The sequence below is a fragment of the Moschus berezovskii genome, chromosome 20, assembly GCF_049115385.1.
Source record: "Moschus berezovskii isolate FMDL1 chromosome 20, NW_MosBer_1.0, whole genome shotgun sequence".
Taxonomy (NCBI): domain Eukaryota; kingdom Metazoa; phylum Chordata; class Mammalia; order Artiodactyla; family Moschidae; genus Moschus; species Moschus berezovskii.
The window spans coordinates 66,785,628-67,058,018 of NC_142479.1; the positions used below are offsets into that span (position 1 = coordinate 66,785,628).

Below are 272,391 nucleotides of genomic sequence, written 5' to 3' on the forward strand. Positions count from 1 at the left end.
AGAGTGCACTGGGGGAATCTCCTGGTGGACCAGTGGTTAGGACTCCACACTGCAGCGGGGGCTTGGGTTTGATCCCTGGTTGGGGAATTAGGATCCCACATCCCCAGCAGTGTGGTCAAAGAAAAAAAAGAAGAAAAAGACACAAATGAGCTCACTTACATATGGAATTTAGAAAAACCACCAAACTCATAGAAAAAGAGATCATATTTGTAATTACCAGAAGCAGAGGTGGGCCGAGGGGGATTGGAGTAAGGTGGTTAAAACGGTACAAACTTCCGGTTATCAGATTAAAAGAACTAGAGATGTCATTTACAACATGACGTCACCAGTTAGCACTGCTTTGTGACAGACAGAAAAGTTGTCAACCGAGTAGATCCTGAGTTCTCATCACAAGGAAAACTATTTTTTTTTTACTTTGGATTCTATTTGAGATGACGGTTGACAACTAAACCTATTGTGGTAATCATTTCACAATACAGTTGACCTTTGAACAGCAGGGGTTAGAGGCACTGACCCTAGGACAGTGGAAAATTCCCATATAACTTTACAGTTGGCCCTTTCAATCCATTGTTCTATTGTGTACTATCCCAGTGTATATTCACTGAAAAAAATCCAGGTGGACTCCCATAGCTCAAACCCACGCTTGCTATTCAAGGATCAGCTGTATATATAATTCAACCACCATACTGTACACCGTATGCTCTGATGTATGTCAATTACTTCTCAGTAAAACTGGAGACAATAAATTAATTTTTAAAAGCCAGCAGAAGGGGTGCAGGGCACCCTGCTCAGGCTGTGAGCCCCTTAAAGAAGGCTCCCCTCTCTCTCTCCTTGCCTAGAGGAACCCTGGGTCTAATGAACAAACGATTTAACCTGACCCCTCCCCACAAAGATCCACCTGCCAGGCAGGAGGGCCTGTATGCGGGTGCTTCCAGGGCCCTGCCCGAAGGCAGAGGGAGGCCGTGGGTCCATCCATCCGGCTGGGGTCACCACTCCCCCAAGTCCAAGGCCGGCCGAAGTGGGGGCGCTCAGAGGCGCAGAGAAAGCGCTGAGTCACTTTCAGGGCACACGGCCCCCAGAGAGCCGCGCCTTTGGGGCGCGGGGCTGCGGGAGCGCGCGGGCGTGCCTGGGGCTGCAGGGCGCGGGGGCGCGGAGGCGGGGCTGCGGGGGCGCGCGGGGCGCCCGGGTCCCTGGCGTCCTCGGTTGCTAGGAGTGTCGGGGCCGAAGTGCAGTGGGTGCCAGCGCCTGACGTCACCGCTGCCCGCCGGTTGGGGAATAGGGGGAGGAGGCACCCGCAGAAAGGCCCGGAACGCCCCCCGGCCCCCGGTTTGTGCCCGTCTTCCTGCACGTTCTCTCCGTGCCCTCTCGAGTTTTCCTCATTTATTTGCTTGCTGCCCGCCTTCCTCTCCTTTTCAGCGCCCCACTTGCCGCGCCCCTCCACTTCCTCCTTTTCTGTTTCTACCCATCCATCCACCTGTCTTCGGTCTTTCTCCTCCTTTTCTTGCACCCGCTGGACATTCTCGGAGGTTCCAGGGGGCGCGGTGGAAAAGTACCAGTGGGCATCGGGCGCCCCCTCGTGTCCCACTTGGCCCAGCCTGGCCTCGGGCCTGGGAGAGGTCGGAACACTCGCCCCATCACCTTGATTCAAACCAGTTTACTCGGAGGACATTCAACTTACAGTTGTGAAAATAATGTTAAAGCTCACCTGAAAAAAAAATAAACAACTCATCTTTTCATTCTTTTCGTATCTACTCTTTACTAAATATGGCTGCTATAAATATAATAACGGATTTCACAATGGATTTTCCTGAAAGTCAGATTGACAGCTTTGCATAAGGGCACGCAGAACTCCAGAGCTACCTGGCCTGGGGAGGCAGAGCACAGCGGCCTCCTGGCCAGCTGTGTTGACTCAGCGCAGCTGTGACCTCTCTGAGCCTGACCCTCCTTCTCTGCAGAAGGGAGATGAACAGCTGTGCCTGATTTGTAAGTTGACTGTGAAGCTCAGACCAGCTAATGCAAGGTGGTGCCTGTAACAGAGCCAGGCAAACAGAAGGCTCTCGCATCATAGTATTGGCTACCAAACTGCCCTGTGTTGTTCAGTCGCTAAGTCGTGTCTGACTCCTCGTGACCCTGTGGACTGCGTCACACCAGGCTCCCCTGACTTTCACCGTCACCCAGTCTGATCAGATCCATGTCCGTTCAGTCGGTGATGCCATCCAACCGTCTCATCCTCCGCTGTCCCCTTCTCCTTTTGCCTTCAGTCTTTCCCAGCATCACATCTTTTCCAATGAGTCAGCTCTTCGCATTAGGTAGCCAAAGTATTGGAGCTTTAGCATCAGTTCTGCCAATGAATAATCAAGATTGATTTCCTTTAGGATTGACTGGTTTGATCTCTGTGCTGTCCAAGGGACTCTCAAGAGTCTTCTCCAGCCACACAGTTTGGAAGCATCAATTCTTCCATGCTCAGCCTTCTTTGTGGTCCAACTCTCATATCTTTACATGACTACTGGAAAAATCACGTTTACCTATACGGACCTTTGTCTGCAAAGTGATGTGTCTGCTTTTTAATACCTTGTCTAGGTTTGTCATAGCTTTCCTCACAAGGAGCAAGCAAATTGCCCTTAGAGAAGGATATTTGAGAAAATACAAAACACACATGTATATAGCTTACAAAATTGCAATAAGCATATAAAAAGCTCAAAGTATTTGTTTACAGCCATAAAGGATTTCTTCCTGAAATGATGTAATTCATATTTTCTGGAGCGTCTGCTGTGGGCTGGGTGCTGTTCAGAGGGGTTAAGTGCTTAATGAGGCTCTCAGGGCTGGTCCCTCTGAGCCCAAAGTCCTCTCCACCAAAGCTCTCTAGTCCACTTTCTCTTTTCTCTGGCTGCTAACAATTTAAACTTTTTCCTTTCACTTAGTTCTCAGGACTGCACAAGGACCACCTCAATGGAGTCATCCTAGGTGTCCTTACACGAGGATTCTGCCTTTTTATCTCCCTCATCTGCAACAGGGGTGCGCCTTCCAGATATTTCCTTCATCAGTACTTTCACGGCCATCAACTAGATCTGAAACTGTCCTCTCGCCCCAAAAGAAAGCTGCCCAATCCCCCTCCAGGTGCTCAGTCCCACTCTTCCTCCTTTTTGTGGAACTGGGCCCTGGGAGAGCCTTGGGAACCCTATAACTTGGTGCCCCCAAACCTTCTCACCCAGCAGCATATACTTCATTGTCTATCTTCCTGTATCTGGATGCCTCAACAAAGCCGTGCAGCCACTTACCACCCCAGGGTGGGACCTGAGGCCCCTAGGGTGAGCCTCTGCAACAGAGGAGGGAGTTTAACACTAGGTTTTGCAGGAGCTATGTCTGTGGTGAATCCAGAACATTCATCCCTGCAGGAACCCTGATCCAGGGCCACCTCCCCACCCCTGGCTGGCCCTGAACTAATTAGAGGAGATTCTGGGCAAAGGAGCTGAGACATTTTGGCACCTTGCAGGAGGGTCCCTACCAGCCCTCCAGTCCTTTCTGATTTCCTCAGAGGCCCTGTGAGAAACGCTCCCCTTGTGTCTGAGTACCCACAGACAGGCCTCAACGTCTCCATCACTGAGACCACCATCTGGGTTCTAACCCCTCGGACAGGTCTGGACTTTTTCAGCCTTCCCCTTGCACTGTTTCCAGACCTGGGAAAACACACAGCTGAAGCCGCTCTCTACCCCCGGCCCCGTCCTCACCCCCAGCAAATAAAACTATATATCTCTCTCCAAAACAGACACCTTAGTGTGGAGCTTGGAGCTTCTCTCCGGTCCTATCCCAGTCCCCGGGATGAGTGCTCCCAGAACCCCTCCTACCCCAGGAATCTGGCCGAGCCCCTCACAAGTCGGGATTGTAGTTGTGGATGCCGCTGGGGCCATGGCTTTCCCCGGGCCAGGGCTTGCACACTGGGCCCAATCCATGAGAGCTTTCAGGGCCGAAGGGGGACACGACTACACAGGCCCCTCGGTCATTAAATGAACACACTTTAGGCGTCTGCTGTGTGACAAGCTCTGTGCTGTGCTTTGCGGGGGAACGACTCATCTGTGCCTGGATCCCGACAAACGAATTCGTTATTTATCTTTGTAAAAAGAGTCAGCCTTCCCACGAAGACGGCAAGTGAGCTGTAACTGTTGTGCCCACTGCGGGACAAAACACCGCTAGAGAACCTTCTCTGATGAGGGTAGCAACACGCATCAAAGTGAAACCAGGGTGCACCTCCCCGCCACACCCAAAATGGCCATCTGCCGGGTCCCTCCGTCCCTGAGTTCCACGCAAGCGCACTTCCGCCTGCCACTCCCAACATGGCGACAAGCGCGCCCCGGGGCGGGGCCACGGGCGGAAGTGGGTGTGACTGGGACGGAAGCCGGGAGGGCCCGCTGAAGCGAGACGCTGGGCTGTGGGAGCCACACGCAGGGAGGGTCGAAGTCATGATTCCCCCGCAGGAGGCGTCCGCCCGGCGGCGGGAGATCGAGGACAAGCTGAAGCAGGTGGGGCTGGGGAGGCAGGGGAGGAGGTGAGGGAGGGGGCCGAGATCCGGGCCTGGCGTCTACTCAGGGAGGTAGCAGGAGTGGGAAGGGGCCGGGTACCAGGAAATCGGGTCGGGGCGAGGCTGTGGAGCCGGGCTGCGGTGGTCTCTGGCTTCTGGTGATGTCCTCCCCTCCCCGCCGCAGGAGGAGGAGACGCTGTCCTTCATCCGAGACAGCCTGGAGAAGAGCGACCAGCTCACCAAGAACATGGTGAGTAACCCGTCAGCTGGGCCTCCAGACGCTGGAGCGAGAACCCTGCGACCCAGTGGTTTTGGTACCTAAAGCCTGAGGTTTCTGGTTTGGGTGGTGATGGGTGGTTACGTCTGGGTTTCTCTAGCAACAGTGTTACACTTCTCTTTCTCTTTCCCTTGCCCTCCCCTTCGCTGAGGATGCTGCAGACCCCCATTGGCCTGGACTTTCTGCTTTCTGCCTAAGTTCTCCATTCTAATTTCTCTCCTTCCGCAAACGTTTAGTGAGACCGACTTAAGTGGGCTGGGTACTGGCGATGCGTCACCCTCAATTCAAGTGCGGGTATCACCGGTGGGGTTACCACTTCTGAGATTACTGAGGGCAGGAGACTCAGCTGTCACTCTGGGGAGCTGGAGAGGTAAAACGAGCCAGAAATCACTTATTTGTGTGTGGCTCCTGACCAGTAACTCTGAGCCTCAGTGTCCTTCTCTGCTAAAATAGACAATGCCAGTCTCCATTGTGAAAGTCATGGAAGCTAATGCACGGAATTGTCTCTTGCACAGTATCTTGTATACAGTAGGTACTCAATAAGCATGAACTTCCTTTCTTATTCCTAAAAGAGCCTGGAAGACCCACACTGAGTAGTAGATAGAAACATGGGTATATGTTCAGTAACACAGTCATCAAATGCTGCTGCTGCTGCTGCTGCTAAGTCACTTCAGTCGTGTCCGACTCTGTGTGACCCCACAGACGGAAGCCCACCAGGCTCCCCCGTCCTTGGGATTCTCCAGGCAAGAACACTGAAGTGGGTTGCCATTTCCTTCTCCAGTGTGTGAAAGTGAAAAGTGAAAGTGAGGTCACTCAGTCGTGTCTGACCCTTAGCGACCCCACAGACTGCAGCCTACCAGGCTCCTCCATCCATGGGATTTTCTAGGCAAGAGTACTGGAGTGGCTTGCCATTGCCTTCTCCGCATCAAATGCTAGTCCTTACTTAACGAGATTTAGCCTTAGAGGGAGGGGGTTTGAAGGTACCAGGAGTGCATTTGAGGCTACTCTGTATGAAACTAGTTCCTAGTTCCTGTTCAGTCTAGGGAAGCATCAGAGAGAACAGAAGTTGAGATCTGGCTTTAAGGGGTGGAAGGGAAGCCATCCTGAGGTGATTATCTAAGGAGGAGTTAATATAACGCTTGCCTTGCCTTCAAATCAAACCTCAGCCAATTTATTTGGGCCACCTCTGATCTGCCAGGCACGTGGTAGATCCTGGGGAGACAGTGGGGAACAGGTATACCCTGTCCCTCTCCTCTTGGAGGCTACTGTCTAGAAAAGCCAGAGAAAAGGCAGCAAATGCCGAAGACCTGGCGGGTGGCAGAAGCAGTGCTGGGAAAACCCTGAGGCCTGAGAGCATGGCGCTTCCCCCCGCAGGTGTCTATCTTGTCGTCCTTTGAGAGTCGCCTTATGAAGCTGGAGAACTCCATCATCCCTGTGCACAAGCAGACAGAGAACCTGCAGAGGCTGCAGGAGAATGTCGAGAAGACCCTGTCCTGTCTGGACCACGTCATCAGCTACTATCACGTGGCCAGTGACACTGAGAAGATCATCAGGGAGGGGTGAGCTCGGGCCAGAGGGCCACATTCATATCGTCTCTTGGACCAGTAGGCTTTGGAAGAGAGGGTAGAATATATCTGAGCCTAGAGTCCCCTGTGTTAATTCTGTTCTCCCCTCTCCAAGTACCATTCCCTTAGTCCTTCCTCTTCATCTTCCATCTGCCCGGGCTAATATGACTCTTCACCTTTCCAGGCCCACAGGTAGGCTAGAGGAGTACCTGGGAAGCATGGCCAAGATTCAGAAGGCTGTGGAGTATTTCCAGGACAATAGCCCAGACAGTCCAGAGCTCAACAAAGTGGTAAGGGGCCCGCAAAGTGATGTGAGAGGTTGGGAGACACCAATCCCTGCCCAGGTCTCATGAGTGACACTGAACCAGCTGAAAGATAATATAGTAGAATAAAGAGAAGGATATAATACCGTGCATATACTATAGACATTAAAATCTCTGTTTCAGGAATTACAGGTATACATTTTGATTGCATTTTAATAATTTAGCTAAATTATACGTTGTTGTTTAGTTGCTGAGTTGTGTCTGACTCTTTTGCAACCCCATGGACTGTAGTCTGCCAGGCTCCTCTGTTCATGGGATTTCCCAAGCAAGAATACTGGAGTGGGTTGCCATTTTCTTCTCCTGGGGATCTTCTTAACCCAGGGATCTCCTGCATAGGCAGGCAGGTTCTTTACCACTGAGCCACCAGAGAATACACATTACGAGTTACCTATGAAATATAAATTTAACATTTGATTTTTATAAATGCGTGGGTATTTTTTATTGTAGTGAAAAATACATAATATAAAAATTACCATTTCTAACCATCTTTAAGGGAACAGTTCTGTGACATTCACGTTGTTGTATAACCATTGCCACCTGGCTACACAGAAGACTGACAGGATCAGTACACTGTCACACTAATAACCCAGAGGGGACACACCGGTATAACCAGTATACTGCAGCCCATCAGTGGGCAGCCTGGACTCAGAGACTGGAATGTCAGGGGTTGGAGAACTTTGTTCTTGAGGGTCTCTACCAAGCTCAGATCACAGAGTGAAGAGCTCTGTGCTAGAACTTGGGCGTGGAGGTGGGCTCGAGAAGGAGAAGACAAAAAATATACCTCTCCAGGTTTACCCTAGAGGACTTACTTTTCAAATAAGGAGAAACACCAACTCCTTTCTCTATTTTTAAAGCATCTTTATTAAGATATAATTCACATACCAATAAAATTTTACCCATCTAAAGTATAAAATTTAGTAGTTTTAGTAATCAGTAATTTAGTAGTTTTGATAATCACCGAGTCATGCAACATCTCTGGAATAAATTTCATAACACATTCATCCCCGTAAAAAGAAACACATCGGCAGTCACTCTTCTTCCCTTGCCTCCCCCATTCACCGTGCCACTCGTACTCACTCATTTGTTTTCTTCATACATTTACCTATTCTGGACTTCTGTAAATGGAATCACGCAATATGTGACCTTTTGAATCTAGCTTCTTTCAAATAGCCTGTTTACAAGGTTCACCTGTGTGGTAACGTGTGTCAGCGCTTCGTTCCATTGTAGGGCTGAATTATATTGCATTCTATGGATCTATCACAGTTTGTCCATCCATCGCTTGATCACTCCACTTTTTGGTGATTATGATTAGTGTTGCTATGAACGCTTGTGTACATACTTTTGTGTGGGCATGTGTTTTTGATTCTCTTATCTGCTCTGAATACCTATCACTTATCAGATACATGATTTGCAGATATTTCCCTTCATTCTATGGATTGTCTTTTCACTTTTTTTTGAGGCGGGGGCAGGGAAGTGCTCACAGCAAGGCATGCGGGATCTCAATTCCTTGGCCAGGGATTGAACCCTCGCCTCCGTCAGTGGAAGTATGGAGTCTTAAGCCTTGGATAGTCTGGGAAGTCCCCCTCTTTTCGCTTTTTTGATGGCATCATTTTCAGCACATAAGTTTTTGACATCCAATTTATGTTTTTTCCTTTTGCTTTTCTAACGAGAGTTTCTAACAAACCCTTTTCTAACAAGAACACAAATTAATGGTGGAATGAGAAAATAATCAGCTGATACCTATAAGCACCTACTTCTTGTAAAACTCTGGGTTTCACCTGCAAGCATACATTTTAAGAGAACACAAGGGAAGGAAATAATCAAGGAAGGCTTCCGAGCGTTTCTTCTCTGGGCAAAAGGAAGTGAAGGCCGAGGAGGGCTGAGACCCAGAAGCAGGAAGGGAAAGGAAGGGTGTGGGGAGGCGAGGGCCAGCTGAGAGCTGGAGCAGCGGCGGACCCTCATCTTTCCCCCTGCCCTCCCACCCTGCCTCCCTCTGTCCCACAGAAGCTGCTGTTTGAGCGGGGGAAGGAGTCGCTGGAGTCCGAGTTCCGCAGCCTGATGACCCGGCACAGCAAGGTGGTGTCCCCAGTGCTTATCCTGGATCTGATTAGTGGTGAGGACGACCCGGAGCTCCAGGAGGAGGTGCCCCTGGAGCACCTGCCCGAGAGCGTGCTGCACGACGTGGTCCGCATCTCCCGCTGGCTGGTGGAGTACGGCCGCAACCAAGGTTAGGCGGCCCGGGCGCTGCAGCAGGCCAGAGGGAGGGAGTGGGCCTCCCCTTTGTTTCTCTAATCCACTTGCATGTCTTTGATGAGGAGTTTAGTAGGAAACAACGTGAGCCATAAATCCCTAGCATGTGTGTCAAATTGTGAATCTACCAAATCCAAGTGTTTCTTTATATACCTTCCTTTCCTTTTTCTTTCTTTTTTTCCCCCCAATTATAAAACTTTCAAATGGCACAGAAAGGTTTAGGTGAAAAACAGAAGTTCACCTCCCCGCTTCCCTGATGCCTACAGCATAACCCAAAGATGAGTACTGTTAAGGTTATTTACAGCCTTCCAAAAAAATCTTTATGTGTGTGTGTGTGAGAGAGAGTAAATATGTGCGTATCTCCCCCTCATTCCCAGGTGGAAGGACACTTGTCCTCTCTGACGATTGTTTTCTGGCTTTTGCTTTTAACTTAATGACATGCCTTGAGAGCATTCCACATCAGTACATGTATATCTGCTTCATCCTTTTTGACAGCTGCCTAATATTCTGTGGTGTGTTGGTCCCATCCTTTCTTTGGCCTGTCCCAGGATTTTTTAAAAAAAACTCCTGAGTTAAGCAAAAATTTAAAAAAACTAATGAATATTCAGTTTTAAGCTACTTAGTCCTCCACACTCTTCCTCCCGTTGGTACACGTGCCAAGCTGCCAGTGTGCCTTATCACTGCCCTCCTTCTCAAGGACTGTGTGGTGCCGGGTCCCAGGGCCACCCGTAGCAACCACACAGGCTTGTCTGTGGCTCACGAACTGCACTCTGGGAGCCGAGGGGTTGGCAGGAGCGATCCAGGGGCTCCCTTGGGATAAGGGAGGCCAGCGGATGCCTCCAGACCCCTCTGCCTCCTTCAGCCAGAACCTCTGTGCTTTGGTCCATTTTGCACGCTAGTGACACATTGGTTCGGAGCTGCTGAAAGGTACCGTGGCATCCGTATCTTTTTTCCCTCACTCATTTGAACATTTGTATTTTCTAATTTTCCAGTATTGATAAAGTGCCAGAGTGAACATGCTTGTACACTTGCTCTTCTTATTTAGGAAGTTCTTTGGGATATTTTCTCAAAGGTACGGTTATCAGGTAGAGCTGTCTGAACAGATCTGTAACCTGCTTGCCATCTTATGTTCCTCTCCGGGCAGATGGGGCTGGTGGACTGACCTGTTGACAATCCTCCAGCTGTTTGTTGTTCCTTAACTTCATTTATCTTAGCTATTTGACCGGGCTTTCATGATCCTCTAATTTTTAAAAATTTTCACTTCATTCACAGCTAAAGAATGGTCTATTTTTTCATCCTTTGCATGCTCATTCTCTTAAGTCATGTATGACTCTTTGCAACCCCATGGACTTTACCTCACTAGGCTCCTCAGTCCATGGGATTATCTAGGCAAGAATACTGGAGCAGGTTGCCATTTCCTTCTCCAGGGAGAAGGACTTCCTGACTCAGGGATCGAACCCGGGTCTCCCACATTGCAGGCAGATTCTTTACTGACCAAGCCACCAGGGAAGCCCAAGAATACTGGAGTGGGTAGCCTATTCCTTCTCCAGGGGATCTTCCCGACCCAGAAATCACATCCTTTGACCTCTAACCAAGTTGAAGCTGGATGTTAACTTTGTTTGTTTGTTTGTTTTTTTCCAAAAAAAAACTTAACCAGGAATTCCCTAGCCGTCCAGTGGTTAGGACTGTGCTTTCAGTTCCAGGGTCCTGTGTTCAATCCTCGGTCTGGTAACTAAGATCTCACAAGCCTCGGGGTGTAGCCAAAAATAAACAAAATAAAAAATAAAACAACCTTACTTTCAAAGGGAGCTCTCTGGTGGTGGTCCAGTGGTTAGGACTCTGCTTCTACTGTAGGGAGCATGGATTCGATGCTTGGTCGGGGAACCAAGAACCACAAGCTGTGGGGCACAGCAAAAACAAAAAACAAAACTCACAACTCACTATTGGTTCTGTTGGGGGATAGTTTCTCTCATAAGACTTTGCTTAATCTGGGACGAGGCTGCTCCGGGGGCTGCTCCCGGAGGCTGCACTGGGGGCTGCTTGGAAGAGGTTTGCAGGTAGGGATAGCAGGTACCCACCGCTACCCTGAGGAGCTGAGTCTGGAGGGGAGAGGGAGGCTCCCAGGCCAGGGGCAGGGACCTCAGTTGTCGCCTGTCTCCCCTCAGATTTCATGAACGTCTACTACCAGATCCGCTCCAGCCAGCTGGACCGCTCCATCAAAGGCCTGAAGGAGCATTTCCGGAAGAGCAGCTCATCCTCCGGGGTCCCCTACTCCCCTGCCATCCCCAACAAGAGGAAAGACACACCTACCAAGAAGCCGGTCAAGCGGCCAGGTGAGCCCCCTCCCGGCTCCCAGCCCACCTCAGAACCATCCCGAGGGCCACCTGGGACCTGGGTTGCCCAGGCCCCCCCGGGGTGAGCAGCGTTGGCCCCTCTAGAGCTTGTCCTCACAGTACCCCTGACTATAGGTACACGGGACAGAAAGCAGGTGTCTGCCCACCCAGCAAGGCCTGGTCCAGTGAGCACCTTTCTTGCGAGTCTGGGGGCTGCATAAATGTCCTTGGAGCGGAAGGTCACAGGCCTGGAGAGGTGGGCTGACAGGGGTGTAGGGGCAGCCACTTGCTGGGCGCCCTTGGCCTCTCTCCATCATGTTGTGAAAAGCCAGGCCTGCTGCCGCCACCAAAACCATGGAATGGGACAGGGGCAGGCATGGCGGCCTTCACCTTCCAGGAAGCCCAGGCTGCTTGACCTGATGCGTAGTTAAGAAGTAGAGAGGGGAGAGTTTACTCTTTGACAGTCCATCCATCCAGAAAGAAAAGAAATCCCAGGCCATCCTCGCCAAAGGACACAGCTGGGCTTTTGGGTTCCTCTCGAAGCTCGTGTCCAGCCATGGGGAGTCGGAGCAGGGGGGTCGTGGAGGTGAGAGAGGCCTGGGCTGCGGGTGTCCCAGGCGAACAGCTCACTGTCTGGCCTTCTTCCCGTCATCGTGAGCCCCATAGCCTGTCCTCCAGGTAGACGGTGTCCCCCCGTGTCATCTTCTGCTTGGCAAGCCTGGCTGTGTCTTGCTGCTGAGGGGTGTTGCCCTCGAGAGGCTGGGGTCTTGCAGGGTGAGGGACCGCTGCAGACCCCAGGGAGAGAGAGGGCACCAGTGAGGCTGGGGTCTGCCCCCTCCTCAGCCCATCCGGTCCAGCTGTGTTGCCGGCACGTGCCCAGAGGCACCGGTGGGACCGTCCTTTGTGACAGCGCTTTCCTTCCCTGCCCCTCAGGGAGCAGGGTTGCCTGTTCACAGTCGCCCTGCAAACCGCTCCTTCTCAGGGCTTTGTTCAGGGTTTGGAGACACGGCAGAGCAGAGGCTGCCCGCAGCCAGGGCACCAGTGGGCAGGGCGTGAAGGAAGCCAGGGTCCCTTCCCCTCCAGCGTGGATGTCCTGGCTGCCCCCCCGGGAGAACCGGCCGCAAACGGGGATTCTAGTAAGGCTGCCTGCGTGGCCACAGTCGCCTGGCACACGGGCCTGTCCATCTCTGTGCCTCGGCTCAGCGAGGCTGTGGGGCTCTTTGGGCCTCGGCAGGCCTGCGCTCTCCTCCCCTCTGTCTCTTCTCCGACCGGCACCCCAGGACCCAGACTGCATCCAGGAGCACTGCTGGCCCTGCAGGGGAGCCGGAGTCTGATCTCGGTGCTCCCACTGGACCTAAAGCAGCCTTGGTTTTGAGCCTTCCGAGAGGAGGGCTGTAGCTGTGAGGGTCTCTCTGGTTTCTGTGGGGTTTCAAGAGTTGTCAGGAGCTGGGAATGGGGGGTGGAGCTCAGAACTCATGTTGGAAACTAGGGAGACAGGCCCCCAGGATGTGATTCCCAGCTCTTGAGGAGCAAAGCTGAGAGGTGCGGTGGGTAATGAGACACCAACCTCGGCATCATCCGAGGTAGTTGGGCGCCTGATGGGCTTGGCAGCTGCCAGATCAATGTCCTCAGCCCACATCCACACAGATGTGCTGGCGAGGCTTCTGAAGGCCGTGCGGGCCCATCTGCTCCCGCTCGGCTGTGCAGCAGGAAACCGATTTGCTCATTAGTGGGGCTGCTCACTGAAGAAGGAGAACACAGCGAGACAGATGCTGAACCGGAGCCCTGAACTCGGTTGTTAGTAGCTCATTGTGGTCGGCGCACAGAGAGAAATGTCCCGCCTCCCCCAGCCTTTTGGGGAGCTGCCAGGACCTAAGCAGCCTCACTGTGTTCAGAGATGCTGGGGGACATCCAGGAGTCCCCATGGGAGAGGGACCCGAGTTACCCTCATGGGTGCCTCCCCTGCCCCCAGCTTTGTTAACGAGGCAGCTGCACACATCCATTTTGAATGCTGTTTTATTTCCCCCATGTGTTGTGCCCTGAGCTGTCTCGCTCCCATAGAGGTAGCTGACCCGAGAGGCTGTGGGCACCGCAGCAATGTTTTCATTGTTTTCACGTGTGATACTAACTGTTGGTTTTTTCCCCCCATGCCAAGAGCATGCCCCCTTTCCTGCGGCCCTCCCCCTCCAGCTGTCTGTGTAGTGGCCTCTGTTAACTTCTCCTTGGCTTTTGAGTTGTTCCCAAGAGCTTTGATGGTTTGGGTCCCTCCCCTGGTGTGTGGGCCACTCTGCCCCTGGATCTCCAAGCCTCCCACTGCTGTCCCTGGAAGCCCAGTCCCATTTCACCACCTCCCGGGTTTCCTGCTTTCGGTGGGCTACTGTTTGGCCGCATCTGGCACTGAGCATGCCCGGAGAACGCGGCCTGCCCTTCGGAGAGGAACTGAGGGCCTCGAGGTGTCCCCAGGATTCCCTTTCTGGGCTCAAGAGCTCCATGGCTTGCTCCTCTGTCCCAGGGCCTGTAATCTAAGTGCCACTCAGCAGTTTTGTGCTTTTTTGGCTTCTCCTGGTGGATCTTTGCCCCCCTCATCTCCTTCACCCGCTGCACCTCAAATGAACTCAGAACCATGAGGGTCACTGACAGAACCAGGAGCTCCCCTGGGGGAACGTTCCCCCGTCTCCTCTGGCAGGGCCTTCGGTGGTTACGGGAGGGGCCCGCCGGGAGAGATGGCCGCCGGGCGTGCTCACTGCTGGGGGTGGGCGCGGGCCTCGGTGTGGGGAGAGGGGCCGGTGGAGGGCTGCTGCTGTTTTCTCTCACTCATTTCCTAGGTCTTCTTGTCTCCTCTCTGTGTGGCTCTGGTGACAGGGACGATCCGTAAGGCTCAGAACCTTCTGAAACAATATTCCCAGCATGGTCTAGATGGGAAAAAGGGGGGCTCTAACCTCATTCCTCTGGAAGGTAATCACCCTGTGTTCCTCTCTAGTTCCCTCCTCCTCCACCGTGTGTCCACTCCCATGGCAGGGCAGAGCCTCCACCCCCCAGAGGGCCTCTGGCACAAGCCTGAGAGGGGCGGGGGGCAGGGGGGAATGGAGGTCCCTGGGGCCGTGACCCCGCTGGCTGGCTCGGGGCAGCCTTTGTGGTCTCGGCCCAGTCCTGCCTGGCTGACGGCGGCTCTGCCCCCCGGGAGGCTCCCCGCCCCCCCCATCCTGTCTCTGTCTTTCTTGTCTCCCATTTGAACTCGGAGAAGGTTCTCTGTCACGGGCAGCCCTTTCACGCTCAGACCAGCAGTGGCAGGACCAAGCCGGCTGCCCCCCGCCACCGCCCGCCTTCAGAAAGGGGAGCGTGTGCCATGGGAGGTGGGCAGCCTGTGTCCCCTCCGTCTCCCATCAGAGGAGGGACAGCCCTGCCCCGGTGGACCAGGTCCGCCTTCAAAAGAATGACCCTGGGGGACAAAAGGAGCCTGTCCCCATTCATTCGGCAGTGACATTTTTCTTACTGGACCTCTCCCCAAATATGGTGAGGCACAGCCCCTGGGGCTGAGCGTCAGACCTTCCGCAGCTGCCGGAAACTCTTCAGAAACCCTCTGTGGTCCTCACAACTTTCTCAGCCTCCGGGTTTGGGGAAGCCGGCTCCCAAAGGTGGTCCAGGCACTGCAAGTCAGGCTTGAAACGGCTGTTCCCTAGGTGGTCTGAGGCAGAGGAGGGGCTCAGAGCCCTCTCCAGTGCCCCCACACACACCCCATCTCATATTCCCCCACTGGAGATTGAGGGCTTCTTCTCAGCGCCCGCCTCCCACCCTGAGAGGCAGCCACCCCGCCCCTGGATAAATGCTGCTTGTGTTTGCGGCCGACGTCTCGCTAGGTCACGAGCATGATTTCCGAGTTAAGCACCTGTCCGAGGCCCTGAACGACAAGGCCGGGCCGCTGGCCGGTGAGTACCGCAGCCCAGCCCGCAGGCCACCGCCGCACTCCTGGCCACCCCCCGGAGGGCCCGCTCCTGCCGCCCAGCCGGCCTCCGCTCCGAGGACGAGCCAGGCCTACTCGCCTCTCTCTCCCCGGCCTCCTTCTCTCTCTCTCTCTTGGGCACTAGGTCTCCCTGCCTCTCTCCAGACGGGAGCGCAGGCTGGGTTCTCCGGGCCTGGGTCGAGGGCAGAAGCTGCTGCTGCTCGGCAGGCAGCCCCTTGGAGGATAGGGAACGTCCGCACCTGACCTCAGCAGCAGCTCCAAGGCTCTGACCCCCTCGGAGCCTGTCCCTTGGCACGTAGCATCCGGTTGCCTCCGGACACCACTGCCCCAGCCTCCAGTACCGTGGAGAGACCCCCTGCTCCTCCCGGGGCAGCTGACGACCAAGCAACCCTCCCTCTTTGGGGCTCATGTGGACTGCTTTTCCAACTTTGATCCCATGTCAGCTAGCCTCATAGACTAGAGCCCACTTCCTTTTTATACATTCCAGAAGGTCTGGCTGGGCCTGTGTCTGCCTTCAGAGGCCCAGCATCTTCTGAGATGGCGCCCGCCTCCTCAGGGTGGACACTGCCACTTGCCCATCCCTGGGTATCGTCTTCCCAATACAGTTCAGCATCCCCTGTGCTGGGGTCAGACGTGTCTTCTCCGGGAAGTCGGCTGAGGGGTCTTCTTGTGCTTGAATCCATCTCTCCCACACCTCCCATACCTGACACTCTGGGGCAGTCATACTGCCCACAGCAGAGCTGAAAGCAAAGCTCAGACCAAGGCTGGACTCAGCCCCTGTTTTTCCCCCTCCAACCCTGGCGGCTCTCCTGGAGTCCTCTCAGCTTTCTGCCAGCAGTCTTCCCACCTGCTGCCAGTCTGGCTGCAGCCCAGGAGCTGGAGAGATTCACGGCCCCCACCCCAGCAGGGAGAGGGGCTACCCCAAACCGGTAGCTCAGGGGCCCTACTGCCCCCCCAGGGAGAGACGACATGCTGGACGTGGAAACCGATGCCTACATTCACTGCGTCAGTGCCTTTGTCAAGCTGGCCCAGAGCGAGTACCAGCTGCTAATGGACGTCATCCCTGAGCACCATCAGAAAAAGACCTTCGACTCTTTGATACAGGTCTGGCCCCGCCCCGCCCCGACCAGACGCCCCAAGTGAGAGCTGTCCCTGCAGAAGCTTGAGTCCAGGCCAGGTTCATAGCCCTTAACTCCAGCCACTGCCTCCACCCCGATCCTGGGGTCTCTGAACTCGGTGGTATGTCCCGATCGGAGGCACACTCCCCGCCACACCCTTCTGGGTGCCCTCACCGGCCGTAGGAGCCAGCTGGCTGCCCCTCCCCTGAGCCCTCCCCCTGCCCTGCTCTCTCAGGACGCCCTGGATGGGCTCATGCTCGAAGGCGAGAACATTGTGGTGGCCGCCCGCAAGGCCATCATCCGCCACGACTTCTCGGCTGTGCTCACCGTCTTCCCCATCCTGCGGCACCTCAAGCAGACCAAGCCTGAGTTTGATCAGGTGCTCCAGGTACATGGGGGCAGGGGGGCCCTTGGGGACGCCAGGAGGAGGAGTTCCACCACCCAGCAGGGCCTCCCAGGAGAACTGGATCCTCTGCTCAGAGCTGGGGGCAATGGCAGCTTCCCCAGGGCCCTGGGCAGGTGGCGGTGCTCTCGGGGGAGTGAGGAGAAGAGAGTCCCCAGGGTGGGGGGGCTGAAGGAGCAGGGCTCCGGAGCCCTGCGCAGCCATGTGGCTACATCCTCAGGGCACAGCCGCTAGCACCAAGAACAAGCTGCCCAGCCTCATCACCTCCATGGAGACCGTGGGAGCTAAAGCACTGGAGGACTTCGCCGACAACATCAAGGTGCCCTTCCTCTGTCCATGCCACCCAGGCCAGCTGGCGGGGCTGCGGGCAGGGCTACCGGGGACTGGGCTCAGGAACTGCTTCTGAGAGCAGGCCTCCAAGCGGGGTGGGCCTGCCCTGCAGGGAAGCCGGCCAGCTGTGCTGCTGGTCTCCTGTCAGTACCCACTGGCCTCTCTTTCTTTCCCAGGGGCTCCAGAGGCCCCCGCCCGAGGCACCAAGCTCCTTGAGGTCCATCTTGCTCGGGTTTTTTTTGTGCCTGATAGGGTGTCCTGACACTTGTCTGCCAGGAGGTGGCGCTGTGGGCCCACAGACGGGCTCGGGGCCTCCTGAGAGCCTTTAACTCTCTCCCACAGAACGACCCGGACAAGGAATACAACATGCCCAAGGATGGCACCGTGCACGAGCTCACGAGCAACGTAGGTGCTGCTGGGGACTCCTGGGGCAGGCAAGGGGCGCAGATGGCAGGATGGGCTGGGAGGTGCTGAGTGCCCCCTGCAGACAGGGCCTTTCCCTGAAGGCCAGACCCACAGGGTGAAGCAGGCAGACGCCTACCCTCACCTGTCCTGGAACGGTCAGAGGGGATGCACCGTGGGGGCTGATCCAGCTTTTGGGCACTGCCCTTGACCTTCTTGGCCCCGTTTTCTCCCCACGCAGGCCATCCTCTTCCTGCAGCAGCTCCTGGACTTCCAGGAGACGGCGGGCGCCATGCTGGCCTCCCAGGGTACCTGACACCTCCCAGCGGGGCCCCCACCCCATTCCTCCCTCCGGGCTGGATACATGGGGTCAGCCCCCCAGGGGGCAGTGGCCCTCTCTGGGAGAGGAGATTCCCCCCGCCCTGGGGGGTGGAAAGGAGATGTGGCCTAAGACGAGACCTCCCCCAGCAAGCCTCTTGGGCCATCAGACCCAGCATCAGGAGAGCGGGGTCTGACCACCTGCTCTGGCCTCCGTCCCCTCGCGGCTCCCTCCACCATCCTCGCCCTGGCGTGGGAACCCGCGTTCTGATGTGTCTGTCCCGCCCCGCTCCCCCTCCTGCATTTCCCCACCTCCTCTTGTGTTGCCTGTCCTCCTACCTGGTCTCACATGGCTGACCCTTCGAGCGGGCTCGGCTTTCCTCTCAGGGCCAGCCTGGTGTCTTCCCGTGACTGGGGTTGGGAAGTCAGCACGTGGGGAGGCGTGCGCTGAGACCCAGCCCTGGGCCTTCCCTGTACCCCGCATCCTGGGGGCGGCCTCTGGCCTATCGTTCTCCTGATGTCCACTTTGCAGCGTGTCCCTGGCCTGCGGGGGCCCAGCCTGGGCTGTCCTGCTGCCTGCGCCCCGGCGTCGAGGGGCGTGGGCTGCTCGGCTGGGGCGTGGTGGCGTCTCTAACCTGTTTTGCACTCTGCATCTCTCTCCCTCCTTTGTCTCCCCTCCCCTCTGTGCACACTGCCTCTCACTGCGTAGTTCTTGGGGACACATACAATATTCCTTTAGACCCCCGAGGTAAGCAGCAGGGCCCGGCAGCCCCACCCTCCCCCTCTGAAGCCCCGTGGCTGAGGTTCCCTGGGGACAGAGGCCCCTGGCCAGGCTCAGGGCCCCAGTTGGAGCAGGGTCAGAGGGGCACGGGTCCCTTCAGGGTGCTCCGACCCTCTCAGCTCCCTGACCACCAGTTTCTGTCTCTGGGCTTCTGCAGACAGCATCCTGCTGTGCCCAGCACCCTGACTATGCCCTTCAGGCTGGTCCAGCACCTCCCTGTCCCCTTCTTCCACTCCCCACCCCCTTGGCCTTCTGCTGTCTGTGGGCAGGACATCTCTGGTTTGGTAGAGGAGGTTATGGGCGGTGGGGAAGAAGGTGGAGAGGCCATCAGGGGCCTATTCTAAAATTCTGCTGCTAACAAATGGGATATGTGGGCCTTGTAGGTACCACCCAGCTTGGGTTGGGGGCAGGGCCTGTCCCCACGCCCATCCTGCCCGTCTTCCTGCTGGTCCTTAGGGGCCAGCTTGTTAACCCCACCACCCAAGACCATGGAGGGGCCTCCCTGGATTCCAGGAAGAGTCCCCAGAAGTGCTCCCCTTGGCAGGAAGGGAGCCCCGTAGCTCAGGACATACCCAGCTCTGCCCTAGGAAGCCTCGGGCCCCTCCCAGGGTTTCCCCAGCTGCTCCCCGGGCCGAGGGGAGGCCAGAGAGGATCTTGGCCGCTGCCACCACCACGGTAACAGGACTTCTCCTCTCACAGAGACCAGTTCCTCCGCCACCAGCTACAGCTCTGAGTTCAGCAAGCGTCTGCTAAGCACCTACATCTGTGAGTGCTCCCCGCCAGCCAGCAGCCCCTGCACCTGCCTCCCTGCCTCTTCCCTCCCTTCTCCTCTTCGTGTGCCCCTGCTAGTCCTAGCCCTGCTCCTGAGGGCCCCCACCCCGCCCCGACCTTTAGAATTGCAACCTCGCCTCTGGTTGAGGGGCTGTGGGGGCTGGGCCAAGGGCTCCCGAGTCCGGTGGGGTCTCGGGTCCGGGAGGGGCAAGGAGTGACGAGTGGGAGTTGGCTTGCGGATCTGACTGCCGTGATGGGTAGGCGACCACATCCTTCCCTGTGCAGGTAAAGTCCTGGGCAACCTGCAGCTGAACCTGCTGAGCAAGTCCAAGGTCTACGAGGACCCGGCCCTGAGCGCCGTCTTCCTGCACAACAACTACAACTACACCCTCAAGGCCCTGGAGAAGTAGGCGCCCTCACCCGCCCCTGCCGGCCCGGCGTGCCGCGCCCCTGCCCTTCACCCGTGGCCGGTGGTCCAGGACCCAGGGGGGCGGGAGGCAGGCCCCGCCGGGGTCTCTGCGCAGGCTGGCAGCCTGTTGGACCTCCTCTCTCTCCTCTGCCCACTGCTCCCACCCTAGGTCCGAGCTGATCCAGCTGGTGGCCGTGACCCAGAAGACTGCCGAGCGCTCCTACCGGGAACACATCGAGCAGCAGATCCAGACCTACCAGCGCAGGTGGGGAGCCCCCCCAACCCCAGCCTGTGCACCCACCACTCACGCTGCCTCCCCAGAGCCTGGCGACGCTGGGCCCGGTCAGAGTGGGGTCCGTGGTGGGGAACTGCTGCCCTGTGGACCCCAGTCCTCTGCTTTTTAATCACATTTGTTGGCGGGTGGGAAGCCCCCTCCCACTCCCTACTCCTTGGCAGGGAAGGGGCGCTTTGCCAGTCTGTTCAAGTGTAGTCTGCCAAGGGTGACGGCTCAGAATGGTTGACTGTCAGAGATGTGGGTAACATTTCGGCCGAGCGAAGAGCGAGGTCACAAGGGCCCTTGAAGCTGGCTGAGCCTCGCTCTCCGGGCTGTCTCTGGTCCTCTCCTCCTGTTCCTTCGTCTGTGTGTCTCTCTCCCTTCGGGTGTTTCTTCCCCGGGACTGTATCTCCCGCTTCCTTCTTGTTTATCTGTTCTCTGCTCCTACTTTCTCGTCTGCTTCTCCATCTAAATTGGCCGTGATACTGACACGAAGTGCAGTTGGTAGTGCTTGATCAATTTATTGAGTGCTCTGTTTCCTGTCCTTAATTTTAAAAGCAAGCAGCTTGAACATTTTTATTCCCAAGGGGGAGAAAAATAATCTCAGCTGTGTTCTGCTTAGTTTTGACCCAAACTGATCCCTGCCCTCACCACCTATCCCAGTAGATGAAGAGATTTTTTAAAAAACAAAACCCCAGGAAAGGGAGCAGGGGCCTGAGGCTGTCCCTTTTCTGCCCCGTGCTTCCCTCCCTGCCTGGCAGTTGGTTAAAGGTGACTGACTACATTGCTGAGAAGAATCTCCCTGTGGTCCAACCTGGCGTCAAGGTGGGCTGAAGGCCTGGGCTGGGCTGGGGAGGGATGGCTAGTGGATAGTGCTTTATGTTGTCTCTGGGAAAAAAAAATAAACAGCCAGGATGAGAAAGCAAGGATGCCTGTGGCCACGAGGGCAGAGGGGAAGGAGGCTGGGTGTGGGTGTTGGGGGAAGGAGCCAGGGGCAGGGTGCCTCTGCTCTGAGCTCTGCTCTGTCTGCCATCTCCCCTGGCTCCCCAGCTTCGGGACAAGGAGCGGCAGATGATCAAGGAGCGTTTTAAGGTAAGTCAGGATCTTCTCCCCACCGTCGATTGATGCTGCTCCCGTAGCAACACAGACCTGAACATTTGTCTCTGGGTCACTGCTATTTCCCCCTGTTTGGTGGCCAGGGCTTCAACGATGGCCTTGAGGAGTTGTGCAAGATCCAGAAGGCCTGGGCGATTCCCGACACAGAGCAAAGAGACAAGATCCGCCAAGCTCAGAAAAGCATCGTTAAGGAGACCTACGGGGCCTTTCTAAACAGGTGAGCCCTCCATCTCTGCCTTCCCAGCCCCACGCGTTCCCTCTGCCCCAACTGGACCTCTGGGTTCTTTTCTTCGAGAAAACATGGAGAGGGGGTGGTGGGTTCGGATGGCAGACTCAGCGCCTGTGGCTTTGGTGTGGGGCCAGACCGAAACGAGACTCAGGGGCACCCCATTAGGAGGGCATTAGGCTGAGGCGGGGCTGGGGAGGGGCTCGGCCTGCCCCCGCTGACCTCAGCACCTGGGCAGGTATGGCAGCGTGCCTTTCACCAAGAACCCGGAGAAGTACATCAAGTACCGTGTGGAGCAGGTGGGGGACATGATCGATCGCCTCTTTGACACCTCGGCCTGAGCTGCCGCTGCCCCAGCCTGGCTCTGCCAGAGCAGCTGTGTTACTAGACAGATAAACAGGTGTGGACTTGCCTCCAGGCCGGGTGAGTGTGGCATCCTTTGTGACAGGAGCCTTGCTCTGCCACCTGGCCAGGAGCCCCGCCCCCGAGTCCTTGAGTCCTGGTCTGCCCTTCCTCTCGAAGCCCCTATTCCCTATCCAAGTAGTGCTCTCCCAGAACTTTGGGGTTCCTCCACACCTTGGGGTTCGTGACCCTGACCACAGCCTACAGCAGCCGCAGGATGGCTTCAAGATGAGAAGGACAGAGAAGGAAGACCGAGGTCTGTGCCCACAGCTGCCTTGTGGGATGGGAGGAGGAGGGCTGAGGAGCCCTGCCTCTGTGCCAGCTCCAGGACTGGGGTGGAGAATGCCCTTCAGCCCAGGCCTAAGGGTCAAGCTCAGAGGAGCAGGCCACACCGCAGCCCCAGGCCCTGCAGAAAAGCAAGGGGGTTGGCCTGCTCTCAGACTCAGCGCAGAGAATGCTTGCCCCATCCCCACAGTCCTGCCGCCTGGGGGGATTCTGCCCCGCGGTGTGTCCTGGTGAGCCCAGGACACTCTCCCTGCCCTCTGAGCACCCGACCAGAGCTCAGAGAAGGGGTGCTGACCATCCCGGCCTGTCTCTGGGGCTCCAGTGCTCCTGGCCGGGGCCAAGTGGCAGCGGTCGCCGAAGGAGCAGTTAGGCGGTGTGTGGGGACGGACAGTGGCGAGACGGTCTGGAGCAGAGCAGGGCTCGGGGACATGAGATGGGGCCCCACCTACTCCAACAAGAGTGAACAGCTGAGTGTGACAGAGACAGACCCCAGAGGCGCCCTTGCCCTGGGGTGATGTGTTTATTCCACACTCCTTGCTTACGTGCTAACAGGAAAGAGAGCTTGGGGTGGCCTGGGGTCCTCCAGGCTGAGGGAAGGGAGTCCACCTCCCTCCGCCTCCGGAGGCCCCATCACAGCCCTCGACCCCCAGGTCTGCAGCCCCGGGCCCTGCCCATTACAGCCTGGGCCGCCCGCCATGGGGTGCGGCCGCTCCAGGGGCTGGGTTCGACTTGCATGTCGCCCACATCCAGAGCACAGGGAAGATGAACTGGCTACAGGCCACCCCTACCACATACGCCTGGAAGAAGATGTGGTCAGCCGCCTCTGCCCAGTGCCTTCGGGAACCCGTCCCTGCTCCAGGGGCTTCTGTGTGGACGGAAGAGTAACAGGAGACACGCTGCATGCTCTGCATGTGCCTAGGGGTGAACCCCAGAGAGTGCTAGTCCGTGTCCCCCTTCATCAGACTCCCAGCTGATGAACATTCGGCTCTGGCCCCTTCCAGATCATCATGAGATGAAGAAATGCCCTCTGAGAGAGGCTGTGCAAGGCACAGGGTTATCCTGTGCTAACTCACTTCAGCCGTGTCCGACTCTTTGTGACCCCGTGGACTGTAGCCCACCAGGCTCCTTTGTCCCTGGGATTCTTCAGGCAAGAAGACTGGAGTGGGTTGCCATGCCCTCCTCCAGGGGATCTTCCCGACCCAGGGATGGAACCCATGTCTCTTACGTCTCCCGCATTGGCAGGCGGGCTCTATACGCCTAGTGCCCCCTGGGAAGCCCAGGGAATCTGAAGTCTCTGGGCCTTAGGGAGGCTGGTTCTGCTCCCTGCTCCAGACATGGTGCTTGTAAGCGCAGCCGTGGTGGAGTCCGGTCAGCAGAGCCGGCCGAGATGGGTGCAGGAACTTCTAAAGAGCCCGGTGACCTGCAGCCCCAGTCTGCCAGCTCTGCCCCTCCTCCACCCCCCAGGAAGGGGCCCCAGCCCTTGCCCACCTTCAGGGTTAGGCCCTGGCTTCCCGTGCTCATGCTGCTCCCCATTCAGTGCTGAGCTGGGGCTGTCCTCTGCCCTGAGGCTGCCCCGGGCCAGGAGCCCGGTCAACAGCACAGTCTCGGTGGTGCTCACAAAGAGCAGCAGCAGCAGGATGGTGAAGTAGTAAACTGGAGAGGGGCGGCCAAGAGAGGTCAGGAGCCAGGCCTGGCCTCGCGGGCCCCGGGACCGGAGCAGAGGCACCCTGGCTCCGGGGACAGCAGGCAGAGGCGGAGTGGGGCAGGCCCAGCACAGAGCGGTCCGGCCTGGGGCCTTACCTAGCAGGGGGTTGCAGGAGGAAGAGCTGGGCAGGGCCTGCATCAGGGAGGAGTGGAAGACGAGGTAGCTCAGAAGCAGGGTCACCTTGTAGGCAATGCGCTCAGTGTGGAGGGGCAGCAGCCCCCCGCACAGATCAGCCAACAGCAGCGCCTCCCCAGGGACTAGGAGCGTTAAGATGGCCTTTAGCGCTGTGTTCTGCAGGCTCAACTGGAAGAAAGACAGGCGTTCCAGGGGGTGGGCATAGAAGAGTGAGGTCATGGCCTCGGACTGTGCATCCCCAACACCCCCCTCAGCACTCAGTAGCCACCTCCCAACTCACCGTCACCTGGAAGCAGGGTACCAGCTGCTGGGATGGGATTTGGGTTTTTAGATCCTGAACCACGAACTCCCTCTTAACACTCACAATCTCGTTCACCACGTGGACCTGGAACTCCAGCTCCGTCACTGAAGGGGGAGGGGTGAGAATGGTGAACTCGGAAAGAAATACCCTGTGCCTCCATCTCTTCTGGGAGTAGGGGCAGGGACGGAAGGGAGTCCAGGGATGATGGAGCCCTCTGATGGTTGCTGGGAGCAGACTTGGAGGCTGGTCTGTCCAAGGGCTTTCCAAACTGATTTTGCAATACCCGAAGTTTTCTCCACTTAGAGGAAGGGCCATCTGAGATTCATAAAATGAATGTCCATTGTAAAAATAAACGCACTTTGCACCACTTCACAGAGGGGCAGGGGACATGGTCACAGACTCACCGGTATATCATCTCACACCTGAAATACTAGGATTCATGGGGCGGCAGCTGTGGTATTTCCCAAAGGGGAGGGATGGAAGGGAAGGTGGGACTACTCTGCCGAGTTGAACATCACCTGCTGGGTTTGTGGGATAATCAGTGGGTGGCTACACCTTCAGGATGTTTCCAGGAGTGAGCCTACAGCAGCCTGTGCCTCTGGGCTGGACACAAGTGTGCAGTTTGGCCCTGGCTGTTGGGAGCCGTAGCTTTGGGGGTGGCGGAAGAAGACTGGAGGGGCCCACAGCCTGCAGCAGGAGAGGACTGGGAGGTGTGGCCACTATTTGAGTGGGAAGTACGGAGTGAAAGAAGCGTGCCCAGGTCCCCTAAGCCGGGGGGTGGACAGGTGTGGACACAGACCCGGTCCCCCAGGTCAGGTGTCTGCCGGGGGCTGGAGGCTTCCCCTCCCCTCTCCCCTCATCCCCCAGCTCCTGTCCTGCCAGCACCACTGCTGCTGAAAGCGAAGAAGCTGAGGTGGCAGTCGCTCTGGTCCCTGGGGAAGTGGAAGAGCTCAAAGTCGCAGTTGGTCTCCGTGGTGAGGGCCAGGTAGAACTCGATGTGGCCATCCCTGTCTACGCGGGCCTGTGGGTTCTTGTCCTGCCAGTTCACCCATAGGCTGCAGAGGGACAGGCACCCCTCAGAAGGGGGAGCAGAGGGGACCCCAGCATGTTCCCAGCTGCCAGCCACTGCCCTCGGGGTTCTGGAAGGCAGGGCCCCATAGTGCACGGCAGTCATGCCAGTGGTCCGGCGGGGCCACCAGGAGGGGGATATTCATTAATAGGCCCTCCTGGCTCCAGATGAGTAATCCAGAAGGCTGCGCCTTGCCCGTGCTGGGGAAAACAACCCCCGCCTCACTTACGCCTCCCGAACAGTGAGTCTCGGCATCCAGATCACGTCCCAGGGCAGCATGACTGGGTTCTGCTGGTGCCCAGTTGAGTTTAAGGCCAGGCGTGTGTCCAGCCAGGACTGGGGACACAAGGATGCAACTAAGGCTCCCACTCTCCGTGTGTGTGTGCCCCTGGGCTTGGCAGGTCTACCAAGGCCAGTACTTCTGTGCTGGACTCAGGGGTCTCGCCCTTCCTCAGCCCCCACCCCCCATGGATGCTCACCAGCCGGAGCAGCAACGTGGACGACACTGTGTACCGAAGGATGTCCTGGAGAAGGGGAACAGTGTGTCACCTCGGGGGTGGGCACTATGGCAAGAAGGCAGGAGACCCCGGCATTCACTAGGCTGAGTCCTGTTCCATCTCCAGCTCAGTACTTGGGCCCCCCCGGGTCCTCAGGACACTCACCACGTTAAACACGTTGGACACAAACACCTGCACATCCACCACCAGGGGCTTGCTTCCGTTCTTTGGAATCTGGATGGAATCCGGAACCTCCTGGGGTGAGTTGAGGTTGGAGAAGGATGGCCAGTCTGAAGGATGGAGGTCGAGGTCACTCTGTGCCTTGGGACCCGAAGCCCAAAGCTCAAGGCCTTATGCTCTCTACCTACCAAATGCTGGAGCGCTAAAGCCCTGCTGCTGAGCCAAAGGCTGAGTGGTTCCAAGCCCGAGGAAGGTGAGATGGAGCAGGAGCCGCAGGGCCATCATGAGAGGCTACGCAGAGGGCTGGATGAAGCAGCAGCGCCTAGGCTGCCACCTCTATTTCAGTCACTTCTCTGGGGGACTGGGCAGTCGGTTGGAGGCAGCTGTTCTGTGCAGCGACCCTGGAGTTCAGACTTGGCGCACCTGCACCCCAGGTTCCGCAAACACCGAAAGACACAGCTCGGGACTCAGCCCCGCCCAACGCATCTGCCCAGGCTTCCAGGTCCCCACTTCATTTCCACCACCTGGCACCAGTTTTCACATTCAAGACTCGCCAAGCAGACGAGGCAAGCATGGGACCCCTGCCTAAACACACACACACCTTTCCCTGACAAGTTCCTTCCAATCTGGGCAGGTGCAACCTGGGTTTCCACAGCAGGCACCTGCCTGGCTAAGTACCCAAACCCTTACCACAGTGCTCTGTGCCCAACCATGTGAAGATGGCACACCCTTGAGGGTTTCCCTGCCTCTCCTCAAACATCTAATTTCATGTAAAAGGCCTTGGCTCAAGGACTCCAGAAGTGGGGCAGACCTGGGGACAGGTAGAGGCTAGCTCCTGACCAAAGCCCCTGGGGTATTTCTGTTCCCCGCAGGATTCTCAGGCTGCCCTAGACCAGCAGAGCCTTAGAACACCACTGTGCACCCCGGAGCAGGACTGATGGCTGTGGGGGTGAATTTCCTAACCTAAGGATAAACCTGCCTTGGAGACCAGGTCCCAGACAGCTGCAGGGAGGGAAAGAAACGCAAGGGCTGAAGGTGGTTAGGTGCTGATCTGGTTGGCACAACTCCATAGGACCTCGAAGAGCTGGCAACAGGTGAGGACCCGCCACACGCCTGTACACAGACACTAATGGGAACACACATAGTGTCCGGGTCTGCCAAGTCTGTCATCGGCTGACTTGTCCAGCATGCTCTGACAGTCAGCTTGTTTTTGTGCCGCTCACTGGCAGCTGCTGTTTCCTCGATCTATATACACCTGACGTGTCCAGATGGCCACGTGCAAAGAGCCTTAGGTCATCTTAGGTCGTCACATGCTCCCCAGAATCCATCAGGGATTTCTGCGCGGATTTTAACTCTGCTGCCTTCGGTGCAGGCCCCTCTCTTGTACTCATCCACCCAGAGCTTCCCTGGGAAGTCCCAGAGGCTTCTCACCAAGGCACCTGGGGCCGGTGAGACAGGCAGAGACAGCGCGCCACAGCACGTGGAATGGTTTGCGAGTTTTATTAACAAATACAATTCCCTCCACGATCCCCCAACTTCTGACTCCAATCTTTCGATACCCAAGCATACCCCCTAAGTGCCCTCAGGTCAAATTAACTGTCAAGATGCCTTTGGGACCCTTTGGGTCTCTCCAGGACAGGTCCGGGACGTGGCTGGACGACCGGCCACGGAGAGGCGCCGGCACAGGGGCAGAGGGCCTGGCCGCCTCGCTCACGTGCGTCAGGTCAGTGGACTCGCGCTCCAGGACGCTGCCGCCGCGGGGGCCCCGGGGCGCGACGCACACGCGGCCGGAGGCTCTGCGCGGGGCGCGGCGCAGCAGGCCGGCGCAGATCTCTCGGAAACCCTTGCGGAAGTGCTTGGAGACGAGAGCGTAGACAATGGGATTGACGCAGGAGTTGGCGTAGGAGACCAGGTGCGAGAGGATACGCAGCGCGTAAGTGGCGCGCGTAAGAGGGAAGCGGCCGAACCACACGCAGAGGATCAGCGCGTGGTGAGGCATCCAGCAGAGGCAGAAGAGCGCTGCCACGATGATGATCATACGTGTCACCTTACGCTTGGCGCGCCGGGCGCCCGAGCCGGCGGCCACCGGGTCGACGGCGCGCCAGAGGTAGCGCAGGGTGCGCGCGTAGGTCAGGCCGAGCACCAGGACCGGCAGCAGATAGCTGAAGACAAAGGTGCAGAGGTCCATGGCGCGGCGGCGAGGCGCGCTCCACGCCGGGTGGCACACGGTTAGGTTGGCTAACCGGGACTGGCGATAGTAACTCAGGTACGGCCCGGAGAAGAGCAGCGAGATCCCCCAGATGAGACTGATGGCCGCCATCGCGTTGCGAGGCGTGCGCAACTCGCGGGAGTGCAGTGGATAGCGGATGGCCAGATACCTGCGGGTCAGGCCAGAAAGCGAGACGTCGCGTGAGCCAGCGGCATTCGCGGGAGCCGGGCGGGACCCCGCCACCTCGAGTCCCACACTCACCGTCTGGGAAATTCTCCAGCGCAGCGTAACGCCGCACAAGCCCAGAGGGCGGCACAGAGCATCCCATCCCGGACACCCTCAGCCGCGCCCACCCGTGGGGCGGGACTCGGGAGCAGGAAAGGCTACTCATTTGTTCTTTCTGAGACTACGACCACTGTCAGACTCCACCCCGGCGGGCACCCCCAAGATAAAACCGGCTTCGGGGCTCTGGCGGGCTGTGATAACTCACCAGTGATGTTGCCCCCAGAGGTAGGACCCAGGCGCGCTGAGGCTCTAAGAGACAGTCTGGAGACACCTCAGGCAAGGTCCCGAGGGGATTTCTCAGAGAACCGGACGCTACCCTATCGGAACTGACACGCTTAGTGCTCAGTGGAACTGGGGGGTGGGGGGGTGCATGGGGAATGTGGCTTCACCTCCTTGCCTGTCCAGGGAAGGAGCGTGAGGACAGAGGGGGCCAGGGAGGTAGCAGACCAGGATTCCCGCCCCAGGAATCATCCCGGTGTCCTTCCAAGCTTCAGCATTCAGGGGGACCCTTTGGCCCACTCCTCTCCTGCCCTTGACTCCAGGCCTGTTGGTAGGGCACAGAGGTGGGGTGGGGTAGGGTGGGACCAACCTAGGGCCCTTCAGGCAGGCTTGCTTGGAGTTTGGCATGGGCCCTCGCAAAGGACCCAGATTCTGCAGTCGGAGCCAGAGTAGACTGTGCTGAGCAAACTGTGGTTTGGAGGCCAGCGAGGTGGAGGTGCCTGAGCTTGAGGAAACAGACCGCTGGCTCTGATAAGGCACGGGATTACAGGATGGGCCACTGTAAGCGAATCACTTATAAACCCGGTTTGTTCTGGAAACTGGGCACAGCAATCCCTCCTGTCCCAGCCTCCCAAGGGGCTTTGACCCTCAAAAGAAACTCAGCATGGAAAAACGCTTTGTACCCGGAAAGGCTATGCTTTATCAGACACCGAAGGGCTGAAGAGCTGAGGTCCTGAGTCCCTGAGGAGCCTGGAGTCCCTGAGGAGGCACCTAACAGAGGGACACCAAGGTCCCCCATTCTTCTTCCTCGTTTTCCTCCAACACACCTGCTTGTCTTTCACTCCCTCCTGGTGCCCCTTCCTTCCTAGCCTTCTCTCTCTCCTCTCTGCACATCTCTCCTTGACCCTCAAGTCCAGCCCCCTTCCTCAGCTCCAGCCTGCTGTGCCCAACCCCCTGGGACGCCAGCTCACCGGTCCAGGGAGACGGCGGCCAGCGTGAAGCTGCTGGCGTGCATGGTGAGGAAGATGAGGAAGTGCACCGCCTTGCAAAGCAGCCATCCGAACACCCAATCGTCCAGGGTGTAGATGGTGGCCTGGAAGGGCACGCAGCACACGATGAAACACAGGTCGGCCACGCCCAGATTGAGGATGAACAGGTTGGTCGTGCTGACCGCCTGGCCACCGCGAAGCAGCACGGCCAGCACCAGTGCGTTGCCTACAGTGCCCACGAGGAAGATGAGCGCAAAGAGCGTGGGCACGATGACCGCCTCAGGCTGCCAGCTGCCCCCACCTCCCGCCTCGCTCGTGTCCTCGGTGTCCAGGCCACCCGAGCCATTCATGGTGCCACCGCCCTGGGGCTGCCTGGGCTCCGGCAGCCGTCTGGGTCCTGGCGAGCGCGCAGCTCCGGGGGCTCCAGCCGCTGCAGCGCCCGGCGCGACTCGGCGGAGCTGCGAGCCGGAGTGATCTCCGCGGCTGGGGCAGGAGAAGGGGGTGCGCGGGGACCAAGGGGAGGAGCGAGCCGCCGAAGGGGGGATGATCCCGCTGGCGGCCGACCGCGCCGGGGGAAGGGCTGCCCAGGGACCCCGGCGCGCCCTGGCCAAGGCACAGGCAGCCCACCCAGGGGCCGAGGGCCGAGCGCGTTCCTGCTCTCTGGCCCTCCGGTTTCGTCGGCGCGCTCCAGCCTCCGGCTTCGAGCTGGGCCGAGCTGAGCAGCGAACCGACCTCCCGGGCAGACGCCGGAGGGACCGCTACCCGGCGCGCCTCTGTGCTTCTCTGCAGCCTGACGGGCGCCCCGGACCTCCCGGGGCAGGCTGGGAGGCGTCCTCCAGAGAGTTGCAGGTGCCCCCTAAAGTGTGGAGGTGGGGGTGACGAGGAGTGGGGGCGGGTTGGGCGGGGGGCTGCAGTTTTCCCGACCTGGCCAGTGGGATGCCATTGCCGCGCGCTCCACGCCTCTTGCCGCTTTTAATTCCCAGGAGCATCGCGCCTTACAGGAACTCCAGGGAACAGACGAGGGAAAGGTGGAAGGATTTCGTTCGCTTCTCTCGCACTGAGCGTTTCCCTCTCCAGTTCAGTCCAGTAAAAATTTACTGAGCATCTCCTGTGTGTCAGGCTCGGTTCCCAGCGCCCTGCCTCCGTTTCCTCAATATTACAATATGGGCTAATAACACCTTCTAGAAAATCCCATGGGCGGAGGAGCCTGGTAGGCTGCAGTCCATGGGGTCGCTAAGAGTCAGTTGCACGACTGAGCGACTTCACTTTCACTTTTCACTTTCATGCATTGGAGAAGGAAATGGCAACCCACTCCAGTATTCTTGCCTGGAGAATCCCAGGGACAGAGGAGCCTGTTGGGCTGCCGTCTATGGGGTCGCACGGAGTCGGACACGGCTGAGACGACGCAGCAGCAGCAGCCGAGGGCTCTGATGAGAATGGGAGATGTGTGTGTGAGACCTGAGTCCAGTTGGTAGAATCTGAATGAATCAAACTCTTCTTCTCTTTTCCCTTACTCTATTCAGGTATCCAACAAGAGGAAATAAAAAGGAAACACAAAACAGCAGAACTGAGACTTCTCCAGTGGTCCTGTAGTTAAGACTCCACACCAGTGCAGGCGGCCAGGGTCACGGAACTCAGATCCCACATGCCACATTTAAGAGGGACACAGCCAAATTAAACAAACAAACCACAGCAGAGTTACTGATATGCATCAGCAGCATTTTCTGAGATAGCCAGGAGGGTGTTTAGATTGGAAAAATACTTAAATATTTATTTATGATGTTGACATGGTGGTGGTTTAGTCGCTAAGTCGTGTCTGACTCTTTGTCACCCCATGGACTGTAGCCTGCCAGGCTCCTCTGTCCATGGGATTCTCCAGGCACGAATACTGGAGTGGGTTGCCATTTCCTTCTCCAGGGGATCTTCCTGACCCAGGAATTGAACCCAGGTCTCCTGCATTGCAGGCAGATGATTTACCAACTGAGCTATGAGGGAAGCCCCTCAGATAGATGTTGACATACTAAGCATCAAAAGTTTGTGACCCGGAATTATGACTGTTTCTGTATAACTTTAAAATTGGGTTTGAACATCACCACCTTCTGTAGCTTACCCTCTGCTTCACCTTTTCCTGCACTGTTCCTTGTTGTTTAGTCACTAACTCGTGTCTCATCTTTTGCGACCCACAGACGGTAGCCCACCAGGCTCCTCTGTCTGTTGGATTTTCCAGGCAAGACTACTGGAGTGGGTTGCCATTTCCTTCTCCAATCCTGTTCCTGGGGTCCTAGTCAAAAACTTCCGTTTTCCACTCCCCCTCACCCAGAACCTCAGTCTCAGGAGCCCAGCTGCTTGCTCTGCTTGGTAAGGAAAACTTATTTACACCTTTGCCCTGCCTGCTTATTCATGGGTTAGGAAGATAATAACCGTTCATTTTTCTGAGATGCTTGCCATTCATTTGTTCAACACACATTTATAGAGCACCTACTCATTTCCGGGCACTGTTCCAGGTCCTCAGGATTTACCAGTGAGCTCTACAAAGATCAAGGCCCTTTGTGAGCTTCCTTTCTAGCAGGGGAGAGAGACAATAAATGTAACTCAAGTTATTAATCAGTTGATAGGTACTTGCAGGAAAAGTAAATTATAGAGTGAGGGAACTGGGAGTACTGGAGTGGTGGTGATGGTGCAATTGAAAATGTGGTGGTCAAGCAGACCTCATTAAGAAGGTAACTTTTAAGCAAAGACTTGAATGAGGAGAGGGTCTAGCCTAGCTGATATTTAAGGAACTCGAATTCCAGATAGAACAGCCAGTGCAAAGGCCCTAGAGCAGGAATGTGTCTGTGTCCCTAAGCAAGGAGCGGGTATGGCTTGAGTTGAATGTGCAAGGGGATTGGTAGGAGAGAGCATGAGAGGCACAGCATGCAGAATTTCTTCCATTGTCAGGAAGGCTTCTAGTCTGAGTAAAAAGAGAAGCCAGGGCAGTTTTGACTAGAGGACTAACATTGATCTGACTTTTTAAAAAAAGGCTTTATTGAAATATAATTCACACACCATGGAGTTTACTCATATACAGTGTTTATTTGCTTTTTAGTATAGTCACTAAGTTGTGCAAACGCCACAATCAATCTTAGGACATTTTTGCTCCCGCCAAAAGATATCACCTCAACCCTTGCCCACCACTCTTTCTGTCCCTATGTATACAGTCTCTTTTCCAGCCACCCATGGGATTTTCCAGGCCCTTTTCTCTTCTAGGGGCTCTTCCCTACCCAGGGATCGAACCCAAGTCTTTTGGGTCTTGTGCTTTGCAGGCAGATTCTTTACCACTTGAGCCTTTAGGGAAGCTCTAAAAGGTACTTGCTGTCAGTTAATTACAGGTTGGAGTTTCAGGAAGGGCATTTTCTTTTCTTGATAAGGGCTCCTACACTAGCTCTGAACTTTCCTCGGGCTCCTCTTCCCCACTTGAATCTATAGCTTTGCCTGTTCCAGACATTTTATATGAATGGAATCACACAACATGTGACCTTTTGTGTATAACTTCTTTCACTTAGCCTAATGTTTTTAAGGGGCTTCCCTGGTGGCTCGGAGGTTAAAGCGTCTGCCTCCAATGCGGGAGACCTGGGTCCGATCCCTGGGTCGGGAAGATCCCCTGGAGAAGGAAATGGTAACCCACTCCAGTATTCTTGCCTAGAGAATCCCATGGATGGAGAAGCCTGGTAGGCTACAGTCCACGGGGTCGCAAAGAGTCGGACACGACTGAGCGACGGAACAGAATGTTTTCAAGATTCATCTGTATCAGTACTTCACTCCTTTTTATGGCCAAATAATGTCCCATTGTGTAATAATTACATTTTGTTTATCCAATTCATTTGTTGATAGACATTTAGGAGACTTTCTCCCCACCCCGCCCCCGGCCAGTAGGCTCTCAGTTCCCTAACCAGAAACGACTGAACCACTGCCCCCTGCTGGTTCAGAACAGGAAGTTCAGAGTTCTTAGTTCAGAGTTCTTAACCGCGGAACTGCCAGGGAAGTCCCAGACTTACTTTTTTAAAAAAATTTTTATTTACTTTTTTACTTTGCTGACAAAGGTCCATATAGTCAAAGCTATGGTTTTTCCAGTAGTCATGTATGGATGTGAGAGTTGGACTATAAAGAAAGATGAGTGCCGAAGAATTGATGCTTTTGAACTGTGGTGGTGTTGGAGAAGATTCTTGAAAGTGACTTGACTGCAAGGAGATCCAACCAGTCCATCCTAAAGGAAATCAGTTCTGAATATTCACTGGAAGGACTGATGCTGAAGCTGAAACTCCAATACTTTGGCCACCTGATGCAAAGAACTGGAAAAGACCCTGATGCTGGGAAAAATTGAAGGCAGGAGAAAGGAACGACAGAGGATGAGCTAGATGGATGGCATCACTGACTCGATGGACATGAGTTTGAGCAAGCATCAGGAGTTAGTGATGGACAGAGAAGCCTGGCACGCTTCAGTCCATGGGGTCGCAGAGTCGGACACGACTGAGCGACTGAACTGACAATTTATTATTTTTTTAAAAAACTTTGGCCATATTGTATGGCTTGTGGGATCTTTAGTTCTCCGACCAAAGATAGAACCCACGCTCTTGGCAGTGAAAGTGTAGATTCCTAACCACTGAACTACTCGGGAATTCCCTAGAAATTATTTTTAGTAATGGGAAAATATAAAAAACACAGCTTTCCACCTTAAACATTTTGTGTGCAGTTCAGTAGTGTTAAGAATATTCACACTGGTGTGCAACCAATCTCCAGAACGTTTTGATCTTGCAAAACTGAGACTCTATGCACATTAAACACTATCTCGCCATTTCCCCTTCCTCCAGCCCCTGGCAGCCACCATTCTACTTTCTATGAATCTCACTACACTACTTACCTCATACAAGTGGAATCCCACCATGTCTGTCTTTTGGTGGCTGGCTTACTTAGCACAATATTCTCAAACTTCAATCATGTTGTAGCAGTGTCAGAATTTCCTTCATTTTTAAGGCTAAATAATATTCCATTGTAGGGATTGACCATATTTTGCTTATTCCTTGAGGATCACTGAGTTGCTTCCCTCTGTTGGCTATTGTTAATAATGCTGGTATAAACGTGGGTGTACCAATATCTCAAGACCCTGCCTTTAGTTCTTTTGGACATATACCCAGAAGTGACTTGCTGGAGCATATGGTAATTCTTTTAATTTTCTGAAGAGCTGCCACACTGTCTTCCACTGTGGATGTACCACTTTACGTTTGCACCGAAAGTGCAGTAGTTACAATTTCTCCATTTCCTTACCCAGTACTGTTATTTAAAAAATAGTAGCCCTTCTAATTGCCAGCATCCGCTGGATCATGGAGAAAGCAAGAGAGTTCCAGAAAAACATCTATTTCTGCTTCATTGACTATGCCAAAGCCTTTGACTGTGTGAATCACAATAAACTGTGGAAAATTCTGAAAGAGATGGGAATACCAGACCATCTGACCTGCCTCTTGAGAAACCTGTATGCAGGTCAGGAAGCAACAGTCAGAACTGTACATGGAACAACAGACTGGTTCCAAATAGGAAAAGGAGTACGTCAAGGCTGCATACTGTCACCCTGCTTGTTTAACTTATATGCAGAGTATATCATGAGGAACACTGGGCTGGAAGAAGCACAAGCTGGAATCAAGATTGCTGGGAGAAATATCAATAACCTCAGATATGCAGATGACACTACCCTTATGGCAGAAAGTGAAGAGGAACTCAAAAGCCTCTTGATGAAAGTGAAAGAGGAGAGTGAAAAGGTTGGCTTGAAGCTCAACATTCAGAAAACAAAGATCATGGTGCATCACTTCATGGGAAATAGATGGAAAAACAGTGGAAACAGTGTCAGACTTTATTTTTGGGGGCTCCAAAATCACTGCAGATGCTGATTGCAGCCATGAAATAAAAAGACGCTTACTCCTTGGAAGGAAAGTTATGACCAACCTTGATAGTATATTAAAAAGCAGAGACATTACTTTGCCAACAAAGGTCCATCTAGTCAAGGCTATGGTTTTTCCCGTGGTCATGTATGGATGTGAGAGTTGGACTGTGAAGAAGGCTGATTGCCGAAGAATTGATGCTTTTGAACTGTGGTATTGGAGAAGACTTGAGAATCCCTTGTACTGCAAGGAGATCCAACCAGTCCATTCTAAAGGAGATCAATCCTGGGTGTTCATTGGAAGGACTGATGCTAAAGCTGAAACTGCAATACTTTGGCCCCCTCATGCGACGAGTTGACTCACTGGAAAAGACTCTGATGCTGGGAAAGGTTGGGGGCGGGAGGAGAAGGGGACGACAGAGAATGGGATGGCTGGATGGCATCACCGACTCTGTGGACATGAGTTTGAGTGAACTCCGGGAGTTGGTGATGGACAGGGAGGCCTGGCGTGCTGTGATTCATGGGATCGCGGAGAGTCGGACACGACTGAGCGACTGAACTGAACTGACTGAGCCCTTCTAATGGATGCGAGGTGATGGCTCGTGGTGGTTTTGATTTGCATTTCCCTAATGATTAGTGCCTATCACCTGGTGGCTCAGATGGTAAAGAATCTGCCTGCAGTGCAGGAGACCCAGGTTGGATGCCTGGGTAGGGAAGATCCCCTGGAGAAAGGAATGGCAACCCACTCCAGTATTCTTGCCTGGGAAATCCCATGGGCAGAGGAACCTGGCAGGCTACAGTCCATGGGGTCGAAAAGAGTCGGACACAACTGAGTGACTAACACTCTCCTTTCTAATGGTTACTGCAGACCTACTTAAAAAAATGCACCATTTCATTTAGTCTTCTAACAGGCCTAATTGGAGCTTCTCTGGTGGCTCAGTCGGGAAAGAATCGCCCTCTATGCGGGACCTGGGTTCCACCCCTGGGTCAGGCAGATCCCCTGGAGAAAGGAACAGCTACCCACTCCACTCCAGTATTCTGACCTGGAGAATTCCATGGACATAGAAGCCTGGCAGGCTACAGTCCATGCGGTCGCCAAGAGTTGGACACGACTGCCCCACTTCCACACATTCACAGATGAGGGAAGAAAGATTTAGAGAGAGATTAAGCTATTTGCCCACTATCTCCCAGCCATAACGACAGAGCCAGAATTAGAGCTCGCAGTGCCATATTGCAGAGCAAAAGTTCACAGTCTTCCACGCTTCAACACTTCTCCCGGCTCGAACTACTCGAGCGAGCCCCAAAGTCCAAAGAAAGGCACAGATCCCCATGCATCTGGGAGTTCCTGTATTACGGCCGGCTCCAGAGGACGGCGCAGACAGAGGCGGTCCCCTCCCAGGAGGGGTTTTTCCTTCCTTAGGGTGGGAATCCCATCTCCCAAGTTCCCAGGGAGGAAGACACTCTGGGATGCAAAGGTCTTATCCAACGGGGTCTCCCGCGTAGGGATGCAGGAGGTGGGGGCCGGGGGAGCATCTCAGGGTCCTCCATCCAAGGAAGACTGCCTCCAGGAGACCTTAACAGCTACCGCATCCTCGCGCCACCAGGGCCCCCAGCTCTAATCCCGCCACCGCCGCAGACCTAGAATCGGCATCCACGCGCAGGCGCGCTACCACAAGGGGCCGTTGCCTGCGGGCCGGACTGTCGGCGGCGGAGGCCGCCGCTATCCCGTCAGCCAGTTCGAGCCGGCCGGTCTCTCTGCCACCCGCGTCGTCTCGCCTCCTCTATCCCGTCCTGCTCTGCGGCGCATGGGCAAGATGGCTGCTGAGAAGCAGGTTCCCGGAGGCGGCGGCGGCGGCGGCAGTAGCGGCGGGGGCAGCGGCGGGAGCAGTGGTGGACGCAGTGCCGGAGGAGAGGAAAATAAGGAAAACGAGCGGCCTTCGGCTGGCTCGAAGGCACACAAAGAATTCGGGGATAGCCTGAGTTTGGAGAGTATCCTACGGTAGTCGGGCCTAACTCGGCAATGACTACGTGTCTATCTGGCCGGCCGGCGGGCGGGAGAGGCGGCGGGGCCGCCGCATCCTGGGCAGGAGAGGCCGAGGGATGCACTTGCTCTCGCTCCTACTTTTTGGGCACTTAACAGTTACAGGGTATGCTCTTCGACTGGCTTTTCTTCGCATCTCCTCTGCCCTCCGCGCTGGGGAACGTTCTCTTCTTTCAGGCAGCACCAGAAAATTGGGCAGTTTTCGGCAGTTTCCCCGCGGTTGCCCAGTTTGAGGGGGGGCTGGTGGTGGGGCTGACATTGGCCACTCTGATGAACTTGGCACCTGGGGCCGCTGAAGTGGGGAGAAGGAAACTGCAGTCTCGACGTTTTGGCTTAACACAGCCGTCGGAGAGTGCATAGTAAAAAGTACAGTTTGATGTTCTGCAAGTGGAGGCGAAGGTTGACTGTTGCAAGGAAAGGCTTATTGCCCGTTTTGAATATAAATCATCGAAGATTGTTAACGTTACTTGTGTAGTTCTCTTAATATTGCCTCGTAGGCATTTTGTCGAGAGTCATTCAGATGAGCTGTTGAGGAGTCAGTGTCTAGTTTTCATCAGAGTGTATCACAGTTGAGTGTTTATGATGTTAGTTTGTGGCTTTTTGAAATAAAATGTAGGCGAATTTCTGAAATAGTACATGTAGCTTTACTTTTTAAGCAGATTGAAGTTTTACTTTTTGAACTGGTGATATCCTTCCAAATGGATGTTAGAATGCTCTGATTTTACTACAGATCTTGTACATGCTGGTCTCTCTTTAGTTGTTGAAATAACCCTTTCATTGTTCAGTGTTTTTAAAATATCCCTATAAAGAAGTATTGAGGAAACTTGAAAAGAAAACTAAAATGGTAGGCAAAGATCATCAGACTTCCCAAAGTTTGGGACATAATCTTAAAATATTTTTAAAATTCTTAAAGAAGAGAATTTGGTCAATGCTTTTTCTTTTAAAAGAAAAACCGGTATTTTAATGCAAACTGTGGCCTGGTATGGTTTGCATGTGCTTGCCATAGGTGGAGACAACATCACAGCTGTTAAGGAAACTCAGGTTTGGCAGTTGTAGAAGGTTATGCAAATAGTCTAGTAGTATACGTCATTTATAACCTGAATCTGCTTCAGTTCAGTTCAGTCGTCTCCGACTCTCCGCAACCCCAGGAATCACAGCACGCCAGGCCTCCCTGTCCATCACCAACTCCCAGAGCTACTCAAACTCATGTCCACAGAGTCGGTGATGCCATCCAGCCATCTCATTCTCTGTCATCCTGAAAACACTAGGTCCAGGTGTAAATCACCGGGAAGCACCCCAAATGTAGTCAGCATTTATCAATAGAATCCAGCAGCTTTATTTAAACTGTTGGGTCTCATTAATCCTCAATGACTAAGGATGCCCTCCTTTTTTAGTTTGAAGTAGTAACTGAAAGTTCAGGCTATCAGGTTTTTTACATGCTTAGCCCTGTCCTCCAGAGAAGGCAATGGCAACCCACTCCAGTACTCTTGCCTGGAGAATCCCATGGACGGAGGAGCCTGGTCGGCTACAGTCCATGGGGTCGCTAAGCTCGGACAGGACTGAGTGACTTCACTTTCACTTTTCACTTTTGAGCACTGGAGAAGGAAATGGCAACCCACTCGAGTATTCTTGCCTGGAGAATCCCAGGGACAGAGGAGCCTGTTGGGCTGCCGTCTGTGGGGTCGCACAGAGTCGGACACGACTGATGCAACTTAGCAGCAGTAGCAGCAGCCCTGTCCTCTGACAAGGTAGCTATTGAAAATGGTCACTAGGGATTTCACTAGTTAATGTACTAAGCGTTTTAGAAATGTTTAATGAGCTGGATTTGATACAAATCTAGATTAATGGTAGTAATATGGATGAATGTTTTGGATTATTGGCACTGTAAGCTTTTCCTTAATCTTGACTCTAGTTCTTCAGATTATAAAGGAATCCCAGCAGCAGCACGGTTTACGGCATGGAGACTTTCAGAGGTACAGGTTAGTATCATTTGCAAGGTGTATAGACATCTCTGGCTTTTTCAAACTTGGTTTGCCCTTGTTACTACCCTCACTACTGTGCCTTACCAGAAAGTATACCTGGAAAGTCTAGTTCTTATATCAAATCCTCAAAAAGAGACTTAATTTTCAAATTTAAAAAGAGTAAATCTTTTTATCCATTTTGCCTTAAGATATTGCAGATACATGGAAGCTTCAGGCGAAAATAACAAGGAATTATGGTGATTTTTTTTTTTTAAATTTAACCATGTTACGGAATCTGGGTTATATCCCAGCTCTTGGCATTTGCTGTGAGTCTTGTCCTTGTAGTTTTGCTTTTTCCGGAACTTTCTGCTTTCACGTCCAGATTATCTCACCTAACATGTGACTCAGTGGTATTCCATTGCAGGGGTGAACTATAGTCTGCTTTTATCCCCCAGTTGAATGGCTGTTGGGACTCCAATTTTGTTTTGTTTTTTTCCTAGTTATTATTAATCTTTTTAATGTTGGATTTTCAATTGGATTTTTTTAGCAGTAAAATATAACGTAAAAATGACTTTGTGTACATTTTAGTCCATATTTCTGTCTTTTAGTACATAAATAGATTTGTGTATGTGTGCCTACCAAATAGTATTTTTGTTCTTCTAATCTTTTTCTACGCGTTTTTTCCATAAGTTTGCTCACATTGTGTATACAACTTTATCCTACTCTTTTGCCAGGCATTATGTATTAAGTATTTCTCCATGCTTATAAAAATGTTCTATATATGTGATTTTTATTAGTTGTGTTATAACCTGATATATATCTATGTCAACTGTATAGACATACCATAGTTTATTTACCTGTTCCCCTGAGTTGGTTATTTATATGGTAGCCAGTTTGGTAGGCTTAAAAATTTTGTTCCCATGAATCTCTGATCATTCCTCTTTATATTTCTGATTATTTCTTTAGTGTAAAAGTAGATTGTCAGTTCAGGAAGTAGGAACATTTTTAAGGATCTTGATAAATGGATTGCCAGAAAATTTTTACCAATTTGCATTTCTGTCCATAATGTGTATGTTCCATTTGATTTTTATGTAAAAGGGTAAGTGATAATTAAAGCATAATTATGAATTGAGGAGAAAGACCTATAGTTCATAGATTCAATCAGACTTTTTTTTTTTAATAATCCGTTCCTTGGTAGCTTTAAGACTGAGATGTTGAAGTTACCGTTTAAATATCATTTTATATTGTAAATTTTATGCTGTTTTGAGTAAGAGTGGTAAAAATTTGCATGAATTTTTATACTAGCTTAGTCAAAATACTTTTATTGCACACCTATATGTTAGGCACTGTTCTAAGACATTGGGAGAAATTTGAAAATCAAATCATCTTTGTACTGAAGGAGTTTATATCAGTGAAAGATATAAGAACATGATTATAGTATTCTCAAACTATAGTAGAAGTAAGAATTAAAAACTCCATGAGTACAGGAGAGAGAGGCTTGGCGTAAGAGGTGATGTTTATCGTATTTCTTGGTGATACCCTCGTTCACCTCATTTTTCTTCAGACACGCTTGTAGTTTCTTTCTCCATGGCTTCCTTGTCATCAGTCTCCGACACGATGCCCCTTCCCTTTTACATCCGTCAGAATCCTAGTCACTCTTTCAAAGCCCACCATAAGTCCACTCCGGTGAAGGGGGTTAACACGAAGAGAAAGGTTACTCACGTCACTTTCAGTTTGCCATTTGCCTTGTTTTTGTGGTTGCCATTTTATCTTCATGATTCTCTCCAACTTGAGTGTGGTTCTTTGAGAATAGGTACCATGTCCTCTGTCTCTTCATGTTTTCTGTGATAGCAGTCATACTGCCTTGCATGTTTCCATTCAGTAAACATTTGCAAGAGGATGGTGGTATCTATAGCAACCATAAGTAGAACATCCCAACTTTTGGCCTTGCCTATTATAGAGCTTACCATTGAAAGTACTATCAGCTCAGCTGAATGGTTTTTGGTTGTGGTTTCTTACAGGGGCTACTGTTCGCGTAGACAAAGACGTCTTCGGAAAACACTCAACTTTAAGATGGGGAACAGACACAAATTCACAGGGAAAAAAGTAACTGAAGATCTTCTGACTGATAACAGGTATTGACTGCTCAGTGCTGAGTACATCTTCTTAATACATACTGTACAATTACAGTGTGACAGATGTCATGCCACACACTTGAGTTATTTCATGTGGTTTTTGTAGCAGCTCTGTGGAATAGGCATCTTTACTACTGCTCCTCCATTAAGAGGAAACTAGGACTTCCCTGACGGTCCAGTGGTTAAAACCCTGCACTTCCAATGCAGGGAATACAGGTTCAATCCCTGGTCGGGAAATTAGGATCCCACATGCTGCACAGCATGGCCCCAAAAAACAAAACAAACAGAAAACAGGCTCAGAGAGACTCTGTAACTTGTTCAGAAATAACTGTGGTGGAATGGTAAATGTTGAAGTCAATGATTAGTAACCTAATTGGTTTTTAGTAAGGTTTCTGGAATGCAAATTTCAGTGTCAGTTCAGTTCAGTCGCTCGGTCGTGTCCAACTCTTTGCAACTCCATGGACTGCAGCACACCAGGCCTCCCTGCCCAGAACCCGCTCCTGGAGTTTACCCACTCATGCCCATTGAGTCGGTGATACCATCCAACCATCTCATCCTCTGTCATCCCCTTCTTCTCCCACCTTCAATCTTTCCCAGCATCAGGCTCTTTTCAGATGAGTCAGCTCTTCACATTTGGTGGTCAACGTATTGGAATTTCAGCTTCAACATCAGTCCTTCCAGTGAATTCTCAGGACTGATCTCCTTTAGGATTGACTGGTTGGATCTCCTTGCAGTCCAAGGGTCTCTCAAGAGCCTTCTCCAACACCACAGTTCAAAAGCATCAGTTCTTCTGTGCTCAGCATTCTTTATAGTCCAAATCTCAACATCCATACGTGACTACTGGAAAAACCATAGCTTTGACTAGACGGACCTTTGTTGGCAAAGTAATATCTCTGCTTTTTAATATGCTGTCTAAGTTGGTCATAACCTTCCTTCCAAGAAGTAAGCGTCTTTTAATTTCATGGCTGCAGTCACCGTCTGCAGAGATTTTGGAGCCCAAAAAAATAAAGTCTGGCACTGTTTCCACTGTTTCCCCACCTGTTTGCCATGAAGTGATGGGACCAGATGTGAGCTTTAAGCCAACTTTTTCACTCTCACTTTCATCAAGAGGCTCTTTAGTTCTTCTTCATTTTCTGCCATAAGGGTGGTGTCATCTGCATATCTGAGGTTACTGCTGTTTCTCCTGGCAATCTTGATTCCAGCTTGTACTTCATTCAGCCCAGCATTTCTCATGATGTACTCTGCATATAAGTTAAATAAACAGGGTAACAGTGTACAGCCTTGATGTATTCCTTTCCCGATTTGGAGCCAGTCTGTTGTTCCATGTCCAGTTCTAACGCTCCCTGACCTGCATACAGATTTCTCAAGAGGCAGGTCAGGTGGTCTGGTATTCCCATCTCTTTCAGAATTTCCCACAGTTTATTGTGATCCACACAGTCAAAGGCTTTGGCATAGTCAATGAAGCAGAAATAGATGTTTTTCTGGAACTCTCTTGCTTTTTCAGTGATCCAGCGATTGTTGGCAATTTGATCTCTGGTTCCTCTGCCTTTTCTCAAACCAGCTTGAACATCTGGAAGTTCACGGTTTACGTACTGTTGAAGCCTCGCTTGGAGAATTTTGAGCATGACTTTACTAGCGTGTGAGATGAGTGCAATTGTGTGGTAGTTTGAGCATTCTTTGGCATTGCCTTTCTTTGTGATTGGAATGAAAACTGACCTTTTCCAGTCCTGTAGCCTTAAGTCAGTATATCTCAAGTGGAATCTGGCCATATGTAAATTCCTCCATAGGAGGTTTGTATTTCATTGCTGAATGTGTGCATGGTTGTTAACGTGACGGGATTACCCTCTCGAGCGATGTGTGTTAATAGTCTGTGGGTCAGTTTCTCAGACTTACTTATTTGGCTGCATCCGGTATTACTTGTGGCGTGCAGGATCTGGTTCCCTGATAAGGGATGGAACCTGGTCCCTCTGCATTGGGAGTGTGAAGTCTTAACCATTGTTCCACCAGGGATGTCCTTCTATATCTGTATTTAAACCAAGAGCTCAAAAACAAGAGATGCCAACTTCACCTTTTAAAAGCAAGATCATTTACATATATGTAACTCAGCCATAAAGAGGAATGAAATCTTGCCATTTGCCACAACATGGGTGAACTTGGAGAGTGTCATGTTAAGTGAAATTAGAGGAAGACAAATACCGTGCATTTTCAAGTCTATGTGGAATCCAAAAAGCAACTGAACAAATAAAACAGACTCATAGAGAACAAGTTGGTGGTTGCCAGAGGGAAGGAAAGTAGGAAGGAGTCGGTAAAATAGGGGAAGGGGATTAAGAGGTTAAAAACTTCCAGTCGTGAAATAAATGATTCATGGGGATGTAATGCACAACATCGGGAATATAGTCAGTAATGCCTCGTACCCTGCACCTGAAATTAATGCAGAATTTTAAGTCAGTTATACTTCAGTAAGGGCTTTCCAGGTGGTGCAGTGGTAAAGAATCTGCCTGCAGCGCAGGAAACGTAGGTTCAATCCCTATGTCAGGAAGATCCCCTGGAGAAGGGAACGGCTACCCACTCCAGTATTCTGGCCTGGAAAATCTCATGGACAGAGGAACCTGGTGGGCTACAGTCTATGGGGTCACAAAGGGTCAAACACGACTGAGCAACTAACAACAGCCAGTCTGGGTTTGCCAAGTTTGAGAAGGTAGCAGGTTTTTCAATGAGATGTGTCTAGTAGGTGATTAGAAACCTACTGGAGATGCTGCTTTGGGAACCATGGTTGATACTATGAGAAGAGCAGCTCCGAGGAGGAAAGCAAAAGAGGGCGTAGGAAAAAGTTGAGAGGCAGAGGATTGCTCCTCAGAGGATAGCTGAGTCTGGTGCTCCTGGCCTTGGCTGTTCAGTCGGCCTGTTCTGTCTCTGATTTAGATATTTGCTTCTGGTTCTGATGGATGCTGAGAGAGCCTGGAGCTATGCCATGCAGCTCAAACAGGAAGCCAACACTGAGCCCCGAAAACGGTTCCACTTGTTGTCTCGCCTACGCAAAGCCGTGAAGCATGCCGAGGAGTTGGAACGCTTGTGTGAGAGCAATCGTGTGGATGCCAAGACCAAGTTGGAGGCTCAGGTTAGTGTCATAACATCAGCTTTGCTTTATTGTGGAGATTAGAGATGTGACTTTAAAAAAAAGAATAATACAGTTAAACAGAACAGAGTCTTTTCCATTGTATGTTGGTAATCAGGGGAGGAAAAAACCTAATCTTGCTTTTAAAAGGTGAAGTTGACTCTTGTTTTTGTTTTTGAGCTCCTGGATTTTAAGCATTGACTCTTAACTTTTTAGACAGCCCATGTGTCTTTTGATACGTATGTGAAAAACTTGTATCTGGGAAGTTCACAAAGTAAGAATTTTGTTCTTAATGAGTATTTGAAAAGGGAGGGAAGAGATTTCAAGTTTATATTCAACTTTTGATCTAATGGTATAGCCCAGAAGTGGGTTGTTAAGTAAAACAAAGAGAGCAAGTTTTCTTTATTTTGAAGTTCTCTCCAGGGAAGTAAATGAACCATAAATTACCCATGGGTCATATTTTATTAGTGAGACGCACTTTTTGATTTTTTTAGAATCAACCTAAATATCTATTCTTGATATCAGAGTTTGAAGCGAGTAGAGGTCAGGCTATACCCTGGTTCCTGGATATTGAAGCAATGTCTCTTTTCCCATCACCTCTCAGGCTTACACGGCTTACCTCTCAGGAATGCTGCGGTTCGAACATCAAGAGTGGAAAGCCGCCATTGAGGCTTTTAATAAATGCAAGTAAGTCCTCTGGCCCAAAGGCTGTGGCCAGTTTTGATAACAGCCACACGCAAGCTGCAGATCAGCCAACGATTGCTTCTGTGAAAGTTATTACGGTTTCTTTCTTTTTGCCTTCTCTTGAGAAATGTGGATTGTTCTCTTTCAGCCTCAGAACTTGCCAGTTCTGGTAGTTGATCTGTGTTCCTTGTGAGTTTATTTTCTTAAAGCGAGGCTGCTGTGAACCATGATGTTCCTTTCCTGGCAGGACTATCTACGAGAAGCTGGCCAGCGCCTTCACAGAAGAGCAGGCTGTGCTGTACAACCAGAGGGTGGAGGAGATCTCGCCCAACATTCGCTACTGTGCCTACAACATTGGTGAGCGGGGCTGCGTGGGGCTGCGACAGGCAGCCTGTGGAACCTGGAGGGTGGCTTTAACTTTCCTCCCTTTCCCCCGCGTCCATCTTTGGTGTGGGTTTGCGTTGATGAAAAGAGTGCAATTGTTGGCATCAGCTCTGCTCAGCATCCGGAAGGCAGTTCCCTAGCTTCAGTTTTGGCCATGCCACATCTGTGCTCACCCAGAGTCTTGTGAAAGGACTTAGGATTCATTGAAACGCACTGGTGGGCAGGGAACAGCTTGGAGTTGAATCTGAGAGTTTTTGAGGAAACAACCAAGACCCTTGAGAATTTTCCACTCAGTCTCTCTCTTTTTCTCAGGGGACCAGTCAGCTATCAATGAACTCATGCAGATGAGATTGAGGTCTGGGGGCACCGAGGGTCTCCTGGCTGAAAAATTGGAGGTAATCTAGTATGTGCATTCTGTGAAAAGTCTTTGGTTTGAAAAAAAGTCCAGTAAAAGAAGTAACACACAGTCCCCTCATCCAGGGATAATTGCTATTAATATTGCATATTTATATCTATAGTTTTAATGAAAACTTTTTGTCACTTATTTTTTTTTTTTGGCTGTGCCTTGTGGCCTGTGGGATCTTAGTTCTCCAGCCCAGGGATATGTAATATGTTAGTTACAGGAAGAGACAAACAGTAGTTACCAGTGAGCTTCACCTTGATCACGCACATCTGCAGTTAAAGCTTTAACATTTTATAACTACTTTCTAGGCGTTGATCACTCAGACTCGAGCCAAGCAGGCAGCCACCATGAGTGAAGTGGAATGGAGGGGCAGGACGGTTCCTGTGAAGATCGACAAAGTGAGGATCTTTTTACTGGGTTTGGCCGACAACGAGGCCGCCATCGTCCAGGTAAGGAGCTGGGGCCTGTTCTGTTCTCCTAGGTGTGTCTGCAGGTTGCCTTTGGTTGTTTAAGATATGATATTTTGTTGCTGATTAGGATTTGGGTAACCATCTCAAGATGCATGCTCTTGAATAGAATTCTTTTGAAAGCTGAGTTTATCGAGGAGTTTTCCTGTGCAGAGGCCAAAGAAATTGACAGTGACAGCCTTCAGTGAAAATGGGAGCAGCAAAGGGCTGCTTTAAGTCAGGGGTGACTTTGGCCCAGCAGGTGGTGCAGCAGCATGGCTGTTATGTCTTATGTCTCTCTGACCTCTCATCCTCACCTTCCAGCCCTGAAGGGTCACCTCTTGTCCCTGGGTCCTTGAAAGACAGCCTGGCTAAACCCGATCAGCTTGTTTTACGTGTGGTATTTATGCAGTGTTCATGCAGAGCCATACTGCCCGATGCTCCTGCTGAGATAATTATTACCTGATTGTGGGTGTGAACGACCAAATGAGTTCAGAAGAGAAAAGATTCTGGTGATCGTAGTTTGTATGGCATCGACAGCGATGGAGGCAGTTTTTAGAGCTCCTTCTCTGTGTTAGGCGAAGAACATCTGAAAAAAAGACCACGCTACTCCCTGAGTCTCCAGCCTCAGCAGGGACCAGTGGGATTTCATGAAACTTCACATTCGGCTGCTGTCCCCAGAGGGATATGTGTGTGAGGCGCTTTGCTGGTTGTGCTGATGGGTTGTTAAGTATCCAGGCCTTTCAGTGACTTGTTTCAAAGTGGCTCCTTTGGTTGGCGGCAGCTTTCAACAACTGAAGGATTTCTTTGCGCCTTTTGTCTGTATTGTATATGGCCCCTCACCTCCCCCTTTATTTGCTTACAGGACAGAAGATTAGAACAGTACCGGAAAGTTGAGTTTTCATTCATCTAAAAGACTAAACTTTTTCTGAGAGCATTTCATTGGCACTTAACAGTATAGAGGTCTCTTTCTTGAGTAGGGCTGATAGCAACCATTTAGATTATGCAGCTGGGTTTTCTCTTTAAAGAGATACATTCTAGAAGGAGAGATCTGCCACAGTCCTGTGCCAGGCATCAGTGACAGTCGGGTAGGAATTCTGGATAGAATAGGGGGCAGGGAGGGAGGGGGCTGATGGAGGCAAATAAAACAGAGCCTCCTTAGGAATGGGGCCCCAGACATAGATCAGGTAAAGGGCAGGACAAGTTAACATTTACTAAGTCACTTTAAAAGTTGTTCATGCTTACCATTTATACAATAGAAGTGTTTGTAAGAGATCAGCCTACAGTCTGACTGCCCATATACTTTCATTGATACTGCATTGTACTACTAAAAAGGAAAATAATGTATTTCAAGTCTTTCATTTGCAAGATATAACTTTTTTGTTAGAATTAGACTGAGATCCAATTTCACATCTTTTTTTACTAACACGTTATAAGGATTTTTCATGTTCTGACAAATTATTTCACCAAAATTTTTATTACCTGGTAGTCACCTGGACAGACACCACAGAGACAAGCAGGGAGTGTAATGATCCTCCTTTCTGTCCTGGATACACTGTGTAATGCTCTCTTGTGTTTCTCTCTCCCACCCCGAGAGGTGGGTGATACTCATTTTACAGATGGGAAAACTGTCACCTGTCCATAACCGTACGTCTGATAGAAGGGAGTGCGTGCATTTAAAACCATACCCTTTTGATTCCAAAGCTCGTGTTCCTTTAAGTTTTCCACATAGCCTTAGATTCATCAGGAAGGTTAGTAACAGGATCGTTTTATGTGGCTTTGGTGAAAAACTAAATGTAATTTCACTTAACAGAAAAGCAGAGTCCTGGACCCCTGACTGAAAAAAGTCGAATTTTAATGAAAATCTTAATGGAAAAAAGTAATCCTTCACAGGAGAATCCGCTCCACTTCAAAAGGTTGCTGAGGCTAGGGGTTTCCTACGTGGGAGGAGAAGATACGGGCATGTTTTATCTGAATTTATCCTTCTTTTGCTTTTTTACAAACAGAGAATAAATGGGGGAGGTATTTTTGCCTTATTCATGAAATAATTCAGATTGGGCTAAATTAGACCAGGTGAAAAACATTTCACAATTGCACATGAAGCTGTTGCCTTTAAAACTGAAGACCACTTCAATCGCATGGTGACTAGTTGAGCTTTGTGCACATATTAAAAGGATTCCTCTCAAACTCGGGCTTTCGTGCAGGGGGAGGGCTGGCTTCTGGCCCTCCAGGTCATAGTCCCCCTTACAGAGCCGTGCACAGAAATTCCCTAGTGGTGCAGTGCTTGGGAGCTGGCCTTGCAGTGCAGGGAATACCAGTTCAGTCCTTAGTTAGGGAACTGGGGTCCCACACGCTGCAGAGCAGCTAAGCTCTCACACCACTAGAGATTGGTGTGCCGCAATGAAAGATCCTGCGTGCCCAAACTAAAACTTGATGCAGCCAAATAAGTAAATAAATACTATAAAAAAAAAAAAGTTCAATATTGGCCAACATTTTGATAATATTGGCAAGAAAAAGCAGTGACGTTATTCCAGCCTTGAATAGATGAAGATTCTCATGGTCAGTCATCTCAGCGCAACTGCTGTTAGTTCTGTGTTCCCACCTCACCTTCAGTGTGCGTGTTTATGTTGCTAAATATGTTCTTTTTAAAAGTCCTTTATACAGATAACGGCAGGTGTCTTTTTTAGGGTTGGTGTCAGGGTTATACATACCTTGTAAAACAAGTTTGGAGATGTTCCCTCCTGTTTTCTGAAAGAATATGTAACATTTTGTTTTCTCCTTAAATGTTCGTTATAATTCACTAGTGATACTGTTGGGCCTGGAGTTTTCTTTGTGGGAAGACTTTTATAATTTGTTTTTGCTTGTTTTAAAAAATACGTAATTCCTTTACGAGTTGGATTCAGATTTTCTGTTTCATCTTGTGTCAGTTTGGATTTTATATTTTTAAAGTAATGTATTAATTTCATGTAAATTGTTGGTTTTATTGCCAGTTTATAATATTCTCTTATCATTTTAGTGTTCGTAGAATCTGTAGTGTTATCTTTTGTTAAGTGCCTGGTTAATGTGCTGGTTGTGGTGAATACAGTAAATTATGGTCTTTAAGGATATTACGGTGAATTAGGATCACTTGAATATCCGAGACCTTTAAATAATTTGGTTGAGCAAACAAAATGTGTATTAATCCCAGGAATCCCATTAAGGTTTTAACCTTAAAAACAGTTACATGCCTAATATGCTGTATCACACATATACCAGGTCAAGCCAGTAAGAAAAAATTTTAAGTACGGTGTCAAATGAAGTTTGGTTAAACCCTTAGGTTTCGGGTGTAGCTGTGTGGCTGATTAACTGTGTATTGAATTGAATGAACCCTGGGTTATTACGCATGGGAAAGGCCCTTTGGCTGTTCGGGGCTAATCTCCAGAAGGACTGCTTGCTTACTGGTGTACTTGGCGGGTGATTTGCCAGTTCTCTGAGTTGTATCGAGTTGCTCTCTGCCCAGGGGCTTTTCATTGCAGTGTTTCCTAACCCTGCTGCTGTTGGTGTTTCCCACCCTCTGGGAACTGGGTTGGAGGAATCTGGTAGCCCCCCACTTCTTGGTTGCTTGTAGAGGTTTTTATGACCTTTAAATACTAAAAGAACAGTTTACTGAAAAGCAGGAAGAAAGAAAGAATTCAAGGAGATAATACTAAACTGCAAAGACTGGAACTGAGGCTTAATCAACTGCCAAAATCCAGCTGCAACAGCCTTCTTTTCTTTTCTTTAGCCAAGCTTTAGGTCTTCATGTCTTTAATATTGTCTTACTTTCTCATATGTTTTTATTTTGCTTTGTTAATACTTGATCACACCTGAGGTGTCTTGGTGGTGATTTGTGGATGTCAGGCAGCTGGGGGTGGGGGCAGGTTAAAAATGTCTATAGGTTTGATGATTCTTATCCTCAGGTAATGACTAATACTTTAATATTTGACTGGACGGAGATCATTTCTCCTTTTTGTTAAAAAACAATCTGTTTTTCCATGAGGGTTAGGTCCTTCTTCACTCGAGTTCTGTTTGTTTTTCCTCGACCTCACTGTGCCGAGTGAGGCTGGGTTCCCATCCCTTTGGTTCTCCTACGGGTGTGGTGGAGAATGTGGTTGGACTCACCTTGCTGTCTCTCAGTCACACCAAGTAGACAAGTGGAAACAGTCTGGGAGCTCTGTCTTTAAGAGCTGGGGGGGGGGTCTCGTCTCAGGACACACACAGCTGGTTTTCATCAGCCTTGAGATGTGCCTTGGGGCTGTGGAAAAGCACTTCTAAGAGTGTTTGAAGTTTTATAAAAGTTGATCTCAAGCTTGTTTATTAGGACTGAGTAACGCGTTACTTCTGGGCTATAGGTTTCTCCCTGTCACGGGTATACCCGGGAAGGTCCAGGCCAGCCACAAATTCTTTTGCAGGGAGTTTGCCCATGTGTGCAGGAGCAGGTTCTCGTCAGTTCCGTGGCAGACCTGAGCCGTTTGCATGTGGGTTCTAAGGGCACCTCCCTCTGCGTACACATGGAGAGGTGTCTCTTATTCCACTGTCCCTTCAGGATTATCTTTGCCTTCGAGATAGGTTTACAGAATAAGAGTGTAAGTAGGAAAATGTGTTTCCGACTTCTTCTGTGGAAATTTTGCCCAGCCCAGGGAGAACTGTGAGAGGTTCTGCTCCAGAGATGAGTGGTCTCTGTCCCTGTGCAGTGTGGCTGCATAAGAACAGCACAGCCGACTGACGGCCGCTGATCCAGATCGGCCTCTCCCTTCATTGTGCTTTAAGACCTTTGTAAGATTCCCAGGGGAATGAAGAATTTTCTGGAAGCAGAGGGGAGGGAGATTTGCTGCTGTTCAGTACCTTGATGCAGAGTTTCCTTATTCAAAGGGGATGAGGGTAGTAATACCTGGCAGTAAAGAGGTATAGCATTTTTGCATCATATTAATTTTTTTTACTTGAGCCATTTCTTCCCTAGGAAAGGAGGCAGGTCCCACGTAGCTGGTAGAACCAATTGGCTCTTTTCTTCTACTTAAACACTCACTGCCCCAACTGTTGAACCCCACCGATCTTAAAAGGGTGTCGGTGGCATGTTTGCTGGATTGCACGATATCAGGCTGGTGCTGGAGTTCATCTTGCCTGCTCACGACGTGGCTCTGGTATGTGTGTGGCTGGCCCAGGTCTGTTTTCATATCTTATTCCGGTTGTTAACTCTGCAGCTGCCCCGTTCCAAGGATTTGTACTTTGAAAAATTTGGCTAGTTTGATTAAATGAGTATGAAGACCCTTGCTGACGTGAGATCCTTAATGGTGTTTGGTGTGAAGTGGTGTCTCAGAGCTGGGCTGTCTGGTATGGTAGCCACCCACACACACACGGCTGTTTAAACTGACTAAACTTTGAGGTGCTCAGCAGCCCCCTGTAGCTGATGACACCACACGGGACATCGCCATCACAGAAAGTGCTGGTGGACAGCCCTGCTGTGTGTTAATGGTGTCTGGGTTTGCCTTTATACACTTATAGAATAGCCATACCCATGATTTGTTCCTAAGTTACTGAACAACAAGAAAGTCAAGTAACTTACAAATAGAAAAGTATGTTTGATTTATACTGGGTAATTTACAAGGAAGTTTTGTATTTTTTTTTTTTCTTCCCCACACTGGAAACTAGGAAAAGCATGAGAGTTCTTAAGAGAAGAAAAGGTTTTTCTGAAGGCCCCTCCCAACCATATCTTAAAGGAGTGGGCAGTACTGGGTTTTCTTTTGAGCTTTTCTGGAGGTCAGTTGAATGTCAAGAGATCAGATTGGATGTTAGTTTCTGTGGAAAGTCAAATATAATCGTGGGAGTGTTGATGTTCTAATGTCAGAGTGTGTCTGCCAGTAACACAAGTTCATCTCCTTTCTGCTTTTTGTCCATTCCCACCTGCTTAGTCAGATTCTTTAGGATGATAATGTGGTTTGGCAGGTATTCAGTTAATGAGTCACTTTTTGCCTTATCCCGGTTGGCTGGCACAGGGGCAACGCCCTGTGCTTTGCAGAAACTGTTATTAAAAGCTTGTCAACTTCATCTGTCCTGAGGTGTTCTCAGCATAGCCGTATGGAATAACTCCTATATGCAGGAAAACCTCATATGGCATTTAGGAGAGAAATATATCTTTGGTTGGTTGTTGATTAATATTGTCACCTACTTGGGACTTAGAAGAAATCCAGTATCTACAACTCCGTTGGGTTACATTTGCAAGGGAAAGAAACTTGTGCTGTGCTTCAGTGTGAGGTGGCACTGCCCCAAATCTAGTCCACAAGTCTCCCCTGAGATGCCAGGTGCTGGTCATGAGCACAGGTGGAGGCATTGAAGGAAAACAGTAGGAAGTTCTGTGATAGAGGAAAGATGAAAGCCTCTGTTGGTTGATAGCTTAGATCAGTTGTATGGATGCTTTTTCAGTATGTTCTCTTTACATCTGTATATACACGCTTCTCATTTCTGTACAAATTAACGAATAAAACCATAAGAAAAATTGTATGTGATAAAGAATATTAACAGTTGGAATGATCTCTGATCCAGGTTGTTTTTTGGTTGGATGTGTGTGTTCGTGTCTAATGGGAGGAATCAAAGTGCTATCATGCCCTCCTCCCATCAGAAAGAAACTCTTTCACCACCTTTTGCCTTTGTTTAGGCTGAGAGTGAAGAAACCAAGGAGCGTCTGTTTGAATCCATGCTCAGTGAGTGTCGGGATGCCATCCAGGCCGTGCGGGAAGAGCTCAAGTCAGATCAGGTAGGACTCTCAGCTGAGTCCCCGGCTCTTGCTCTGAGCTCAGGTCCTCTTTGGTCTGTGTGTCACATTCCCAGAGCAGGGACTCTTAGCCACCATTGTATTTAGATGTGGCAATTGGCTGACCAACAAGAGAAGCCGCCTCTGGGCTCCACCAGGTTGAGAAACGCTTTTCCCTCTGTCCTGCTTCTCCTAACGGCTTCATGTCTTACCTGTTGAGCCTCTGGTCTCAAATCCATATCTCCAGGTGGATTTCTCCAGCGCTCCCTTTTTCTGATAGTATCACTGTGATTCATTCAGGCATCTAGGCTGAAAACCTCAGAACCATTTTTGTCTTTCTTCCCTGTTGCCTAAAACCCTGTTTATTCTCCCTTTGTAATTTCCCTCTCCCTTTGTTCACCTATCTCCAGTGAACTTTTTTCTATTATGTCTGGACTCCTAGAGAAGTCACCTGATTTTCCTGTCCAGGCTAACCATGCAATCCTTAACTTCTCCACATCTGTAAGGTTTCCTACCATGTAAGGTCACATCTTCACAGGTGCCTCCCTGTAGGGGCCATTATTCAGTCAACTGGAAAGGCAGGAGCTGGCAGCACTAGGCATAGAACTTGGGTATGAGACACAGGTGCTAAAACAGAGCCACGGACTGTGGACTGTCTGCTTTGATGCTTTGAGTCCAAACACTGGACACGGTGGACAGGAGGCCTTGCTGGCCATTACTCTGAATTCTCGTTCACGTCTGGTTTTTCTTTGTCAGTGGAAACTGAGTGACCTTGTCGTTCAGAAAAGCCCAGGAGTTCTCTGATATTTGAGGACCCCAGCTTCCGAGTGTCTGTGCCTGTGTCCCAGGGCACTTTGGGGTCCACACCATTGAATGAGGTGGTCAGAGCCAAGGACGTAATCAGCCATTTTACCTTTACCTTTTCACTTTCTGCAGAAACAAAGAGATTATGCCCTAGACGTGGAATCGGGGAAGGTATCTAATCTTCAGTACCTGCACAGGTAAGAGATGTGACATTTTTACTTTTTAACATTGCATGATATATCATTGGAACAAAAGAGTTTACACAGTGTTTATGTACATTATAGTTTATTGATACATATTAAACTATGAATGCATCAGTGCACATTTTTGCATGTGAGATTTGCATGTGTGTATTATTCTGATATCCGTAAAATTTCCTGTTTTTGTGCAACAGAAGGACTAGAATGTGACCAATAACTCAAGTTCCCTGTGACCACCTTGTTGATTCCTCCCCCTCTTCTAGAGCTCGCTGCTCTCCTAGGAGCGCCAGGCTCCTCGAGTGACTCCCCTCTGTGTTCTGAATGTTTTACATTGTCCTGTCCACATTTAAGTTCAAGTTCAACCCAACTTTAACTCCATCTAGAGTTTATTTTTGAGTGCAGTAAGGATCCGCGTCACCTTTTTCCACGAGGGTGATGGATTATTCCAGTGTGCAGTTTATGGACCGGTCTGTCCTCCTCCGTTGGCATGCAGGCGGACGTTCCACACTCCCTGCTTGCTCGGTTTCTGGACTCTCTTCTGCTCTGCCGGTTTATTTGTCTGTACTGACACCAGCGCAGTGATTTACTGTAGCTTTATCGTAGCTCTTGGTGCCTGGTCCAGCACGTCGTCCCCCACCCCCACCCCACCAGGTTTCTCCTCAGGCACACCTTGATCGTTTTTACCCCTTTGCTCTTTCATACCCATTTTCAAACCGCCTTGTCAAGTTTAAGTTTTTTAAAAGATAGGTCATTTTGTTTCACAGAAGAAAGGAGGAAGGAAGAGTGACATTTTTCAAACTGCCTGAGAGAAATAAAATTCCATTTCTCCTCAAGTGCTCTTTCCATTTGACCCTGAAATTTTTAATGTCTTAGTCACTGCTTACAACTTTTTAGTGAATCCTCAATATTTTCAGTCATTCCCAACCCACCCCCACCCATTTTAATAAAAACAAAACCAAAAAAACTCTCCCTGCCTTAATCTCCATTCTTAGAGAATTTGATGTTATGTCGCATTGACTGCCTTACGGTTCAGATGCACAGAATATTTGCAGGAACAGACCTTATCTCCCTTCTGTTTCAACAAGCACATGAGAAAAACAAGGCTTTAGGAGGTTAGGGGACGTATTGGTAGTTAACAGCCACAAAGAGGCAAAGGCAGTTGTCAGCGTCCTAGCCTTGAAAGACCAAGGGAGCTTCAGCGGGGCTCAGGACACTTCTACATTGTGAAGCCCCCTTGCCCTGGGATCTGTCTTCCCACCTCCACATGTAGCTGGTATAGGGATGGTGATCAGTTAGGACCAGAGGCCAGCTTTTGGATATATAAAGTCAGCAATCCAGTAGCTCTTGTATTTTAATAAAGCTCTGATATCTTAATAAAAAGGTATCTAGATTCCTGTTCCACTCGGTGAATAACAGTTATTTGTTTGGAGAGTCTGATTATTCTTCGGAGCTCTAGGAAAGCCCATCTCATGACTTCTCGGATACAGCCACTTTTGGGGATTTCCTGGTGGCCCAAAGGTTAGGACTCTGCACTTTCGTTGAAGGGGGCACAGACAGGTTCAGTCCATGGTCAGGAACTAAGTTCCCACGAGCCTCGTGGTGTGGCAAAAAGAAAAAGAATGTTTTAATTCTTTAACAAATTCTTCTGGTGTTTGCCTCCATGTGTCTAAATGACTTGTATACGTTGCTACTTCTTGATCTTTGGCTTCTAGCATTTATTACTACTTTCTTCTACAGCCTCTCACCAGTTCTACTCCTGCTCTTCATCCTGACCCCTCTGGCCTTCCACCTGACTCCTACACAAGCTCTCTCATTTCCGATACTATTTTTATTTATTTAGTCCTTATTTCAGGAAGTAGCTTGCTATCCGTCTCTCGTCTTAAGGACCAGCAGTGTCCTCTGAAATTGGTAACTCTCTAAAGATACAGAAGATATAATTCAAATTAAAATCAAATTTTGTCATAAGCTCTCATATGGGTCCCCTGTGAGTTCGCCACCAAACAACAGCCAAAGTCGAAGGCCCTTGGAGGTTGAGGCCCAGGCCTCCCAGCCCTGCCGGGTGACACGCCCTCACCCCCACAGCTCCCCAGGGCAGCCCAGCTTGTGGTCCAGTGCTCTTCCAAGCACATCCGCTTCCCTGAGCATCACTTGAGCTGACGTGTGGTCCATTCCAGCTATCTGACTTACATCAAGCTGTCCACGGCGATCAAGCGGAACGAGAACATGGCTAAAGGGCTGCAGAAGGCCCTGCTGCAGCAGCAGTCAGACGACGACGGCAAGCGCGCCCCCCGGCCCCAGGACCTGATCCGGCTCTATGACATCATTCTGCAGGTGACCCCGGGGGCTGGGAAAGCCTGCCTGTGCGTGGGTTGACTACAAAATGACATAGCATAAGGGTTGTGATAGCCAGGAGCTGTTGGTGACTTGGTGAAAGACAGAAGTTCTTGTTTTCATACCAGTTCAGCCATCCATGAACCTGGTATCCAGACGTGTTGGTGTGTTTTGTTGTTGTTTACACTCTTAGTCATGTCAGACTCTTTTGTGACCCTGTGGATTATAGCTCACCAGGCCCCTCTGTCCATGGGATTTCCCATGGACAGAATGCTGGAGTGGGTTGCCATTCCCTTCTCCAGAGGATCTTCCCAGCCCAAGGATCGAACCCATGTCTCCTGCATTGGCAGGCGGGTTCTTTACCACTGCCACCAGGGAAGCCCGTGTGGATGTGTAGACACTCGTAAACCCCCCGGTATTCGTTCACTGAGCACTTCCCTGTGCAAGCTGGTCACCCACATGCCTTGAAGTGTCCTGGGACCTAAGGCCACGCTGCCTTGGCCCCCTGAGAACTCATCGGTGAGGGAGTTTGAGACCCCTGCCCACAGTCAAGGTGTCTGTGTAGGCGCCACACAAGTGGGCCATCTGAAATGAGAGTTCAGAGCCAGAGGGGTCCCCTCCAGCTGAGAGGGTCCAGGGAGTCTGAAGAAGCTGAGTCGTGACTGAGAGAAAGAGGCTGCGAGGGCTCTCAGCGTCAGGAGGGTGGAGGTGACGCCAGGTGTGACTGCGGCCGAGTCACTCGTCACAGATGTCCCGTTATCTGAAGCTCAGGCTCACTCTTCCTGCCCACGTCTGTCCTTCCAAATCTCCTGTCAAACACTCAGTGTGGGTCCCCCTCTTAATGAGTTTTCCTGTTACATCTGTTGTGCAGAATTTGGTGGAATTGCTCCAGCTTCCTGGCTTAGAGGAGGATAGAGCCTTCCAGAAAGAGATAGGCCTCAAAACTCTGGTCTATAAGGCTTACAGGTAAGTTCCCTGGGATGGGCAGGGCTCCCCTCAACCATTGGAAGCTTCTAGAAGCTTTGGGAGCATGTCCCTGGAAGGTTAGGTTTTGGTTTTTGAAAGACGTGAGCAGAGATGAATGGTTATGACCTAGATATGTGGGCGGTGTAGGTAGCGTTTGCAGCTGGACAACGTCCCTCCTTCCTGCCTGTCTTCATCTTCCTTCCTGTGCCTTTTGGGAATTACAGCTTTTTTGCAGAGTTAGCAGTGAGTAAAAGACAGTGGATCAGATTTGGACCTACACTGTCAGTCAGCTCCAATTTCAGGGAGGAGTCTGCAGGTTAGCCTGGCAAACTGGAACAGTGAAAATAGTGAAAAATCTCCCACCCCAGGGAGTGAGCCTAACGTTAAGAGATTTGACTATTTAGCCTAAACAACAAGGAAAGCCTTGATCTTGGGTGAGTGTTGCTTAAGAATACTGTGGCTCTTTCCTTCCCCATCAGGTGTTTCTTCATTGCTCAGTCCTACGTGCTGGTGAAGAAGTGGAGTGAAGCCCTTGTCCTGTATGACAGGGTCCTGAAATACGCAGATGAAGTGAATTCCGACGCCGGAGCCTTCAAAAACAGCCTCAAGGTAAGCCAGTGGCCTTTCCTGTTTCTAAGCCCTGAGCAGTTGGCCGTGAGGCCATAAGGCCTTCTCAGGCGGGTCCTGCTTGGTCAGCCATGGGATGTGGTGTGCCTGAGTGCCCAGGAGCTGTGGGTGTAACTCGTGGCAGTGTTCCAGGCCCGAGGAGGACTCAGGTGCTGAGACAGCCTTCACCGGTGCACAGCCGTGAAGCACTGTTTGTTCTCAGGCTCGTCTCCGTGTTGGAACTGCTTCCACGGTGGATGTCTGGCTCTAATTGGTGTGGGATGAGAATTGGGGGTTTTATAATATTTACTTACTTTTCTGCACTGGGGCTTTTTTAAGCCCTTCAGTGATTCTACTCTGCAGCCAAGTGGAGAATCACTTGGCTCTCCACACAAGTGCGTGGGGACCACCAGCAGCAACATTTGGGAGTTTGCTAGAAATTCTGATTCTCAGGCCAGGGCCCAGGTCTACAGAGTCTAAAAGTGTATTTTACTTTAGCAAGACAGCCAGGTGATAGTGTATATGTCAAAGCTTACGTGCCAATCTGGTGTATTTTACTGATTTTTGAATGACAACTAGATGTTTAAGCTTATGGACTGCTATGAGGTTACAGAGATTCTTCAAGCAGTGGTCCAGGGGACCCATGTATATTTTACAAGTAGAAACTATTCAGAAAAGCGGGGCTAAGGTTACTGTTACCAGCCTTATAGCCAGTGTGGGAGTGTCTGCCTGGAACAGCCCTGGGCTCAGCAGTAGAGAAAAGTCTGGTTTCTGCCTTCAGAGAGCTTGTGGTTTTGCTGCAGCCACAAGACTTGCATAGGTCCCACCTCCAAATTCAAAAGAAGGAAACGAAATAGGAGTAGGTGGAAGGCGGGCGTGGGCAGTGGGAGGGGTGACCAGTGTGGCAGCGTAATCGGGTGGGTTGTTTTGGAGTGTGGAGACAAACGAGTGTGGACGGTCTGTCTCCGGAGAGAAGTAAGAGGGGTTTCACGAAAGCCCATCTGCCGTAACATGCTGGGGTTTAGGTTAGCGGGGAGCTAACAGGAAGAGCAGGTGTGAGGGGTGCAGCAGTATCCAGACCTGACCGATCATTCCAGATTCTGCCAAGTGAGAAGCTGAGGCAAGAGAAGGGCTGGGGGTGGAGGCTGAGGTCCTCGAGCCAGGCGGCCAGGCTCTGGGTCCTGCCCTGCGGCCCCCAGGGCTGTAACTGGACGTTCTTTGGTCTCTCTGTGCCTTGTCTTCCCACCTGTAAAATGCAGGTACAGACTGTCTCGGGATTATCATGAAGGTGAAATTGACAGTTGTGTGGATTGCTTAGGGCAGTGCCTGGCACATAATGCATTTGGTGTATGATAAATGTGTTAATGTTACCTTTGTCATTATTATTATTTTCAGGCAGTATTATTTAAGACATGGCATAGGTTTCTCCCCTTGAAACAGTTTCTACGTATTGCTTTTTTTAATAGGGAAAGTGTTTAAGTTACTTGAAATCCGTGAAAACACCAGTTGGGTTACTTAGCTCAGGTTAGTTTGGTGCACCTCTCTGGCCCGGCCCCGGCTCACAGGTCCATGTTTTCCTCATTGTTACAGGACCTGCCGGACGTGCAGGAGCTCATCACACAAGTGAGGTCGGAGAAGTGCTCCCTGCAGGCGGCTGCGATCCTGGGTGAGCCCCGCGCCTCTTCCCTGCGGCCTGTGTCCCCAGACTCCCCTTCTCTGCTGTTCCTCTTCTCTCCCACCCCCTGTGCCACTGGTGTAAGACTGAATGGGGTTGTTTCAGTTAATCTGTGAGATCTTAGTTTTTTCCTGCCATTTCTCTGCCCCAGTGAGGCATCAGGTTATGTGGAAGAATCTAGAGGAACCCTGGCATGCAGTCCCCCTGCCTGTCCCAGGGAACCGTGCTGGCTGCGCTGGGCTGAGCACGCTGGTTCTGGGTGTGTGGTCTGTTATCAGCACTCTTGTCTGCCTTGGGTTGGAGAGGGCTGACTCCCCACAAATGGGCTGCCTGGGGTTTAGGATCCAGGCGGGTGATAGGTATCATTCGAGCCTGTTGCATTAAGTCCATGTTCTCACTGAATCCTGTGAAACTTTCAGATACAAACGATGCCCACCAAACAGAAACCTCTTCCCAAATCAAGGACAATAAGGTAAGTCTGGGCTGTGGCTTTTGAAGAATAAACCGGATTTCGTGACTCCCTCAGAATGTGTTCTCATCTAGAGAGCAGAGGTCCCTTCATTTCTCAGGAAAAACCCTCCCTTCCCCACTGCTTTTACTCCAGACCTGAAAGCTGCCTGGATGAGGTGTGTTAGGTGTCATGTAATGGTCCCAAATAAAGTTAGGAGCCTGCTGTGCACTCTGGCTAGGAGGTCTGGCTCTGACTCTGACATCGGACAGGCTTGTGTCCCACTGCAGCCCACCACTCTCAGCCTCTCTAGATTTTAGTGTAAATAGAGTGAGGACATAACAGCCCCTCACAGGAGGCTTGTGGGGACTGAATGTTCCACCGATGGGCTGTGATTAACTCTGGGTTCCTGCTTTGGTTTGACTTCTAGCCCCTGGTTGAACGGTTTGAGACCTTCTGCCTGGACCCTTCCCTCGTCACCAAGCAAGCCAACCTGGTGCACTTCCCGCCGGGATTCCAGCCCATCCCCTGCAAGCCTTTGTTCTTTGACCTGGCCCTCAACCACGTGGCTTTCCCACCCCTTGAGGACAAGTTGGAGCAGAAGACCAAGAGTGGCCTCACCGGATACATCAAGGGCATCTTTGGATTCAGGAGCTAACCAGGCTCTTCTTGGGGCAGGGGGAGAGTCTGACTCTCAGTCTGTGCTGTGAGAAAACCCAGCAGGTTCCATGATACTAAGTCCAGGTTCGCGTTGGCCCAGGCGGGAGTGTACCGTCCTCGACCCTGCCTTCCTGTGTCTCGTGTGTTTGTACACTTCGTTCTCACCCAGTGTGCTAGAAGGACACCCTGTGTCTTCTGGTAAACGTGTGCAGGGTCCTGTGTCGTCCTCCCCCGGGGAGGGGCCCCGCTTCCTGGTCTCATCTGAGCCACGGTCAGTAGTGTTTTCACGGGGTCCACACCTGGCACGGATGGGGGCTCGCATGCTCTGTCGTGTTTCTTCAGTACCGTGGATTTGAATGAGCTCATCCTCGCTGTGAGCTCCCAGGAGCCCTTGAAGAGCTGGTCTGAGATGAGACGTTGGCAGCGCAACCCCAGGGTTCCAGTCAGCCTTATTCCCCTCCGCCTCCGAGCGAAAGTTAGGAAGTTTCAGAACAAGCCAAGAGCTCTATTTTTAGAAGAAATATGTTACCCTCAGAAATGATGAAAACAGATCTTCTATTAAAAGGCAAAGATGCTGGCTGCTCTGCCCGTTCTTTACACTCCCTCTTTCCCGTGGGTCCTGGCGCTCTCCTTGGGAGCCTTGTTGCAAAATCCCGTCCTGTCACGTGCTTCCCGACTTCCTGGCAGCGTGGGTCTGTCTGATGCCTGATAAAGAGTGTAGAGGCCCTGCAGGATTTCTGCACCTGTAATTTTTATATGTCATCATATTTTGATCAGTTTCCTTCCTTGTTTTTTCTCAGTCACTTTTTTATCTCTATTAAAGCATCAACAATAGAATTCCCCAAAGCAAGGTCGAACAGCAAGGAATAAAGTGACTTAAACATGAGACGCATGAGGCTCTGTGGGCTCAGTGGTGCCGCTGTCTTCCCGATGGGTTGCAGAGGGGCTTCCCGGAAGTGGTGGGAGGAAGAGCAGCCGTGTCTGTTCGACCTGAGCGTCGGCTTTGGAGGTGCTTGGGGAGACGCGCTCCTCTCCCTCTGGGGTGTGCTTTGGGTCAGTGAGCCTCAGGAAGTGGATTTTTTTTCTTCTAATTGGAAGTTTCATTGTCTGTGCCGTACAAGTTAGGGATATCCTTTCCTCTGTCCCTGCCTCCCGAAGGTACAGAGCAGATGACCTTAGGCTGAGGTCCTGGATCTCGTCCCGAAGACCTAGTCAGTGTTCCTGACGGGCGCTGGGCAGAGCGCTGGGGACCTTGCTTCTCCCTCAGCCCCATCCCCTTCCCCAGTGCCCTTGGCAGCCCCAGGCCTGGGATCTAAGGTTCTGCACCTCCCTCGACTCTTCTCAGCGCTGACCTGGGCTGCAGCCACAGCTGGGGTGTCCTGCAGCCTCGGGAACCCAGTTCGAGGTGGGCAGCCCTCCAGCCAACTTGGGCCAGTGTCTGTGGCACTGTGGGGGTTGGGGGGGGTCCTATGATAAGGATAGAAGATCCTGTTCTCATCTGGGAACGTGTCCATTTGTCTTGCTCAGAGTAGGTCCTTCCACGTTTTCCTATTTTCTTTAGAGTGCTGGCAATGAGGGGGAGCCAGAATCCTGGGTTGGTCATTCAGACTGAGCCTTTTCTAAGCTTTCTCATGAAAGAGAAACACAGTCGGAACTCCTCTCCACGTAGTGGCCCTGCTCTTCAGCCTGTGAGACTGAGACGAGACGTGTTTAGTATTAAAAGCACGTATTTACCTGAGAAGACAGACCTGCAGGGCAGAGGTAACGCTTAGCTCTCACATCCCTTCACCTGGAATCCCCGGAATTAAACAGGCTGTGTCACTGGGGGGTGGAACCCCATCCTGTCTCAGGCCCCGGAGCGGCTGATGCATCTCATGGGAACGGGTTCAGAGTCAGGCCCGGGGAGCAGCCGTCTTCACTGGGTGGGTTCACAGGATGAATCCGCAGAGGCCACCCGCTCCTGCCTTCCCGGGGAGTGGAGGTGGGGGGAGGTTGCAGGTGTGAGGGCGGGAAGTGGACACACTGCCTTGGGCGGGCCTGTCCTGCTTCGGCTCCTGTCCCTCCCGCAGGACGGGCGGCGGTGCGGTCAGCAGGATGTGGTCCTGGAAGAGTTGTCTGTCTCCCCAGATCCGAGTAGGGAAAGCTCAGCTGAGCCTACACTTCGAGAACATGCCTGAGGGCCGCTGCGTTCCTGCTTTTTATTTTCTTACCGTCAGGTGGTGACAGTCTCGACCTGCAGAAGCATTAGAGGTCAAAGCTCCACCAGGTCAAAGCTCTGCACGCAACCGAGAGGAATAAATGCTGAACCTTGGATAGGAAAGACACGATTTGGCCGAGTTTGTCGTCCTTAACTGTTTCAGCTTTGTTGGGGAAAAAAGGCAGTTGGGGGTGAACAGGCCCTCCGCTGCTCACTCTGCTGGCTCTTTGCTTTTCGCATACACTGTTCTGCTGTACTGTCCAGTTTTCCATTAAACTAGGTGAGGATTCTTGGATTCCCTGTTTGAAATGAAACACCGCCAGACTTGGTTCCACCTCTTTCCTCTGGTGGCAACCTGAGCCTTTCATCATGGCCAAGAGGTGACAGCCTGTGGGGCAACGCACCCGTCTGCCCTCAGTGGCCTGGACCCTCGCCGGTCTTTCCTCCCGCAGCTGAGGCGATGGCTCCCCTGACCCCCCGGAGAGGATGCCTACGGGGGCAGGACCTTAACCCTGTCGTCGCTGTGGTGTGCTGGTCTTTCCCACACTCGGTGTCAATTATACACAAAAGCTAGTTGATCACAGGATTCTAAACAGCACGCAGCCGTCTACAGCTTTGAGAAGCTTGGAACCTTCAAAGGTCTTAGGAAAATGTCCAAAGATAGCAAAAATATGTGTTCTAATTTTTTTGTTTAATGTTTTGGAAGACACTTGTTGCTACAGAGGAGATGGAAACCAGATTTAGCTATAAAATTTATTGATGTTCCAAAGCAAAGAGATGAATTGGAAACTGTCTGCATCCTGACAACACCAACTGGAAGAGTCCGGCCTGTGGTTCTGTGAGATGCTGGGAACCCTCTGCGCAGGCGTGAGATCACAAGTGACCAGTGTGGCCTCTCGCTGCCCAGGGGGCTGCCCTCCCTGTAAGCACCGTAATGGCTCTACGAACATTCTCCAGCCGTACTGTTAGCTGGTACAAGTTAAAATATAACCTCAGCTGATGAATACTGATGGAGTGCTTGTGGGAAACTTTTATCTGACCTTTGGAGCTGCTAAGGGACTGTGATCTGTGTTACGGTTTGGTTTTGTTGTTTGTTTTCAGGGCAGGATCCTGGGGAGCTGAGCCCTGCAGAGCTTCGAGGCGGGGGCGCTGCTTTCCTCCCTCTGCCACAGCCACTGTCATCAATTTCATTGTGTTGGAAAGGGGAGCCTTGCTTCTCTGTGGTCCCCGTTTTCAGCAGCTGGTTTTGTTCACCTCCATTAGCTGTATCCTTCAACCATGTGTCCTCACGCTCAGTCTGCAGTTGAACGACCCCTTGGAAAAGAACCACGTCCTTTCAGTTAGGCTGGACTTTTCCCAGGGACCTTCTGGCAGGAGGAAGTACAGTTACAACGGGCAGGTAACTGGTCCCTGAAACCTAGTGATGTTTGGAAGCTCTCACCTTGGAATGGAAGAGGGGTGGGGGGTGTCCCCTGGAAGCCAGGGGCATCTGGTTCTCTGACATGCCTTAGTACCTAGTAGGCAGGCCCTTGACAAATAAATTTCCTTCCCTTTGCTCCCCCATGGATGGAGCTGGCATTAGAACACCATGCTTGGGGACTTCCCTGGTGGTCCAGTGGCTAAGACTCCTTTCTCCCAGTGTAGGGGGCCCAGGTTCAATCCCTGGTTAGGGAACTAGATCCCACATGCCACAGCTAGACCCTGCATGCCGCAGCAAAGATCAGAGATCTCTCATCCCGCAACTAAGACCCGGCACAGCCAGGTCAGTATTTATATATTAAAAATGAACACCATGCTTCTCCCTCCACTGCTGTCCGTAGGCGCCCTTCACACCTGAGCCCTGTCCTGGCCCTGACCTGGGCCTCGCAGGAGGAGTCCCTGCCTAGCTGGGACTCAATCTAGAGCAGTCTTTTCTCACTGTAGCCATACCGTCCAAGCCCAGGGTCCAGGCTCCTGTGCACGGAGTTGGTGGGGCCCGCACTGGTGAGAGGGGAGGGACCCTCACATTCACAGCCGCCTTCTCTGCTCTCGGCAGACCCCACCACCTTCTTCCTCTTCCCTCCCAGGGGCTGAGTCTTGTGAGGTCTCAGCGACATCATTAGGACAACAGGTGAGTCTAATGAGCTGCCCTGTGTGCTTTCCAATTTCCTGGCAGTAAGGACTGATTAGGAACACTTACCCTTCAGCTCTGAAGACTTAGTAGCTCTTCCTTTTTTTGTTTGTTTGTTTTATAAATCTTTCTTCCTGAGACCACTGAGATGGGGCTTGGTGCATCTGAACCCCTGCTGCTTTAGTTCAGACAGTATAACTCTCCCCAGCTTCTGGGCTGGGCTGTTGACCTTTCGAGAGAGAGAGAGAAAGAGTGTGTGTGTGAGTGTGTGTGTGTGCGCGCCCATGTGTGCACACTGTTGACCTTGCAAGTGTGTGTGTGTTTGTCACCCAGTCGTGTCTGACTCTTTGTGACCTCATGGACTCTAGCCAGGCTCTTCTGTCCATGGAATAATTCTCCATTCCAGAGAATACTGGAGTGGGTTGCCATTCCCTTCTCCAGGGGTTCTTCCCGACCCGGGGATAAAACCCGGGTCTCCCACATTGCAGGCAGATTCTAAACCATCAAGGAACTTGTGAGGGACATGGCTAATCCGCCTCCATTAAACCTGAACTCCATGATAGGGCTGCATATCCCCAGACCTGGCTGTTGAGGCTCCTCATTGTCTTCAGGGTGACAGAGAGGCCCAGAGCTCCTGGGCAGCTTGGGGGAGACCTGGAGTCCCCGCAGTGAGTGTGGGCAAGCTGCACACTCCCAGAAGGCAGGCATGGCTTGTGCAGCAGGCTGCTGCTGTGGCCGGGAAGTGTGGGCTGTACTAGCACGGGTCCCACAGGGAAACTGGGGCTACTGTGATCTGAGGCTGGGGAAAGGGAATCGGTCCCTGGGACAGGCAGACAGCCAAGGCCTCCTTGGCCTTGCCCTCCCAGCCAACTCGGGACCTGAGAACTCCTGAGGTACTTCCTGTGTTCTCTGTCTCACCACCTAGTATGGGCAGCCCTGTTCTCTCGACATGGGCGGGACTGGGTTTGTTGGAGTTGCTTCCTCTAGACTCTCCCTGTAAAAGGCCCAGAAGGAATAGCCAGCTCCTTTTTCTGCCTTCCCTGCTCTAGTTGGGCAAGCCATGGTCACCTGCTTCTCTCCAGGCCAATCTTCGGCATTTCTTTTTATCAGACTTGAAGCCAAGAGAGCCTCCTCCAAACAGCCCAGTGGATTCCTGAGGCCACAGCCTCTACCTCCCCCGGCTCCTGTAGACAGAAGGAGGCCCAGGACTGCTCCCCATCCCCCAGCCCTCATCCCCTCAGCTAGCCAAGGAAGTGTTACCAGCCAGCTCGGCTCCAAGGGTCTGCTAGCAGAGCTTTGTACAAACACAAACAGAGGGCCATTTCCTGAGATGGCCAAGCTTGTCCTGATCTGGGAGATATGGAAGCCTGACAGGTTATGGTTCCCAGGTCAAAGTTGGCAAGTTGCTTCCGCAAGGAGCAGCAGGGAGCAGACTGCCCCTCCCTGCAGGACCCCCGGAGCGGGAGGAGAAAGTGGGCAGTCTAAGCCAGCCACCCTAGAACAGTATCCAGGCTGCCACCTTGTTGCCTAGCTGCGTGCACACATGGCGGGCTCCCAGCTGGGAGCCACACTGCTTTCAGCTCTGATCACCCAGTGGCTTTGGCCTTGGGCCCCACAAGCTGTGAGTGGCCCACATGGCTTTCCTGGAAGCACCAGGCTGGGGTGTGTGAGTAAGCTGCCGCTCAGAATCACGGCACTGAAGGGCCTTCCCTGGTGGTCCACTGACTAAGACTCCGCACTCCCAATGCTGACTTTGATCCCTGGTCGGGGAACTAGATCCTACATGCTGCAACTAAAGATCCCCCACGCCCCAGTGGAAGATCCTGCTTGCCTCAACTAAGACCCAGCTCAGCCAAATAATAAACTTAAGGGGAAAAAAAAAGTCACAGTGCTGGAAGGAGGTTGAGGATCCATTGATCTCAAACGTCTCAGTCCACAGAGGGAGAAGCATGTGCCAGGCGAGGGGATGGCCTCAGGGGCGGGACAGGAAGCCAGGTTCTGGGCCTCCTGCCTGGTTCCAAAGGAGAAGATACGGTAGAAGTGAGGCCCACGAAGGCTGAAACAGGGCACCCAGTCCGGCTTGTGGGTCAGAGCTGTCTGATAGAATTATGTCAGCCACAAATGCGAGTCTTATCTGTAATTTTACATTTAATAGCAACAACCCTTCCCCTATGTGAGGAAAACATGAGAATCCATGACCCTCACTGACCACACTGGCACTCAGACCTCAGATGTCCCATCTGCAGCGCTGGAAGCAATAAACTTCAGCTGTTTATAAACCAAAAAATAAAAAGCAATAGGTAAAATCAGTTTTTAAAAATAATGTTTTGTTTAACACAATATATCCAAAAGATCACTTTGACATGTAATCAATATGAAACTCCGCTTCCCTGGTGGCTCAGACAGTAAAGAATCTGCCTGCAATGCAGGAGACACAGGTTCGATCCCTGGGTTGGGAAGATCCGCCGGAGGAGGGCATGGCAGGTACTCCAGTACTCTTGCCTGGAGGATTCCATGGACAGAGGAGCCTGGTGGGGTCCATGGGGTTGCAAAGAGTAGGACACTAACATTTTCACAATCTAAAACAGCAGTGAGATATTTTACATCCTCTTTTCATACTAAGTCTTTGAAGTCTGGGATGAATTTTACACTTACAGCATCTCTCAGTTCAGACTGGACTCATTTCAAGGGCTCAAGAGTGACAGGGGCTGGGATGGTACAGGTGGCCACCGAGGCTGTCAGTCCCCTCCCGGCCTTCTAAATTTTTTTCTCAAATATTGAAGAGCCTACATCTTTCTTTGCCCCCATCCTTTTTCCGGTGCCCTAGTCTTGGGGGCCAGGGCTCCTCTGAAGAGGAGCATCCCATGGTGACAACCACCTTGGAGACCTGGCTGCTCCTGCCTCCTGCACGCCAACCCCATCTGGGAGCTGTGGTCTGATTTGATCTGATGTTAGATGGTCACACCAGGAATTCGGCTCTTGGTTTTCTTGCAGTGAATCAGTTCATCTTAATCTCGAGCGTGTGAGGGCCCTCTGTGATATTCATTTATTTCCGGGGCTGGGGGTGGGGGTGGGTGCTTCTGCAGAGAGGAGGCAAAGCTCTATCTCTATCGTTCCAGAATTCAGCCTCCGTGCTGTCTTCCACCTGGGGTGGGGTGGGGGGCACAGCTCACTGGGGCCTCCCCTGGATGCCTCCATTCCTGGGGCCGGAGTCTAGACATTCTCCCCTGGGGAATCCAATGACCACCCCTCCCAAGAAGGGGCCTGGCGTTCTCAGGGAAACAGGAGAGTGGGCTGAGAGCTGCTGCTGTCTGTCTTGGCTGTCCTGGGATATTGCCGTCACTTGCCCGACCTCAGAGATTAGGACGTGAGCTGACTCTCGGGTTTGCTACAAGAAGCCAGTCATTGGACTGGCTCCTGAGCCCGGAAGTCATTTCAACAAATGGGCCCCTTTCTGAGAACAGAAAATGTATGCAACGAATGGTTAGAAGACAGTTGTCACCTGGGACTCACATGGAGAGGGGCTGGGGCAGAGGGTGCGTGGCCTCCGGCCCCAGCCTGCCTTCTCCAGCTCCGTCTCACCGTCACACTCAGCTGGGAGGAGAACCCTGGAAACCACTCTGCTTCCCTGTTGCTACATCCCTGTTCTGTTGGGTTCTGTTGGCCAAAAATTCATTCAGGTTTTTCCACAAGATAGTATGGGAAAACCCGAACGAACGTCTTGGCCAGCCCAACACTTCCTGTTGGGTCAAGGACTCCTGCTCCCCTCCCCACCCCCACCACCAGTGTCAGCCCCTCCTCCCCACCTCCAGGATGAGTGACTCCTGTCCCTTCTCCAGGGCCAAATTCAATTCAATTCTTCTTGAGATGCATCCAAAAGAGACTCAGGCATTTTCTGCCCCCGAGGGGGCACGTGGCTGGTCTTGGGCTTCTGTCCCTGGTCTCCCCAGTCTGCTGGGACTCTTATCTGTTCTCCAGATGTCTTCTGCCCTCAGCTGGGCCTGCCAGGATGTCCTAGGGCTCCTAACCCAGCCTGTCTGCCTCCCTCCCCTCACTTTGCTCCCCCTCAAACCCTCCTTCCACCGAAACTGCAATGGTTCCAGGGAATGTCTCCAGATTTTTATGAGGGACATGAGCTGGGCCAGTGAGATGAACGCCTGGAGACGAGGAACCCACCCCTTTCTTGAAGACCCTGGGGGCCACTGCGGGAGAAGGCAGCTACCAAGATGACCTCCCTGGCCCTCAGTGTGAAGAAAAGACCAGTAAACAGGCACTGCTGTTGGAGACTCCATCAGACTCCAGAAAAGCCACCAGGGGCCACTCTGGGGAGGGAGGGGGGGCAGGTAGGAAACCCAAGTAGCAGTGGGTTCCCGGGGCGTCCCTGGTGGCTCAGTGGTGAAGAATCTGCCTGCAAACCCCATCCCTAGTCCGGGAAGACCCCACAGCCTCAGAGCAACTGGCATACCACAACAGAGCAGCCCCCACTCGCCGCAACTAGAGAGAAGTCCGGGTGGCAATGAAGACCAGCACTGCCAAAAATAAACAAAATTGTTTTTTTAAAAAACAGCGGGTTCCCAGGAGGCTCCGCCAGACCCTGCACTCAGCAGCACCCGAAGGCTAGTGCTGGGCCTTGGGGGAGTCCTGGCACCTCTAGAGGTGGTCTGCGACTCTCTGAGGATCCCAGCAACACATGTGTGACTGCATCTGGCCCGGGAGCCACAGACAGATGGGAGAGCCAGCCGGCCAGGAGAAGCGTTCCGCAGCACCGTGGGGTGGGGCTCCGGGGAGCGGGCTGGGTGGTGTCCACGTTTAAAAGGTACCTGTGCCACTTGTCCAGGGAGAATGCCCCCTGGCTGCCCCACCCTGTCAGTGGAGGACACAGAGCAGAGACCCAGATGCCCTGGGGGTGAGCAGAGAGCCCGGGGTCCCTCCGCCCACCCAGAGCTGGCAGGGAGCAGCCCCCGGCGGAGAGTCCTGGGTGAAGAGGTGTGCCTGATAGCAGGGTGTGGGCTGGAGGTGTTCATTAACCCCGAGCTCTAAGGCCAGGCCTCGATCTCTGAGCCTGCTTGTGCACACACTCGTCCGTCTGTCTGGAGCCGTGTCTCCCCTGGGCTGGGCTATTTCCCCGTCTGGGCGTGATCACGGCTGGCTCCCTCTGGCTCTGGGCGTTGGGTGTAACAAGTCCGAACCTTCTCTGAGACTCAGGCAGGCGCGGGTGCCCCGCCCTCTGGGCTGTACCCTTTCCTCCCAAACTGGTTGTGCAGGAGCAGGCGAGAGTGTGGTGTGGGGAGTGGGGGTGCATGCGCGCAGCCCCGGCCCCCTCACTGCCTCACCTGCAGGGAGGGCCCGCCCAGAAACTGCCCGCCTGGTGCCCAGCCGCCCCACCTTGCCAGAGCCCAGCTGAGCAGCCAGCAAGGACGCACGCCCGCTACCCGCTGCCCGCCGCCCGCCCGCCCTCGCCGGCCAAGCCCAGCCCGAGCCCGCACCTGCCTTCAGGACCATGTTCAAGGGGCTGAGCAAAAGCTCCCAGGGAAAGGGGTCCCCCAAGGGCTCCCCGGCCAAAGGCTCCCCCAAGGGGTCCCCCAACAAGCACAGCAGGTGAGCGTGGCTGGGGGTGGGGGCTGGGGCCAGGATGGCTTCAGACCCAGGGGCTCCAGCCACCTGGAGGCAGCTGGCCAGAGCCGGGAACCAGCCCAGCGCTGGCATTTGGTGTCCTGAGGCTAAAGAGCCTGGGGGTGGACTCTCTTCCTGGCCCAGGCCAAGCTCCAGCCCTGGCAGGGGCCCAGACATAGCCTGGAGCTCCCCACATTTTGAGGGGTGCGGCCTGAGGGCTCTGCAGACATGCTGGACAGGGGCCTGAGCTTTCCTCCTCTTCTGGGAGGTGAGGAGGCTGGAGGGCACGGCTCTCCATCCACAGCTCTGCCCTCTAGGCTCCACTTGCCCCGAGATGACCCATGGGACCTGGGCACAGGGTGGGCAGAAGGACTGAGGCCAGAGAAGCTGAGAGGTGGGCAGAGGAGTGCCCAGAGGCAGGGAGGCAGGGCTGTGCTGCTCCAGGTCCAGGCTCCCGCTTTCCCCACCGGCTGGTACCTTGGGCCTCAAGAGCTTTGTTACAGAGTTGAGATGATTCCTTCACCAGATGGATGTGCGGAGGGGTGCTGCAGGGAAGCAGGAGGGGCCCACGGACCTGGGACATCTCAGAGCCTTCCTCAATTCACCCAGCTCTCTGCGGGTGCCCCAGCCCAGCCCCCCCAAAGCCCCACACTCTGCAGACAGACTCAGGCAGCCTTCTTCCGCTCACTGGCCGTCAGCCCCCTCTGCTGGGTGGAGGTGGCAGCTTGCCCGGGGTCCCTGGTGTGGAGGTGGGGGCCGAGATGAAAGGCCCAGCACCTGATAGGGATCAGGGCGAGGACACGGAGGCTGGGCTTCTGGGCGGACAGGAAAGACGGTGGTTAAGACTCTCACTGGAGTGACCTGTCCCCCCTGGGGCTCTGGGCCCTGCCCAGGGTGGAGTGGGCTCCTCCCGGTGGGAGCAGCCCTCCCAGGATTCCGGACCTAGAGCTCCCAGCCCCAGGGCGGTTCCCGGTCATCTCCTTCCCCTCGGTCCTGTCCTCCGGCGGCAGCTACCCCAGGAGGGCACATCAATCCCCTTTCATGAAGTCCATCTGTTCAGCACGTATTTATGGACCACCTACTGTGTGCCTATTTATGGAGCACCTACTGTGTGCCGGGACAGCTCTAGGCCCTGTGGATGCCATCGTAAACAGAATCAACAGGTCCCTGCCTTCAAATCCCTTTAGAGGAGTAAAAATGAACACTTACCGGGTGCTGACTCTGCACAGGACGTAGTTTTCTTCTCACAGTAACACGGTGAGAAGGTGGATATTAGTAGAGCCTTGACGTATAGGTGAGGAGCCTCTGGCCCCGAGAGCTTAAGTGACTTACCCAAGACCACACAGCTGCAGGGATCGAGGAAGATAAAAACCAGGCTGTCAGAGTTCCTTCAGACTTTGTGGCATGGCCCTTCTGCTTCGAGGGGGCTTCTCCTTGGACCCCTGGTTCAAGGCCCAGCCCGCATTGCCATCCCTCCCTGGGGACGGTGACCTCACAGGGTGCTGTGCTCCTGAGGCTTAGACCATGCTCTTATTAGGCCTGCTCGAAACTCTAGGCCCCAGAGAGTGAGCTGGAGCCCACACCTGGCGCCCTGTAGAGGCTGGGAGACAGCCCTGGGAAAGGACCCTGGTTCAGGCTCATCCTCTGCTCCTCCTGGCTGTGCCACCTGGAGCAAGTCAGGTCCTAGCTTGGGCTCTGAACTCCTGAATCTGGAAAGTGTTGGGGTTCCCTGGCAATCTTGTGGCCCACCTACCCCAGCTGTGTAGGTGGTGTGTGTCTCCTCTGCAAGCTTGCTAATCCCGGGTGGGCCCTGCAAAGCCTGGGGCAGTGGAGGGGAGACATGGGTGGGGTGGGAGGAAGCTGAGCTGGGGGACTTGCTGCTGCTCCCCTGCCCCCAGCCAGCTCACCCACCCCTCCCCAGGATCCAGCTGTCCCATCTCAGGTTAGGGGCTGAGCCAGGGATTCACGTGCTCCCCTGTGGGCTGCCTGCCCTCCAGCCTGAAGAAGCAGCAGAAAGCAGGGTGGGGTCGGGAGGCACTTCCTTGACGGGGAGAAGGCGGCTCCACAGTGCCACCCACACCCAGGACCCTCATTTTCTGAAGCCTCACTGAGCTCCCCTGCCCAGGACTGTGTATCTCACAGAGATTCCTACCAAGACGCCAGGGCTCCCCAGGTCTCGACTCCAACCCCCTAGGGCAGTGAGCTCAGCTGTAGGGCAGGACGGGGCGGGTGCAGGCAGGGGATCCCACCCAAACCTCTGCCCAAGGGAAACGGGGAACTCTGCCAACCACACTGCCCTCTGTCTCCACCCCTCATCAGAGCTGCCACTCAGGAGCTGGCCCTGCTGATCTCCCGCATGCAGGCCAACGCCGACCAGGTGGAGAGGGACATTCTAGAGACCCAGAAGAAGCTGCAGCAGGTGAAGCTGGGGCAGATGGCAGGGCGCGGGGGCACGGGAGACTTGTTGCCATGCCTGGCGGTCCCAGAGGTGCCCACTTGCCTTGGTAAAGATGCACAGACAGTCCTGTCCGTCCCTGGTCACTCCCCAAACACAGTGGGAGCGAGGGCTTGGCACGCTTTCTCTGGTGGGTTCTCAACGCCATGCCCTCCCCTGCCCCTTCACTGTCATCACGGCACCCCTTCTATAGTGACGTCAAAGCACAGCTCTTCACCTGAAGTTCAGGGGGCCCTTGACCTGGTTCTGCCTTCCTGCTCAGAAAACCCCATTTTCCATTTCACTCCAGGCTTCCTCTAGGCAGGAATGTCCCTTTTTTCTGAAATGTGTCTCCTCACCACTTCACCCCATCCCCCAAAGCCCTCCCACCTGCAGGAAGCCCTCGCTGATTGCTTCCTGCAGGGGGGTCAAAGGGCCTCCCCTATGGCCTGAGTCTGCCTCACTGGTGCTCGCACTTTGCCCTCTCCCGGCGTGGGCACCAAGGTTGGCCGGGGTCCCTGGGATGGCAGGGGGGCTCGGGCAGCAAGGATGGCTTCCCCGCCTCAGGACCGGCAGCACAGTGAGCAGCGCCAGGCCCTGCAGCACCGGCAGGAGGTGGGCCGCAGCCTGAAGGAGGCCGAGGTGCTGCTCAAGGACCTCTTCCTGGATGTGGACAAGGCCCAGCGGCTCAAGCACCCGCAGGCTGAGGAGATCGAGAAGGAGTGAGTGTAGGGCAGGGGGTGGCAGCGGCAGGAGCTGGGGGTCCAGGATGGAGGTGCTGGGGGTCCGACCTTCTGGCCACTTCTTTGGCAGCATAAAGCAGCTGCACGAGCGGGTGACCCAGGAGTGCGCTGAGTACCGCGCCCTATACGAGAAGATGGTGCTGCCGCCCGACGTGGGGCCCAGGGTCGACTGGGCGAGGGTGCTGGAGCAGAAGCAGGTCAGGGGTCACCCAGCAGCCATCAGAGGGCTACACAGGGCTGCGTTTCGTCAGGGGCTGATGCATCCTTGGACCTGGGTGGGGGCTGGGTCTCTGAAAAGGGAGGGGGCAGAAGAGACCGTGCAATCATGGAGGGCTTCCTGTAGGTGGGAGAGCTCGGTTGGGATGGGGTGAAGTGGTGAGGAAAGGATATTTCAGAAAAAAGGAACAGAGGCTGCTGCCTGGAGGAAGCCTGGGCTGTGATGGAAAAAGGGCTTTTCTGGGCAGGGAGGCAGAACCAGGTCAAGGGCCCCCGGAACATCAGGTGAGGAACAGTGCTTTGACGTCATGACAGAAGGGGTGCCGTGATGACAATGAAGGGGCAGTTCAGTTCAGTCGCTCAGTCGTGTCCAACTCTCTGAAGGGACAGGGGAGGGCATGGAATGGACAGGACAGGGTGTGTGCAGGCTCAGGAGCCAGGCTGGAGGTGTCCAGGCAGGAGGCAGGGCAGAGCGGGGAGATTTTCAGAGCTGAGCCTTGAGACTTGGGGACCAGTGGGATTCAGGATCCACAGTCACGTGACCCAGAGGCCTCAGCCAGGGCCACTGAAGACTAGCATGTTCCCCAGGGTGTCCCAGGTGGCACTAGTGGTAAAGAACCCGCCTGCCAATGCAGGAGACATAAGAGATGCAGGTTCAGTCCCTGGGTTGGGAAGATCCCCTGGAGAAGGAAATGGCAACCCACTCCAGTATTCTTGCCTGGAGAATTCCATGGACAGAGGAGCCTGGCGGGCTACAGTCCCTGGGGTCGCACAGAGTCGGACACGACTGAAGCAACTTAGCATGTGCCCCAGGGTGAGCTGCAGCCATTCACCCAGGCAGCACCTGGCCTGTCCACCCTCTGCCCAAATGACCAGCTCCATCCCCTGCTGATGGGGATGCTGGGTGGAGGGGGAGGGTGGGTGCGGAACTCCCCACCCCAGGCGCTGTGGCAGAGCTGAGCGGCCAGCTCTTCTGCAGAAGCAGGTCTGCGAGGGCCAGTACGGGCCGGGCATGGCGGAGCTGGAGCAGCAGGTCGCCGAGCACAACATCCTGCAGAAGGAGATAGAGGCCTACGGGCAGCAGCTGCGGACTCTCGTAGGGCCGGTGGGTGAGCCGTCAGACACACGCCCCTGTTTGGCCCCAGCCCTGGTTCCCTTTCTCCCATCAGAGCCTGAGCGAGGTCTGGCTGGTCCCCCGGGACTGGGGATGGAGGAGGGGCAGGAGAGGCCCAGGGATGTGGGGTGCGTTCTCCCCTGCACCTCATCTCTCACTGGGCCTGCTTTTTCTCCCCCTTGGTCGAGACAGGACGCCGCCACCATCCGGAGCCAATACCGGGACCTCCTGGTGAGCCCCAGGGCAGGCCGGCGGGCTGGGTGGGCTGCCTGCACCCTTGACGAGGCCAGCCTTCCTGGGCGCGGCCTGACGGCGCCTCTCTCCCCGCATCCGAGCACAGAAGGCGGCCTCGTGGCGAGGGCAGAGCCTGGGCAGCCTGTACACGCACCTGCAGGGCTGCACGCGCCAGCTTAGCGCCCTGGCCCAGCAGCAGCAGCGCATCCTCCAGCAAGACTGGAGCGACCACCTGGCCGACCCCGCGGGCGTGCGGAGAGAGTACGAGGTCAGCAGGGGCGGGTGGGGACGGGGTGGGGGGACAAGGCCGGGCTGGTCCTCACCGCCAGCGCCCCCGCCTCATCCTCTCCCAGCACTTCAAGCAGCACGAGCTGCTGAGCCAGGAGCAGTGCGTGAACCAGCTGGAGGACGACGGCGAGCGCATGGTGGAGCTCGGGCATCCGGCCCTGGGGCCCATCCAGGTGCGACGGCCGGGCCCTCCCTGCTGCCTCGGGGGCCCTCGGTCGGGGAGCTTCCCGGGGAGGCTAGGGGAGACCGGGCCGGGCCAGCCGAGAGGGCGGGCGGGTGGACGGACCAGGTCGGGGCGCGGTCCGAGGGCTCTGCACCGCTGCCCCCAGGCCCACCAGGAGGCCCTGAAGTTGGAGTGGCAGAACTTCCTGAACCTTTGCATCTGCCAGGAGAGCCAGCTGCAGCGCGTGGAGGACTACCGCCGGGTGAGCGGGGCGGGCCGGGCGCGGGCCCCGCGCATCTCGGGGGCCAAGGCGCCTCATAAAAATGACGGAGCTGCGTCATTGTGACTGGGCCCCAGGGGAAAATAATGTCACCCACGAATTCTCGACAAGGTGATGTCACTCCTGTTGAGGGGGTGAAGGTTGGTTCTTGAAAGTGAAAAAAAAGAACTTTTTTTTTTCATAAAAAAATAAATCACAGATATGCATATGTAAATGATATACAGCATATCTGTGATATGAAAATTTCATGTCAATGATGGGGAAAGTAAGGACAACAAAAGGGAAAAGTTACTTAGAGGTATGTCTCTGGTGCCCCAGCAGTTAAGACTCTGCACTCCCAATGCAGGTGGCCCGGGGTTCACTTCCTGATCAGGGAACTAGGTCTCATGCAACTAAGAGTTCTAAGGCCACAACTAAAGCGCCCACACGCTCAACTAAGACCCAGCACAGCCAAATAACTAACATAATTCAAAAAAAATTTTTTTTAAAAAAGCTCCTTAGAAGGTTCAGTAAAGAAACAAGGGTTGAGAAACATTGCTGTAATAGGCTGTAATAGACAACAGTCCTGTCTAAAAGTCACAGACAATTTTTGGTTTTTTTGAAAACAAAAAAAATTTAAAATATATATCCAAATAGGGACTTTTTTTTTTTTTGGCTGTACCACGCAGCTTGTGAGATCATAGTTCCCCCAACAGGGATTGAACCCAGGTCCATGGCAGTGAAAGTGCTGAGACCTAAGCACCAGACCACCAGGGAATGCGCAATAGGGACTTTTTTTTTTTTGGTAGTTTCCAACTAAAATGGTTTATATCCTTTGAGGAAAAAAAGAAGCCAAAGGTTTTCCTTTTCTCTTTTTTTTAAGGGCATTTTCCTATATATCCACTATACATTAGCACATCCACTGATGAGAATTCCGTATATCACCCAACTGTGGGCTAGCTCTTTAAAGCACACGCCTAGCTTCTGCTCAGAGAGGCCCTGGGAACCCACCCCTGGATCCCAGCCAGGACTCCAGGTGCTGGAGTGAGTCCTCCAGGAGGGGCACCACCCTTCATCTGTGCAGGAAGGACGAAAAACAACGTGTTTTACGACACTAAAAGAAATTAAGTTCAGTGACCCCAAAATGCCTGATTTGCCAAGCACTTCAGTTAGAAGGTCCCACTGCCTGGGAAGAAAGGCCGACGGCAAGTGACACTTTGGGTTCAGCCGGTTTGGGTTTAGCTGGTTTTCAGGGTGGTGGGCAGTAGGTGCCCCAGCTTCACCCCTGACCACCCACCGACCTCAGTTCCAGGAAGAGGCGGACTCTGTCAGCCAGACCCTGGCAAAGCTCAACTCCAGCCTGGACAGCCAGTACAGCCCTGCCCCGGGGGGCCCGCCTGGCGCCCTAACAGAGATGATACGGCAGCTGGAGGTGAGATCGCCCCCGGCCCCTCCTAGTACCTGCTCCTGGGCACCGGGCCTGCCTGGGTGTCTGGGCCTCACACCTCCAGGGTGTTTAGTCCTGCCTGGATCCCCTGCCCTGAGGGCGGGAGGAGCCTGGTCTGTTAGCTGCAAGCCCTTCCCACCTCTGGACCTATTTCCCCGCCTGTAATATGACAGGGCTTCCCAGGTGGTGCAAGTGGTAAAGAAAGTGAAAATCACTCAGTTGTGTCTGATTCTCCGTGACAGAATAGTGGAGTGGGTAGCCTTTCCCTTCTTCAGGGGATCTTCCCAACCCAGGGATGAAACCCAGGTCTCCCATATTGCAGGCAGATTCTTTACCAGCTGAGCCACCAGGGAAGCCCTCCTGCTTGCCAATGCAGGAGACATAAGAGACGTGGGTTCAACCCCTGGGTGGAGATAATCCCTTGGAGGAGGGCATGGCAACCCACTCCAGTATTCTTGCCTGGAGAATCGCATGGACAGAGGAGCGTGGCAGGCTACAGTCCATGGGGTCACACAGAGTCGGACATGACTGAAGTGACTTAGCACACGTGCACACACAGTGTGACAGGGACTGCCCAGAAGAGCTCCGACACCCCTCCAGCTCCCACTCTGGAGGTCTGGGGGTTGGTTGCTGGGCAGCTGCCTACCCCACCCCAACCAGCAGACTCTAGGACCCTGGGTACCCAGGGAGGGGCTCGATTTATGTTGCTGACTAAGAGACCCTTCTTCATGATGGCCCCTTCCTGGCCCTCCTGGGGGGCACAGAGGGGGTTGGCCTGAGCCCCCATTGCCTGGGTCACCACAGGCAGAGGAGAAGCAGCTGACCATGGCCGAAAAGACCATCAAGGACCTGCAGCTGCGGAGCCAGGGGGTGGCCCCTCTGCCCCAGCGAAGGAACCTGCCCCCACAGCCCCTGCGTGTGGACAGCATCTGTGACTGGGACTCAGGAGAAGTATAGTCTCCACCCGCCCGGCTCCTCCGGGCCCACCCAGCCCTCTCCTGCCACCCCTCCCCTGCCACCCCTCCCCTGCCACCCCTCCCCTGCCCTCTCCTACCCACTCCGGCCAATGCCCTGTCCCACCCCTGCTCCATCCCTGCCCCAACACCACCCGTTCCAACTCCCTGTCCCAACTCCGGCCCTTCCTGTTGCTCCCTGGCCCCGTCCCTAGCCCCTACCCTACTGGCCCCTACTGGGCCTTGATCCCTTCTCCAGCCTGGCCCCTAAGCCTGCATGGGCCGCTCCCCACCTCCCCGCCCCCTCTAAACCCCAACAGGTGCAGCTGCTTCGGGGTGAGCCATATACACTGCTGGACAACACTGACCCGCACACCTGGGTGGTCCAGGGCCAGGCAGGCGAGCCCAAGCGGGCCCCAGCCGCCTGCTTCTGCATCCCAGCTCCGGACCCTGAAGCCGTGGCCAGGGCCTCCGGGTGGGTCCTCCTGGGGACCCAGAGGGGCAGGAGGCAGGCTGTGGACCCACCCAGGCCAGGCCCTGCAGTTTGAGGCCGTTGCCTGCCCTTTGCCTAAATGTGTGACCGCAGGGGCTGGGGGAGAGCATGGAGGAACGTCCTTCTGTGACCGCCCCTTGTTCCAGGCTCGCCTCGGAGCTGCAAGCACTGAAGCAGAAACTGACCACAGTCCAGAGCCGCCTGAAGGCCAGTGCCAAGGAGCCCTTACGGCCCAGCCAACAGGGTACCGAGGGCTGGCCAGGGAAAGAGGGAGACGTTGAAATAGGAGTAGATGCCTACTCTGGTCACCCGGGGGCTGCCACGGGCAGGGAGTAACCCTGAATTAAAGACTCTGATCTGGGGGTTCCATTCCGTGGGTTGGCAAGCCTGATGTCCCTCCCTCAGTGAGGCCCTGCTCCCCACCCTCCCCCACACGGGACCTCTGCATGCGCTCACGGAGGGGTCCAGCAGGCAGGCAGGCAGACACAAGGCAGGCCCTGACCCCTCAGAGGCACTCTCTCCCCCCAGCTCCAAGCAGCTCGGGCCCAGCCGAGCCACAGGCCCAGAAGCTCCTGACACAGATGACCCGGCTGGAGGAAGGCCTGGGGCAGATAGAGAAGCAGCTGCTGGCCTGGGCCCGGGCCCCGCTGAGCCGCACCGCACCACTCGAGGACCTCGAGGGTCGCATCCAGAACCACCAGGTGGGTAAGCCAGGGCAGCTGGGATAAAAAATGGTCCAGCCTTGGGGAGGCAGGTGTGGGGGCAGCCACAGGCCCCCGAGGTGGAAGAAGTGAGCAGACAGTCCAGGGCTCCCTCAGGCTCCTTCCCACCCTGGCTCTTCCCCTGACCTGCTCTGTGACTTTGGGCAATTCACAACCTCTCTGGGCCTTACGAAGAAGGTGATGGCACCCCACTCCAGTACTCTTGCCTGGAAAATTCCATGGGCAGAGGAGCCTGGTGGGCTGCAGTCCATGGGGTCGCAAAGAGTCGGACACGACTGAGCGACTTCACTTTCACTTTCTCTGGGCCTTGGGTTCCTCCTCCCTGAAAACGAGCTTGCGGCATCTTAGGGGTGGTTTCTCTGGGGTGGCTGCCGGGGAGCCTCCCTGGAGAGTGTGCAGGCCTGTAAACATGGTCACGGAAGGACTCAGAAGTGCTAACGGTGAAAGCCACCCCTTCCCCACACCCGGGGGTGGGGGGTTGGGGGGAGAAGTTTGGTTTGTAGCCTTCCAAACCGGTTTCTACTCAAATATATTGTTTGGATTTAGTTTTTTAAAAATGTGAAGCATGTTGTTCACAGGATTGTGCAACTTGGTCTTTTTCACTCTGCCACGTTCTGGAGCGTTTCAGCTCGGTCAGAGGGCTGACCGGGGGAGGCAGGGCTCCAGAGGTGGGAGAGGTGTTTCAGATGGGGACCAAGGGGGCCAGGCAAGGAAGGAGGAGTGGCAGAAGGAGGAGGCACTGTGGGGTGACAGCCTGGACAATACCTCTGCCCATGCTGGGCCCAGGTTACCACTGCCCTGGGCAGGATCTTAGTTCCCCGACCAGGGATTGAACCCATGCCTTCTACAGTGGATGCGCAGTGTCTTAACCACTGGACTGCCAGAGAAGCCCCCGGTCGCTGGGTTTTGAAGGTCCTCTTCCGCATCAGAGGTGCTGGGGGTCCAGTTAGCCTGGAAGGTGGGCAATATGTGGTGTGGAGCCAGCACTAAGGGATTATGGAATCGATGCATGAATAACTGATACAAGAATCAACAAAGTCATAATCCCAAGTGGATGGAGCCAGGGCTTTGCTGCTTTACTGGGGGGAAGGGGCAGGGAACTGAAGGTTTTGTGAACAGGACAGTGACGTGAAGACCAAGGTGGGCGACAGCTCCTGACTCACAGGGTCTCATTTCATCCTCCCATCAAGCATTTGTAGATGAGGAGGCTGAGGGCCAGAGAGGCTGACCTGCCTACGGTCACCTACCTGGACACCGAGCCCGAGCATGTCCACACCACATTCTGGAGGCCTCGCAAGCAGAGTTAGGTTGACATAGCGGGAGGGCTGGGTGAAAGCCACCTGCCCAGAACCAGAGATCCTGAGACCCCCGATACACCCCAGGGCACGGCCCAGCAGCTGCAGAGCCTGGGAGCAGAGAAGGAGGCGGCCCAGCAGAAGTGTGAAGCGTTTCTATCGGGGCAGCCCTCGGGGCCTGCTGCCCTGCATCTTCCTGTGGTCCTCAACAGCGTCAAGAACAAGTTCAGGGACGTGAAGGTTCTCTGCGGCCTCTACGGGGAGAAGTGAGTGCCCCAGGGGCGGGGGCCAATGGGCGAGGCCTCTGGGGTGCGGCCAAGGGGGTGTCCGACCTTCGGCCTCCTCTTGCGACAGAGCCAAGGCCGCCCTGGGTCTGGAGCGGCAGATCCGGGATGCAGAGAAGGTCATCCAAGGCTTCGAGTCTGCCCTGGCACAGGAGGCCCCCATCCCCACAGGCCCGGGTGCGCTGCAGGAGAGGGTCAGCGAGCTGAAGGTGAGGGGCCAGGCGGCCTCCTGGCAGGAGTGGGCCTAGGAGCAGGCCCACCTCAAGTGGAGGGTGGGCCTGGAATCCGACCAAACCACAAGGGTACATTGTGTCCCCTCCTGCCCCAGCGCCAGCGGAGGGAGCTGCTGGAGCAGCAGGCCTGTGTGCTCGGGCTGCACCGCCAGCTGAAGGCTGTCGAGCACACGTGCAGCGCGCTGCAGAACAATTTCCGCGAGTTCTGCAAAGACCTGCCGCACCAGCAGCGCCAGGTGCGGGCCCTCACCGACCGCTACCATGCCGTGGGGGACCAGTTGGACCTGCGGTGAGTGGCCGGGCTGCTGGGGCTCATGGCACAGCCCTACAGTGCGTGGTGGCTGTGGCCGACAAGCTGTGGGGCCTTGGACGGGTGAGCGCACCTCTCTGAGGCCCAGCTTCCTCTCCTCTAAAATGGGATGATAACAGCGTCAGCCTCCCAGGTGGTGCCTGGCAGAAAGTGTCTGGTCCATCTCTGAATGCCCAGCTCCAGCCACTGGGCCAGAGTTAGAGAGGATCAGCATGGCGAGTCAGTCAGGCCTCCCGACCTGTCCCAGGGACGAAGGAACCCACCAGCCTCCTCCGCACACCCCTCGCCTGCCCCCTGGGGGCCACTCTCACCTCTGCTCCTCCTCCTGCAGGGAGAAGATGGTGCAGGATGCCAGCCTCACCTACCAGCAGTTCAAGAACTGCACGGACAACCTGAACACCTGGCTGGAGCGCCTGCCCCACAACAAGGTGCGGCCCAGCGACGGGCCCAGCCAGATTGCCTACAAGCTGCAGGCGCAGAAGGTGAGGAGCTGGGGTTGCAGGAGGTGTGGGCCGGTCCCTCTCCCCACCTCTTACCCAGAGCTGAGCCCTTAAGCCAGGCCCAGTTCCCTGGCCACCTTCCTAACGGAGAGAGCAGCCTGTGCGAGTGTGGCCCGCCCTCTAGTGGTCAGTGTTTTAATGACCTCAAAGCTCAGACTCCAGAGTCCTTGCTTCTCTCACCACCCACCCCAACCCAAAATGCTACACTTTGTCCCTGGTGGCTCAGACAGTCTGCCTACAATGTGGGAGACCTGGGTTCAATCCCTGGGTCGGGAAGATCTCCTGGAGAAGGAAATGGCAACCCACTCCAGTATTCTTGCCTGGAAAATTCCATGGACGGAGGAGCTTGGTAGGCTACAGTCCATGGGGTCCCAAAGAGTTGGACGACTGAGCGACTTCACTTTCACTTTGTCCATGGAAACAGCCAGCCCTTCTCTGTCTGGCCTGAGGTGGGCAGTGGGCTTTGTGTTCCTGGAGGTACCAACTCCTACTTCATCCTCTGCCTCATACCTCCTTACTGTTGTTGCTGCTGCTGTTCAGTCACTAAGTCATGTCTGACTCTTTGCTACCCCGTGGACTGCAGCACGCCAGGCTTCCCTGTCCTCTCTCTCCTGGAGTTTGCTCAAACTCATGTCCATTGAGTCGGTGATATCGTCCATCCAAATCATCCTCTGTTGTCCCCTTCTCCTCCTGCCTTCAGTCTTTCCCAGCATCATGCATGCTGGTAATGAAAAGGGGCTGGGTACAGCCTGGCCCTCAGGCAGCCTGCGGTTTTGGGGGGAGGCCAGTGCATCTCAGGCCATGAGGCTGATAAGTGCTTTGGTGGAGAAGCCAGAGTGCTGTGGGAGCCCTTTGTAAGGACACCCATGGGGACAGGGCAGGCGGTCTGGAAGGAACTGACACCCAGCCTGAGGCCTGAGGAATTAGTGTGACCAGAATGTGTGTGTTGGGGGTGGGATGTTTCGAGCAGAGGCCGTGGTGGGTCACGGCCGGGGGTGGGGTGGGAAGGCAGCTTCCCACAGACCGCTTGCTGCCCCTGGGTGTTGCTGGCTGCCCGCGGGCCTGGAGGCAAGTCCAGGTGAGCAGGGGTCCCCTGACCCTCCCTCCTGCCCTGGCAGAGACTGCTGCAGGAGATCCAGGGCCGCGAGCAGGACAGGGCCACGGCATCCCGCCTCTCCCAGCACCTGCAGGCAGCCCTCCAGGTAAGCAGTCCCTTCAGCTCCTCCCTCTTTATCTCCCCCTCCCCCTCCCTCCTTCCACCAGCCCCCCCTCCCCCTCCCCAGCTCCCCGCACTGACGGCCAGTCTGTGGCCTTCCCCCCCTGCTCAGGACTATGAGCTGCAGGCAGACACCTACCGCGGTTCCCTGGAGCCCACCCAGGGAGGGTCGGCCCCCAAGAGACCCCGAGTGGCGCCCCTGCAGGACAGCATCCAGGCCCAGGTGAGCCGGGCTCTGTGTTCCTCCTTCCTGGGGTGCCAGCTCTGCAGCCTCTGAGGGAGGAGCTGACGCTGGCCCACCCCTCCCTTTGACCTCTCCAGGAGAAGAACCTGACGAAGGCATACACTGAGGTGGCAGCTGCCCACCAGCAGCAACTGCACCAGCTGGAATTTGCCAGAAAGATTCTGGAGAAGGTATGGGGGTGATGTCCACCCTAGGCAGCCTGGGCGGGTGGTTGACCGGGCAGACTTCCCTACCTGCTCACACTGCAGCCCTGGGACAGGCTGCTGCCTGAGGGAAGTGCAGCTCTCTGCCCACCCCCAGCAGCACTTCCAGGCTGGTTTCCATCTCAGAGTTAGTACCAGGAGATGTCACTCAGTGCAGTCACAGTTTCGCCCCTGGGCAACACCCCGGTGGGGACAGTCTTCAGCCTCAGGACCCAGCCCCAGTGGGCAAGAGGCCACTGAGGTCTCCATCCCCGGGAGACCAGGAGCTGGGAGCTCTCCATGACTCTCGGAGAGTGGCCAAGGGACTGGCCAGCCTCCTCCCACCCAGAGGTGTATCCCAGGATCCCCCAGAGGCGCACAGGCCCACTTCTGGGAGCCTGGGTGGAAGGGGAGCAGGGAAAGGTTGGGAAGGGAGGACCTTCTTACTTTCACATCCTAGTGCAAATGCAGCCTGAACGCTGCCTTATATCGCAGCACACTGGGCATTGATGAAACCTCTTAAAATCCTACCTTCAAACACCTCAGATCTTCAGTTCCACCTCCCAGGACCTACTGGGAAGTCTCAGAAAGCAGGGAAGGGTCCTGATCCCAGGAGGGAGGGGTGTTGTTGTTCAGTTGTGCAGTCACTTAGTTATATCGGACTCTTGGCGACCCTATGGACTGCAGCACGCCAGAGTTCTCTGTCCTTCACCATCTGCTGGAGTTGGCTCAAACTCATGTCCATTGAATCGATGATGCCATCCAGTCATCTCATCTTTTATTGTCCCTTCTCCTCCTGCCCTCAATCTTTCCCAGCATCAGGGTCTTTGGGCAGGGGCTTTTCCCTTTCCTCCCCTTATCCCAGGACTCTCCCCTCTTCCTCTACAGAAAGAGCTCAGTGAGGACATCCAGGTGACCCCTAATGCCCAGCAGGGGTCTGAGAGCCCAGCCCGAGCGGGCAGGGAGTCAGAGGCCCTGAGGTCCCAGCTGGAGGAGGAGAGGAAGCGGGTGGCCCAGGTGCAGCGCGAGCTGGAAGAGCAGAGGAGCCAGCTGCTGCAGCTGAAGACCCAGCAGCCTGTGGAAAAACTGGAGGAGAAGGAAGTGGTGGAGTTCTACAGGGATCCCCAGCTGGAGAGCAGCCTGTCCAGGGTGAAGTCCCAGGTGGAGGACGAGGGCAAGAAGCGGGCCAGCCTGCAGGCAGACCTGGAGGCAGTGGCCCAGAAGGTCGTGCAGCTGGAGAGCCAGAGGAAGGCCACGGAGCCTCACCTGCTGACTAAGGAGGTCACCCAGATTGAGAGGGACCCCGGCCTGGACAGCCAGGCGGCCCAGCTCAGCGGTGAGCTCCAGCTCCTGCAAGAGGAGAACACCGCCGTCTCGGCCCAGCTGGAGGCACTGAAGGCAGAGCTGCTGGCCCTTGAGCAGAAGGAGGTGAACGTGAAGGAGACAGTTGTGGTGAAAGAAGTGGTCAAGGTGGAGAAGGACCTGGAGATGCTCCAGGCGGCCCAGGCCCTGAGGCTGCAGATTCAGGAGGATTCAGCCCAGCGGAAGGGGGCGGAGGATGCCGTGGCCAAGCTGCAGGCTCAAGTCGTGGAGCTGGAGGCGGCGATCCGTGCCGTGGAGCCCAAGGTGATCGTGAAGGAAGTGAAGAAGGTGGAACAGGACCCTGGCCTCCTCCAGGAGGCATCCAGGCTGAGGAGCCTCCTGGAAGTGCAGAGGAGTGAGAACGAGGCGCTGGCCAGGGAGCTGACGGAGCTGCACAGCAAGCACAGTGCAGTGGAGAAGCGGAAGCCCCGGGTGGACCTGCAGGAACGCGTGCAGGAGACCTTCCGGGTGGACCCAGAGACAGAGCAGGAAATTGCGCGGCTCCAGGCCGAGCTGCAGGAGACCGCCCTCAAGAGGAGCCGCGTGGAGCAGGAGGTGGAGCGGCTGCTGCCCGAGCTGGTGGTGCTGCGGGCGCAGAAGCCCACCGTGGAGTACAAGCAGGTGACGCAGGAGCTGGTGCGGCACGAGAGGAGCCCTGAGGTGCTGCGGGAGATCGACCGCCTGAAGGCCCAGCTCAACGAGCTGGTCAACGGCAGCGGGCGGGCCCAGGAGCAGCTCATCCGGCTGCAGGGGGAGCGTGACGAGTGGAGGCGCGAGCGCTCCAAGGTGGAGACCAAGACGGTGAACAAGGAGGTGGTGCGCCGCGAGAAGGACCCCGTCCTGGAGCAGGAAGCCCAGCGGCTGCGCCAGGAGGTGCGGGAGGCCACCCAGAAGCGGCGGGCGGCCGAGGACGCCGTCCACGAGCTGCAGAACAAGTACCTGCTGCTGGAGAGGCGGCGGCCCGAGGAGAGGGTGGTGGTGCAGGAGGTGGTGGTCACCCAGAAGGACCCGAAGCTCCGTGAGGAGCACAGCCGGCTGAGCCAAGGCTTGGATGAGGAGGCTGGCCGGCGGCGGCAGCTGGAGCGGGAGGTGCAGCAGCTGCGGGCCGCCGTGCAGGAGGACGAGGGCCGACTCAGCTTCCGGGAGGACCGCAGCAAGAAGCTGGCTGTGGAGAGGGAGCTGCGGCAGCTGACCCTGAGGCTCCAGGAGCTGGAGAAGCGGCCTCCGGCAGTGCAGGAGAAGATCATCATGGAGGAGGTAGTCCAGCTGGAGAAGGATCCGGACCTGGAGAAGTCCACGGCAGCCCTCCGGCAAGACCTGGCCCGGGAGAAGACCCAGGCGACCGAGGTGCATAGGGAGTGCAAGAACCTACAGGTGCAGATCGACGTGCTCCAGAAGACCAAGCCGCAGGAGAAGACCATCTACAAGGAAGTGATCAGGGTGGAGAAGGACCCGGTGCTGGAGGGAGAGCGTGCCCGGGTGTGGGAGGCGCTCAACCGGGAGCGCGCGGCCCGGGAGAGCCGAGAGGAGGAGGTGAGGCGCCTGCGGGAGCGGGTGGATCGGGCCGAGGCGCTGGGAAGGACCTGGGCCCGGGAGGAGGCCGGGCTCCAGAAGACCCGGGACCGGGCGAGCCAGGAGTGCAGGCGGCTGCAGCAGGAGCTGCGGGAGCTGGAGAAGCAGAAGCAGCAGCAGGCACTGCGCCTGCAGGAGGAGTCCAAGCTGCTCAGCCAGAAGACGGAGAGCGAGCGGCAGAGGGCAGCTCAGCGGGGCCAGGAGCTCTCGCAGCTCGAGTCGGCCATCCTCCGCGAGAAGGACCAGATCTACGAGAAGGAGCGGACCCTCCGGGACCTCCACACCCAAGTGAGCCGGGAGGAGCTCAACCAGGAGACCCAGACGCGGGAGACCAACCTTTCCACCAAGATCTCCATCCTGGAGCCCGAGACAGGGAACGACATGTCCCCGTACGAGGCCTACAAGAGGGGCATTATCGACCGAAGCCAGTACCTCCAGCTGCAGGATCTCGAGTGTGACTGGGAGGAGGTCACCACCTCGGGCCCCCACGGGGAGGAGTCTGTGCTCCTGGACCGCAAGAGCGGGAAGCAGTACTCCATCGAGGCCGCCCTGCGCAGCCGGCGCATCTCCAAGGAGGAGTACCATCTCTACAAGGACGGCCAGCTCCCCATCAGCGAGTTCGCCCTGCTCGTGGCCGGGGAGACCAAGCCCTGCCCCTCCCTCTCCATTGGCGCCATCATCTCCAGGTCCCCGCTTGCCTCCCCGGCCCCCCAGAGCACCAGTCTCCTCTCCCCCGGCTTCTCTCTCGGGCTCAGCGAGGACAGCTTCCCCATCGCCGGCGTCTACGACACGACCACGGACAACAAGTGCACCATCAAGACGGCCGTGGCCAAGAACATGCTGGACCCCATCACCGGGCAGAAGCTGCTGGAGGCGCAGGCGGCCACGGGGGGCATCGTGGACCTCCTGAGCCGGGAGCGCTACTCCGTGCACAAGGCGATGGAGCGGGGCCTGATTGAGAGCGGCTCAACCCAGAGGCTGCTCAACGCCCAGAAGGCCTTCACCGGCATTGAGGACCCCGTGACCAAGAAGAGGCTGTCAGTGGGTGAGGCCGTCCAGAAGGGCTGGATGCCCCAGGAAAGCGTGCTCCCGCACCTGCGGGTGCAGCACCTGACCGGGGGGCTCATCGACCCCAAGAGGACCGGCCGCATACCCGTGGCGCAGGCCGTGCTCTCCGGCATGATCAGCGAGGAGCTGGCCCAGCTCCTGCAGGACGAGGCCAGTTACGAGAAGGACTTGACAGATCCCATCTCCAAGGAGCGACTGAGCTACAAGGAGGCCATGGGGCGCTGCCGGAAGGACCCCCTGAGCGGCCTGCTACTCCTCCCAGCCTCGCTTGAGGGGTACCGCTGCTACCGCTCCGTCTCCCCCACTGTCCCGCGCTCCCTGCGTTGACAGGGGCCGAGCAGTCACGGGGAGTGATTGGGGATGGGGAGGGGAGGATGCACGCATCCCCAGCCCCCAGAGCAGCTTAACCCAGGGGAGTGGGTCTCATTGATGTTCTGTTTCTCAAGCGTTCTTGGTGTTGGACTCCCTCCTGTAGCTTTCGTCTCCCCTGACCCATCCCCTGAGCCAGCAGCTATGTTTTCCCGGCTCCTCCCTCACCCTGTGCTTCCAATAAACGAATTCTCCTGGTGTCTTTTTTTTTCTTTCACAATAGTAAAAGATGTTTATAAGTTTTCACAATTAATAGCCAGATCAAAAAAAGATAATTCCAATTGCAAGCCATCATGGAAATATGATTAACCTAACAGTATAAAATAATTACATACAATTCGAGGGGGTTGAGTGAGGTGGTAAGTGGAAGTACACATTTTCATCTGCCCGGTCAGTCCACATCTTTTGGCTGGTTTCTCCTGGTGTCTTGTTCACGTTTGAGAACACAGTCAATATTTCTGGGGCGTGAGCAGGAGGGATGGCACTCCTAGGTGGGGAGTGGACACACCCAGCTGGCCCTGCTGGGAACGCGGACTTTGAGAGGACAGTGGCTCCTTTCACTCCGGGAAGGACCTGACAGGGGCAGGTCATGGAGGATCAGGCCCTCCCCACAGCCAGCTCAGGGCCACCCAGTTCAGGGCAGAAGCTGTCTCCAGCCCTCTGTCAACCTCCCCCTTGTTGGCACATCCCCGGCGTCTCCCCAGAGCAGAGAAAAACACTAGAAAACTCAGAAATACATCACTTTTATTTTCTGTTCTTAAAGCCAGAGGCACACAAACGTAAGCATATCTGCAGTGATGAGACAGCTATTTAGAACATCCGACCTCCCCCGGGGGTCAGGAAAATGGCCTCTCCCCTTTGCTCCAACTCCTGTTTTAACATGGGACTCTTAACTGGAACTCAACTCTTCCCCCATAACGTTTTAAATCCAAAAAGACCAGCTGGGGGGAACCCCTTCCTTTGGGGGTCTTGCTCTGCAGCTGAGGGTGGGGCAGCTGAGGGGTGCTAGGAGGGCCTTGCTGGCGGCCCGGGCAGGCTCTCCTTGGCACCTGCCAGTCTGGTGCCCGGGGACCCCGCCTCTAAAGGACCTCCTCAGGTAGAGGGCTCCTGTGCCCCTATCTTGAAAAGGTAAACCCAGCAAAAAACACAGAAACTTGCTAGCCTGCTGGCAGGACTAACCCAAACTCAGCCCTCAGACAGCTGATGCCAAATTGCTCTCTCCCCAGGTGTGTCCCCTTTCTCGGGGAGTGAATGGGGAGATGGCGGGGGGCAGAAGCTGCAGAGAGGCTTTGAGGCGGTGGGCCTCCCACGTTCTCAGCGGCAGAAACGCTCCAGCACACACTGGTGGGGCGCCGAGGAGGTCTCGGTGGACAAGAAGTACCGGTGGGCCAGGGCGGCCTTGGCTGAGATCCGCCGGCTGGGGTCGTACTGCAGGAGTTGCTGCAGAGAGAGGAGGAGAGAGGTTGGGCCCCGGGTGTGGCCAGGGCCCCATAGCCCCAAAGCAGCTGCCTTCAAACCCAGAACCACCCAAAGTCACTATCTCCCAGCTGCAGTACCAGTTCCAGACACTCCCGGAATCTGGGGACAGAGACTTTGTTCTAGTCCAGCCCTCCTGAGTCACCCCCCGTCTCCTTCATGCTACTGAGGCTGAGTCAGTCTCTCCTCCTCCTTAGAGTGCTGTCCAGGCTCCAGCCCCTTCTAGTTGAGACTGATCTCTAAGTATCAGGAAGAGGGGCCGAGCACGTCCAGGGAGCATGCTTGAGAGTGGGGCAGAAACAAAAATCCCTAAACCCAGCTGGGGGGTAGAAGGACCTCCCCACCTTAAAGCAGCCAGGATGGAGGGTGAGGAGTCTTGGTGGGAAGTCCACACCGCTCCCCCCAGCACTGGATTGTGAGACGCACACAGCCCTCAGGAAAGCTGGGCACATAGGGTGAAGGTGAACTTGCTGCCCTGCCTTCCTGTGACCCAACGTCAGATTCAAGAGAAAAAAGTGCTCTGAGTCTTTGGGGGCAAGAATGGATGCCTGGACCCCTCTGGGCATCCCGGCCTGGGCCAGCCCAAGGGGTCAAGAGGGTACACCTGGAGTGGTGACTGAAGACTGTGGCGGGGGCTGAGGGAGCGCAGAGGCAGCCCGCTCTGAATAATATCCACAAGAAAAAATCACCAAAACACAGGACAACCAGGAGAAAGGGCACAGATCACAGTACAGGGCTTCCCAGTGGTAAAGAATCTGCCTGCCAGCGCAGGAGATGCAAGAGACCTGGGTTCAGTCTCTGCATTGGGAAGAGCCCCTGGAGGAGGAAACGGCAGCCCACTCCAACATTCTTGCCTGAAGAATCCCATGGACACAGAAGCCTGGTGGCGACCATCCATAGGGTCACAGAGAGTTGGACACGACTGAGTGCCCGAGCGCACACACACATCACAGCGTAAAAACAAAGCTAACTGGAAGAGAGAAGTTTTAAAAAGGAAGACAAACATTGGATTTATTGTGGGAGAGGCCTCCAGGTGCAACTGATACACACAGGGACAAGCCAACTGTGTACAGAAGTCAGAAAAGAGACCGGTTTGCCCCAGGAAGAGCCAGGGTTACGTAAGAGGCTGGATGACAAAGCAGACACTTCTCCCAAGAGCAGCAGCTGGCATGAGGGGGCCTGGCCTCCCTGCTGGCTACCTGTACCTACCAAGAGCAGGTCCTGGCCCTCTGGCTCCAGGTTGGGCACGATCTCCTCCAGCCCCTTTCTGGTCCACTTGGGGAAACTGCCCTTATAGTCAGGCAGCTGGGTGACTCCTGGCCACATGGCCTCACTGGGTGTCCCCAGGGTCCGAAAGATGCGAAAGAGTTGGTCAATCTCAGAGTCGCCCGGAAACAGGGCTCTGCGGGTCAGCTGGAATGGGGAAGGGGAGAAAGCACTGGGTCTGTTCCCTTGTCATACAGAACCTAGAACCAGACAAGAAGCTAGACCAGGGAGGCACCTTCCAGACATCTTTCCCAGGGTTGTGTTAAATAAAAATCCTGACCTTCTCTGGAAAAAGAACTTTAGCCCAATCCCAAACACCCCTTAATCTACTTTTAATAGAATCACAGCCCCCACGTCCCCCCTACCCCAGGAGGACCCTGCCTGTGGCCTCCGTGTGGCCATGTTTATCCCTCTGTCTACCATCTCTGCAAAGATGCAACCGATGCTCCAGATATCCACAGCCGTGGAGTAGAACTTGCAGCCCAAGAGGATCTCGGGGGCACGATACCAGAGTGTCACCACCTGGGGGAGCAAGAAAACAGCATCATACAGGGCGGCTGGGTGCACAGGTGACATCCCTTCTCTCCCCCTACACCCCTGGTACCTCATGGGTGTAGGTGCGCAGGGGCACCCCGAAGGCTCGAGCCAGTCCAAAGTCAGCCAGTTTGATGGCCCCCAACTCATTGATGAGCAGATTCTGGGGCTTCAAGTCTCGATGGATGACCCGATGCGAGTGGCAGAAGTTCACCCCCTGCAGCAGCTGGAAGAGGTAACTCTGGAACAGCAGGCAAGAGAAAGAAGGAGCTGGCAAAGCGGAGGTGGGACGGGGGCTGACTGAGGGGGCCCTTGCTGGTCAGCCCGTCCTTCTCCCAGTACCTTGACTAGGTGCAGGGGGAGTTCGGAGGCCGGGGTGGAGTCCATATACTTCTTCAGGTCCTGGCTAAGGAACTCAAACACCAGGTAAAGCTTCTTCTCGCTGTGAAGCACGTCCAGCAGCCTGGCCGGGCGGCACTAGTCAACACGCGGCTCCCAGTTGGGCTGGGACAGGCCCACCGCCCATCCCCTGCCCACCTCACCTGACGATGTTGGGGTGCTTAAGCTCTTTGAGCAGGGAGATCTCCCTGATGGCAGTGCTTGGGACCCCCTCGGTCTCCCTGGAGGGGAGGAGGGTACAGCAGTGGAGTGAGAAGCTGGGCAGGGTGCTTCTGCCAGGGGTGTGGGGGGGGTTGGGGGACTGTTTTATATAAAACATAAGGATGGCCCACCTCCTAGCAACGGGACCCGCCTGGGCACATACTTATCACCCCCAGAGGCCCGGGGCGAAGCCTGGTCAGGGCGAGGATGAATGAGTGATGCACCCATGTGGCCCCCTCTACATGAGTGAGCAGCAGTCAGAAAAGGAGTTGAATACAAAATTCTGAGATGAGGGTCAGGGGAATAGCTGGGTCACTCCAAACCAGGGGGTCTCAGAAGCTACCCTGGCACTCACAAATCCAGCCTGATCTTCTTGAGGGCCACGAGCTGCCCGGTCTCCTTGTTCTTGGCCTTGTACACCACCCCATAGGTACCCTCTCCGATCTTCTCCACCTTCTGGAACATGTCCATGTCCGCAGAGCTGCCCTGGAAACAGATGGTGCCTGGGGCATTCCCCCCCGTGCCCAGCACCCCTGCTTCCCCTTCAGCCTCCATGGCACACCCTTGCTGGGCCCCCCTCATCCAGGCGCCTGGGGCTCCTAAGGCCTGTGGCCCCCAGGGCTCACCCTGCTCTGCCGGCCAGGCGGACCAGGCCCGGCCGGCTCCCACCCTCCACCCCAGCCCCAGCCCATCCCCAGGAACCTGTCATGGAGGGAGGCTGCAGCCCAGGCAGGGCAGGAACCCCCAGGCCCCAGGAAGCAGCTGCCCCAGAGCCGGGCTACGGAGCGCAGGAGGGTCCAAACTTCCCCTGCCCAGCACCTGCCCCTGCCTGGGTCCCGGCCCCAGGGTGGGAGGCTGCCCAGAGGGGCTGCCTGTGGGGCCAAGGGTCAACTCGGGACGGAGGTCAGGGGTCAGGAAGGGCTTCAGAAGTCACAGCGCCACACTAGGCCGCGTGGCCAGGCCAAGGGGCTGGGCCCGGCCTGTTTGGAGATGCTCGGCCTCCTGAGGGCAGAACCCTGGCAGCAGTGGCCCCCGCTGCGTCCTGAGCCCCTCCACCCGGTCCTGGGCCACCTGCCACCAGCAGCCTCCCCTCAGGCCCTCAGCCCAGAATTCACCAGAAACCCTGTGATCCTGCTGCCTCTCTGCCAGGCAGGCCGCCTGCTCTGAGGCTCCCCCTCCTGGCCCCTGCCGGCACTGCACCACAGGCACGCACTGCTCAGTCACACCACCAGGCTTTATTCACGGGGACATTCTGGAACTCTCCAGGACCCACACGAGGCCCAGCGCCCCAGCGCCCGGCCTCGGAGCTCTAGGCTGCCCCCCCTCGTCTTTCCAGACAAAGGCTGTCACTCGGGGGACGCTCCTGCATCTTCTCTGCAGCAGCTCCAGCATCTGGCCAGGCAGGAAGGTGGCATTCCCAGGAGCTCCTGGTTTGCTCTCTACTGGCCGCTGTCCCTCTCGTGCTGGTACAGCCTCTGCTCCCGGATGGCTTGTTCTAACAAGGGGAGGTTCATTCCTTCCACACACGTCAGCACCCGGGCCTTCACCACGCAGCTTCCATCTGAAACACACAGACACCAAGACTCAAGCAGGGTCAGCACTGCGCCCTTCAGAGGCGTTCTAACTGTTTCTCCTCAATTTCTCCTCGGTCCTGAGTTTTGACAGTCTGTCAGGGCACAGATGAGAAGGATGGTTTACGGATGCTGGCAATTTGTCTACTTGGGCCTCAGAACTGCTGGGCCCGCCAAAAACTACAGACATGGAACTTCGGGGGGTGACCTGAAAAGTCCACTTCTCCTGGGAGAAGGCCCAGAAAGATGTGGCGGCTGCTCCCCTCTTTTGTGGCCCTAACTCCCGCCAGCTTCTCTGTAGGGCTCAAAGGCCCAGATTGAGAAAGGGTCTCTATCACATCCTAGTTCTCCATTTGTACCAGAGGGCCCCTTGGCATCATGGGAATTGTGGCAAAGAGAACTCCACACGGAAAAACAAATGTATTTATTTATTTGGCTGCGCTGGGTCTTAGTTTCGGCACATGGGATCTTCTATCTTCTTTGCAGTGTGTGAACTCTGAGCTGCAGCATGTGGGATCTAGTTCCCTGACCAGGGATCGAACCCAGGCTCTCTGCGTTGGGAGCGTGAAGTCTTAGCCACTGGACCACCAGAGAAGGAGTCCCCCCCCCTTTTATTTTTTTTAATGAATACAGTTCCCAACAAACACAGAAGACTTTTAATGATATTAATAAAGCTCCTTAGTTGTTGTTTCCCTCCTCACCCCCAGCCATGTTGCACAGCCTGTCGGATCTTAGTTCCCTGATCAGGGATCAAACCTGCGCCCCCTGTATTGGGAGCATGGAGTCTTAACCACTGGACTTTCAGGGAAGTCCTGAGAACCCCATATTTAATCAATCCAAGGGGAGAGTCTAGCCTAATAGGGGCAGATCATCCCACCCTGGACAAGCAGCTGTGGGTGCTTCTAGCAGATGCTGCGGTTTCCCAATGGAAAGGTTTGTCAGTGTCCAGGTGACACCAAACAGGAAGGACATCTGGAGTTTGTCCTCCGAACAGTTTGCTTTTTTTCCACTACATTCTCTCTGCTCTCTGAGCATGTCAATGAATACAGTAAATGTTCTAGAACATTTGTCTTCTTTGATGCCGTTTTGAGATAGAAGCATTCTGTGGTTAGAGTCTATGCCTAACCTTCCTTCTAGTCTAGGCCACTTTATTGATTTAACACAGCCCGAGGGCAGAATTCAGAGGCTTCGACTGTCTAAATTTCAAGCTTTAACACAGGAAGATGAACTCATTTGAAACAAGAGTTTGCCTGTGTGTCATCAGCTTCTGTTGCCCCAGCACTTGGAGTGCAGAGGCTGCTAAGCCTAGATCAGCTGGACATGGGGCTGTACATCTTTGAAAAGTCTATATAAGTGGAACAAAAGAAGAGCATCTGAAGAGCAGGGGCGAGAGAAAGGAGTTGATGAACCCAAAGAAACAGTCATTTAGGGTAATCTCTTCTTGTAAAGATAAAAAGAACCTGCAGCAAAGGAAAAGGGGCTGATAAAAGAGCAACCAGAAGCCAGTGGGTTGAAGTGCAAGTCTGAGATAAGGAAGGGATGATATGGAAAAAACAGACCTTCTTTTATGAAGTTTGTGGAGGCAGGAGGGTCATAGCTAGGTAGACATAGAGCCAAACTTGACTGCTTATTGTTGTTGCTATTATTTTAATACAGAAGAGACTTAAGTGCTTTATATGCTGGAGGGAAGAACCAGTGGCAACAGGTTAAGGGTTCATCTGAGAAAGCAAAGCCCCAGCAGGAGGGCAGGTGTTCATCACAGCACAGGGGCGCTGCGCCCCAGGCAGGAGGGAGCCTCCTCTCTCCCAGACCAGAGGAAAGGAGATACTGATGGGTGTGGTTGTTGCTGTCCTTCAGTCACTAAGGCTCTTGGCAACCCCATGGACTGCAGCACACCAGGCTCCTCCATCCTGCACTGTCTTCCGAAGTTTGCTCATGTTGGTGATGCCATCTAACCATCTCAGCCTCATGGGCGCTGATGCACATAATTACAGGGAAGACTGCTGCCGTGGCCTCAGTTTAACGTGGGATGTAGGAGGTGAGGAGATGTACTGCAAACAACAGGGGAGGTGATGATGTAGGGGTTCCTGCATGACAGGTGAATGCCTAAAGTAGCTGTGGCCGACTGGGGGCTGGGTGGGGGGGTGGGAAGGGGACTGATCAGGACACATGGAAGGAATTCTAGGCAGGTTCCAGGAGAGATAAAGGCCCAGAGGAGATAACAGACCTTGAAACCAGGGGAACCCCTAGAGCTCTGTGAACTTTCTATATCAACAGTTAGGTGGGACCTGAGACGGTGGCAATCAAATTGCCAACATCCGTTGGATCATCGAAAAAGCAAGAGAGCTCCAGAAAAACATCTACTTCTGCTTTACTGACTATGCCAAAGCCTTTGACTGTGTGGATCACAATAAACTGTTGAAAATTCTTAAAGAGATGGGAATACCAGACCACCTGACCTGCCTCCTGAGAAATCTGTATGCAGGTCAGGAAGCAACAGTTAGAACTAGACATGGAACGACAGACTGGTTCCAAATAGGAAAAGGAGTACGTCAAGGCTGTATACTGTCACCTTGCTTATTTAACTTATATGCAGAGTACATCATGAGGAACGCTGGGCTGGAAGAAGCACAAGTGGAATCAAGATTGCCGGGAGAAATATCAATAACCTCAGATATGCAGATGACACCACCCTTATGGCAGAAAGTGAAGAGGAACTAAAAAGCCTCTTGATGAAAGTGAAAGAGGAAAGTGAAAAAGTTGGCTTAAAGCTCAACATTTAGAAAACTAAGATCATGGCATCCAATCCCATCACTTCATGGCAAATAGATGGGGAAACAGTGGAAACAATGACAGACTTTATTTGGGGGGGGCTCCAAAATCACTGCAGATGGTGACTGCAGCCATGAAATTAAGACTCTTGTTCCTTGGAAGAATAGTTATGACCAACCTAGACAGCATATTAAAAAGCAGAGACATTACTTTGCCAACAAAGGTCTATCTAGTCAAAGCTATGGTTTTTCCAGTAGTCATGTATGGATGTGAGAGTTGGACTATAAAGCAAGCTGAGCGCTGAAAAATTGATGGTTTTGAACTGTGGTGTTGGGAGAAGACTCTTATCCCTTGGACAGCAAGGAGATCCAACCAGTCCATCCTAAAGGAAATCAGTCCTGAATATTCATTGGAAGGACTGATGCTGAAGCTGAAACTCCAATACTTTGGCCACCTGATGCACAGAACTGACTCATTTGAAAAGACCCTGATGTTGGGAAAGATTGAATGCAGGAGGAGAAGGGGACGACAGAGGATGAGATGGTTGGATGGAATCACTGACTCAATGGACGTGGGTTTGAGTGAACCTCGGGCATTGGTGATGGACAAGGAGGCCTAGCATGCTGTGGTCCATGGGGTCGCAAGGAGTCGGACACGACTGAGCAATTGAACTGAACCGAACTGAGAGGGTGGAGACTGGGACTTAATCAGGAAGGAGCAATGGAAGGTGAGTGAGTGAGTGGTGAAGTCGCTCAGTCGTGTCCAACTCTTTGCGACCCCACGGGCTGTAGCCCACCAGGCTCCTCCGTCCATGGGATTCTCCAGGCAAGAGTACTGGAGTGGGTTGCCATTTCCTTCTCCAGGGAATCTTCCTGACTCAGGGATCGAACCCGGGTCTCCCACATTGCGGGCAGATACTTTAACCTCTGAGCCAACAGGGAAGCCCAGTGGAAGGTGAGGAGTTGGAACTTCTGCTAGGAAAGCGATCGAAATGATAGCAAAGTCCAGCTGGAAGGGAGAAGAGGTTGGAGAAAACAGAGTCCAAAGTCTTCAGTCCCAGTGGTGACAAGGCAGAGGGCAGAAAGATACTGAGGGCGGAACCCAGTTTCGGATGGCAGAGGCAGGTGGTTTTGGGTGTGGAGGAAGCATAGGGTAGTGCTTGGAGGCAGAACTAGTCACTGCAGATGTGGAGGGGGAAGGTGTGGGTGACAAACCTGAAGAGCCGGCTAGATTCCAGCCCCGTCTCTGGGTTCTGGGACGTGCGTGACCTGGGAGGCTCCATGTGGGAGGGCAGGAGGGGAACTCATGTCTGGGACAAAAGCTAGGTTTCAGGCAAGTCCCAGAGAAGGTGAGAGCATAGGAAAGGGGCTGGAAATAAAACAGTGACAATATAAAAAGTAGTAAAATATAAAAACAAAACAAAAATAGCAAAATACAAAAACAAACGAACGCTTTATAGACCCTGGGAAAAAGAATTTTCAGCAAAGTACAAACATGGAAAGCATTCCTCTCTTTAATTTGGTAATTCTTTACTGTGAAAGAGCTCAGAAAGTCACTTCTGTTTTAAATAACAGAACTGGGTAACTGAGCAAGGAAACGTCATTTGGATCATAACATTACCAAGGTTTGAGAGGACAAGAAGAAGGCCTACAAGGGGCAGGAAGCAGGCCTGCTGGAGGGGGCAGGCACTGGCGTTTTCTCTCTTTTGCCTGCAAACATTTCAGAAAGATGACCTGAGGCAGCCTCTTATCTCTCCTCAGAACTGCAGAGCTTGCCAAGGGGCAGGGCCTGTGTCTGGTTGACCTTTGTGTCCCCAGAGGACTTCGGACCTGTCTGGGGGCCAAACATGCCACCCCAGGCCGGAGGTCAGCGGCCACTGCCAGGCTCAGCCCTCACTCTGCCCTCCTCCCTCACCGTTGTCTTTGTTTCCTGGGTCAGTCTCGGATGATGAGTCCCTATGCCTCAGAAATTAGAAACCGAGGGAAAGTTTTTTTAGGAAAGAAAAAGAAAAAATACAGATTGCGATGAAAAATAATGAGAAATGGGAAACTAGTTGGAGCCTCGGAAAAATGCTGCTGAATTATTGATTATAATATTGATTATTAGTCAAGCTGCTGGCTTGACTATTAAGCTTCCTGGGTTGGTTGGTTTGTTTTTGTCAAGCATACATCCCAGCAAGGGACTTCCCTGGCAGTCGGGTGGTTAAGATTCCTCACTTTCAATGCAGGGGGCAGGGGTTTAATCCCTGGTTGGGGAACTAAGGTCTCACATGACACATGGCATGGACAAAAAAATTTTTAGAAAGTAAAAAAAAAAAAGAAAAAATGGATACATCAGCGCAGTACTGTCTTTGTTCTCCTGGTGTGTTGACGGATCAGCTATTTGTAACGTTTGATCAACAGGGCAGGCCTGACTCCTGTGCTACATTCCCCACAAACTTCCACTTGAAGATTTGAGAATCCAGTGATAACATCTGTCACCTGGATTTATTCTTTCCTCAGGGCTAGAAGTTAATGGTTTCTCCTGCTTATTCACTGTGATTCTTCACTAAAGAACTTCCCCTGAAATAAAATCCATTCAGAAGAAGGCAGGATAAAAACAAAGGAGGAGCAGGCTTAATGCAAGGAGGAGGAAGCCAACACTAATTCCAGACCCATGGTCTCTTTAAATGGCATTTAAAAAAATAAAAAAGAAAGGAAGACAGAACTGTTAAAACAGAACTGTTATAAAGACTTGGGATATGTAACCCAAAGGCAATGCATGGATTTTGTTCACCTCCTGCTTTTCAACTTAACTTTTTCTAAAAAGCCATTTGGGGGCCAAGGAGGGGAATGAACAGGGACAAGCTATGTCCTAGAGTATATTAAGGACTAGCTATTAATTTTGTTGGGCATGGTGGTGATTTTGTTAGAGATACACACTGAAGTATTCATGGATAAATGAAACAATGTCAGACTTGCTCTAAAATACACCAGCAACATAAGTAGGTAAGAGATTTCCCTGGTGGTCCAGTGGTCATGCTCCCAATGCAGGGGGTTAGGGCTTAATCTCTGGTTGGGGAGCTAAGATCCTACATGCATCACAACTCAGGAAAAAAATATATATAAGTGGATGTGGGCGGTGAAACACAGACCAGTGGAATGCAGATCTCTGCTGAATCTGGGTGACAGGTACGTGGAGGCGCATTCTACTTTTGGGTATGTTTGATTTGAAAACGTTAAATTTTAAAAAGTTATTTGGGTTGAATTTGGACTTTCCAGTTTTTTCCATTTTTCTTTCCACAGATAATTCTAAATGTCCACTCCAGGCCCTGGTCCCACCTTTGTTTCAACCTCTATCTTTGTATCTGTGATCAGACCTTTGAGTTCCAGATACTGAGCACCCAACTCCTAAGAGCTCCCAGGGCTCCCTGCAGGCCAGGAGTAGAGGAGGGAGCCTTGGGTGATGTGCGCTGAGGTCAAAGTGGAAATCATTTATTCCAGGTCCTCTGTCCTCCATTCCACCCCTTCTCCTGATATTTCTTTCAAATCAATTAAGAGGGCAAGGACTCTGAGCTCAAAGGCTTAAGCCTGAATAAAGATTAACTTTTATTAAACCAAACATAGTTAAAGTAAGCTCCACTTAATTGCTTTCTTCTAGCGCATTTCATCCAGAGTTAAAAAATCACTGAAACTTTTAGAAAGTAAGTTGGTAGTGTAAATCAAGAGACATTTGCTTTAATGGAGCAATTCCACTTTTAGGAAACTACCCTGAAGAAATAATCAGAAAATGAACAAAGATGAGAACACAAGGCTATTAACTGTAGTGTTTTTAATACATATCGAGATAGATTTTTTAAAACTGGATTCTGGCCCCCCACCCCTCGGGCTATAAAGCAATATCTTTTCATTGTAAAATGCTAATAAATGTATAGGGAATCCTACAGTTCTACCACCCAGACATAATTACTCTTAACATTTAGATAAATAATATTTCAAACTTTTGTATGTATAAAAATGTCCATCTAACAAAAGTGAGACCAAATGATACATATTGTTTATAAACTGCTTTTTCTTTAGTAAAATACATGAACATCTTTTCATGTCAATAGATAAAAATTTATAACACGATTTTGATGGTTGTATAATATTCTCCAACTGAATATTCCATAGTTTTTTAATGAATTAATGTACAGTGTACTTATAAAAGCAAGAAATGGAAACAACACAAATGTCTAATGCTTGTGTGAATTAGTGCATGCGTGTGTGTGTGCGCGCGTACACAGTTGTGTCCGACTCTTTGCAACCCCATGGACTATGGCCCACCAGGCTCCTCTGTCCATGGGATTTCCCTGGCAAGAATACTGGAACAGGTTGCCCTTTTCTCCTCCAGGGGATCTTCCTGATCCAGGGTTCGAACCCAAGTCTCCTGTGTCTCCTGCCTTGGCTGGCAGATTCGTTACCACTGAGCCACCTTGGAAGCCCTGTGTGAATTAGTATATACATCTAATCTATAAAATATTATATAGCCATTAAATACTTTAGAAAAAATTTCAAGACACAGGGGAATGCTTAGGAAATAATGTTAAACTAGAATAACCAGATACAAGATGTTATAGTTATATAAACCACAGGACAAAAATGGCACAGGGACGGCCAGAGAGGGAGGCAAAGAATCCGAGTATCCAGGTTTTAAAGTTTTGCAACCTTCTACTCCCGATGCTAAAGCTGAAACTCCAACACTTTGGCCACCTCATGTGATGAGTTGACTCACTGGAAAAGACTGATGCTGGGAGGGATTGGGGGCAGGAGGAGAAGGGGACGACAAAGGATGAGATGGCTGGATGGCATCACTGACTCTGTGGACATGAGTTTGAGTGAACTCCGGGAGTTGGTGATGGACAGGGAGTCCTGGCGTGCTGCGATTCATGGGGTCGCAAGGAGTCGGCCACAACTGAGCGACTGACCTGAACTGACTCCCGATGCCAGAGCTTCTCCCAGGTTGCTTCTTGTCTATTTCTCTCACCCTGACTTCCTGGCCTCTTACTCCAACCTCCCTGGGTCTTGGTTTTCTCATCTATGAAATAGCCATAAGATAACTCAGATTAAGGGCTGGTGAGTAGATTCAAACTTTTAAGCAAACCACAAGCCTGGCGCTTTCTAGACCTTCAGAGATGGAGGATTTCTCTCCCTGCTTTCTCGCTCCCTATGGCAGGTCCACTGGGAAGGTGATCACATCTCTTTCTTTGAGTCCCTACTGATTTGGAAGGAATGTGAACCTCAATGAGGGACCCATGCTGGGTTAGAAGCCAGGCCCAAGCACCCAAAAGACTGTGTGAGGTCAAGGCTTACCCTTCTGGTGCTCCAGTTCCCCAAGGACTGTGTAGAGGGAGCCCAGCTGGGCTTGGAACGGTTCCACCAACTTGGTACAGACGAGGATCGGGTGCTGGTCAGATCTGAGTTGAGTCACCAGGGTTACTTGGGACTGGGTCATGTCGTAGCTGCACAATCTGGAGGTCAGGGTACATGGGATCATTCCCATCCATTGACAGAATCACCCCAAGGCTCAAAAGGTTCTGGGAGGCCAGGATGTCCATGGGAAAATGTTCAGCCCCGCTCGGATCAGAGAAATTAAAGTGGTAGCAACAGAAAACATTGTTTTGGTCTATATAATTGAAGTATAAATTACATGCGTTAAAAGACATCTGTTTGAGACTTTCCTGGTAGTCTGGTGGCTAAGACTGCAAGTTCCCAATGCAGGGGCCCAGGTTTGATCCCTGGTCAGGGAACTAGATCCTACATGCCTCGACCAAGAGTTTGCATGCCATGACTAAAGGTCCTGAGAGCTTCAACCAAGACTCAGTGCAGCCAGATACATAAAAATTATTAAAAAAAAAAATTTTAAGGGACTTGTTCATTGACTGTTGACAAAAGTATCCACTGTGCAAGCGAGAATCTCAATCAAACTTTGGCACATTTCCATCACCCCCCAAAATCCCCTTGTGCCCCTTTGAACTCAGTCTTCCCATCTCCCACCTCAGGCAATCACTGATCTGCTTTTGGTCGCCACAGATGAGTTTTCCTGCTTAAGCATCTCATGTGAATGGAACCTTATAAGCCTGTATCCTTCTGTGTCTAGCTTCTTTGATTTAGCATAATGGTTCTGAGACCCATTTATGTGTTTCATAAATCAGTAGCTTGCTACTTTCTGTATTGCTTGTTAGCACTCTGTTGAATGGACTAATACATTATCCATTTACCAGCTGATTTAGTTTGCTTATGAACTTGTGCTGAACATGTTTTCAATTTCTCGTGGGGAAATACCCAAGTGGGATTTCTGGGTCACATGGTCAATCTGTCTGTTTAAAGGAAACTGCCAAATTATTTTCAAAGTGGTAGTGTCACTTTACTTCTCCCCCAGCAATGTATGAGGTTCTTGTTACTCCGAATCCTTGTCAGCACTTGATATGGTCAGTCTTTTAGCCACTCTAGTGAGCATGAGATACCATATCATTGTGGTTTTAATTTGCATTTCCTTAATGACACATGATGTTGAACAAATTTTCACGTGTTTATCTGCGATCTGGATGTCTTCTCTGACAGTGTTTGTTGAAATCTTTTACCTATTTAAAAATTAAGTTCTTTATTAGGAATTTCTTGGTGGTCCAACTGTTAGGACTCTGCACTTACACTGTTGAGGGCCTGGATTCAATCCCTTGTCAGGGAAAAAAGATCCCACAAGCCACATGGTGTGGCCAACAAAATAAAAAAATATATCAATAAAAATTAAGTTCTCTGTGTACTTATTATTGGATTGTATGAGTTCTTCATATATTCTCAGTACAAATCATTTGTTGAATATATAAAATATACATACACACATCACTCCCAAACATCTCCCAGTTTGTGACTTGCCTTTTAATCTTCTTGATGGTATCTTTTGATGAGAAGCTTTTAATTTTGTTGAAGTCCAAATATATTCATTATTTCTCTCTTATGAGTTTTGTTTTCTGAGTCCAAGAAATCTTTGCCTTTTTCAAGGTGTATGTGAAGATATTCTATTTCCTTCTAAACAATTTTATAGTTTTATCTTGTACATTGATGATCCAGTTAGAATAATTCATGTGTGCGTATGCTATGGGGTAGGGATTAAGGCTTATTTTAACCTCCACAAGAATAACCACTGGACCCACCAGAGAAGTCCCATTAATAAGTTTGATATCCATGCTCCTAACCATCACTCTCGGAGAAGGCAATGGCAAAGCCACTTCAGTACTTTTGCCTAGAAAATCCCATGGATGGAGGAGCCTGGTAGGCTGCAATCCATGGGATCGCTATGAGTCATACGTGACTGAGCGATTTCACTTTCACTTTTCACTTTCACACATTGAAGAAGGAAATGGCAACCCACTCCAGTGTTCTTGCCTGGAGAATCCCAGGGACAAGGGAGCCTGGTAGGCTGCGGTCTATGGGGTCACACAGAGTCGGACACAACTGAAGTGACTTAGCAGAAGCAACCATCACTCTTCTTTGGGGCCACCCAGCCCCCAAAGTACTTCATGCAGTCAAGCTTGGAGGTAGAGGCAGTAGGGAGGGTAGACTCCCATTTCCACACACCTGCTCTGATTCTGTGCTGTTGGAGAGGACTCTTGAGAGTCCCTTGGACTGCAAGGAGATCCAACCAGTCCATCCTAAAGGAAATCAGTCCTGAATATTCACTGGAAGGACTGATGCTGAAGCTGAAACTCCAATACTTTGGCCACCTGATGGGAAGAACTGACTCATTGGAATAGCCCCTGATGCTGGGAAAGATTGAAGGTGGGAGGAGAAGGGGACAACAGAGGATGAGATGGTTGCATGGCATCACCAACTCAATGGACATGAGTTTGAGTAAACTCCGGGAGTTGGTAATGGACAGGGAAGCCTGGCGTGCTGCAGTCCATGGGGTCGCAAAGAGTCAGACATGACTGAGCGACTGAACTGAACTGATATGTCTCCAAGACAGGCCCCAAAGATTCTTTTTTTTTTTTTTGGGTTCCACTGGGTCTTTGTTTCCGCACGTGGGCTCTTCCTTGTGGTTCTCAGGCTTAGTTCTTGAGAGATCTCAGATCCCCGAACAGGGATCAAACCTGTGTCCCTGCACAGAAAAATGGATTCTTAGCCACTGTACCACCAGGGAAATCCCTCCAGTGATTCTTATCTCCTGGCATGCACATCCCTGTGCAACGCCCTATCACCCTAACTAGGGTTGACTTGTGTAACCAACAAAACATTGCAGAGATGGCCTAGAGTGATTTCTGAGATGACACTGTGGCTTTATCTTTGCTGGCTATGTTGAGTCACTCCTTCTGGAGAAAGTCAGCTGCCAGATTATGAAGACCTTCAAGCAGCCATATACTGAAATCCATATTTTTGAGCAAGTGAGCCTGTGTAACAAAAGGCAGCACAAAACTGCCCAACATATGAGTAAGTCCCTGTAGAATCAGATCCTCTAGCTGCATGCCAGCCTTCAGATGCTGGCAGCCCTGGCCAACATCTCAATTACAATGTTCAAAGCCAATCTGAGCCAGAACCACCCAGCAAAGCCATTTCCTAATTCCTGACCCATGGTACATAGGAAAAAAATAAACTTTTTTGGTCATTTGAAGCCACTAAATTTTGGGGCAATTTGTTACCCAGCAATATGTGACTAGGGGCTTCCCTGGTGGCTCAGAAGGTAAAGAATCTGCCTGCAATGCAGGAGACCAGGGTTCGATCCCTGGGTTGGGAAGATGCTTTGGAGAAGGGAATAGCTACCCAGACCAGTATTCTTGCCTAGAGAATTCCATGGACATAAGAGCCTGGCAGGCTACAGTCCATGGGGTCTCAGAGTCGGACATGAGTGATTCACTAACACTGCACTGAAATACGTGACCAACACAGTATAGATGTTTATACACATATTGTGTGTATACACACCCATGTATACATATACATACACACATGAAAAAGCATATGATCAACAAAAGGTTCATGGTCAGTGATTTTTGCTGGCTTTCTTTACATGTTTACAGATTATCAACATTTTTTACAATGAATATACATTGATTTCTTTTAGTATTTTTTAAATAACTAGATAAAATTATAAGAATTTTGCTTTTTAAAACAATTTTGAAAATATAATAAATTTAAAATATAAAATACATCATTTAAAAATAATTAAAAACATATAATTTTAAAACAATTTAAACAATATATTAAAAGACTCAATTTTTTTTTAAACACTCCCCCCCGCACCACGTGAAGAAAAACATTCTCACCTGCCAAATGTCCTCAGTGTGTCCCCATCAGGAACCTGGCCAGCACTGACCTCCCAGGGGAAGAAATAGATCCCAGGTTTGGGCAGCATCATTGCTCCTGTAACCAAATAGTTTACATGGACTTTTGAAGATAATGACAAACCAAGCCAATCACAAGATGGAGATTAACAGACGTGAGACCAGCAACATCTGAAAAGCTAGTTCCAGGGGGAGGTGTTTTAAAATTTAAAAAGATTTTTTGATAGATCTATGTGGAAAGTTTATTTACTATTGTTTAGTCGCTAAGTTGAGTCTGACTCTATTGTTACCCCACGGACTGTAGCCAGCCAGGCTCCTCTGTCCATGAGGTTTCCCAGGTAAGCATACTGGAGCAAGTTGCCACTTCCTTCTCCAAAGGATCTTCTCGACCCGGGGATAGATAGAAACTGTGTCTCCTGCATTGGCAGGAGGATTCTTTACCACTGAGCCACCTGGGAATCCAGAAAGTGTATTATTCCCACTCTAACTCCTATGCAACCGTTTCCCTCCTCAAGCCCCTAACAGGGTCGGTAAAAGGCAGACAGTAATATGACTTCTGTCACTACTGACCTCTGCCATCCTAGTATGAAAACTCTCATATTTATTACAACTTTATTTACAAAACCATGCAATGAGTTGGCTTGGCACATGCTGATGTTAGCTAATCCCTGCCAAGGTGAACCTGTTTTCATAAAATTGTTTCTTTTCATTATGCAAATAAAGACAAAGATGAGTACATCTCTATTTATCATCTATACTATAGTATACATGCTGTTCTTGATTTTTTTTCACTTAATATATTTTTATATTTTCATAGTTGTACATAAAGGGTGTCTTCACATTTTTAAAGTAAACTTTTTATTTTTGAATGATTTTCATTTTTTAAAAAATGTTAGATAAGCGGGGATTCATGACTAACTAAAGGCATCCTGAAAGTGTTGGCCTTCAACTGTTTCTGGATTGGACAAGCAAGTGGAGATCTGAATCAAGAAAATACTAATTAAATAATTTCAAGATCCTTCTGAAAATCAGATGACACAGCTCTATTCCCAAAGTTTAATGTAACCCAGAATCTTGTACAAGTGTTTGCAATATCCTGAGGTCATGGGGGATGGTTGTTGACCTATATTTCATGGTCATGTCAGTATCGTGTGCCAAGAATGAGTTTGGCCAGTGTAGTGGAGAAGCAACTTACTCAGGGGTTCCTCCAAACACAGACAACCTTCATAGCTGTGACCTTTCAGAGAGCTATCTGGTTACCAGAGACAGCCCCCTAATCATCTCTGGCCTGAGAGAGAAGCAAAAAACAGAACCAAACCCCCAAAACAGTCAAGAGAAGGAAAAAATATAGTGATTGCTGTTGTTGATAATGGGGACAATCCCATCCAATCTAGCAAAATGCTGAAACTTGAGAATCTTTTTTAAAGAAAATTCTTCTACTTTCAAGTACCGTGTATAAATTAAACTATAAGGAGATCCAACCAGTCCATTCTAAGGGAGATCGATCCTGGGTGTTCATTGGAAGGTCTGATGCTAAAGCTGAAACTGCAATACTTTGGCCACCTCACGCGACGAGTTGACTCACTGGAAAAGACTCTGATGCTGGGAAAGGTTGGGGGCGGGAGGAGAAGGGGACGACCGAGAATGAGATGGCTGGATGGCATCACCGACTCTGTGGACATGAGTTTGAGTGAACTCCGGGAGTTGGTGATGGATAGGGAGGCCTGGTGTGCTGTGATTCATGGGGTCGCGGAGAGTCAGACACGACTGAGCGACTGAACTGAACTGAACTGAACTGAACTAGGTCGTTGTGATGTGGAAAATTCTGAGAGATGGGAACACCAGACCACCTGACCTGCCTCTTGAGAAACCTGTATGCAGGTCAGGAAGCAACAGTCAGAACTGTACATGGAACAACAGACTGGTTCCAAATAGGAAAAGGAGTACCTCAAGGCTGTACATTGTCACCTTGTTTATTTAACTTATACGCAGAGTACATCATGAGGAATGCTGGGGTGGAAGAAGCACAAGCTGGAATCCAGATTGCCAGGAGAAATATCAATAACCTCAGATATGCAGATGACACTACCCTTATGGCAGAAAGTGAAGAGGAACTCAAAAGCCTCTTGATGAAAGTGAAAGAGGAGAGGGAAAAGGTTGGCTTGAAGCTCAACATTCAGAAAACAAAGATCATGGCATCTGGTCCCATCACTTCATGGGAAATAGATGGAAAAACAGTGGAAACAGTGTCAGACTTTATTTTTTTGGGCTCCAAAATCACTGCAGATGCTGATTGCAGCCATGAAATTAAAAGACGCTTACTCCTTGGAAGGAAAGTTATGACCAATCTTGACAGTATACTGAAAAGCAGAGACATTACTTTGCCAATCAAGGTCCGTCTAGTCAAGGCTATGGTTTTTCCTGTGGTCATGTATGGATGTGAGAGTTGGACTGTGAAGAAAGCTGAGCGCCGAAGAATTGATGCTTTTGAACTGTGGTGTTGGAGAAGACTCTTGAGAGTCCCTTGGACTGCAAGGAGATCCAACCAGTCCATTCTAAAGGAGATCAATCCTGGGTGTTCATTGGAAGGACTGATGCTAAAGCGGAAACTCCAATACTTTGGCCACCTCATGCGACGAGTTGACTCACTGAAAAAGACTGATGCTGGGAAAGGTTGGGGGCGGGAGGAGAAGGGGATGACAGAGGATGAGACGGCTGGATGGCATCACCGACTCTGTGGACATGGGTTTGAGTAAACTCCGGGAATTGGTGATGGAGAGGGAGGCCTGGCGTGCTGTGATTCATGGGGTCGCGGAGAGTCGGACACGACTGAGCGACTGAACTGAACTGAACTAGGTCATTGATTTTTATTTTTAAAATTACCATGCAGAAGCACTGACTCTTTGAGGGTGGGGAGGAAAATCCTTTGTAATTTTTTTTTAGTTATAATTTTATGTATTTATTTTGGCTGCATTAGGTCTTTGCAGCTGCATGCAGGAGTTCCCCAGTGGCAGCTCGTGGGAGCTGCTCTTCGTTGCGGCGCATGGGCGTCTCGCTGCAGTGACTTCTCTCGCTGTGGAGCATAGGCTCTAGGCATGTGGGCTTCAGCACTTGCAGCACACAGGCTCAGCAGTTGTGGTTCCTGGGTTTAGTTGCTCCTCCTTAGGCGGAATCTTTCCAGACCAGGGGTCAAACCTGTGTTCCCTGCATTGGCAGACAGATTCTTATCCACTGTACCATCAGGTAAGCCCTCTTTTGTAAATTTTAACCTCAATTTTTTTCTTCAAACAAAAGTTGCTATGTGTTTATTCAGATATTTCTGTTGACTTAATAAGCACAGCTGGCTCCGTAAATCATTATCCATACATTATCACACATTTAAGAATGTTTCTTCTATGAAGATATATCAGAACAGGCTTCTCTTGTGGCTCAACTGGATTTCAGATAATCTCTCTAGAAATCTGAACAATGGTATAACCTGTACTTCAAGCCTTTTCATTCCTCAAGGTAAAATATTCACTTCTAGGAGAAAAATCCACGGTATGAAAAATATTCTTTTTAATGCCTGGGAAGTTTGAAAATACTGAACAGGAAGGGTGGTGACCCAATGACTTCTTCTGATGGCTTCTTTCATCTTTTCTGAACGAACTGCCCAGGCTTCTTCAGTGGGAATGAAGATCAGAGAAGGAACACTTACAACCAAGTTCATCATAGCTTTAGGACTTGTTTCTTATGGACAAGAAACTTTATTATACATGTTTACTGCTCCACAGTTAGAACAGGTTACTGGTTTATCACAAAAGGGTAAGGAGATAACTCAGGAACAGCCAAAAAGAAGAGATGCATGGAACAGAGGAGGTGGGTGGAGTGTGGCGCTTCTGTGCCCTTTCCTGTCACTTGCCCAGCCCATCCCTGTGTTCACCAACCCAGAGTCATTCATTCATGCGTTTAAAGTTACAATTCTTTGTTAGTCTTATATTACACAATGAATCGCCAATGTTAAAATTCAAGTTTTGTCACATGATTTGACCTATGGCCTCAAAAGATTCTATCACACGGGGATTACTTCCAATTTAAGTGTGATCTCAACTAAATGAATTTTACAGTGACCAAATAAAATGACTATTTCACTACACCTTTAAAAGTTCCGCCATCATCAGAGTAGAAGTAAATTCAGGGAAAAATCATCAATGGATGTGAAAAGTTATTGGGTAAATGTCTGAAGAACAGATTATTTAGGGACTTCCCTGGTGGTCCAGTGGCTAAGACTCCACACTCCCAATGCTGGGGGTGCCAGTTCGATTCCTGGCCAGGAAACTAGGTCCCACATGCTGCAACTAAGAGTTTGCACACCTCAACTAAACAGCCTGCAAACCGCAACAAAGACTGAAGATCCCGCACATTGCAACTATGATCTGGTGTGGTCAAATAAATAAAATTTTTAAAAAGAAAAAGAACAGGATACTTATATGGTCTCAACAAGTATCTCCCCCACAGACGACTTATTAATTACAAAGGGGAAAACAGTCTAGTTCATAGTGAAGAAAATGAGCAAATACAACCTTCATGTGCCTCCTAGATGTGACGCTCAGAGAAGGACACGTTGCTTCTGTGATATTCCTGCAGAAAATGCATAATCTGAATCTAATCATGAAATATCAGACAAATCTGAATTGAGAGACATTCCGCAAAGCAAGTGTCAAAATCATGGAAGACAAATCGCTCTAGTTAAAAGAGGCTCAAGTGATGTTAGATCGCATCACCGACCTGGTGGACATGAATCTGAGCAAACTCCAGAAGATAGTGAAGGACAGGGGAGTTTGGCATGATGCAGTCCACGGGGTCACAAAGAGTCGGACACAACTTAAACAACAACAACAAAAGTGACAGGACAACTGTTACAGGTGGAATTCCTGTCCCCCCCCCCAAAAAAAAAAAGTAAAGTTGAAGTCATAACTCCCAGGACCTCAGAATGTGACCTTCTATAGAGATTCTTCAGAGGTAACCACATTAAAATGAGGTCATTCCTGAGGGCCTCATCCAGTATGACTGGTATCTTTCTGAAAATGGAAAAGTTTGAACAGGGACGGACATGCACAAAGGAAGGAAGCCAGGTGAAGATGAAGGCAGAGATACTACACAAGCCAAGGAACACCAACGATTGCCAGCAAGCTATTAGATGCTGAGAGGCATGGCACAGGTTCTCATTCACAGCCTCAGAAGGAACTACCCTGCTGACACCCTGACTGTACACATCTGGCTTCCAGAATTCTGACACAACAAAGCCCTGTTACTTAAGCCACGTGGTCTGTGGTGCTTTGTTATGGTAGTTCTAGCAAACTAATACAGCTAAATATAATTCATGATTCATGGACCTTGGTTGGGAGGAAAAAACTGTGATAAAGGACTTCATTGGACAATTGTAAGTCCACAGAAAGGTTTGGAACAGTATTGTATCGACATTATGTGTCCTTAATATGATAACTGCCGTTCTGTTGACTTCATCCATTTATGTCCTCTCCCTTGACTAGGAGAGAAAATAGATAAAAGAGGATGGTGTTTCAACCAGAACCAAGTCCCATGGCTTTACCACCACCTACCAGCCACCCTCTCTATCTCTTAGAGCCCCATTGTCTTCCATTTGCTCAAGCCCAGGAGTCATTCTTTTAAATATCTATTTATGTATTTATTTATTTCTTTGGCTGCTCTGGGTCTTAGCTGCCACATGGGATTTTTGCCGTGGCCTGTGGATCTAGTTCCCTGACCAGGGACCTGACCCAGGCTCCCTGCATGGGGAGCTTGGACTCTTAGTCACTGGACCACCTGGGAAGTCCCTTGTTGCTCAGTGGCTAAGCTGTGTCCGAATCTTTGCAATCTCATGGACTGTAAAACGCCAGGCGCCTCTGTCTTCCATGATCTCCCGGAGTTTGCTCAAATTCAAGTCCATTGAGTCGGTGATGCTAACTAACCATCTCATCCTCTGCCACCTCCTTCTCCTTTGCCTTCAATCTTTTCCAGCATAGGGGCTTTCCCAAGAAGCTGGCTCTTTGCATCAGGTGGCCAAAGTATTGGAGCTTCAGCAAAAGTCCTTCCAATGACTATTCAGGGTTGATTTCCTTTAGGACTGACTGATTTGATCTCCTTGCAGTCCAAGGGACTCTCAGGAGTCTTTGCCAGCAGTTTGAAAACATCAGATCTTTGGTGTTTATCCTTCTTCACGGTTCAACTCTCACATGACTGGAAAAACCACAGCTTTAACTATACGGACCTTTGTTGGCAAAGTGAGGTCTTTGCTTTTTATTATGCTGTCTAGGTTTCTCACAGCATTCCTTCCAAGGAGCAAGCATCTTTTAATTTCACGGCTGCAGTCACCGCCCTCAGTGACTTTGGAAGTCCCTTAACCACTTCTCATTATAACTGTTAAAATTACAAGTCTCCATTGGCCCATAATGCCATATGGGATCTGTGCCTGTTTTGCGATCACCCTCCTCCAGCTCACCTTCACCTCAGAACTACACGTTTGCTTTGTCACAGACTTTCACGTGGCTGGGTCTCTCCCCTCCTCAGCTCTCAGGCTGTCTGTCTCCTTGGCAAGACCAGCCCTGTCCACCTCATCTAAAATGCCATTCTCACTACCCCATGTCACTCCATCCTCAGTGTAGACCACTAAATAATAGAATTTCAAATAACAAGATCTGTTTACTTGCTTAATGTTGTGTCTCCCACTAGCTTATCAGTTCCATGAGGGCCATGACTCGGCATACTCCCCAGTATAGCACCTGTGCCTGATAGTGTCTGGAAAATAAGTAAATATTTATCAGATGGATGGATATATTCATGAAGAATAGAGTGAAAACCAAAACCATTTACCGCCCCTACACAGCACATTCACAGAGAACCCAAACTACATCTTACTGCCCACATTAACTTAACTTCATGGTGCTGAGTCTTCACTAGCATCTTTTACTATTCCCGACTGTTGAGTCCAGAAAGAGGGTTTGAATATCAACAACTAGCTTGTTCATTGAGATTTTTTGAGTTCCCCTGCCTTGCCCTTTCTGCTAATTTTGACTGTTGTGCAGTGGTTTGTACCAAGTCTTAATCAAAACCCTGAACTAAGAGATTCATCTTAAACCAAACTTCCAATTCTCAATAAATTATGGCCTTACTGTCTCTCTGAGGCACGGCCCAGGCTTTGCCAAGCAGCAGTCACCCTTACTGTGTAATCAATTAACTCAAATTTGTTTAGTCAACAGATTATGTTGGTGAAATTAGAGAGCCAGCTTTGTATTTTTAAAATAATTTTATTTATCTTTCAATTGGAATATATTGGCTTTATAATGATATGTTAGTTTCTGTTGCACAAGAGAGCCAGCTTTTTTTTTTAATTGGAGGCTGATTACTTTACAATATTGTGGCGGTTTTTGCCATGCATTCACATGAGTCAGCAATGGGTGTACATGTGTTCCCCATCCTGAACCCCCCTCCCCTCCCTCCCCATCCCATCCCTCAGGGTCATCCCAGTGCCCCAGTCCTGAGCACCCTGTCTCATGCATCAAACCTGGACTGGCGATCTATTTCACATATGATAATATACATGTTTCAATGCTATTCTCTCAAACCATCCCACCCTCGCCCTCTCCCACAGAATCCAAAAGTCTGTTCTTTACATCTGTGTCTCTTTTGCTGTCTCGCATGTAGGGTCATCTTTCTAAATTCCATATATATGCGTTAATATACTGTATTGGTATTTTTCTTTATGACTTACTTCGCTCTGTATAATAGACTCGTTTCATCCACTTCATTAGAACTGATTCAAATGCATTTTTTTAATAGCTGAGTAATATTCCATTGTGTATATGTACCACAGCTTTCTTATCCATTCGTCTGCCGATGGACATCTAGGTTGCTTCCATGTCCTGGCTATTGTAAACAGTGCTGCGATGAACACTGGGGTACACATGTCTCTTTAAATTCTTGTTTCCTTGGTGTGTATGCCCAGCAGTAGGATTGTTGGGTTGTATGGCAATTCTATTTCCGGTTTTTAAGGAATCTCCACTGTTCTCCATAATGGCTGTGAGAGCCAGCTTTTATTTTTTTAAAGGTTTGAGGTTTTTTTTAATTTGGTTTGGGGGTATTTACGTGGTTTTAAAAAATAATAGAAAGAAGTTGTTTCTACCATCCAATTAATTTCAAACCCAGAATTCAGATCATGAATAGCCAACAGTGATCCCACAGCACCTAATTCATATTATCCCTCTTCTGAGACTTGAAGTCCCAGTTGAGTGAGAGGTGGTTCCAAGAGGCTGCTGCTGCTAAGACACTTCAGTCGTGTCCGACTCTGTGTGACCCCATAGACGGAAGCCCACCAGGCTCCCCTGTCCCTGGGATTCTCCAGGCAAGAACATTGGAGTGGGTTGCCATTTCCTTCTCCAATGTGTGAAAGTGGAAAGTGAAAAGTGAAAGTGAAGTCTCTCAGTCGTGTCCGACCCTTAGCGACCCCACGGACTGCAGCCTACCAGGCTCCTCCATCCATGGGATTTTCTAGGCAAGAGTACTGGAGTGGCTTGCCATTGCCTTCTCCGGAGAGCCAGCTTTTAAACAAAAGGAATACACAGTAGCCAGACTAAACAGTGTGATGTCTGGGGGCATAAAAAACAGTAGGAATTATCTGAGACTTCTGCCCAGGTACATTGGAGTCTGAGACAAAAAGAATAATCAGTACTCAAGATCTTGTTTCTATTTAAAATTTTGCTATTTTACTCATAGCAGATTTTCCTACATTTTTATTTTTTTAATGTCTTATTAAAATACTACTAACCTTGACTATCTCATGCGATGAGTTGACTCCCTGGAAAAGACTGATGCTGGGAAAGGTTGGGGGCGGGAGGAGAAGGGGACGACCGAGAATGAGATGGCTGGATGGCATCACCGACTCTGTGGACATGAGTTTGAGTGAACTCCGGGAGTTGGTGATGGATAGGGAGGCCTGGCGTGCTGTGATTCATGGGGTCGCGGAGAGTCGGACACGACTGAGCGACTGAACTGAACTGAACCTTGACTATGGAGCCATGAAATTAAAAGATGCTTACTCCTGGGATGGAAAGTTATGACCAACCTAGACAGCATATTAAACAGCAGAGACATCACTTTGTCAACAAAGGTCTGTCTAGTCAAGGCTATGGTTTTTCCAGTGGTCATGTGTGGATGTGAGAGTTGGACTATAAAGAAAGCTGAGCGCTGAAAAATTGATGCTTTTGAACTGTGGTGTTGGAGACTCTTGAGAGTCCCTTGGACTGCAAGGAGATCCAACCAGTCCATCCTAAAGGAGATCAGTCCTGGGTGTTCATTGGAAGGACTGATGTTGAAGCTGAAATTCCAATTCTTTGGCCACCTGATGCGAAAAGCTGACTCATTTGGAAAGACCCTGATGATGGGAAAGATTGAAGGCAGGAGGAGAAGGGGATGACAGAGGATGAGATGGTTGGATGGCATCATCAACTCAATGGACGTGAGTTTGGGTGGACTCCGGAAGTTGGTGATGGACAGGGAGGCCTGGCGTGCTGTGGTTCATGGGGCGGCAGAGAGTCGGACACGACTGAGTGACTGAACTGAACTGACTATGGAGTAGGAAATGGCAATCCACTCCAGTATTCTTGCCTGGAGAATCCCATGGACAGAGGAGCCTGGCAGGCTACATACAGTCCACAGGGTCACAAAGAGTGGGACATGACTTGAGTGACTTAGCACAGCACAGCAAGTTTGATTAGTTTTTTGGTACTGCCCTTTACTGTGTCTGAAGTGAATGCCTCACTCACTTTACTTTATTCTCAGTACTGTTATTAAAAACTGATGCAATAAGGAACAGATTACTAACTAGACAGTTTTAAAAACATGATTAGGAAAAAAAGGGGGGGAATTAGTATGTTGTTTAGTCACAAAGACAAGTGAGAGATAAAGGAGATGTGTAGTGTGCCATATCTTCATTACCATGGCATAAGGTCAAAAGATAACTAAAGTGAGCAAATCAAGAAATACTAGGTATTTTACTTCGATATTTAGGAATCAAAACTAAAAACACAATTTATTATGATTAAAAGTGGCTGCCTGAGGATGAGGAAGTTCTGCTTCTCATTACAAATCCTCCTATTCTAACATTTTTTAATGTGTGCTTTTTACTACTTTGATGAGGAGGAGGATTGTGAAATTAAAGTCTGGATTCCAAGACCTGTAAGCACAGTACTGGTGCTTCCCAGGTGACTCAGCAGTTAAAGAATCCAACTGCCAAGGTAGGCTTGGCAGGCGTTGGATCCCTGGGTGGGGAAGATCCCCTGGAGGAGGAAATGGCAACCCGCTCCAGTATTCTTGCCTGAAAAATCCCACGGACAGAGGAACCTGGAGGGCTGCAGTCCATGGTGTTCCTGAGTCAGACCCAACTGAGCACGCACAAGCACACTGACAGTTTGTCTCACTCTAAGTCCACACTCAGTAGTCATGTATAGATGTGAGAGTTGGACCATAAAGAAGGCTGAGCACCCAAGAATTGATGCTTTTGAGAAGACTCGAGAACCCCTTGGACTGCAAGGAGATCAAACCAACCTGAATATCAATAAAGGAAATCAACCCTGAATATTCATTGGAAGGACTGATGCTGAAGCTTCAATACTTTGGCCACCTGATGCGAAGAGTCAACTCACTGGAAAGGACCGTGATGCTGGGAAAGATTGAAGGCGGGAGGAGAAGGAAGGGGAGGGCAGAGAATGAGATGGTTGGATGGCATCACTGACTCGATGGCCATGAGTCCGAGCAAGCTCTGGGAGTTGGTGATGGACAGGGAAGGCTGGCGTGCTGCAGTCCATGGGGTCGCAAGGAGTCGGACAGGACTGAGCGACTGAACTGAAGCCCCCACCCAGACCCGTAATAAACGCGGGGTCGGGGAAGCGCTAGCTATCTCACTGCTCCCCGCAGCCTTCGCCTCTGGCAGCAGAGTTGCTATTATCTTAACAAGTGGCGGCTGGCGCCTCTCCTCAGTGCGACCTTTTTGTCCCCGTCCTTTTGCCTCCACTCTTGGAGGGTTTGCGGAAAACCCTACGACCTCCCGGAGCCGACTCTAGGAGCCGCGGCTCGCCCGCGGCAGCCCTGGAGCCCCCTCCCCCTCTCACGTCCCGGGAGGACTCGGCGCGCGGACCCGGAAGCGGCGGCGCGGGCGGGCCCAGGGGCGCAGGCGCAGTCCTCCCCCAGCCGCCTGGTCCCGCCCCTTCCCACCCCGCCGGCGAGGCTGCGGGGGCGCGCGGGCGGCCGCGGGCGGCCTCTTCCGGCCGCGTGCAGCCGGCTGACGAGAGAGGGGCCCGTTGCTGACGGCCTCTCGGTTCCCCCCCACCACCACCTGGGCAATTACTTGACCTGCTTCCGCGGTCCGCTTGTCAGAGGGCTGCGCTGAGGCGCCACTGGCCGAGAACACGCGTCCGCCGCCTCACGCCCTGCCCGCGGTCGGTCACGCGCCTTGGGGCCGCGGTGAAGGAGAAGGGGCGGGCCGGGGCGGCCGCGGGGCGGGGACTCGCCGTGTGCCGGAGCGGCTCTTAGTGCCGGCCCCGCGCCGGAGCTGCGGACTCGCGCTGTCGCCGCTGCCTCAGCCGGCCGTCACCATGAATCAAGACCTGCAGAGAGAGCGGGCCGGCGCCAGCTTCAACCCGGAGCTGCTCACGAATGTCCTGGACGGCAGCGCCGAGAACACTCAGCGCCGCCGAGAGATCGGTGAGGGCAGCTGGCCAGGCCTCCTCCCCTCCTTTCCCGAGCAGAGCTGGCGGTCCCCTCCGGGAGGAGTCGGGGATGTGGGGGCGCAGTCCGGCCTAGGCCACAGCCTCTGGCCCAGCTTTAGGGGAGCCGCGGGACCCCCGCACTTCCAGGGGAGGCTGTGGCGGGGGGAATCGCCCCTCGCGGCAGAGGACCTGTGCCCCTGAGTCTGAAACCTGGTGTGATCCAGAGAGCTTTAACGGAGCCGTGAATTTCTTGTCTTCCTCTTGGTACCCTTTAACTCCCTACCAGAGAACCTCATTCTGAAAGACCCAGACTTCCAGCATGAGAACTTGAATTTCCTCAGCCGTAGCCAGCGTTACGAGGTGGCTGTTAAGAAGAGTGCCACCATGGTGGAGAAGATGAGGAAGTTTGGCATCGCAGATCCTGATGAAATAATGTGGTTTAAAAAGTAGGTATGCCTTAGCTTAAGGGCAGGGGCCTAAGCCTGAACCTTGAATTCGCCATCTGGGGTATCCTTTTTCATAGTGTTTGGTGTTTGAAGACTCAAATTCACATCTTTTCATGCCATTTTAAAGTGCTATGTGTGGACAATGATGCTTACTTTGATATTTAAGCCTTTTAAAGGGTTGATGTTTGTAGAAAGCTTCTTGTGGAGATGATGTAATTTTCTTTCTCAAGAATCATACACATGCAGTCCGGACCTCTCATTTTGAGCGATTTAAATGCAGAATGACTTTGCTACTTCTAAGGAGGAGGCCTGCTAAATTTAGAAGCTGAATTTAGAAGGATGTTTTCCGTTGCTAAGACCAAACATTAAATATTTTGGAGCAGTAACAGATTGTATTTTCATATACTAATGTAGCTCTTGAGTTTAAAATAATGGAAAAATATGGGTGGATGAGGAAGAACTTTAGTCAAACCTCAGAATGGATATGAAGTATTCTGAGAACCCCCAGCTTTGTTGAATCTGGTGAGGGTATTTAAATGGCCCTCCTGTGCATATGAGACCTCATAAAAATATGCCTTGGTCCTACTGCTGAAAAGAGTCTGTTCTTTTTTCAGACCATCTTTTTGTTGTGTTTTTAGTTAGAAGTAAGACACACACTTTTTTTTTTTTTTGCCTTTATGTAAATATACACTATAATTATGTAATGTTAGTGTAAGATTCCTTTGACTTGCAGCATTTCTTCTCGTTTATTATTGAGCATTTCCTGGTTTAGGTCTCTACATTTTTGAAGAACTCCAATATTTTCATCAATAGAGTAAATTATTTGGATGGTACATATTTAAGAGCCAAGAAAAATGAAACAATGAAACATGTTACAGGCTCATTCTTTATGTTGCAATAGGCATTCCTCCCTTATGCAACTGCCAATTGATATATTTGGTATCTGTTTTCGAATTTGACCTGGTTATTCTTGTCAAGAGGAAATTTACTCCAGACCATACTGGGGAACTTCATTCCATTTTAAAATGTAGTTTATTTGGTAGTCCAGTCAGAGTACTTACTAACTTCCAAATGCTCTTTTTTTATTTTTTAAAGTTTGTAACTTGTGGCTGTGAGGATATTGAGGTGGAGTAACTCCTAGAAAATTCTGTTTCTGATTTACCTGAATTGAGTTTGTAAACTTGTAAAATTAGTAAAATTTGATTTTTCCTTAAAACAAGAGGTTTGTTTTGTTTTACTTTTAAATGGCTGCTGCCGTGTGTTTCAGAGTTAGTTAGATTTCATAATCTGTGGTGGTGTGTAATGTGTAACTAGACTCCAGTGCAGTCACAGTGATATAGAACACAGTCCTTTATGTGAGTTAAAAATCAGGGGACACAAACCAGTTTTTTTTGTTTTTTGTTTTCTGTAATCTGTTTTATGACTCAGAGCTCACTATTGGGAACAAGATAAAATACAACCTTTGGCAGGCCCTTTGACATCCTTTCAGTATTTCTGGGATATGACAGGAACATCAATGTTAGAGAATGTTTCATTAGTCTTGGCAATTACTGACCACCATTGATTATTACTCACACCTGTGTTTTATGTATCACTAACTTAACTGTGAGGTACCATTAATTTTCAGATACACTGGATGTCTTAAATGCTAAAATTGGCTTTGGGGAGAGGGATGCTATAATTAATGAAATATAGTAATTCTCTTTCTAGGGATTTGGGGCGTTTACTGGTCTCTTTTTTGTCCAGTTTCCCTATCACAAAAATGAAACATGAGAATATTTTGAAACTGAATTAAATATTAGTAGAGTACTTTGAGTTTTCTCAACTCAAGCAGTAGAAGAATTCTTCTCTCCATTCCTTGAGAAAGTAAGACTTTGCTGTTTGGGGAATATACAAATTCCTTTCCTGATCTCCTTTTCTGTAATTTTGTCTTTTAACTATACTGTTTGCTATGCAAAAACTAAAGTATTTTTAAAGTAACAAAGTTCTAATTTGAACCAGTCATGTTTGTTTGTTTTTTTATCCTTCTTAGGTTTTTAAAGGTAGTTCCTCGAAAAGCATCTTCAGGGAGGATTAAACATAACTTAAAACAAGTGCTCAGATATTGTTCTTTAGTTAACTTCAAGAGGCCTCAAAAAAAAAATCTCATTATGTCATCAATAACATAAGTATTTGACGGTCTTTGTGTCACATATTTTTTCCCTCTCAGTGTCTAGAATTAATTATTTTGTGTCAACATCAGCACTTTACCAACCCAGAGCCTCCTCATTTCCCATAAGGGAATTACTGTGTCTTGTATTGCTACCGTTTTTAGCAACTAAAATTACTGCTTTTATTTCTCAGAAAGTCTTGCAGGTTCATTTCCTCCTTCAATGAAAGTGACATCACTGAGTCGTGTCTGACTCTTTGCGACCCCATGGACTGTAGCCTACCACGCTCCTCTGTCCATGAGATTTTCCAGGCAAGAGTACTGGCGTGGGTTGCAATTTCCTTCTCCAGAGGATCTTCCCTACCCAGGGATTGAACCCGGGTCTTCCACATTGTAGACTGACGCTTTACCGTCTAAGCTACCAGGGAAGTCAGTTGTCAATAAAGCATGGCTATTAGGGAGTGCTATGGTGCCCTTGCCTTTGAGAGACCGGTTTTTACATTTACCCCTACATTATCCCACCTTAGTGAGATGGATATGTTTTTTGCAAAGCGTCTTACTTCTCACTCTAGGACAGCTTCTGTGAGAGTTACCTAGAAACTCACTTGCCTCTTCTGTTCCTCCGCCTCCTTTGCCCTCTTTCTCTCCTTGAAGTCTAAATTAACATTTAGTATTTGTGTGAAAATCAGAGAACCTCGGGGTTAAAAAGCATTTTTGATGTTGTCTAGTCCAGGCACTCCTTGAATGTGTGAATCTGTCCTCAGCACCCCTAAAAGGTGGTGGTATGGTTTTAGGGCCTCCCCAAAAGTGAGTTGGCAGCCTACCCCCTCTTTCTCTTGAATTTATGCTCTGCTTGTTCTACAGGCCAGGACAGGGTGGTGGTGACACTGCTTTCTGTCCATCCCTTGCAACATCATGAGGGTCAGTTAGATGATACTTTGTGCCTTAAGCTGTTTATATAGATAGAGCTGACAGAATAGACTCCTGTAAAATCTCTAACTTGGCATGGCTGAGGCTGACTAGTGTGTATAACTTGTATTGACTACTTCACAGATTCTTTTAGGGGAAAATCATTAAAGACTGAATTTCATTAAAATTAGAATTCCCTTAATCTGGACTAATTTTCAGAGACCCTTTGTGATTTTTAACATATTCACATTACCTGCTTTACCCATCTGTAAGTTCTGAAGATCTTTATAGATTTGTGCTTTGGCCCCAGAATGTATAGATACTATCCTGGACATTTGCTTTGGTTACTAGGGGAAAATAGTTTAAATTATTCTTTAGGACATTTTGTTAACAGCTCAGCAAATGTAAATGTTCTGTGGAGTTTCTTTTGATTTTCAAGACAAGTAAAGCCCAAAAATAAAGCCAAAATACACACTCATGTTCAAAGAAATCAAACCAACATATAACACCAACAAAATAATAAACAAAAGAGGTCTGAGGCTAAAACATGGGTAGAATTTGCTTTCTAGATTAAGTGTGAAAATCAGAATCCTGGCCCTGAAATGACTAGGGGAAGAAGAGATAGCACTAGATTCTGCCGTTGGCTTTTTAAGTAGCATGTGATAAGTTTGAGTCTTAATTTCATAAGAAAGGGGTTGAAATTTGTCTAACCTTCATCCTCTGGGCCAAACATGTCTGGCGAGAGTGGTGGTAGAATGCAGTTTCTAGAATAAGGCTGAGAACCTTTTCTTTTCTCTCCTGTAGACTACATTTGGTCAATTTTGTGGAACCTGTGGGCCTCAATTACTCCATGTTTATTCCTACCTTGCTGAATCAGGGCACCACTGCTCAGCAAGAGAAATGGCTGCATTCATCCCAAGGACTCGAGATAATTGGCACCTACGCCCAGACGGAATTGGGCCACGGTTAGTCCACATTTGAGGGTCAGTGGGTAGCCCAGTCAGTTAACAAATGACTCCGGGCATTTGACTCTTTTTTCCTCCTGCTACACGTTTGGAATTTTATTATTAAATTGATAAATCTTAAAATTCAACCTGTTTCCTCATAGTTTACTTCCCCATAAACTGGTCCAAGATTCTGGCCTGAAACGTCTATCATTGTTATTTTTTACCGTTGCTGTGTACACCCAGTTAAAATGGGTATTGAGCAGTTTGGAAAGGTGGGGTTGAAAATATGGCAAAGTGCTCCATTGTGTGGGTGTCTGATTTAAAGACTTAGTTGGGAGTTCTTAAGAGGCTTCACGCCTCAGCAACATGTGGAAGATGCTTTACTTTAAAGAAATTAAAAATGTGGATTTTAATGAGACAGAGGGTTAAAGTGGTAAAGGCAGCTAGGGGGTTTGGGAAAAAGTCCATGATGATCTTCATTTCGTTTCTTTTTATTCATTTTTCTGTACCTGCCCATGGATATTGAATTACCAGGAATTCTTGGTTAAATTGTTCTGAAAACCTTTTAAAAAGTTTTTGTGTTTGGTCTTGTGAAACAAGTTTGTTTTCACAGACTAGGCCACTGACAGGCTTAAGGGTCTTGAATTTGAGCTGCCCAACGTCATTCCTAATTATCAAAATGTTTCCCTCATGTTGCGAAGAGTTGACTCACTGGAAAAGACTCTGATGCTGGGAGGGATTGGGGGCAGGAGGAGAAGGGGACGACAGAATGAGATGGCTGGATGGCATCACTGACTCCATGGATGTGAGTATGAGTGAACTCCGGGAGTTGGTGATGGACAGGGAGGCCTGGCGTGCTGTGATTCATGGGGTCGCAAAGAGTCGGACACGACTGAGCGACTGAACTGAACTGAACTGAACTGAGCAACTGAACTGAACTGAACTTCCCTCATGTAAATAAAGGAAAGCAAAGAAAAGGAAGGCAGAAAGTTTGCAGATATCAGGGACATTCCTTTTTTGTGTTTGATTTGGTGCTTTTTGGCTTATGAATTGGTTTAAGTAAATGTCCTTTCTTATAATGCCTGTGGGCACTGCAGATCCTGGTCATGGGACAGTTTTATGAACATCCTACCAGGCACCCCAGGATGGTCAGCACTGAGATGACAGATCTGAGGGAAGATGTCCTAAGGGAAGAAAGATCACATTCCTACAGTCTTCCTCTCTTTGAGTGTGTGTGGGTGTTTTGTAATAGCTTTGTGGTACAGAATCCTTTTTTGTTTGTTTGTTTTCAGATTCATCATTGAGTTTATTTGACTTTTAAGAGGCATACTGTTCACCGGAGACATTAGATGTAAACTATTGTAAAACTAAATGAGGCTGATGTTTATCTCTTGTTGGTCTGTATTATCCTTCTGCCTCTATTTATGAGGTATATTTCCATGTATGTTTGAAGGAAGAGAGGAAGAACTGAAAACAAACTTCATTGGTTTGAGGAGCCCCGAGGGTTGGATTAAGGTCCTGTGTTGCTCTGGGCAAGATTATATTTGTTAGTTTTCTTTCCCTTCTTCCTTCTAGTTTCCCAATGTTTTCTTGTGTTTGAAACCAACTTTGTCTTGATCTCTATGGCTTATTAGAGAACAGAGTTTTGGAATTAGGTCTTGTTTCTTGCTGGAACTTTGTCAGTTCATATTAGTTTTCGCTGAGTGCTGTTCTTTTCCTAAAAAGCCAGTCTGTTGGCTAATTAACATCCCGTGACAGTATAATCTTATAGAGAATATATAAAAAATACTTCAGCATCAGCAGGATTGGAAATAGAGCAACTTGTACAGGATGACGATTTGACTACTTAAATTCTGAGACTTTGGAACATTGGTCAACAGTGATTATCTCGCATTCTTACAGAATTAGCTGTAACTTCCAGTTTGGGATCCTTTTGCTTCTAGGAAGCCTCTGAGAAATGAAGAAATTAAAAGTGCTCATTCTTATTCCAGGATCCTCAGGAATCTTAAAATTCAACCACCTGCAGAAAGTCGAGCTCACCAGTGTTCTCTCTTCTCTCCTTTAAACACACTTCTGTCTGTACAGGCACACAAGCCCAACACATACTGGGTCTATGGATCTGCGAGCCCTAATCAAAGGCAGAGGCCTGGACCAGGGAGGGCACCCTCTCCCCGGGACTCCATTGTTAAAGAGACTGTCTGGGACATGGTCTAGGGTTAATTATCTCCTGACCATATGTCTCTCCAGGTCACAAAGCAGATAGTGTCTTGGTTGTCATGGTTATTTGATCATTTCAAGTTCTGGCCACTTCATAGGGATTCTTGCCTTTTCTGTTATTATAATTATTAAGGAAAATAGAGCTTCTGTAGTACATGCTTATCATCCTTGAAGATGCTGCAGTATCTTTGCAGATTCAATACTAAACTGTGAAAATATTCTTCCTTTGAAGCTTGAAAAGTAGGTCATGCACTTGATCTTTTAAGTCCCTAATCTTCCTATTCCTGGATCTCACTGCTCTGTCTCTCTCTGCCTCCCATCCTTTTTTTTCCCAGAGTGATTCTCTTCCCCGTTGGCCTTCCCATGAGACTTGCTCCCTGGATATTCGAATTTCTCCACTGTTAGTAATAACAATATAAACATCTACAAAAGCTGTGTTCTTTGGGTTATGCATTTGGAATATCTTTCTCAGAGATGAATGACTACATTTGAGGAGAATGAGTACTTTATAGATTTTGTTGCACAAGACATGGAATAGATTTTGATGTATTTAGTGTACTCGTGTCTCCTTTGTCCCATCAACATGGTCACTTTGGTTTTTTTGCTACTTTTATATCTATTTAAGAATTAAAGTTTTCATTTACCAATGCTAATGAGCATTTACCAATGCTAATGCTATTTACTCTGCATTTCATATGTATGAACTGGCATTTTCTCCTTTGAGTATTGGATAAATAAAATCTGCATGTTGATCTTAGAGATTATATTGTTTCTTTTGGCTCTGTTTTATTAAATATTTTGGCCTCAGTGCATCCGTGTCTGATTAGGTATAAGTTTTCTTCTCTTATCTTGGGTAATTAGCTTCCATTTTATTCCCTTTTTTGTTTGTTGAATTTGTATTTAATGTTTTTACTTGTGTATGATACAGTGATCAGTCTCACATACAGTATTCATGTTTATTAACTAATAGCTCTTTCACTTTATTATGTTCTTTCTAGTTTATCTTAGAGTTTTGTAATAGTTTCAGTTAATCTATGGAACCTTAAATATATTACACTGTTTCTTTTTGTTTTCGCTAACATCATAAGCTTTGGCTCATTGTTGTTTTAAAGATATTTAAAAATCTAATAGAAAAAAATCTGATAGGATAAGCCTACTATTGTTATAGCCTATGTTTCAAGATACATGTGTTTATTGTTCTTGCATACGTATTCTTTTTGATGAATTCTTATCTCAGTTTATCAAGTTCTAAAACATATTCTGTAGGAATTTAAAACCTGTGTTATATTAAATCCCAGTATTTTCTTGGGAAGTATTAATTTTCCTTCGTACTCTGAGCTAAGAATTAGTGATTTCTTTTCTGTTACTCGGATCTTTCATTCGTCCTACTAGGTATTTATGTGTTTTCATAATTAAATCTTTAATATCCTGAGCTAACTTATTTAAAATTTAAAAATATTTTGTTGCTATTATAAATCACCTTTCTTTTTAATGGGATTTCTATTTGAATGGTTCTAATGGATAAGAATGAATGATTTTTTAAAGCCTATAGCTTTTCTAAATTAATTTATGATTGATGGTGTTGGTGTTTTGTTGTTGATTTCCTAGGATTATAATCATGCTGTCCATTGAGTTGCTATTTTGATTTCTTCCTTTCTCAAATGTTAATCTAACTGTTTGTCCTTACTACTGGCCAGCCTTCCCAGCCCTGTATCATGTAGGAGATACGGGGAAAGCCTTTTGGTGTTAACGCTTTTGAAAGAATTGACTGCAGCTCCTTACCAAGTAAAATGTTGGTGCTTTGCAATTATAAAGTAAATTAATTTAAAATAATTTATGATCTTTATCATGCATAAAGTTTACAGAAAATATCAATACTTGATTTAAATCAAAAACTATCCAGGTAACTTTGTCCTTGTAACGTTTCTACATTTCCTCCACTTCTGAATAATCCTTATCCTAGTATAAGAGACATTTTACTCCTGGAAACAACTTTCAGCTTCAGAACAGTTTGTGATGATAGTAGTTTTCCCCCTACCCTTCTCAGTGTGCTCTGTGATAACCCTTGGTGTTGGTCATTATTCCCTGATACACGCCCGACCATGATGAGTCTGAAGGGCACCTCAGAGCGACCTCTCCTTCACCAGGAATTGCTCTGGTTTCTAGCCATGGAAAAGTAGGCTCTCAGTACTGAGAGTGGTTGGCCTCAGGCCACAACTTTTGGCCATAGTTCAGAGTTCTCTTCTTACAGCTCCTGCTGCTGCTGCTAAGTTGCTTCAGTCGTGTCCGACTCTGTGCGACCCCATAGATGGCAGCCCACCAGGCTCCCCCGTCCCTGGGATCCTCCAGGCAAGAACACTAGAGTGGGTTGCCATTTCCTTCTCCAGTGCATGAAAGTGAAAAGTGAAAGTGAAGTCGCTCAGTTGTGTCCAACTCCTAGCGACCCCATGGACTACAGCCTACCAGGCTCCTCTGTCCATGGGATTCGCCAGGCAAGAGTACTGGAGTGGGTTGCCATTGCCTTCTCCTAGGCACACTTAAATTTTTCTCCCTGCACACCATTCCTTTAAAAACAGGACAGTTGACATTTCTGTTTGTGAGTGAAAGGTACTCTCTCATCCCAGGAATGTTGTTTTTCCAAGATTTTCAATATTAAAAAAAAACTTTTTATTTTGAAATGACTATAGATTCATAGGAAGTTGCAAAAATAGCCCAGAGACGTACCATAGACCTTTCACTCAGTTGCCACCAGTGGTAATATCTTACAGGATTTCCAGTTTGACGCTTCCAAATCTTAGCTGATTTGGCAGGTCTTTCTAATGTCCCCACCGTCATCCTCAGCCCAGATTGCACTAGAAGACATGATTAGGCTATGAGATTCTTGTCCTTGTTTTGCCATAAACTTTTTTTTTTGGCTGTGCTTTGAGGCCTGTGGGATCTTTAGTTTCCCAACTAGGAGTGAACCTGTCCCCTTACCCTCATTGGAAGCATGGAGTCCTAACCATTGGACTACCAGGGAAGTCCTGCCATTATCTTTCTGACCTGAAAACACTTAATTCATCTCAGCTTTAATTTCTTTGTAAAATGAGGACTTTTTTGTGCACTTTTGATTTTCATGTGATTGGTTAGCTGAAAGCTCAGCTCACCCCAACCCTTGTGGAAAGACATCACAGATCAGCCCTCACCTACAGCACCCTCCCCCTGATTATTTCCCTCCTCAAGTGGAACAAATGAAGAAGTTTTGAAACTGAAATTTTTTTTTTTTTTGGAGGCTAATTATTTTATAATATTATATTGGTTGGTTTTGCCATACATTGACATGAATCTGCCCCGGGTGTACATGAGTTCCCCCTCCTGAACCCCCCTCCCACCTCCCTCCTCCCTTTATCCTCCCTCTGGGTCATCCCCACACACCAGCCTCGAGCATCCTGTAACAGGCATCGACCCTGAACTGGTGATTCGTTTCACATATGACAACATATATGTTTCAGTGCCATTCTCCCAAATCATCCCACCCTCACACTCTCCCACAGAGTCCCAAAGACTGTTCTATACATCTGTGTCTCTATTGCTGTCTCGTATACAGGGTTATCATTTGCATCTTTCTAAATTCCATATATATGCGTTAGTAGAAATTGAAATGTTTAGGCTCATTTCTAAGATAAAGAACATAGTAAGAGCAATATAGAATTGATTAATTTAGAGCTGGAATTTAGATAAAATGCCAGTAGCATGCAACATTACAAAACTGTGTAGTACTATTTCCTGTTAGAAATAAATTCACATAAAAGTCTAGGGAACTTGCAAGTTTTAAATGGAAAAGAATGACTTTAGAAATTGGATTTTAAATGACAGTTAACATGTTTATTATAACTTTGATAATTCCCATATGATTGTAGTGGAGCAATTGTTATGCATGAATCTGTTATTTGTGAATATCATGATCTTCACTAAAAATTGCATGTGTTTTTATTTCTGAAATTAATTACTGGGGTGAAGAGCACCGTCATTTTTTGTATTAAATTGTTTCAATAGCATGTGGATGGATATTTTAATGAATCCGAATGAAATGACCAAAATTATGTGAGGAATGTGGATTAATGCTGGATGTTTTATAGACAAACAGAAAAGATTTCCAACCCAGAAACATTATTATTAGATCCTGGAAAAATTTTTTCCAAGAGAACTTCTGTTTTTTCCCGTCTCAACTTTTCATTAGAATATATGTCATTGTACAACTTCAATTCTCCATTCCATCAAGCCTCTTCAGAATTTTTATTTACCTTAATTGCAAGGCTGTAATCCTTTGCCGTGGTCACATGGTCTTGGCTGCACAGGCTTTGGAATCAGTTCCCAATCACTACCAAGTTATTTTAGAAATGAGTCTCATTAGAAAATACTTCTCACCAATTTAAGAAAAATGGAAGTAACCAAGAGTTATAATGTAATACAGAAAGGGGCAGTGCTCCCATCCGTGATGAAGTCTACTCAACTGATTCGTACTTAACAGAAGGTATTTTTTCTCCTTCCCTTGCTGTTTGTTCAAATTGCTGATTCTGTCACACCTGATGACTCTCAAATGCCCATCCATGGTATTTCTTTGAAGCTTTGTGCATCGAGGGCGGCCTGGGCCTCTGGATCTTCACTTGGGCATGTTCCTGCCCACCTTGCTGCACCAGGCAACCGATGAACAGCAGGAGCGCTTCTTCATGCCTGCCTGGAACTTGGAGATCATTGGCACTTATGCCCAAACAGAGATGGGTCATGGTATGGTGCATTCAGTCTATCTTTTGGGTTGGGTGGGGCTCTGCAAGCCTAGTGCACATGGAGCGTCCATCATGTGCCAGTGTTGGTGTCTCCCCGTGCTGTTTGGGATCTGTTTAAATGCAGTCTTTCTGCAGCGCTCCAAGTTTTCACATGTGTAAGTCTTGGCATAGACAGTGCCTTGGTCAGCGGAAATTAAAGCTTACGTTTTCACAGATATAGTGATTACTTATTCATGGTTCCCCTTCAGCAGATCAAGAATTAAGAGTTAGGTCTTACTTACCAAGTGGTTTTTCAGGTTCACTGCTTTAGTTACAGAATTTGTATAGAGAGTCTGAACCCATCTCTTTTTCTTCATTACTGTGATTCCCTTTGATACTGATACCTTAATGAACTTACACAGATTCCAGAAGAAATACGTGTTAATAGCATGTGTGCTAAAGGGAAGTGAGTGGCCTATATAACCAACACATGCAGCATTGTTTACCTTGACATTATTTGTGTTGATTCACTAAATTCAGTAAACTTCTAAAGGTGGCTTTGGCCAAAGTTTAGTAAAAACAAGATAAGATGTACTTCCAGGTAATCGATTTCACATTCTGTATGTACCACCTTCCTGTTTTTCTTTCCATCCCCCACGTGCCTTTCTCTGTGAACTGGATGGGGCTCCAGCTGGTGGCTATTCCTGGTTGCTCTCGTTCTGTATTGGTATTTGTGTTTGAATGGTATCTATTCATCTATTTCTGGCTTCTGTTTGCCTACTCAGAGGTTTCAGAACAGCTGGTCTAGTGTATATTTGCTCTTTGTTCCTTATTCCTGTAACAGCTTCATCTTAATTTGATTGCTCATTTGACTTTCAGCTTCGATGCTAAATAGTATTTTACAGGATTTTCCTAAGACACAAAGTGGAATACTATTTGGTTCAGTTGTGCATTTTGAAAACGCCGTCATTATCTGTTCTATAAAAGTTTCTTCTTTGGTGAAAGGAGTCTTACTGTATGATTCCTTGATTCCCATCCAGCGGAAGGTTGATCACCCATAAACTGGCCATTTCTGTTATTCAACTTGGAAGTTTCTGAACTTTCTTCAAAGAATTTTGGCACGTTTATATTAGGATTTAAGGGCTTGCCTGTTAGCCCAGTTGGTAAAGAATCTGCCTGCAATACAGGAGACCCCAGTTCGATTCCAGGGTCAGGAAGATCCACTGGAGAAGGGATTGGCTACCCACTCCAGTATTCTTGGGCTTCCGTTGTGGCTCAGCTGGTAACGAATTTGCCTGCAATGCGGGAGACCTGGGTTTGATCCCTCCTAGAGAAGGAACGGCTACCCACTCCAGTATTCTGGCCTGGAGAATTCCATGGACTGTATAGTCCATGGGGTCGCAGAATCGGATCCGACTGAGCGACTTTCACTGTTTCATTAGGGTTTAAAACACAAATCCCTGTCCCCATCTCCAATAAACATGAAAGTGGAGAACAAGTCAGGAACAAGTGAAAGCCTAAAGTTTTAAAACTTGTTTTCCTTTCTAACATTCATTCTGAAATAAATTCTCGGCTTACAAGAACTTTAGCTGCATTTTCTTCCTGTCATATGTTATCTCATTCTTTGTTATAATACAGAATTCCAGAATGTTGAATTGGTGTGGTAGACACAATATGAATGAGTTGAAATTGGCACACTAACAACTTACAGATGCCTTTAGAAGGGCAGTTGCTGCTGCTGCTAAGTCACTTCAGTCATGTCTGACTCTGTGTGACCCCATAGACGGCAGCCCACCAGGTCCCCCGTCTCTGGGATTCTCCAGGCAAGAACACTGGAGTGGGTTGCCATTTCCTTCTCCAATCTGAAAAGTGAAAGTGAAGTCGCTCAGTCATGTCTGACTCGTAGCGACCCCATGGACTGCACCCTACCAGGCTCCTCCGTCCATAGGATTTTCTAGGCAAGAGTACTGGAGTGGCTTGCCATTGCCTTCTCCAAAAGGGCCAGTTAACTTCCCTGTTAAAGTCATAGCCTGTGATCTCAGGAAACTATGATTCTTATCTGTCTTTACATTTTCTTTTGATTGATGTAAATAAATGTTCCCTATCCACTGCTGTGCAATAAATCAAATATAGAAATGGAACATGCTTGACATTTATATTTTCAGCTTAATACGAACTGTCTGATTTAAGCATCGGAAATTCAGGATCTTGGTTATCAACCATTTGTAGCTCATCTACAGATGTTTTATTGTTAGATGTTGTTACTCTCTGAGATGCTAGCGCTTTAAAGGAACTGGGCAGGAGATTTTACCCTGTACCTATTTTTTCCCATATTCTATCTGAAGTAGGTATAATTCATTTCCCTAGGAACCCATCTTCGAGGCTTGGAAACCACAGCCACTTATGACCCTGAAACCCAGGAGTTCATTCTCAACAGTCCTACTGTGACCTCCATCAAGTGGTGGCCTGGTGGACGTAAGTGAATTTTTTTTAATAGTAACTGGATGTTTTGAAGACTTCTTATAACATTGTGTTTATTTATTTTTTTAACATATATTCACTACTGTATTTTATTTTTTTTAATTTATTTTAATTGGAGGTTAATTATTATAACATTGTGTTTTGAATATAGAGCTTCTATGAGAATATAATTTTGAAATATAGAAAGAACTCTTAGGGCTTAAACTATGCTGAGCTTTTCACATTCTCTTGTGTTACCTGTTATAGATCTTTATACACTTGTAAAGTGCAGAGGACAGCTGTCAATTTTGCTGCTTTTCATAGATTTTTATCTAAGCATTCCCATGTGTTAGCATAATTTCCATAATCATCATTTAAAGTAATTTAGTATTCCCAGTTTGGTTAGTCATTTATGTATTGAAAAGTATTTGAGGGACTTCCCTGGTGGTTCAGTGGCTAAGACTATACCCTCCCAATGCAGGGGGCCTGGGTTCAATCCCTGGTCAAGGAAATAGATCCCACATGCTTCAACTAAAGGTCCCGTATGCCACAACTAAGACATGGCACACCCAAATAAATAATCAAACAAAAATAGAAATGAGTATTTTTTAAAAAAGAAAAGTATTTTAGTTTTTAACTTTTTGTTATAATAGCTTTGATATGAAATTTATTTAATATTGTCTTCTGAGTTATTGTTTTAGGATACATACATTTCAAATGAAGGATTTCGTTATCCACATTATATTTTAATATGTGGTATTACATTTTGATAAGGAAAAATACTAGCATACAATAAAAGGGAAATATTTCTGGATGCATTAATCAAAAATCTCTTAAAGCAGCTGTATGCTATAGTACAATGGGATATTCTGCAGTGGTGGAATATTCTCTATCTTTGCTGTTCAGTGTGGTAGCCACTGGCCACCTGAGCACTGGAAATGTAACTAGCTGACTGAGGGACTGAATCTTCTATTTTATTTCATTATAATTAATTTAAATGTAAATAGCCACATGTGGCTAGTAGCTGCTGTTTTGGAAAGCCCTGCCTTAAGGGAGAAAAAGGAAGTAATTTAATGTTCTATGATTATCCTAAAAATGTCTTTATGTAAATGAATGAAAAATAAGTAGAACAAGTAAAACTATCTTCTTTAAAATGCTATCAAATTAACATGTTGTCTACCCTAAACTTAGATAATGTTATATGTCAATTATATTCCAGTAAAAATACATACACATATATGTGTGTATGTTTTTAAAACGAGGGCTTACTTTGCCAAAATTTAATGAATTTTGCTATTGATGGAATCTTAGTCTTACATTTAACATATGCTTTTCTTTCTTTTGTTTCTGTCTTTTGAAAATGTAAGAACATTTGCTCACTTTCCTCTCTCGTTCTCTTTTATGTTGTAGTTGGAAAAACTTCAAATCATGCTATCGTACTTGCCCAGCTCATCACTCAGGGGAAATGCTATGGATTACATGCCTTCATTGTACCTATTCGTGAACTTGGGACCCATAAGCCTTTGCCAGGTTAGGATTATCTAATGTTGAAATGGAAAATTAAACCAGTCACTATCTTCTGCAAAAAGTATAATATGTAACTAAAGAAAAGGAGGGGAGCCAGGAATTCCAGAACATAAAACACCTTGTGACTTTCCTTTCATCTGTGGTAGGTATTACCGTAGGAGACATTGGCCCCAAATTTGGCTATGATGAGATGGATAATGGCTACTTGAAGATGGACAACTATCGTATTCCCAGAGAAAACATGCTGATGAAATATGCCCAGGTACAGTGAGATGAAAAATAGGAGCAGATATATCAGCCATGGGGGTTTTAGTGGCCATTGATAATCATAGGGTTGGAATGGTCTGTTCATTTAGAAGGTAATAACAGATTTTTTACTTCTGATGATGCTTTTATTGTGACCATGAAATTAGATCAGTTGACAGGTGTGAAGAGCATGTCTTGGTTTGCTAAACCAGTGGGGCTTACACTTTAGCATATATTAGAGTCGCCTGGAAGTCTGGCTAAAACCTAGATTACTTAGCCCCCAGAGTTTCTGATTTAGGAGGTCAGGGTAGGGGACTGAGCATCAGGTGGTGCTGATGCTGCTTTCTGGGGACCACACTGAGAATAAACTGCCACTTGGGTTTAACACAAGGAAGCATCCATCTCATGTTCTTTTTCCAGGTGAAACCTGATGGCACATACATAAAACCCCTGAATAACAAGTTGACCTACGGGACCATGGTGTTCATCAGGTCCTTCCTCGTGGGAGAATCCGCTCGGTGTCTATCTAAGGCATGCACCATTGCCATCCGATACAGTGCCGTGAGGCATCAGTCTGAAATCAAGCCAGGGTAAGGGTAAAGTCTGAGATGAGCTCAGTACTAAAGGTCTGGTGAGAACCTTCCAGATATCAAAATTCCCAAATGTGATGTGGAGAAAGTGCATTTGTTATAAAATTAGCTAGGATGGCAGTGTACTGGGTCTGTTACTTAGAACCTAAACTTCCTTAAGTGGAAAGATGAGAATAAGCACCTAATTATTACTTTTAACCTTCTAAGAAAAACGGTAGTATTACTAAAGCTTTATAAATGAAGTGTTCAAAACACTGAAGGTGTGGTGTGAAGGTTCTAATTGCTGCTAACAACTACAAATTGGGTATAGTGAAAGTGACATTAAACTCGATTCCCTGTTGTGTTCCTGGGTACAGTTTGTTCTTATTACCGCCTACTAATTGAGCATGACTCTTTGATAAACTTTTTACTCTTAAAGAAGAAATGAAGAAATTGGTAAGAACAGACTTTTTTTGCATGCTCAGTGGACCTTCTTAGACTTTAAATATTAAACTTAGTACACTGGGTCTTCTCATATTAGTGGTCAGAATATAGTTTATTCTACCAGCTACACCTTTTAACATTGCCTTCCTCCTGTGAAGTTAACGAAGTTTGGTTCTCTATGTTGCCATGAGATACTGTTTTCATAGTCAAACTGGAAAGACCGGAAAAATTAAGAAAAATACAAATGTCAACTGGAAAATCCTTCTCACGTGTTCAACAAGGTGGTTCAGAGTGTGGTCTTCTGTAGCCAGATAGCCTAGATTTAAATCAAGAATCTGCCACTTACTAGCTCTGTGACCCCGGGTAGGTTCTTAACCTCATTTTCCCCATCTGTAAATTAGAGCTAATAAAAATTGCCTCACAGGATCTTTGTGAGGATTAGATAAATTAATCTGTCAAAGTGTTTAGTCCAGAATCTGGCACGTAGTGAGCTCTGTATAGGCATTTATTTATTTATTTTTGTTTGTTTTTCCTTTTTTCATATACTTCAGTGAACCGGAACCACAGATTTTGGATTATCAAACCCAGCAATATAAACTTTTTCCCCTCCTGGCCACTGCCTATGCCTTCCAGTTTGTAGGTGCATACATGAAAGAGACCTATCATCGAATTAATGAAGACATTGGCCACGGGGACCTGAGTGAGCTGCCGGAGGTCTGTGTCTGGGCTCTGTCCCTTGTGGGAACCCTTGTTGTTCATACTTCCCTGTGGGATAGTGTGCAGAGAAAATTAAACATTGGGGTACCTTGAAAATAATACATATATTTATGGATTTATCCATGTTTTTAAGTTTCAGAATTACTGCACTATGTTGGTCCTTTATTGAGCAAAAGAACCTCAGTGGTGCCTATTTTTGCCACGTAGAACAATTGAGAAGGGAATGTGGTAATGTTACTAGTTTAGGCTAATTAGATAAGGATGTTTTTCAGTGTACATACATGGCAAGTGATTTTGTTTGGTTTTTGTTTGTTGGGTTTCTTTTTGCCACACTGGGAGGCTTGCGGGATCTTATTTTCCTAATCAGGGATCAAATCAGGTCCCTGGCAATGACAGCACACAGCCCTAAGCACTGGACGCCGGGCAATTCCCTGGCAAATGATTCTGCAAGTGACAGTTTCTGTTAAGTGAGCTTCAGTGTGTCTGTGTGGAACGCAGGCTGTTAGCACCCAGACATCCTGATGGCCTGTGCTTCCCCCTTCAGCTTCACGCGCTCACCGCTGGGCTGAAGGCTTTCACGTCCTGGACAACGAACACAGCTATTGAAGCCTGTCGGATGGCTTGTGGCGGACATGGCTATTCTCACTGCAGTGGACTTCCAAATATTTACGTCAATTTTACCCCAACCTGCACCTTCGAGGGGGAAAACACTGTCATGATGCTGCAGACGGCCAGGTAAGAATCTAATTCATGATTTCTATCCTGTGTTCTCAGGAATGTCCGAGTCCTTTCCATTGATACCTGTTCCCATGTTTTCTGTTCGCATTATGTTTGTTCCTGAAAGATGTCATTTTGCCTTCCATCCTGACCCACAATGTTTATCTTGTGCTCAGACTAGTATGAAACCCCTGTCACATAGTTTAAAGTCATTACAGGAGTTCATTTTATTTCTGTTTCACGGGAAGCATAGTTACTGAAAGCACATGTCCTGGTGACTTCTAGGTTCCTGATGAAAAGTTACGACCAGGTGCACTCAGGCAAGTTGGTGTGTGGCATGGTGTCTTACTTGAATGACCTGCCCAGCCAGCGCATCCAGCCACAGCAGGTGGCCGTCTGGCCGACTGTGGTGGATATCGACAGCCCTGACAGCCTGACAGAGGCCTACAAGCTTCGAGCAGCCAGGTGAGTGCACCCACAAGAGCTGGGACCAGCAGCTGCAGGGGCCTCAGGCCCAGGGCCTAGGTGGGAGGCATGAGTATTCACTGTCACCTTCTTGGGCTCCAGTTTTCCAGGTTTGTTTTTTCTTTTAAAAAACAGATTAGTAGAAATTGCTGCTAAAAATCTTCAGGCTGAAGTGATTCACAGAAACAGCAAGGAGGTAGCGTGGAACCTGACGTCCATTGACCTCGTTCGGGCGAGCGAGGTCAGTGAAGGTTCTCCTGCCCCCCTCCCCTCCGTCCTTCACCGCCCCCCCGCCCATTTTCTTAGTACAGAAACCTTATCACTGTTGAATCTTTTTCAGAGATTCTTACATTCTGGTGTTTTCCTTACATCTAGGCACATTGCCACTATGTGGCAGTTAAGCTCTTTACGGAAAAAGTCCTCGAGATTCAAGAGAAGTCCATCCAAGCTGTCCTAAGGCGTTTGTGTCTCTTGTATTCTTTGTATGGGATCAGTCAGAATGCAGGGGATTTTCTTCAGGTCAGAATTTTCTAAGTTTAAGTCCCTTTATTTATTTACTTCTTAATTTTTTATAGAAAATAATTTTGGTTTTCTTTGTAATTGTGCATATGTGTGTGTCTATATATTCATAAACATCTGTCTTTATACGTACCTTATAACGTCTGTGTTTACTTGCTTATTTCTTCCCTTTAGGGGAGCATCATAACAGAGTCTCAGATCACCCAGGTGAATGAGCGCATAAAGGCGCTGCTGACTGCGATCCGCCCTGACGCAGTTGCTCTGGTGGATGCATTTGATTTCCAGGATGTGACACTGGGCTCTGTGCTTGGCCGCTATGATGGGAATGTGTACGAAAACTTGTTTGAATGGGCCAAGAAATCCCCACTGAACAAAACAGAGGTAAAAAAAGAAAAAGGTGTCTTTCACCTTTTGAAGTTATTCATTTAAATATTAAGGCAGGAAAGCCCTCGGAGAATGACCACCTGTGGAACCTTTGAGAGCTCTCATGACCACTTCAGACAATCCTTCTATTTGAGCAACAGGTTCTGAAGGGAACGAGACTTTTCCTAATAGTATGTGGGGTTTTAGTTTCCTTAACTAACAATAATTGAAAAACTTCAAACAAACAAACAAAGCACTGCATTGCATCTCCCTGTACCCTTGATCGTGTTTCAACAACTGTCTGCTCATGACCAGTTGCATTCACCTGAACCTCCCAACTGAGAATTATTTTGAAGCAAATCCAAGGTATCAGGTAATTTTATTCATAAATATTTCAGTATGTATCTCTGAAAGAGAAGGATTCTTTTTTAAAAAGCATAACCACAGCACCATTCTCACACCTAAACAAATTAACAATAATTCTTTCATATCATGAACTAGCCAGTCAGTGTCCAGATTTTTCCCAGTTAGCTCAATTCTCCCCCCACCCTCCTTTGATTTTTTTGAATCAGGATCCAAATAAGGTTCAGATAATTTTTTGATTAAAAGTTCGTTATTTGGGGACTTCCCTGGTGGGCCAGTGGTTGAGAATCCACCTTACAATGCAGGAAACGTGGGTTTGATCCCTGGCTGGGATCCCACATGCCATGGGGCAACTAGAGAGCCCTTGTGCCATAACTCAAGAAGCCCCTGCACCACAACAAAGAGCGTCTTGAGTCACAGTAAAGAGCCAGTGCAGCAAAAAAAAAAATGCTATTTTACATTGCAAGCTCCTTATCAGTAATGTTTCCTCTCTCCCTTCCCTGCAGGTCCATGAGTCTTACAAGTACCTAAAGTCACTGCAGTCCAAGCTCTGACGTGGCTTGATGATAAGTGCAGTCTGCCCCTGAAAGTAGCTGTTCTCCTTATACCTGTCACACGAATCTGCGTGGAATCTTGATCAAATTCAGAAAAGCTATAGAGCAAGTGATAAATTGACCGTTTCCTCTTTTTATAAATGAAAAAAGAAAATGAACAGATTTTTCAAGTTAAAGGAAAAAACCAGATGTGTTTTACAAGTGCAATTAACACTGAAAGAGACTATTAAGCATTCAGAAAAAGCTTTAAGAAATGCAGTGCGACTTCCATCTGTATTGCTGGTGATCCCAGGAGACCAGGACTTTTGATAATTAGTAAAATTTAACTACTAAGTAGTTAATTATTTTCACATCTTAATTGCTAATCACTGGATATACAAGTGTTTTTAAGCAGAGGTGTTTTTTTAAGCAGGGTAGAACCCTTCCAAGCTTTCTTGCTCATGTCCTAACACAGCTGCCAGGGGTCCCGGCTAGAAAGCAGGAGTGAAGAAGAGAGACTGGGGAAAAAAGCTAATCAGGAAACCTGTGAGTTCGTGCCTGACACACTGACACCTTTCCTGCCTGCTTGCCCTCCTCTGTTGATGTGTTGCTGTATCTTAAGTGTTCACAGTAGCATCTTTCCAACCCGAAGATTTCTTGAACCCAGGCTCCTGTAGGGTCCCTGCCCTGTGTGATCCGGAGCTAAGCTTCCATTGGAGGGTTGCCTAAATTGTCCCTCTAGTAGCACTGTAGCTCCCTTTGCCTTAGCTTCTCGGGAAGAGGGAGTCAGCCAAGTCATCTCTACGTATAACTTTTGGCAACTGATGAGATCTCCAGATCAGTGGTTTTGATCTCCCTCTCCTGAGAAAGACGCTAAAGAAAGGAGAAAAATAGTCACAGTTCCTTCTTTGAAGAATAAGGGGGTGGAGAGCTATCAGTTATGGTTATTGTAACTTTGGTGACCATGGTAACTACATTTTCTAGAACAATCCAGATTTCCTATATTCTGGCACTCTGGCAGAAGCCATTAAAATGCTTGGAGGTTACCATGTCTGGCCTTAGAAAAATAAAAGCATCGCTCATCGCCTCTTATACACAGGAAAGTCCTTTGACAAACCATGTGTTCTGATTTTTTAATCAGAAAATATAATCATTGAAAAAGTGGCTAAAGGATAAATGGAAGCTCCATAGAATGTTTCTTATGGTATATCTGGTTTTATTTTCAGTATGTTTCTAGGAGCTTTATTTGACTTGCTAAATTGTCCTTTCAGCTGAAGTCTAATTTATACAATCATTCTATATTTAAAAGCTAAACATGTATCTCATGATGAATTTTTTCTTCAAATCAATGTAAAACAAATCACTTAATTTTTTTGTTGTTGTTAACTGTATTTGTACCACTGTCTCATGAAGCCTGTTGTTCTAGAGTCAGTCTTGAGAATGTAGTATGTAATTCAGGGAAATGTAATTCCCTTCTTGGGACCTTACATAAAATCTATCCCAGTGAAACTAGTAATAGGAGACTCTAAGGTCCAGCAGAAGAAATACTGCCTGTTAACACAAGCTTAATCTTTCCACCAGGAGAACTCATTGATAATTGTGTTAACATTGAAGTAAAAAAACACTCTGTAAATCTCATATGGGTGTCTCTTGGGACTAGATCAGACTCTGAGAAATAACAGTAAATTCAGATTGCTTAATATTAACCTGTTAAATATAGAATTGTTTCCAGTTAGTGGTTAAAAATCTTATTCACAGAGGGCTAACCCATGGCCAGGACATGAGGGTTTTTGAAATGACACCCACACAATCCAGCTGCATAAGTCTGGGATCTAAGCAGTTTGAAGGTGGCTCTGGCAGAGCCATAAGACCTCAAGAATTTGTCACTATCAAGATGGAAAGAATGTGCCACATAAAATTAAACATAAGTTTAAATTACGAAGAATTTTAAGATGTAGATTTGGGTAACACTAAACAAAAGAAGGAAGGAAGGAGTGAGACCTACCTGAGCAGATAGCCCTAAACCTGCCATGATGCTGTATTGGTGGAGTATCTGAGTGCTCTGTCCATGCAGGAATACAGGTTTGTTGGTTCCTCATGAGGAAGCAGCAGACCCAGCTTGCTGTCCTTTAGAAGCCAGACTTTGCCACAGATAAGGTTGGTTCTGTTGGGTTCTTTGTGAGCCATTTTCATAAAGAGTGCAGATAACTTGCAACCTAATCTCCAAAATGATGATAAACCTGAGCAGAATTATTGTTTCTATTAGATGATACTGACATAACCCTTTGAAGATTCATGAGGTTTTTGCTGTTTGTAGTGGATGAAGTTTGCTACATCCTGAAGTATTTGGATTTCTAATTCATATCTACTCAGTAGACACTGAGGTATACTTCAGTGTTTGGACATAAGTGACCTCAAAGCACAGTTGGTCCCAAAGCCTTTGCAGGCCTTCCTGTTCTTGTCTTCAGAACATCATACCACTAAGTACCTGCTTATCTTCAGAACATTCACTTTATTGCAACATTAACCATGTTTACATACTTTCTAAGAACTCACTGGTTGTAATTTCAGATAACATACACCTGGAGGCATTTAACCATTTGTAACATTAACGTGTTATTAGAACTCAGTTCTTGGATATTCTTCAGTGCAAGGCTTTGGTTGGGGAAATATATTGATTCATGATCCTTGAGTTCTCTAGGGAACAAATATTCATTTAATGACTGTTGCTCAGAGTTCTACCCCTTTCTGAGTTCTTTCTGTCCATCTCAGTAAAAAGAAAACTAAATGCAAATGGCTTGTAATGCCCACTAACCATTTTGTGTATTGTGCAAGGTATGCACAATACCTTGCTGCATACCTTGCATATGGGGTTATAGATTGTCCTCGAGAGTAGCCTCTGCACCAACTGGAGAGGAGCCTTGCCAGGAAACTGATGATTCTACTTGAGGCAAAGAGTCTTCTGTTGAGTCTCCTGACTCATAAAGGTTTTCATGGAAAAATGCAGAGATCAGCTAATTGAATATTTATTATTCCATTCCTGGAGGATTAGACCATGTCACCATAAATGAATAAAATGTTTTTTCATTTTGAAATACTGGTGGAGTTTTGCTTATAGCTCACCAAACTCAAATTTTCATTATTCCTGTGGTCCATGATAGTAAATATAGAAATATATAAGGAAATTTTAGAGTTATCAGGTGTTAGCCTTTGCAGACTGCAAATTCCTAGGTTTCAGACAATTTTTATTTTTATCTTACATATAAGTGAGCCACTGATTATCTTGAGGAAAATCATGGAACATTGGGAGGGATATTAAGAATTCTGAAACAAAACAGTTTAGCCACGTTACTGTCAACTGTTTCACAGATTAGCTAATAACGTGATTGTCCATCCTCTGCATAATATTCCAACTGGTGACTGCTTGTTTGTAAACATTTCCAATTGCTATGAATTCAAGGAAATTACTTTGGCGCATATAATTTGCTACCTTCTTACCCCTTTAACTGTGGTGATTTGAGTTTGGTTCCTACCTGATGAAGTGTATTTAGCATGTATTGTTCCGCATGCCTGGCAGGACCTGTCAGTGAAGGTGGGAGTACTGAAGGAGGTGCACAGGTCCAAAGACTGAGTCATGGTTGGACAGTGGTGACCCACCAACCTTTGAATAAGCCAAACCACTAACCCCATCTTCCTCTGTAAAACTGAAAAACCCTTAATAAACTCTCTAATCAACGCAAAAAGTGTGACTGTCTTTATTAGGTGATGGTGTTGGGTTTCATCCTGGCTTCACAACTTTGGTTTTCATAATTGAAGGTCACAGCCACTTTCCTAGTCTATGGTTTCACTGCCCGTCAGTTTTCCACTCTTGACACGTTTCTCACGCCCTCCACCTTTCCACCAGTCAGCCCTCAAAAGAATGTTGAAAGAACTCTTTTTTTTTTTTTTTTTTCTTTTTGCTGCACCATGGAGCATGTTGGATCTTACTTCCTAGATCAGGGATCGAACCCATGCTCCCTGCAGTGGAGGTGCGAAGTTTTAGTACTGGGCCACCAGGGAAGTTCCTGGAAGAACTTTAAATGTTTGGTTTGGATCTTAGGTGGGCTTTCCTTGTGGCTCAGCTGGTAAAGAATCCGCCCGCAATGCGGGAGACCTAGGTTCAATCCCTGGTTTGGGAAGATCCCCCGGAGAAGGGAAAGGCTACCCACTCAAGTATTCCGGCCTGGAGAATGCGACCATGGGGTCGCAAAGAGTCGGACACAACTGAGCGACTTTCACTTCACTTTGGAGCCCAGGTAGTGGCAGTTCTGCAGAAAACCGGGAGGAAGAAGCTCACCGGCCTCGGAACCCACGTACAGCCCGCTTAGCAAAGGGGCGTTCAGGCAGCTCCTAGCAACGCGCCCAGCGGCTAACTGGACGGGGTACGCCGACTAACGGCCGTGGAGGGGCACCCTGGGAAGTGTGGTTCATTCCAGCGCCCCAGACTCCCTTGGCTCTAGCAGGTGAGCGGGTTTAGGACTACAACCCCCAGGGTGCTTCGCGCCTCGCCTTTCTTCCGGAGGCCGGGCGACTAAGAGATTGGCGCCCGTAGCGCTCAGAAGCTGGAGGCCTGACTGAACCGGGCTGGAGCGGATCCTGGACCGGCAGCTGTGTCTAGGACACGTCCCAGGGGCTGCGCCTCCGAGGGGAATGGCACGTAACCGCGGGGGCGGGGGTCAGGGGGCGTGGGGAGGATTTCAGGGACTGGAAGGATCATAGGCTGCGCTCGGGATCGAGATGGGCTGGGCGCGCGGACCGAGGGGGTGACACCGGGAGGGCCCTAGCTGCTGCTGCTGCTGCTGCTGCTGTGTCACTTCAGTCGTGTCCGACTCTGTGTGACCCCATAGACAGAAGCCCACCAGGGTCCCCCGTCCCTGGGATTCTCCAGGCAAGAACACTGGAGTGGGTTGCCATTTCCTTCTCCAATGTGTGAAAGTGAAAAGTGAAAGTGAATTCGCTCAGTCGTGTCCGACCCTCAGCGACCCCACGGACTGCAGCCTACCAGGCTCCTCCATCCATGGGATTTTCTAGGCAAGAGTACTGGAGTGGCTTGCCATTGCTCTCTCCGGGGCCCTAGCTAAGGGATCTTAAAACGCCTGGCACGGAGTTGGCTGTGCACAACGGTGCGATGGTCCTTGTGGTCCTGAGGCCTTTGCAGCCTCCCTTAGAAATTCCCACGGTCTGCGAGCCTGGGACAGGATCACTGGGAAATGGGAGACGCTCCTAGATGTGATAGGTGACAAAACACGTTGGGACTTGTAGGTCGTGAACACTGCCATTACACAGAAGGAGAAACTCAAGCATTCAGAGTGGCCCCTGTGCAGTAACCCCACATTAACTTTGCATTCTAATAACAGGACAGGCGGGTACCAGACTAGAGCTGCCCACCTCCTATTACTTTCTTCCAAGCTGTGCCAAAGGTCAGTTTGCATAACTTTTTGAGGAGCGGGCGGGCAAGAATGATAATTCTGGGGAAAACAGTTCACCACTAATGGAGTGAATTGGATTTACAGTTAAAGGGGGATATTTTCCACCGATAGTGAAAATACTATCAAGGAGCAACCAGCTTTCACATCCATTCTGTGTGCTGATTGCTGCTGGGAAAGTAGTCCTGAGTGTTGCCTGGAAAGGTGTATTGACCACAATGCCAGAACCCCACCTCTTTTCTAAGATGGGGACCTGCCATTTTCTGTAACCTCTTTCAGAATAAGGAATGAGGACCACTGCACTTTTTTCAAATAATCTCCAAGCCTCAAAAAGTTACCCAGAACACTTTGCCTCTCATCTGAATCACCCACCATAAGAAATTTGTAACTGATGGAAATAGGTTTTGACCTCTTGAATGGGTAGAGTGAGAGAAGGCTTTATCAATCTTTGACTCAAGCACTGTTAAAGCCAAATTGTTTGTGAGCAGACACTTTAATTTTCTTCATTAGGGAGGATGAACCTGACAGGCAGAATTCCAGTGAGCTGGACAGCACTGTGAAGGAGCCCCCCAGAGCCTTGAAATGGTAAGCAGAATGCAGAGCAATTTAGTTCAGTTGCTCAGTCGTGTCTGACTCCTTGCAACCCCATGGACGGCAGCACTCCAGGCTTCCCTGTCCATCACCAATTCCTGGAGCTTACTCAAACTCAATGTCTGTTGAGTCAGGGATGCCATCCAACCATTTCATCCTCTGTCATCCCCTTCTCCTCCTGCCTTCAATCTTTCCCAGCATCAGGGCCTTTTCCAATAAGTCAGTTCTTCACATCAGGTGGCCAAAGTATTGGAGTTTCAGCTTCAGCATCAGTCCTTCCAATGATTTAGGACTGATTTCCTTTAGGATTGACTGGTTGGATCTCCTTGCAGTCCAAGGGACTCTTGGACTTTTCCAAGAGTCTTCTCCAACACCATAGAATCAGAGCAAAAGTGTGGAAATGGGAGTCTACCCTTCCCCCTGCCTCCACCTCCAAGAGTTTGACTGCGTGAAGTACTTGGGGACAGGGTGGCCCCAAGGAAGAGTGATGATTAGGAGCATGGATATCAAACTTATTAGTGGGACTTCTCTGGCAAGTCCAGTGGTTAAGACTCCGTGCTTCCCAGTGCAGGCGGCATGGGTTCAATCCCTGGTCCAGCAAGTTGTATAGCACGGCATAAAAGAAAAAAGCAACTTCTTATCAAACAGTAAGCGAGCATCTCTTTGAGCCTCTGAACATCCATCTGGAAAGCATTTTCACGTGTCTGTAACTGATACTGAACAGTCAGGGACATGGATTAGAGGAAAACATTACATCCTGGGAGGGTTGTGTGTGGCATCTGGAAATCTGGGGGAAAGGAGAGACTTCCACCCACCAGATGGCACCCAATGTGGCATCCACTGCTGGTTGGGGGTGGCCCTTTTCATGCTCTGAAAGAGTCTATTCTGAGAAACTCTAAGAAAACCATAAAGGGCGTCTGTCCCCAAATGCCACTGGTGCTCCTTGTCCCCATCTTTGCAAAAGGCAAAACAGCTCATTTTGCATTCTGGGTTTTAGTACACATTCACTGTCTGATGTTGTTCATGGGATTTGTTTTTCCCTTTTTAGGCACCAAAAACCAAGAAAAGATTGAAAGGTAAGTGGGGATGAAACATCACCCATAAGCCAAAAATAATTCCCCCGCCTTGTTCTCAGTGAATGTCTTTTTTTTTTTAATATTTATTTGTGCCAAGTCTTAATTTTGGCACTTGGGATCTTTAGTTGTAGGATCTAGTACCCTGGAAAATTCTATGGACTGAGGAGTCTGGCGGGCAACAAAGTCCAAGGGGTCGCAAGATATCAGACACGACTGAGCATGCAGTCACTAGTTCCCTGAGCAGGGACTGAATCCAGGCCCCTCCCTTGGGAGCATGCAGTCTTAGCCACTGGGCCACCAGGGAAGTCCCTTGGTGTGAGTCTTGCTGTTTTCCCTGTAATCCCAGAGACAGCTTGTGCTTTCCTATGGAACTCCCTATGCTGCCTCATTGGCCCTAGGAGTAATTCAGAAATAAACAACAGATGGAACTCAGGGAAAAAAATCCTGTTTATTGGGCTCTGTATCCAGAAGTATCCAGGTGGGGTATCTCGATGAGGTCTCATGCTATGAGGCCCTAAAGGACATTTCTTTCCTCCCGAAGTCACAGTGGCCCTTTTCTGTTCCAGACTCCATCGATGATGTCCTTGGTGACCTCCTGGGAGATGAGGGTAAGTTCCCCAGAACCCCCTGATTCAGGCTTGCTCTCTCTTTCTTTTATTAACTGAGATATAATTCACACAAAGTTCAGTCTTTTATAAAGTGGACGGTTCAGTGACATGTAGTATATTGACAGAATTGTGCCACCACAGCCGAATTTAGAACATTCTCGTCACCCCGTAAAGAAACTCCACACCATTAGCAGTCACCCCTCACACTCCCCTCCTCCACCCCTAGGCAGCCACTTACTTAACTTTCTTTCTCTATGAATTTGCCTTATTTTACATTAAATGGAATCATACAGTATGAGGCTTTTGCATCCGGCTTCTTTTCACCTTCCACGTCTTCGAGGTTCATCTGCACTGTAACATTCCTCTTTTCATTCCTTTCCACGGCTGGAAAATATTCCATCGTTCTATACGCCCCGTTTTGTTTGGCCATTCATCAGTTGATGGACGTTTGGGTGGTTTCCACATTTCAGCTAGGCTGTTATGAATAATGCTGTTATGAACAACCATGTACAAGTTTTTGTGTGGGCTTATGTGTTCAGTTCTTTCGGGTGCAAACTTAGGAGTTGAATTACAGGATTGTATGATAACTCTTGGAGAAGGAAATGGCAATCCACTCCAGTAATGATAACTCTGTTTAACTTTTTGAAGACCCACCAAACTTTTTCCCACAGGAACTGTACCATTGTACATTCCCATCAGCAGTGTAAGAGGGTTCCAATTTCTCCACATTCTTTCCAGTAATTGTTTTGTTTTTTTTTTCATTATATCAGTCTTGGAGAAGGAAATGGCAAGCCACTCCAGTATTCTTGCCTGGGAACTCCCATGGACAGAGGATCCTGGCAGGCTATAGTCCATGAGGTCAGAGAAGAGTCAGACACAACTTAGCGACTAAACAAGGACAACAAATAGCAATCTTAGTGGGTGTAGAGTTAAATCTCATTGTGATTTCAATGGGCATTTCCCTGATGACTAATGATCTTGAACATCTTTTCATGTGTTTCCTGGCCATTTATATCTTTGAAGAAAGGTCTATTCAGATCTTTACCCAGTTTTCAAACTGAGTTATTTGCCTTTTTATTGCTGAGTTTGTAAGAGTTCTTTCTGTATTCTGGACACAGGTCCCTTACCCTGTGTGTCCGTGTCTGCTGCACTGAGGTCACAGTGTGGCTGAGATTCCCCCCTACCTTGGCCCAGAAGCATGCACAAAGCACAAGCCCGTGCACGATGGAAATGCGTTGTTTCTGCATTCCTCTTTGGGGGTGGGAATAGCCTCTTGGTTTGGCACCAGTTGGGTTGACTTCCTGCTTGGAAATATGTGATACCCTCCTCCATTCAGGTTTTTAAGAGACCTGCCTCGAGGGTCAGTTTCCTTCCTCCAAAAAGGCCCCTCTCTCAGTCAGAAGATGTGGGAGACAGCTTGGTGGGCAACTTGCAGTCCTTTTCATCTTGACTCCAGTTCTCTGTGGCCGAATCACATCTTTTATTTTCTTTTTTTCAGCGACACCAGCTGAGAAGCCTGTTAAACTAACGTCACGTGCCAGAGACGCCCCAGATGTAGCCCAGGCAGCCCCTTCCTTCAGTCCTAGACCAAAGTGAGCACGCGGGACCGTCCAGCATCCAAGCCCCATTTCAGGCCGAATGTTCCTTCCCTTCCCTCCTTTTCCACTCACGGTGGGTCCTGCTTGTAGGGCCACGACCTTCCTGTCCTCCCTTCAGCTCCTGGGCAGCGGAGGATCCTGGAGGGGTAGGAAGGGGACTGAATTGGAGGCCAGAGGTTCCGGCTTCTAGTGCTGCTTGCTGTGTGACCTTGGGCAGTTCCTGAAGCTCTCTGAGCCTCCGTTTCCTTACCCTGGGAATAAGAGGATTGACGCTCAAATTGGTGACTCTCAGATTGTTCTTCTGAATTTTCCCCGTGGTTGTGAGATAGGGAGGCTCTTTTTGAGCACTCCACTCTCCACCTTCATTTTAGCCCAAGTAGTTCTGTTTTTCTCTTACCTGTTGTTTTTAAAGGGACTCTACATTTTTAACAAACTTAAAAATCATCACATTCGGTGGCTTGTGAGATTCCATTCAGCAATTCTGTCCTTCTGGAGAAGAGTCTGTCTAGGTTCACTTGGCCCCTCTAAGCTCCTTCTCCTTCCTTGAATCATCTAGTGCCCTGGGGACCGTGCGGGTGGGGGTGCGGGTATAGACTCTGCTCCTTTGCAGGTCCCTCCTGGAAGACGATGCCTTCATCACCCAGGCAGGCCTGGCAGGAGCTGATGCCGAGGTGAGCCTGGCCCATTCCCTCCTCGTCATCGGCTCTGCTCACCCCCAGAGACCGTGAGACAGCTATTGTGTCCGAGGGGCTGCCCACAGAAGGCTTAGGAGTCCCCACAAAGCCAGTTTGTTCTCAAAACAGTACCCAAGGGCTGCCAAGTGGACTCAGAGCAAGTCCTTTTCATTCCTCCCAGTGAAATGAGCTAGAAAGGAGAGCTCCGAGCAGCTGCTGGAGGCTTGGCAGGTGCCCCCATTAGATGGCACTTCCCATAGTAAACTCCACACTGTCCGATCACATGGAGGGAAAGTAGCCTAGTTGGTTTTGTGATGGCCGTGGACTTCCTCTTGGGAAGACCCAAAAGCAGCAGTGCTTTGTGAACGTCCACAGCTGGTCAGGTTTGACTTCATATAATGCCTGAGCACCGTGAGGGCAGAACCCTCCAAATTATGCTCCTCCCCTCGCCAAGCCCTGCTCCTGCCCTAACAGGAGCCAGGTGATAAGGGTCCTGAGTTTTGTTGGGCCTTGACCAGCATGTCTGTCCTCACCCTCCCATCATGTAGGTTTCAGACATCTCTGATGCAGACCCGCAGGCTCTGCTGCAGGCCATGAAGGTAAGGAAACAGCTTCGGGGAGATGGGCTGGGACACTGTTTTACACCAAGCCTTCATTCTCCCTCTTGTTCCTCCATTTATTTATTTATGTATTCATGGACTGCAGTTCACAGCATGTGGGATCTTAGTTCCCTGACCAGGGATCAAACCCACACCCTTCAGTGCAGTGGAAGGCAGATTCTCAACCCCTGGACCACCAGGGAAGTCCCGACCTTGGGGAACCTTAAACCCCAGGACCCTGCTGTTTAGTTTCTACTGCAAACAGCTTCAGGATTTGCTAAGCTTTTGTGAGAAGCTGCTGAAAACAGGTTTGAGGCTCCCTCCCATTCTCACCTTGAGGCGGCAGCTGCTCATGAGGGCTGGTGGGAATACCAGCTGGAAACCTTTCAGTTTATCTGAGACCAACTGTGTGGAGCCTTTGGGTTTTGGCCCTGCCTCTGACTTTGTCCTGTGACCTTGTTGGGGTGGGTACCCCACCCAAGTCCCCATCTGTTCCACGTGGAAGTTGGAGGCAGCCTCCTTACCAGGCTGCTCAGAGCCTGGGGGTGTTTAGCACCTGCCAGCCAACCCACTCCAGTGTTCTTGCCTGGAGAATCCCAGGGACAGGGAGCCTGGTGGGCTGCCATCTATGGGGTCGCACAGAGTCGGACACGACTGAAGCGACTTAGCAGCAGCAGCAGCAGCTGAGCACCTGTGGGGATTCCTTCCTCCTTCCTGCTTTTCCAGGAACTGGATGAAATGGATGCTGATCTCTTAGGGCTGAAGAAGTCAAATCTAGCCTCAAACAAAAGGCCTGCAAAGGACTCTGGGAAAGAAGAGCCGCCTAGTCCTCTTAAAACCGCCGGTGTGTTAACCGCCAGTGAGAAAGGTGAGTAGGACATAGCTCCTCGAATGAGGAGATGCTCTGGGGATGTGGGAGATGCTTAGACAGAAGGCCTTGTGCCCTGTTTGTTTCTCTGCCTGGGAGGGGGAGACCAGGAGCTCACTGTTTTCCTGAGTGTTTATGGTTGGGGAGGGAGACAGGTTGAGCTTCCCACCCTCTCCCCTCCACTTCCTCGGACTCCTGGAGAATCCATTTGAGTTCAATTGGAGAATTTTGTGGTAACTTTTGCATCGCCCCAACCCATGTACCTGTTTGGAGCAACTTGTGAATAGAGGGCCGAAGGTCACTTCCAGACCGCATTTCCAGGCCAAAAGCCTGACTGAGATCCAGGGCGGTATAGAGCTCTCCCACGGCTGTGTCCACAGCCACAAGCCTTCAGCCACCAGATGGAAATACACAGCAGCCCGGGGGTCCCCGTCATGGTGTGGCGGCATGTAGGCCAGAAGAGACCCGGGCCTGTGACCTTGGCTTCTCTTTGCTGCCTGTAGGAGATGGCATCCCCACCAAGAAACTACCTCCGTCTCCCTCCAGCTTTGGGCATCAGTACAGGAAGTTCTCTTTGGAAGGTACCGCAGGCCCTGCAGTCATGCCTCTAGGACGCTTCAGTTTTGATTGCCTTCAGTTTTGATACTTGTTTGCCTGAGGGCTAACAGACTCTGTCAGATGCAGAGCAGACAGCTGGTGCCGTTGATTTTGTTCCTCACAAATTGAGGGAGGGACTAATTCTGCCCCTCTGGCTAGGATATCTGGGCACTTATTTGCATGGACTTGGAAGCCAGGGGTCAAACTTAAGATTATAAAGCGTGGGGGAAAGTCCCTTGCCCTTCATGCACTCTCGGACATTTTCCTTGCCTTCTCAAGCCTCGGGGATGTTCCTAGAAGGCTGGGGCAGACAGCAGAGCCTGGGGCAGTCACGCTGGAATGCGGGCCCTGAGGCCGTTCTCCCTGCTCCCTCTCCCCTGGCCCAGTCTGCCCTGTATCAGAGCCCCGCCACCCCAGGCCCCCAGATGCCGAGCACCTTGCATAGGTGTCAGAGCACCTACAGCTCTCCGGTCAATAACTTCCCCAGTGCAGTACAGTGCTGGTTTTCCTGAACGTAACGTACAGTCTTCCCTTTGCTTCCCCTTCTGCCCGTGAGACTCAGAGGACCCCCTGGCAGGACTTCTCTCTGATGATGAGGAAGGAATCCCCAAGAAGCTACCCTCCACGGAGACGAAACCCTCTTCCAAAAAGAACCCAGCCCCGGTCAGAGATCACGGTAGGGTGGGCTTGTTACATTCCCGGGGCTGCTGCAGTTGACTCACTGAACTTCCCAGCACAAATCCAGAGACCCTACCAGGCAGGGACCAGAGGTCTCAGATCCTGGACCAAGAGGTCATCAGTCTCTGGGAAGAGGGAGGGGAGAGTGGATGGGAGTGCCCGGGAGCAGGGCTAGGGGAGTCAGGTGCTGGGGTGGGACCAGATGCTGCTGTGCCTGCTGTTCCATTCAAAGGTAGAGAAACGCCCCCTCAGCCCATTCAAACCGCACAGTCGAGGACCAGAAGGCTGAGGGCCCTGTGTTCTGTTTCTTAGGGCCCTCTATCCCTCTAACTCCTGGGGACACTCCGGTCCGAAAGAAGGAAGAGCTGCTCTTTGACAATGGGGACGACATCATGGCCACCCTGGGGTTTGGAGACAGCCCCAAGGCAGAGAAGAGGCAGGCGGGTGACCAGTAAGGGTCCCGGGGCGTGGAGAGTGCCACCAGGGAAAAGCGAGAGGGAGGGTACGGTGTGGCCCCCCCCCAGGAGCCCCTCGTGCTCACAGGTACCTGCCCCATGTCCCGTCCTACAGGGAAGGGCCCCTCCCTGCCCGCTCCAAGCTGGATGAACTGCTGGGTCGGGGCCCTGCCGCCAAGCTCCTGGCCCGGCCAGGCACCGGCGAGCACAGGGAATTCAAACTGGACAAGAAGTACCAGCAGCCACAGGGTGAGGAGGCTTGTGGGGTGGGGCGGAGGGACCCCAGAACAGGTTTTTACCAAGAGTCAAAATAAGAAATAAGCTTTACATCATGAGACACACACACACATTATATTATTCATGTTTATGAACTGGGTCAAAAGTGTCAGGAAATAATCGTCACCATGTTTAATTCTCTGTTTTTTTTTTTAATTTATATGCTTTTTGACTAATAAATTGGAGTAGGAAATGCCATTCCACTCCAGTATTCTTGCCTGGAAATTCCGAGGGGCATAAGAGCCTGGCAGGCTACACTCCATGGGGTCTCAAAGAGTTGGACACGATTGAGCAACTAAGCCCTTTGACTACTAAATATATCGGTTGTAACTTATTAGTTTCTCAACCTACTAATAGGCAGCAGCTCACAGTTTGAAGGACGCTGCTCTGGCCAGTGTTGCTCTGTTCAGAGCATCGGCCCGTGGCCCGTCAGCTCGGAGTCCTCATTGGGACACGCGAGCTCACCCGGCCTCCCCCACAGGGGTCGGGGCCGGGCTCCTCAGGTGCACTCTTCACAGCTCCCGGTGACATTCTGTGTGCGGGGCTAGAGGTGTAGACCGACGCCCAGCCCCTCCCCTGACTTCTTCCACCTCCGCGTCCCCATCGCTCGTCTTACCTGTCAAGCTGCTAGCTCAGTTCAGTTCAATTGCTCGGTCGTGTCCGACTCTTTGCGACCCCATGAATCACACACAGTACGCCAGGCCTCCCTGTCCATCACCAACTCCCAGAGTTCACTCAAACAGCTCAGCCCTTTTCAAACCCAGCATTCTGCAGCATTCACAGAAGAGATCGACTCCCCCTGCTGTAGATCACAGGTTCCTTCGTTCACAGACAAACAAGACACCTGGGGGGACGAGGACTTCACCTTTGGGGCCTACCAGCCCACCGTGGGTTCCTCTGAGGGCCGACAGTCCCGCCGGCAGTCTGTCAGGTGAGCGTAGAGACAGGCTGCCCGCTGAGAAAGCAAGGGCCCCCCTCGCCCCATCCCACCACCAGGCTTGTTTGGGAGGCACTAGACTCCATGGACGGAGAAAGCAATGGCAAGCCACTCCAGTACTCTTGCCTAGAAAATCCCATGGACGGGGGAGCCTGGTGGGTTGCAGTCCATGGGGTCGCTACAAGTCTGACGTGGCTGAGCGACTTCACTTTCACTTTTCACTTTCACACATTGGAGAAGGAAATGGCAACCCACTCCAGTGTTCTTGCCTGGAGAATCCCAGGGACGGGGGAGCCTGGTGGGCTTCCGTCTATGGGGTCACACAGTTGGACACGACTGAAGTGACTTAGCAGCAGCAGCAGCAGCAGCAGACTTCATGGATGCCAAAGGAGGGAGTGGCTAGTGCCCACCAGTCGAGGCCGAGGGGTCGGGGCACACCCTGGATTCTGCTCCAGCCTCCTTGGAAGAGTAAGGAAGAGGTGGCCTTGACTCGGCTGGAAGCCCCGGGGAACCGGAAACTGCCGTGATGTCAGCTGATCTTCTCCGTGAGGAACACCCAGACCCGGGGGGAGCAAGAGTGAATCTTGAGCAGCAGCTTCTCAGACTCAGCTCCCCGGAAACCCGGCCCTGGGCTCTGCCTTGACCGTCCTAACAGTGGTCTCGTCCCAGTTGGCAACAAAATGTTAAGCTAGTGGATGGACTTTTCTGAATTTGGAGATTTTCTTTCTCCCAGTATATATTTTAAACTTTATATTTTGAAATAATTTCAAACTGACGGAAGAGTTTTAAGAAGAACTCCCTCCTACCCTTTCTCCAAACTCCGCGGTGTTAACATTATGTCACATCGGCTTTCTCAGCCTCTTTCCATCTCAGTAACCTTGCACATATGTGTATCAACTCTTCCCTTAAACCTCAGAACCTTCTGCCACCTGCCAGTAACTCATAGAGTGAAGTGAAAGTCACTCAGTTGTATCCGACTCTTTGCGACCCCATGGACTACAGTCCATGGAATTCTCCAGGCCAAAATACTGGAGTGGGTAGCCTTTTCCTTCTCCGGGGGATCTTCCCAAACCAAGGATCGAACCCAGGTCTCCCGCATTGCAGGAGGATTCTTTACCAGCTGAGCCACAGGAGACAATGGCCAGATGAATGAACAAGTGACGGAATGACTGTTGACTGGAAGCCTAGAAGGGCTTGACCCAGCTGACTTTCCTTTGGCTATGTGTGCCAGTGGTTGGTCCTGTTCGCTGCAGATGGATTTGTCCCTGGTTTTCGTGACTGAATCCAAGGCATTCTGCAGACCTCACTTGGCTCACCATGGCTCTGGCCGAGCAGGGCCCCGGGCATCCTGACTGCTTAGTGTGGGCCCCCTAGTCATCCCGAGCAGTGGAGGGAAAGGCCCGTCAGGAGTTCTTGGGAAAGGCTGCTTGCCCTGCCTTAGACTCCCCTCTTCTCTGTCTTGAAGTAGGTTCTTAGACGGCGGCACAGACCCCAAGGGAGAAACGGGCTCCAGGCAGAGCACCCCCGCACCCTCCAGCCCCACCCAGCCCAGGATGGGGGGCGCCGACTGGCTGGGCCTCAAGGACGATGGCACAGACCTGCCCCCCGCCTCCCCAGGCAGGGAGGCTCGGAGGGGCCCCCCTCGTGCGAACCAGCATTCCGCCCCCGTCTGCCACTCTGCCCTGGCCGGGCCGCCCTCCTCCTTGAGTGCAAAACCACCCATCGAGGGTACCAGCCCTTCTGCCAGAGGCAGCCAGGCTGTGGAGCCAGGAGCATCTGAGGAGGAGGCAGACGAGGACTGGCTGAGCCACGCCCTGTCCCGGAAGAAGGCCCAAGGTCTGGTCAGAGCGGAGCACGCTATGGCCTCTGAGGGCCAGCACTCAACGGGGGCAGCCAGCCGGCCGCCTTCCTGCAGGTAGGTCTTAGGCCACTCTCTGGAGGGAGGGCTTGCGCCTCGGGCCTCAGTCAGCAGCGCCCTCAGCGTGCTGACGGTGAGCAGAGTGCAGTCTCTTAGCTGTGCTTCTCCCCATCTCTGGGTGCGGGGAGAGTGTCTGGCTCCCCACCTTCAGGAGCTGGGGGACTGCTGCCGCTCATGCCCTGCTGTCTCAGGGCCAGGCGCTGGCCTGGTTGGGCAGGAGACCCAGGGTGCCCTCGTGGGGCTCACAGCCTTCCTGGTGCCTCCAAGCAGGGCTCTGTCCACAGCGCCCTCGGGCTGGCAGGACACCTGGTGTCCAGTGGCTCTGCTGACCAAGCTAAAGCAGGCGACACGTGTGGGGGATCACTCATGCTCTTGGGGAGTGTTCGAGAAGACAGTGGCTGCCAAGGGGCTCCTGGGGGAGGCTGTGGAATGTGGGGGAGGACAGGGAGCAGCCCCAGAGGGGGCTGGCCAGGCCGGAACCATCCAGAGGAAGCTCTGCGGCCAGAGCAAAGGGGAGGTGAGGTGGGCTGTTGTGTGACAGGTTGGGGTGCCACCCCGCCCTGGGGTTGAGTAACTGAGGAGGGAAGATTGGACCCGGACCTGAAACCCAAGGGAAGGGAAAACTTCCTCACTGGCCCCAAGAGCCGAGAACGGACAGGGAAGAACAGACAGAGATGAGAGGAACCATGGGGCGCCAGAGCCGGTGGGCGAGTGAGCAGGGCCTCAGTGGACGCTGCGGGCGTGGCATGGACCAGAACACAGCCATGGTGCCCGTGCAGGTCCACAGCTGCTCCTTAGATGTTACCAGGTGGTTGCCCCCGGGAGGGCTGCAGAAGGCCAGGGGTTCAGACCGCGAGGAGAATTCCCAAGATGGGATGGTGGCAACAGGAGGAAGGTGGAGGGGGTTGGGAAGAGGGGCGGCCTTCCAGCTTCCCTCCTGGGCTTTGTCCCAGCCCTCCCTCATCCAGCCTAACCCGGACCTTCTCCTGCCTTCATATTAACAATTGTTTTCTCAGTCAGCTTGCTGCCAGCACCCAGGGGCTCGAGCCAGCAGCCGCCGGGGAGATCCCAGGAATAGCATCGCAAGGGCCATGGTCCCTGCCTGCCACCTCTGGGTACGTCCAGTGCGAGGCGGGGCTGCAGGCAGGTGAGGCGCAGGGGGCCGGCCCGAGCCCCCGTCCCTAGAATAGCGGGAGGTTGTGCTGGGCTCCACGTGGTCAGTGTGGTGTATGGGATCCAAGACCATGCACGAGACCCTCTCAGTCAGGGGACCTGAAGCCAGATCCCCATCCCCTTTTCCAGCTGGGACCCCACTCTTAGTACACTACCAGCCTTCCGGCCTTTCCAGCCTAGGACTCAACCCTGGCCTTTGCCTTTCCTACCAGACCAGCCCTCCCCTTCTCCCTGTATCCTTCACAGCAGGCTGCTCACCTTGCCAACCCCGCCCGTGCCCACAGGTCCCCCGTGACTTGGAACAAGGCCACCTTGGCCCTCCATGCAGGTGACCCAAAGAGGGGAAGAGCCCCTGGAGACCACTCCGGCACTGGTGCGTGGCCGCTTTGTTCAGGAGGTTAACTCTGGGTGGAGGAGAGCAGGCGTCCCCGCAGACAGACACGAAGCCCGGCTCTCCTGAGCACACGCCTAGACTGCGGGCCTCCCTGTGCCTCCTCATTTCTGTGTTGTTGATTTTTCAGAGCCTACAGTTGTTTTCCCGAATTCCCAGAAACCCTCAGGGCCTTCTGTGCCTGTTCAGGTAGGGAGGGTGAGGAAACAGGCGGGCCCGTGGGGCAGTTCTCCTGTGCTCAGAGGCAGCAGCTGCCAAACCGCTAGAGGAACGCATTGTTCTCTCAAGCAGCTCCCCCTTCTCCCCACCAGCACGCGCCTGCCTCTCCCAGGCAGGGTTGGGTGCTCCCTTGCTGCACCAATGGGGAACTGAGGTGGCCCCAGGCGGAGGCAGCTGAGGATGCTTCACTCAGAGCGCGGGGCTCAGCTGTCCTGCTGCTCCGTCTAGAAAACCTCCTCCACTGCCGTCCTCCCACCGCCCATGGTGCCCTGGCGCAATAGCACCTGTGACCCCCAGGCCCGAGGAGGCCTGGCCCCACAGGAGCACCTGTGGAGCGCTTCCCCGGGAACCCGGAAGTGCCTCTGACATGGGGGGTGGGTGGTGGGCAGCCTGCAGGACCCAGAGCATCGCTCTGCATTGGGACTTAAGGCCTGACAGCAGGGCCAGGGTCACCACCTTCCGTTGTAGCTGGGACTCTGCGGGGACCTGCTGTTTATCTGGAACCCCTGCTGGGAGGATGTTGTTCTGAGGGTGTGGGGAGACTCATTTTCCCCAGGCTGACCTGAGGGGAAGGACAGGGACCATATGGCCCTCCAGGCCTCATCCTTGGCCTCTGGGTGTCATGACCCTGTCCCCGTCTCCAGCCACAGGTTAGGCGCAGAGCCTAGCAGCTCAGAGGTGAGATCAGCTGGGCCCCTGTCCCCTACCTAATGGGGCACGTCCCTCCCCCTCTCCTCCAGTCCCTGCTCCCGGAGTCCCTAGCGGAGAGCCTGCTGCCCGGCCCCGAGTACCAGCAGCAGCTCCTGGTGGCACAGGCTCAGCTTCAGAGTGACACTGCCGAGCTCCAGGCCACCCTCCTGCAGAGTCAAGCCCGGCTGGCGGAGCGCGAGGCCCAGGTGAGGGGCAGAGGGGCAGCGGCTTCCAGGGCAGGGCTGGTGGGAGGGTGTGCCGTGAGGGCTGGATGGCTTCCCCAGGCAGCCTGAGGGCTTCTCCACACTGTCTCCCTCTCTCCACACCACGGCCCAGGTGCAGAAACTGGAGCTGGAGCGGACCCAGCACAAGCTGCTGCTGGAGAGTTTGCAGCGGCGGCACCAGGCAGACCTGGAGCTCATCGAGCGTGCTCACAGGTACCCCACTCCTCCAGCCCGGGCTGCCTGTTGCTCAGGGCCAGCCCCAGCTCAGGTGCCACGAAGGGCCCCCCAGGTGGTTGCCCTCCCCTTCTGAGCCTCACTAGTTGGGTGTTCTGTTGGCAGGAGCCGAGTCAAGGTGCTAGAAACATCGTACCAGCAACGGGAAGAGCGGCTGCAGAGAGAGAACGAGGAGCTGTCTGCCCAGTATCTGTCACGCTGCCGGGAGGCCGAGCAGGCCTGCGCTGAACTCACGGCCCAGCACCAGCGGCGCTTGGCGGCCACCACGCAGGAGAAAGACCAGGAGATGGAGCGGCTCCGGGAACTGCAGCGGTGAGGGCGGGGCCGGGGGCCGGCTTCGGGGGTGGCCAGAGGAAGCCAATTGCCCTGAGACCCCCAAGCCGTGGGCTCAGCAGCCTCTGTACCAAGGCTTGATCCCTTCCTTCCAGATGAGTACTGAGAATTGAGGCCAACCTCACTGACCCATCTCACGTACCCTCCCACCCCTAGTGGGGATCCCCCCACTCCTTCAGAGTAGCGAGGGCATCCCAGCAGCACCTGAGGTCACTAGCTATTCAGGCAGGGCCTGGCAGCAGCAAGCAACCCAAGCACTAATTAAGCACAGGTTAACCAGTCCATCCGGAGAAGGCAATGGCACCCCACTCCAGTACTCTTGCCTGGAAAATCCCATGAATGGAGGCGCCTGGTGGCCTGCAGTCCATGGGGTCACGAAGAGTCAGACACGACTGAGCGACTTCAGTTTCACTTTTCACTTTCATGCATTGGAGAAGGAAATGGCAACCCACTCCAGTGTTCTTGCCTGGAGGATCCCAGGGACGGGGGAACCTGGTGGGCTGCCGTCTATGGGGTCACACAGAGTCGGACACGACTAAAGCGACTTAGCAGCAGCAGCAACCAACCCATGAGCCAGACCACTCAAGACTAGTGACTGCATCAGCCCTGGAAAAGGTTGTGCCTGGTGTGTGGATCTGACTGCCTTTCCAGAGGAGAGCAGAACTAAAGAAAAGGCACATGAGGGGGTCAGCCAAGGTGGGCTGAGTCAGCCTTTCCCCACAGCTCAGATTGGCCAGACATGAAAGGGTTGTCAGGGCGCCCATCAGTGTCCATGGCTGAATAACAAGGAATCTGCCCCCAGAGAGAGGATGTGGCATCCAGGCAGCAAGACAGATAAGAAGGTGGAGGAGCCAGGGAAACAGAGGCAGTGCCTGGGGCCGGGGAGGAGAGGCCATGGAGCCCGGACCACCCAGAGCAGCGCCCTCCCGGGAGGAGCTGCCCAGGGTGTTCACGGTGCCGCCCTCCACCCCCCACCCGCACCCCTGCCCCCCAGGGCCTCCATCCTGGAGATGCGCAAGGACTATGAGGAGCAGCTGCAGCGGCTGAAGCTGCTGAAGGACCGGGAGATTGATGCCGTGACCAGCGCCACCTCCCACACGCGGTAGGCTCGCCATCAGGCTCTGCTCCCTCGGCGGGGCGGCGCCAGCGGTCCCAGGCCTCCATGACCCGAGCCCCGCCCCCCACACCCCCAGGTCCCTGAACGGCATCATCGAGCAGATGGAGAAGTTCTCCAGCAGCCTGCACGAGCTGTCCTCCCGCGTGGAGGCCTCACACCTCAGCACCTGCCAGGAGCGGGAGCTGGGGATCCGGCAGCAGGACAAGCAGCTCCAAGGTACTGGGGCCCCGGGCTCCTCCGTCCTGTCCCCGCCGACGGGAGGGCAGGCGGGAGGGCAGTGAGCACCCTGTGGGCCGCCCCCAGCGCTGCAGGAGAGGCTGAGCCAGCAACAGCGGGACATGGAGGAAGAGCGGAGTCGGCTCCGGGAAGTCACCGGGAAAATGGAGGCACGCCTGGGTGAGCAGAGCCGGCTGCTGGAGCAGGTGGGGCCCGTCCTCTTGCCCCTGCTGCGGGGCCTGTCTCCCCGGCACTGGGCAACTGTACTCTGCCCTGGCCTCCTTGGCGCTTTTCTTTGTCTCCCCTGCCCCTTCCTGCCTTTGCAGGGACTCCCACCTCCCCAGCCTCCAGAAGTGTCCCCAGCCCACCCCTTCCAGCGCCTACCCGCTCATCACTTATGCCATCACTGATGTGACTTTGGGAGAAATGCTCTTGTCTCCTGAGCTGTCTTTAAACTCCCTTTGTCTCTTCCATCTATAAGAGCAGGCTTTGTGTTTTAAAAAATCATGCCCTTTTGTGCTTGTTTCAGCAACACATGTGCTAAAATTTTAATGACATAGACAAGATTAGCATGGCCCAGCGCAGGGACAGGCAAATTGGTTATAATCTAATAAGTGGTGAAAACAATTCGCTGCACCTGTGAAAAAAACAACTCACATTGACCCCTACCAAACAAAAAAAACAATTCCTGAGGGAATTGATACAGTAAATACTTGATGAATTCAGAAATAGTAATAACCTTTTTTTTGTACAAAGTTCTAAAATGATACATTTCATTGAAAAAATTAAAATAACTGGCAACAATAAAGAAAAATTATCCAGTAGCCCGAGATAGCCACTGATGACATCACAGATACCCTATAGACCTGTCAGTACGTGGACACAGATGCTTTTATAGCCTGCCTGCCTCAAACCAGTCCCCAGGCTCCTTCCCATTTTTACTGCTCAGGAAAGGAGGTGTTTGTGGCATAGCATGGGAAAAGCCAGATGAGGGTGGTTTGCCCAGCTCCCCGGGGAGCATTCAGGCTTGTCTGGGGAGCAGGTGGAGCCTCCAGGGGCTGGAGCGCTCAGCCCTGACCCTGCCGGGCCCGCAGGAACGCTGGCAGGTGCGTGCCGAGCAGTCTAAGGCCGAGTCGGCACAGCGTGCTCTGGAGGAGCAGAGGAAGGTCATGGTCCAGCAGATAGCCATGGAGCGGGAGGAGCTGGAAAGGGCCAAGGTGAGTCCAGATGCACCACGTTCGGCTCCGTCCCTGCCATCAGGCCCAGGGATGCTCACCGGGGCCCTCACACCCTCGCCGCAGAGCACCTTGCTGGAGGAGCAGAAGTCCGTCATGCACAAGTGCGGGGAGGAGCGGCGGCGCCTGGCAGCCGAGTGGGCCGAGTTCTTCGCGCAGCAGAAGCTGAGTAAGGAGAGGGCCGAGCGCGAGGCGGAGCGGGCGCTGCAGGTGGACACCCAGCGGGAGGGCACCCTCATCAGCCTGGCCAAGGTAGGACCCGGAGCCTCCCGGACAGTGGGAACCCCACGCAGCCCTGCCCCTCTCCACCCCCTGGCCCTCACGGTCTGCTCCTCCACAGGATGGTCGGCTTCAGAAAGCACGCAGAGGTAGTAAGAGTTACCACTGCGAAATTAAAACAACCACAATCATCACAGAAACAACTTGCTTTTAGCATCCTGCTTCTTTATACTCATTTGCTCTTTTAATCCTCATCACGTTCCCATGACTTAGATATTCTAGAAATGAAGAAATGGATTCAGAGAAATTGAGCCCGGGGTTTGGCCCCAGGTCTCCCACCACCTCCTCCCAGAGTCAGGGTGGAGTTCAGCCCCAGCAATGAAGCAGGGTGACCTGTGGGTCCCCAGAGCCCAGTTCAACTCCAGGAAGGATAATGCAGCCAGGCTTTGCCATCTCCAGGAGCAGGCAGAGCTGAAGATCAGGGCCAGCGAGCTCCGGGCCAAAGAGGACCAGCTGGCGGCTGAGAGGGAGGCCCTGGAGCGGGAGCGGCAGGAACTGCGTCTGGAGAAGGAGCGGGTCAGCGCCACTGCCCAGCGCATCAGGCTGCGCGCCAGGGAGGTGGAGAGCATGAGCCAGGTGCCGCGGTGCTGCCGGGGTGGGGGTGGGGGGCCGGCAGCGCGCTGACCTCCGCCAGCCCAGCCGACTCAGGTGGGGTCCCCACAGGTGGCCTCGAAGAAGTACGAGGACGGGGAGCGGGCCCTGCGTGACGCCCGGCAGGTGCAGTCGGAGCAGCAGGCCCGGCTGCAGCTAGTTCAGGAGCAGCAGGAGCGGCTGCGGCAGCAGGAGCGCCACGTGCACCAGGCAAGGCGCCTCCCAGAGGCTCTGCCCCCGGCACCCCTCCCCGGCACCCCCGCCCCGGCCTTCTGCCCTCACTGTGGTGTCCCCCTCTCTGGGGGCCGGGACAGGAGCATCTGAGTCTGGCCCAGCAGCGGCTGCAGCTGGATCGTGTCCGACAGGACCTGCCCTCCAGCCCAGTGGGGCTGCTCTCCAGGACCCAGGACCCCGCAGCCTCTGGCCTGAGTGGTGAGTAACTCTGGGAGGAGGGGACATCGGCTCAGCCCGCCCACTGGGCAGAGCATGCCAGCAACATCCTGCCCAGCCTCCTGCATGCTCAAGATAGGAGGCAGCTGAGTTTGTTTTTTTAAAACCTAAGTTATTTTTATTTCATTTACTGTTTTTTATTTTGGCTCTGCCGGGTCTTTGTGACAGCACATAGGCGTAGTTGGCCCATGGTGTGTGGGATCTTCCCGGGCAGGGAGGGAACCCACGGCCCCCGACTTGGAAGGCAGATTCTTGACCACTGGACCACCAGGGAAGTTCTCAGCTTAGTTTTAAAGTCGTCTTGTTATTTCTTTTTTTATGCTAGTAATGCATGTTATAGAAAAATAGGTCAAAAATAGAAGAAGGGAAACTAGTTTTTAAAATACTTCTCTCAGGACTTCCCTGGCAGCCCAGTGTCCAAGACTCCAAGCTCCCAATGCAGGGGGCCCAGGTTGAAACCCTGGTCAGGGAGCTAATACCGTGTTCTGCAAATAAGACTCAGCACAGCCAAATAAGTTTTAAAATGGACCATGCTTATATTAAAAAAAAAAAACACTACCTTCAACCCACTCTCTAGAACCACTTTATAAACATTTTGGTACATAATATTCTAGACTGTTGTTCTTGAGACGCTAGCCCACACCCCCTTTGCCTGGTAAAGATATAAAGCCACTCTTTTTCCTCCATAAAAAAAAAAAAAATGAGATTGCATCATATATTGTTTTGTACCTTTATTTTTTCCATTCAGAAATATTCAGATGAAACATATTTTCATGTCAGTAATTAAACATTTAACTCTTAATCCACATAATTTTCCTTTATGAGTTGTCCTATATTTTTACTAATTTCATACTGAGTGATTTTGTCAATAAGGTAACTAACACTTCAGTGGAAATCTTTGTATAATACATACATCACTCCCCGATTATTTCCCTCGAATAAATTTTCAGAATTGGACTTAGCAGCTGAGATCCCACGAGCATTTTCCAAGACTTTTGAAAGCTAGATGTGCCCAGAAGGTCGATTGGGTCGCACCTACCTGCAGCGGGGAGAAGGCCCCAGGATCCAGCTGTGGCTGTCCTGGTCTCCCACCACGCTGCCCCCTGACCCCGTCCTCCTCTGCCTTTCAGCCACGGTGGCACCTACCCCCGCCGTTCCTCGGTGCAGCCAACCGCCAGTCAGCCTGGGTCCCTCATACCTCTATGCCAAGCTGGTGCTGCTGAAACACACAGCTGAGCAGGTAAGCGTCCTGGAGCAGAGGCCACACAGGCCCACCCGCTGCCCCTGGACTTGGGGCTCCTCGTGTTCACAGTGGGGACAAGAAGCTCAGGCAGAGGCAGGAGAGAGCACAGCCTGACCCCGGGGAGGGCCGAGCCCACCCCCGCTCCCGGCGGAGAGCAGAGCGGCAGGTAAAGGACAGGCCTCACAGATGCTCAGGTGTCACTGAGGGAGCATTTCCTGCCCGCCAGGCTCTGCGCTGTGCCTTGTAAGTGTGCCCCCTCCCTCCCTGGCAGGCACTGTCATTTTTCTCCAGTTTGCAGACAGGACGAGGGGGACCATGTCATGTGCTGACACGTACCATCCCCTGGAGGGAGAGCTGGTGCGTTCCCTGCCCCACCCCCGCCGATTCCAGAACCAGGCAGAGCAGGACATCAGCTGGGAGAGGACTGATCGATCCGCTGACCCCCATGGTCCCCTCATGCCCAGTCCAGTGATCCACATCCCTGTCCACAGAAGCGGGTGCAGGAGGGAGCCAGAAGGCGACTGCTCACCCAGCTCTGCCTTTCAGGACCGCGACTTTCTGGAGAACGAACAGTTCTTCCTGGAGACCCTGAAGAAAGCCTCCTACAACATGGCATCCCACTCGGCCTGAAGGCTCAGCTGCCTCCTCAGCAGAGGCCTCAGACCCTGCAACTGACCCTCTGGCCGCCAGCTCATAGCAGGGGCTCCCAGGAGAGGCCCTCGATGCCCAGGGCCTAATTACAGCTCTTCCTGTGGACAGGGTGCCGGCGGGTTCTTTGCGAGCCTCCAGCCCTGGCTGAGGCAGGTGGGTGCGCCCGGGCCTCTCAAACACCCCGGGAGGCAGCAGCCTCTGGAGAGATGCCGTGCTGAGGGCAGGCAGCCCCATGACACAGTCAGCGGCAGCTGTGGGTCTGCTCCCCACAGACTTCCAGCTCGGGACCCAGGGTCTGACTGGGTTCTGTGGGCCCCTCAGCCCGTGGATGGTTTTAGAATCTTTGCACCTGGGCCTCTCACTCCCTTACCACATAGAGTGGCCGACAGAGAGCCTGGGGTCTCCCCGCGGACGGAGACTCAGAGTCGGACCACACATGTTACAGGGCCTTCCAGCCTCCTGGCTGACGAGTTGGGGGTGCCACAGGGGCAAGGAGCCGTGCCCAGTGATTTTACCTCGAGCTCTGACATGCTCTTGGGGCTCAGCCAGCCCATCCTGCTCGCAGGCTGGCACACAAAACCTGCGCCTCGTTCCCAGCTGCCAGGGCAACCGACTCACTGGCACAGACCCTGGGCTCATCAGCTTCTTCTGATACACTCCCCAGAGGGTAACAGGGTGCGGGGAAGGAGGAAAGGCTTTTTTCCGTGCTGCTCACTGGCTGCAGAAGCCCAGCTGCGTGGGAGGATACAGAGCGCCTGGCTGCTGCCCTGTGGGTGGGGGCTTTGCCCTTCTCCATGTACGGGCAGTGGGTCAAGGCCTTCCAGAAGGGCACCAGGAGAGGGGTGAGGGGGTTGGTAGTTGTCTGCTGCAGATCCAAGGACTCGACTAATAAAATCACAGTTACCAGAAACTTCCCTGACAGTCCAGTGGTTAAGATTTGGCACTTCCACCGCAAGATGCGCAGGTTTGATCCCTGGTTGGGGAAAAAGAAAAATCATCTGTTACCTCGAGAGCGGCTTCTCTCCCCTCCCATCAGAAAGGACTGTCTGAGGAGCAGGAAGGTGGAGGAGGGCAGTGCTGAGGGGTCGTGAGTGGGCCCAGAGGCATCTCTGCTCTTTGAGAACAGCCTCCAGCAGGATCTCATGTATTTACCCACTGAACTGCTATATCCTTCATGGCTGGGTTCGTAGAATTTGCCACAGCACATCAGAGTTGGAACCTATTTATCAGAAATGTTTGTTCTGTAGGGCTGTTATTTGCTGTAAAACTGATTGTGGCTGGGACCCTGCAGCCGCCCCCGCTCTCCTGGCTGGACCACAGGCCAGAGGAAGTTGTGATTATCACCTGTGCTTCACAGATGAAGGGACTGAGATTCGGAGGTTAAATAACCTGCCCAAGGCGGCAGCAGACAGCCAGACCTGGGTTTGAGCTGTGCTTGGGCAGGTTCGAAAGCCCAGGGCACTCAGTCACATCACAGCTGCCTCCTAGAAAAGAGTGCTGCACCCAGAACTTCTGTGAAGTAGAAGATCCCCTACTGCTGCTGGGGGTGGTGCCCACACCGAGGAGGGAAGCATCCATGTGCCATTAAAAGCCTTGTTGAAGCTTGGAATTCAGTCTTCTCAACACTCTTAATGAGTTCCCATCTTTGTGATGAGTTTGGGCATGGCCTAAGGTTGGGCGTGGCCTAGGAGAAGCTGGCATTTAAGCAAGCACTTGACAGATACATGGGTGATCACAGGAGGCGATCACAGGTATGACACATTGGAGGCTGTGCAGAGGCCCACAACGAATGAGCTTAGAATTAGGGGGCAGGTTGATGAGGCTCTGAATACCCTGTCAAAGTTTGAGCTTTTACCTCCAGGGCAATGGGTATTCATTGGAGGATTTAAAACAGGGTGGAACCATATTTGTGGGGTTTTTGTAATTAATTTTCTGTGTCACTGGGTCTTCGTTGCTGCGTGCAGGTTTTTCTCTAGCTGTGGTTCGTGGGCTTCTCCCTGTGGTGGCTTCTCTTGTTGCGGAGCCCAGGCTCTAGGGCGCAGGCTTAGTGGTTGTGGTACACAGGCTTAGTTGCCCCATGGCATGTGGCATCCTCCCAGATCAGAGATCGAACCCATGTCCCCTGCACTGGCAGGCGGATTCCCAGCCACTGGAACACCAGGGAAATGCAACCATATTTGCATTTTAGAAAACCTACTGTGGCTGTGGGTGGAGCCCAGGCTGACCAGAGCGGGCAAGAGTGGGGACAGGAAAGCACTGCACCGGACATGGCGTGGGGATCTGCTGTCTGACATGGAGGGTCAGGAAGGAGAATATGTCAAGGGAGACCCCCAGGTTCCTGGCCTGGGCAACTGGGTGCTCATGAAACAGCCATGTGGAGACGTTCCACAGACACTGAGTCATGATGACCCTTTACCCAGTGCCCGGAGCTGCTCCAAATCACCATCCCCGGCATTAAGGTGGCTTACTCGCTTACTCATCCCCTTTTCATTAACGTTCTCCTAGGCCACAGGCAGGAGGGGGCTGCTCACAGGACTGTTAGGTATGTATCAGCTGATCTTTTGTTTTCCCTTCAAAATGATAAACAACTCCTCAAGGTCATAACCTAGATGTTCCCTGTAGAGAGAGAAATATTGGTAGAAAGTAACAGTGATAAGACACCGGTGGGGCTGATACTTCCGGTTTCAAGAGTTATTCATGTTTATTATTTGCTTCAAGTTGATGCAATTGGGAATCCCTGCTTGGGCTTTTGAATTAAATCCCAGTGAGCCCCCCTCTTAGAAGGTTCTAGGACAGTGAGAGAATGGAATGTTTTTCAAAGGTAAGGAATAATTGGAACTAGTGGAATAATTGGTCCAGTGGTTAAGACTCCCAGCTTCCACTGCAGGGGGCATGAGTTTGATCCCTGGTCGGGGAACTGAGATCCCGCATGCTGTGAGGTATGGCCAAAAAAAAAAAAAAATGGAGAATTAAATCATCTTTTAAAAAGCATAATGGAGAAATAGGAGCCACCTGATTCACCAGCAAGCTCTGTGCCTCCGGCCCTGGAGGTCCCATGAGTCTTCAATTCTAGAGGGGCAGGCTGGGGGTAGGGGTGAGTGTTAGAGGCCAGTAGAAGAGGATTCAGAGCAAAAGATAAAATAGAAAAGAAGCCAGGTGTAAACACACAGGACATTAAGAAGGAAGGAAACCCAGTGCTCAGCCTGAGGCCTGGTTCTGCTCTGCTTACACAGCCTTTGGCTCTGCTGGTGATCAGCAGGATTTCACAAATGAATAAGCAATAACTCCTTCAGGGCAGAACTGGGTCTCACTGGCCTTAACATATAGCAGCTGTTTACTGATGGGTGCACTGGCATTGGTGGTGAGTTCAGCTGCTGTTGATGAAAACCAAATTCAAGGTGTGGCCACTTCCTGCTGAATGAAGAGATCCCTCACACCATTTCTGTGTGAATGGGAGGGTCAAGCTTCTGCTAGTACCAGAGCAACTGAATGGGTCACCAACCCTGGTTGGGACATCAGGGAAGCCTTCCTGGAGGGACAACTTCACTGGATCTAGGAGGTAACTTAGCAACAAGGGGAAAGGTTAGGAGGGCAAGGTAGAAGGACACGTGCAAAGGTCCTGTGCAGTGGGAGAAAAGTGCTAAGTAATTGAAAAATGTGAAACCAAGTCCCCGTAAAAACATGTTCCCTTACCAAGTTTATAATTAATCTCTCAATCCAAAACTTTATTTCCTTTCCTTTACCTTCTGACCTCAATCTTGTGCTAACTGGACACTAATCAAACAGAGTCAGATGACTAAAACTGCTGCTGTTGATAACATCGTTAATATACTAAGATTGCTACTATAGATATCACTGTTACTGTGCAAACTTTGACTGTTTCTCCAGGACAAGATGAGGTAACAGACCCCCTCAAGCCATGGATCACCTGGCTAGAGAGTCGTAAACCAGAAACATCCAGATACCCAAAACTTCAATTAAGAAATGTCACATGGGGTGGGGTCGGGAAAAAGTCACAAAATGATGATTAACCCCAGCTTCTTTGTTCCAGCCTTACAAAAAAAAAAACAAAAACCCTCCAAACTCAAAGACCAAGTTGGGGTAGATCTGAGGCTTGTCTCCCACTCCCCTCCTTGGTGTCTGGCAATAAGTCTTTACTTTGCCACAAACCAAACCCACTGTCGAGTTTGGCTCTGCATCATGAGCACACAAGCCCTTTGCTGGGTTACCAAAGGGTTGGTGTCATGGAAGCCTAAATTCCAGGATAGAGGAGCCAGAGCAGAAGCCACTCCAGGTCACCTGGGGTATTAAGTTTTATCTTGTTAGAACCGGATCCCAAGAACAACACAACCCTAAAAAGGTTTCAGTTCAGTTGCTCAGTCATGTCTGACCCTTTACAACCCCATGGCCTGCAGCACGCCAGGCTTCCAAGTCCATCACCAATTCTCGGAGCTTGCTCAAACTCATGTCCACCGAGTTGGTGATACCATTCAACCATCTCATCAGGCAGAGGGAAAAAAACTGGAGGTAATCCAAAGCTAACACATATACCACACTTTTGAAGGAGGAAATGACAACCTATTCCATTATTCTTGCCTGGAAAATCACATGGACAGAGGAGCCTGGTGGGCTAAAGTCTACGAGGTCAGAAAGAGTCGGACACGATTAAGCAGCTGAGCACACTTACCAGTTAGTCTTCCCTGGGGGCTCAGACAGTAAAGAATTCACCTGCAACTCAGAAGACCCAGGTTCCAACCCTGGGTGGTGAAGATCCCCTGAAGGAGGAAATGGGAACCCACTCTGGTATTCTTTCCTGGGAAATCCCATGAACAGAGGACACTGGCGGGCTACAGTCCGTAGGGTCACACAGTGTAGGGCCGGACTGAGTGACTAAACACTTTCATACCACAGTAAATGCTTTATATATGTTAATTTATTTAATCCTTAACACCATCTATGAGATAAGCACTATTACTACCTACTTTCTTTCCAAATGAGGAAAAGTGCAAAGGCGAAGGGAAAGTCACATCCTAGAATATGAACGCAAGCAGGGGGACTCCTGAGTCCGTGCTCACAACCCCTACTGCTGCCCGTGCTGCTACACCACTGCAGGGGCTGAGGACGCAACCTTCAGGAGTCAGATGACCCATGAGAACAACACGTGTCCGACTTTGCGACCCCATGAACTATCCAGTCCACGGAATTCTCCAGGCCAGAATACTGGGGTGGGTGGCCCTTCCCTTCCCCAGGCGATCTTCCCAACCCAGGGATTGAACCCAGGTCTCCCACACTGCAGGCGGATTCTTTACCAGCTGAACCACCGGGGAAGCCCGAGAAAACACCCAGAGCCCTGCAACGGGCGGACCTTCTCCTGCGGAGGCGGCTACAAGCCCGCCCAACAGCCCCCAGTCTGTGTCGCCCCCTGGTGCCCGGCGGAAGGCATGGGGCAGGACCGCTCGCAAGTCCGCCCCGCCGCCCACTGGGTACTTCCGAAGCCGGGGAGCCGGGTGCCGGCAGACACCTCCAGCCCAGAAGAGGAGGACTTCGGGCCCAGGACGGGGGCGGGGCTCCCAGGACGCGGGGGGCGGGGCTCCCAGGACGCGGGGGGCGGGGCTCCCAGGACGCGGGGGGCGGGGCTCCCAGGACGCGGGGGGCGGGGCTCCCAGGACGCGGGGGGCGGGGCTCCCAGGACGCGGGGGCCGGGGCTCCCAGGACGCGGGGGGCGGGGCTCCCAGGACGCGGGGGGCGGGGCTCCCAGGACGCGGGGGGCGGGGCTCCCAGGACGCGGGGGGCGGGGCCTGCGCCGTGCGCTCAGGCGCCGCTCCGGCCACCTCTGCGGGGTCCTGGGAGCGGCGGCGCGCCGGCCTGAGGGAAGATGGCGGCGCCCTGGTGGCGGGCCGTGCTGAACAGGAGTCGAAGTTGGCGGGGCTTCAGCACCTCAGGTGAGGGATCTGGGGTTGAGGGGCTCTTGGGGGTCCCCGTCCAGCCGAACCCTGGGTCTCGAGTCGGCTCCCGCTCCGGGCCTCCGCGGGAGTCGGGCCGGGGCCAGCCTGATGTCCTGCTGTCCGCCCGCAGCCGCCCTGAGCCGCCGGGCCGCTCCTCTGGGGCCGATGCCCAACGAGGACATCGACGTGAGCGACCTGGAGCGGCTGAAGAAATACCGCAGCTTCGACCGCTACCGGCGCCGGGCGGCGCGGGAGGCGCGGGACCCGCACTGGTGGCGGACGTACCGGGAGCATTTCGTAGAGGAGTCAGGTGGGGATGTCCGGAGCTGGGCTGTGCCTCCACCGCCGTGGGGCTCGGAGGTTTGGGCGGGGGGTGGGTTCCCCGAGCTTGGCGGAGAAGGCCTGCTCACGTTCCTGTGTGCGCTGGTGGTGGCTCAGTCCCGCCAGCATTTTTCATACCTTTTGGTCCCCCTCCTTGGAAAATTCTCTTCCTTTATTATTAGATTTCCACCTTTGATATCTCTACACCGAAAGTCTTTTACTGACCAACTCAGTTCAGTTCAGTTCAGTTCAGTCGCTCAGTCGTGTCCGACTCTCCGCGACCCCATGAATCAAAGCACGCCAGGCCTCCCTGTCCATCACCAACTCCCGGAGTACACTCAAACTCATGTTCACAGAGTCGGTGATGCCATCCAGCCATCTCATTCTCGGTCGTCCCCTTCTCCTCCCGCCCCCAACCTTTCCCAGCATCAGAGTCTTTTCCAGTGAGTCAACTCGTCTCATGAGGTGGCCAAAGTATTGGAGTTTCAGCCTCAGCATCAGTCCCTCCAATGAACACCCAGGATTGATCTCCTTTAGAATGGACTGGTTGGATCTCCTTGCAGTCCAAGGGACTCTCAAGAGTCTTCTCCAACACCACAGTTCAAAAGCATCGATTCTTCGGCGATCAGCTTTCTTCACAGTCCAACTCTCACATCCATACATGACCACGGGAAAAACCATTGCCTTGACTAGACGGACCTTGGTTGGCAAAGTAATGTCTCTGCTTTTTAATATACTATCAAGGTTGGTCATAACTTTCCTTCCAAGGAGCAAGCGTCTTTTAATTTCATGGCTGCAATCAGCATCTGCAGTGATTTTGGAGCCCAAAAAAACAAAGTCTGACACTGTTTCCATTGTTTTTCCATCTATTTCCCATGAAGTGATGGGACCAGATGCCATGATCTTTGTTTTCTGAATGTTGAGCTTCAAGCCAACCTTTTCACTCTCCCCTTTCACTTTCATCAAGAGGCTTTTGAGTTCCTCTTCACTTTCTGCCATAAGGGTAGTGTCATCTGCATATCTGAGGTTATTGATATTTCTCCCAGCAATCTTGATTCCAGCTTGTGCTTCTTCCAGCCCAGCGTTCCTCATGATGTACTCTGCATATAAGTTAAATAAGCAAGGTGACAATATACAACCTTGACGTACACCTTTTCCTATTTGGAACCAGTCTGTTGTTCCATGACCGGTTCTAACTGTTGCTTCCTGACCTGCATACAGGTTTCTCAAGAGGCAGGTCAGGTGGTCTGGGATTCCCATCTCCTTCAGAATGTTCCACAGTTTATTGTGATCCACACAGTCAAAGGCTTTGGCATAGTCAATGAAGCAGAAATAGATGTTTTTCTGAAACTCTCTTGCTTTCTCCATGATCCAGCGGATGTTGGCAATTTGATCTCTGGTGCCTCTGCCTTTTCTAAAACCTGCTTGAACATCTGGGAGTTCACGGTTTACATACTGCTGAAGCCTGGCTTGGAGAATTTTGAGCATGACTTTACTAGCGTGTGAGATGAGTGCAATTGTGCGGTAGTTTGAGCATTCTTTGGCATTGCCTTTCTTTGGGATTGGAATGAAGACTGACCTTTTCCAGTCCTGTGGCCACTGCTGAGTTTTCCAAATCTGCTGGCATATTGAGTGCAGCACTTTCACAGCATCATCTTTCAAGACTTGAAATAGCTCAACTGGAATTCCATCACCTCCACTAGCTTTGTTCGTAGTGATGCTTTCTAAGGCCCACTTGACTTCACATTCCAAGATGTCTGGCTCTAGGTCAGTGATCACATTTTCGTGACTATCTTGGTCGTGAAGATCTTTTTTGTACAGTTCTTCTGTGTATTCCTGCCACCTCTTCCTCTCCTGACCAGGAGCTGACTGTGGCTCAGATCATGAACTCCTTATTGCGAAGTTCAGACTTAAATTGAAGAAAGTAGGGAAAACCACTAGACCATTCAGATATGACCTCCATCAAATCCCTTATGATTATGCAGTGGAAGTGAGAAATAGATTTAAGGGACTAGATCTGATTGATAGAGTGCCTGATGAACTCTGGACGGAGGTTCGTGACATTGTACAGGAGACAGGGACCAAGACCATCCCTATGGAAAAGAAATGCAAAAGAGCGAAATGGCTGTCTGAGGAGGCCTTACAAATAGCTGTAAAAAGAAGAGAGGCGAAAAGCAAAGGAGAAAAGGAAAGATATAAGCATCTGAATGCAGAGTTCCAAAGAATAGCAAGGAGAGATAAGAAAGCCTTCCTCAGTGATCAATGCAAAGAAATAGAGGAAAACAACAGAATAGGAAAAACAAGAGACCTCTTCAAGAAAATTAGAGATTCCAAGGGAACTTTTCATGCAAAGATGGGCTCGATAAAGGACAGAAATGGTATGGACCTAACAGAAGCAGAAGATATTAAGAAGAGGTGGCAGGAATACACAGAAGAACTGACCAACTACCCCCGTCCCAATTCTGGGTTGGAACGCCCCTCTGTGCTCCTGTAACACTGTTGATGTCACCTTGGCCACACTGCATCCTGAGTCTTCGCTGCTTCCCTCCCAGACTATGAGCTCTCTAAGGACGGGGATCGTGTCTGTCTTGACCACCACTAGATCTCTACACCTGCCACAGATGACCAATACTTTGCTGAGTTAAATTGAAAGCCCTGGGGATGGTGACTCAGGGACCCTGCACGGCCAGCTGTGAACAGGCTTGAAGGTGATCCCAGCCATAATTAGGTCACCATCCGCCTGGGTTTCCCATGACCTAGACAAATAATGCTGTGGAAGAGGACATGGCAACCCACTCCAGTATTCTTGCCTGGAGAATCCCACAGACAGAGGAGCCTGCCAGGCTACACAGTCCATGGGGTCGCACAGTCAGACACTACTGAAGTGACCTAGCCCACATGCACGCAGACAGATGTAATCCCTTGTTTAGGGATTAGAAAATAGAATCTCACGTTAATTAGTGAGACTGGAACAAGTCCAGATCTGTGAAGCTAACAACACAGTATGTTTTGTGAATTAAAGACTGAGCTTTAGTAGCGGAGTTTGCCCAGTGAAAGGAAAAGTATGGACAGGGAGCTTAGCTAAGCCCTGATTCCACTTTCTCCAACACATCTTCCCTCTGCAGATCCCAAAGACAAGGTTGACATTGGCTTGCCTCCACCTAAGGTCTGCCGGACCCAACAGTTGCTGGAACGGAAACGGGTCCTGCGGGAGCTGCGGGCCAGTGTGGAGGAGGAGCGGGCCGCTCGCCTCCACACAGGTAAGCCTTCCTGAGGGAGGGGGTCCTGGGTATGTCCCTGCCCCCACCCTGCATCCCCACCAACATCATTCTTTTCCAGCGAGCATCCCCTTGGAGGCCGTGCGAGCTGAGTGGGAGAGAACCTGTGGCCCCTACCACAAGCAGCGTCTGGCCGAATACTATGGCCTCTATCGGGACCTCTTCCATGGGGCCACCTTTGTGCCCCGAGTTCCCCTGCATGTGGCCTATGCCATAGGCGAGGACGACTTGGTACCTGTGTACTATGGCAATGAAGTCACTCCAGCTGAGGTAACTGTTGGCCTGTGCCCCTTCCTGCCCTGTGTGCCAGATACATCCCACCATGGGGCCAGAGACAGCTCCTGTTTGAAACCGTTTACAGAGGCGGTTTGTATGGTGGTCAAAGGCACAAGCACAGCATCTGTGTAGGCTCAACTGGGGTTTTCTTGTTCTCTGTCTCTTTTTGATTTCCCAGTAAACACCACCATGATAAAGTAATCACAAAGAAGGGAATGAAAATAAAAGAAGCTCCATCAGAGTGCCCCCCTACCCCGGCCCCTAGCTTTTGGCCTTCTTGTGGTTCAGATCTCTGGATAGGCAACTCTGTAGGGCTCTTTGGATAAGTCTTTGCTCACTTGCCTCTCAAGGGGCTGTCCAGGGCACTTGGTCCAGAATGGGCTCTCCTTTCTCCAAGGCTCCCTCAGGCTCCTGCTCTCCAGAGTAAAGATCTATTTAGAACAGCTTGTCCGTCCCTGATGGGGTCACAGCACACTCGTTCTTTCCCCACCAGGCTGCCCAGCCCCCGGAGGTGACCTATGAAGCAGATGAGGGCTCCATGTGGACGCTGCTCCTCACCAACTTGGGTAAGGGTCTGGGGGCTCACGGGGACGCCTGCCTCCCTCACCTCCCTGGGGAGGCCCTGGGGAGCTGGGGGAGGGGCCATGTGGAAAGCTCCAGCCCCAGCTCCCTCCAAGGGAGGAGGACGGAGGGGGCGGCAGTGCCCGCAGTCAGTGGGGTGTGTTTGTGTGTAGATGGACACCTGCTGGAAGCGGACGCCGAGTACGTGCACTGGCTGGTGTAAGTACCTGGGACAGGGATGTGGCTCAGCGTTCGGGGAGGTTCCGACATCCTCGAAAGAGCTGCACTTGAACTTGAGTCTTGGCTCCAGCATGGATTAAACACCACCTCCCAACCCTGGAGGTGGTCCCTCACCTCGGCTTCCTGAGGGTGTCAGGGGTCCTGAAGGGTGATCCAGGGGCTGATCCAGGGTACAGAAGAAAAGCAGGCAGTGGGCTTCGGCCCCTCCCACAGGCCTCTCTGTCTCCCTTAACTCATTTCCTTACCTGTGAAACTAGGGTCATGCCACCACGTGCCTTAGCCACTCTGAGGGGCTCAGTGACAAGCAAATGGGAAAGGAGACCACAAGAGGCCTCTGGCACCTGTGGGCTGCCTCTTGTTTGCTCAGTGGCCTTGGGTTCTGAGCACCAGGCTTAGAGGCAGAGGTCAGGCATTTTTATTCAACTGCAGTTACCACCCTGTGCAGCAGGCCCTCTGGCACGTTGTACCTGGGGCAGGTACAGTGGCCATCCCTGTGCCAGGCTGGGCAGACACTCGCTGACAAACCCAGAGCCTTCGGGACATCAGGAGAGAAGTGGTCCCAGGTGGCGTGGCTCTCCCACCTGAGCAGCCCTGCCACCCCACCAGCCCCCCGGCTCCAGGAAACCAGCTGCTCGAGCTTGCTCTCATCCTGATGGTTCTGGGGCTCTTGTTGGCCTCTGAACCCCTACTTTTCCCCCCACACGTCTGCTCTCCATCTGAGGGTGTTCAGGGCTCTTCTTCCTACTTGATTGTGTAGTGGAGATCATCTTAGGGTCTTCCTGGGGAGTTGTAGCAACCTCTAGGGAGCATTGGGTGGGGATGTTCCTGCTGCCTCCTGCGGCGAGTGGCAATTAACAGATGCTTGTTTTCCCACCAGCACCAACATCCCAGGCAGCAGGGTGGCTGAAGGACAGGAGACGTGTCCATACCTCCCCCCCTTCCCTGCCCGAGGCTCTGGCTTCCACCGCTTTGCTTTCCTTCTCTTCAAGCAGGACAAGCCAATTGACTTCTCCGGGGATACCCGGCCCTCACCCTGGTAATCTTTGCCTCCCCACCCCGGCTCCCCCCTGGGCTCAGGCCAGCTTCCCAGTAATGGTCAGTCTTGCTCAGGTTTCCTCTCTCATCACTTGGGCCTTGAGGTGAGCAGCAGGGTGGTTGTGCTGTGCTAGACAGACCCTAAGGGGCTTCTCAGCATTGCCTGTGGGACCAGAGGTGGGGTGTGGGGCTCTGGCCCCCCCCAACTCTCAAATGCTCCCCTCCACCTCCCTCCAGCTACCAACTTGCCCAGCGGACCTTCCACACTTTTGATTTCTACAAGAAACACCAAGACGCCATGACCCCAGCTGGCCTGGCTTTCTTCCAGTGCCGCTGGGATGACTCAGTCACCCACATCTTCCACCAGCTCCTGGGTAAGGGCAGAGTGGGCAAGGGGGAGCGGGTGGCTGGTCTGAGCTCACAGACCTCCCCTGACATGCCAGGAGAAGCGCCTTCAGGAGAGGGCCAGCAGCAGGCGTGCCATTCCTGGGGTGGGCTGGCTGGGCACTTGCCCAGAGCAGGCAGACAGACAGACGGGCTCGGGCCAGCAGCACTCCACACTCGTGCCTCTCCTTCACTCCTCTGCAGACATGCGAGAGCCTGTGTTTGAGTTTGTGCGGCCGCCTCCTTATCACCCTAAGCAGAAGTGCTTCCCGCACCGGCAGCCGCTGCGCTACCTGGACCGGTACAGGGACAGTCACGAACCCACCTATGGCATCTACTGAGTGACTGGAGTGCCCCCACCTCAGAGTGAACTGGGCTTCTCAGGCCACCCTGCCAGGCTCTGCAGGCAGCGGCAATGGAGACATAGCGCCCAGGGGCCAACCCTCAGGGGTTCTCCTGCCTGAGGCCGCCCCTCTGCCACCGTCCCAGCAGGCTCAGGGCTTGGGAGGGAAGAAGGCTGGGGGTAGGGTTTCCAATAAAGATTTTTGCTGTAGCTGGTCTGGGTTTGTGTTCTGGCGCCCCCTGGTGGAAATCTGTTGCTTTATTGGCGTGCAGAGGGCCGCCTCCCACCCCAGGAGGTGCCCCCTCACCTCTGCTTCCTGAGGCTGTCAGAGGACCTGTGATCCAGTGGCTGAAGAAGGGTACAGAAGAAACGCAGGTGGTGGGGCCCTGGCTGCTCCCACAGGCCTCTTGAAAGAAATTTGCCAGCCCTGGGCATTGTCCCCTCGCTGGCTTTTCTCAGGCTCCCAGCCTCCAGATAGAAAAAGAAGGTTTGTCAGGTAGGGCACAGGCAGGTCTCAGAGGTCTCTGGGCACACTGCCCTGGAAACTCCTGCATACTTGCCGGGTGGTTAGGGTATTTCTCTTCTCTAAAGGAGAAGACTGCCTAGGAGCCAGTCAAGAGATCAGAAAGAAAAACTATCAAAATATTACAAAACAAGACAATACGAGGTTTGCTGCATCGAAGTGAGAGGATGTCGTGCCTCAAAATTAAACCAGCTGGGTCAGAAAGAAAGGAGAAAGTTAACCCCGCCTCGCCTCTCGCACTGGCCCAGCACGCTGCCCCAGGGACGGTGGGTGGGTTTGCAGGTCAAGTTTGGACCTTCAAACAAGGAACTCTCCCCAGCACAGTATTCTGAGTGCAGCTGAAGACTGCTTTGAGTTTCCACTAAGCAGGGTAGGAAGTAACCACTATTTTCTGGTCTCTGTCTCTTGGTAACCAGACATACCCACCTCACTGTTTACTTTAAAAGAACCAAAATTAGGCATAACTGAGAGAAGGGAGACACCCTAGTCTGGCAAGTGCCTGAAACTCAGCTCAAGGAAAAAAGTGCAGCAGAGCCCCATGGGTCTGCAGGGCATTTAATGAGCACCAGCTGTGTGCCCCATGTCCCTTGCCAGGCACTCCCACGTGCTGTCCTGATTCATTTAATGGCCAGAACCCCTGGGAAGTAGATAACTGTTGTCAGTGTTACTTGTATTAGATTTTCAGATGAGGGCGGCAGAAGAGGTTCTGGTGGTGGCCCTTGGCCAGGAGGAGGCTTGGAAACCCAACAGCTTTCCCAAAGCTCTATATCTCCAGAACCTGGGGCCAGATCCCTTGCACGGGAGCTGTTGGACTGTGGATCTCGGGAAGCGGGATGAGGTCCCAGGGTGGGACCAGAGAGAGCTGGACCCCATCTCCCAGCCTGGGCAGTAGAAGGCAGGCAGGGGCGCCTGGGAGCCGGAGGTGTAGGCGCTGGGCGGAACAGGAGCGCTGCAGCCGGCAGGCGCTGGGAGTGGCGGCTGGTTTGGTCGGAGGGGAAGAATGATTGTCACCCCGGCGGGTCCTCGCTCCGCCAGCCGCACCCACACTCCGGCGCCCGCTGTCCCTTTAAGAGGCCTTCCTTCCGCGCGCCCGGGCCGCCCGCCGCCGCCATGGCCGCGCAGCAGCTGGAGGACAAGCTGGCCTGCTCCATCTGCCTGGAGCTTTACAAGGAGCCGGTGACGCTGCTCTGCGGGCACAACTTCTGCGGGGCCTGCATCCGGGACTGGTGGGGCCGCCGCGAGAAGGTGTGCCCCGAGTGCCGGGAGCCCTTCCCGGACGGCGCCGAGCTGCGCCGCAACGTGGCTCTGAGCAGCGTGGTGGAGGAGCTGCGCGCCACGCCCGGCCCCGGCCCTGGCCCCGATCCCGATCCCGATCCCGGCCCCGGCCCCGGCCCCGGCCCCGGCGCGCGCTGCCCCCGGCACGGCCGGTCGCTCGAGCTCTTCTGCCGCACCGAGGGCCTCTGCGTGTGCTGCGTGTGCACCGTGCGCGAGTGTCGCCTCCACGAGCGGGCGCTGCTGGACGCGGAGCGCCGGGCGCGCGAGGTGACTCGCCGGGACCCGCACCACTCTGCGCCCGGGCGGGGGCGGGCAGCTCCAGCCGCCGGCTTGGCCCTGTTTTGATTCCGGGTTGAGAGGAGGTGGCGGTCAGGACAGGAATGCTTGGAATAGAGACGTCAGGGCCGGTGCCAGGTCCAGGGTGAGGATTCGGGAGTGAGTAGCCGGGATGGAGTGAGGAGGTCAAGGAGCCCAGAGCTGGAGGACAGACAACCCCCCCGGCTGCTGAGGACGCAGAGTCAGGACAAGAGGTTACTGCCTTGAGGGCTGAATACAGTGCGCGGAGTGTGGAAGTTTGCAGGGAAGAATAGGTGGTACAGCTGGACGGTAGAAGCACTGAAGGAGCTAGAACTTGGCTAGTGGGAGGGGCAGTGATGCTGGGGTGTGAGGGCAGGACTGTGCACCCTTGGGGGGGTGAACCAGAAAACTCTGCCCTGCCCCTTCCTACCTCCAGCATGTGTACCGTGCTGGAGGCTCTACGGCTCGGAGTGAGACGCAAGCATTGCACTTGGGAAGATCCAGTGACCTGGGCGAGTTATGAACTTCCCTGACCTGCTTCCTCTTCTGTGAAGCGGGGATAACATGGGTCCCTCACTTCAGGGTGTCGCTGGGAGGAGCAGAAGCAAGACAGGCTCTGGACCGGGTGCAGGGCCCCAAGTCCTAGTGGGGGTGCCGTCCTGCCCTCCTGAGGGTATAGCCGTGTTGCTCGTGTTCAGCCTGAGGCTTCTGTACCACCCGGGCACCACTCTGCTCCCGGCAGGGCAGGGGCTTTATCCAGGCCTCCCTGGGACCCTGACCCAGTTCCCCTAGGGCTCAGAACCAAGGCTGATGCCCTGTGTGCGGGCCTCACCCGGGTGTCACAAGAAGGGGAGGCTGAGCATCTGCAGGTGCTTGCTGACTGGCTGAGCGGGGACTTCACAGCCAGTCCTGACCCCTCTTATCACTCACTCGTCCCCCGGTGGGCCCACAGGCCCAGCTGAGAGCCATGCTGGAGGTCACCCAGCAGCAGGCCGCCCAGGCCCAGAGGCAGCTACAGGAGCTGCAGCAGCGAAGCAGCCAGATCCAGGTACCAGGCCTGTCCCCCTGCCACCCCGCATCGTGTCGTCTGCTGTGTCCTTCAGGCGGCCACCAGCCAGCCCCTGGGACACTGGGCAGTAGGCATGAGCTACCTTGAAAATGCCTCCCGGCAGCAGGAAATGAAGGGCCGGAGGGGGGAGGCAGAGAGACCTTGGCTCCCCACCCCTCAGCCCAGTGGGCAGCCGCCCAGGGCCCTGGCTGTCCTCAGCTCCTCCTGTGCCCACCCAGAACTCAGCCTGCACTCTGACCTCCGTGATATCTGGAAAGTTCAGCCGGCTGCTGCAGGCCCTGGAGATGCGGCGGGCCAGGGCTCTGAGGGACATTGATGTGGCCAAGACCCAGGCCCTGGAGCAGGCCCAGGAGGAGAAACAGCGCCTGCAGGGCCGCCTGGAGGCTGTGTCTCTCTGTGATGGCAGGATTCGCCGCCTCCTGGAGCATCTGGATGACCGGACCTTCCTCCAGGTACCAGGCCTCAGGGAGGCAGGCTGGGGGGCCAGTGCACCAGCCCCTTGTGCCCAGGCTTACTGCAGCTGTCCCCTGCGCTCAGGAATCACAGCAACTGGTGCCCCCAGGCCCTCTTGGGCCACTGACTCTCCCCCAGTGGGACGAAGATCAGCAGCTGGACGGCCTGAAGGAGTCCCTGAGCCAGCTGTGTGCTCTCCTCCTGGAAGAGGGGGCTCACCCCGGAGTACCAGCCAAAGCTGCTGACTTGGGCTCCGTGGGTAAGGTTGATCCCAGACCTCTGCCTGCCCCTCTGGGCCCAGTTGTCCCTCCCACTAGAGGTGGGAAAGGAGTCAGTGGCCTGGCCCCCCATGAGCGCTCCTCCCGATGACTCCCCTAAAACCCTGCTTTGCTCCGTAGAGTCCCCAGGTCCCCTGGCGTCAGTGCTGAGCCCGGTGTGTCCGCTGAGGAGGAGACTCTGGCAGAGTAAGAAGGCCTAGAGCACATGCGTGTCTGCGCCTGCGTGAGCATGTGTGTGAGTGCATTGTGCGCACATGTGGGTGCGTGTGTGTTCATGTGTGCACTGTGAGCACGTGTGTGTGTCCCTCTGCATGTGTCGGGGGCACCTACTGTTTCCTGACTGTTCTGTCCAGGAAGCCTGTTTCCCGCCCCTCCCCAGGGCTGGCCGTGCCCCCTCCCCAGGGCTGGCTGTGCCCCTTCCAGCGTCCCTGTTCCGGGATGCACACCTCTTGCGCGTGCAGCGAGCATAGTGTTTAAGGAGATTCTGGGAGCACGAACCTGGGATCAATCACGATTCTTCCACTTACTATGAAGTTAGCTTTCTGAACCTCAGTTTTCTCATCTGTGAGATGAGGCCGATGGAAGGTTCCACCTCAGGGGTCGCACGGAGGATCAGACGCTGAGATGATGTCCACGTTTATTCAGCTTCCAGTGACCCCCGCAGATGTCTGAGGGTCCATCAATGGAAATTCAGTTGCTGTCTGTCCCCTCTGAGAACAGTGACGGCTAGGCGCAGGCACCCTTGCTCACTCACCTTCCATCTGCCTCTGCCCAACAGATTATCGCAACCTGACCTTCGACCCTGTCAGCGCCAACCGCCACCTCTACCTGTCTCAGCAGGACCAGCGGGTAAAGCACCTTCTAAAGCCCCGGGGCCCAGGTGGGCCCGGCAGCTTCGAGCTCTGGCAGGTGCAGTGTGCCCAGAGCTTCCAGGCCGGGCAGCACTACTGGGAGGTGCGTGCGTCCAACCACTCGGTGACGCTGGGCGTCGCCTACTCGGAGCTGACAAGGCGCAGGCAGGGGCCCCACACGGACAACATCGGCCGCGGGCCCAGCTCCTGGGGGCTCTGCGTTCAGGAGGACTGCACCCAGGCCTGGCACGACGGGAAGGCCCGGCGCCTCCCAGTCGTGTCAGGGCGGCTCCTGGGCGTGGATTTGGACCTGGCCTCTGGCTGCCTCACCTTCTACAGCCTGGAACCCAAGACCCAACCCCTGCACACCTTCCATGCCATCTTCACCCGGCCCCTCTACCCCATTTTCTGGCTCCTTGAGGGTCGGACCCTGACCTTGTGCCATCATCCCGAGGCCACCCTCCCTCCAGGGCTCCAGGAAGAGGCCTCCGGGCTCAGCTGAGGAAGGCAGGGGACAAGTGCCACCCTGGTGGCCAGGTGCCACCATTCCCATAGGCCCAGAACCGCCAGCTGCTCCCCTGGGAACCTGAGGCCACAGCTCTAATGGGACCAGTTGTTGGCTGGAAGATCGACTCAGGGGCTGGCTGGGCCATTGGAGAGAGGCGGGAGGAAGCCTCCAAACGAGTTCACCTTCCCCTCCTATCTGAGGGGGTGAGGCTCAAGGGAGGAAGATGGGAGCCCAGTTCTCGGGCTGCCTGGACCTCAGAGACCAGCGCAGTGCCCAGGTCCTGCAGGAGCGCGTGCAGTGCAGGACGCACCACTGTGGGACACAGTCACTCATGGGGCAACGCCAGTTTACCTCCTACCGAGACAGTGCAGACCTTGGAACAGAGGATTCCTAGAGGCAGCCTTGAAAAGGTTGATTTTTACCTTCTCCCTCCTCATCTCTTCTCTATTCTCTTTCATATTTTGGTATATTTTCATCTTCTCTTTTACTTTGTACATCCTGTGCTCATATTCTATAAACAATTATGTTTTTCTGCATCTTTCATTTAACATAAGCATCTTCCACATTGTTCAGATTTTCTCTCTGAATGACCGCAACATAAATGGTCATCCTCATGACAAAGCCAAATTTTAATCAGAATTTGTTTACCCGTTATTGGACTTCAAAATGTTTTATTTGAGGGCTTAAAAATATGGCCATGATGACTTTTTTAGGGGAGGGCACACCCTGCAACATGTGGGATCTTAGTTCCCCCAACCAGGGATCAAACCCTTGCCCGCTACAGTGGAAAGTCGGAGTCTTAACCACTGGGCCAGGGAAGTCTTGAGATGACAACTTTTGAGCTGGAAGTTTTGGCCATATTTATTGCCCTGTATGTGGGCTACATTCCCTAAAGAGGAATCTCTCAACAGAGACACGATGGAGACTTGAAGATTTTATGTTTATACAAGGGACCGAAATGAAGAAACCTTGAGTCAGGCCAGCTTACGCCTGCCCCTCAAGGCCACCAGCCAATCGTCATGGCAGAGCCTCAGCTGCCATCATTCCCACCTCATCCCTACCCAGGGCGTGGGCATCAAGTGTAGGTGCCAGCACAGCTCCCGCTCCTTTTATTTTGGATTTTACCATTCAGAACATGTTTCCCTGCAGGTCCTTGTACATGTTTTATCTTGTGTTTCTGGAGGTGAGGGTACTGGGTCATTGGGGAGCAGTAATTTTGTACAAGAAAGTATTTCTTGATCAGGGTAGTGGTCCCAAGGGTGTGTGCTTTCTAAGTTTTTACACTGTGCATGCATATTTTATATACTTGTGTGTAAGTATTTGACAATAAAAGCTTTTTAGAAAAGGATAAGATGCAAAAACACACACTCCAAAAATTACAAAATAGTTTTATACTTCTATACGGTAAGTTTCCCTCCCCACATTGTCAGTGACCCCTGGTGCTGCCTTTGGCAGACTCCACCTTGTGGCCTCAATGTCAGTTCTCGGGTTTAAGGGCGGGACCAGGCCTCTGATTGGTGCAACCTGGGCAAGGAGCTTCCAGAAAGATTCCTAAGGTGGGGAGGTCCCCAAACAGGGTAAGATGGTTCTAACCCTGGACAGTCAGTATGACAGGATGACAGCTGGGTTAACAGCAGGAGTTGAAAGCAGGGTAGATACAGGATTGGGCTGGCCAGGTAGCCATTATCGCTGGCTACCCCAGCAGACAGATTCTAACCATCCCTCCTGATCCCAGAGCCGCTACACAAATGTCCAGCTAGCCAAGCCCACAGAAAAAGAGACAGAGAGAGGAAGAACAGCCCCTTCTCTGCTTCCAGAGTGCAAAGTGTCTTGGGTCATTTAATCTATGGATTTACTTTTCTTTTGGGTTGGTGGTCCTTTCCACATTGTCCTATGGGAATGTTCTATACTGTGACCATTAACTTTTGTTTACATGACACTACTGCCTTTTTTGGGGGGAGAGGGGAGTGCCATGCCATGTGGCATGAGGGACCCTAGTTCCCTGACCAGGGGTTGAACCCACTTCCCTGCATTGTGAGCTCAGAGTCAGCCACTGTACCACCAGGGAAGTTCATATTTTTATGAACTCCCATAGAGTGCTGTGGAGCAGTGCTTCCAGTGTCAGTGTGAGGGCAAGAATTAACTCTCCTGGACAGTTACTTCAGATTAAATTCTCTCAGCCCTGCTGATTCTAACAATTCTCCACCTCCTCACCAGAAAATGCCTAGGTGCAGAGGGAGAAAGAAACATGGACTCTGGAGCATAACATTTGTAAAGGGGACACATCTGATGAGCCTAGGAGTTTCCAGCACCTCTGCTCCACTCCTCACAGTTTCTGGGCATTTATGAGGCAGAATTGGGAGGGTGGGCATAGGAACAGAACAAGAGAAGGGAAGGGCAGGAGAGATTTCAAAAGACAGTGACCTCTGGGGCTGGTGGATTGGAGACCAGAGAGGGGAGGGGTAAAGAGAATCAGAGGCTATCCTGCCTGTGGAGGGAGGAATGGAAAGGAGCAGCGTGGTGACCGAGAAATGTGTCTTGGAGTAATGCGGGGCTGGAAACTAGAAGACAATGGAGCCCCATCTTTGAGACTCTGAGGGAGGAAAGGATTTCTATTCAGAATTCCATACCCAGCCAAACTGTCAATCATGGGCGAAGCCTGAACAAAGACATTTGCAGACACTTCCGCATCCATTACCAGGAAACTCCCAGAGGATGTAATTTTCAAAAATAAAGAAATAAAGAAGGGAAGGGGAGCCCTGGGATCCAAGCAATGGGAATTCAACATAAAGGAGAAATGATAGAAATCAAAATCTCACTTCCTAATGGTGAAGACCTTGCCATGAGAACATGCCTCTTGCGAAGGATCTCCTTCGTCCCTTTCGAGAAGAGAAGAGGAAACCCCAGAAGAAGCGCCTCGTGCAGAGCCCCGATTCCTGTTTCACAGATGTGAGATGCCCAGGATGCTATAAAATCACCGACGACTTTAGCCACACAAAGAGTAGTTTTATGTGCTGGTTATGCTACTGTCCTCTGACAGCCTACAGGAGGAAAAGCAAGGCTTCCAGGAGAATGCTCAGACAGAAGCAACACTGAAAGCACCCTGTATCAGAACAAATGGGAAACCATCCCAATAAACACATTGTGAATATTAAAAAAAAAAAAAGAATCAAAATCTCCAGAAATATGAGCACAAACATCCAGATGTTCAAGCTTACACCCGTGTGCTTTAGGGATATGGAGGTAAGTGCTAGAAGAGACAGAAGGGTTGAACCTAGTTGTCCATAGAAGCAAGAATCTGAGCAAGGTGGGATACAGGACTGCAGCTTTTATTATATGCCTCACTAAATTGTTTATTTTTCAGATACTCTAAATATATTATTTTGAAATAAATACATATGTTTTAAAGTACATCAGTAGCATAAAGAAGAAGTGCTGTTGTGGGATATGGCTTGGTTCCCATTTCCTTTTTCCAGAGATTCAAGCAAAGCTGAGTTTGGCTTGCCAAGTACTATTGTTTGTTCGATGCTTTTGCAGTTTGTTTTTGTTTCTGCTTGACTTTTTTTTTTTTTTTAAGCAATAATGGAGACAGACAGGGTCATTTATGAGGTTTAGGATTATTTTCAGGGTACACATTCTGGGTTTAAGTTCTGCCTCCTCTGCAAGACTAGGTCTGTGACCTCTGGCAAGATATGTAACCTGTTGGAATTCCATTTCCGCTCCTTCATGAGCGTCCTGGAGAGGACAGAGTGGATGCAGCCGTGAGCAGAGTGTCAGTTAATTAAGAGCCAGTTAATTTCAAGAATCATGAATATAGGGCTTCCTTGGTGGTTCAGTGGTAAAGAATCCAGCTGCCAATGCAGAAGACATGAGTTTGATCCCTGATCCGAGAAGATCCTACATACCGCAGGGCAATTAAGCCCAAGTGCCTCAACTACTGAAGGCCAGGAACTCTAGAGCCCGTGCTCCACAGCAAGAGTAGCCCCCGCTTGCTGTAACTAAAGAAAAGCCTGCGCAGCAACCAGCACAGCCAAAAAAAGAATAATTAATATATTGGGCAACTTTAAAAACTTCCATAATGGAAATGAGATACCAAAATGCCAGCACCCTGGCAAATCACATCTCCAGGCATTCCTGGAGGAGTACACCTTCCTGAACAGGCTGTGAGGTGGGGAGTGGAGGGCAGAACTTGTCCCCTGTATGTACCCCCAAACCCGAGTGGCATCTCCTCTCCCCTCCAGAGTCAAGCAAGTCTATGGTCTCAGAAAGCCCAGGCAGCCTGGCTGCCAAGCCTCTGATGTCTGAGCCTCTGAACCATCCCTCGTCTTGGCAGACAAGGGATGATCAAAATCAAGTGCTCCTTGTGGAAACTACTTATGGAACTCATTACACGCCTCTCTGCCAAACCAGGCACACCCAGGCTGGTTCACCCTGCTGCTCTGCCCAGAAGGTCTTTTCCCACCCTAGTTTCTGCACGCCTCCGAGCCCTAGCAGTCTGTGAAAGCCCAACTCAGATGACACTTCCTCCACGACGGCCTCCATGACTTCAACCCCACCCACTTCCCACAAATTCCTCAGGAGTGGATCCCACCCCTCTTGAAATATTTAATAGATCTTAGTTTCCTTCTCTCCTTCCAGGAGGCTCTGCAGAGCATATTTTTAAATCAGATTTTGTATTTTTATTAAGGCGTAGCTGTTTTCCAATGCTGTGTTGAGTTTCTGCTGTGTAGCACAATGAATCAGTTACAAGTATACATATATCCCCTCTTTTTTGGATTTCCTTCCCATTTCGGTCATTGCAGGGCACTGAGTAGGGCTCCCTGTGCTGTACAGTAGGTTCTCACTTTATACATAGCAGTGTATACCCTTGCCTGGAGAATCCCAGGGACGGGGGAGCCTGGTGGGCTGCCGTCTATGGGGCCGCACAGAGTCAGACATGACTGAAGGCAGCAGCAGCAGCGTATACCCTTTACATCATACAAGGTGAATTCCAGTCTCCCAGTTTGTCCCACCTCCTTTCCCCCCACCAAGTAAGTTTGTTCTCTGTATCTGTGACTCTTTTCCGGCTCTAGATTTTTTGTTTTTTGACTGAGCCTCATGGCTTGAGGGGTCTTAGTTTGCCAATCGGGGATTGAATCGGACTACAGCAGTGAAAGCAACAAATCTTGACCGCTGGACCACCAGGGAATTCCCCCTAAATCAGACATGTTTAACCCAGCGTTTTGAGTAGGTGGGAATTCTCTTTATTTTCAATGTCCTCTAATGGCAATCTAGCATTTCGTTCTATTACAAATGGAGAAAACACACCACAGTGATATTAGCCATAGCTGTGAGTTGTCACCAATAAAAATGACAGATTTTTCATAGTGTATTACAGAAATGACAGAGAACTTGAAATATGCTTACATTCATCACTGTCTCAAAAACACAGGGATTCTTAGAACTCCATCAGATCTTGTTATTTGTTCTTGTGTTAAAGAAACACAGATGTAACAAATTTGTTTTCTTTGTATTTTGTACCTGTATTTCAATGTAATTGATTGCCATGGAACCCTGCGCATTTTACTTTGTGCATTTAAAAGCATTACTCTGGGGACTTCCCTAGTAGTCCAGTGGTTAAGACTCCACACTTTCCCTGCAGGGGGCATGGGTTCGATCCCTGGTCAGGAACTACGATCCCACAGGCAGCACAGTGTGGCCAACACATAGAAAAATAAATACATAAAAATAAAAACATTACTCTGGAAAGATGTCTGAGACTACACTAGGCTTTGAGAAGGGCCCTGGAAGAATAAGAAAGGCTAACCCCCATCACTTCATGGGAAATAGATGGAAAAACAGTGGAAACAGTGTCAGACTTTATTTTTTTGGGCTCCAAAATCACTGCAGATGCTGGTTGCAGCCATGAAATTAAAAGACGCTTACTCCTTGGAAGAAAAGTTATGACCAACCTTGATAGTATATTAAAAAGCAGAGACATTACTTTGCCAACAAAGGTCCATCTAGTCAAGGCTATGGTTTTTCCCGTGGTCATGTATGGATGTGAGAGTTGGACTGTGAAGAAAGCTGAGCGCCGAAGAATTGATGCTTTTGAACTGTGGTGTTGGAGAAGACTCTTGAGAGTCCCTTGTACCGCAAGGAGATCCAACCAGTCCATTCTAAGGGAGATCGATCCTGGGTGTTCATTGGAAGGACTGATGCTAAAGCTGAGACTGCAATACTTTGGCCACCTCATGCGACGAGTTGACTCACTGGAAAAGACTCTGATGCTGGGAAGGGTTGGGGGCGGGAGGAGAAGGGGAAGACCGAGGATGAGATGGCTAGAAGGCATCACCGACTCTGTGGACATGAGTTTGAGTGAACTCTGGGAGTTGGTGATGGACAGGGAGGCCTGGCGTGCTGTGATTCATGGGGTCGCGGAGAGTCGGACACGACTGAGCGACTGAACTGAACTGAACTGAACCCCCACCTCTATGTGGATCAACCCTCTCCACCTGTGTATTCCTTCCACTTTGGCCTCTCATCAGCAGGAGGTCTGCAGGCCTGGGTGCAGGAAGCATTGCCTCAGCTTTTTTTAATGAATTTTTAAAAATAATTTTATTTATGTATTTTTGGCTGTGCTGAGTCTTCATTGCTGCTCGGGCTTCTCTCCAGTTGTGTTGAGCAGGGGCTACTCTCTAGTTGGGGTGCACAGGCTTCTCTCGTTGCAGAGCACAGGCTCTGGGGGGCTCGGGCTTCAGTAGTTGTGGCACGTGGGCTCAGTCATTTCGGCTCCTGAGCCCTGGAGCACAGGCTCAGTAGTTGTGGCGCAGGAGCTTAGTTGCTCCGTGGTATGTGAGACCTTCCTGGATCAGGGATTGAACCCGTGTCTCCTACACTGGCAGCGGATTCTTTACCACGGAGCCACAAGGGGAACCTGTTTTATGCACTTTTAATACAGTTCCAAGTTTACAGAAAAGTTGCAAAGATCACTCAGAGTTCCCCTATACCTCCCTCCCCATTTGTCCTTTTGCTCATACCGTGACTATGGTACATTTGTCACAGTGAAAGAGCCAATATTGATACATTCTTATGAAGTATATTCCATAACTTATTTGAATTTCCTGTTTCCCCCTAACATCCTTTTTCTCTCTCAGGAACACATCCAGAATACACAGGACATTTAGTTATCATGTCTCCATGGACTTCTCTTGGCTGTGACGATTTTTCAGACTTTCCTTGCTTCTGTTTGACGACTTTGAGAGTTTCAAGGGTTTCTGATCAGGCGCTGTGTAGACTGTGTCTTCACTGGGATTTGTCTAAAGTTTTAATCATAGAGTGGGGCTGTGTGTAGGAGGACCACAGCGTATCAACGGTACTTACTGCCGAACATGACGTCACTGTTGACATTGACCTTGCCCGCCTGGCTGGGCTGCTTTTCCTCACTGTACACTGTCAAGTTACTCTTCTGCTCCCTTTGGAAGGAAGTCACTCTGCACCCTCCACACGTACGGAGTGGGAAGCCATTCTCCATCCTGGAGAATGTGCCAGAACTGTTCAGAATCCCTCTGAGTGGGAAATTTGCCTATTCTCCCTCATTTATTTATTTACCCAGAGATTTCTTTATAACAGCATGGACTCATAGAAGTTTGCTTTATACTTAGGGTTACAGCCCAGTGCTCCTTTAGTTATTCTGTTGCCATTCTATTTCTTTTAATTTAACATTATGGAGGTATAGTTTACATATACTAAAATGCACCATTTTAAGTGCGTAGTCAGACTAGTCTCAGCGAACACCTCCACTTGAGGAACCCACAGCCTGAGCCACTGGCACATCACATGAGTGTCCATGGGCTGGAAGTGAATTCCTAGGACAGTGGACTTGGAGGACGACATCAACTTCCCATTTTAAGTTTAGAGAAGCCCAAGTTCCCCATCGGAGGTAAATAGAGTCACTAAGAGGCAGAAACACATGCCCATCAGCAGTTATTTTCCCTGCAGCTCAGCAACTTTGTCTTTTTTCTTTTTATATTTATTTGGCTGAGCCACGTCTTAGTTGTGGCATGCAGGATCTTTGATCTTCGTTGTGGGCATGTGGAGTATTTAGTTGCTTAGCTGCAGCATGTGGGATCTAATTCCCTGACCAGGGATGGAACCCAGTTCCCCAACACTGGGAGAGCGGGGAGTCTTAGCTACTGGACCACCAGGAAGTTTCAGCAGCTCAGCAACTTGGCTAAAGGTACTGAGGAGGGGTCCGGAGCGCAAAGGTGCCTGCCTGACACCGTGCGGTCGCCCAGCCTCTCTGGAGGCCCTGGCCGGCCATGGGGTGGACCCCCATCGGGGGTCATGGAGGGGTGAATTCCTCCCCTGCCTTCAGTGTGGCCCCTCCAGTCGCCTTCTCTGCCCTCTCTCTCACTAACCTTTCCTCCAGGAGCCCCTAGGGGTCAGACTGCGCCCCGGGTACAGGCCGGCCTTTTGCGCTGGGGGGCGGTCCGAGTCGGGGGCGGGCGGGGTCGGACCCTTGGCCTCTGTCCCAGGGGGCGGCGCCGCGTCGCGAACGGTCCCGGTCCCTCCCAGGCGCGAGCGGCGCAGGCGGTGCACCGCGGCCGCGGAGCCATGGACGGGAGTGGGCCCTTCAGCTGCCCCATCTGCCTGGAGCCGCTCCGGGAGCCGGTGACACTGCCCTGCGGCCACAACTTCTGCCTCGCCTGCCTGGGCGCGCTCTGGCCGCACCGCGGAGCGGGTGGCGCCGGCGGCCCGGGAGGCACGGCGCGCTGCCCGCTGTGCCAGGAAACCTTCCCCGACGGCCTCCAGCTCCGCAAAAACCACACGCTGTCCGAGCTGCTGCAGCTCCGCCAGGGCTCGGGCCCGGGGCCCGGCCCCGGCCCGGCCCCGACCCCGCCGGCCCAGGCCCCGGACCCGGACCCGGAGCCGGCAACACCCAGCGCGCCGCCCAGCGCCCCGGAGCCGTCGGCTCCCTGCGCGCCCGAGTCGTGGCCGCCCGGCGAGGAGCCGGTGCGCTGCGATGCGTGCCCCGAAGGCGCCGCCCTGCCCGCCGCGCTCTCCTGCCTCTCCTGCCTCGCGTCCTTCTGCCCCGCGCACCTGGGCCCGCACGAGCGCAGCCCCGCGCTGCGCGGACACCGCCTGGTGCCGCCGCTGCGCCGGCTGGAGGAGAGCCTGTGCCCGCGCCACCTGCGGCCGCTCGAGCGCTACTGCCGCGCCGAGCGCGTGTGCCTGTGCGAGGCCTGCGCCGCCCAGGAGCACCGGGGCCACGAGCTCGTGCCGCTGGAGCAGGAGCGCGCGCTCCAGGAGGTAGGGCGCGGGCGCGGCGGGCGGGCTGGGGCGGGTGATGGGCCTCGCGCGCCTGCCGAGGACCCCTCATTGCTTTGCCATCCTTAATTCCCCTCTCTAACCTGAGGATCTCTGCGGTGCCTTCCAGCCCTCACCGTCATCCGCTCGCTGTGGGACATTCCTCTCTGGATGAGAATGAGGGTTGGAGGGACCCAGTGGGAACTCGAAAAGCATGCAAAAATCGGGCTGGAAGACTGAGGCTGGGGCGGAGCCCATTGTGGGGTGGTTAAAGGAGCCTGGTGGGGTCCGCGGGGTCCGCAGAGTCCCCGGTGGACGGCCGGTGCCTCGGCCGGGTTCCTGCCGGTCCCGCTCAGATCTGCCCGGGCTGGGGGTCTGGATGGGTGTGGCAGACGACAGGAGTCGGGCAGAGGGTGGACCGAGCACAGACCGCTCTGTCGGGCTGTTCCGGGGGCTGGTGGTGGGCGCATGTGCTGGCTGTCCAGCCCGGTTACCTCCACCCCCAGTTTCCTTTGGCCCCCGGCCTGGTCTTGGCGCCTCTGGCCTTGGGATTTTCCGTCTCTCCAGCCTGAAGTGGTGACTCATAAGACCCAGGGGATTTGCCCGGAATCCCCATTTTTCAGGCTTGGACTGGGGACACAGACTCTTGGGGGACAGTGATTTCCCAGACAGTTTGAATGGCACCTTGCGCAAGGCCCCTTCTCACTTTCTGCTTCTTTCCCACGGAGGGAAGTTCTCAAATCACAGTGAGCAACGTGGAGGACCCGGAGGGCCCTGGACTTGCTCACCAGTCAAAGAGGGCAGGCAGGCAGCCCACGGCCCACCAGCCTGCCCTCTCCCAGGCATTCTGAAAGTGCATCAGCCTGGGCTTGAGGCCCCTTTGGTATATCATCACCACTCCCAGTCCACCTGGACCCAGATACCACTCCTGGTCACCCCCACCTCCCCTTTGGTGAGGCCCGGGACCCTCCTTCCAGACCCCTTTCTCCTCGAGGATGTCGTCCACAGGCTGAGCAGCCCAAAGTCCTGAGCGCCGTGGAGGACCGCATGGATGAGCTGGCCGCGGGCATCGCTCAGTCCCGGCGCACGGTGGCCCTCATCAAGGTCAGATCCTGTCCAACCCCGCCCCCGTCCACCCCTGCCGCAGGCTCCCGGTGCTGTGAGCTTTCAGCATGGCACGGTCCACCCCAGAGAAGCCCGTGCCCAGGGCGTGGCCCGGCTCCACTGAGCACGCCTGTCACCCCCCTGACCTGGCACAGACCCAGGGCAGTTTCGGGCTGGTGCCTCTGTCCACCCCTGCCCTCAGCAGGACACGGTGGGAAGGCGGGGGTCTGAGAAGGTGACCGAGACGTCTTCAGGGTGTTCTCTGTCCTCACTGCCCGCCCCCACCTCCACTGTCCTGTGCAGAGCGCAGCTGTGGCAGAGCGGGAGAGGGTGAGCCGGCTGTTTGCCGAGGCTGCGGCCGTCCTGCAGGGGTTTCAGACGGAGGTGCTGGGCTTCATCGACGAGGGGGAGGCGACCATGCTGGGCCGCTCCCAGGGCGACCTGCGGCGGCAGGAGGAGCAGCGGAGCCGGCTCAGCAGGGCCCGCCACAACCTCAGTCAGGTCCCCGAAGCCGACTCGGTCAGCTTCCTACAGGTGAGGGCGGCTCCGCAGGCGCGGCGGGCACCGAAGCCGGGAGGTGGCGGGAGCAGGGGGCCGCAGGGGGCCACCTTCGTGGCTGTGCCGGCCTCCTGGCGGAGCTGTCTGTCTCCTGCCCGGAGGAGCTGCTGCGGCTGGCTCAGCCTTAATGGGCGTCTGTCTGGCACAGGAGCTCCTGGCACTCAGGCTGGCCCTGGAGGAGGGGTGCGGCCCCGGGCCTGGACCCCCAAGGGAGCTCAACTTCACCAAGTCCTCCCAGGCTGTGCGCGCAGTGCAGGCAGTCCTGGCTGCGGCCTGTTCCAGCCAGTGGGAGCAGCTGCGGGGGCTGGGCGGTGACGAAGATGGGCTGCAGAAGCCGGGCATGGAAGGTGGGCGCCCCCCGCAAGTGACTCACCCTTCCCCAGGCTCCCCGCACAGGGCCCCAGGGCCGGTGCCCGCTCAGGAATGGAGGATGGAAACTGTGCCTAGTGCAGGGTGGGACCCCAAATCCTGCCAGGGACTCGAGCCACCACCCTGTAATCACGAGTCAGCCCCTTTGGCCGCAGCCCGGGGGGCAGAGAGGGCCTGTCCTGGCACACCTTCTGGCTTCGGAGAGGATGAAGCCCAGGAAGGACATGGAGCGGGGCGGGGATGGTGAGGGGGCGTGGAATGAGGACCAGGCACGCGTGTGCACACAGAGTACCGTGTTTGGGCACGTGCCTGTCCCCAGGTGGCCTGGGGTGCTGGGAGGATGAAGGGGGCGGGGGAGGATTTCAATAACAGGTTCAGAGGGGGGTCACCTTGCGCAGCCCAGCCACAGGCAGCTAGGGAGACCCCCTCCCACTGTCTCTTCTTTGGCAGCAGACGCTGAGTCCCAGGACCCCGACAGCACCAACAACCTGGAGAGTGAGGCTCCTAGGGATTTCTTCCTCAAGTGTAAGTTGACAGCTGGGCTTGCCAGGATGCTCACCTGGGTTCTCCCAAGGCTGCGCCTTAAGTGCCCAAGGGCCAGGATTCCTGTCCCTGGTTCAGGGGGTGAACTAGGTCAGTTCACAGGGGGCTCCCCACAGTGGCTCAATCGTGCCAGTTGCAAAGGATGGGAGAGGTGTTTGGGGAGGTGGGTCCCTCAGGGAAAGGCTGCCCCACCTGACCTTGGATCTGAGCCCCGCGTTTCTCTCTGGTCCGTGGGGGCAGTTGCCTACATCGTGGACTTGGACAGTGACACGGCCGACAAGTTCCTGCAGCTGTTTGGAACCAAGGGTGTGAAGAGGGTGCTGTGTCCTATTAACTACCCCGAGTCACCCACCCGCTTCACCCACTGCGAGCAGGTGCTGGGCGAGGGTGCCCTGGACCGGGGCACCTACTACTGGGAGGTGGAGATCATCGAGGGCTGGGTCAGCGTGGGGGTTATGGCCGAAGACTTCTCCCCACAAGAGCCCTACGACCGGGGCCGGCTGGGCCGCAACGCCTACTCCTGCTGCCTGCAGTGGAACGGACGCAGCTTCTCCGTCTGGTTCCACGGGCAGGAGGCGCCCCTGCCGCACCCCTTCTCGCCCACCGTGGGGATCTGCCTGGAATATGCCGACCGAGCCCTGGCCTTCTACGCCGTGCGGGATGGCAAGATGAGCCTCCTACGGAGGCTGAGGGCCTCCCGGGCGCGCCGGAGTGGCACGCCGGCCTCCCCCGTTGACCCCTTCCAGAGCCGCCTGGACAGCCACTTTGCGGGGCTCTTCACGCGCAGGCTCAAGCCCGCCTTCTTCCTGGAGAGTGTAGATGCCCATCTGCAGATCGGGCCCCTCAAGAAGTCCTGCATATCCGTGCTCAAGAGGAGGTGATACGGGGGCCCAGGGCTTCCTCCTGCTGCTGACCCAGCTCCCAGGAAGCTTGCTTCTCTGCACCCCTGGTTTGAATCAGAGAAGGCACCAGCCTCAGACCCCCACACATTCCCCAGCCTTCTCATTCCTAGAGGCCTCCACCTTCTGTACCCAAGGCCTTCCACCTCTCAGGGAGGAGGCCCCCCAGACCCTGTCCCCCTGCAGGCCTTGTTTCTGGGAGAAGGAACCACAGCTTGGACAGTTCCAGGCTACCCTGACCCCTCCTCTCCCAGGTTCCTGGGACACTGCCTGGCACACAGTAGGTGCTCAATAAACGTTTGGTGTATGAACAACTCCTTTTTCTACCCTTCTCTTGTGCGTGTGTGCGTGTTCAGCTGTGTCCCACTCTTTGTGACCTCATGGACTGTAGCCCTCGAGGCTCCTCAGTCCATGAGATTTTCCAGGCAAGAATACTGGAGCAGGTTACCATTTCTTCCTCCAGGGGATCTTCCCAACCCAGGGATTGAACTCGCATCTCCTGTATTGGCAGGCAGATTCTTTACCACTGAGCCACCTGGGAAGCACCCTTCTCTGCATCCACCAAGAATTCCCAGTACTTCTCATCTGTCCTGAGCTGGTATTGAAAGGCAGGAGAAGGAAGCAAGGCCCTGGTCCCAGGATTCCTACTGGGTGGGAGAGCCCTGGCCCAGGAAAAGGAGGCTGAAACGGGGTGCCTACCCTTTGCACACCCCCTACTCCCAGGTTCTGAACAGGGAGAGGCAGCGGTGGCTTCTCCCGGAGGGGTCCACCCCCACAGTCATTCTAGCTGCCCGCGTGTTTGCTTTGGATGGTCTGGTGCCCATCAGCTATTTTCATCCTTGCTGCTATAGCCTAGTTCTGGAACCTGCCGAAGGGTGTCTGCTCAAGATTCAACGCAGACCTCACACTCCGCAAGAGCAGGGCAGGACTCCTGGGCGTGGGCAACAAAGTCTGAGACCTAGAGCTGTTTCCATACGCACACCTTCTCAGCTCTTGAGGGCTGTGGCTGAACCGACCCCAGGGTGTGGCTGGTGCTGGGAACGTCTTCCCTAAAAGGACCTGTCTCTTCCTTTGGAGGCTGCCTCACATCTCTGCACCAGCTGGGTGCCTGGAACGGGGCTCAGCCTCCACGCTGGGGAGACCCCGGGCTCTGTGCCCCAGTAGAGCCTCTGCCTCTCCCAGGAAGGTCCAGGGCCCCCCTGCGGCCCATCCCAGCTTGGGACGCCTGCGTGCTGATTTCAAGGCAGAGAACTTGCTCCGGAGGCTACAAGGTGTGTTCCCAGCCCAACCTCCGCGGCCCGGGGGGTTCTCGGTGAATCAAGTGCACCCCAGGGAGGGCCGAGCCTAGAGAGGAGGGGCAGACAGAGGCCTCTGAGCCCCGGGCCTAAGGTCAGGCGGGACAATGGCTGAGTTATACAGCCAGACAGCAAGGCCATACAAGTCCTGCCCTGGCTGCCTCACCAGCTAAAAATAGCCCCTCCCACAGAGCCTGCCGGTGCCCCACAGCCAGGATGTTGTTTTTCCGGGCGGGGCTTGCTGGCTCCTGGGGCTCTGTGTTCTCGGCACCGTTTCCTTGACAGCCAAGGGCCCCAGCTCACCCGGGCCGGGGGCGGATGGGGGAGGCTGCGCCGCCACGTTGCTGTGGCAACGTGGACCAATGGGGAGTCCCCTCACCTCCGGAACCCTCCCACCTTTCACAGAGCCCCGCCCACCCCTGCCCTGGCACGCCCCATCCCACTCCTCTTACAGAGACCACTCAGGCCCCTGTTTCTTCAGGGTCCCGGGATGCCACGGAAAGTGACTTAGATGGACGAAGCCCCTGCACAGGACTGGTACTTCCTGCAATTCAGGCCTGACTAGTCAAGTCTGCAGCCACAGTGTCCCTGCCACTCGCAGACCGACTTTGTTGTCGTTCAGTCTTTAAGTCGTGTCCGAGTGTCTGCACCCACATAGACTGTAACCCACCAGGCTCCTCTGTCCCTAGGATTTCCGAGGCAAGAATACTGGAGTGGGTTACCATTTCCTCCGCCAGGGGAGCTTCCCAACCTAGGGATCGAACCCGCATCTCCTGCGTTGGCAGGCAGATTCTTTACCACTGAGCTTCCTGGAAGGTCACCAGAGTGATTGCCAGCTTCCAGAGATTCACAGAACCTTGTACACCTTAATCTCAGATCCCAGTGTTAACATTTACAGCTCAGAGCAGGGAACCGGCTCACCCAGGGCTGCACAGCTCAGAAGAATTTGGCTGAGGCTGACCCCAAGTTTCGTTGTCGTCCCCAGTCTAGAGTATTAGCTGCAACCCTGCACTTCCTCTCTGATTGTAGGATCTTACTAGAGCTGGAGAGATAGGGTGTATGTGAACGTCTCTGTGTTTCTGGGTGTATCGCTTTGCCTGTGTGTGTGTTTAGGTGCCTGTGTGTGCCTCTGTGTGTGTCTGTGCTTGTATGTTGCTTGTGCATTAGTGTATAGGTCTGTCTGGGTGTAGTTGTGTGTGTGGATCCAGCCCAGTGACTTTTCAAACATGGTCTGAGGACATCTGGAGTTCTGAGGAGGGACACTGAGGCAAGGGATACCAGTGGGCCAGCTCCTCACCGCCCCACCAACGCTTTATAATCAGAATAGATTTTATGCAAGATGACTTGCAAAAAAGAGAAGCTGTTAAAAAGACAAAGTTTAGAAAACCATCGATCTAGTCCAAACCTTCTTTTACCACCGCCATTTGCAGATGAAGAAACTGAGGGATGTGCTTAATAGCGTCTAGACACACACACACACAGAGGCTGCTCCCCAGTGCTGTCGCCTGTGGAAGAGCTGCTCCCAGCCCAGACCCCAGTTTCCACGGCCACCATAGTCCTTTCTTCCAGAGAGGCCTGAGGCTCTGTGGTTTCCGAAGCTCCCGTGGGAGCCAGGCCAATAACAGACATTGGCAATGCGTGAAGAGTGTGAAGGGTCGTCGGAGGCTGTGTCGCTATTAGCCGAGTCTGGCTCCTTTGGGCCAGGCAGGGAGCCAACCGCCACTTGAGCTTTGTTTCTGTGGGAAAATAAGCCCCAGAATTCCAAACAACAGGCTGATCAACGGACTCAAGCATCTCTCCCCTCTTGGCAGCTGCAGACAGCTAGGTCCTGCACCCCTCCCTGCTCCCACCATCACCCCACCCCCGATTACAGGAGAAAAGGGGTAGACGCATCCTCCCCCCTCCTCCCTCCCCACTCCTCCTCCTCCCTCCTCCTCCCTTTTCTCCTCCTCCAGCCCACTCAGAGAGCTCACAGAAGTGCCTTTCTTCACTTCCCAGGCACAGGGTGAGGCTGGACTGACTGTGGCTAAAAATGAGGGCCTGGCCAGAGAGATGGGGCTGGACTGGGAGGGGCGGAAGTTTGCAGTTGTCTCTGCCATTGCTGGGTTTTCTCCCCTGGGAAGAAGACAGTATTTAGCTTCAGGATCTGTGTCCCATTCAGCCCCATACCTGTCCCCCAAATCTGTGCTCCCTGTCCACTGATGCCGAATAGAAACATGAGACAGAATTTGGAGGAAATAGAAAGATGGCTTACAGGCTTCCTTGGTGGCTCAGTGGTAAAGAAGCCGCCTGCAAGGCAGGAGACGTGGGTTTGATCCCTGATCTGGGAATATCCCACATGCTGTGGAGCAACTAAGCCCGAGCACCACAGCTGTTGATACTGTGCTCTAGAGCCCAGGAGCCGCAACTACTGAGCCCATGTGCAACTTCTGAAGCCTGCATGCCCTAGAGCTCGTGCTCCTCAACAAGACAAGCCACAGCAATGAGAAGCCTGCGCACCGCAACTGGAGAGGAGCCCCTGCTGTCTGCAACTCGAGAGAACCCCGTGCAGCAACGAAGACCCTGCACAGCCAATACATAATTAATAATAACAATAATAAAAGGAAGATGGCTTAATTCCGCTGCCACGCATGGGGGAAAGACACAAAAGGCTAGCACCTCAAGGACTGTACCCTCCTCCTAGGAGAATTGAAAGACATTATATAGCCTGGATTTCATGGTTTTAGGGTAAATGATAAAGCTCAAAGTAGTGAAGGGCTTGTGTTTTTCTTCTTCTTGTGTTATTTCAAAACACTCCGGTAACTGGGTTTATTTGTCTCTGGGTTATCTGCCTTTGACCTTCTTTCTGAAAAGCAAACAGCGATAAGCGGTGATTTGCTTCAAGAGAGTGAGGAGAGAGCAAACACCAGGTGCAGGGTGCAATAAACATAGTATTGGGGGTGGCAGGTTAGCTTTCTGAAGGACAGATCTAACAGACACTACAGATTAGTGACAGGTAAAATAAGACTGAATGTTGAGCTTCAAGCCAACTTTTTCACTCTCCTCTTTCACTTTCATCAAGAGGCTTTTTATGGCAGAAAGTGAAGAGGAACTAAAAAGCCTCTTGATGAAACTGAAAGAGGAGAGTAAAAAAGTTGGCTTGAAGCTCAACATTCAGAAAACTAAGATCATGGCATCTGGTCCCATCACTTCATGGGAAATAGATGGGGAAACAGGGGAAACAGTGTCAGACTTTATTTTTTGGTTTCCAAAATCATTGAAGATGCTGGTTGCAGCCATGAAATTAAAGGACACTTACTCCTTGAAAGGAAAGTTATGACCAACATAGATAGCATATTAAAAAGCAGAGACATTACTTTGCCAACCAAGGTCTGTCTAGTCAAGGCTATGGTTTTTCCAGTGGTCATGCATGGATGTGAGAATTGGACTGTGAAGAAAGCTGATCGCCGAAGAATTGATGCTTTTGAACTGTGGTGCTGGAGAAGACTCTTGAGAGTCCTTTGGACTGCAAGGAGATCCAACCAGTCCATTCTAAAGGAGATCAGTCCCGGGTGTTCATTGGAAGGACTGATGCTGAAGCTGAAACTCCAATACTTTGGCCACCTCCTGTGAAGAGTTGACTCACTGGAAATGACTCTGATGCTGGGAGGGATTGGGGGCAGGAGGAGAAGGGGACGACAGAGAATGAGATTGCTGGATGGCATCACCGACTCGATGGACATGAGTTTGAGTGAACTCCAGGAATTGGTGATGGACAGGGAGGTGTGGCGTCCTGTGATTCATGGGGTCGCAAAGAGTTGGACATGACTGAGCGACTGAACTGAACTGACTGAAAATAAGACTAGACGTGATTAAGTCTTTCAGGCCCATTTAAGTTTCTTCTCTAGCCTGTTCACCAATCTCTTTACTTTCCTTGTTCTCAGAAGAAGAAACACTTCATTTCCATTTTTGCTGCAACACACTCAACATTTGATGCCAATGTTCAAAATCTAGAACAAGAGGTCACTCCTTTTCTGCACCATCATGTCTTCCAGGAGATGCCTAAGAACTGCAGGAGGTCCTGAGTGGTCCTCAGGGGCCCCACTTGGGTGCAAGCCTCAATCTGCTTCCCAGCATCCTCAGCAAATTGGCCAGGGAGGCGCTCACAGCCCGAGCACGGAGACAGGTAGGAGGTAGTCTTTGAGGTCCTGGGTACTTTGTCTGTAAATGACACTCAGCTTTTAATTTTACTCTGTAATATCTCTGATTTGGCTATAACGTAAAGAGTAGCACTTCTCTGCTCCAGCAGTGGAGAAGAATGGTTTTGTGTGTGAGTTCTGGAATCAGAAAGTCTGGGCTAAAAATTCCACTTTGGCCATTTCCTAGCCATATGCCTTTAGGCAGCTTACTTAGCCCCCTCTGTGCCTCAATTTCCTCACTAGTAAAATCGGGATAATAATAGAAGCGCAAGGACTTCCCTGGTGGTCCAGTGGTTAAGACTCCTCGCTTTCAGTGGAGGGGGCGCGGGTTTGATCCCTGGTCGGGGAATTAGGATCCCACATGCCGCTCAGGGAAGCTGAAAGAATAACAAATGAGTGAAATAAAAATCTGTGCATCTAGATTGCCAATGATTTGTACTGGGTTTTAAAAATAGTAGTAGTAGAATTCAAACACAGATCAGAGATATTACAGAGTAAAATTAAAAACTGAGTGTCATTTACAGACAAAGTACCCAGGACCTCAAAGACTACCTCCTACCTGTCTCCGTGCTGGGGCTGTGAGCGCCTCCCTGGCCAATTTGCTGAGGATGCTGGGAAGCAGACTGAGGCTTGCACCCAGGTGGGGCCCATGAGGACCATTCAGGTCCTCACTACAGAGAACAAACAGGTGGTTGCCAGAGGGGAATGGGTTGGAGGAGGCAAAAAATCAGGTGGGAGAAATTCAGAGAAAAGTGCGTAGTGTTTTTTTGAGGATGAAATGAGCTATTTAGGCAAAGTGCTTGGCACAAGTCTGGCACAGAGTAAGCCTTCAATACGTGTTGCTGGTATTATTATTATTCTCTTGAATGCAGTGCTGGGGAGCTGTTCCTGCCGTTATGTCCACAATGAGGCTCCCTCTTTCCCTACCCCACTCATGACTACGATGCTCCCCAAAGCACTATTATTTATTCTACGCCTTTCTTCACCAGTACCACTGGCAGCACATAAATGGTTCTTGGAAGCTTACCGGTGAGGATGCGGCCTGTGTCAACCATGCTGCTTCGTCATACATTACATGTCCTGATTCTAAATTATGAATATATTCTTAAAATAAATTAAAATGTGTACACTTATATTTCAAAAATAAATAAAACTGATACTCTTCGAAATTTTGTCAGTCCTTGGGGAACTCCATGAATTTGTTCTTTGGGAGCTAAGTTTAGCCCAGACTACGTGTGTATTCAACACAGTGTGTACTCAGGGCTGGGGATACCATGGTGAGTAATCCCAACAGAGATGCCGGAGCCACACCACCGGCCCCATGATAGTCGTAGCCGTAATAAGTACTGCACAAGAAAAGAGCAGGGACTCCACCCCTGGGATACAACCAAAAGAACTAAAAGCAGGGACTCAAACAGATGCTTGTAAACCCATGTTCATAGCAACATAATTCACAACAGCCTAAGGGTGGAAACAACCCAACTGTTCATCAATGGACGAATGGATAAACACAGCGTGGTCTATTCTGACACATGCTATCACATGAATAAACTCTGAAGACATTATGCTAAGTGAAAGAAGCCAAATGTGAAAGGACAAGTCTTGTGTGTTTCCACTTTTACAAGGCACAGAGGATAGGCGAATTAATACAGACAGAAAGTAGGAGGAGCAGGCTCCCAGGGGCTGGGGGCGGGATTGAGGGGCTAGTGTTTACTGCAGTCAGAATTCCCATTTGAAGTGTTGCATAAATTCTGGAGAAGGATCATGGGGATAGTCTCACAATAATGGGATCGTGCTTAATGCCACCGAACTGCACACTTAACGGTGGTAAATTTTATGTGATGTAGCCAGGGTATTTTTACGCTGAAGAAAAGTTTTGCCTCTGCTATATTACAAAACAAAACGAAACACAAATTTTCCAGCGACAGAAATTTTTTTGAAAAAGGAAATTAAACAGTGGTCATGAGAAGGGGCCCTGGTGGGGCTAGGGACAGGCATTTTCAAGAAAGACCTCCCTGGAGGGACAGCTGAAGCCTGGAGGGCAAGCAGTGAGCAAGGCGGAGAGCATGGGTGTGGGCTTGGGACTGGGCCAAGCACCCAGGGACCAAAGTGCTTTAAGGGAGGCAAGTGGTGTGAAGTGGCAGCCAGGCCTGGTGGGGCAGAGCCTGGTAAGGATTCTGGACTTTAATTAGGAGGAATGAGCAGCCCATGGCAGGGTTTCACATGGGTAAACAATACAGTCGGATTTGAAAGTTTAAAATCACTCTATAGGGAATTCCCTGGCAATCCAGTGGTTAGAGCTCCATGCTTCCACTACAGGCGGCTTGGGTTAGATCCCTGGTTGGGGAGCTAAGATCCCCCATGCCTTGCAGGATAGCCAAAAAAAAAACCCAACCCACTCTATTATTTAAGTGAAAAATGGTTTTAAAGATGGGGGAAAAAAAGGATAAGAGAGATCATGTATCTTTCCAGGGAGATGGAAAGGAGACTCCCTGCCCCCCACACTCTTGGAAGGAGAACCCAAAAATAGCAGGAAGGGGCCCAGATCCACAGAAGCCCCTCCAGACTCCTCCCTGAGCTTCATGTAGAAGGGTCCCTCCAGGTATGACTCCTCGGTGCTGGGGTGGAGACGAGGTCAGAGGTGATGCCTGGGTCTTTCTGGCTTTCTGGGATGTGGGAGTCACAGAGGGGAACTTGAGAGCAGGGGCGTTGTGTAAACACTCCCACAGCAGGAATCACTCAGAACTGGCCTTGCAGCTGTGCCTGGGGATACTGAACTCCCGCAGAGCAGGGAGGTCTGGATGGGGAACAGCCGGGTGGAGCTCATCTCCATAGTAACCAGAAACAGCCCCAGACAAGCCCTGGCTGGGCTTCCTGACGCAGGAGCAAGGAACCTGTGTTACTGAAATACCCGCGGCCAAAATGACACGCCCTGAAACAGCTCACTTCCCATCACTGGCGCCCCACGTGGAGTCTACCGCTCCAGCTTCGAAGCCCAACCAACCAACAGCAGATGGCGGAAAGTTGAGGCTTACCAAGAGTTTTCTTTCTCAAGAAGATGACTGGCTAAGTGAAGGAAAAAAATGCAGTGTATCGAGTATGACAAGGTTCCATAATACTCAGGTACAAGAAATGTCAATTTTGGTATTTTTCCTAAATCATAAAATTTGATTATGAGCTGCCCTTCACCAAGAGGGTAAGAAATTCAATCTCAGGAATTTTTTTTTTTTTTTTTGCCGGTTTGGGGGGTCTTCCCCCAGTAGAATGATAGTCTGGGTTTATACAGTGCCATTGGAGAAGGAAATGGCAACCCACTCCAGAATCCTTGCCTGGAAAATCGTATGGACAGAGGAGCCTGGTGGGCTGCAGTCCACGGGGTCTCAAAGAGTCTGGCATGACTGAGTGACTAACACTTACTTACACTATACAGTGCCATGGGATAGAAGGGGGCTTCCTGGATGGCTCAGCGAGTAAAGAATCCATCTGCAATGCAGGAGATGCAGGTTAGGTCCCAGTGATCCTTGTATGCTGAGCCTCCTCTCCCCCAGGGGTTTGGAGATTGTGACCAACTGTTGTCTTTCTGCCCCAGCCCCACTGTGTGAGTCTGCTTGGGTTGAGCAGACTTACAAAGTAACACAAACTAGGTGGCCTTAACAACAGAAATGCATTGTCCCCCAGCTCTGGGGAGGCCGGAGTCTGAGATCAAGGTGTTGGCAGGGTCGGTCCCTTCTCAGGCAGAATGTGTTCCAGGCCTCTCCCATAGCTTCTGGGGGTTTACTGACAATGTTTGGCAGTCCTTGTAGCACTCTGCCTTTGTCTTCACATGACATTCTCCCTGTGTGCATAGCTGTGCCCAAATTTCCCCTATTATAGGGACACTAGTCACGTTGGACTAGGGCCCACTCTAATGACCTCATCTGAACTAATTATATCTACCACAGCCCTCTTCCAAATAAGGTCACGATTTGAGGCACGAGGGGTTAGGATTTTGACACATGCATTTGAGGGGGGACACAGTTCAACTTACAACATCCACTCTTTAAACCGGGCTCTGTGGGACAGGGGCTTGTTGTTGTTGTTCTGTTGCTCTGTCCTGTCTGACTCTGCAACCCCATGGACTGCAGCACGCCAGGCTTCCCTGTCCTTCACCATCTCCCGGAGTTTACTCAAACTCATGTGCATCGAGTCAGTGATGCCATCCAACCATCTCATCCTCTGTTGTCTCCTTCTCCTCCTGCCTTTAGTCTTTCCCAGCTTCAGCGTCTTTTCTAATGAGTCGGCTCCTCGAATCAGGTGGCCAAAGTATTGGAGCTTCAGTTTCAGCATCCTTCCAATGAATATTCAGGATTGATTTTCTTTAAGATTGACTGGTTTGATCTCCTTGCAGTCCAAGGGCTTCTCAAGAGTCTTCTCCAACACCACAGTTCAAAAGCATCAATTCCTTTATGGTCCAACTCTCACATTCATACATGACTACTGGAAAAACCATAGCTTTGACTAGATGAACCTTTGTTGGCATAGTTATGTCTTTGCTTTTTAATACACTGTCTAGGTTGGTCATAGCTTTTCTTCCAAGGAGCAAGCATCTTTTAATTTCATGGCTGCAGTCACCATCTGCAGTGATTTTGGAGCCCAAGAAATAAAATCTGTCACTGTTTCCATTGTTTCCCCATCTATTTGCCATGAAGTGATGGGACCGGATGCCATGATCTTCGTTTTCTGTTGATACAGGGGCTGCTGCTGCTGCTAAGTCGCTTCAGTCGTGTCCGACTCTGTGCGACCCCATAGACGGCAGCCAACCAGGCTCCGCCGTCCCTAGGATTCTCCAGGCAAGAACACTGGAGTGGGTTGCCATTTCCTTCTCCAATGTGTGAAAGTGAAGTCGCTCAGTCGTGTCCGACTAGTAGCGACCACATGGACTGCAGCCCATGGGGCTCCTCTGTCCACGCGATTTTCTAGGCAAGAGAACTGGAGTGGCTTGCCATTGCCTTCTCCGGGATACAGGGGCTGCTGCTGCTGCTGCTGCTAAGTCACTTCAGTCGTGTCCAACTCTGTGCGACCCCATAGATGGCAGCCGACCAGGTTCCGCCGTCCCTGGGATTCTCCAGGCAAGAACACTGGAGTGGGTTGCCATTTCCCTCTCCAATGTGTGAAAGTGAAAAGTGAAAGTGAAATCACTCAGTCATGTCCGACTCATAGCGATCCCATGGACTGCAGCCCACCAGGCTCCTCTGTCCATGCGATTTTCTAGGCAAGAGTACTGGAGTGGCTTGCCATTGCCTTCTCCGGATACAGGGGCTAGGACGCTGCATTTCTCCAGTAGCAGCTGCTCCCCTGCCGGGTTCTGCCAACAGGGGGGTGCTAGAGGGTCTGAAGGGCGAGGAGAATAGTGCCAACTGCTTCCCAGCTGCTGGCTGTTTCGTCATCACTGGAAGGCTTCCTCACCATGGAAGCTGCAGTTCCTCTGTTGCTGTTTAGTCGTTTAGTCGTTTCAGACTCTTTTGCCACCCCATGGATTGTAGCCCACCAGGCTCCTCTGTCCATGGATTTCCTGGGCAAGAATACTGGAGTGGGTTGCCATTCCCTTCTCCAGGGGATCTTCTGGATCCAGGGATGAAACCTGTGTCTCCTGCATTGCAGGCAGATTTTCACCACTGAGCCACCAGGGAAGCGCAGCTGCAGTTCCTTATCAGCAGCTAAATGCAGTTTGCCAGTTTCTCCATCCCTTGCAGAACTACCTACCCTGAGCCCTGCCACCAGCAAGCATGTACCCCACTCAAAGCGTTAGGTTTTAGTCCCCAGGGGCATTTCCTTCAAGCTCCTATGTTTTATTATAATTATTCTGACTTTGCCCTTTGGTTCCTCCAGTCCTAGATTCAGGTCCCTCTGGGACACCTTAGAATTATTTATTTTCACCTTTTCTGTTACCTAGCGACCTACCTTTAAAGCAACATGCCTAGCTTTATACCTATGTTAATTCTTTATACTGAATTCTCTGTTCAGATAGCTGGATAATTTCACACAACCCCGCAAAGCACACTTCAGGACCCCCACTGACCACAACCCACCTCTTGGGATTGCTATATGGGAGCAGGACAGATAAGGGGGCAGGTTGGAGGGGTACCACTGGAGAATTCCCCAAACTGTGCTCCAGTTCAGGGTTCTGGCAAACACCCCTTCCCTCTCTAGGTCCAGTCATTCTGTCGTCGCCAATCTCCAGCCCCTACAGCCCCAGTCACAGATAGCAGGCTCCAGGCAAGAGCCTGGGGCTTTGCACCTTCAGGGTATGTGACAACTTCTGTGTTCAGCCAGAGCTGGGAACTAATGTTAAGGAACAGGAAGGCGTGTCTGCCCTCTTGGTTGAGAAATGGAAAAAAGCCCCTCAGTCTTTTGAGTCTCCTAGCCCTTAAAGGGAGAAGGCAATGGCACCCCACTCCAGTACTCTTGCCTGGAAAATCTCATGGACGGAGGAGCCTGGTAGGCTGCAGTCCATGGGGTCGCTAAGAGTTGGGCACGTCTGAGCAACTTCACTTTCACTTTCATGCCTCGGAGAAGGCAATGGCAACCCACTCCAGTGTTCTTGCCTGGAGAATCCCAGGGACAGGGCAGCCTGGTGGGCTTCCATCTACGGGGTCGCACAGAGTCGGACATGACTGAAGTGACTTAGCAGCAGCAGCCCTTGAAGAGTAAAGCAAAGACGTGACATCTAAAGACAAACTCTCAGCCGTGCCTGGTGGTACAGGGAATAAGAATCCACCTGCCGATGCAGGGGACAGGTTCAATCCCTGGTCCAGGAAGAGTCCACACTAAAGCCTGCGTGCCACAACTACTCTATAGTCCGAGAGCCACGACTAATGAGCCCGTGTGCCACAGCTAGCCTGTGCACCTAGAACCTGTGCTCTGAAACAAGAGAAGCCTACCACAACAAGCCTATGTGCACGACAGGGGAGCCCCCCGCTCACGGCGGCTAGAGAAAGCCCGAGTGCAGAGACGAAGACCCAGTGCAACCATACATAAATAAACAACTTGTAAAAATACGAAGAGAAACAAAGCTCTCCTCCTCACCAAGAGGATGAGAATGACCTAAATCTCACTGACACACCCTTTAGTAAACTGATTCAGTTCAGCTCAGTTCAGTCACTCAGTCATATCCGACTCTTTGCGACCCCATGAATCACAGCACGCCAGGCCTCCCTGTCCACCACCAAATCCCAGAGTTCACTCAAACTCATGTCCATCGAGTCGGTGATGCCATCCAGCAATCTCATTCTCCGTCATCCCCTTCTCCTCCTGCCCCCAATCCCTCCCAGCATCAGAGTCATTTCCAGTGAGTCAACTCTTCGCAGGAGGTGGCCAAAGTATTAGAGTTTCAGCTTCAGCATCAGTCCTTCCAAAGAACACCCAGGACTGATCTCCTTTAGAATGAATTGGTTGGATCTCCTTGCAGTACAAGGGACTCTCAAGAGTCTTCTCCAACACCACAGTTCAAAAGCATCAATTCTTTGGCAATCAGCTTTCTTCACAGTCCAACTCTCACATCCATACATGACCACTGGAAAAACCATAGCTTTGACTAGACGGACCTTGGTTGGCAAAGTAATGTCTCTGCTTTTTAATATACTATCTAGGTTGGTCATAAATTTCCTTCCAAGGAGTAAGTGTCTTTTAATTTCTTGGCTGCAATCAGCATCTGCAGTGATTTTGGAGCCCCCCAAAATAAAGTCTGACACTGTTTCCACTGTTTCCCCATCTATTTGCCATGAAGTGATGGGACCAGATGCCATAATCTTAGTTTTCTGAATGTTGAGCTTCAAGCCAACTTTTTCACTCTCCTCTTTCAGTTTCATCAAGAGGCTTTTTAGTTCCTCTTCACTTTCTGCCATAAGGGTGGTGTCATCTGCATATTTGAGGTGATTGATATTTCTCCCAGCAATCTTGATTCCAGCTTGTGCTTCTTCCAGCCCAGGGTTCCTCATAATGTACTCTGCATATAAGTTAAATAAGCAGGGTGACAATATACAACCTTGACGGACTCCTTTTCCTATTTGGAACCAGTCTGTTGTTCCATGTCCAGTTCTAACTGTTGCTTCCTGACCTGCATACAGGTTTCTCAAGAGGCAGGTCAGGTGGTCTGGGATTCCCATCTCTTTCAGAATTTTCCACAGTTTATTGCGATCCACACAGTCAAAGGCTATGGCATAGTCAATGAAGCAGAAGTAGATGTTTTTCTGGAACTCTCTTGCTTTTTCCATGATCCAACTGTTTGGGGAACCGTAAATATGGGACAGTTTCGGCTCCAGGAGTTGGGCGGATGCAAGTCCCATCTCTGGCGGGGTGGGGTGGGGAACCGATCGGGTATTATTCACATCAACTCCAGTATTCTCCTCCTGTCCACTCCTCTTCCCCCACCCACCCACACGACCCTCATCCTTCCTTTTGGAACAGGAGTTTTCAAAGTGAGGATTACGAAATCAATTTAGGGCACAAGGATTAGCAGATTTAAAAAGACAATGTATTACAGAAAACCTCAGAGGGCATCACGATATACAATTAAAATTGTCTCAATCCTGATCTGTGACTGTCTCAATCCTGATCTTTTTCCTTTTTAGGCGATACACTTCACAGTCTCCTTCTGGGGAAAAATAGCATTCATAACAAAATGCTTAAGCAGTTTTCGTTTTATTTACTTTATTCTTGAGGTATAGTAAATTTATAATGTGTTAGTTTCAAGTGCAAGCGAAATGATTCAGTCATACACACACACCCATATATTCTTTTTCAGATTCTTTTCCATTATAGGTTATTACAATATATTGAGTATAGTTCCCTGTGCTATTCAGTAGGTCCTTAATGTTTGCTTCTGTTTGCTGTTTAGTTGCTAAGTGGTGTCTGACTCTTTGCAACCCCATGAACTGTAGCCCTCGAGGCTACTCTGTTCATCAGATTTTCCAGGCAAGAATACTAGACTGTGCTGCCATTTCCTACTCCAGGGGACCTTCCTGACCCAGGGTTCGAACTTGTGTCTCCTGCTTGGCAGGCGGATTCTTTACCACTGAGCCATCCGGGAAGCCATACAGTAGTATATGTTAACCCCAAACTTCTAATTTATCTCCACCTCCACCCCTGACATGGTTCAACAATGAACTGCCCTTAAGTCCCTTAGTGTAGTCCTGGAAAGGACCTGCCTTGTCCATCCATCGCCTGGGAGCAGCCCTAACAATGCATTCACATGGTCACGTGTTTTATGAAACTTGCAAAAGTTGGACACTTAAGCCAGAATGGGTTAAGCCTGCTATCTTGCTCCACTCAGACTTCCTCTTCCTCACATTTCCCCTCCTGTCATGAGGCCTCAGTGTGGCCAGAGCATGGTGTGTTTATAATCCTGTGTTTTAGTTCTTACACAGAGCCTCCAACAAGGGAAAGGCTTCAGGCTCCACAGAACCAGCCTCTGGCTCTGCCACCAATCGGGGTCGTGCACGTTGTCCCACCTTCCCTCTCAAGGTACTTACAGCAACTGTTCTTGCACCCCCATTATTGGGTGAGTTTTCTCTCTCTTTTTTTTTCCTCTCTTTCTTTTTGAAATGTATTATTAACATTTAAAATGCACACAGTAGGGACCTCCCTTGTGGTTCAGTGGTTAAGATACTGTGCTTCTACTGCAGGGGACACGGGTTAGATCCCTGGTGCGGGAAAGTGAGATCCCACATGCCGCATAGCCCAAAAATAAATAAAATGTGCACAGGAAACAAACAGTATAAAAGAGCATGAAAGTGAAGTCGCTCAGTCATGTCCGACTCTTTTCGACCCCATAAACTGTAGCCTATCACACTCCTCCATCCATGGGATTTTCCAGGCAAGAGTACTGGAGTGGGTTACCATTTCCTTCTCCAGAGGATCTTGCCGACCTAGTGATCGAACCCAGGTCTCCTGCATTGTAGGCAGACGCTTTACCATCTGAGCCACCACGGAAGTCCTATAAAACAGCATACAATGCACAAAAAGTAACCTGCCAACCCCAATTCCCAGAGCTGAGCTTCAAAGCAGTAATGCCAAAAACGATGCCTGGTGGATCTTTCAAGAGACTTAATATCTAGATCTTATTTTTTAGACAAATGTAAGTATATTTATATACCATTTGTTCAGACGAACCTTAGCAATCTTTTCATTTCAGCACACAAAATTTGACTTCATTCAACGACTGCATAGATTGCATGTGTGGATTTTTGTGTGTGTGTGTGTGGCTGTGCCAGGGATATAGGCTGTGCCCTGCTTTTACCACCTGGTGGCTCAAATGGTAAAGAACCTGCCTGCAATGCAGGAGGACCCGGGTTTGATCCCTAGGTCTAGAAGATCCCAGTATTCTTGCCTGGAAAATTCCACGGACAGAGGAGCCTGGCAGGTTATACAGTCCATGGAGTTGCAAACAGTCAGACACGACTAGGAGACTTTCACTAACTCCCTGACCAGGGACGGAAGGAAATCTTGCCCCCCGCAGTGGAAGCACGGAGTCTTAACCACTGGACCCCCAGTAAAGTCCCATATGTATGGAATTTAACCTAACCTTCACGGGCAGATTTCATCATGTCCCCTGATGTACTACTTCATCGCACTTTTCCTGCAACGTCCAACCTGGTTTTGCACAAGACCTTATAGAAAACTGTTAGCTGCTTCATAGTATTTTCTAGTTTTTGACCCTTAAGCTAGGAAATCTCACTCAGAACGATAGTCAAGCAGGTGGATCACAAGGTTGGCCACCACTTGTCAGGAAATTAGCAGTGTGCTTCAAATCAAACTCTGATCCCTTAAAATCAATGATACACCAGCACCGCCCCGGGGGGAAGTGAGACACCACCCCGACTCCCACTCCCACAATTCCCGGGAAAGACCCGCCTCGGAGGTGGGGGAAGTTTACAAAACTACAGCGGCCGAGCGGGCACCGCACAATGCTGGGTCATAGTGAGTCAGCCCTGAGCACTCGGTCTCGCACTGTGCCCAACTGCGTTCAGTTACTCCCAGTCTGGTTTAAATCTTCGAGCCTGGAAAATGCTGGGAGGGCTGGGCGGCAGAGCCATAACGTTCTAGACAGAGCAGCGCCACCGCGAGGCCAGCTGCGGTGGACGAGGCGATGAGATGCAGGCGCCGGGCTTCTCTTCCCCGCACAGAGATTCCCACCGCCCACTTCGGAGGGTCTTGGGTTTGATTTCATGGGATCGATCGCAGTTTTTCCTGACTCTTCTCTGCCAAAACAGACTGGTCTTGCACTCATCTGTCTGGCTCAGTGATTACTCAAAGTGTGTGTGGGGGAGGGGGGAAGCAAAGTCATAAAAGAAGTTCTCCCCAAACGTTTGTAGACGGAATGAAGCTGCCCCAGTTAGTGATCAGCGCTCCTACAGCTGGGGTAGGTTACAATCCCCATCCTGTGGGTATGAGCTTTTGCCTCCAGCGCCTTTACGATTAATTCCTCTGTGGCGGACCGAACTGTTCATTCGGCTCCCTGGGAGGACCGAGTAGAGGTGGGAGGGGATTAGTTATGCAACTCATGGAGTCAATCTGGGCCCGTGGTCTCGGAGACTACAAGTTCCAGAATGCATCCTCCCGCTAGCGTGTAGGGAGAGGTCGGGGTTGAGGGGGCGTTGCCTTCTGGGAGTTGTAGTCTCGAGCTTATTTGTGATGCAGGCGGAACCCGGGGAGGGGGGAGGGGCGAGGTCGTAAACTATTGGCACGTGACGCACGGGATCAGGAGGTAGGGCCAGCCTCCGCACGGGAGCTGTGATTGGCTGGCGTTTAGCCGAACGACGCCACCAGGGGCGGACCGAAGAAAGGCGCAAGCGCACTGCGTCGCCAGACTCGGGACCCTTTTCCGAGGGACTATGGCGCTCAACAAGAATCACTCGGAGGGCGGCGGAGTGATCGTCAACAACACCGAGAGGTGACGACAGTGCGGAAAAGCCCTAGAGGCCCGGAGGGGCGGGCGTCGAGGATGTGGGCGGTGGGCGGCGGGGCGTGAACCCGTGGAGAGGGGGAACTGATGGCGGCGGGGGGTAACGTTGGGGCGGGGCTGCGGGCAGCTGAGTGGGTCTTGAGGGAGGGGCCGGGATGCTGCGGTCAGCTGTGGGTTGGGGCCGGGCCGGCCGGATGGGGCGGGGGGGCTTGCAGAGACAAGTGGAGCCCGCGGGTCGTTCTCGAACCCCTTGCCCAGAGTAGGCGACGTTTGGAAACGCGGAGAGCTTTAGACGAAACTAACTGCCACTTATTTAGGCGTTTACTGTGTGTCGGGGAGGGGCTGCATCTGTGCTGCGTTTCTTCAGTCTGAATCCTGTGCGGCAGATGCTGTTACTCTACACATTTTACACGTGAGGAAACTGAGGCACAGGGAAGTTAAGAAACTTGCTTGAGCTCACAGAGCTGTAAGTAAACAGCAAAGGAGTCTTGATTCCAAAGTGAGTAGCCTTAACTACCAGTATGTAGCGTTCCAGTGTATTCCAGAACTGCTCAGTTTCCAGGTGAGAAGCTGAGGCCCAGAGGTGAAATTACATAGTTAACGATCGTCAGATGCCTGACATATTTCCTATAAAGGTCAGTCTTTGCCTCTTTCCCTTGAATTCCTGTTGGCTCGGGTCACTCCCCAGAGCAGTCTCCCACCTGTCCTGCCCAACCCCACTCAATTCTGTCTCTCCTCCTACCTTCCACTCCTTGAATGGCTTCTCTCCTCTTGCTCCTTGGGCGTTGAGAATCAGACCAGCCAGCCCTGGTTGAGCTCTGATGACCCAAAAGAACCTCTTGAAGGAGCAAAGAAGGAATCTGAGTCCCCAGAAGAGACTTGGTGGGATCAGAGCCTAGACACTGGTTAAGGCCAGCACTCAGCCCAAGGCTGTAACCCGGCACGCTCGTTGAGTCTGAGGAAAGCACTCAGGGAGCCCAGAATACTCTTTCTCCATGTTACCAGCTCAGGGTCTGCCAGGCCCAGCCTCTTCCTGATCGTGACCTCTTTTCTCTGAGCTTTCCTTGTCTTGTCTGGTACTGGTCCTCTTTCCACTTACCCCTCCCCAGCGAAGGAAGTTGTGATAGCTGGGAGGGGAAAAAAGACAAATAGAACCACGGGAGCTTGGACCGCATTGTCTTGTAATCAGAGAAACCTCACATTGCACTGGGTGTGTAGCCTCTCTGTGTGCGAGCCAGTCCCAGGGTGGACAAACCCTGCTGATGCCATTTGGTGTTATCTCCTGGGACTGTTCTTTCTCTCTCAGTGGGGCTTTTCCGGGACAAGAACGTTATCTTAAAAACAAATAATGTTATCTATTCTCCTGGGCCTCCTACCTGGTTTAGGACTCAGTACTGCTGCATAATGGTGTGCCTTGTTTTTAGCAAATGCTTGAGCCCCATTTCTGAAAAAGTTGTGTAAACAGTAACTGAAGTCTCCATTCGGCATATAAAGCTTGATGTGTAAAACAGTGAACCTCACTCTTCAAGAATCCCTGTGAGAGCAATGAGAGCTATGGACTGTCGTGGGAAAAAGCACATGTGATCATCTCAAGGGCTCATGGACTGATAACCCTGCAGACTCAGCTTAAGCACCCCAGGTTTAGAGGAACCCTGAAGTGAGCCCTTTGGTAAGGTGGAGAGTCATGTCTTAAAATGTTATGCATCAGGTTTAAAAAAGCAAACCAACAAAAACAGAGCACCTGCCGTAAGGACCTGGAAGAAAAACAGAAGAGTTAACCCAGATGATCTAACCTGATTGGAGGGATTATGGTGTCTGCAAAGCCCTGCGGCTCTTCTACTGCACTGGTCACTTTTTTTTTTCCTGGCTGTGCCCTGCGGCTTGTGGGATTTTAGTTCCCTGACCAGAGGTTGAACCTGGGCCTTCCACAGTGAGAATGGGGAGTCCTAACCATTGGACCGCCAGGGAAGTCCCTACACTGGTCACTTTGGGGCTGTGTGGGTGGGGTTCGGGGAACCCAGCTTGCTCATTTTTCCCATGGCTGTGTTGTTAGGCTCCTCACAGCAGTGTTGAAACGACTACATGCTGGCAGGTACTCATAAGCAGCTGCTACCCAGGAGGGTTCAGTGGGTGACAGATTGTGACTCCAGCGGTTTCATCAGGGCCTGTCCTCTTTTCTCACAGCATCCTGATGTCCTATGACCATGTAGAGCTTACGTTCAATGACATGAAGAATGTGCCAGAGGCCTTCAAAGGGACCAAGAAAGGCACTGTCTACCTTACCCCGTACCGGGTAAGTTTGTACAGGGAGACAGCTGGTTTGGAGACTCGTGGCTCCAGGAGGTTGATATGAGAGCCTTAGGTCAGCCTCAGCCTTGTGAGTCTAGTGGCCTCTGAACCCTGATGAACGTCAGTATATTTCTGTCACATCTCCCTGGTTCTTGAACCACCAGGCTCTTTGTGCAGCAAAACTGACGGCTGGACAGTGAGTCCGTGCAAATTCCCGAGCTGCTGCTGCAAGCAGCCTGGAGTTCAGTGCAGCTGCTGGAGTGACCTGGGCCTGGAGGGAGAGGCCGTGGTTACTGTGGGTTCTGTAGGAGGAGCCCGTGAGGCCCCTGTGCACGTCCAGAGTGATAAGTGTGGTCCACAGGGTTCAGTAGCATGGCCGCAGTCTCTGGGCTGGGGAGAGAGCCCGGCCGAACCTGGCAGAGCAAGAAATGCCAGCCTGCAGAAAGGGCCTCACCTAAGAGTTCCCTGGGCAGACTCAGAGAGACTTCCAGAGAAACACAGGGATGTTCTTGGAGGAAGATGGCTGCCTGGGGCCCCCGAGAGCTGACTTAGAGGTGGAGGTGGGGGAGGCGCACAGGCCTTAGAGGAGACCCAGGTAGGGGTGGGGAGGGCTGTCTCAAAACCCTGTCTCTGGGGGTTCAAGTTGGCATCTCCAGTCACAGATTGAAGTCGTGGGTGTAAAACAGCAGGTTCTCCACACGTGGGGTGGGAGCCTTGCTGATTGGGCAGAGTCCATGGGCGGGTTAGTGCCGCCCCTTCTCCCGGGGTCCGCCACCCACTGCCATTGCCCACTTTCAGTTCTGTGGAGCTCAGGCTGGACCCCCATTTCGGAAGCCCTTCCCCGACCCTCTGCCCTCGCCTCGCAGCCTCTTCACTGAGGCTCTGCGTCTGCTGCCTCCTCACCACCCATGAGTGACAGAACAGGCCATCCTGTTCACACGTGTGACCTGAGTCACGCATTTTTCTTGTGAATTCACACATCTGGCCTCCCCAGCCCGGCTGCACGTGGGGCCTTTTACTCCAAAAGGCACTGTCCAGGGGTGGCTGTTGCAGAGAGTGCCCTGGGGCTGCTGGGTGCTGGGTGCGGCCACCCACCCCAGCCCTGGGAGCGGCGGCTTCACACAGAGGAAGCGGTGGCCAGGCGGACTGTGGTCCGAGCGGTGATGGCCCTTGTCTCTCCTTGCAGGTCATCTTCCTGTCCAAGGCGAAGGATGCCATGCAGTCCTTCATGATGCCCTTCTATCTGATGAAGGACTGTGAGATCAAGCAGCCTGTGTTTGGGGCAAACTACATCAAGGGGACGGTGAAGGCTGAAGCAGGAGGTGGGTGACGAGGGGGCTCTGGGCTCCGGAGTAGCTTCCAAGACCAGCCCTTGGGCTGCCAGCCATTCAGCGGGGGGTGAAGTTGCCAAGATCTGGGAAATGCTGGCATTCAGGATGACAGCTCAGATCAGAGAGAGAGAGCGCGAAGGCGGCTCAACGACTGTAGACCCAGTGAAAACGCTCATTGTGACCTGGCGCGTGTGTCAGACGTTAGGTGTGGGAGGGAGCTGTGTCAGGTGCATGGGAGGCAGGGGCCTTTTCCCTCGAGCCCATCTCTAACGCCCAGCCTGCTTGCTGGCAGGCTCTTGGCAGACCCCAGAGACCGCTGCGCCATGCTCACTTTCCCCCACACTCAGCCCGGCCTGAGCCTTGCTGTTGAGCTCACAGTTCCCCTTTGGACAGAAGCCAGGCTGGAGGTGCAGGGGTTTGTTCTCAGCACCACCACCCCCTCCCCCTCCCCCGAGAGTGAGAGATCTGTTTTGAACTTGAATCAGCTGTTGCTGCTTTATCGGGGGTGGGAGGCCTCAGCGCAGCTGTGCTTACAGGACTGCACAGGAAGTGGGCAGGGAGCTGGCCGGGTCGCAGTGCTGGCGTGCGATGTGTGTGGCAGGCTGTTGGATGGGGCCTGGAGCGGACCTATAGCCATCTCTTCAGACAGAACGCTCTTCTCCTGAGCTGTCGATGCGCTGTTCTCTTCTCAGGTGGCTGGGAAGGCTCTGCATCCTACAAGCTGACCTTTATGTCCGGGGGCGCCATCGAATTTGGACAGCGGATGTTACAGGTGGCATCTCAAGGTACCGAGGCTCTCAGGATCCGGGGCTGAGGACACGTGGAGCATGTGCTGTTTTGTTCATTTGGGTTTGTTCCCTTTTAGTTCTGCTTTTCAAGCAGTCAGGAGGTGAATTTCTGGGCCCTGGGCTGCCCGGGGCTGGGAGTTGGGAAAGTGAAAGTGTTAGCCACTCAGTCCTTTCTGACTCTTTGCGACTCCTTGGACTGTAGCCAGCCAGGCTCCTCTGTCTGGAATTTTCCAGACAAGAGTACTGGAGTGGTAACCATTGCCTTCTCTAGGGGATCTTCCCGACCTAGCATCGCAGGCAGATTATTTCCTGTCTCAGCCACCAGGGCGGTGGGAAGGAAACTTGTAATTAGCATCACCGCCTTGTACCCCAAAGGCTGAGGTTCCTTTGCCTGGAGCAGGTATAGGACGATTTGCCAGAGCCGTTTGGCCTCGAGGACATTTGGTCTCAGAGAAACAGACGCAGCCTTTATGCTCCTATGAGGCAACCTGTGAAGTGCCCAAGGGCTGTGTTCCGCAGACCTCCTCACCTTGGCCCCAGGCTCCCCCAGCTCTGTTCTTGCCCCTCCCTGAGCCTCCTTCCTCCCATCCCCACCTCCACCCCATCTCCTCCGCCCCAGCTCTGACCTCCGTCCCCACCCAGACCCCTTGCCCTGTCCCTGCCGAGGCAGCCTCGAGCAGGGAGGGCTTAGGCGTGTCTGCTGCACACATGCAGGGGCCCTGCAGCTCCCCGCACCCGAGGCCGGAGACACTCACCTCTCTCTCCCCTTGCACTGTAGCCTCGCGAGGCGAAGCCCCCAGCGGAGCCTATGGTTATTCTTACATGCCCAGCGGGGCCTATGTCTTCCCCCCGCCAGTCGCCAATGGAATGTACCCCTGCCCTCCTGGCTACCCCTACCCACCGCCCCCACCTGGTGAGTGTATCCTTTGCTGCCCACCCTGCACCCCCGCCTCCCGCCCACTAACCACCCCTGCCCAGGCCAGGGGGTTGCAGAGGGGAGACTTGTCATTGGACCTGCTTCAGGACAGACGGAGCAGCTGGAGGGGCCCGGGGCGGGGGGTGCCAGCTGAGGGGCCAGGGCGGCGCTGCTCACTGGGTCCTGTTCCTCTCACCAAGCAGAGTTCTATCCGGGACCCCCCATGATGGATGGGGCCATGGGGTACGTGCCGCCCCCACCGCCACCCTACCCCGGGCCCATGGAGCCTCCAGTCAGCGGCCCTGATGTCCCCTCCACTTCTGCAGGTGAGCTCAGCCCCTGGGCTGCTCCCCACGGGTGCGTGGAAGCCACAGATAATGCACGGCCACTGGCCTAGGGACAGTCGCAGGGGACCGGCCAGCGGTGAAGAGAGACCGGTGGCCGCCAGCCTTTACCTGGCAGTGCCCCCTGGGCAAGGTCTCCCTCTGTACCTCAGTCTTCCTATCCGCAGAATGTGCCAACAGAACCACCTGGGGGTGTCGTGGTGAAGATCAGATTGGGAGGTGTACGGGGGGTGTCTCCACAGTGCCGGAAGCACTCGGGGAAGGTTAACAACTTCTTGATGGAGGAAACCGGGTCCTTGGCACCAGCCACCTGAGCACCAGGGGCTGGGGTTGCCGGGGCGGCTGGAGGTGCCGGGGAGGCCTGTCTCTGGGGCTTGTCCCAAGTGTGTGTGTTCTCACAGCTGAAGCCAAGGCCGCGGAAGCAGCTGCCAGCGCCTATTACAACCCAGGCAACCCACACAATGTCTACATGCCCACGGTGAGTGGGGTGGGCATGCGCTGGAGGGGCCCCCGCAGCCCCAGCTGCTGGTGTTCAGAGGCGGCAGAGACCTCGCCTTGTTGGGACTGTTCTAACGTCATTTTTCCTTTCTTCATCAGAACCAGCCTCCACCGCCTCCCTACTACCCCCCTGAAGATAAGAAGACCCAGTAGATCCCGCCCCCCCACCCCTGCTGCCTCCCCTCACTCCTCCCCTCCCCTGGGGGCTGAGTCGGGGTCCTGGGGCTTGATGGGAGGGCCTTGTCCTTCCTCCAGCTCTGATATAAAAGAGTTATCAGGAACTCGCCTCAAGGGAAGGGGGAGCCCCTTGACTCGGGGCGGTGCCTCCCAGTTCCGCACAAGCCCGGAGCCCTCCAGCTTCCCGCGCCGTCCCGTGGCGGCGGGCGCCCCCCTGGTCCCCGTCCTGCTCTCGTAGCTTCCGCCCATGGAGGGACTCTCTGGCCACCTCCTCCACCGCAGTCCAGCTCTCTGATTTTGTAGCCACTTTATCCCCAGCCTCACATGCCCTGCTCGCCCCGGCGCCCTGCCAGGCCCCACTGACATTCCGCCTGCCCTCGTCTGTGCCTGGCTGAGGAGGGCCACCTGCCCGCCGACTGCCCGCCTGCGTTCCATTCCCAGCCGGCCGCGCCCCTTCACACTCACCTTCCCTGGGCCTTCCTGTCATCTCCGCTTTCAACGTTTGGGGTTTCCCACCAGCCGCCCGGGGTGGGTGGTCTGAGGGCAGCCATGGCTGGGGGCAGAGCCCCTCTGCTGCCTCGCTGGTTTTTCTGGAATTTGTTGCCGTTCACCTCTCCTTTCCCTCTAGAAGGGGCCTCTTGGACTGGAACTGGAGACCGCATGTCCACTTGGGGGCTGCCAGGTGGACTGGGAACCAGACCCCTGAGCCCTGGGGCCTGGCCTGGACATTGACCATGACCTCTTGCCAGCCCTCAACCTGCTTTCTTCCCTTTAAGCATCATGCCTGGTTGGCAGTGTGTCCCCAGATCACTAAAAGTTTGCTGTCACTTGCTCCTGGACTGGCTGTGAAGAGAGGAGATGGTTATTTAAAGAGGATTCCCTATTTATTTGACAAAAAAAAAAAAATTCAGTTAATATATTAATGTGAAATAAATCCTGTTTGCACCTTGACTTGTCTGCTGAAAATGTGAACTAGTAAAAATGAATTGACTGGACCCCTGTCTGGCTCTGTGTGTGGTGAGGGAGGCACTCTCGGGAAGGGGAGCTGTCTGGCCTCCGGCCGGGGCCGGGCGGGAGAAGCCTCCAGGATGACCATGTTCCCTCCTGTGTGAGAGTCCCTTGTTCTCTTGGCCCATTTGGGCCCAGGATGCCGAGGCCTCTCCCGTGTCCGTCTCACGGGGATTGCTCAGCAACAGAGTGATTGCTCAGTAACTCCACCCACAGAGTGCCCCGGGGCCCAGCAGCTGTCCTGGTGGTAGGCCTCGGACACAGGATGGGCATGGGCGTTCGTTCCTCGCCCCCGGCTGGCGTGGTCACTGCCCTTCCCTGAGGTGCTGGGCGCGTCTAAAGACTGGCAGGGCGAGCCTGGCCCCTGTGGCATCGGCCCTGTTGCAGCCCTCCTTGGGAAGAGCCTCCATTTCTGAGGCTGGGAACGGCGGGGAAACGGCCACAGCCCACGTCCAGGCCTGCACCCCCGGGACCCTGTCCTGGAGGGAGGCCCTGGATGTGGTGGAGTCCAGCCTAGCCTGAAGCATCCATTTTCCTGTGCCTTCTGGACCAAGTCACCTCCCCAGTCTCTTCCTTCTGGCTAGCCCTGCCCAGCAGCCCCTGGGCTTGGCGAAACCCTCTACGAGGGCATTTGAAGAGGATGCCCTCCCTGTGGGGGCAGGGGCCGTGGGGCTCTCCCTGCCTGGCACAGCCTGGCCCTGTCAGCTCAGTGGAATGTCACCTGTGGGGCAGAGCAGGTTGAGCAGTTGGCTGGCCCCTGGGGGAGACGCCTCTCCAGGTCCCCACCCTGTGCCCTGCCCACTCCCCCACCTCAACCCCAGGTCTGCGGCCCATTCCGGGGAAGCTGCGGGTGAGGACCTACTGGCCAGGTGGGCCTCCCTCAGTCACCCGGTGGGGGCTGCTGCCCCCCTCCCTCATGCCCCTTGCTGGACAGTGCTGGACCCTCCCCAGGGCCCCTGTGTGGGAGGCTGCAGTGGGGCAGCCCCGCCCCACACTCCCCAAGTCTGCCTCTGCCTCCAGTCAGCCCAGCTTCCTCCCAGCATCCCAGCCAGCCCCAGAGAGGAAGGTGCAGGGGCCAGGGAGACAGGGGCCCCCACCCCGAGGTGGTGAAACCCTGACCTGACCCTCCCCCGGGCCTGCCCTTCCTTCCCTCTCCCCTGGTGGCAGCCCCGGGCTCTTTGCATAACCCTGCGGCTTCACTATCTTCCCCCAGGCGGAGGGGAAGGGCAGGGCTGGACACCATGGCTACGCTCTTCTCCCGGCCCCAGCGGCGCCCTCCCCTCTTGCGCCAGGCCATCAAGATAAGGCGCCGCAGGGTCAGAGATCTGCAGGATCCCCGGCCCCCATGGGCTCAGGAGGTAGGAGGGACCTCAGCGGGCAGCCCAGCGGGCCTGGGTGGGGCCCCACCTCTTGTGGCTCTACTCCCCTCCCTGGCCCTACCCCAGCCCCGGGCGGAGCCTTTGGGATCCGGGTCGGCAGAACAGGTGTTCTCTGGGCTCCGCAGAGCCTCAGGCCCAGGGTCTGAGACTCTCTGAGACCCCTCCCTCTGATGGGCCCCCGCCCACGGCCCCCGCCCCTACTGCTGGCCATCTTGAGCTCCTCCAGTTCCATGGGCTCCATTAGGCAAGGAGTCTCGCTGCTGTGGGCTGGGCTTTGGGGGACCCGCTGAGCAGCCCCTAGGCCCGCTGGGCATGACCCCCAGTCTCCCACCTCGCTGCTGGGCCTCACTTCCGCCGCTGGGGTGCGGAGCAGAGCCGCCGATAAGCAGCCCTGTTTCCTCTGGGGAAGGAAGGAAGGTTGGGGCCACGGGCCGCGCTGAGCTCACGTTGCCGGAGGGCAGCTGAGGACCAATGGACCCGAGCCATGGCAGGCCAGGGGACAAGGAAGGTGGCCCGGGGGCTGGGCCCCCAGGAGGCCTGCCACAGGAACAGGTGCGCGGCACCATTGGGCTGGACGCCGGATGCTGGGGCCCTTGAGCCGTTGGGCTGGGCCTGCCCTGGGGGGAGCCGTACGGGCATCCAAATCCCGGTCCTGGCCTCTGGGACACCCTGTCTTTTTGTCTCACTCCCCAGATCGAGCCTTCATCCCATCACTTGTCGCCTGAGGAGGTAAGAATTGGGGTGTCTGGGGGGAACAGAGGGGCGCCTGGGGGGAACAGAGGGGCGCTAGGAAGCGAGCCAGCATCCTCCCAAACAGCCCCCTGCCCCCTACCAAGGCTGGGTCTCAACCCTCTCCCCTCCCTGTGCGTGCGGACGCCTGGTCCCTGCTTCGGGCATGTGCCCTGGGTGCCAGGATGGCTGGTGGCGCTCAGACCTTGTGGTGGTGGGTGGACGGGGGATCCCGCAGTAACCCTGCCGTGCCTCAGCGGGCCCTGCTCTACGAGGAAGCTCTCTACACCGTGCTGTACCGGCTGGGGCAGCCCGAGCCCAACCATGTGGGGGAGTCCTCTGAGCTGCTGCAGTACCTACAGGAGGTGAGCCCAGCCCCCTCCCGCCCGCCTCCCTGCAGCCTGGCCGCCCCCACCCCGTGCCCCCAGCTTCCCACACTCCTGCCCCACCAGGCCTTCCACATGGAGCCCGAGGAGCATCAGCAGATGCTAACGCGCGTCCAGCAGCTCGAGGTAACCCGCCGGGGCCACCCTGGGCCAGCAGGGGGGCTGGGAGGGCCAGCTCCCTCAGGGACTCAGCCCCCACCTCTTGTCGCTCCAGAAACCAGTCTTCTGTCTGAAGGCAACGGTGAAACAAGCCAAGGGTATCCTAGGCAAGGATGTCAGTGGTGAGTAGGCAATGGAGACCCGGGGCCTTCTTCCTGGCTCCTTCCTCTCCCCGTCACAGCCTGTCCCAGAGTTCCCATCCTCCAAACGTCCCCTGGGGCTCAGCTGGGGGCTGCTGGCCCCTGGCCCTTGGAGTCTGGGATGGGGAGGGGGTGATAAGGACTCTCCCTGGGAGCCTAGCCAACACCCTGACTGCCTCCCTCACCCCTCCTCCCCAGGGTACAGTGACCCCTACTGCCTGCTGGGCATTGAGCAGGGGACGACGGTGTCTGGGGGCAGCCCGGGGCTCCGGCGCCGGCAGAAGGCCGTGGTGAGGCACACCATCCCCGAAGAGCAGACTCACCGCACCCAGGTCATCACCCAGACACTCAACCCCGTGTGGGACGAGACCTTCATCCTGTACGTGGCCCTGCCTCGGGTCCCACCCACTCTGGTCGTCAGTGGCTACTCGGGTGGTGGGGGTGCCCCCTATCAGTGAGATCAGAGGGACTTCCTGGCTTCGGGGAGACAGCATGGCTTGACCAGAGGAGGAGGCTGCTCCCAAGGCAGGGAAGACAGACGGGAGGCCAGACAGGACAGGGCAGTGGCATATTTGCCACATGCTGGGGAAGGTGGGTCAGGCACGGCTGGGTTAATGGGGGTGAAGGAGGGGGTGATGCATTTGAGGAGGTGGAGTTTGCAGGCAAGGGCTAAGACTTGAGGATGGGTAACTTTGAGGACCTGGCTAAGCTCCGGGAGTTGGTGATGGACAGGGAGGCCTGGCGTGCTGCAGGCCATGGGCTCGCAGAGTGGGACATGACTGAGCGACTGAACTGAACTGACTTTGAGGATGGCAGACTCAGGCCTGGGGTCTAGTGGCCTGGTCAGGGGGCCTAGCCGTCCAAGCCCCTCAGCCATGCTCTTTCCTCACTACAGAGAGTTTGAGGACATAAGCAACGCCAGCTTTCATCTGGACATGTGGTGAGGGGCGGGCCCCGCCCCGCCCGCTGGGGTGGGGAAGAGAAGGGGAGGGGGGCTCCCAGGACACCCTGTCCGCCTCCCGCTGAAGCCTCTGCCCACACCAGGGACATGGACGCCGTGGAGTCCGTCAGACAGAAGCTTGGGGAACTCACAGACCTGCATGGACTGCGAAGGTGAGCCCCGTGTGGTCCTCCCTGGGGAGGAGTCGGGGCTCTTCCTGCCTGCACCCCCACCACGTGCACCCCGGTGGCTGGGCTGCAGGCTCTGGCTGGCCCAGGTGGCCAGAGGTAGGGAGCAGATCCCAGCCTGACCTGGCCAGGCTCTCGGCCCCTCTCCCTGAGACAGGATGTTTAAGGAGGCCCGGAAGGACAAAGGCCAGGACGACTTCCTGGGGAACGTGGTTCTCAGACTACAGGTGAGTAGAGTGGGGGTGACGAGGGGTCCAAGGGAGGGGTTCAGGTCTGCACCGGGCAGAGCCTGGGGTCTGCCTCCCGTCGCCTCCCTGGCCCCCAAGCGTTAGCGGCTCCTGCGGCTCAAGGGCGTGGGCACCTCTTGCCTGCCCAACCTGCCAGGACCTGCGCTGCCGTGAGGATCACTGGTACCCCCTGGAGCCCTGCACAGACACCTACCCGGACCGCGGTCAGTGTCACCTCCAGTTCCAGTTTATCCACAAGCGGGTAGGTGGCCCGGCCGGGTGGGGAGGAGGGGCTGCCCCGGGCGTGGGGTCCCCGCTCACAGCCATGCCGGGCCGCCCCCCTGCCGCCCGCAGAGAGCCACCACGGCCAGCCGCTCGCAGCCCAGCTACACGGTGCACCGCCACCTCCTGCAGCGGCTGGTGTCCCACGAGGTCACCCAGCACCAGGTACTGCCCTGCTGGGGCTGGGCGGGGCCGGGGCCTGCCTGCCAGGTCCTGACACCCCTCCGCGTGCCTCCTCAGGCCGGCAGCACCTCCTGGGACGGGTCGTTGAGCTCCCAGGCAGCCACCATCCTCTTCCTCCACGCCACGCAGAAGGACCTGTCGGACTTCCACCGGTCCCTGGCGTGAGTGCCCAGCCAAGCCAGAGCGCCCGAGGGCCGTCTGCACTGCACCACCCTCTCCCTCCCTACTTGCCCTCCTTCAGGCTGGCAGCCCCAAGTCTAACCCTCCAGAGATTTCTGTTTGGGGCCCAAACTGTGTATTTTAAGTTTTGAGTCAGTTGCCAACTGACTCAACTTTGTCTGTCTTGGCTGCGCGGGGCCCTTGTTGCTGTGTGTGGGCTTTTCTCTAGTTGCGGCGAGCAGGGCCTACTCTTAGTTGTACTGTGCGAGCTTCTCACTGCAGTGGCTCCTCTTGTTGCGGAGCAGGGCTCCAAGGCATGCAGGCTTCGGGAGTTGTGGCAACATGGACTTAGTTGCATGTGGCATCTTCCCAGACCAGGGATCAAACCTGTGTCCCCTGCATTGGCAGGTGGGTTCTTAACCATTGGACCACTAGGGAAGTCCAGTCGCCAACTTTTAAAATCTGGAGATTTCCCATACAGATTCACATCTCCAGCTTCCCATGAAAGATTTGTCCCGAAGCTGCAGGGCTGTCGCCTTGCTGGGCGGCAGGGGATCAGGGCAGGGAAGCCTGGCTTCCCCCGTCCATCATGGCTGCCTTCTGGACACTTCACACCCTGACATCACCTGAGTCCTTCTGGGCAGTCGAGTCTGCCACCCCAGCCCCAGGGCCCCAGCAGGAGCGATGGTAGCCGCTGTATCCCTGAATGGCAGAGGCCTGTCCTGTGCTACTGTCCTGCCCCAGCCTCCTTCAGCCTCCCGCTTGTCTCGGCTCGGCCCCCTCTGTGAAGTTTCCCCTCAGCTCTCTAAAGGGATGCTCTGGTTGACTTGGACTTGGACTTGAAGGCTTAAGTCTCCAAATTTGACTTTTCGAAAGAAGCAAGAAGTCCTGAATTTTAAAATCACAAATATTCAAATTTGAGAGAAGGGGCAATTCATTTACATGTTTTGAAAAGCCCTTATGGGAACAAAAGGGCTTCCCTGGTGGCTCAGACAGTAGAGAATCCGCCAGCAATTCGGGAGACCCAGGTTTGATCCCTGGGTTGGGAAGATCCCCCGGCAAAGGGAAAGGCTATCCACTCCAGTATTCTGGCCTGGAGAATTCCATGGACTGTATAGTCAGTGGGGTCGCAAAGAGTCGGACGTGACTGAGCAACTTTCACTATGGGAATAAAAGCAATCCCACAGGTTATTTTCAGTCGCTGGTTTTCAGCCTCTAAAGGCTGATGAGAAACCCTGGGAGGTTTTGGGGTGGAAACAGAGCTGGGGAGGTTTGGGCACTGTCCACCCCTGACCCCCTCCCCCAGGCCAGGCAAGCTGTGGGAAATGAGGTCCCCCAGCTGGCTGAGGGCTTCCTGTCTGCCACAGGCAGTGGCTGGCCTACAGCCGTCTCTACCAGAGCCTGGAGTTCCCTAGCAGCTGCCTCCTGTTCCCCATCACCAGTATCGAGTACCAGTGGATCCAGGGCCGGCTCAAGGCCGAGCAGGTGGGCTGGGGGGCGCTGGGGGGAGGTGTTGGGTGGGCAGGGCTCAGGGAATGGCTTCGGCCCCCTAAAGCAGCCCCCGCCTCACAGAACCTTCTGGGCCTTGCAGCTGGAGGAGCTGGCCAGCTCGTTCAGCTCCCTGCTGGCCTACGGGCTCTCCCTCATCCGGAGGTTCCGCTCTGTCTTCCCCCTCTCGGTGCCTGACTCCCCAGCCCGACTGCAGTCCCTCCTCAGGTCGGTGTTGACCCCCATCCCCGTCCGGGGGCACCTCTGAGTGGGGGGCAGGATGGGCAGCCTGCTGGAGGAATGAGGGGGGCTGTGGGGCAGCGGCATCTTGGACACGGCTCCCCATCCCCCCAGGGTCCTGGTACAGATGTGCAAGATGAAGGCCTTTGGGGAACTATGCCCGGACAGCACCCCTCTTCCCAGCCTGGTGACTGAGGCGCTGCGGGTACGGTGCCCGCCCTGGGGGTGGGGAGGGCCCGTGTCTGGGCCTGGCGCCCCTCCCTGCTCACGGCCTCCCTGCCCCCAGGCTGGCACCGTGGAGTGGTTCCACCTGAAGCAGCAGCACCATCAGCCCATGATGCAGGTGAGGGGCTCGTCCCAGGTGGTAGGTGGTGGGACCGGATGCCCCTGCTCGAAGCCCTGTCTGGCTAATTTCTGTCCCTGCCAGGGCCTGCTGGAGATGGGCAAGGCCTTACTGAGCCTGGTACAGGACATCATTGGCGACCTGCACCAGTGCCAGCGCACGTGGAACAAGATCTTCCATAAGTGAGCGGGTGGCGGGGCAGGGGCGGTGCATGGGGGCTGGCACGGGGTCCAGAGGGACCCAGCTGTGTGCTGCCAGGTCACGCCTGCTGCCTTTCCTCCAGCGTGCTCAAGATCGACCTCTTTGCCATGGCTTTCCTGGAGTTGCAGTGGCTGGTGAGGCTCCCCACGTCCCGAGGCCTCTTACCCCGCGCCTGCCTCTGGAGCTCCGCCCACCACGCCTTCCCTCCGCAGGTGGCCAAGCGGGTGCAGGACCACATAGCCGCGGTGGGTGGCTCGGTGACCCCGGAGGTAGGAGAGAGCCTGTTCCAGCTCTACGTCAGCCTCAAGGAGCTCTACCAGCTGGGCCCGCTCCCCTCGGAGAGGTGGGTAGTCGACAGGCTGCCGGGCGAGGAGGGCTCGCAGCCCCCCAGGCTGACCCCCGGTCTCCCCAGGGATGGCGTCCTGGCCCTGGAAGGCTTCCACCGCTGGTTCCAGCCGGCCATCCCGTCCTGGCTGCAGAAAACCTACAGCGTGGCCCTGGCGCGCGTGCAGCGCGCGGTACAGATGGACCAGGTAGGGGTGGGGCCTGCTAGGGGCGGAGTCCAGATTTGGGGGTGTGGCTTCCGGCTCTGCGGTGACCTTGCAGCAGGTGCGGAAGCGGGTAACCAGCTTTGAGCGGTGCTTTTGAGGCCAGTTGCAGGTGTGAAACGCTGTCTCCTGTAATACTCCGGGGTAAACCGAGGCTTCCCATAAAGGCTCATCCTGGCAGCTTGCGGGCTGTGGGTGGAGCCCTGCTTGAGTGCCTTGCAGCCCCCTGCCCAGCTATGAGATTGCTGGCAGTATGAATTCTGGATGCTTGCAGATGGAAGCAGGGAGGAAGGGGCATGGATTTGGCAAGCCTTGAACTCTCCTTTCTACACGCTCCCCCATCTCCTAGCTGGTGCCCCTGGGGGAACTGACCAAGCATAGCACGTCCGCCGTGGATCTGTCCACCTGCTTTGCCCAGATCAGCCACACCGCCCGGCAGCTGGACTGGCCTGACCCGGAGGAGGCCTTCATGATCACTGTCAAGTTCGTGGAGGTGCAGCCTCATTCCCACTCCACCATTTCTCCCAAGTTCTCACCCAAGTTCTCATCTGGTTCCCTGACCAGGGATCGGACCTGAGCCCCTGCGTTGGGAGAACAGAGTCTTAGCCACTGGTTTCTTTGTTTTAGTTGCTAAGTCGTGTCCAACTCTTTGTGACCCCATGGACTGTAGCCCACCAGGCTCCTCTGTCTCTGGGATTTCCCAGGCAAGAATAGTGGAGTGGGATTGAAGTACTAGGAGGAAAAAAAAAAATACTAGAGTAATCGCCATTTTCTTCTCCAGGGGAAGGGCTTGCCTGATAGCTCAGTTGCTAAAGAATCCGCCTGCAATGAAGGAGACCCCAGTTTGATCCCTGGGTCAGGAAGATCCACTGGAAAAGAGATAGGCTACCCACTCTAGTATTCTTGGGCTTCCCTGGTGGCTCAGCTGGTAAAGAATCTGCCTGCCATGCAGGAGACCTGGGGTGGATCCCTGGGTTGGGAAGATCCCCTGGAGAAGGGAAAGGCTACCTACTCCAGTATTCTGGCGGGAGACCTAGGTTGGATCCCTGGGTTGGGAAGATCCCCTGGAGAAGGGAAAGGCTACCTACTCCAGTATTCCGGCCTGGAGAATTCCATGGACTATATAGTCCGCGGGGTCGCAAAGAGTCGGACACGACTGAGCGACTTTCACTTCACTTTTCTCCAAGGGAATCGTCCCAACCCAGGGATCAGACCTGTGTCTCCTGCATTGGCAGGCAGCTGCTTTACCACTGAGCTACCTGGGAAGTCCCAGTTCTCACCCTAGCAGCATCCAGAACACTCCACCCAGGACACTGAGGTTCCTGTGCCTCCCCTACCTGCCTCTCCTGGCACCCTTCCCCACCAAACTGATTATTCCCTTCTCACCCCAGGACACCTGTCGGCTGGCTCTGGTGTACTGCAGCCTTATAAAGGCCCGTGCCCGGGATCTCTCTGCAGGCCAGAAGGACCAAGGCCAGGCAGCCAACATGGTAAGGGCCAGAGCAGGGGCGCTGGACTGGGCTGGGGGCGGAGCCGGCCAGTGCTGACACTATTCGGGAAAGCCTGCCTCCTTGTGCCCCTGCCCGCCTGCAGCTGTGCGTGGTGGTGAATGACATGGAGCAGCTGCGGCTGGTGATCGGCAAGCTGCCCACCCAGCTGGCATGGGAGGCGCTGGAGCAGCGGGTGGGGGCTGTGCTGGAGCAGGAGCAGCTGCAGAACACACTGCATGCCCAGCTGCAGGGTGCCCTGGCTGGGCTGGGCCATGAGATCCGCACCGGCGTCCGCACCTTGGCCAAGCAGGTAATTTGCTGGATCCACAGTGACCCCGCCCCACCCAACCTCAGCCTGAAGTCCTCTCCCAGCAGGACTGGGGTCAGTGTCACGCCCTCTCCTCTTCCTGAACCTAAACTCAGGCCCCAAGCAACCTCTCCCGATCCCCCCGACTCATGCCTATGGCCTCCCTCTTTCTGTTTTGTGTCTCTAGCTGGAAGCAGGCATTGCCAAGCACATCCAGAAACTCGTGGGCATCAGGGAATCCGTCCTGCCTGAAGACGTGAGTGGCCCGCCCTGCTCACCGACCTTTGCCAGCAGCAAAGGGATGGGTCAGGGATTCCCAAGGGGCTTAGGGTGGGCAGGGGGCTGAAGGCCGTGAGGTATCAGAGTTAAGCTCCCTAGACATGGGCAAGGAATGTTCCCTCATTGTGACAAGAAGCTCTGCCTTGCTAGAGTTTTCATTCTAGTAGGGGAGGTTAAAAAAGAGCTAAGTATAAACTGTCCCTATAGCTGTTATTGGAACTATACATATGTATGTGTGTATAAACGTATATATGTCTACACGTGTTTGCGTGCTAAGTCACTTCAGTCATGTCTGACTCTGCATGACCCTGTAGACTGTAGCCCACCAGGCTCCTCTGTCCATGGGATTCTCTAGGCAAGAAGACTGGAGTGGGTTGATGTGTCCACGTCCAGGGGATCTTCCTGACCCAGGGATCGATCCCACATCTGTTACATCTAACCTGCATTGGCAGGAGCGTTCTTTACCACTAGTGCCGCCTGGGACGCTCATGTGTATTAGATAATGATAAACTCTCTAGAGAAAAACACACAAGGGAGTGGAAAGGATCAAAGGATTGCTTTTTTTTTTTGGCTGCACCATGTGGCTTGTGGGATCTTAGTTCCCTGACCAGTATGGAAACTGCACCCTCTGCAGTGGAAGTGCGGAGTCTTAACCACTGGACCACTAGGGAAGTCCCTGAGGACTGTAGTTTTAGATAGTGGCCAGAGAAGGCCTTACTCAGAGGGTAACAGCTGAGTCAAGACCTCAAGGAAGCAAGAGAAGGAGCCATGAGGATTTCTGTGGGAGAGAACAGCATGGGCAAAGGCGGGACCAGGTCTGGCAGGTTCAGGGACGATAGAGGAGGCCAGTGTGGCTGAACCCACTGGGGCCGGGGTTCACTCTGCAGACATTCCATAGATGGGCAGGAAAGCTCCTGGCCCTGTTTTCTTTCCAGGCCAGGGTGAGGGGACTGGGGTGGGACCCAAATGGGCCAGAGCCAGACATGCTGCTACCCTTCCCCAGGCCATTCTGCCCCTGATGAAGTTCCTGGAGGTGAAGCTCTGCTACATGAACACCAACTTGGTGCAGGAGAACTTCAGCAGGTCTGTAGCATCCGCCTGCCCTGCCGTGTCCCACCGCCTCCTCCTCTCCTCCCTCCTGCCCCTCCTTCCCGGCCTCAGCATCCATCCTCTGGGGAGAATGCAACCGGGTTCTTGAAATGCTCTCTGCCGGGGTCAGGGCGCTCAGGACTGCACAAGCCCATCCACTTCACCTGGGGCTGAGCTGAGACCTGCCGGTTGCCCTCCACTGGCCCTGGGCTGCATCTTCCGAGGGCTGCAGCTCTGCCCTCCCTAATATTCCTGGAAGCTGGTGTTCCTCTCCCATGTTCCAGGAGAGCTTCCCAGTAGGGTCTCTCGGAGCAGGGCCCTGCACACAGGCAGCAGGGGGAAGGGGTCAAGGGCGTGGGCTCCGGATGGCCTGGATTCAGACTCCAGCTTCACTGCTGCTTGGTGGATGGTCTTGAGCAGACTCCTCAAGTTTTCTGTGCAGGTGGGCACAGTTCTGGCCTCTGCTGAGGACTAATGAGTCACATGAGGTGCTGAGAGCAGAGCTTGCAACAAAGGAGGTGGTTGGTGGCTGAGCTGCCGTGACGGCCGTGGCGATGATGCCGACTGGTCCCCCACACGGGCCCGCTGGCTCCCGGAGGCCTGTTCCTCTCCCACTGGGGCAGCACAGCTCTGGGAGCCCATCTGAGGGCTCTTTAGTTGCTGTCTGTGGGATCTTAGTTCCCTGGGATTAAACCCAGACCCCCTGCACTGGGAGCACAGAGTCTTAACCACTGGACCACCAGGGAAGCCCCTAGACCTCCCCCATTCTTTTTGTGTGTGTTTCTCTGCCTGACTCTACTTTGACAAGTGAAATTTCAGTTATTTCAGGTCATTATTAGGATGGACTGTGGCTGGGTTTGCTGTTTTTTTTCTCTCTGCAATTAGTACCTGCTGATCCATAAGATCCTATTCATTTTGGCCGCTTGCATCTTCGTTCAAGATTCTGTCATTGGGGGCCACCCACTCCCCCCTTTGTTTATTGGGGTTTGGTAATCCCATGAGGATTCTTCACTAGCTTGTGGATAGGACTGGGCCTGACTGCCCCCTTACCCCTTCTTCCCTCAGGAGACCAGCCCTCCCTCCCTCACCTGCCTATGCCCCAGGTCCCAGTCCCACCAGTGAAGTCCCACCAGGTGGAGGGTGGGGGCGGGGCGGACCTGGGGGCTGGCCCCGGGGCCCTGAGGCCTCCCCTTTCTCAAGAGCATCTCGGTTTCCTTCTCTGTCCTCCCGTCCTGCGTCCCTCTGCACGTCCCCCCAGCCTCCTGAGTCTGCTCTGGACACACACACTCACAGTGCTGGCGGAGGTGGCTGCCTCCCAGCGGAGCTGCCCCCTGGCCTGTAGCAGGCTGAAGTTTGCACTACAGGTAATAACACCAGTGACAATAATGTTAACCCTGCTGGGACTAGTGCCGGGGGGGCTCATCTCTCACCTCTCACCCCCCCTCTAGAACCTGGAGATCTGCTTCTACGCAGAGGGCTGTGGCCTGCCGCCCGAGGCCCTGCACACCGCCACCTTTCAGGTAGGGCCTTTGGGTGAGCTGGAGGCACTGGGGAGCCTGCCTTCCTGTGCTCGGTTGTGTCCAAGGCCTGCTGCATAATTTACAGGGCTCAGCGCAAAATGGAAATATGGGCCCTTTCTTAAAAAAAAAAAAAATTGAAAAACTTAAAACAGCAACAGCAGAAACTTAAACCAAGCGTGAGGTTCTTCTAAAGCCGATTGGGGCAGGGCGGCTGAGACATACCTGCGGAGCCCGCCACATCGGTGACTCTGGCTGTCGCCGGGGCAACCCTGGCTTGCGGTCCCAGGGCGCCCGGTGCTTTCCACATCACTTTGTGGGCTTCCCCATCGGCCGTGACCTTCTGAAGGGCAGCCCTGGGCTGCGGTTGGGGATGACGGTTCAAGGTGTGTTCCCTCCTCAGGCTCTGCAGAGGGACCTGGAGCTGCAGGCGGCCTCCAGTCGGGAGCTCGTCCACAAGTACTTCTGCAGCCGCCTCCAGCAGCAGGTGAGGCCCCGCGCTCCGCCGCGGGCACCGCGCACCTGGAGCCCCGCGCCCCGCCCGCTCGGCCCCCGCTGACCCCGCCCCTGCGCCCCGCCCCCAGGCAGCAACCACCTCCGAGGAGCTCGGGGCCGTCACCGTCAAGGCCTCCTACCGCCCCTCCGAGCAGAAGCTGCGTGTGGAGCTGCTCAGCGCCTCCAACCTGCTGCCCCTGGACTCCAATGGTGAGTGGAGGCTGCCCCTGCCGCTCTCCGCGTCTGCGCTCGGGTCCCCCAGAGTTCCTGGGCGTTCGGTGCGCTTCCCCTGGACCACCACGAGGGGGCAGTGCTAGCGGGCAGGGCACCGCTGCTGGGGTGCGGACTGCACTCAGGACTTGGGGTATCAACCTTGGCCAACGTCCCCTCCCGGGCCACTTGCCAGGCTCCAGCGACCCCTTTGTCCAGCTGACCTTGGAACCCCGGCATGAGTTCCCCGAGCTGGCCCCCCGGGAGACCCAAAAGCACAAGAAGGACCTTCACCCACTGTTTGATGAGACCTTTGAATTGTGAGTGGTCCCTACACTGGCTGCGTTCCCCAACCCCGGACCGCCTCAGACCTGCTCCTCCCAGCTGGGGCCCAGGGGCTCCCCTCAGATGACCCGGTGTGAGTCCCAGGGAGAGGGCAGTGGGGACAAGTGTTTGCTGGCACATGCCTCAAACCTGCACCCCTGTAGGTGGAGTTAGGGGGCATTGTTGGGGAGACTCCTCCCACATGTTGGACTGACAGGCTTGCTTTCAGGGAAGGGTCCTGTCTCCGAGGTCCTCTGTTCTGCAAGACGGGGGGCCTGGGTACACAGGGGCCCCTGGTTGAAAGCATCAGCCCATAGTCAGAGCAGGCATGACAGCATGTGCCCCAAGATACGCCAGGCTGAGAGCTGATGTTGTGATCCTAATCCCCACCCATCTGGGCAAGCCCGCGTGTGGGGGTGGGTGGCCATGGCACTACGCGGGGCGGGCAGCTGGGCTGACTCTGTCCCTCCTCCCAGCCTGGTGCCTGCTGAGCCGTGCCAGAAGGATGGGGCGTGCCTCCTGCTCACGGTGCTGGACCATGACACGCTGGGGACCGATGACCTGGAGGGGGAGGCATTCTTGCCGCTGTGCTCCGTGCCCGGCCTGGCAGGGACAGAGGAGCCTGGCGAGGTGCCTCAGACCCGCCTGCCCCTCACCTACCCTGCACCCGACGGTAGGCCTGAGCCCTTGGGCAGGGCAGAGGCTGAGAGGCTGCGAGTGTGGGGCCTGGCCCAGCACAGGGGTGCAGGGGAGGGGCTGCCGGGGTCTGGAGCCCCCAGAGAGGCAGCGACGTGGGGGTCAGGAACGCCTCCGTGGAGGCAGGAGCCTGTGGAGCCGGAGTGGTGCTTGTGTTGCTGAGATCTCAGGTCTGATCAACGACCCGTGGTCTAAGCTGGGCTGCGTGTGTGCGCCTCTCCCTGGTGGGATAAGGTCACTGCGTTTCGCTTGGGGAGAGGTGCTCTCTCTCTGCCCAGGGGGCATGTTCCTGCAGAGCAGCCCCTGAGCTCGAAGAGAGTAGGTCTTATGTCTGAGCGCTTGTGATGGCCCGTTCTAAGCCCTGACACATTAACCCGCAGACCACTCCCTTACAACCACCCAGCAAGGCAGCTGTTGCTGTTCTCCTGATGAGCAAACAGAGGCTCACTTTGGTTAACTCGTCCAAGGTTTTCATATGAAAAGGTCATGATCGCCACCTGAGGCATATCAGCCTCTTGAGCTGCAGCTGGGCTGAGAGTTCGGGCTGACGCGCTGCCCAGGAGGGCAGCGAATGCCTCTCCCACCTCGTCTGCCAGGCTGTCCTGTGAGCGTGGATGGGTGGGCCCATCCCTAGGCTCAGGAGGACGGGGTGGGACCGCAGCCCCGGCCACTCGCCAGGGTGCTGCGTCTCCCCGAGTCTGACCCCTAAACGCCTCTCTTCGCAGGGGATCCGATCCTGCAGCTGCTGGAGAGCCGGAAGGGTGACCGCGAGGCCCAGGCGTTTGTGCGGCTGCGGCGGCAGCGGGCCAAGCAGGCCTCCCAGCACGGCCCGCGGCTGGGGCGGTAGCGGTGGAGGCTCGGTCCTGGGGGCAGTGGCCTGGGTTCTCCCGCCACAGGGCAGCCCTCCCGCCTGGCCCAACACCCCAAAAGGGCCCTTCGGGTCTGGGGAGCCCTAGCATGTGGGGGATCCCGCTGCCAGAGCCGGGGCCCACAGTGATGAGAGCCCGGTTCACGGTATTTATACTCCCTCCTCCCTTCGGTCCTGGCCTCAGCATTCCCTGCAAGCCCCGTCCCAGGGGTGGGAGGACAATGGTTTGCTTCCCTCACCCCTGCCCCCCTGCCTCTTGGGGAGAAGTTACTCTGGCAGAGCAGGGTCTCAGCCCCCGTGTCCTGTTCTAGCTGCTGGGGTGGGAGCCAGGCTCCTGGGGCCTGTTCTTCAGCACCTGTGATGGAGGGAACCTTGGTCCTCTCCTGAGGGGCCTACTGGCATCCAGGCTGAAGAGCTGGGAGCCAGGGACCTTCTGGCTCAGAAGGGTGAGAACTGGCAGGCTGTGGGGATGGTTTGGCCTGTCTGCTGAGGACCCCTCCTCCTTGGGACAGTGCCTACCACCTAGAAAGTGTCTTAGCAAAAATAAAACAAACAATCTGCTGTCCTCTCACCAAACATGAAGTGTTGGCCTGCAGTGGGGCCCAGGTTACAGCCAGGCCATGCAAACTCCCTCCTCAGCCCTCAGGAGACCTTGAGCTGCCCCGATCCTGGACCCCGGCCCACCCCTCACTCCCCCGTGTTACAGAGCAGCGAGGTGGGCATGGAGTAACTGATGCTGCGGCAGGGGCTGGGGCAACTAGGATCACTGGTATTTTGGCTGAAGCCTTCGAAGAAACCACCCACTAGACATACCAGGCTCTGTGGTCCGTGCCAGCACAGGAGTCTGGCACTCTCGTGAGAGCACCTAGAGTGGGGGGCCTCCCCAGCACAGGCTGAGCCCGAGGCACCGCTCTAGACAGCAGGGCTTAGAGGAATGGCCCCCAGACCTACCTAGGGGAGTGGCCCACAGGCTGGGAGTCAGAGCCTGGGGCTCACTGTCATTCACTTGACCCTGGTTGAGTCACTTAACCTCTCGGAGTCTGCACAGGGGTGATCAGATAAGGTCATCTCCAAGGCTCTGGGCAGCTCTGTTCCCCTGAGGCAGGGGGAGGGTGGTGGCCTGAAGGCTCCCTCAAGGGGCAGGCCCACCCTTCTTTTGATGCTTTTATGAGCAGGCACTGTCTGTTCCTGAGAAACTACTCGGGGCCTCGTCTTTTGGAAGACAGTTAAGTACACCATCTGCTACTGACAACAGAGCTCTAAAGAGTCCTCTGGCCTGGGCGGCCTCCAGGTCCAGGATTAAAGGCCCCAGCAGGCCCGCAGCAGAGAACACGCTGTCCAGGAGCAGCCTCTGGGCCTGGGTGGGAGGCCAGCCTGGGTGCCGGTCCAGCGCACAGTCAAGAGGCCTCATTTAGGGCCCCGCTCTCCTGCACCCCCCTGTAAACAAGCCGCCATCACAAGTTCATAGTTTATTTCCAATACGTTTGGAGCTTTGATTTTTGCATTTTTGTAAAAAAGTTTTCTCGATTCATTGAAAGCCCTTTCGTGCTAAGCCCAAGGTGGGGCCTGGGCTGGGCCAGACCCTCGGCGGCCCTCTCGCTCCCACCCCAGACCCCTCGTGCGGGGAGCGGGGTGGCCTCCCTCTGCCCACTCTGCCCTCCCACCCCTGCCATATCTCTCTGTACAGAACAATGTTTAAAATGGAAGCTAAGACACAACATACATCGGACAGGCACGCACACACATGCACACGGGCGCCTGCTCCCCACTGGGGCAGGACGTCAGCTGCACTCAGAGAGCACCACGGAATGCATACGGAGCCCCGCCCTGCAAGGAGGGCAGGGCCGGGCCCCGCCTTGGTCCTCACGGCCCACAGCTCCTCCCCACCCACTGCCCTGCTAGCTGCCAGGGGGAGGGCTGTGCAGGGGTGGGGGGCAGCAAAGGGCCACAGGGAGTGGAGAGGGCAGTGCCAGCCTCCAGGTGCCCCAGGGCCAGGGAGGCCACTCCAGGAGCCCAGGGCTGGGGGAAGGGCTGGGGAAGACCCCGGCCTCAGGTACCTGAGGGGTAGAACGCCTGGGCTTTGCCCCTCGAGGAGCGTCAAGGGCCCAGGGTCGGGAGTGGGGCTGGCCCCACAGCTTTGGCCTGCCAGCCCAGACTAAATACACATTTGGTAAACCTAGGAGCTCGGCGGGCGTGGACCCCCTCTCAGCCTCACAGCTGGAAACCAGGGTTGCCCCTGGGTCCTCCACACTCTGGCGCTCGCCCTGGCCTGGGGAGGCGGGGTGAACAGGGCCTGCCCTGAAGGCTTGTCCCCTCCCCTCGGCCCTATCAAGCTTCCCACCCTGACCTGCTCAGGCCCCAGGAAAAAGTTAAAAATAGTTAGTTCCTACATAAAAAAGAGACAGAAACAAATTCCCTGCCATAAGGCTGGTGGGAGAAGAGGGGACTTTGTCTCTGCAGCAGGAAAGGTAGGGAGCGGGCAGGGGAGGAACTGCAAAATAGTTTTTTTCTTTTAAAAAGTGCTTGGTAAGTCTGTTTTAAAGTGTGTGTCTATATCTATGTACAGATATACACACAGACACTGTTCACACGCTGGCCGCCCACACATACCTGCACACATACAGAAATGTATACATATACATAATCATATACATATACATACATACATACATACATACATACATACATATATATATATACTTTAAAAAGTCCTAGGTGAGAAGATCTGAGCCAGGCCGGGGCCAGGCCTGCAGGGTCACGACTGGAGGGAACGGGCCCGGCCCGGCTGGCAGACGGGGCACTCACTGCCCTCGGCACAGAGCTCACACAGCACGGCGTGTTGGCACGGCAGCACTGCTCGGTTCTGCTCCTGACACTTGAGGCATTTCACCGACTGCATGTGGAGTACGGCCTGCGGAGAAAGGCACAGCACAGTCACCGGCCTGGCCCCGCGTGGGACACGGGCTCCCTCAGCTCTCACTTCAGCCCCTCTGGGCAAGGGGATGGGACACAGAGCTCTAGGGCCTGCTCACAGCCCCCAAGAGGGCAGGGCCAGAGGCCAGGCTCACCGCCTTGAGGCACCTCATCTCTGCCTGCAGCCGCCAGTGGGTCCAGCAGGGCCCGGTGGGGTGCGGGAAGGCCAGGGCTGCTCTGCAGCTCCCAGTGGGTCAGGCCCTTCCTCACACTGAGGCCTCCTGCCTCTTGTCTTGTTAGATCTTGTAGTGACCCTAGGTCCCCCGTGAGAACTCTGGGGTCTGGAGAGGGTACTGCTGGGCCTGAGGCGACAGGGCCACACATGGGGCGTGGCTGCCGGAGTCCAGAGAAGGGCAGAAAGCTCGTCCCTGCTAGGCCGTGTTCCCAGGACCCAGAAGGGCACTGAAGAACGCAGACAAGAGCCCCAGGGACCTAACATTCTGGAACGTCTGCTGGAGTGCAGAGCTCACAGGAAGGGAAGGGGTCAGGAGGAAGCCTAGGGCGCAGGCGCACTAACGCAGCTCAGCTCAGGTCTGCCCTCCAAAGAGCAGGAGTGGGCCCTGGCGCCCCCTACCTCCACTCTCCCCTCCCCAGTGACGTGCAGGCGTCCCGGGTCAGCTCAGCTGCAGCAGAGGCTCTCAGGAGGAGGGTGGCCAGCCCCGAGAGGCAGGGGCCCATCTGAGTCCCAGCACGGGCCGAGGCCACTGCAGGCTCACCCGTACTCCCCGGGGTGCTGACCTTGTCCACTTGCTCCAGGTGAGCCCGCAGCCGCTTCTGGAGAGAGTGGAGGGTGGAGAGTGAGAGGGCCTCCAGGCCGGGGAAGGCGGGCAGGGCCTGTGGGTCGGGGCCCGAGTGCAGCCGCTCTAGCTCCTCCTGCAGCTTCTTCACCTGCACCTCCAGGGCATCCCGCTGCTCCCGGGCCAGCTCGCACTCTGCGCCCGCCGCGCTGGCCCGCTCCCCGGCCTCCTCTGCCTCCTTCTTCCAGGCATCACAAGCCTGTGGGCCCAACACGCAGCACCTTGTCACGATGGCCCGCTACCCTTCTCCCCTGCCCGAGAGGGCATCTCTGGGGGCCCGTAGGGGCCACCGCGGCCGCGGGGCCTGCTGGGAGCTGGGGCAGGTGTCTGGGAAGGGGGGCAGGGAGGAGGGCTGATGCTGCCTGCAGAAAAGAGAAGTTTCAGGACCTGCGAGAGACCCTCTGTGGGCAGGGCAGGAGGCCAAGCCCAGCGGAGCAGGGGAGTGCTAGCTGGAGCTGGTCAGCACCTTGAGGGGCAACCAGGCTGTGCCCCATCTCAGAACCTAGAACCCTGGACTCAGAGCTCAGGAGTCAGGGCTGCTGGGGAGAGGCACACAGTACTATGGGACCAGACCAAATGAACAGCTTGGAGAGGGGATTCCAGGCCTGTGATACCAGCTACCCCATGGTCCCGACTGAGAAGGCAAGTTTTTCCATGGGGGAAGAGAATAAATAGCCGCATTTCTGTCCTGCTCTCTGGGACCCCTGGCTCCCCAAGCCCCTGCACCCACTCCGTGTAAGACAGGCTCTGGCTGAATGCCCCGGGCCCTGGGGAAGGCGGGTGAGCCTGGGAGCTCAGTACCTGCTTGGCCTGCTTCCAGGACTCCTCCCACTGCTTGATGGTGCCGTTGGCTTCGTCCAGCTCCTGCCGAAGCCGGGCCAGCTCGGCAGCCCCCGGCCCTGACAGGAAGGCAGGGGAAGTGCCTGGGGAGAAGCTTCCAGAGGCAAAGTGCTCCCAGATGCTGCTGTTCATCCCATTCAGACCTGCCCCGGGAAGGGGAGGGCCATCAGCGCTCTGAAGGGCTTTGGGCCCGGGCCCTGTCAGCCCTGCCTGGGGGCTCCCGGGGGCTGTCTGTGCCAAGCTCCAGCAATGCCAGGCTGGGAACTTCACAGGGATGTATAAGCGCCACCTGTTACTTCTGCGTCTCAGCATCCCTGTCCGTAAAGCAGGGTTCCCCTCACTTGCCTCCCAGGGTGATTCGGGGAACTAGAGAGAGCAGCCAGAGTGCGTGATGATTTGTGATCCAAACTTTCAGGCTAGAGGAAGGGGAGCGTTCTTGTGATGTGAGGGCCCAGGAGGAGATTCAGGAATGCAAGACATGGGTCAGAGCCTCAGATGATGGCAGAGCTGGAGCAGGAAGAGCTCAGGAAGCCCTGGGCCCAGAGGAGACGGAGATAAAACACGTTGCCAGGAATCACAGGAACGGCAAGCGGGAGAGCCAGTACAGTCAGGACACCCGGCTGCAGGGCCTGCGCTCAGCAACAGGCGGAGCCACGTGCTCACCCAGCGCCTCCCCTGCTCAGCTCTCCCCTGGCCATTCGGCGGGTGTTTGCTTAGACAGACTGGTTCAAAATCGGGAAAGGATTATGTCAAGGCTGTATACTGTCACCCTGATTATTTAACTTCTATGCAGAGTACATCATGAGGAACACTCGGCTGGACGAAGCACAAGCTGGAATCAAGATTGCCAGGAGAAATATCAATAACCTCAGATATGCAGATGACACCACCCTTATGGCAGAAAGTGAAGAGGAACTCAAAAGCCTCTTGATGAAAGTGAAAGAGGAGAGTGAAAAGGTTGGCTCAACATTCAGAAAACTAACATCATGGCATCCAGTCCCATCACTTCATGGGAAATAGATGGGCAAACAGTGGCAACAGTGGCTGACTTTATTTTTCTGGACTCCAAAATCACTGCAGATGGTGACTGCATCCATGAAATTAAAAAATGTGTGTTCCCTGGAAGAAAAGCTATGACAAACCTAGACAGCATGTTAAAAAGCAGAGACATTATGCCAACAAAGGTCTGTCTAGTCAAAGCTATGGTTTTTCCAGTAGTCATGTGTGGATTTGAGAGTTGGACTATAAAGCAAGCTGAGTGCCGAAGAACTGATGCTTTTGAACTGTGCTATTGTTGGAGAAGACTCTTGAGAGTCCCTTGGACTGCAAGGAGATCCAACTAGTCCACCCTAAAGGAGATCAGTCCTGAATATTCATTGGAAGGACTGATGCTGAAGCTGCAACTCCAATACTTTGGCCACCTGATGCGAAGAACTGACTCATCTGAAAAGACCCTGATGCTGGGAAAGATTGAGGGCAAGAGGAGAAGGGGATGACAGAGGATGAGATGGTTGGATGGCATCACCAACTCAATGGACATGAGTCTGAGGAAACCCCGGGAGTTGGCAATGGACAGGGAGGCCTGGTGTGCTGCAGTCCATGGGGTTGCAGAGAGTTGGACATGACTGAGCGACTGAACTGAACTGCTCATACTGTGTGCCCCTGCTCTGTGGCCCCTAAGGCGCCCCGTCTTCCAAGGGAGACCTGTACCCACCTCTGGCTACATTCTGCCCACATGTATCACTCTAATGACTTCTTTCTTGCTCCCTTTCCCACTAATCCAGCCAGGATGTTCCAGAACCAAACGGATTTAAGAAAGTCTGTCTTCCAAGCAGCACAAGCACAGCCACGTGACCAGCGCCGTCCTGCGTGGAGACACAAGGCCCTCGGCCCCGTCCTGGAGGTGAGGCGCTCCACCGCACCTGTCCTCTCACTCGGGTGGTGTTTCCTCCAGGTTAGGTTCCCCCGTTATCCTGAGCCACAGAGCCGGCCCTTTGCCTCCACATGAGTGCGGGTCTCTAAGTATGCTCTCAGGGCTTGCCGCCTGTGCCTCCCCCAGCAGACCACGGCACCACGCCAGCAGGGACGCCTGAGCCCACGCTGTATCCGTACAGTTGCTCAGTTAACTATGCGGGAAGGAATGAATGAATGCGTGGCCAGTACAGAGGGCTACAGTCAAGATGCCTCCAGAGTGTGTGAGGCAAGTCTGACAGAAATAGCTCTAAGCCTCCGAAGCTGACGGCTCAATGTCATTCCTAAGTGTCTCCAGAGAGATGAGGGCAGAACCCACACCTGGTTGGAAAGTCAAAGCGCACCTCAGAGGCTCAGGCTCAGTGTGACCAGGATGGCCAGCACCCTCGGGGGCCCCAGGGGGGCTGTTTCTGGTCTCTGGGAACAGCTGCTAGAGGGGGAGTCAGAGTAGTAGATGCTGGTGACAGAGAGGCAGCGGGCTGGGCGTCGCCGGTTTACATCTGTTCCCATAGGGAACGCTCCCCGGGCCCCGCGCATACACGCAGGCCCCCCCTCGCCCCTCTGCTCTGACCTGCCTTCCAGAGGCCCGGTCCGCACAGTTCCAATGGTGGGTTTGGCAAACAGCCTTTGGGGTTACAGCTGCGTCTCCCTGGCGCTTCTGCCGGCCAGGAAGGCCACCCTGCACTGGGGGTGAGCCTGTTCGACCTCTCCCTTGGCCTCCAGGAGCTCTGGGTGATGGGCAGAGCCACCACACTGGCACAAAGAACAGACGGAGGCCCTGGCAACTCTGAGGCTGTGCTTCTCACTGTGTACTGGTCCGGCACCTGGCACTTCACTGGCATCATTTAAGCCTCGGCACCAGCTTACGAGGTGGAACTGCCACTATCCCCACGTGACAGAGGAAACAAAGGTGGAGGACAAGCCCTTGTCCAAGTCCACACGGCTCAGAGTGCTGCGCGAGGGGCCTGACTCTCCTCTGAGCCCAGACCCCCAGCTCTCGCCTCCACTCTGTACTGCCTCCAGCCGGGACAGAACACCCAAAGGCACTTTCCAAAAGCCCACATTCCCGCCCCAGGCCTTAGGGAGCCATACTGGCTCTTACCCAAAGATCCATGGGATGCTGAGGTCCCCAAAAATGCGTTCTCTGACTGGCTCAGGTGGCCCTGGGGCTGCTGCAGGAAATGTGAGGAGAGGCTGACGGGAGGGGACGGGGACGCGGAGTGGAAGGAAGCAGAGCTGCCCAAGGAGCCGGGGATGTTCACGGGCGCGGAGCTCTGCAGTAGACTGCCGCCTGCGACAGAGGCCAGGAGGAGACCGAGTGAGGGCTGGGTGGGTCAGGCTGGACCCCAGAGCCCGCCCCCACCCCAGCCCCCTGCCGCCCAGTACCCATGGTGACGCTGCCTGGGTGGGACACCGTGCTGTTGTCAAAGGTCTTCTCTAGGGCAGCCACCCCAAACTCGTTCAGGTCGAGGTCATCCAGCGCAGACTCTGGAGGCAGAGTGAGCGGCGTATGAGCCAGCCGGCCTCCCGAGGGGCCACACAGTCCCCAGGTTCCAGGCCCCGCCATCTGGACCCACCTGCCCTTAACTGCCTCTTCTCCTGCCCCTGCCTCATCTCAAGTCTCCACACTGCCCGGGCTGCTCCTCCACCCAGACTGACCCCCGGCCAAGTCCAGCTCCAATGGCTCTCCATTCTGAAGCCATCTGCTGGCCCCGGGGGAAACGAGTCCCTGCTGGCAGGCCTCCTCCCCTGAGCTCCCTGAGGGCGGGCAGGTCTCTGGACCCTTGGTGGCTAGTGCCTGGCAGTTGCCCAGCACCCGTCCACTGGGCCCTGCAGAGCCGGACAGGAGCGCAGGAAGCCTGTCTCAACTGTCACCCCGTTGCCTCTGAGGACTGGGCACCAAGCCTCACCCACACAGCCTGCTGAGGAGAGGGCAGGGGCATCTAATGACCAGGCGCTCTGAGGACAGCTGGCAGGCTGTTCACAAGGACACCTGTTGGGGCTGGCTGACACCTGTGGTGGAATGAGGCTGCATATCCCCACGGGGAGAGGCCCCTCTTCCAACCTGTACAGAAGAGCGGGCTCACGTGCTCAAAAGCCCTCTCAGCTGTGCACCGTGGACACACGCTCCATCCAGGTCAAAGCACTCGCAGTGCCCACCTTCTCATCTCCCAGGGCTGATGTCTGAAGCGACCAGCCTCACTCCAGAGACCCAGTATCCCTGGCTACAGACCTACTCCTAGACTCGCAACAGAAGTGGCCCAATTACCTATAACCGACTCTACTGTGTCGCTGGTGGGGTAGAAGGGCAGAGCATTTGCATTCATGCCAGGGACGCTGCTGGCACCAGCGGGGCTGGGGGGAGTGGCTGCTAGGCTGGAGGTGATGCTGGAAGAGATGCTGGAGGTGAGGGGGCTGCCCACGGGGAGGATGCCCAGCATGTCCTGCAACGAGAGTGAAGAGGAGATGGAGTTGGACACCCATGGCCAAGGGCTGGCGGCAGGGGCTGGCTGGGCGGGCGGGAAGGGTGCACCGCAGCTCTTGGCTTGTCCCCTCAACGCCCACCTGGGGGCTGGAGACCGCAGGCCCCCTAGCCCTAACCCTGAGGTGGGGCGGGGAGCGGGCGCAGTGCCCGTTGCTCAATGAGTGTTTGAGTAATCCATGAGTCCAGTGCCGAGGGCTCCAGGGCCTGACCCCCCACGCCCTCTGGATTTGGGGCCCCACCTCAATCCTGCCCTCAGTCTGTAGAGAAAGCAGTGCCCAGAGCTCCCTGAAGAAGCCTCCTGGGGTTCTGGGCCTGTCCTGTCTGCAGCAGGTGCCAGAAGGGGAAGGCAGGGGCTGAGGGCTCTATACCTGTTTGGGCTGAAGCAGAGGCTGCTCTTGACTCCTGGGCTCTAGTGAGTGGGGTTTTAACTTGGCCTGAGAGAAAAGTCAGGGAGCAGGAGATGAATGTGGTGCTAGGAGGCCTCCTGAGTCCAAGAGTCCTCCCAAGCATCAGCTTGAGGAGGCTGCAGGGACTGGGGGCAAGGAGGCATGAGGCGCTGTTGTGTGGTCCCCCTGCACTCACACGCACTCTCCCTCCCTCCCTTGGGGACCAGGGGCACTGCCCCTCTCCTCCCTGGTGACTCCAAGTCACAGAGAAGCCCAGTTCCAGACCCCTCTTGTCCTGCTCCCCAAGGCCCTACTGCTCCATCAAGGCAGCACGGGGCAGAGCAGACACTGGATGCAGGTCAGAAGACCGCGGTGGGAACCCCTAGCCCTCAGTTGATAGCTCTGATGCTGGGTGAGGTGCTCCCCTCTAACCTGCCTGTCTTCATCTGTAAAATGGGACGGCCTCACCCACTCTCTTAGTCTTCGAGAGGCTGGGGTCAGGGACTTTCTAATTCCGGGTCACGTTCCCCGTAGCTGGGCCAGGACAACCCTCCGGGGCTTCTCCGGCCACAGGCAGAATGTGGCTAACCTCACCGGGCTGCGCCGCATCCCTTACCTGGCATTTCAAATTTTTCAGGTACTCAGCTCCCACCTGGTCTTCCCTCTCGAAGCCAGGAGCCTTCTTATAGCTGCCAGGGGCAAGGCCAGACTCCCCAGGAAAGACAATGCCTTCCAGATTGGAGGGCTTCCGGATGGAGCCCGGTGGGGAGCCACAGAGGTTAGATGGGCTGCTGAGGCTGCTGTTTCTACAGAGGAGCTGCAGCAAAAGAAGAGAGTGGGCCGGTGAGCAGGATGTAGGTGGGGGCATGGCCACCCTCCATCCCCTTGTCGGAGGGACAGTCTCCAGCAAGAGGCTCAGTTCCATTTCCATTTGGCAGGGGGAGCAACCAGCACCCGGGAATTCGGAACCTCATGAGGCTCTCCGTCCCTTCTACAGCTCTACCAAGGCTGACCGTAGGCTCTGGGGACACCCCCCCAGCCACGATCAGCTGTTGACAGAGAACCCTGGAGCAGAAAGGGCAGGCCCCCTGGGCAGAGGCCGTCTCCGCAACAGAGGCAGAAGCTGGCTCTGGGCAGGAAGGGTGCCCCTACCCCCACCCCTAGACAGGCACGTACAGCGCTGAGGTCAGGGGCGTGTGGGCTGGAGGGGCTCACAGGCACCGAGTCTCCAGCAGCGGACGGCATGTACAAGACGGGGCCTGGCTGGGTGGGGCTGGACACAGCTGAGGAAGGCTGCAGGTCGTCACTGAGCGGGGGCTCTGCAAGAGACGGGGCAGGGCGTCAGCAGGCCCCTGAGCCAGCGCCAGGCCTCCAAACACGCAGCCGGGTCTCTTTAAAGGAGCTCACGCAGCCCCCTGTGTGTGAAGGGAAGGCTCCTCCTCGTTTCTATTGATGGCACACACCCCACTGTGCACTGACTACGCACCAGGCAATCTGTATGAATGGGAATCTTCACAATGACCGGAAGATAGAAGTAATATCATGGTCTCCATTTGACAGATAAGGAAACAGGCTCAGAGTGGTTAGGTAAATCTCTCAAGGTAGCTGAGCTAGGAAACAGAAGAACTGGGATTTGAACCCCAATCCACATGACTCCAAAGCCTGGGCCATTCATCAGTTTTCTGTGACGCCTTAGCAAGGCCCACCTCTGAGCCAAGTGTATGCTTCCCCCTCACTGGGCCTGCAATTTCTTCTTCACTCTAATCCCTGAGACAAGGCCTAAGGCTAGGAAGGGATTAAGAACAAACAGCAGTGGTCTGCGGTGGACAGGGGCAGTAACTCAAGCCTGTTTCTGAGACAGGCAGGGCAGTGTGGAGCTGCGCTGAGCAGCACGGCAGCCCAGAACCACAGGCTGTGGCTGAGACCAGAGTGTGGCTGGTCTGGACTGGACCGTGCTACAGCTAATCAAGTACACACCGGCTTTCAAAGACTTGGTTTGGAAAAAGGAAAAAACCTTGACTTTATATTGATTATATTTTAAATTATTTTATCTTGGGTTAAATAAAAATATACTAAAAACTAATTTAACACTATTTCTCTTTTTTAGGTGAGGTTACTTGAAAATCTGCGATGACTCAGGGGGGCTGCATTAGGTTTCGCTTGGACAGCTCTGCTCTCAGCAGGGCGGAGCGCCAGTGTTCCATCCGTGGTGTCCGCCATGGGAGAGGCACAGCGGCAGGGGCTCTGCCTGGGACTCTGAGCGCGCCACCAGGGGCACAGTCCCTGCTGTCTCACCACCCTGGAAGCTATGGGTTTTGAACCAGCTCCAGAGAGGTGGGGCGGGGCAGCGGGGAATGGAACTCCCAGTGTGGGCAGCGGGAAGAGCATACGTTCTACGTGGGCGAAGGCGCAGAAGGGTCCTCGGGGACAGCTGCCCGACTGCTGCATATCGTTGCACTTGGTGGATTTATAGATCTGGAGGGCAGAGCAGAAGAGAGGCAGGTCAGGCCTGGGCAGAGAGGGACGGCAGCTGGGGTGCCTTCAGCAGGGCTGGGTTAGCTTAGAAGTCTCTTCTTTCTCCTCCCCACTCGAGGCCACTTCTCTAAGTCTCTCCTACCAATTTCTTGCTCAAGACAGAGTAAGCAGACATGGCCACCCCTAGCCGGGGACCACCTCCCTTCCTGGGTCACAGGCCCAACCAGCCCTGACCCAGCTCTCACAGAGGGATCTTCCCCACTCATGATCTTGGTCAGGGCTACGACTTTCCAGCGTGCCTCTGGGCGTTAAGGGAGCCACGTTCACAACACCCGCCCCTCGAAGGGTCGCGGCTCCAAGGCCCACCTCGGGGTGGAACTGCTGCTCCGTGCGTGTGTGGCAGTACTGGCAAGAGTCTCCGTTCTCACACTTGCCAGGGTCTCCCCACTCGTCCCCGTGCTTTACGTTCGGACATGGAGACGACCTGGTTTAATAACAGGGTGGGATCAGAAGAGTGCAGACTGGACCTGGGGGATGCTAATGAGATCGCAGCTCAGGGCCCCTCTCAGGTCTCCCGGCTTTGCAAAGCCAGGCTCAGAAACAGGAAAGATCAGCTGTAGAGCGAGCACCTTACTCAGGCCAGAAGCCAGGCTTTGCTTCCCTGCCCAGCCTGGACAGGGTTTTCTTCCCTTCAGCAGAGTCCTCCCCTCCCCCCAGCACTGCCACTAAAGGAGAGCCAGGCTACAGCCACATCCTGGCTTGGCCCTGAAGACAGCCCTCTGGGTCAGAACTAGAGAGGTTTCTAGTGAAAGATCCTCATTTCACGCCAAAGGATCGTTCAGCTCTCCTAACCATTCCCCTCCCCTGTAGTGGGGTCCTGCGACCCCTGGGGCTGGTCTCCCTGCCCTCCCCCCCACCGGGAGCACAGTGGAAGCAGCCTCGGCCCTGAACTGTCACCTGCCACCCCTCTCCCACAGCTGGCCTGCTGGGGCCAAAGGACCTGTATTTGTGTTTCCGGGGGCTCCGCCGCCGGTCCTTGCTGTTGTGGTAGTAGGGGCAGGCGTAACCCTGACGGCACAGCCGCGGGGGCTTCTTACACGGCTCCGTCTTATAGTTCCCCAGCACATAAGCAGTCTCTGCACAGGGAGACAGAGGCAGGGGTCAGGTGGGCAGGGTGTGGGAAGGGAAAGGAGAAGCTACTGGGAAGGGTCCAGAAGCCAAGATTTTGGTGACAGGAATGAGCAGGGCCCCCTCCCTGTGGGCCAATGCCAAGTCTGCAACCCAGGAGAGAGGTAAAGAGGACGCCACCATCCCTCACTAGAGAAGCTCACAGGTCAGAGTAAACAGGGAGTCCTCGGGAGGGCTGAGAATACACCTACTCATGTACATGCTCAGCAACGTATGCGTGAAAGCCCCTCAAGGTATTTAGGGAGCGCTAGGCTCCTCTGTCCATGGAATTCTCCAAGCAACAATACTGGGGTGGGTTGCCATTCCCTTCTCCAGGGGATCTCCCTGAGCCGGGTCTCCTGCGTTGTAGGCAGATTCTTTACTGTCTGAGCCACCAGGGAAACCCCTAACACTTTGGGATGACAGGACCAGGGTCAGGGGCGCCAGGGGAGACTCCCCCAGCAGGGCCCCTGCAGGACTGGGCTGCAGCTGGCTGGTGTGAGGTGGGGTGAGGGGGCACAGGCCTGCCAGGAGCGGTGGTGGTTTGGGGTGGAGAAGGCAATGGGTGGTGCTCAGGGAGTCTATGCGGGGGACAGGGGAGAGCACAGGCAGCTGGTGGCAGGGGCTTGGCCATGGTGTGGCCACCCTTACCTTGCCACCGCGGCTCCTCACTGAGGATTTTTTCTATCATGGCGTGGCTCGCGGCCCCAGCCGACTGGCCTTCCAGGCTGCCCTCTACTGTGGTCTGGCCATTCTGCAAGGCCTCCATTGCCTGGAGCTCCCTGCGGGGAGAGCAGCGGAGGAGAGACAGAGCAGGGAGGGGGCGTGAGGAGGAAGGCAGCAGGGCGCCAGCTCTGCACGCCAGCTGCGGTCCTGCCCGGGGCCCTCGGCCAGCAGCCCGGCATGGCCTTCGGCCCACCTGAGGTCGTAGACGGGGGAGCGCAGATCGCGGGGCCCGTGGGCGAACGCGCAGTGCGGGCCGTTTTTCGCGCAGTTGCCCTTTGCGTCCGTCTCGTGGATGCAGATCCCCGTCTTGTAGTAGCGCAGGTGGTAGCGGCGCTCGGTGTCCCCCGCGGTCCTGTGCAGGAAGGGGCACCTGAAACATGGGGGGCGCAGCTCACTCACCGCCCCACCGCAGCGGGGCTCCCGGCCCTGCCCCTTCCTTGCCCATGGACGGCTTTTCATGACCCGGAGGAGGCACTGATGGGGGTCGAGCAGGCGAGCAAGTGACAAGTCCTACTGTGGAACAGAGCCACCCTCCCACTGCTGCAGCCCCAAGCGGGGCCTGAGAAGGCCTGGCGTTACATGTCAGCTTCTTAAAGGCTACTCAGTTGGGGCCCCAGGCCATCCTGAAAAGAAGCTTCCTGGGGGGCACTCTTGGGAGAACACACGCTGCCCAGATCAGGGGTCTTCAGAGAAGCAAACCGCCTTGAGTTCTGGGCACTGCATTAGGCTGGGGGTGGGATAAGCAAGCCTCTGATCCCTGAGAGAATGGGGAGGGCTGGTGCGAGACGGCCAGTGAGGCGCACCCACAAACCCCCAGGATGGCCCCCCACTGCCACCTCTGCATGGGGGAAGCACACATTAGGCAGGGTCACGTGTGCCCGGAGACTTCCCAGGTTTGCCACCTCCTTACGCTTGTCGTTTATTAATGCCGTCTCTTCACAGAGCTCTGTGGCAAAATATTTTGTCGTTCTTTTAGTCGCTCAGTCATGTCCGACTCTCTGCAACCCCATGGACTGCAGCCAGGCTCCTCTGTCCATGGGATTTCCCAGGCAAGAATACTGGAGTGGGTAGCCACTTCCTTCTCCAGTGGATCTTCCTGACCCAGGGATCGAACCTGCATCTCCTGGATTGCAGGCAGATTCTTTACCACTGAGCCACTGGAGGAAGCCCTGGCAAAATATTCAGAGTCAGCAAAAAGGGGAACTGGTGAGGCTCTGTGTAAATGGCTGTGGTGGGAACTGCGCAGGCTGAGGATAGGGTCCTGTGAGCTACAGGGGACCAGGACAGGAGGCCTAGGAAGCCACCTTGGCTCAGGCGTGGCCTTCAGGCTTAGGAGAAGAAAGGCCTGCACAGACCTCTCCAAAGTGGGGAAAGGAAAAGGGGCTTCCCCTGGGGGACAGCAGGCTCTGAGCCCAGGTCCAGGTCACCGGAAGGCGGGCCAGGCTGCAGCAGTCCCCTGAAGGCAGCCTCTGACCCAGGAGACGGGCTCCTCGGAGGGCAGGCTGGCCGGCACTCACTCGTCGCCCTCTGGGCAGAGGCCCGTGGCCTCGTCGTACTTGGTGCAGTAGACGTCGGGGCTGTAGTTGAAGGTACCGTCCCGACGGCGGATGGACCGGCGGCGACGCTGGTTCACGAAATGCCAGTGGAAGCAGGTGTAGGGCCGGTGCTGAGTGCATTTGTGCTGCACAAAGAGCGGGCACTGCTCAGTGCGGAACTCCTTCAGGTACCTGCAGAGGGAGCCCCCGGTGAGCAGGCCAGGAGCGAAGTCACGGCCCTTGCTTCCCAGCGAGACGTGGGCCACCCAGTCCCCCAAGGGCCCTACTCTGCGCGGCCAGTTCCACTGAGACACCAGAGAAGACCCGGCTGACGGCAGGACCTTAGCGTGAAGATCCTTCCTGACATGCAGGTCCCTTGCCAGCCTGAAGGGCAGAACCACAGATGCCCTCCCTGGTCAGCTGCCTCCCATGGTGACCAGGAGAGGACTTCCTCAGTGGTTGAGTACACCCGAAGTTTCCTAGGCCAAACCACTGATCGCAGGGGAAAGGCTGCAGACAGGAGCTTGAGGGCCCTCTCTGCAGTTTCCTGCGGGGTCTCTGCTGCCCAAATCTGCCTGCCAGGCCAGGAGGCCTCGTTCATCCCAGGAGCAGGGATGGGCACCGGGTTGAGCGCCAGGAAGGCTGCTGCTTTGGGGCTGAAAACCCAGGTCACCAGGTGTCCCTCCCGACCCCTGTCCCAGGTAGCCACTGTCCTCTCTGCCAAGCTCTTCCCAGAGACGTTTCCTAAAGCATCACCCAAACGTCTGTGAAGCTCATGTTAGAAGCATCTGAAGACACTCCCTCTTGGCCATGCCTCCCCTGACGGCCTCAGGAACGACCACATGCAGGACTGAGGTATTGTATTTCCATCCTGACTCACCCCGGCTTGGGGGCTGTCCTTCTGGCCTCTTCCCAACCTGCGTCTCTCTCCTTTACTCCGCATCTAATAACCAAGAGAACTCCAAGCCCCACCTGCCATCACCACCCAGCAGAGGGCCCTACCCCCTTACAGAACCATACCATCCGTCTGTGTCTTGTTCTCTTTGTGCCCTGGTGAAGCGTTTCTTGGCTTCATCGCCCCTCCCCCCGTCCCACCCCACACACATACTGGGCGACAGGCAGGCGGGCCAGTTCTTATTCATTTCCTCAAGTCCTAACAATGAGGGCAACAAATGGCTTGAGAGAGGGTCTTTGATGCCAGTGAGGAGGATGGTTCTAGAAGGCACAGAAGGTTGTGGGCAGAAGGGATCGGGGGGGACCAACTGCCCTGGAGCCTCTGTCCAGACTGTGAGCTCCACTTGGAGTCGGGAGGCCTGGGACCCAGGGAAGCAGGTCCAGTCCGTGTCTCTGGCTCCTCCAGGGTGCTCAGGGCCCTGCCAGCCTGGGCACGGCGAAGGTGTGAGGACAGGGCCGAGACCTTCCAGACAGGTTTTCTTTGATGCTAACTAAAGTGCTGAAAAATCCCCCCAGACAAGGGGAATTCCCTGGTGGTTCAGTGGTTGGAACTCCGCACTTTCACTGCTGAGGGCCTGGGTTCAACGCAGGGTTGGGGAACTGACATCCTGCAAGCCATGTAACAGGGCCAAAAGAAAAAAAAAAAAAATAATCCTCCAGCCCTGAAGTGTGGAGAAGCGTCCAGGCTTCCGCACCGGGCAGAGGGAAAGTCGGAGGTGGGTGCTCCCCAAAGATCACAGAGAGGTGTTTAAGGGGCAGGAAAGCTGTCAAACAGTGTCCCATTCACTCAGCATCTATCTGTTGAGCACCTAGGTACTCAATAGGCACAGGGGTGTGCAGGGGTGGCAGTGGGCACTGAGGACACTGATGAAACGGGTCCTCACCCAGGAAGCCTGCATCATCATGGGAGACACACTAGTAACAGGTGCAACCAGTCAACTGTGGAAAAGGCTGTAAGGAAGGTTTGCTGTGGGTTCCTTGGGAACCCAGAAGAAGGACCCTGACCCAGTCTGGCACAGAGAAATGGGAAAGGGAAGGAGAGGGACTTGTGGGTGAAGAATGTAGGAAGGGTGTTTTAGGCAAAGGAAACAGTATGAGCTTAGAAACAGCTGCTGTTCAATTGCTCTGTCATGTCCGACTCTTCATGACCCCACGACTGCAGCACACCACGCTTCTCTGTCCTTCACTATCTCCCAGAGTTTGCTCAAACTCATGTCCATTGAGTCGGTGATGCCATCCAACCATCTCATCCTCTGTTGTCCCCTTCTCCTCCCACCTTCAATCATTCCCAGCATCAGGGTCTTTTCAAATGAGTTGGCTCTTTGCATCAAGATGGCTAAAGTATTGGAGATTTAGCGTTAGCATCAATCCTTGCAATGAATATTCAGGGTTCATTTCCCTTAGCACTGAGTGGTTTGACTCCTTGCAGTCCAAGGGACTCTCAAGAGTCTTCAACACCACAGTTCAAAAGCATCAGTTCTTCGGCACTCAGCCTTCTTAGAAACAGTATGTGGAGGTGAAGAGTTCCAAGTGCCTTTGTGGAATCTGAGTAGGGTAGGAGAACTCCAGAAGGGAAGTGATGAGGAGGTGAGGTGTGAGAGGGGCCAAATTTTAGGGACAGCATCTCCAGGCTGCAGGTATATCCTGAGACACCAGGCTGAGCCCTGCAAGGCTGCCTAGGGCCTCTCTCACCATCTTTGGCACTGGAACACAAGGTGTTTCTCCTTGTCTCCCTGTCTGATTACAGACAGAACTCTGCCCTGTGTGCTGTACACAGGGACCAAACCCTGGCACTGAGCTGGGACACTAACCCCTCAAGCAGCTAGACTGCTCTCTCCCGGGCAGCACATACTCTGCCTGACTCCCAGCCCAAAGAAGACTCATTCGGGAGGTAACAGGTAGGGAATAGGGGGGAGGAAGCAGAACCCAGGGCCAGAGAAGAGTGAGAAGTAGTCAGGATTGGCAGATTAATTACAGAACAGGCAGTTACACTGGAATTTGATAAATCTAATACTTCACGGGACATGCTTGCACTAAAAAATTTTCCATTATCTGAAATGTCAATCTATCGGGCCTCCTGTATTTTCTCTGCTAAATCTAGTGACCCAAGGAGTGGCACCTGTCTGCTCACTATCAGCGCCTCAGCAGAAACCCAAGGAGGCTGTCCAGAGAACTGCCTGTCCTTCTGGAGAAAGAGGTCCTGGCAAGCCTGCTTCCGTGGGGCAGCAATGTCCACAGTGCTGCATGCAGATGCTGGGGCTCCAAAGGTCTCCAGCTGGCAGGGATGCCCCGGAGAACAGACGTGGAGGCAGCAGATTACCTCATCTGACGCTTCTTCATCTCCATCACCACTGCTGTGGGGCAGACACTTAAGACCTTTTAATAAATGGGCCCCTTGCCTCTGGCCTCCGGTGTCCAGTGGATGCTGCACTGCACCCATCATTCCTCCCAGAGCCCAAACGGAATTCTTCCTTTCTTCAAAGCCTTTAGCTTCCACTAGTAGCCACTGATAAAGACCAGCTATTTGGCCTGGCATTTCAAGCCCTACACATTTGGCCCAGTGTTCTTTTCCAGCTTCATTTCTCTTGATTGCAGTAACTCTGGAGTCCTTGGTGTCTTGCAAAGAGATCTTTAACTTCCCTGCCTTTGCACCTCTCCCCTCTCTCACCTGGAAAAATCTTTTAAGGCTGAATTCAAAGGTAATGAACCTTCTGATGCCATCACCTCTATGAAGTTTTCCTTCACCTCTACCTACCCTCCCCCTCCCTCGTCTCCATTTAAGTTATCATCTCTAAGTTTTTATGGCACTTTCTCTAGATATTTCTTATAGCCCTTCTCCTGCACTGCATATTAATAATGTGTACATTTTCCTCTGTTACTAGATTATAAAGTCCTTGATACCAAGCATGTAAGAACCCACTACAGTAACAAAGTTTGTTGAATGAATATAACAAGAAATAAAAAGTCGCACAAGGGGCAAAGTCCACAAAGCAATACCAAGAGCTTCACGATGCCTCCAGCAGGCAGACACTGAGAGCTGGAAGCCTAAACTATTGCCCTGTGAAAAGGACCACAGTGCAGGAAATTTGTAACTCAGCGGATAGGGCAGACTGTCCTGCATAAAAGCCTCTTATGAGAAAAGGAGCCAAATGACCAAATCCAGGCAGGCAGAGTACTCACTGTCAACCAACAATAATTAAGGAGAAAAATTTCTAACCTTCTGCTAACAGAACTGTACCATACACCACCTGGGAACCAAACTGCTCCCCTCCAACCTTGTGCTAACTGGCAATGCAGTGCCCATACAGCAAAGAGAAACCCACTCAGAAATCACTCTTTCATGAAATGAAACAAATTTTCAGAAGAAATGCACAATTTTCTCCTTTAAGCTCCAACCCATGTTTCTATTCCATAAAGGTTTCTCCTCAATTCAACCAGCTCTCAGGAAAACCAAGTCATCCTGGAATCCTCCATTAAGAGAGAAGACTCACCAGCCACCCTGGCCCCACTTCAAGATCTGAGGGACGCAAAGGGCCACAGAGCCCAATTCTTCCCATACCACCTCCTGGGAGCACCCCACTCATGGATAAACGTCAATGAACATAGACTAGCTGCAAACTGCAAGGCCTCGGTGACCCACTGTGGCCAGGATGAGTTGAGAAACCACCCGGGCCCTGAGTAAATAAGAGCTGATGGAGACAGCCACACCTTCGCCCAGCAGAAGTGTCAAGGAAGGTTAGAGGGGCACTGCAGTCGGTCAACGGTGAAGGCAATGGCAAGCCACTCCAGTACTACTGCCTAGAAAATCCCATGGATGGAGGAGCCTGGTAGGCTGCAGTCCATGGGGTCGCTAAGGGTCGGACACGACTGAGCGACTTCACTTTCACTTTTCACTTTCCACTTTCACACATTGGAGAAGGAAATGGCAACCCACTCCAGTGTTCTTGCCTGGAGAATCCCAGGGACGGGGGAGCCTGGTGGGCTTCCGTCTATGGGGTCACACAGAGTCGGACACGACTGAAGTGACTTAGCAGCAGCAGCAGCAGCAGTCAGTCAAGGGCTCACCTTAACTAAGGAGCAGTGCCTGCACATTTGTCTCACCGGGGGCTGACTTTCAATCAAAGCCATCACTCATTCCTGTTTAGGATATCATATTAATTATCCTCTAAATGAGACGAGTTGACTCACTGGAAAAGACTCTGATGCTGGGAAAGGTTGGGGGCGGGAGGAGAAGGGGACGACGGAGAATGAGATGGCTGGATGGCATCACCGACTCTGTGGACATGAGTTTGAGTGAACTCCGGGAGTTGGTGATGGACAGGGAGGCCTGGCGTGCTGTGATTCATGGGGTCGCGGAGAGTCGGACACGACTGAGCGACTGAACTGAACTGAACTGAACTGAAAATGGTTTATTTATGAAAGTAAAAAATCATTGTGAAAATAACATGTCTACTTATAAATTTTAAATGTAGAAAAAAGGGCAAATTATCCTAAGTTCCACCACAAATAATGCTAGACTTCTGGTAAATTTTCTCCCAGTATTTTTACACAAATATAATCATAGGTATCAAGGTACTAAATTGCTTTATAAAACTAATACTTTTCCCTAAAAACTTTAAGTCAAATACGTGCAATTATCTTTTTAAAAACAATCAAATAATACTTTTAATATTTACTGGATTATTTTTATTTTCCAAAGTTCTAAAAAAAAATGACAAAAATCTGCCTACTTGATATCTGAATTCACTCACTTGGCCCATTAACCCAACAGTGATAACACATAAGGGATTAACAATAAATTCAGTGAATTATATCACTCTTAAGTAGGTGTGAAAAGAACTGCTAACTGCTACCAGCTCAATTTCCAACGAAACTTTTTATTAATTTATTATTTTTGGTCACACAGTGCAGCTTGCGGGATCTCAGCTCCAAGGACCAGGGAGGAAACCCGCACCCTTGGCAGTGCTTTAAAGCGGAGTCCTAACCATTGGACCACCAGGGAATTCCAACTAAATCCTATTCCAAGCTGTCTCATTTAATAGCTTTATCCATTTAGGTTTTTCACTCTTCTGGGGAGGAGTGTGAGGAGAATCTGGATAAACAGAAAAGCACTTGAGATGACTGTTAGAAAAACTATGTAAATTTGGAGGCAACAGGCGAGAAGCAGCTGGTGTCTCAATCCATATCTAGCTCCCCACTGCGCCAAGAAGAGCGTTTGGCATGGCCTCACTCTGCCACCCCTGCAGCCAGGGACCCACTCCCCCCACCAGCAGGCTGACCTCCACAGCAGGGTTAGCAAACTTTTCTGCCAAGGACCATACAGTAAGTAGTTTAGACTTTGAGGGCTAAGAGCCCAAACTGAGGATATTATGTAGATACTTACATAACAAGAGAAAAAACAAATTTCCACAAATTTTTATTGTTGAAGATAAATAACTGGCCACAATTTTTGGTAATACAGGTCTACTAATAAGAACGGGCTTGGGGGGCAAGTATAACATTTGCAAAGTTGGGGGTCCCCTGTATCAAAACTTGGTTACAAATGTTCATCTGTTAATACTGACTAAGTAACAGGATTTGACCAATTTCACTTTTGGAAATGTCTGCTCACATAGATAAGTCCTGCCAAGTGCTGTTGTTATTCTACAAGCATGACTTTAACTGAGCATATATTAGTTTCGGAAGACATTTATAGAATTGTATTAGTGTCCTGATACTCTTCTCTTAATCACTTTTATCTGAAGGTTTTGTGTAAACTCCTTATTTGCAAATATTTTGAAATATGGGAATTTCCTTTGTATTCCTATTGAGAAATTTCCATATTTCAAAATATTTGCAAATAAGGAGTTTACACAAAACCTTCAGATAAAAGTGATTAAGAGAAGAGTATCAGGACACTAATACAATTCTATCCATGGTAAATCTGTGTAGGGGCTTCCCTGGTGGCTCAGAGGTTAAAAGCGTCTGCCTCCAATGCGGGAGACCCGGGTTCGATCCCTGGGTCGGGAAGATCCCCTGGAGAAGGAAACGGTAACCCACTCCAGTATTCTTGCCTGGAGAATCCCATGGACGGAGAAGCCTGGTAGGCTACAGTCCACTGGGTCGCATAGAGTCGGACACGACTGAGTGACGGAACGGAAATCTGTGTAGGAAGAGAGGTCTCACCTTTAACTTTTAGCAGCAGAGAAAGTGTATAAGGCAGCTTGACTTATGATTCAAATATTAGTTGTCAAAATGACTTTAGTACAATATAAAGTTTGCATATAAGTGATGCTTTTCCTTGTAATTTTAGAAAGAATTAAGAAAAACCAAGTCTGCAGCAAAAGCTAATTTCCAAAGCCATTCAGCATTCAGTAGTAGAGGCTGAAAATGGTTATTCTTTCAGAAAAATTTCAATCTCGGCCCTCAATTCAAAAAACTACAAGAGAATTTTACTACTGCCAAGCTATCAAACAGTTGTGTAGAAGGGCATGTCAGAATATTCACCGTTTATTTCTGATAAAAATTCATGGAACTGAGGATGGTTGAATCCCACAAGAGGGAGAGAAGTTCATCACTGGTCTTGGCATTTCAACAGCTCATAACAGATTAAACCGTTTTCTGCTCTGCACATATTCCGACCATCATTTGGTGTGACAGATATTAACAGATTACACTTCAGGTTGTACTGAATTAGTATTTTTCTGTCTTTGTTGATAATATTCTCAGCTGCAGTTGTTTTAAGACTATTCAAAAAGGCTACTTCTTCAGTCACTTCAAACATGGCATTGACTCCATGAATAGAACAACTAAACAGCTTCTGTTGACTCATCAAGAGCCAAGAAAAACTACACAAAATCATTTGCCTGGTTTTTAATTGACTACTGATGTTGCTCCCATTGACCTCGGCATTTTGAGAAATTGTTCTTGCTGAACGGCTAACACTCTTTAAACAAATGCTCTGGACATATTTCTTCAGTTCCTGCAATCAAATGCAATTTAATTAATTCAATATCAGTATGGCTTCCCTTGCCTGGTTAACAAATGAGGCCTCATTTTCATTTTTGTGAAGAAATTCCCCTGTAACAAAACAGTCTCTTTAAAATTTTAATTTTTCTGACAGTTGCCTATGAGTTGCCTATGAGTTGGGAATATACAACTGTGTAGTCTGGTAATGCTGATGGACTCTTTCAGCACAGCTTTTTAATTACAGATAGCTCGGCCAACTAATTTAGGGTCAAGAAAATCCACTCCGCTGTGCCCTAAAAACACGGCATTTTAAAGTCCATTTTTCTCCTCCTCGGACGTTTTGACATGATAGTTAGGCACCGGTGATAAAGAATAAATAAAACACTGTGGCGCTAGAAACACTGTCAAGCTGTAACCGTGTCACCGTGATTTGTAGTGCACCGAACGGCAATTCAGAGCCATTTCCACCACATGTGTGAATGCAGAGCAACCGCCTGGTCTCCATCAGAACTACTGAACTCTGTGGTTAAACTGCAAATGCAGTCATAGACGATATGTTAGCCAATGAGTGCGGGCTCCAATAAAGCTTTATTTATGGATGCTGAAAATTAAATTCCATGTAATTTTCATGTGTCACATTATTCAAATGTAAAACCTGCTCTCGGCTCACCCGCCACACACAAGCAGGCAGCTGGGTGGGTCCGGCACAGAGCCGCAGTTGCCAGCCTCTGTCTGAGGGGGGGGTGCTCCGCAACACGCCACAGCTTCCCCTCACTGTCCATCTCCACGCTTCTGGTCATGCTGCTCCTGCCTCCAGACCCCCTTCTGTGCCGTGCCTCGCTCTGCAGGAAAGTTTCCTGCCCTGCCCAGGGGGTTTTAATCGCCCCCTCCTCTGTGTCTCCACCACACTGTTTGAACACAGCTGGTATGCCCCCACCATAGAGAATTTCAACTGCTCTGTATACAGCCAGGTTTGCTCATCTTTGTACCCTTGAACAAAGCCAGCTTGCAGCAGGTGTTCAAGACATGTTGGTCCAAGAAAAAGCAAAAACATTAAAGCATCCCAAGTGATATAAGCCTGTTCACAGCAGCTGTGCACTAACCCAGCGAAACACTGAGAGGCAACTTAGATGTTTCTCCTGGCGATTAAGAAACCAGTAACTTCTCTAGCTACCTTCCCCACAATGTCTGCACGGCCTTGCTCCTCACACTCAACGCTAAATTTAAGATCTTCAGCCTTACAAGCAGACTAGAAAAGCAACCAGTGGGATGGCCTGCTCTGTAGTTGTTGCTGGGAATGTGCAGATAAACAGAGATACATTAAGTCAAAAAAAAAAAACATATAAATATAACCAGACAACTAGCTAAACTATATACAGAAAGAAAAACTGGAAAGAAAAATACATCCAGTATTAATGGTTGATTTCAGTGGTTATCATGACTTTTCTTTACTGTAACTTTACATTTAAGATAAAGAAAACTTGTTAGGAAAGAAGTCTACAATTTTACTGACAACTTGACAGGGAATCTATCTGATCCAAAATCAAATAAAAGATATATGCTGCTAATAAGTCAGAAGAGTTAAGTGAAAAGTCAACTGTGGTAAACTTTTTTGTAAAACGAATGACTCCTAAAACGTCATCCTGCTTCTGATATGTAAAGTCTGAGTGGATTCATATGTAGAATGGTCAGATCTGAACAAAAAGGCACAGGGGCAAGACAATGATGGCCTCTGGAGAAGCAACAGGAAGAGATGGTGTGGCAACACTGGGTGGGCTCAGGACTCCCGATGGGCACAACGAACAGCAATCTATGAGCCCAGCAGAAAGGAGACAACAGACTGAGCCAACAGGGGCAGCCCACCCGGGACGCCTCGCAGCCGGGAGGTCACGGCCCTGCTCCTGGGAGCCTGGCTGTTCTCCTAGCCAGTCAGCAGTCACTGCTCCTAAGCCTCCCACGGGGGCCACAGAGATCTGGCAACATGACAGATGTACCCATGTCCCTAATAAGTCACCACTGTTCATCTTTATTACAGCTAGTCTTATAAAATCTGACTTCTGTCTGTTTCAGGCAATATACAAGCTTTATCGTGGAAAAAGAAATCTTAAAATGCAAGAAACAAACCTGTTCTTAAATATTCCCTGTTGAGACCCAGTCACAACGTGACAGGATTCTGAAACTAGCAAAAGGAAAAACAAGCAAGCCCCCACCAAAAAAACTTGCTATTGTAGTGTCCAAACACTCAAATGACACGTATCTACTAATATAATCTACTGTCTTCCATATTCATCTTAACCTTACTGGCTACTTTTTTTCCTCCCATATATAACTCCTATAAAGAAATTTGGTCACAGAGCTCATACTTCATGGCTTACCAAAGATTCTTCCTTTTTAAGTTTGAGAATAAAATCCTTAATTTCAAAAATATTATAAGAGTAGATAAGCAGTACATCAAGAATCTTAAATTATTTATGTGTGTGTGTGTAACAGTAAGTATTTCTTACAATTTGCGAAGAAATCTTTCCTCATTTTTGAAAAAGTTAGGTAAACCATTAGCAGTTCTAGATTCAATGTTTGTAAAGATCTACAAACACATTCTGTTTCACACCCAATATAATCCAGAAACCATACAACATTATAACAATAACCACACCAGTAGGATTTGCCACCCCCTCACCAAAAAAAAAGGTTTTTTAAAAAACTGCACCAGGGACTTCCCTGGTGGTCCGGTGGTTAAGAATCTACCTTCCAAAGCTGGGGACACAGGTTCGACCCCTGGTCAGGAAACTAAGATTCCACATGCCAACGGGACAACTAAGCCTACATGCCACAACTGTGGAGCCCGTGGGCCACAATGAAGACCCAGAGCAGCCAAAATTAAAAAAAGGAAAAAAAAAAAGAGCTAAAATTCGTAACTGGTAAATATTTGGATAAAGCGCTGATAAATTCTGGTAAAGTGCTATCTTCTGAAGTGATCCTGGTTTAGAACATTCTTTCTGGCAGAAAAAGCAAGTTCAAAGAGTATTCTTCAGGCAAACAAAATAAGCATCTAGTGAATTTCTGTGTATGTCTAAATCTTTAAGACAGGCTTTGATTCTATAACTAGGTTTTAGCCAAAGACCTTAGGGCCAGGAGCAACTCCGAGATATAGTGAAACTATCCTAACACAAATACATACACAGAGACCCACGGTACAACAGGCATTTTAGCAAGCAAAAATGTAAGGTGGGGAGTCACTCATTGCAAATGAATTAAGTCCATTCTTCACTGGGGAAGACCTGACACCTGTGAACTGTCCCAGCCCCAAGAATGAACACGAACTGTGAACAGTACCAAATGGTGAACCTGGTTCCCTCTTTCTATAACTGTCTCCTTGGCCTAAGGATCTTGCAACAGGTAAAACTGAAGCAAGTTCATGTAATCAGTGACTCATATCATTGATTCTGGAGAATATGTGAGGACTATTGAATACTCTGGTTTATTCTTCTCTAAATTAGATAACACCTTGTTTTGATTCAAAGTCTTCTTAAATAGAAGAAACTTTTCAGAACTGGCCTGAAAAGCTTCCAATTTGATGAGCATTTTAGTACAAAGTTTGAACTTATGTGTTATTTTGAACAGTTTTCTGCACGACAAAGTCTGTATCCCTGAAACAGCAGATCAGTTTAGAACACATTCATCACGTAAGGTATAACCAGGCTGATGACGGCTGTAAGAACTGCGACTGAAATGAAATTCCAGTGATACAGAAGAGGCCTATGCTCTGAAGACAACACAGGCTCAAGCTGCTGAAGGGGACAGCAATGCTACTGAAGGCAGTAGCCTGGGCACTGTTCAGATACTGAGTAACAACAGTGCTTTCACTGTGCCAAGTGCCAGGCAGGGTTTTCAGCACTTTATATACATTAACTTACTGAATCCTCGTAACAACCCCTTGGCACAGGTACTATCAGTATCACCAGGAAACCGACGCACTAGGGAAGTCACTTGCCCAAGATCCCACAGCTATTAAGTGGCAGAGCTGGCCTTGCAACTCAAGACAGTCTGGCCCTGGTGTCCCTACTCTTAAACACCATGTGGACTGTTAACTATGTTTTTCTTCATTGAGCTACAGGAAAAACAGCAGTAACAAATAAGTATAAGTGACTCTCTAGAAGCTGTTGAAAACACGTCAGGGAGGTTTTGACAGGCCATAATTACAATACCATAAAATAAAAACAGAAAACGTTAACTTCAGCATACTCTACTGGGTACGTAATATTCACCTTGTGTATTCATTATAAAAGTAATTAGTTCAATGGTAAACATCTGTCTGCTTTGGTTTTAACTAACACAAACGTGTGCTTCTAATTGATGTGGGTTTTGTTGTTGTTTTGTTTGTTGGCTGCACCATGCGGCACATGGAATCTTGGTTCCCCAACCAGGGACTGAACCCACACCCACTTCGTTAGAAACATGGAGTCTTAACCACTGGACCACCAGAGAAGTCTAATTTACGTTATGTTTGACTTAACACAAATACTGAACTACCAGATGCTTGGCACTTCTTGGCAGTGAAAGTAAAATAAAAAGAGTCACGCTCTTACCAAAATGAATACAAGCTTAGACAGAAAAACCACTGCTTAAAAACTTTCAAGTCATAACACACCATGCCAAAGTTTTATCAACCTCTTCCTTCCTAAGCATTAACTATCTGTCTTCAATGGCAGTAGTTTTGTGAATAGGCCAAAATTTCATAGGAAGGTGGGCACACCCATCGGCTTCTCACAAGAAGTCATTTTGTTAGGACGCACAGTGGCCATAAGATGTTTCAAACACTAATGGGAAACAAATGAGTCAACTTATGAAGATAAAAAGCAAACTGTGATATAAAGAATAAGGAAAGGGAGGGGGGATTTCAGTAAGCTCAGAAATGACATGACAATACTATCACAGGCCTTGATATCTTTGTCTCCTAAATAAACTGAGCCACTAACAGGAAAAAGGTCACCTCACAGAAAACGCTATGAGATTTTTAAGTCGCTAGACGCCTTTCCATCTTCTCTTCCTCATCAGCTCTTGAAACTGTTGTCAAATTCTACACACTGGCAAAGAAAAAAGGGGTGAAAGTTGAGGGATTTTATAAAGAAATTAAAAGTTAATTGTGATTATTTGAACTAAAAATATTATAGCCATTGATATCATTTTAAATGCCTGAAACAAATGGCCTGTCCTTACAGAAGTGCCCATGTGATCATTAAAACAATTATCACAACACTGGATGAACAGAATCAGTTCATTTTAGCAGAACAACAATTTCTTCTACCTCCCACCCACCCTACTAAACACAATTCATTTTACGAAGCTATTGGGAAAAGTGTGCTTGTTCTATATAATGGTTATCAATTCAGAGACAATTTAAAGTACAACTACGAACAACTAGAATCTCAAACTTGCTGAGTATTCACTTCTTAAAAGAATCTCCATAGACTTACAACATGGAGGCATTTGCCTAGAATGGATGAAGCTATTGAGAAGGCTGGGAGAAGGGTGCCAAGGAGCTTTTTGAAAACTGTGGGCTCTCCCATGCTGAATGATATTACCAAGCCCTGACAGGCCATGTGTCCAAGGTCTCTTGAGTAGGAGGGACTCATATACACTGATTTTGACAATCCTTTATTTAAAAAAAAACTGAGAAGTAACACATACCATAAAAAGTCACCATTCTAAAGTATACATTTCAGTGGTTTTTAGTATAACCATCAACATAGTCTGATTCCAGAACACTCCCACCCCCCCAAATAAACCCCATACCTATGTTCATAAGCACTGACTTTACCCAAACTTTCTCCACTGATCTCTCTGTTGCCCATGCAGATATTTAAGGTGGCTGGCTGAGGTTAACTCTACAAAGAATCTATATGGTAAGAAAACTACATTGTCCAGAAGGATACTGATTGCAAATCCTTGACATTTTTAGCAATCAGGCTAACTGCAATTTTCATATATTGGCTAAGAATAACAAGAAACTTACATTCAACATCCATCTTCACATAACACATTAGTATGCCCCAAAATTCATCCAAGATGTTAAAAGAAGGGAAGACAATCTACTAGGATCAGCCATAACTGTCCACAGTTGTAATTGCAAAATATAGAAGATGCGTATGTGGGAAAACCTCCTTTGGTATCAAGCACAGCTGGATCAAAAACAAAACAAAATGAGAAACTCAATCATTAAGCACATATCATCCCCATTTTGGAAAATAATCTCTAGACCAGTCCTCTAATTAAAGTAACACAGCTTTAAATGCAACCTGACTTTTACCACGCTTCCGATCTAGCATCTTTCCTAAGGAGAAAAACAACCTTTAGGCAAAGGTCTGGTAGGAAAGCCTAAAGGTGAGTGGTGCTCAGGCTGTTGCAGGATTCTCATTACCTAAGTGAGCTAATAGCTGCTAAGACACACAGGAAGGAGACCTCACCTTCAGGCATTAATGTGTTGAAAGCGGGAGGAAGCAGGTCCACAAGAGTGTCTTGCTTTGGGCACTTATCTGGGGTGCTATTTCCAGAGAAGGAGCTCAAGATGGATTTCTCTAAGTTGCTCTCAGAGTTGTTCAGCTGCCCTCACCAATAAGCCACAGTCCTTGTAGGTTGAGAGAAACCACCAGTCAAAGCAGATGCATATGGATGGTGGGGAAGCCTTCTTTAGTATCTAACATAGCTGGATTAAAACAAAAAAACTTAACCATTAAGCAAATTTTCACTTTAATCATTAATTCAGATGATAGCAAATATCAACTAGATGCTAAATTTAAGGCTACCCTTAGCATGGGCACTTAACACTTATTAATGGGGATTTTGTAGGCTTGCCTGAAGGCCACAGTGAGCTCTCAATTTTGTCCTGCAAGGAATTAGCTCTCCTTGATAAATAAGCAAACAAGATCCAGAAACGTTTATTGGTAATTTAACTCATTCCTGCTGAGGCTGCTCCGGAATGCTTCCAGTGACTTCCACTGTGCAACAAGTTGTGCTCTAGAGTAATGTATTTACAATGTTACTGCAATTTGCAATAATGACTTAAATACTGTTCATTGCCTGGATTTTCCAAAACACAGTCAGATGCAATCAAGCTAAGCTCATGAGATTTACATAATGCATACACTAACAGATTTCCCTCAAAATCATTTATCTGTGGAAGTACTGCTACATTATTCTTGTTTAAAGATACCCAGCAAACAGTCCTCAATTAAATGACAACTGGCTAGATGAGACTATAAAGCATTTATCTTCTGTCTGCCTATAAGAGATCACCCAGTGGTCAGAAAGCGCCAAGAAACCTTTAATAAACTAGAATTTCACTTTCCTTTAATACAGAGCATTATGAAGTCTGAGAATCAACTGCCAACTAAAAGAATCCAAAAATGATGTCTCTGAGGTTTATATCCGCTTATGGGATCAAAATAACGAGGTCAAAAACTGAATTTTTGTTTTTTTGGCTAAGCTGCAGAATCTTAGTTCCCTGACCAGGGACTGAACCCAGGCCACAGCAGTGAAAGTGCCAAGGTCTAACCATTGGACTACCAGGGAATTCCCAAAATCAGGGACTTGCCAAAGCCCAAATGGTAAATTTTTCTGTTGACCTTTCAACTATATACTTTTAACAATATAATTATGTAGTAAAAAAGCCCAAAGTTAGCTAAATTTGTATTACTCCAAAATTTCCTATTCCTCAATCTGTTTTCATAAAACTCTTCTAAAATATAAGATGGATTTGTTCTAAATAAAGCTGCATTAAACTTAAGTCTCTGTCAAAAAAAAGAAAAATTACCTAGCAAGAGGTCACGTGGTTCTTGTATTAAAGAGTACTAATATAGGCACATTATCATTTTACTTAGAGCTAATCAGACACATGGAATTATACAACACAGGATATTCTGATATAACCACTTTCTAAAAGGGTCGAATTCCTCAGGCCTAGCATAAGTGCCCAATACACCAATTTTCTGAAAGGATTACTTTTTGTTTCTCTTAGAGTTAAGATTATTCAAGAGTTTAAAAAAACACCCAACAAAATAATTATCTTTCAAACTATGCTATGATAATCCTCTTGGTTTAGAAAAAGGCGGGCTCAAACTCTAGGACTTTGGCTGTGGGATAAGAATAAAGGGCTAGAACTAAGTCAACAGGAAGGCAATTTTTACTTTTGATGGATTCAAAAGCATTCGCCAATACTGCCATTATGACGTGTGTGCTTAATTGCTCAGTTGTGTTGGACTCTTTGTGGCCCCATGGACTGTGTATCAGTGGGATTCAATTTTAATGCAAACCTCTGAATTATTGCAAAATTAGTTTTTCACATAATCTCAAATAACATCAGGTACAAAAAGAATACAAGAAATTAACATAATTTATGTATAAGTAAGCTTTAAAAGGTTAAAAAAAATTGACAGGTAAAAAAATACAAACATTAAAAAAGAAAGGAGTCTGTATCTTTATTCAACGATGGGATCAGTGCAATTGATAAGGTCATCTTTAGACTGGAATAAAATCTAGAAAGTCATACTATGAAGGAGAATTAAAAAAAAATGTGGGGCAGCTCAAAATTTTATAGCAAATAATGAAATCAAAATTAGATGTTCCTGTCTTCTAACCTCTAAGGACAACAAATGGGTTCAGAGCCAACAAGTATACTGGTGCTGTACTCAGCGTCTTTAGGCTTCCTGCTCCTCAGGCCCCATGACAAGGGAATGAAGCTTTCCAAATCATCCAGGTTTCTGAAGGCCCATAAATCTATCAAGAAAGAGTTCTATCTCTTTCTACCAACTGAGTTCTATTTCTGATTTTTGGAGATAAAAACAAACACACAAATACACATGAACAGATAACAGAAAATAGAGATGGCAACACCTCCAACCTTCAATCAGACCCGGGCTTTACATCCGCTACTGTCCATTTACTAAGCCATTTCAAGAGCCAAGACTGATTACTCTGTACTTATCCCACAAGAAGTGGAAAGACAGATTTTAAACAAATCTCATTTTAACAATGAAAATCAGGGTCTTCCCTGGTGGTCCAGCAGCTAAGACTTCACGCTGTCACTGCAGGGGGCCCGGGTTCCATCCCTGGTCAGGGAACTGGATTCCACATATCCCAACTAAGACCAGCGCAGCCAAATAAATAAATTTTAAACAATTAGCATCAAGAGAACAAAGACTCATATTAACATTTACACAGCTGTTGATCAGTTTTACCTCTCAATTCCAAAATGGTTAGAAAGCCTTTCTAATACAGATTCCATAGTATACTCAATGACAACATAGAAACACAAGTTGCTGAAACCAAGATTCATATTACTCAAAATGTTATCCATATTTTACTGAAAAAAAGTGATCTGAGCAACCAGAGATTATAAATTCCAATAAGATGAAGCTTGCAGATGTCCAAATCTAGACCATGCTGTTAGACCATACCCTTCATCTGATCACTGAACTCTCTAAGACCATCTCACCAAAATCAATGGCTAGATTGTAGAAAGAACTCCAGCAAGAAAGGACCAGCAAAGCAATCGCCACATTGGAAAAGTTATAGTTAACCTGAGTCAGACTGAAGTCAAGAAAAAGTTTCAAATGATTTCAACCAATAACAAAGAATCTAACAAAGAAACCAATACACTTCCTAAAATCCGTATTCCCTAATCCCATAAGTTTCCCAATGGGTCTTACTTCCGTGACAAACAAGAGCTCTTCCTGTCTACTTTGAGGTATTTCTACTCCAACAAACGCTTCTCGCACTTGGTTCACCAGGCAGCGTTATCTTGTGCCCTTAAGGGTTGTTCAACTCCCAGGTTCCAAACTTCTAGCAAGACTGAGGTACACTTGGGGATCCTTCTAGGCTTGTACACGACTTGGGAGCCCAAGGGGATGTCCGGTACTCAAAGATCATCAGGGAAAATGGAAACCAACATTTTACTGGACAGGAGGACCTGCCTCTTTTTCTCACTTTCTCCCAAGGCATCTAGCTCTAGGCAGTTGCTGAGAAGTACCGTGAAGAGAAATAAAGAGAAGACAGGGACCTCCACTTAAGATACAAGCAGATGCTCAGCAAGAGGTTTTCCATCTCACTAGACGTGTAGCGTCAGCATTTGGGGCTCCCTCTGAGGCCACATTAGGGTTGGGCCTGAGGGCAACACTTGGACCCCATCACCCGGACTGGGGCAACTGTTTATAAGTGAATTCAAGCAAGAGTGGCCTCCGTGGACAACATATAGGCCTTGCAGTCACAAAAGGCCTCTGGTTCGTAGTACGTGGGTCGCCTGACAGGACTTCACGCTAACCGTCCATTCATAAGGTGGGTCTAAGGTTGGCTCCTTTGGAACTCATCCTGGTCGCGTCTTGGATTTCTTATCACCCCCCAAAGTGCCTAAGACTGTGGTTTTTACGGTCTGAGAAACAGTTAGGCCTCGAAAGGCCCCGGCCGACGAGGTGTGCACTCCGGATCCCACGCTCCCGCCTTCCCAACTCTGCGCCGGAGACCGGGTTTCCCGCCCCTCAGCCGGACCAAAGGTTGGTGGCAGTTGTAGGCAGTTGGGACCAGCCCCAGCAGGTTGGAACCGGTCTGGGCCGGGCCGGAGGAGGAAGGGGGGGGAGGGAGAGGCCGCCTCGCGCTCTCCCTGCGCGCGTGACTCACGCTGGCCGCTGACGTCAGGCGTGCGCGCGCGGCGGGGGGGGGCTCTACGTACGTGTAGTGCTGCGGTTTCTCGGGCTGTGCCTGCAGCACCTGAGCGGTAGCGGCCGGGGGCGCCGAGGAAGCTGCGGAGCCGCCGGGCCCGGGGCCCTTCGACATGGTCCTGTCTTCCTGCCTCTTCGCCGCTCCCCTTTTATTATTCAGTCTGCGCGGTCCGCGCCGAGGCCCTAATGCGGCTGCGCCGCGCCACGAGAACGTGAAGACCCCCCGCGCGGCAGCAAGGCTTGCTGGGAGTTGTGGTCCCAGGTTTGGCTGGAATTTTACCGCCGGCAGAGGGTTGCTGCCGAAGGAACGGACCACAATACCCAGGAAGCCTTGCGGACAATGTCCCGGATGCTGAGAGCCCGCGACGGTTTGTGGGGCTTGCAGTCCAGTTGCGTTATTTCTTAACTGCGTTTCCAGGTTCGTAGGGGAGCCTTTGCCTGCAATTGGAGCCCTTGCGGTTGTAAAGGCCCAGAGTTAGGGAGGGCCTAACGACTGCTGTGAAACCGTTCCAAGTGTAATTTCACTGCCAACAGGATAATGATTACCTCGCCTCCGTACTTATCCCAGCTTGGGCTCGGTTCTGATGCGGGTCCCTAACAGTGGGCCTTTGAGCTGCAGGCACCTGAAGTCCGCCAACATCCTCATTCCTGCGGCGGGACCAAGCGTGAAGGAAAGTCGGCCTGCTGGAAGTCAGCTTGAGAAAGCTTTGCTAACGAAGAGCAATACAACACAATACTCTGGTTCCGCGCCTTTGCCGAGGCGCCCCATAAACCTTTACCAGCCCTGAAAGCTGGAACTCCACACGACTTGAGGCCCCCAACTTGACACCTGGCCCGACCAACGTGTTTCCAGTACATTAAGGGCCAAGAACGAATTTAATCTCCATCTAGCATAGTCTCAGGTACACCGGCAAGTTGCAGGAGCGTCGAAAAGCATCAGCGGAAGGGCCTGGGTTTGAGTAGGGAGTACGATTTATAACCCACTCCACTTTTGTGTTCTGGCCCTCAGCCTTCCTGCTGGGGAAAATGTCTCTTCCCCTCTTTCCGCCAGTTGGGCGAAGTTCTTCATAGATATTTTAACACTTGTTAACAAAGTTAACATTTAACTTTGTTTTCCATATTGAATCTATTCAAAATCCTTGTCGTACAGGCTAAAATTACATTTTATTAGATAGCGTTAAATAATGAAAATCTCATTAAAGAAACATTCGATTAAACTTACGGGTGAAGCACTGGGCTGAATGGAAGTTTTTCGTGTTTGAGATTGATCCATATCTATTTTATGTTGTTCGGAGTAACTTCATATCAGAAGCCAAACCGAAGTTGAGAAACTGGTATTTCTTAAACAGATCAAATCAATTGTTTAAGAACTAGGGGTGTTTGAAGATGAAAAATTCCGAAAGGACAAAAAAGTTGTGTAAATTGTGGTGTATTGCTTTAATCCATTGTTAAATCCAAGTAATCAATTTATAGGTTATCCTCCAAAATACCCATGTGATTTGATTGAAGAAATACAGTTCAGCGTGCTAGGTTTTAAATGAGTGTATACCATGAGCTTCAGAATAAGTGTGTACTAGTAGAATTGAGAGATGGTATCATCCAAACTGCTTAAATTAGAGAAGAGGAAACCGAAACTCAGAGAGGTTAAGTAACTTGTGCAAAGTTACTCAGCAAGTACGTGACAGAATAGGAGTTAGGACAGTTACCTACATGCTGCCTCACATTCTGCATTGTTTTGATTGTATTAGCATTTTCGGTTGTTCCCTATTTTTGTGTTGTTTTTCCTGCTTTGCATTCACTTAGGGTTAGGAAAAAGAAAAACCTAGCGATAAGACTGCCAAGTAAGAGGGACAGATTCTTTCCACTAATCATTCTTAAATGGATGCATGTAAATCCATACCTAGTTTAGTTTATCTCTAATAGCAAAACTGGGGGCAGGGATGGGCGAGAGTGTGGGGTGGGGATGGATCACTATTCTGTAGAAAGCATGAGACAGCTAGGGTTCTGGAACTCCTAGAAAAGCCTTGGAACACAAAAGTGGGTGTTAATTTAGGATCCTGTTTCTTCTCCAGGCCATCTGAGCAGTCAAAAAAAGATGGCAGGGTATTTTTCTGGTTAAATTCAAGGACACTTGACAGTCTTTTACCTGGGGTGTAATCAGTGCCCTGTTTTTCAGCTTTACACAGTTGCTGAGAACAGGGCAAGAACCTTCATCTTGGTTTCTCTTCTCAGCCTGGCATGAAATAATGTTTCCTCTACCCTAAACTTTGAGCAGAGGAAAGAAGCTAAAGTTGACTGAATTCTGATATAAAAGTTTATAGATATACGATAATTAAATACATATTGTGCGTGTTATGATTGAGAGGGCCAAAATAACGAATTTGGAACTAGAGGTTGGGCCAAAGGTGTTTTTGCCATAGCTGCTTTAAATCAAACTGTGCATTTTTTCTCCTCTCATTTTTGATTATGAGAGGGGTAACTTTTGACATCAGATGTAAATTTTTGAGGTATTTGTATTTATGTAGTATAATTCTCTGTTGGAATCTATATGTACCTGATTTTTCTGCTTTTTTTAATAATTTAAAATATTCGGTGAATCCAGGGTAAAAACTTCGGAGTAGAACGCCCAAGGATTTGTTTCAATTTTCTAAACTTTGTTTGGCTGGTCTTGACCTTAAACCTGCTTTGATATTTTATATAACTGAATCATATGAAGAACTATGTATTAAAATACACTCAAGACATGTAGGCAAAGGTAGGGATTACCATTTTCATGTTTCTTTAGAAGTAATATATTCCAGGATAGACCATTAAATTCAAAGGACCATATTTAATTTAATTGTCTTTTGTTTATTCCTTAGGGACTTTCAAATACTGGTTTAGAATTGACTATTCCCATTCTGGCTGTAGTGATTTCGTTCAGTTGAAGTATATAATTAAAAAAAAGTACGTTGCCTAGTAAGTTACTCCTTGTTTAACTGTAAGCATATTGAAATCACAGTGTTTTGTGATGGGCTTCCCTGGTGGCTCAGCTGGTTAAGAATCCGCCTGCAATGTGGGAGACCTGGGTTCGATCCTTGGGTTTGGGAAGATCCCCTGGAGAAGGGAAAGGCTACCGACTCCAGTGTTCTGGCCTAGAGAATGCCATGGACTGTATAGCCTATGTGGTCACAAAGAGTCGGACACAACTGAGTGACTTTCACTTGACTCACAAAGACATAGGAAACAGTCCTTATAAATAAAATAATTTATTGACATTTGTTTCTTTGTGTTTGTTACTTACCTCTCCCCACCCCACCAAACAAAAGAACTGCATTTTGGTTAAAATGTATATGCCTGATAGATAAAATACTTGATAACATGATCTACTGAATTCTAATTTTCATTTACACTGCTGCTGCTGCTGCTGCTGCGTCACTTCAGTCGTGTCCGACTCTGTGTGACCCCATAGACGGAAGCCCACCAGGCTCCCCCGTCCCTGGGATTCTCCAGGCAAGAACACTGGAGTGGGTTGCCATTTCCTTACCTATCAAACTATTCATGAAAAGTAATCACAGGGAATGCATTTTATTTTACATTGGAAAATATTTACAGAATTTCATTAAAATACCCTCTCCTTCATTGTATTAGCTTGATGCAAATAATGTTAGGCCCCTTACCCTCCCGACTGTCCTGATTAAGGACCAGTCCTGATAAGGACCAGTACAATTCATTTGCATTGACTTTCTATTGTAGAGCTTTGGAACCAAGGGAAGGATCCAAACATAGCTCCATTTTATCCAATCAGAAGAGCGGCTTAGTGCTAAACTCTGATTCGTCCATTCCTCTTTGCATTCATCCAATCGTTAGGCCACTTTAACAGCCAATCAGTGGTCTAGATGTCCGCCAATCAGGGAACGGGGCCGAAGCACGGCCTTTGTGTCGGGGGATGTCAGCGCGTCGGCGAAAGCGTCAGCCAATAGAAAAAGTCATTGGTGTATGCAAATTAGGGTCCTATGACGCAGGGACGCAGCGTGAAGCGTGGGTATAAAGACGGAGGCATAGGGGGGGCTTAGAGCGCAGAGCGGTTTGGTCGTTCGTTGGAAGGAGTTCTTCCTGTGTTTCGGCTACTGCGGCTCTTTGGGCAGCAGCGGCGGTCGGAGAAGCGGTCTAAAACTTCGGCACTAGGTAAGTGTTCTTGGGTTTGTCTGTGACTTGAGGCCTTGCCAGCCGTTCATATCGTGGGTCGCGGCCGGTGAGAGCCAAGTGCGAACTGGTGCGGGCTACTCTGCCTGTTGGCGCCGGCTGTGGGCTCGGGTAGTTTTCCCTTGGGGTTTCATTCCGGAACCGCGTCTCCGCCTGTTTCCCGCTGGTGATTCAGAGGTCCCGACGCTGGGTTCCGGGCAGCCAGGCCTCCGCCCGTCGAGGAGGGGAAGTGACTCCTCCCCGCGCCCCCCCTTCCCGGAGGAGGCTGCTGCTGCTACTCGCAGCCTGAGTCATTAGGGGAGGGGGAGGAGGCGGCGGCCCTCAGCCATCTGCCGTCCGCCTTGGGGCGCGAGGAGGCGGGAGGGTCGGGGCGCCGGGCGTCCGGGCCGCCGCACCCTGGGAGGCGAGCGTG

General features: G+C 52.1%; 16 protein-coding genes across 40 annotated transcripts in view; 11 read left to right on the top strand and 5 right to left on the bottom strand.

Annotated features, from left to right (window-relative positions):
• Nucleotides 1-4,387: 4,387 nt before the first annotated feature.
• On the top strand, nucleotides 4,388-23,132 carry EXOC7 (exocyst complex component 7). 4 transcript variants are annotated; one of them, XM_055408542.2, is made up of 20 exons: nucleotides 4,388-4,517; nucleotides 4,701-4,766; nucleotides 6,168-6,352; nucleotides 6,543-6,648; nucleotides 8,686-8,908; nucleotides 11,097-11,264; nucleotides 14,127-14,219; nucleotides 15,122-15,190; nucleotides 16,184-16,329; nucleotides 16,579-16,731; nucleotides 16,967-17,065; nucleotides 17,419-17,481; nucleotides 17,720-17,786; nucleotides 19,277-19,342; nucleotides 19,634-19,754; nucleotides 19,927-20,022; nucleotides 20,793-20,856; nucleotides 21,082-21,123; nucleotides 21,231-21,364; nucleotides 21,612-23,132. In XM_055408542.2, the coding sequence occupies exons 1-20, from the start codon at nucleotides 4,458-4,460 to the stop codon at nucleotides 21,712-21,714; spliced, it is 2,124 nt and encodes a 707-aa protein (XP_055264517.1). In that variant the 5' UTR covers nucleotides 4,388-4,457; the 3' UTR covers nucleotides 21,715-23,132. The 4 variants fall into 4 exon arrangements, with proteins under 4 accessions (XP_055264517.1, XP_055264520.1, XP_055264521.1 ...); XM_055408545.2 differs by lacking the exon at nucleotides 15,122-15,190; XM_055408546.2 differs by lacking the exon at nucleotides 14,127-14,219.
• On the bottom strand, nucleotides 22,735-26,229 carry ZACN (zinc activated ion channel). Its single transcript, XM_055408549.2, has 9 exons — nucleotides 26,136-26,229; nucleotides 25,933-26,057; nucleotides 25,750-25,794; nucleotides 25,500-25,606; nucleotides 25,087-25,256; nucleotides 24,181-24,305; nucleotides 23,861-24,068; nucleotides 23,549-23,713; nucleotides 22,735-22,925 (listed from the first exon to the last, which is right to left on the bottom strand). Exons 1-9 carry the CDS (start codon nucleotides 26,227-26,229, stop codon nucleotides 22,735-22,737), a joined length of 1,230 nt encoding a protein of 409 aa, XP_055264524.2.
• A 1,300-nt stretch (nucleotides 26,230-27,529) lies between these two features.
• GALR2 (galanin receptor 2) lies at nucleotides 27,530-29,999 on the bottom strand. The gene is made up of 2 exons (XM_055398018.2): nucleotides 29,632-29,999; nucleotides 27,530-28,325 (listed from the first exon to the last, which is right to left on the bottom strand). The coding sequence occupies exons 1-2, from the start codon at nucleotides 29,997-29,999 to the stop codon at nucleotides 27,530-27,532; spliced, it is 1,164 nt and encodes a 387-aa protein (XP_055253993.2).
• A 7,351-nt stretch (nucleotides 30,000-37,350) lies between these two features.
• SRP68 (signal recognition particle 68) lies at nucleotides 37,351-62,068 on the top strand. Its single transcript, XM_055408550.2, has 16 exons — nucleotides 37,351-37,546; nucleotides 39,511-39,577; nucleotides 41,581-41,694; nucleotides 44,617-44,812; nucleotides 45,414-45,496; nucleotides 45,741-45,850; nucleotides 46,190-46,272; nucleotides 46,589-46,729; nucleotides 53,397-53,495; nucleotides 54,429-54,493; nucleotides 56,671-56,827; nucleotides 57,699-57,793; nucleotides 58,273-58,402; nucleotides 59,990-60,065; nucleotides 60,494-60,546; nucleotides 60,953-62,068. The coding sequence occupies exons 1-16, from the start codon at nucleotides 37,363-37,365 to the stop codon at nucleotides 61,178-61,180; spliced, it is 1,881 nt and encodes a 626-aa protein (XP_055264525.1). The 5' UTR covers nucleotides 37,351-37,362; the 3' UTR covers nucleotides 61,181-62,068.
• An 8,686-nt stretch (nucleotides 62,069-70,754) lies between these two features.
• Nucleotides 70,755-89,001, top strand: EVPL (envoplakin). Its single transcript, XM_055408552.2, has 22 exons — nucleotides 70,755-71,087; nucleotides 73,422-73,521; nucleotides 74,104-74,258; nucleotides 74,350-74,476; nucleotides 75,475-75,600; nucleotides 75,802-75,840; nucleotides 75,950-76,111; nucleotides 76,197-76,304; nucleotides 76,461-76,556; nucleotides 77,860-77,985; nucleotides 78,805-78,951; nucleotides 79,274-79,428; nucleotides 79,593-79,690; nucleotides 79,975-80,147; nucleotides 81,551-81,729; nucleotides 81,818-81,956; nucleotides 82,076-82,269; nucleotides 82,622-82,772; nucleotides 83,909-83,992; nucleotides 84,119-84,229; nucleotides 84,328-84,420; nucleotides 85,321-89,001. The coding sequence occupies exons 1-22, from the start codon at nucleotides 70,990-70,992 to the stop codon at nucleotides 88,759-88,761; spliced, it is 6,102 nt and encodes a 2,033-aa protein (XP_055264527.2). The 5' UTR covers nucleotides 70,755-70,989; the 3' UTR covers nucleotides 88,762-89,001.
• Nucleotides 89,002-89,550: 549 nt separating this feature from the next.
• On the bottom strand, nucleotides 89,551-93,290 carry CDK3 (cyclin dependent kinase 3). Its single transcript, XM_055408556.2, has 7 exons — nucleotides 93,035-93,290; nucleotides 92,622-92,699; nucleotides 92,422-92,542; nucleotides 92,150-92,320; nucleotides 91,966-92,067; nucleotides 91,489-91,692; nucleotides 89,551-90,243 (listed from the first exon to the last, which is right to left on the bottom strand). The coding sequence occupies exons 1-7, from the start codon at nucleotides 93,259-93,261 to the stop codon at nucleotides 90,118-90,120; spliced, it is 1,029 nt and encodes a 342-aa protein (XP_055264531.1). The 5' UTR covers nucleotides 93,262-93,290; the 3' UTR covers nucleotides 89,551-90,117.
• Nucleotides 93,291-93,895: 605 nt separating this feature from the next.
• TEN1 (TEN1 subunit of CST complex) lies at nucleotides 93,896-117,857 on the bottom strand. 2 transcript variants are annotated; one of them, XM_088829328.1, is made up of 5 exons: nucleotides 117,721-117,857; nucleotides 106,300-106,396; nucleotides 102,353-102,510; nucleotides 101,968-102,077; nucleotides 93,896-94,240 (listed from the first exon to the last, which is right to left on the bottom strand). In XM_088829328.1, the coding sequence occupies exons 2-5, from the start codon at nucleotides 106,389-106,391 to the stop codon at nucleotides 94,223-94,225; spliced, it is 378 nt and encodes a 125-aa protein (XP_088685454.1). In that variant the 5' UTR covers nucleotides 106,392-106,396; nucleotides 117,721-117,857; the 3' UTR covers nucleotides 93,896-94,222. The 2 variants fall into 2 exon arrangements, with proteins under 2 accessions (XP_088685454.1, XP_088685455.1); XM_088829329.1 differs by lacking the exon at nucleotides 101,968-102,077.
• ACOX1 (acyl-CoA oxidase 1) lies at nucleotides 117,614-139,907 on the top strand. 3 transcript variants are annotated; one of them, XM_055408554.2, is made up of 14 exons: nucleotides 117,614-118,071; nucleotides 118,363-118,522; nucleotides 122,385-122,545; nucleotides 131,857-131,964; nucleotides 133,360-133,479; nucleotides 133,623-133,738; nucleotides 134,143-134,312; nucleotides 135,287-135,449; nucleotides 135,997-136,187; nucleotides 136,455-136,634; nucleotides 136,770-136,875; nucleotides 137,010-137,153; nucleotides 137,328-137,534; nucleotides 138,386-139,907. In XM_055408554.2, exons 1-14 carry the CDS (start codon nucleotides 117,963-117,965, stop codon nucleotides 138,431-138,433), a joined length of 1,983 nt encoding a protein of 660 aa, XP_055264529.1. In that variant the 5' UTR covers nucleotides 117,614-117,962; the 3' UTR covers nucleotides 138,434-139,907. The 3 variants fall into 3 exon arrangements, with proteins under 3 accessions (XP_055264529.1, XP_055264528.1, XP_055264530.1); XM_055408553.2 differs by lacking the exon at nucleotides 122,385-122,545 and adding an exon at nucleotides 129,351-129,511 and having other exon boundaries at nucleotides 117,615-118,071; XM_055408555.2 differs by lacking the exons at nucleotides 117,614-118,071; nucleotides 118,363-118,522 and adding an exon at nucleotides 129,351-129,511 and having other exon boundaries at nucleotides 122,425-122,545.
• Nucleotides 139,908-142,972: 3,065 nt separating this feature from the next.
• FBF1 (Fas binding factor 1) lies at nucleotides 142,973-169,375 on the top strand. Of its 9 annotated transcripts, none has more exons than XR_008683520.2 (34): nucleotides 142,973-143,104; nucleotides 143,809-143,871; nucleotides 144,388-144,462; nucleotides 145,517-145,544; nucleotides 146,111-146,152; nucleotides 147,651-147,744; nucleotides 148,361-148,421; nucleotides 148,973-149,023; nucleotides 149,750-149,891; nucleotides 150,395-150,472; nucleotides 151,045-151,164; nucleotides 151,479-151,617; nucleotides 151,737-151,870; nucleotides 152,729-152,828; nucleotides 154,300-154,749; nucleotides 155,769-155,867; nucleotides 156,210-156,298; nucleotides 156,447-156,505; nucleotides 157,276-157,431; nucleotides 157,562-157,662; nucleotides 157,789-157,995; nucleotides 159,011-159,118; nucleotides 159,210-159,349; nucleotides 159,437-159,555; nucleotides 160,444-160,566; nucleotides 160,651-160,836; nucleotides 161,263-161,439; nucleotides 161,527-161,664; nucleotides 161,769-161,886; nucleotides 163,035-163,144; nucleotides 163,694-163,951; nucleotides 166,304-166,340; nucleotides 168,911-169,023; nucleotides 169,095-169,375. XR_008683520.2 is itself a non-coding variant. In XM_055408558.2 (31 exons), exons 3-31 carry the CDS (start codon nucleotides 144,460-144,462, stop codon nucleotides 163,775-163,777), a joined length of 3,456 nt encoding a protein of 1,151 aa, XP_055264533.2. In that variant the 5' UTR covers nucleotides 142,973-143,104; nucleotides 143,809-143,871; nucleotides 144,388-144,459; the 3' UTR covers nucleotides 163,778-165,407. The 9 variants fall into 9 exon arrangements, 5 of the variants coding, with proteins under 5 accessions (XP_055264533.2, XP_055264535.2, XP_055264536.2 ...); XR_016035583.1 differs by having other exon boundaries at nucleotides 168,911-169,009; XR_008683521.2 differs by lacking the exon at nucleotides 168,911-169,023 and having other exon boundaries at nucleotides 169,095-169,374.
• Nucleotides 169,376-169,580: 205 nt separating this feature from the next.
• MRPL38 (mitochondrial ribosomal protein L38) lies at nucleotides 169,581-176,391 on the top strand. Its single transcript, XM_055408564.2, has 9 exons — nucleotides 169,581-169,740; nucleotides 169,874-170,053; nucleotides 173,190-173,324; nucleotides 173,404-173,612; nucleotides 174,112-174,184; nucleotides 174,353-174,398; nucleotides 175,297-175,455; nucleotides 175,692-175,828; nucleotides 176,043-176,391. The coding sequence occupies exons 1-9, from the start codon at nucleotides 169,674-169,676 to the stop codon at nucleotides 176,177-176,179; spliced, it is 1,143 nt and encodes a 380-aa protein (XP_055264539.1). The 5' UTR covers nucleotides 169,581-169,673; the 3' UTR covers nucleotides 176,180-176,391.
• A 1,410-nt stretch (nucleotides 176,392-177,801) lies between these two features.
• Nucleotides 177,802-184,781, top strand: TRIM65 (tripartite motif containing 65). The gene is made up of 6 exons (XM_055408563.2): nucleotides 177,802-178,246; nucleotides 179,229-179,324; nucleotides 179,564-179,797; nucleotides 179,883-180,057; nucleotides 180,197-180,262; nucleotides 180,855-184,781. The coding sequence occupies exons 1-6, from the start codon at nucleotides 177,815-177,817 to the stop codon at nucleotides 181,427-181,429; spliced, it is 1,578 nt and encodes a 525-aa protein (XP_055264538.2). The 5' UTR covers nucleotides 177,802-177,814; the 3' UTR covers nucleotides 181,430-184,781.
• Nucleotides 184,782-189,974: 5,193 nt separating this feature from the next.
• TRIM47 (tripartite motif containing 47) lies at nucleotides 189,975-194,528 on the top strand. Of its 2 annotated transcripts, none has more exons than XM_055408565.2 (6): nucleotides 189,975-190,726; nucleotides 191,732-191,827; nucleotides 192,131-192,361; nucleotides 192,534-192,732; nucleotides 193,205-193,279; nucleotides 193,538-194,528. In XM_055408565.2, exons 1-6 carry the CDS (start codon nucleotides 190,031-190,033, stop codon nucleotides 194,176-194,178), a joined length of 1,938 nt encoding a protein of 645 aa, XP_055264540.2. In that variant the 5' UTR covers nucleotides 189,975-190,030; the 3' UTR covers nucleotides 194,179-194,528. The 2 variants fall into 2 exon arrangements, with proteins under 2 accessions (XP_055264540.2, XP_055264541.2); XM_055408566.2 differs by having other exon boundaries at nucleotides 189,992-190,726; nucleotides 193,208-193,279.
• Nucleotides 194,529-211,439: 16,911 nt separating this feature from the next.
• On the top strand, nucleotides 211,440-218,904 carry WBP2 (WW domain binding protein 2). Of its 4 annotated transcripts, none has more exons than XM_055408567.2 (8): nucleotides 211,440-211,598; nucleotides 213,795-213,903; nucleotides 215,086-215,221; nucleotides 215,923-216,015; nucleotides 216,797-216,931; nucleotides 217,135-217,260; nucleotides 217,680-217,756; nucleotides 217,876-218,904. In XM_055408567.2, the coding sequence occupies exons 1-8, from the start codon at nucleotides 211,540-211,542 to the stop codon at nucleotides 217,927-217,929; spliced, it is 789 nt and encodes a 262-aa protein (XP_055264542.1). In that variant the 5' UTR covers nucleotides 211,440-211,539; the 3' UTR covers nucleotides 217,930-218,904. The 4 variants fall into 4 exon arrangements, with proteins under 4 accessions (XP_055264542.1, XP_055264543.1, XP_088685458.1 ...); XM_055408568.2 differs by having other exon boundaries at nucleotides 217,138-217,260; XM_088829332.1 differs by lacking the exon at nucleotides 211,440-211,598 and adding an exon at nucleotides 211,827-212,245.
• A 1,270-nt stretch (nucleotides 218,905-220,174) lies between these two features.
• On the top strand, nucleotides 220,175-234,389 carry UNC13D (unc-13 homolog D). Of its 5 annotated transcripts, none has more exons than XM_055408572.2 (33): nucleotides 220,175-220,319; nucleotides 220,750-220,892; nucleotides 221,034-221,069; nucleotides 221,308-221,434; nucleotides 221,522-221,581; nucleotides 221,670-221,736; nucleotides 221,953-222,133; nucleotides 222,650-222,694; nucleotides 222,799-222,867; nucleotides 223,040-223,109; nucleotides 223,267-223,371; nucleotides 223,464-223,556; nucleotides 223,632-223,735; nucleotides 225,101-225,218; nucleotides 225,325-225,449; nucleotides 225,576-225,666; nucleotides 225,748-225,804; nucleotides 225,889-225,986; nucleotides 226,088-226,139; nucleotides 226,218-226,348; nucleotides 226,418-226,538; nucleotides 226,903-227,046; nucleotides 227,945-228,043; nucleotides 228,147-228,353; nucleotides 228,538-228,606; nucleotides 229,633-229,712; nucleotides 230,977-231,082; nucleotides 231,167-231,238; nucleotides 231,639-231,722; nucleotides 231,820-231,940; nucleotides 232,137-232,260; nucleotides 232,741-232,937; nucleotides 233,686-234,389. In XM_055408572.2, the coding sequence occupies exons 1-33, from the start codon at nucleotides 220,203-220,205 to the stop codon at nucleotides 233,805-233,807; spliced, it is 3,435 nt and encodes a 1,144-aa protein (XP_055264547.2). In that variant the 5' UTR covers nucleotides 220,175-220,202; the 3' UTR covers nucleotides 233,808-234,389. The 5 variants fall into 5 exon arrangements, with proteins under 5 accessions (XP_055264547.2, XP_055264545.2, XP_088685460.1 ...); XM_088829334.1 differs by having other exon boundaries at nucleotides 220,199-220,319; nucleotides 221,327-221,434; XM_088829335.1 differs by having other exon boundaries at nucleotides 220,209-220,319; nucleotides 220,754-220,892; nucleotides 221,327-221,434.
• An 893-nt stretch (nucleotides 234,390-235,282) lies between these two features.
• On the bottom strand, nucleotides 235,283-268,005 carry UNK (unk zinc finger). Of its 3 annotated transcripts, XM_055408575.2 has the most exons (17): nucleotides 267,806-268,005; nucleotides 249,166-249,375; nucleotides 247,842-248,018; nucleotides 247,574-247,704; nucleotides 246,756-246,891; nucleotides 246,122-246,239; nucleotides 245,671-245,755; nucleotides 244,457-244,599; nucleotides 243,897-244,097; nucleotides 243,263-243,328; nucleotides 242,679-242,853; nucleotides 241,796-241,897; nucleotides 241,512-241,700; nucleotides 238,400-238,581; nucleotides 237,690-237,797; nucleotides 237,540-237,575; nucleotides 235,283-236,739 (listed from the first exon to the last, which is right to left on the bottom strand). In XM_055408575.2, exons 1-17 carry the CDS (start codon nucleotides 267,907-267,909, stop codon nucleotides 236,584-236,586), a joined length of 2,319 nt encoding a protein of 772 aa, XP_055264550.1. In that variant the 5' UTR covers nucleotides 267,910-268,005; the 3' UTR covers nucleotides 235,283-236,583. The 3 variants fall into 3 exon arrangements, with proteins under 3 accessions (XP_055264550.1, XP_055264552.1, XP_055264549.1); XM_055408577.2 differs by having other exon boundaries at nucleotides 237,540-237,797; XM_055408574.2 differs by having other exon boundaries at nucleotides 237,518-237,797.
• Nucleotides 268,006-271,808: 3,803 nt separating this feature from the next.
• H3-3B (H3.3 histone B) overlaps nucleotides 271,809-272,391 on the top strand; it is a 1,585-nt gene continuing 1,002 nt past the window's right edge. Inside the window, exon 1 of the mRNA XM_055408578.2 lies at nucleotides 271,809-271,961. The gene's annotated coding sequence lies outside the window, so the exon portion shown is untranslated. The remainder of the gene's footprint in view (nucleotides 271,962-272,391) is intronic.

What these genes read in the sequence shown, in the direction of transcription:
- UNK (XM_055408577.2), bottom strand. Translation starts at nt 267,909, where the DNA reads ATGTCGAAGGGCCCCGGGCCCGGCGGCTCCGCAGCTTCCTCGGCGCCC. An exon ending in GAGAAACCGCAGCACTACAC is followed by an intron (nt 249,376 to 267,805) that starts GTACGTAGAGCC and finishes CTCCCTCTGCAG; the next exon opens with GTACCTGAAGGAGTTCCGCA. An exon ending in ACGCCCCTGACCTCAGCGCT is followed by an intron (nt 244,098 to 244,456) that starts GTACGTGCCTGT and finishes CTTTTGCTGCAG; the next exon opens with CTCCTCTGTAGAAACAGCAG.
- TRIM65 (XM_055408563.2), top strand. Translation starts at nt 177,815, where the DNA reads ATGGCCGCGCAGCAGCTGGAGGACAAGCTGGCCTGCTCCATCTGCCTG. An exon ending in AGCGAAGCAGCCAGATCCAG is followed by an intron (nt 179,325 to 179,563) that starts GTACCAGGCCTG and finishes GTGCCCACCCAG; the next exon opens with AACTCAGCCTGCACTCTGAC. An exon ending in ATGACCGGACCTTCCTCCAG is followed by an intron (nt 179,798 to 179,882) that starts GTACCAGGCCTC and finishes CCCTGCGCTCAG; the next exon opens with GAATCACAGCAACTGGTGCC.
- CDK3 (XM_055408556.2), bottom strand. Translation starts at nt 93,261, where the DNA reads ATGAGGGGGGCCCAGCAAGGGTGTGCCATGGAGGCTGAAGGGGAAGCA. An exon ending in AAGCACCCCAACATCGTCAG is followed by an intron (nt 92,543 to 92,621) that starts GTGAGGTGGGCA and finishes CCGCCCGGCCAG; the next exon opens with GCTGCTGGACGTGCTTCACA. An exon ending in AGGGCCAGGACCTGCTCTTG is followed by an intron (nt 90,244 to 91,488) that starts GTAGGTACAGGT and finishes CTCTCTCTGCAG; the next exon opens with CAACTCCTGCAGTACGACCC.
- ACOX1 (XM_055408554.2), top strand. Translation starts at nt 117,963, where the DNA reads ATGAATCAAGACCTGCAGAGAGAGCGGGCCGGCGCCAGCTTCAACCCG. An exon ending in CCAGACGGAATTGGGCCACG is followed by an intron (nt 122,546 to 131,856) that starts GTTAGTCCACAT and finishes TCATTTCCCTAG; the next exon opens with GAACCCATCTTCGAGGCTTG. An exon ending in ACCTGAGTGAGCTGCCGGAG is followed by an intron (nt 135,450 to 135,996) that starts GTCTGTGTCTGG and finishes TTCCCCCTTCAG; the next exon opens with CTTCACGCGCTCACCGCTGG.
- EXOC7 (XM_055408542.2), top strand. Translation starts at nt 4,458, where the DNA reads ATGATTCCCCCGCAGGAGGCGTCCGCCCGGCGGCGGGAGATCGAGGAC. An exon ending in TCGAGGACAAGCTGAAGCAG is followed by an intron (nt 4,518 to 4,700) that starts GTGGGGCTGGGG and finishes TCCCCGCCGCAG; the next exon opens with GAGGAGGAGACGCTGTCCTT. An exon ending in CCTTCGACTCTTTGATACAG is followed by an intron (nt 16,330 to 16,578) that starts GTCTGGCCCCGC and finishes CTGCTCTCTCAG; the next exon opens with GACGCCCTGGATGGGCTCAT.
- ZACN (XM_055408549.2), bottom strand. Translation starts at nt 26,229, where the DNA reads ATGGCCCTGCGGCTCCTGCTCCATCTCACCTTCCTCGGGCTTGGAACC. An exon ending in CTTTAGCGCTCCAGCATTTG is followed by an intron (nt 26,058 to 26,135) that starts GTAGGTAGAGAG and finishes TCCATCCTTCAG; the next exon opens with ACTGGCCATCCTTCTCCAAC. An exon ending in TGTCCAACGTGTTTAACGTG is followed by an intron (nt 25,795 to 25,932) that starts GTGAGTGTCCTG and finishes CCCCTTCTCCAG; the next exon opens with GACATCCTTCGGTACACAGT.
- UNC13D (XM_055408572.2), top strand. Translation starts at nt 220,203, where the DNA reads ATGGCTACGCTCTTCTCCCGGCCCCAGCGGCGCCCTCCCCTCTTGCGC. An exon ending in GCGCGGTACAGATGGACCAG is followed by an intron (nt 226,539 to 226,902) that starts GTAGGGGTGGGG and finishes CCCATCTCCTAG; the next exon opens with CTGGTGCCCCTGGGGGAACT. An exon ending in TTTGATGAGACCTTTGAATT is followed by an intron (nt 232,261 to 232,740) that starts GTGAGTGGTCCC and finishes CCCTCCTCCCAG; the next exon opens with CCTGGTGCCTGCTGAGCCGT.
- WBP2 (XM_055408567.2), top strand. Translation starts at nt 211,540, where the DNA reads ATGGCGCTCAACAAGAATCACTCGGAGGGCGGCGGAGTGATCGTCAAC. An exon ending in GGTGAAGGCTGAAGCAGGAG is followed by an intron (nt 215,222 to 215,922) that starts GTGGGTGACGAG and finishes TTCTCTTCTCAG; the next exon opens with GTGGCTGGGAAGGCTCTGCA. An exon ending in GTTACAGGTGGCATCTCAAG is followed by an intron (nt 216,016 to 216,796) that starts GTACCGAGGCTC and finishes CTTGCACTGTAG; the next exon opens with CCTCGCGAGGCGAAGCCCCC.
- GALR2 (XM_055398018.2), bottom strand. Translation starts at nt 29,999, where the DNA reads ATGAATGGCTCGGGTGGCCTGGACACCGAGGACACGAGCGAGGCGGGA. An exon ending in GCCGCCGTCTCCCTGGACCG is followed by an intron (nt 28,326 to 29,631) that starts GTGAGCTGGCGT and finishes CCTGACCCGCAG; the next exon opens with GTATCTGGCCATCCGCTATC.
- SRP68 (XM_055408550.2), top strand. Translation starts at nt 37,363, where the DNA reads ATGGGCAAGATGGCTGCTGAGAAGCAGGTTCCCGGAGGCGGCGGCGGC. An exon ending in AAGAGCTCAAGTCAGATCAG is followed by an intron (nt 53,496 to 54,428) that starts GTAGGACTCTCA and finishes CACTTTCTGCAG; the next exon opens with AAACAAAGAGATTATGCCCT. An exon ending in CCCAAATCAAGGACAATAAG is followed by an intron (nt 60,547 to 60,952) that starts GTAAGTCTGGGC and finishes TTTGACTTCTAG; the next exon opens with CCCCTGGTTGAACGGTTTGA.
- TEN1 (XM_088829328.1), bottom strand. Translation starts at nt 106,391, where the DNA reads ATGATGCTGCCCAAACCTGGGATCTATTTCTTCCCCTGGGAGGTCAGT. An exon ending in ACACTGAGGACATTTGGCAG is followed by an intron (nt 102,511 to 106,299) that starts GTGAGAATGTTT and finishes CCTGACCTCCAG; the next exon opens with ATTGTGCAGCTACGACATGA. An exon ending in GGAACTGGAGCACCAGAAGG is followed by an intron (nt 102,078 to 102,352) that starts GTAAGCCTTGAC and finishes GCTATTTCATAG; the next exon opens with ATGAGAAAACCAAGACCCAG.
- TRIM47 (XM_055408565.2), top strand. Translation starts at nt 190,031, where the DNA reads ATGGACGGGAGTGGGCCCTTCAGCTGCCCCATCTGCCTGGAGCCGCTC. An exon ending in GCACGGTGGCCCTCATCAAG is followed by an intron (nt 191,828 to 192,130) that starts GTCAGATCCTGT and finishes TGTCCTGTGCAG; the next exon opens with AGCGCAGCTGTGGCAGAGCG. An exon ending in TAGGGATTTCTTCCTCAAGT is followed by an intron (nt 193,280 to 193,537) that starts GTAAGTTGACAG and finishes CCGTGGGGGCAG; the next exon opens with TTGCCTACATCGTGGACTTG.
- EVPL (XM_055408552.2), top strand. Translation starts at nt 70,990, where the DNA reads ATGTTCAAGGGGCTGAGCAAAAGCTCCCAGGGAAAGGGGTCCCCCAAG. An exon ending in CCCAGAAGAAGCTGCAGCAG is followed by an intron (nt 73,522 to 74,103) that starts GTGAAGCTGGGG and finishes TCCCCGCCTCAG; the next exon opens with GACCGGCAGCACAGTGAGCA. An exon ending in CTTACGGCCCAGCCAACAGG is followed by an intron (nt 79,691 to 79,974) that starts GTACCGAGGGCT and finishes CTCTCCCCCCAG; the next exon opens with CTCCAAGCAGCTCGGGCCCA.
- MRPL38 (XM_055408564.2), top strand. Translation starts at nt 169,674, where the DNA reads ATGGCGGCGCCCTGGTGGCGGGCCGTGCTGAACAGGAGTCGAAGTTGG. An exon ending in ATGAAGTCACTCCAGCTGAG is followed by an intron (nt 173,613 to 174,111) that starts GTAACTGTTGGC and finishes TTTCCCCACCAG; the next exon opens with GCTGCCCAGCCCCCGGAGGT. An exon ending in GAGTACGTGCACTGGCTGGT is followed by an intron (nt 174,399 to 175,296) that starts GTAAGTACCTGG and finishes TTTTCCCACCAG; the next exon opens with CACCAACATCCCAGGCAGCA.
- FBF1 (XM_055408558.2), top strand. An exon ending in CAGGAAGTTCTCTTTGGAAG is followed by an intron (nt 150,473 to 151,044) that starts GTACCGCAGGCC and finishes TCTGCCCGTGAG; the next exon opens with ACTCAGAGGACCCCCTGGCA. An exon ending in CGGCTCCGGGAACTGCAGCG is followed by an intron (nt 157,996 to 159,010) that starts GTGAGGGCGGGG and finishes CCTGCCCCCCAG; the next exon opens with GGCCTCCATCCTGGAGATGC.